At 40.3% G+C, this 288,358-nt stretch overlaps 1 protein-coding gene and 2 pseudogenes across 32 annotated transcripts; 2 read left to right on the top strand and 1 right to left on the bottom strand.

Moving 5' to 3' along the window:
* Positions 1–58,637: 58,637 nt before the first annotated feature.
* On the bottom strand, positions 58,638–277,191 carry EPB41L2 (erythrocyte membrane protein band 4.1 like 2). Of its 32 annotated transcripts, XM_019420583.2 has the most exons (23): positions 277,077–277,186; positions 219,946–220,063; positions 176,636–177,117; positions 175,305–175,511; positions 144,936–145,040; positions 129,674–129,716; positions 124,812–124,887; positions 121,543–121,761; positions 119,892–119,979; positions 115,669–115,821; positions 115,057–115,154; positions 106,670–106,842; positions 101,160–101,332; positions 96,279–96,341; positions 94,170–94,316; positions 88,911–89,078; positions 86,804–86,857; positions 86,031–86,597; positions 83,980–84,102; positions 82,149–82,247; positions 80,246–80,326; positions 76,252–76,361; positions 58,638–59,888 (listed from the first exon to the last, which is right to left on the bottom strand). In XM_019420583.2, the coding sequence occupies exons 3-22, from the start codon at positions 177,101–177,103 to the stop codon at positions 76,257–76,259; spliced, it is 3,210 nt and encodes a 1,069-aa protein (XP_019276128.1). In that variant the 5' UTR covers positions 177,104–177,117; positions 219,946–220,063; positions 277,077–277,186; the 3' UTR covers positions 58,638–59,888; positions 76,252–76,256. The 32 variants fall into 32 exon arrangements, 30 of the variants coding, with proteins under 30 accessions (XP_019276128.1, XP_019276136.1, XP_019276127.1 ...); XM_019420591.2 differs by lacking the exons at positions 88,911–89,078; positions 219,946–220,063 and adding an exon at positions 92,698–92,799 and having other exon boundaries at positions 277,077–277,191; XM_019420582.2 differs by lacking the exon at positions 219,946–220,063 and having other exon boundaries at positions 277,077–277,191.
* On the top strand, positions 207,543–208,532 carry LOC109249936 (glyceraldehyde-3-phosphate dehydrogenase-like; annotated as a pseudogene).
* LOC128777943 (U4 spliceosomal RNA) lies at positions 225,609–225,729 on the top strand (annotated as a pseudogene).
* Positions 277,192–288,358: the final 11,167 nt, after the last annotated feature.

Raw genomic sequence — 288,358 nt, 5'->3', positions numbered from 1 at the left:
TCCTCCTTTCTCTCTCCTGTCACCAGTGTGAAAGCAGAACTGACCAGAAGAAATGTAAAGTGAGGGAGCCACCACGTATGTCGTTTCCGATTTTTAAGTAATCACATTACAAAAGGAAAAAGAAACAGATGGAATAAATTTTAATTATAAATAAATGTATATAACGATATCTTTTATCCCAAAATATTATTTCAACATGGCGTCAATATTTTCAAAGCCATTAAGGAGGTACTTTACATTCTCACATGTGTGATGGGTTTTCTGCTTTTCAGTTTGCAGTAGTAAGTTTTACACATCTACGGGGTGTTTACACACCTCAATTCAACCTAGCCACACTGCGAATGTTCAATAGTCCCATGTGGCTAGTGGCTACCTGTCAGACAGTGCAGGTTCCAAGGCTCTTCCTGCCTTCCCCTGCTCCTTTATCTTGTACAGGCACTATCCTCCAAAACCCTTCTGCGGGAGTGACTGCTTCTCAGAGGACCTGAACTGACACATCTCTTTCATTGCCTCTGGTCCAAATACTGTTATCAGATGCAGATTCTTAAAAAACCAGTGTCTTTAGATCACTCTCCTGCTCAAGACCTTTCAGTGGCCACCCTTCTTTTCAGTGAAAAGCTCTGCCCTTGATTCCCAGTGGCCTCCCCAGCATGACGACCTTTCACACAGTCAGTTTGCTGTGAGCACTCCCAGCCCCGCCCCCGTCCAGTATGCTGGGTTGAGTCTCCTCACTCCCCCCACGGAAACCAACTTCTTTCACACCTTCAATTGTTTCCATTTCCTAAAAAGCTATTTCTTCCCATTGAACTTATTTGAGGCTAATCTGTAAAGAGTCAGTACTGATATTGCCTATCCACACATGCAATATTTAAAAATTATATCTGGATACCATTGGCATTTTCATTTATGAAGTAATACATGTAATTTTTGGAAGACAAACTAAAGTAATACTCACCTCCAATATTCATTTAACCAGTATGTACTTCCCCAGAGTATATGTATTCAATAGACAATAAACACTGTGGCAACACACAAAGACACAGAATCTATAACTCTTTGTTTTCAAGGCGCGGTGGTTAATTTTATGGGTCAGTGGGCTGGGTTATGGTGTCCAGTTGCTTAATCATATGCTAGTTTCGATGTTGTTGTGAAGGTGTTTTTTGATGTGACTGACATTTACAATTAATTGACTTTACATAAAGCAGATTACCTTCCAGAATGTGAATGGGCCTCTTGTAATCAGTGGAAGGTTTTCAGAACAGACTGAGCTTCCCTCCTGCTGCAAGACTGCAGCATAGAAACTCCACCTGCATTTCCAGCCTATTGGCCTGCCCTCCAGATTCCAGACTTAAGACTTTATCAATTCTTACCTGAACTTGCAGTCTGCTCTACAGATTTCGGACGTGCCAACCCCCCCAGTTCCATGAGCCAATTCCTTAAAATAAATCTCTGTTCTGTTTGTGTGGACATAAACCTATTAGTTCTGCTTCTCTGGAAAGCCCTAATACACAAGGGTTTTTCTTTCTGTTTTGGAGAGGAAAACTTGGAAAATTAAATGACAGCAGAAGACAACACTATGTTACCCAAATAAATTATTAAATTGCAACTGTCAAATTTATGCTACAGACCCCACATGCTCAGGTGTGTTCAGAAGAAAGATAAATTACAACGGACTAGTGATCTCAGTGAAGGCCCAATCACTCAAGCACTTTGGTATTTAAATTTGAAACTATTTAAAATTATAAAACTAATTTGTTAACATTCCAAACCCACCTTTTTAAAAAGCACATCCCACATTTGGTGTGTTTGGCCTTTGATAAAGTATGTTTCTGCTGAGATAGAGGAGAACAGAAAGCATGACCTAGTTAAACTCAGGCAAAACTAATCTTGCAAATTGATCAAAAAGTGCCTCGCAAAAATTCTCTTGTTAAAGTGTCTTGGGAATACCTTAGTAAGAATTTAAAAGATCCCAATCTAAATCAGGACAGAAAACTGTGGTTTTCCAACATTACACACCAAAAAAGTCTGTGTCATTTGCTTCATTAGAGAGGCAATTTTATTTTAACATGACATTTTTAAAAAGGCTATGTTGTTTCATTTTCCCTGTGTCACCCTACTTTTTGCCACACCTACTCCCTCTTTTGCAAAGCATTTCTAAATTTGGCAAACTCAGTTTTACCTCCCTTTCACATTGCAGCTGACATTGTGGGGTTGTGGTTGTTCAATCATAATTAATCAATAGGATACACAACCAAGAAGAAAAGATTAATAATAAAGCAAACATTTTTTTTTAAATAAAAAGACTTCATGTCTGATAAAAGACCGTTATCCAAAATATACAAGGAACTCTTAAAACTCAACAATAAGAAAACAAACAACCCAGTTTAACATTGGGCAAAAAAGCTGAACAGACACTTCACCAAAGACAATATACAGAGAGTAAATAAGCATATGAAAACACATTCCACACTGTACTTCATGAGGGAAATGCAAATTAAAAAAAAAAAAAAAACAACGAGATACCAACACACCTATGAACATGGCCAAAATCTGGAACACAAAGTGCTGGTGAGGAGAGGAAGCAATTGGAACTTTCATTCATTGGCTGATGGGAATGCAAAATGGTGCAGTCGCTGGCAGAAGACATTTTAGCAGTTTCTTACAAAACAAACATACTCCTACCATTCAATCCAGTATTCGTGTTCTTTGGTATTTACCCAGATTAATTGAAAACATACCCACATACAAAAAAAAAATCTGTGTATGGATGTTTATAGCAGCTTTATTCATAATTGCCAAAACTTGGAAGCAACTAAGATGTCTTTCAGTAGATGAATGGAAAAAGAAGTGATGGTACATCCAGATAATGGAATACGATTCAGTGCTTTAAAAAAAAAAAAAAAAAAAAGAAAGCTATCAAGCCTTGAAAGGACATGCAGGAAACTTAGATATTACTAAGTGAAAGAAGCCAATGTGAAAAGGCTACATACTGTATAATTACAACTAGATGACATCTGGGAAAGACAAAACTGTGGAAACAGTAAAAAGATCACTGGTTGCCAGGGGTTAGGGATTGTGAGGGGAGGAAGAAAATGCCATGATCCGAACTTATGAATTATATTTTCAGGAATTATATTTTTTGAAGCTTTGCTAAAGGAAATTTTTCTCACTGTGAATCTGAGTATAGAATATACCATTTAGAATTACAAAGTTCCAAATGTTCAAATATCTTCCTACTTGGGTGTTAAAAAAGAATTTTAAACATTTATCAGCCTTTACTGTGTTACTTAACCAACCATTCCATCTTCTCTTGGCCATGTGTGTCTATCAGCTCTCTTCACATCTCATGTGGTACTTGTTGGGTGAAGCAATCAACTCTTGGCCCTGAGATGCCCTGCAACTCTTTGCTGGGTGCCCCAAGAATAGAAGGCTCTCCCCACTGTTTGCTGAAGCCATTTTTTAAGGTTGGGTTTACAACTTTTAGATATAAAGTGACATCTACCCAAGACAAACAGCAGGCTTGCTACCACTTACTATGATAGTGGCAGATTTCCCAAGTTCAGTGTTCCTCTCCTATACTGCAACCCACTGCATGTGAAGGCATCCATCTAGGTCCACTTATCCCCTTGTGCAGCTCTGAGGCACCAGTTTCTGGGTATTGCTTTGCTGCGAGTAATAAACCTTTTTATCTTAAGCCAGGAGTCTAACACCTTCTGCCCTGGCAGAATCTAGCCATGAAACATACACAGGCTAATTTAGTATGACTGAAATAGTGCTAACAGTTACACATATCCTGCCCTCCCAGAAAGTTGATCCCTACGTGGGCTCAACCAGGTCTTAAGCTGTTGAATGGAGAAAAGTATTGAAAGAAGGATCAGAAAAGAATGGGGACAGTGTCTAGAATGGGTGGCCAAAATTGGGCACTGCCATGCAAGTTCTGAATAGACTAAAATGGTAAAGACAAACTCTGCAACTGTGTTTGAGGTCAGGCTGCCTACCTCTTTCAGGAAGAGTGCCAAACTCTATATTTTCTGCCTTAAGCACTTAAGCATTTCTTTTGTTAATGTATTCATTCAATGAATATTTATTGAAGGGCCTGGACAAGACTAAAAAGAGAAAATTTTCTGAACATATCTATAAGACCATGTAGGTTGGTATTTTAGTTTTCATTCTGTAAGTTATTTCACATTCTAAATAAAATTATCTTTCTCCTCTTCTACATCTATTCATGTGCTCAGAAAGCACCTTTCCAGGGATCCCTACACTCTACCCCAGTTACACCTTTATTCTTTATCTCTCTGTCTATAATATTATTGTTAAAAGTTGAAGAAGTCCAGTGAGATGAAAATGCAACTCTTTCATTGTCTGCCCAGTTCAAGACTTTCCCTAATCTGAGGGGCGCCTGGATGGCTCAGTTGGTTAAGCGTCCGACTTCGCTCAGGTCATGATTTCACAGTTTGGGAGTCCAAGCCCCGCGTCGGGCTCTGTGCTGACAGCTTGGAGCCTGGAGCCTGCTTCAGATTCTGTGTCTCCCTCTCTCTCTGCCCCTCACCTGCTCACACACTGTCTCCCTCTGTCTCTCAAACATAAATAAACATTAAAAAAAAAGACTTCCCCTAATCTGAGAGCTGCCCCCCAATTAGGGTGAGCCTCCTATATTCATACAGTCCCTCAGTCATTCAACAAATATTTACTAAGCACCTTCTGTCTACTAAGCACTGTTACAAGAGCTGGAAATCAGCAATGAACAAGATAGAAAATAGTCCATTCTAGTTGGGGATTGGAGATAGACATTGGGAAGCAAGCAGTGATGCATGTTCTTAGATATGGAGAAAATAAAATAGGGTAATTGGATAAGCCATACAAAAGTAAAGGGTATTTTACATTGTATGACTCTAGAAAGTGTTTCTGAGGTGGCATTATCACTGGCACTTAGAAGGTGAAAGAAAACCTTCATGGATGCATGGGTACCCAGGGGCAGAATGTTTCAGGCAAAGGAAACCCTAATACACGGGAATGATTGGACTCTCCCAAACATAGAGAGGGTCAGAGTGGCCAGAGGAAGGGGAGAGAACTGAGAGATATGCAAGATCCTTTCCCAGTAATGTGGAGTTAATGCCTAAGAGAAACTAAAACTAGAAGTTGTATGAGCAAAATAATTAAGTATCTAATCTTTTATGTTCTCATAGATCTATCCTGGAATTGTTAGATCACCAGAAAGCATAGTCTCAGAATCACTTTATCTTAGCTTCTCGGTAATGGATATTCACCAGCTTTACAACAAAGTGTAACACATGCTGTATCACCGGGTTTCCTCAGCCTTGTCATGTCATGTTCAACATCATAATGTCTCCAGAGGTAGAAATAACAGTGTGCAGAGATAACTTTTAAGACATCAAATAAAAGTATCAGAGGATTAAATACTGTTATTGCTAATTAAATAAAGAAAGCATAATATATGCCCCTGTGAACCCTGGAGTAGAGAGAAGAAAGGATCCTGATCCTCCAGGAACTAGCATCAGATCCTAGAAGAGTATTAGGGTCTTGACCAGGGAAAGGATGTTACTTGGACGAGAAGAGAAGAGAAGAGGACACACTTGGTTTACTTCATTTGCCTTGGATTAGTCTTTCCACTGGAGGCAAAGATATGGGAATCTCAAATATAAGCTGTTGCTAGAAGCATTTTTTGTTAAACACATTAAAGCTGACTCTGGGTCTTATCCAACTAACTTAGCTGGAGAAGAAGGAAGGCTTTTTTCATATTTTTATTTGTAGTGAAGCATTATCTTAACAACCCAGCAATTTTTTTCTCTTTTTAAAGATTTTAATTCCAGTATAGTTACCATACAACATAGTTGTATAAGTTAACAGTAAACAACCAAGCAAATTAAGACCAGAAATCACTGACCCCAGAACTCCACCATTTTAATAAAATTTAATTCAAAAAACTAATTTTTTACATAGTCTAGTCTTTTTTACATAGAGTCACTTATATGTAAAATTGTTGTAATAGTTTTATAGGTACAATCTAATGTTCTTATACAGGCTTTCTGGTTTTTTGTTTGGAGAGTAGAAAAAGTTGGCTCCAATTCTGGTCATCTGAGATGAAGTAGGCTGACTGTCTGGGTGGAAGACAACTCTGTCTTCTAAATTTTCACAACATAATGACAACTCTGCCTTCTGTGCATCTGGTCTCTAAGCATATGGTTCTCACTTTTATCAGCAACATAGACTTCATGCAGAACAAGCACTTGTCAGAGAAATCGACTACAATCCAAACACTCCCTTATTCCCAATATGCCAGAGTCAAATGGACAAGTAAACTACCTATTCTTTTAGGCTTCCCAAGCTCTATCTGTGTACTACTACATCAACAGAAAGTGTAGTTCCAGAACCACACTATCTCAGCTCTCTGATTTCATACTATATTCTTCGTAAAGGGTTGATAGTGGAGGAGTTCATGAAGAAGCACCCTGGTCTCTTTTTCACCATGAAACAGATTTACCTATGAAAGAAGACTCACAATGTATTGTGAGGTTTTGTTCCTGGAAAATGTTGCTTCTGCAAAACTTTTTCATGTGCTTCCTCTTTCTAAAATTAAACCAGAAAATGAGGATGATATACCCCAATGTGTCTTGCAGTTTGGCTCAGCTGCTTGGAAAGTCAGTCACATTTGTGACCCATTACAGCAAACATTTCACCTCAGATTACCTGTTAACATCTCTTCTTGGTCATTATAAAGAGTTTAATTGTCATCATTAATCTTCCATCGTGTTAACTTTTACAAGTCATGTCACATCCTCTGTAATATATATAATATGTGTTAAAGAAATGGAACATACTCAAAATATAAAGAAGTCATTGGGGGAGTCAGGATAATTCTGTGGGTAGAAGGGGCCAAGCCTTCCGTGACTTCATTGCAACTTTCTGATTAGAGAGAGGAGAACAGTTCTGCAGAAATATTACTTAAACAAATATAGTGAAGAAATATTCTCCATGGCAGTGAATACATGTCTGACCACAGTGAAGGATTCATAGGGGGAAATAGTGGAGTATGAATTTGGAAAGATATCAGGGTTAATCTGAAGAGTGCTTTGAATGTCAGGTTTATGAGTTCAATTTTAATTCTGTAATTTTTGAACAGGGAAGAGGCTGATAAAATTGCCTGAATAATCATGACCAAGATGGCACCATTGATAGATCTACATCGCTCTGGAGGATAGGTCATTTGTTGTATGGGATGTTGAGAGTTTGTTTTTAGACATTAAATTTTAAGTCCCATCAGGATATCTTGGTGGAAATTCCCAAGAGATTGTGAGGTAGGCATCTAGAGCTTGATATTGATGTCAGGGAGACAGATTTGGAAGTTATCAGCATAGAGGAGCATTAGAGAAGCACTGAATGGAGAGGACTACTCTAGGATCATTCTCTTTCAATAATATTTAAAGTAACCCCAGAGAGCTGTGACATCTAAGGATTAAGCTCTCCTAAATTAGAGGGCATGAGTGGACAACAGGGCACTTGAGTGCCCTCAAAATTGATACTTCCTCTCAGTCCAAAATACAGGCTTAATTTAGAGTAGTCTTCAGTTGCTGGCATTGCTAGGATTAGAGAGTTAATGAATAATTGGGGGGGGGCAACAAGAGGTAAAAAATAATGAAGCTGAAATGCCAAGAAAAAAAAAAGAGACAAATGTATGCTGTCCATAAACTGAGAAAACAAATTCTTCAGAGAATAACAAAAAAGCGGTATTGCCAACTCAGCTGGGAAAAAGGTGAATGGGAGGCAGTGCCTCAAGGTTGGTCAGTGGCACATTATATTGCACATATTACCCAAGGTCAAGCAAAATAAACTCACACTGTGAGAAGTCACAGCCCCCTGTTAAAATCACTAGAGAGAATGGGCAGAAAGGGGAAAATAAAGGTAACACTGGCACCTTTATAGCAAAGGTAAGACCTTTGGGATGTGGGACTCTGACACATGATAAACAAGCAATGTAAGTTAAATTCAAAAATAGCCTGGGTGCTAATGGTATTTTCTCAGAACTGGTTAGCCTAAACTTGGTTGGGTGTAAAAGATAACGTTGCAGCATGGAAAGCTCAACGTGATCTATGAGGGGATGAACATTAGAACGTAGGGATGAAGCTACGGAAGATGAAACTGGAGAATTAAGGGACAGATGACAGGCCAAGGAGTTTGGGCTCCACCCTAAAGGTGAAGGGATTTATGAGAAATTTGTAAGGAAGGGGAACAACAGATTCCTATTTATGTTGGAAAAGGGGCACCTGTACAGGTGCACACAGGTGCCTGGAGTGGGGCCACAGGCCAGCAGAGGGAGGCCAGTTAGAGGCTTTTGCGATAGGTTGATGAGTGCTGCTGAGGCCTGCAGTCAGGAAACCACGGGAGAATGGAAGTAGGTGGGAGGAAGGATGGTGACCATGATTCTTGTGAGTCATGCACTTTTGAGAGCTGTTCTCAGACAGTTATCCTTCTAGCCACGATCCCTCTTCTTTCCTCGTGACTTTCTATAAATCGGTCTTCCAGGCAATACAATTTTCTTAGAGGTAAAGAGAAGGGCTTATATAAGCACCACCACCTCACCTAGCAAAATAAGATAGAGAATCTCTGGGGCTTATTGTAGAGCTTAAGACAGGTGCTAATGCATGCATTCCTCCGTTCCCTCTTCCTTTGGAGAGTTTCTCTTTTGGTTGTCACGCTCCCAACACATGGGCACCAAAGGATCTGGAATCCACCTTTAAACTCTGATTATACACAGGCAAAGCTCTTTCCATGCTTCCTCATAGCACTGCCAAGAAACACTATGACAGTTGAGATTCAAAAAGGAAAGCTTGAGAGATACCAGATCTTCTAAGCTCAGCCCCTGTAGCAAGCCTTCAGGTCCATCACAAGCGTTTGGAAACTTCAATGCTTGAACACATAGACCTGAGTTGAGTTCAAATTCTAAGTCTCCTAAATAGTCTTAGGGCCTTAGCTATGTCCACAAATGCTCAGAGTCAGTAATACAGGACTCAAAGGGAGTTGAGGAAATTTGGATGTAATACTGGAAAAGCAACTGACACTACATGGGTCTGCATATCTGTGAGTAACTTAATTCGGCTGATAGCAAAGAGACCCAACTCCAATGGACTGAACACACAGAAAAAGGTGTGTGCCTAGGGTAGGCAGTCCAGGGCTGGTATAACACCTCCAGAAGTTTTTAGGGGGCCAGAGGCCTCCTATTTTCAAACTTCAAAGTTACCCCATGGTCAAGATTGCTGCTGGGCACAATGAAGGAAGAATTCAACACCCTTCTAGAAAACTTTCCCAGAAGGAACTTTCACTTATATCTCATTGACCAGAGCTTAGTCACAAAACCATAGCTGACTAAGTGAATAGTCAGCTATGCTAAGTAGACTGGAAAAATCTAGTTTTCAAATGGTCCCAATGCATTTGAGTCTTTTACAAAAATAGAGAGAATTAACATTTGATAGGTAATTAACATTGTCCTCTATAACTCTTATTAAATGTTAGTCCACTCTCTTTCTAAAATTTTTTTATGTTTATTATTTATTTTTGAGAGAGAGAGAGAGGGTGTGAGCAGGCGAGGGGCAGAGAGAGAGGGAGACACAGAATCGGAAGCAGGATCCAGGCTCTGAGCTGTCAGCACAGAGCCCGACGCGGGGCTCAAACCCACGAACCGTGACATCATGACCTGAGCCGAAGTCGGACACTCAAACGACTGAGCCGCCCAGGCGCCCCTAGTCCCCTCTCTTTCAATAAAAAAATTCGACATAGAACTTAATATCATATCCTTGGTTTTTCTTGATCAGTGACATGATAAATGGTCAAATGAAGAATATTTCTGCATCTGTTAAGAAATCATTGATATACCATCCAAAATGGTCAATATTTCTTGACTCAGGCAATAAATTAGTACCAGAACAAAAATTCATCTCTCCTGGTTAAAAGAGATTTTTTGGTCTGTTTTTCTTATCATATGAGAGCTCTATTTTTTACTTTGTCATATTTTGCTTTGGCTTGCTATTTTGCATTCAATGTTAATATGAACCTTAGTCTAAATTCCAGATATAATCATCTCACATTATTTTCTTAATTAGCCCTTATACTTTTATTTTCATGATTCTCAGAGCATTTGCACTTCAGATTCTTTTGAAAGTTTAAGGAGGCTAAAGTAACAAATAAATCCAAAGATTCAGCACTTGTTCAGAGTATCCACTTGAATTATTCTTCTGCTCCAGTGCTTAAATAATTAATAGAGAGTTGAAAACCTCAGTTTCCAAGGCACTATATGAAGAGAATTACCATCAAATTAATGCTAATGATGGTCTTAAGATCTGGGAATATGTAAAGAGTGTTCATTCATTTCAAATATAAAACTACTGGGCAGTCAAAAAACCACCGTGAAATTCATCTCCAAGAACATTAAAGCCTTAGAAAACTTTCCAGAACTAGAATTGGTCGTGGCCAAATAGTTTTAAGGAACTACATCTAATATGACAAGAAACAGGAATTTCTTACATGGCTGCATTTAACAAAATGGACATTTGAGAGAGGAAAAAAAAATCACAAGATAAATGGAAAATTTCATAAGATAAAAAGCAGACTCTGATCTCTGGTACTATTTAGAGGGCAAAATGCTGACAAGTTAATAGATAAAGATGGCTCAAAGGTCATGACTTTAAAAAAAAAAAAAAAAAGAAGCAAAATGGAACTCATCTGGTTAAGACAAGTGAAGAGATTTCTTTTTTTCTCAGTTGTCCACTGTCAGAGAGACCATATTAAGAGGTGAAGGAATAAGCTGAGGCAAAAAATGAGTTTTGATCATCTTCAATGAGACAGAAAGCTGATGTTTAAAATGAAGCTGCCGTCCTTTCTCTCCACCCCCGTGACACACTCTAGCCCCCATCCTGTTTGGACTGACCTGTTTCCTTGCAGACCCACATGTGAGTCATGCACATCTTCAGGGCGCCTTGCACCCTGGTGCCTCCTCGTCTTTCCTCACCATCTTCCCTCCTGAGGAAAGCCTTCACATAGCTGTGTCTTAACCACTTTTTCAGAACCAGCTAAAACCCTACATTTCCTGAATTTACTGCCCTCTTACAACATTTTCTTCAAATTCTGCAATCAGCCTCTGCCATACAGCGCAGCATATGTGCAGACTAACAGCATTTGATGTTCTTTTACTTATGTTGGTCTCATAACTAGCAGGGAAGTCACCTGGGGACAAACCTACATTCTGTGTCCAGCTGTGTCCAGCTGATCTAACTGTACCTGATCAAAGCCGAGCAGAGGAGTGACAGAGACGGCAACCCAGAACCCGATGCCCTATGTATGACTTTCCCCCTTTTCTCTTTGTATGCCATTTAATCCATGCAAATTATGAACTCTCTCCCAATACAAGTCTACCACTGGCACCTGTCTTTTCATTTTCTTGGTGGTTCTCCTCCTGGAGAACCAAAGCAACAGAGAAATGAGAGGTGAATCGAGGGGTTCAAATTTCAAAGACTGAATTGGCTTTGCTCTAAAGGACTTTGCCCTTGACACACTCAAACAATCTTCTCCCTGGTCCTATAGGATCCAAACAACCAAACTGTCACTTTATTTCATATTAGCCAGAAAGTCTAGGGATCCATTGCATTTTTATATCCTTTCTTTTTATCATATCATGCAACAAATATTTATTGGGCACCCATTATATCTCTTAGTGTGAAATGTAGGAATCATCCTACATACTGGGAATACAGCAGGGATTAACAGTCAAGCCCCTGTAGCAGGTTGAATAGTGGCTCTCCAAAAGCTTCTTCCATCTGGAACCCAGAGATTCGATCTTATTTGGGAAAAAGAGTCTTTCCAGAGGTAATCAAGTGAAGGAATGAGGTAACATCATCTTGGATTCGAATGGGTCCTATTTCCAAAGACAAGTCTTTAGAAAACAAGGGAAACAAAAGCACAGACGGGGAGAAGAAACATGGCAAAGGCCATGAGAAGACGGAGGCAGAGATTAGAATAAGTGTAGAAGCCACACAATACTGAGGACTGCCAGCAGCCACCAGACCTGAAAGAGGCATGGAAGGACTCTCCCCCAAGCTTTCAGAGGGAACTCAGCACTGCCAACACCTTGATTGAAGACTCTGGCCTCCTGGCCTGTAAGAGAATACATTTCTGTTGTCTTAAGCCACTGTGTTTGTGATAATTTATTTCAGCAGCCCTAGAAAATGAATACATCCTTTCATGAAGCTTTCCATTATAGTGAAGAGACAAACTAACAAGAAAGTATAATATAGTGAGAGGTAAGTGCACTAAGAAAACAAAACAGGACAATGTGACAGAGTGTCACCAAGAGCTACTTTAGATTAGAGGCTGAGAAGACTCTATTTAATTTCTTCCAGTATTTTGTGGGAAATCTTACTTGGGAAAAAGTTTATTATATTCAAATTAACGAACTTGTTAAGGAATTTTCCATGTACATGTTAAAAATTATTTCCTTTGGGTCATTTTAAGGTGTAAGTGAGGGTTTAACTTTTCTAGATATCTGATTTAGGGCGTCATTAACATGTATCTAATGTCCTGGAAGGGACAGTGCAAATTACCCTGAGCTGGTAGAGTGAAGCCTGTTTGGGGTTCTCTCTCTCTCCCCCTCCCCTGCTCAATCTCCAACCCACTCTCTCTCTCTTAAAACAAATAAATGAATAAACATGAAAAAAAAGATCAAAATTAAGTTGTGAAATAAATCATTTGTCCAGGAAATAAATACCAAATGTCATCATAATTCAACATCATCCACGTTATGTTTTTTCATATAACAATTAGTTAAGTAAGTATTATTTTCATGGTATTAGGCAAATGTTAGGGAAACAAAGAAATAAAATGAAAGAGATACAGTCTGTGCTAGGGGAATCTGTAGTCTATGGGGAAATGTTGACATTAAATAAGTCATTTCAAGTAAAAAAGAATGTTTAAAACCAGAACAAGTATAGGATAAGGCAGGGAAGGTCACACAGGGACTTCTGAGAACAAAGACTTCCCTTTCTTCAACGAACATTTCCTGCGGACCCACTATGTGCCAGGCACTGTTCAAGTCACCACGGATTTACCAGTGAACAAAACAAGCTGAGATCTCTGTTCTTATCTCTTCTTTCACCCCCTACCAGGAGAGGCAGGCAAGAATAGAGCCAATAAATGAATTATTTAATATTTCACAATAGACAAATGCTATAGTAAAAGGAAAAGGTAGAGCAAGGTAAGTAATACTGGAAGCGAGAGATAGGAGATGGGCTCACCATTTTTATGGAGTAGAGACAGTGTCATTGAGAAGGGGACATTTGAGCAAAGATGTAAAGGAAATAACAAAGTTAGGCAGACAGATAATGTGAGCAAAGAGGATTCCAGCAGCGGGAACAGCCAACGTACAGGCTCTAAGGCAGAGTGTACTTGGCATGTCCAAGGAGCAGCAAGGAGGCTGGTGTGGCTGAAGTGGAGGGACAAAGAAGACAGGAATAGAAGACAGTGTAATGTGGGATGAGATCCTTTAGAGCCTCCTAAGCTACTATGAAATTTACTTCTCTCATAATGAATGGAGAGCCATAATGAGAATCTCTATCTTCACAATATCTTCAGTCACGTCACAGTTACTCCATGGCTCAACTTTATTGTTATTCTTAATTATCACAGACATTTGCTATTTCCTATAGAAGGCTTATGATTTTATTTCCACATAATAACCACACATATCCTCCTCCCTTCCCCCACTGCTACCCACACACAATCTAGGAAAATAGCATACCGATGAATAGAAGGGCTTGCCAGAAGTCTGACAGGAAAATGGCATTAATGCATTTCCTAAAGATGAAAGAAGAAAGCCCATTCATAAATCAAAGTGTGCTAATTTTAAAATGTCACTTAGCCCACTATCACTGTGGGAAGGAGTGGGAGCAAAGATGAATGGCCCTCGGATTGACATGGGGGTGGGGGGACACCTGAGCATCAAGTCAAATGCCTGAGTGTTGTTCAGCCTGTCAGCAGTATAAGGTAAAACTGAGCCAAGGGAACATTTGTCACTTTCAACAGGACAATGAGAAGAAATTGAAATGGAACATTAAGAGGAGAATTTCTCCTTGTTTGAAGAAATCATTCAAAAGCATGACCTGACAAGAAACCGAAGTGACCTAGAAGACAGCCAATCTTTGATGCTTCTCTTCAGACAATAGTTCTGAGAGACACGGGACTGCCTTACTCGCCCCAAGGAGAGCCATTAGCTGGGGAACGTGGGGAAGAGTAATACTGTACAAAAAGGTCAACTCTCTATGCAAAGTGCCCACCTTAAACAGAAACTCTTCATGCAGTTTTCTACTTAAAATAAAATAAAGATCTATAGTCCCTAAATGACATAATTGCAAGCAGGAAACTCCTCAGCCAGAACAGGATTTATAGCTGTAGCCTCAGGTGAGTGAGCCTCTTAAACCTGGAATGGCCAACTCAGGGATCTTTCGCATGACATTTCCTTCAAGGCTACATGGCCTACAGCTACATTTCCAAAGCAGGCTTAGTGGCCTTAACATAACTATATTTCACCTCCAGTTATAAAATAAATAAGTCCTGGGGACATAGTGTACAACATGGTGACTATCACTGATGCTGTATTGAATTTATGAAATTTGCTGACGATGCTCAGGCAACTAATCTTTGACAAAGTAGGAACGACTATCCAATGGACAAAAGACAGTCTCTTCAACAAATGGCATTGGGAAAACAGGACAGCAACATACAGAAAAATGAAACTGGACCACCCTTTTACACCATACACAAAAATGTATTCAAAATGGACAAAAGATCTAAATGTGAGACAGGAAACCATCAAAGTCCTAAAGGAGAACACAGGCAGCAACCTCTTTGACAACGGCCATAGCAACTTCTTACTAGACACGTCTCCAGAGGCAAGCAAAACAAAAGCAGACATGAACCATGAGGACTTCATCAAGATAAAATGCTTCTGCACAGTGAAGGAAACAATCAACAAAACTAAAAGGCAGCCTACACAATGGGAGAAGATATTTGCAAAGGACATATCAGATAAAGGGTTAGTGTCCAAAACCTATAAAGAACTTATCAAACTCAACACCCCAAAAAACAATCCAGTGAAGGAATGTGCAAAAGACATGAATAGACAATTTTTCAAAGGAGACATACACATGGCCAACAGACACATGAAAAGATTCCCAACATCACTCACATCAGGGAAATACAAATCAAAACCACAATGAGATACCACCTCACACCTGTCAGAATGGCTAACATTAACAACACAAGAAACAACAGTTGTTGGCAAGGATGCAGAGAAGGGAACCCTCTTACATTGTTGGTGGGAATGAAAACCGGGGCAGCCACTCTGGAAAACAGTATGGCAGTTCCTCAAAAAGCTAAATATAGAACTACCCTATGACCCAGCAATTTCACCACTAGGTATTTACCCAAAGGATACAAAAATACTGATTCGAAAGGGCACATGCACCTTCATGTTTATAGCAGCACTATCAACAATAGCCAAATTATGGAAATAGCCCAAATGAACACTGACTGATGAATGGATACAGAAGATGTGGCATATGGGTGCCTGGGTGGCTCAGTTGGTTGAGCATCTGCCTCTTGATTTTGGCTCAGGTCATGATCTCGAGGTTTGTAGGATTAAGCCCCACATTGGGCTCTGCACTGACAGAGGAAAGCCTGCTTGGCATTCTCTCTCCTTCCCTCTCTGCCCCTCTCTCACTCAAGCTCTCTGTCTCTCAAAATAAATAAATAAACTTTTTTTTGAAAAGAAAATGTGGTATATATATACAATGGAGTATTACTTGGCAATCAAAATGAATGAAATCTCGCCATTTGCAATGACTGGATGGAGCTAGAGTGTATTATGCTAAACAAGTCAGTCAGAAAAAGACAAATACCATATGATTTCACTTATACATGGAATTTAAGAAACAAAACAGATGAACACGGGGAGAAGAAAAAGAGAGAGAGAGAGAGAGAGAGAGAGAGAGAAATCATAAAAGGGATTCTTAACTATAGAGAACAAACTGAGGGTTGTTGGAGGGGAGGTGGTTGGGGGATGGGTATTAAGAATGTGTTATGAGATGAGGTGTTATATATGTGATGAATCGCTAAATTCTACTCCTGAAACTAATATTACACTATATGTTAACTAACTAGAATGTAAATTAAAACTTGAAACATTAAACAATAAATAAATTAATTAAATAAAGTAAAATCTCATACAAAAAATATGTAGTCACACAATTACCAAACATTAAAAAAAAAACTGTTTTACATCAGAACAAAGAGAGACATGGGCCCGGAAAATACACTTTAAGAAATAAAACAGAACTGACCCAAAGATCTGGTTTTCAGCTTTTCGATATGTATAAAGCTCTATGGTAATTACACAACAAAATACCTTGTAGTTGGCATGCCCCTAAGAGGTTTGCATTTTAATTTGGGGATTTGGGATCCTATCATACCAAATAAAATTTTCCTAACAAAATTCGCTTGACTTGAGCAAAATTTCTGATGTGCAACGGGAAAACAAGAACCTCAAACAGAAAGCAAATTGTCTTTGTGGATTTAATTGCTATTGACAGAAAAAGGCCATTTGGCTGGAAAGATAATCATCATTTAGCCAAAAGGCATAATATAGTCTAAAATTAATGGAAAAAATTCTATTAAAACAGCTGGAAAAAGAAATCTAATTAAGAAAATATTTAATTAAAAAAATTGCTAACAGTAAATCTTAAAAGTTCTCATCACACACACACACAAACTATGGTATAGTATAGTATAGTATACCTATAGTATAGGTATGATGATAGATATTAACTAGACCTATTGTGGGATCACTTCACAATATATACAAATATCGAATCATTATATTGCACACCTGAAACTAATATACCTCAATTAAAAACATATATACCATCTTTTGTATTTTTAAAGAAATCCTCTATAAATTTTCAACCTTTTGGGGGTGGGGCAGTGGAGAAGGGTTAATTGTGCTCTGCTTTCATAATTATAACTCTTATAACTGTGAACAAAACACACACACACACACACACACACACACACACACACACACACACACCCAATCTCCATCAACACAGATTCTTCTAAACAAGAGGTCCTGGAGATTATCTGAGACAATAGCATCATTTTGCTGAGGAAACTGAGCTCACTAGACAGAGTATATAAAATAATTTCATGTCTCTATCAACTGGCTTTCAACGGGTGTATTTTGAAGACATGAAGGAAGTCCAAGTTGTAACAACTCTGTGCTTAATTTGTTTCTTTTCACATCAAGTCAGTTCAGTTCCAAACAGGGGCAGGTGTGCCACAACTCCAGGACCCATCATTCATATTGGAGCCTACAGTATGGCTCCTTCTGGACATATGCAGCACAGTCTGGGCAGGATTACTTAGTGGCCCGTCATGAATATTCCTTTAGCTGTTAGTCTTGGGTTCGGTAAAAAGGATGCACTCATTTCCAGTGTTGATTTTAAAATGAACTGCTCTGGCTTCGTTCTCTCTGAAGTTGGTTAAATTATAAGTCTGAAACAAGTAAGAAAAGCTATTCAGAAGACACAGCCTCTATAGAGAAAGAAAAAAACCTTTTCTCTACCCTCCTAGGTTCTCAGCCTGGGGGCTTGGAATTAAACTGAAAAAACAAGAGAACAATGGCTTGTTAACATATGCAGTGCTCAAGCATGTGGGAGAATCTGGATGATGAGTAGCTCAAAGGGGTGGTTAGATCTTGGGGCTTACATGCTTCTTAACAAAGACCAACAAATTTGTAGAGAAGTGACAGACCAAGGAAAAGGGAAACGTTTAGGCTTTTAGGTGCAGCAACCTGAGAAGGCAAATATATCGGAGGAAACTAATGGAAAAGAAGGATTATTTTAATCAGGTTTGTTATGTAGATGCTTCTCAGCACTTCTCTGGCTGCTAAGCGTCTAGAGTTGTCTCTGGGGATTAGGAATCTAAGACTTCTCCTTCCTTTCTTGGTATGGGAGTGGGAGACACCATTACAAATGGAAATTTGTGCTCTCCTTTTAGGCAAATGGAAGGGGAGAGCAGAGAGCTCTTTTGGCACGTGCTGTTTCTCTATTGTCTCAAAATAATCCTTATGCCAAAGTGGCATATTTGGGGGTAGCATATTCTGATCCCCTATATTTTTTTTCCAGCTGAACTGCTAACATCCACTGTAGATAGGAGATCATGGACTCCATATTGCAGAAGTGATCTCCTCCTCTATTCCTACACCTGCAATCCTAATTCAGGCCATCATTACCCAAGTCTATTGCTATGGGCTCTTCATGATTGTACCTGGTTACCTCTCTAGCCTCATCTAGCACTCCTTGTCTTGCATTTGCCACTTCATTAACTCTAAATTATAGTCCTCTACAACCACCTTCCTGTTTTGTGCCTCCATGATTTTGCTCATATTGTTTCCTTTGCTTAGAACACCGTTGCCCTCCATCTTTTGGGATGAGCACTAGGTGTTGTATGGAAACCAATTTGACAATAAATTTCATATATTAAAAAATAAGAAGAAGAAAAAAATTTTAAAAAAAGAACACCGTTGCCCTCATTCTTCACCTGGCAACTCTATGCATCTTTTGACATTAAGATCAGATCTGACGCTTCAGAAAAATCTTCTCAATCATCTTCTTCTCAATCCACCAGCTATGAAACGTGACCCCCTTTAAAGCAAAACACTCCATGCATTAAAGTTACTTGCCCCCTTACTAAATTGTAAGCTCCTTCACACCATAGTAAAAGGAGTTCTAGGAGATGAGCAAACAACATTATACTTTTAGAACCTGCTTCTGCTCAAGCTTCTCTGCCCAAGTAATTGGGAAGTTAATCCTCAGATAACATTACCATTGGCTGTAGTCACTGCCATGGAACATATCCAGGTAGGTTATAATTACATCATCTGACCACAGCTTATGGGCAATGAGTTGCATGTCATGATTCACTCCCTGATACCCCAAAAACTTTAGCCCTGAGATTCCAAGGCTAGGTAGGGAATTCATTTTGTCAGTGACTAGGTTAAATATATGAAGTACTCAGGAGTAAAGTTCGCCTTACTTATAGGTGTGATCAGCCATTATTTACCTATGGTGATTTGCATTGTGGTAAAGTCCCTGGAGACTGAAAGACCACCCTTAGAGAAAAATCCCTGACAGTTAATTTCAGTCATCCATGGTCAACTGATTCAAGGAGAATTGGCTCAGGCTGCTTCGATATTTACAAATCTGATTGGTACCAGAAAGGAAGCATGTATTCCAGCCCACTGGTCTTGCATGGTTTCAAATGCTATTTATTTGGTGAGCCAGATCAATGATTGTTCTTAGATCATTCTTACACAGAAGGATACTCACTAACATGGATCTGTCATTCAGAGAAGTCTCTCCCATAGTCAGGTCTAAAGAAATAGTAAAAGTTTAGTGCTCATAACCAAAAGTTGTTTCTCATGGTTAAATTGAATGAACACTAGGGGTGCCTGGGTGGCTCAGTCAGTTAAGTGTCCGACTTTGGCTCAGGTCATGATCTCACAGTTTGTAAGTTCGAGCCCCACGTCGGGCTCTGTGCTGACAGCTCAGAGCCTGGATCCTGCTTTGGATTCTGTGTCTCCCTCTCTCTACCCCTCTACCATTCATGCTCTGTCTCTCTCTCCTTCAAAAATAAATAAACATTAAAAACATTGAATAAACTATGCAAAAACTACTTAGAAAACTTTAAAGCACTATATAATTATAATAATTAAATTGTTTCTTTTTCATCCTCCCCCTTTTAAGATTCTTCGTATGGTAGAAAAATTATCCATCTTCTTAATTTCTTTAACATATTAGTGATTAGCATAGAGCAGGCATTGAAAAAACATTTATGGAGTGAATGAATTAATGAAAAAGCAAGAAAGATATAAAGAGAAAGACTGACGTAAGTAACACCGAGAAAGCAAACATCCTAACTCTTAATAACCTCATCTTTACTATAATGGGGTTGAACTAGATGATCTTAAAAGTTTGCTTCAAGGGTTTTGTGACAGCCTCTTCAACAAAGGGTGTTGGGAGAACTGGATGGCTACGTGCAAAAGAATGAAACTGGACCACTTTCTTATACCACACACAGAAATAAACTCAGAATGTATTAAAGACCTAAATGTGAGACCTGAAACTATAAAAATCCTAGAAGAGGTTATAGGCAATAATTTCTCTGATATTGGACTTAGCAGTCTTTTTCTAGATATGTCTACTGAGGCAAGGAAAACAAAAGCAAAAATCAACTATTGGGACCTCATCAAGATAAAAAGCTTCTGCACGGTGAAGGAAACAACCAACAAAATCAAAAGGCAACCTACAGAATGGGAAAAGATATTTGCAAATGACATATCTGATAAAGGGTTAGTATCCAAAATCTATAAAGAACTTATCAAACTCAACACCCAAAAAACAAACAATCCAATTAAAAAAATGGGCAGAAGACATAAACAGACATTTCTCTAAAGAAGACATCCAGATAGCCAACTGACACATGAAAAGATGCTTAATATCACTCATCATCATGAAAATGCAAACCAAAACCACAATGAGATACCATCTCACACCTGTCAGAATGGCTAAAATCAAAAACACAAGAAACAACAAGTGTTGGAAAAGATGTGGAGAAATAAGAACCCTAGTGCACTATTGGTGGGGATGCAAACTGGTGTAGCCACTGTGGAAAACACAATGGAGTTTCCTCAAAAAGTTAAAAATGGAACTACCCTATGATCCAGTAATTGCACTACTGGGTATTTGCACACACACAAAAAAGACGCTAATGCAAAAGGATACACGCACCCCTATTTTTATTGCAGCATTAGCTACAATAGCCAAATCATGGAAGCAACCCAAGTGTCCATCAATAGATGAATGGACAAAGAAGATGTAGTGTGTGTGTGTGTGTGTGTGTGTGTGTGTGTGTGTATACATAACACATCATAAATATATATGTATATATATGTGTATATGTATATGTGTATTATGTATATGTATGCGTATATATGTGTGTACATATATATATGTACAGTGTATATAGTGTATAGTGATTCTATACATTACTCAGTGCTCATCATATGATCACTATACACTATAGAATTGTTGAATCACTATGTTGTACACCGGACATTAATAGAACACTATGTTAACTGTAGTGGGTTTTTTTTTTAATATTAAAAAAACATTTTTGTCAAATACATAACTACCTTGGAGTAGGCTTATAAAGTTTAAGAGTCCAACAACCCCAAGACTAACACTCAAATCACAGAGGACCATAAATTCTCTGCAAGGTCTCCTAATCTACCAGGATGATTAACCACGACCCTCATCCTTCCTACACATTACGTGTGCCGTGTACTAAACAGGATATGTGTATCTGAAGAATCTCAAAATACAGTCCTGATCTTGGATGACTTGATATTGTGCAGAATTCTTTATTTAGCCAAACTTCAGCTCTGAGGAAAGTCAGCAAGCCATGCATGACAAAGGTAAAGGATCCACATAGCTGTGGTCTGCAAAGAGAAAACGTACAACTGCTATCAAGAATATGCTGGAATGAGACAGAAATTGGCAATCAAGCTGGAGATCTGCTGATTCTGCAAGTACCAAAAGACTAAAATGCCTCAAAGCAACTTTTGCTTAGGGCATTCCACATGCCTAGGCCACTGTCAGTTGCTCTTCTAGGAGTTGTGAGTTTTTAAACTTCAACAGAGTATCTGTAGACACCATGAAGTACTACAGGGGGCTTGTGTTATATTAATGTAATCCAATCTAAAGCTGAAAGTGATTAATCCTTACTAATCTTTCCAAAGGAAAACATTTGTCTTCTTACATTTGTAACATCAATATTTAATGCTTCACTTAAAAAAAAAATCCTATTTTGGAGGTGGAGGGGGCTTCCTGGGTGGCTCAGGTGCTTGAGCATTTGATTCTTGGTTTCATCTCAGGTCATGATCCCAGGGTCATGGGATCGAGCCCCCATCAGACTCTGTGCTGGGCAGAGAAACTGCTTGGGATTCTCTCTGTTTCTCTCTCTCCCTTTGCCCCTCCTCCATGCTTGCACTCCTGTCTCTGTACACTCTCTCTCAAAAAAAAAATGTTTTTAAATCTTCTTATGGGGAAAATCCTTCTTATGGATTTGGCATACTATTGATGAAGACAGAGAACATACTTGGGCAGAGGTTAAAGAAAAGTGAGCGGAGAAAGAAAAATGTGTCAAATATTAAAGAACAGTATACCAGTTGGTCTTTTATAAAAGAGTCTAGCTTTGGTAATTGTACAGCTCCTTAACAACAGTTACAGCTGTATAACAGTCAAATCTCATTAGTCTGGAATTCAGCAAGTAGGAGAAATAAAATCAATTTTCAGCACTGGTGTGAATAATCCAGTGTATCATTTTCTCTGCACTATAACAAAGAGCCTAATAGGCCCTTCCTTCTTCAGCCAGGAAACCTTTGACTAAGGCAAGGTGATAGAAGAATTAAATTATTCCGTTGTTTACTCTCCCCTCCTATTGGCAAAGCATGATCGTTATTCATCGATCTTTCTTTTTCTACTCATAGCACCTGATGCTATACTTATAAGAGCAGACAGAGCTAAATGTTTGTCATGAAGACAATCCAAATCCTTTCCTGTTGGCTGTGAAATGTTTTGGGCTTTGAAGGTGTTATTAAGCTCATCAAATATATGCAGTGAAGATGGTTTTTACCTCGAAAGAAACACAACTTTCTCTAAAGCAAATAAATATGGGAATAAGACAAATATTTTCAGGGTGAGGGACCAGGAGCAAAAGGGAGAATGAGAACTAGAAGGGGAGAAAGAAAGGAAGAATATAGTGTTATGCAAAAGTGAAAGTTATCAGGATGTAAACACCTGTTTTTATCAATCTTTCTAATTCACTTTACTCATATAAATGGTTGTCATGAACTTCCAAATACAACCGGATACAAGTAAAGGAAAACTCAGAAGGCACTCAGGTAATGTGGGGTAGCCTTATAAGCACTTTTAATCTGCTTACTCTTTGGGGGAAAGCGTTTTTCTGAAGCCAGAATATAAAATGTGGCACCAGACAACATAGAGTTTTAAATACTATTCCCAATTCTGTTCCTAATGGCCTGTCTGATCTTTAGTTCTTATTGATCTCTGTTTTCACAAGTATAATTGAGCTTTTGTGACAGCCTTGAACCCGCCTCCCTGACTCCCCTCTTGTCTCAGCTCCCAGTCATCCCCCGTGAGGCTGCCAGAGTCTTCTTTCCATAACACATACCTGATCATGCTGCTACCATGATCAAAACATCTGCTGCCTCTTAAAATAGATAGGATACAATCTAGCTCCTGAGCAGGCCTAACAAGCGCTTGATAATCTAATCTAACACAACCAATCTTTCCATCCACCTTCATCTCTTACCCCTGCCCTTGTCCCACACTGTGTCTTCTCAGTTCCCTACGCACACCACCCTCTTGCCTTCATGCGGGCCATTCCCACTGCCTGGATCCCCTCCTTTCCCCCTCTCCCACATCTCCATTACAACATCACAGCCACCTGATGCTCAAATTCCTTTCAAGCCCTGGATTTCCTCGGGGATGCTTTTTCCAAGCTTCCAGTCCAGTATAACCCCTTGTTCCAAAATGCAGGTTTATTATTATTCCGGCAAGGCCAACAGATTGGGAGATGATTGCCATTGAAAAGATAGTTTGTCCAACAAACCATAAGAGAACAAACTGAGGATTGATGGGGGGGAAAGTGAGGGGAGGAGAAAATGGGTGATGGGCATTGAGGCAGGCACTTGTTGGGATGAGCACTGGGCGTTGTATGTAAGCGATGAATCATGGGAATCTACTCCCGAAGCCAAGAGCACACTGTATACTCTGTATGTTAGCTAACTTGACAATGAATTATATTGACAGAAAGAAAGAAAGAAAGAAAGAAAGAAAGAAAGAAAGAAAGAAAGAAGAAAAAGAAAATATAGTTTGTTATTCACAGTTCCCAAGGGAAGGAGACAGGCAGTGCCACACAAGGGCCACATGGGGAAGCACCATGGTCAGTCTGGAGGCAGGGGGAGTAAGGAGAAAATGTGGGCAAAAGCCTCTATTGTGGTTTCTGCAGGAAAGGCAAGGCAAAGCAAGGCAAACCAGTTTAGGATTGGTTAGTTTGAATAATTTCAGCAGGCTCCTGGGTGCAGGGGCTGTCTTTGGTTGTCTGGTGTTTGGCCCTGGTCCAGTGATTAGGGCAGAGGAAAACCAGCCTCAAGTGTGATTGCCCAGTAGAGGAAGTGGTCAGGTGAGGTGTGCAGATTCTGCATCAGCTAGTTTGCTTGTGAAAAGTATGCTCCCTGGTGGGCAAGCTGTTTACTGTCTCTAGGAATTGGTTAGCTCTGGGAAGTGCCATCTTCCCAAGGTCAGCAAGGGCTCAAGATGTCAAAGCATCAGAATTACAGAAAATAAAAAGGCTTGATTAATACACCTGTCCCTTGTGTAGCTTGTGTGATACTTTTATAACATTTTGTATTCAAATTGTTTGTTCTTCAAGAACAGAGAGCTCGCCTCTGGAATTCGACTACACAAAGGTCTAAAATTAAAGAAGCAAAAAAAAAAAAAAAGACAAGAAAAGAAAAAAAAAATGAAGGCAGACCATACTGACAAAGAACCAGAGATGAGTATTTTAAATAATCTCCTAATGTTGAATTTCCCAGAGTTTTCAAGATCACAAAATTTAAACTTTGCACTGGGAATATTTACATATGAGGTCTACGCAGTCGGCCTTTGGAGGTCCAGTGCAGATCTGAGCAGCTCCTGCCTGATCCCAAGACCCAAATAAGCACTCCCAACGTTGTGAGTGCCTTTGGGACCTGTATGAGCTGAGCAGCACCTTATATTTATTCTATTTCTTTAATACAGATTAAACAGATCATGACAGCAAATAATATCATTCCCTTACATTGTCCATTCAGTCCCACAAATGAATATCTGTTAGCCTATGCTTGGTTTTAACAAGAATAATAAACCAAGAGACAGGGTGTGATGGATACTCTAATTTTTCTGTGAAGATATTTCCCCTTTAAGAAACCTAAAGGGGAAAATATGCAAAGTAGTTACAGAATACATCTTTCTTAATGTCCCTGATTGTCGCCCATTCACTAGAGAGCCCTAGAGAGCAGTGTGTGCCTCTGAGAAGGCCCAGATTGAAGAGCAGTGTACAAAAAGGAGGTCTGAGGACTTGGGGAAACAGCAGGTTACGGATACATGATGTTAACCAGATATAAGGAAGGATGGGGCCAAACAGATCAAGAAAATCCGCTAGGGAAGAGTAAACAGAATCAGGAGAGTAGATGGAAGAAAAGAAACACATGCACTAATGATTGAGGTCACTCATTTAAGACCAACTTTCATTCACTATGATTTGCAACTAGAAAACACAACAGGCACTAAGTGGAATTCATTACTGCCATCGACCGAAATCTATAATAAAAACAGCCAACTCACCCTTTCGGCCAAGTACAACATCCCCTTCTTTGCGTCAAACAGAACTACTTGGGATTGTTTTAAGTGAGACAATATATGTGAAAACATCTAACATACTGAAGAGAGAATGAGGCTATTCAATAAAGGTTAGTGTTCCATTTCCTTCCCTGCATGCAATTTGAGAAGGGCACCAAAGTCATCAAGTTCATGGTCAATGGACAAGTGAGACACTTTCAAATTTCATGGCTGGTGAGAAATGTAAGATTTCAGAGGAATTCGTTCACATAGGGACTCCATGTGTGATCCTTTTCTACTCTGACTCTGGCATTTTCTGGCATTGACCTTGGCTCTTCCTGACAGCTGACAGCTTCTGCCTTTCTCTTTGCGGCCGGAGGCTAGTGGGTACATGTTCATCCATGTGGCAAATGTGGTGTCTCCTTTGTGTCTGAGTCAACCAAACCATGCCACTGATGGAAGACATCAAACAAAGATTTTTAATGTCCTGGCTCCTATCCCCTCACCCCTGCCTTACTATGTGGGTCATGGGAGGGAAACTTTATTTACCTGATTTTCTACCTTTGAGCTTTTTTTCATAGGAGCAATCACGCAAATGAGATCGAGATGACCCTAGTGAATCCTGTTTGATTTCTCTCTCTGACGTAATTTCACAATTAGTACTCATGTGTCTTATACTCAGCAGAGGATATTAAATCTGTTTTTACCTCCTGGAAATATGCCAATTGTGCAGAAACAAACAGGTGTCCTAAAAGTAAAGGGGTCATCACAGCCACTGTGCCAGATTGTACAAATTGTGCCCTGTAGGAGGAGTCCTGACTCGGGAGGTAAGTGGGGTTACAATCTAGCCCTTGTTCAGCCAAGCCACCATGCCCAGAAGAGGTACATTTTCCTAATTTATGCAAAAGCACCATATCAGACAGAGTGACTCTTCTCATGTCAACATTAATAGAAAGGGACACGAGTAAACATATGAAATTGGTGTTACGTAGCCAAAGAGATATTACTAATAATAGTATCAATTAACATTTGCATTTTCTTCCATATTATCCCTATGGAAATTCAGTTTCCATCTAGTTTATTTATTGCTTAATTTGAAAATAATACTCTAACCTAATAAAGATTTCTGGATTTAAAAGCCGAAATGGTATAAATAGCAAAATTCATCAAAATCAAACAATTTTATTTCTGAAGTATAAATGCCTAAAGGTAGAAAGGCACTACCAAATTCTGCTCCCTAAAGGGAAAAATTAATTAAGTGTGAAAAAAGATCAGAGACCTGAAATGAGTTCAAGCAAGCCCCACTATAAATAATGTAATACAAATATGGGGTAATGTAATACGAACTTCCTCTCCCACCCAACTGACTTAGGGAGAATCTGAAAACATAACTTAACAGAATAGACTGTCAACAGAACAGAAAATATTTTTTGGCCACAGAACACTTTCCAACACTAAACTCCAGAATGGCCTATCCATATATACTAAAGCACAAAATGCACTACTTGGTAATGGGAAGAAAACATTAAAGAAACCAGCTCCTACCCTCCAGGGATTAAAATCTTAAGTAGAAACAGACTTAAAACTCTAATGTTGCTGTCATCGAGGTATACATGGTGGGAAGGAAAAAGGAGGGGTCAGAAAAGGGTTTGGTGACATTTGAGCTGGGATATGAAGATGAGAGAGCCTAAATGAGAATTAAATTCTAAAGCTCAATGGCCTGCCAGTCAAAGCACACTCATGAAACGATGGCATTTGTGTGGCACTCTGGAGTAAACTGAGGATGCTGACTCCTACTGGAGCCAGGGCTCTGGCTAAGACTGGCTGTCCCCAGGGATAAAGAGATCTGTAACCCAGTACATCTGTGAGCCATTTTGGCCACACCAGGCTGCCATGGAACACACATTGGCAAGTTCTGTGGAGTGTTGAGAGTAAATTGGTAATTCTCAACCTCTGCAACCCATTATAATCACCTAAGAGCTTTTAAAAGACTATAGATGCCACTCCAATCAGAATTTCCAGGGAAATAGCCTACACATGGGTGTGTTTTAGGAGCTCTCAAATAAGCCTAATAGGAGATTAGTTGAAACCACTGGCCAAAACTTCCCCTCTCGTACCAAAGCAAAACTGGGTGACTCACACAGCAAATTTCATCAACATCAACATCATCATCATCATCAACAACAACCAGCAGATGATTGAATATTAAATAGTATCTATTTCTAACCATGAAGAAGTCACAGAATCCAGAATTACTATTCTCTTATAAAACAACTAGAAAACTCAATAAAACATACATACAGACACCAGGCAGTAGAGGACTGTGATCGTTAATAGTAGGGCAAAAAATAAGGTGATTCCTACCATAAATCAGGGTTTTTGACAATCTCTAGACTGTAGGGCGGAAAGGGGGAATACAAACAGCCTGAGAATCTTGCTGAGTTTAGGATTCAGAGACTGGAAACTGGGGAGGACAAGGCAGCTAGAATTTGTAGGGCAGAGTCCTCAACAGGGGGAAGCTAAGTAGAAAAATAATTCCAAAAACCTGCATAGGGATCCCTTGAGTCCTTTGCCAAATACAAATCTGTGCATGAAAGATTGAAACCCTCAGAAACTAGGCAGAATAGCTTCCAAATAGAGAACAATTGCCACTCTTATTCAACACTGTACTAACTAAACGCTCTAAACAGTGCAATTAGGCAAGAGAAAGAAGTAACAAGCATGCAGATTGGAAAGGAAGAAATAAAACTTTATGTATACATGACACATAAAAACCCCTAAAGTATTTACCCCAAAATAAAAGCCCTTAAAATTTATAAACAAGCTTAGAAATGTCTCAAAATATAGAATCAATACACAAAAATTAATTGTATTTCTATATACTAGCAACAAACAATTCGAAATGAAAAAAAATTAAATTCCATTTATGATAGCATCCCAAACATAAAATACTTAGAAGTAAATGAAACAAAATATGTGCAAACCTGTACTCTGAAAACTACGGAAAACTACGGAAGATTCCTGAGAGACATTACAAAGGCCTAAATAAATGGAAACATAGGCCGTATTTATGAATTGGAAGATTCGATGCTATTAAGATTTGCACTTTCTCCACATTGATTCATAGATTCAACACAATCCCAATCAAAATCCTAACAGGCTTTTTTTTGGAAATCTGATTTTAAAGTTATTTGGAAAAGAAAAGGATTTTAAATAACCAAACAATTCAAAGTTGGATGATATACACTTTCTGATTTCAAAACCTACTATAAAGCTACAGTAATCAAGGGATGCCTGGGTGGTTCAGTCGGTTGAGCATCCGTGGAGACTTCGGCCGGGGTCATGCTCTCAAGTTTGGTGAGTTCCAGCCCTGCAGCGGGCATTGCCCTCAGCGCTGAGTTTGTAGGATCCTTCCTCCCGCCCCAGGCCTGCTCTCTGACCCTCCTCCGCTTGCGCATGCGCGCTCGATCTCTCTCAACTACAAACATTAAAAAAAAAATCTTTTTAAAGCTACAGTAATCAAGAGAATGTCATATTGGCAGAAGGAAAGACCCTACAAATCAATGCAACATAATAGAGAATTCAGAAATAGACCCACACATAGATAGCCAATTGATTTTCGATAAAAATTAAAATACCAATTTAATTCAATAGGGAAAAGAAAGTCTTTTGAAGAAATGTTGCTGGGGGAGGAGCGCCTGGGTGGCTAAGTAGATCATGATCTCACGGTGCGATGGTTGGATTCGTGAGCCCCCCCATTCCAGTTCTGTGCTGACAGCTCAGAGCCTGGAGCTTGCTTGGATCCTGTGTGTGTGTGTGTCTCTCTCTCTGCCCCTCCCCTGCTTGCACTCTATTTCTCTCTCTCTCTCTCTCTCTAAAATAAACATTCAAAAAAACATGTTGCTGGGGGAAGACAATGAACCTTGACCCTTACTTCAAGCAATACAATAATTTAACTCAAAATGGATCACAGACCTGAATGTAGTATTTAAAACTATTAACTTCTAAGAGAATATCTTCATGATCTTGGAGTAGGCAAAGATCTCTTTGATTAAACACAAAAGGCATGAACCATAAAAGAAAAAAATTTGATCACATCATCAAATTTTAAAACTTAAGCTCTTTGAAAGACATTTTTAAAAATGTTTTATTTATTTTTGAGAGAGAGAGAAAGAGAGAGAGAGAGAGAGCATTAGCAGGGTGAGAGGCAGAAAGAGAGGGAGACACGGAATCTGAAGTAGGCTCCAGGCTCTGAGCTGTCAGCACAGAGCAGGATGTGGGGCTGGAACTCACAGACCTTGAGATCATGACCTGCACTGGAGTCAGGTGCTTAATGGACTGAGCTGCCCAGATGCCCTGAAAGACATTTTTGAGAAAGTGAAAAGAAGATTAAATTTTCTCTTACAGATTGGGAGAAAATACTTACAATATGAATATCTCACAAAGAACTTAAATCAAAATTTTATTAATCAGTTAGAACTCAGTAAGAAGGCAGTGCAATTTTTTAATTTTGGTTTTGTTTGTTTTTGAGAGAGAGAGAGAGCTCGCAAGGGTGCAAGCAGGGGAGGGGCAGAGGGAGAGGGAGAGAGGGAATCTTAAGCAGGCTCCATGCCCAACTTAGTGGAGCCCAACTCAGTGTGGAGCCCAACTCGGGGCTCAATCTCACAACCATGGGGTTATGACCTGAGCCAAAATAATGGTAATTCATTACCAAAAATGGTGGCTACTGAGCCACCCAGCTACCTCAATACAATTTTTTTTTAAAAAAAGCAAAAAAAAAAAAAAACAAACTTGAACACTTTACAAAAGAAGCTATATGAATGAGCAGTACACACATGAAAAGATGTCCAACAGCATTAGTCATCAGGTGTATTCATCATGCCTTTTTATTCTACATTTTTGATGTTTTAATATTTTGGGTCCTTGCTGACCCTTGTGGCAGTCATCTCTTGATCTGTTGACCTTGCCATACCTAGATAATAATAAAACCTTTATTTTAAAACACAGGGAAATTCAAATTAGATGCTCAGTGAACTACCACTACATGCCTACTGACATGGATAAAAATTTTAAAAGATGACAATACCAAGTGTTGGTGAGGATATGGAACAACTGGAATCCTCCTTAGCTATTGCTGGTAAGATTGTGAAATGGTACAATCATTTTGGAAGGCTGGTTGATAGTTTCTTATAAAGTTAAACATACATAGGGGCGCCTGGGTGGCTCAGTCAGTTGGCATCTGACTTCAGCTCAGGTCATGATCTCACGGTTGGTGGGTTCAATCCCGGCATCAGGCTCTGTGCTGATAGCTCAGAGCCTGGCGCCTGCTTCAAATTCTGTGTCTCCTTCTCACTCTCTGCCCCTCCCCTGCCCATGTGCGTGCCCACGTGCTCTCTCTCTCTCTCTCTCTGTCTCTCAAAAATAAATAAATGTTAAAAATGTTTTTAAAAAAAGTTAAACATACATTTACTATAAGACCCAGCAATTGTATTCCTAAGTTTCTACTCAAGAGAAATTAAAATATATGTCCACACAAAGACTTACACATAAATGAATTCATAACAGCCAACAGCTGGAAATCAAATGTCCATTATCCACAGATGAATGGATAAACAAATCTATATCTATAATGATATGGAAGGATACGGTGTGAAATAGTACTCAACAATAAAAAGTAATTCATTACCAAAAAATGCAAAGGCATGGGTGAATTATGCTAAACAAAGAAGTTGGATGCAAAAGGGTACACACCATAAGCTTCTGTTTCTATGAAACTCAGGAAAAAAAATCAATTTAATCTACACTGACAGGAAGAACATCAGAGGTTTCCTGGCGCTGAGGGTGGGAAGAATTGACTGGGAGGGGCACAAGGACAATTTGGGGGCTAGTAGGAATATTCTGTGTCTTGATTGTGGTGGGGATTATAGGAGTATATCAATATGTCAAAACACATTGAAATATAAACTTATATGGGTAGAATTTATTATATGTAAACTATACCTCAATGAAGTTGATTCTTTAAAAACAGTATCCTTGAAATTGAATCAATTTTATGTCTGTCCTATTCATGATTCTTTTATCCATAATGAGGTAATATGTCTGATTATTCTGAAAATATCATGAAAAGAAAAAATATATATTTGGAGGCAATTACTGAGACCAAATGGTTTCCTGTTCTTCTAGGAGTTAAGACAGTATTAACAATATTGCTTTATATGTGTATAAAGAGCCTTATCTCTGTGTACTTTGTATTATTATGTATCTATAAACTACCACGCTGTAACAGTAGCTGTACTTTACAAATCTCTTTTTTACAAAGCTTAACTGTTAACTCTGATATATAGACTCTGTTATCTGTGCCCCTTCTCCCACCTCCTTAGCCAGTTCTGAAATCAGGAGGCTTTTGCCTTTCAACACCAACACAAAAACTGTGTGCCAGTTCAGGAATCCGCTGTCTGGACAGCTATCTACCCTGCATTCCCCAAAAGGAGGACTTGGAACGCTAAGCAGCTGGATGGATGCCCATGTCCCCATCTCTGCTTCTTTTTAGGGGCAGTGGGGGAAGATAAAATAGGACGGCCAGATGGCTACAACTCATTACTGCCTGGCAGCATTCAGGGTGAAATGAGAGTAAATTAATCAGCATTCAGGAGAAATGAATGGCAGGGGGCAATGTGTATGGATGCCATTTTAGCGCAAGTCAAATTAAACCTGTAGAACTGACAAGGTGCATTAATCTCCCCGTTGCCTCCGGTAGCCGTGCAAATGAGCTCCTAGTTTCCTTATACAAACAGCTGTTATTTTCCTGTTACTACCTTGGCAGAAAATTCTAGTAATGTCCTGGTAGCTTATGTGTAGTGATTAATACAGACTGGTGCATTATACTCACTCTGCTAATGAAAGAACTTAGCCTATATTGCAGCAACACATTTTTAAAGTGTAGCGCTCTGACAGAAAGCAGGGCTGGGCAAAAGCAACAGATTTGTCAGTCATCTGAAAACACTCGGGTTTAAATGACACTGTGGATGATGTACTGTTTGCATACTGCAGAAGTCATAAGGACTTTTTTCTAAAGGGAAATGGAAATAAAATTATGTGTTTTTTTTTAAATAAAGAGAATTCTGACTCCTATTTCAAGGGTCAGCTATAAATCTGTGTAATGGCATTATGTTAGATTATCTTCTCTGTGACATAGATTTTGGAATAATACTATATAGCAGGAAAAGGTTGACTCCCAATTAAAGAAGAAAACCATAATCATACAATCAATTGATGACATCTCTGCTAAAAGCTCCTCTCTGACATATCGAGGGTCTGTGGCATCACTCAATCCCCGCCCCCCACCCGCCACCCTACCCCCTCCCCTTTCATACTGAATACAACCATCTTTGGTAATGCCCCTCTGGTGAGAGCCCATTAAGTCAGAAGTGCCTTCCAGAGCCTCCATATGGCCAGAAAGACCAATGAGAAGGGGTCATTATCATTTTTAAATTATGGCAAGAAGTGGAAATCAGAGAATTTAGAAATCACAAAGTGGTCTGCAAGGCTGTCTGGTACTTGTCTCAGGCTTTTCTCTTCTGGAACATTTCTATTCTTATCCAGCACCAGATTCAGATTTTGTAGGTCTGAAGCTTTATATTTGGGGGGGGGGGGGGGTTCCTATTTCAGAGAAAAAAATACAAAGTTGCCAACACAAAATTCTGTATGACAGTGAATACCCACATAAACTGAGAAAAGAAATAACAAGTTACAAATTTTAAAAGCTAACTTATGGGGCACCTGGGTGGCTCAGTCGGTTAAGCGTCCGACTTTGGCTCAGGTCATGATCTCATGGTCCATGAGTTCAAGCCCTGCGTCAGGCTCTGTGCTGACAGCTCAGAGCCTGGAACCTGCTTCAGATTCTGTGTCTCCCTCTCTCTCTCTGACCCTCCCCTGTTCATGCTCTGTCTCTCTGTCTCAAAAATAAATAAACATTAAAAAAAATTAAAAAAAAATAAAATAAAAGCTAAATTTTTTTTTTTTTTTTTACATTCTTGGGCTTCTGTCAATCTTTCAGTTTTTGATTTTTGATTTTGGCCTCCACTAGGAAGTTTCCTTCTTATCATATTTGAATTTTGGTATAATCAATAATTAAAAAAAATAAAAAAACCTAATCTGAAATTAATGCATTCCAAGAGGAATTAAATGTTTTTAATTGTCATTATATTATATTGTTCTATATAACCATATAATCAAATTTCTCTTACATACCTTGAACTTTCATAAATACATACACTTTGTTATCAGAACACAGGTTTCTTCAGGTGCATGCTCTGCCAGGTGGCAGTTCTGTGTGCTCTTTTGTCCAGAACTGCCACACTTAGTCAAGATAAGATCCACCATACACACTAAAACATAACCAAGTACTTGGGAATCTGTGAAATCGCACAAAGATACAATTACTGTTTGTGGTGCCATTGCTAACCATTGTCAACCTCAGACGCAGTTCTCACAAATTCTGTCTTACCCAATTAACTCCAGAATGTGTGTTTAGAGTTGCGTATACACTGTAGGAGAGAACTTTCGTTTTGACTGATCACGAATGAGAATCAAATCTTCCCCTTCGAATTTTACATGTGTGACATTTGGAAGAGTTTTCCAGAGTTACTCTGGCTCGTATATTTCAAACATTATTTCTCCTCCAGTTCCCATACACTTCTGAAGTTGAGTACATAGGACATGTTGAGGTATGACCTTTTGCCCCTGAACCTTTAGGTCACATACTAAGAGTTACTGCACAGTGGGTGGTAGTATTCCCAAAGTCTTTTTTCACACACAACTAAATACGACTTAACTATGTACAGAAACGACTGCAAACCACATAAACATTCCACTATTGCAATTAGATGTGTCCCTGACTCATCTTCCCCTAGACCTCTCCCAAATATGTCCATGGCTGCTCCAACACTACCCAACACAAGCAACATGACAGAAAGGGAGTTGAGGTGGAAAGACACAGTCTTAATCAATTGCAGTTAATGTATTTCTTTTGTAAACTTTACGAACACTATGCCTGGGGCACCTGGGTGGCTCAGTCAGTTGAACCTCCAACTCTTGATTTTGGCTCAGGTCATGACCTCACGGTTTGTGGGTTCAAACCCCGGGTGGGACTCTGCATTGATGGCCCAGAGCCTGGCTGAGATTCTCTCTCTCTCCCTCTCTCTCTGCCCCGCCCCTGCTCATTCCTGCATGCTCGCTCTCTCATTTTCTTCCAAAAATAAATACACTAAAAAAAATTCAAACACTATGCCCATGTATGTATATTTTCAGTATCCTTCCCTGGGTCTGGAAGCGCCTATGCAAATGAGGGGTACTGGCATTTAAACTTTACTAACTTAAATCAGCATAAATCAGTCTCTGTTCTGATCTCTTATTTCAAAAACATATTGATTGATCAAAGCATAATGGGTGAAGGCGGTGGGGGTGGGAGGACTCAATCAGCAGGACTTCCACCTCTGATATTCTAAATTTTTCCAGGAACAAAAACTTTTTGGTGTGTCAAAATACCCTCGTGTCCTTGGCACCTGGGAGGGCACATACTCACTTTTATCCCAGAGAGCCACCTGCCCCTGTCACAGCTTATTGTTTATGCCCAGAAACATCTAATTTTTATGGCCACCCTAGCTAGGATTGGATTACAAAGAATCTGTGTTCAGGTGGGCATGTTCTAATGATCGTTTTCCAGTGAGCAAAATAAGCTTGCAAAGTGGAATGAGCTGCCAGTTGGAAAATTTCATGAATGAGACAAGGTTGATGCTTCTTGAATTGTTCGGGCCAGTTCATGCTAGTACAATTTACAAAAACAAAAGCAAACAAAAACAAAAATAAAACCAAAAAACACCCACCATCATAATTTCTCAGAATAATTTGTTCCTTATCCACTGTTCTCTACCTAAGAGTCTCAAACATGTATGTTGATACTTAGGGATAAACTTCATGTTCAGAGCAGTAGGATAAATCTCCCTACCCAGTAGCCCATACTCAAAAGCATGGTCTGGAGACCTTAATCCCCTGGGAATCTCCTGGCAAAAGGACTTGATGGTCTAAGTTTGGAAGAGACTCATGCAGTATTCCTCTCGGAATACCAAATTAAAACCTCTACAAAATCTTGCAATAAAGAAACCTGCTTACCCCAGTATTCTCTATATTTAACCATTTTCCAAGCAATGTTTAATAAATTGTGGTAGAATTTTAGAGATTCGACTATGGGCACATCTTCTTGGCCTATTGTCATTGTTGTCAAGTTTCTAGATCAATATTTCTCAAAAGTGTGTTTTCTATCGCTTGGCCTCTTTCTCAGTGTGCTCTAGCCGCAATAGGCCTCCTTACATACCTTCAATCACCCCAGAAACATTTCCATTTCAGAAATTTCGTACCTCCTATCCCCTCTGCTTAGAACTCTATTCCTCCAACTGTGCACATGATTCCTTCTTTCACTTCATTCAGCACAAAAGTCAAGCTTTTCAGAGAAACTTCTGAATTGTGTCCCCTTCCAAAATTCATGTTGAAGCCCTAATCCCCAATGTGACTAGGGCCTTTAGGGAGGTACTTAAGGTATCATTGGTCATAAGGGTGGGACTCTAATCCAATACAACTTGTACACTTTTAAGAAGAGGAGGAGACACCAGGAGCATCTGTGCACAGAGAAGAGGCCAAGTGAGGACACAGCAAGAAGGCAGTCATCTCTACAAGCCAAGGAGAAGGGTCTCAGCAGAAACCAACTCTACCCACATCTTTATCTTGGACTTCCAGCCTCCAGAACTCTGAGAAATACATGTCTGTTGTTTAAGCCACCCAGTCTGGGGTATTTTGTTATGGCAGCCTTAGCAGGTCAATACAACTTCCCTGTCCACCCCGCTTAAAATGAGCACTTCCTATTATTTTCCCGTCCTGCTTTAGTCTTTGCAGAGCACTTATCACTACTTAACATTGCATATGTGTATCTATCTCTAGGAGGTTGAGAAGCAGAAGAATAGAGTACTGTGGATAAATGTTTGGGCTCTGGGTTCAAATCCTAGCTCTGCCATTTTCTAGTGGTGTAATCCTTGATGAGTTATAAAAACTCCAGGAGCTTTTCTGTCTGTAGAATGGTGAAATGAAAAGTGGTACTTATTTCATAGGCATTGATGTAAGATCATAATGAGATGTAACACATGAAATGCTTAGACTATTACCCAGAATAATATATGCATTTGATAAATGTTACCTACTATTGCTTATCGACAACTTACTCCACTGGAATGTAAGTTCTATATAGACAGGGACTTTACCTTATCCACAGATATGTACATAGTCCCCAAATCAGTGCCTGCAGGGCACGTGTTAACGCCTCAATAAATATTTGTTACCTGCAAGTATGAATAAATAAGAGCTGGTGGACCTTTTCTCAAAGTTTACAAAGAATTTAAATTCTTTATGTCTCTTCTGTGATCATCTTTTTTTTATGGAATGAGCACCCTATAATGCATTACTGTTACATGGTTTCAGAGCACTGGTTTTCGTGCTGACTTTAGTATTTGTGCCATGTAATAGGACTTAGTTATGGGCCAAGCTAGGAGGGGCAGTTAATATGGGGCAGAAGCATATAGGCTTTTTCCTACTCAAAAGAGCTGTCAGTTCTACATTTACATTGTGGGCGAGGCTTCACTTTAGCAAAATGTCATGCACATGATGAAATCAAAGAACTTTATTTGATAGTCACTAGTTGTGTTTGTACTTAAGTTTTGGCATTGGTTTCGTAGCTGTACATAATTTGGTATCCCAGCTATCAGTCAATGGCACTTTGGCACCTTCCACTGATGGACTTCAGAACTTTCATTGTCCTATGGCATGTCATTGGAATGAGTCATTCTTTATGGCTCAGTCAGACTAATATAGAATCCAAATCAGAGGCCTGGCGGGTTTGGTATTATCTATCATAGGTCACAATTACCTAAGGTAAGCTTTTGCCGATGTCATTAGAATGAGTCATTCTTTATGGCTCAGGCAGACTAATGCAGAATCCAAATCAGAAACATGGTGGGTTTGGTATTACCTTCAATAAGTCACATTTATCTAAGGAAGACTTTTGCCCAGCTGTCACCAAGAATATAATAGGTGGTAAATGAGTAGTTCCCTAGTAATTTTATTCCCAAATCTCAACATCTGCAATCACTTGTTTCTTAAATAACCATGTAAATCAGCAATGGGAACATTCACTATTATGGAAATCAACAGGAGAGTGTAATCCCCAATGTATTATGTCCCTCAGTTTTCACAGATGTATATTTTCCAATGGTATTAATGATTTTTCCTACAACATGGTAAGGAGCCAGGTAAAGAATTTGCTGTCGTTTGGGTCGGAAATTGCACGCTGCCCGTGGAATCCCACCCTGAATTCTGGTAAATCAAGTTGATTACCAGTGTTTCCAACATCCCCAGCCTTTATAACTAAAAGTTCCCAGTTCTAAAGGATGTTTTAATTAATTCTAATATTTAGTCTTCCAGAAGTTCCCAGTGGTGTGACATTTTTCATAATTGAAGAAAACCTTTAATACTAGCAATAATCACAAATCAAAACCTAAAAAGCAATACTCTGCAACAGCATAAAAAATATGAAATACTTACACATAAATCTGACTGAAAATGTTTAAGACTCACACACTGAAAACTACAAAACATTGTTGTGAAAAGTTAAAGAAGACCCAAATAGAGTGGAAACACATGTCATGTTCATGGGTCAGAAGACTCAATATTGTTAAAATATCAATTCTCTCTTCATATCGATTCTCTCCTCATTTACACATGCAATGCAATCTCCGTCAAAACCCCAGCAGGGCTTTTTATCGAAATTGGCAAGGTGATCCTAAAATTCGTATGGAAATGAAAATGACCTGTATTACTCAAACCAACTTTGAAGAAGAACAAAGTTGGAGGGCTAAGAGTTCCTGATTTCAAGACTTATTTTAAAGCTACAGTAATTGGGATGCCTGGGTGGCTCCGTTGGTTAAGTGCCCGACTTCGGCTCAGGTCATGATCTCCCGGTTCGTGAGTGTGAGCCCCGCGTCAGGCTCTGTGCTGATGTCTCGGAGCCTGGAGCCTGCTCCAGATTCTGCGTCTCCCTCTCTCTCTGCCCCTCCCCTGCTCATGCTCTGTCTCTGTCTCTAAAAAACAAATAAATGTTAAAAAAAATTAAAACCTCTATGTTTTCCAAGACATTGGTAACTGAACGAAAAGACAAAGCTAGAACAGGGGGGAAAAAATCCTTCCAAATCATATGTGTGATAATTGACTTGTATCTAGAATATATGAAGAAGTCTCAACACCCAATAAGAAAACAAATAATCCAATTTTTTTTAACATGCAAAAGTGTTGAACAGACACTTCAAATAAGATACATAGAATGGCAAATAGGCACATGAAAAGATGTTCAACATCTTTAGGGAAATGTATATTAAAACTGCAGTGAGATACCACTACATATCATCAGAATGGCCAAAATTTAAAACAAACAAACAAACAAACAAAAACAAACAAACTAACCATACCAAGTGTCAGTGAGTATGTGAAGAAACTAAAATTCTTTTTTTTTTTTAATTTTTTTAATGTTTATTTATTTTTGAGAGAGAGAGACAAAGAGACAGAGAGACAGAGCATAAGCGGGGGAAGGGCATAAAAAGAGCGAGATACAGAATCCGAAACAGGCTCCAGGCTCTGAGTTGTCAGCACAGAGCCAACTCAAGCCTTGAGCCCACCTACCGCAAGATCATGACCTCAGCTGAAGACTGATGCTCAACTGACTGAGCCACCCAGGTGCCCCAAAACTAAAATTCTTATTACACTGCTGGTGGAGATATAAATGGTATAACTTACTTTGGAAAACAGCTTGGAAATGTCTTAAGAAGTTAAACATACACTTACCATATGATCCAGCCATTCGGTTCCTAGGTGTCTACCCAAGAGAAATGAGAGCACATGTCCACATAAAGAATTATTGGGGGAGGGGTGCTTGGGTGGCTTCGTCAGTTAAGCATCTGACTTAGCTCAGGTCACGATCTCACAGTTCGTGGGTTAGAGCCCTGCATCCAGCTCTGTGCTGACAGCTTAGAGCCTGGAGCCTGCTTCGGATTCTATGTCTCCTGCTCTCTGTCGTTCCCCTGCTCGTGCTCTGTCTCTCTCTCTCTCTGCCTCTTTCAAAAATAAATAAACATTAAAAAAAAAAGAATTGTGCAGAAATGTTGATAGCAGCTTTATTTGTAGTAGTCTACGATGGAAAACAATCCAAATGGCCACCAAAAGGTAAATGGGTAAAAGGTGGATCTCCACACAATGCAATGGTGTTCAGCAACACAAAGCAATATTGATACACACAACAATATGGATCAATTCCAAAATAATTACACCAAGTGAAAGAAGCTAGAAAAAAAGAGACATACTGTGCAATGCCATGTGTATAAAATTCTAAAAATGCAGACTAACGTAGAGTAACAGATAACAGATCAGTGGTTGACTAAGAATTGGGGGAGCAGGCGGGGTGGGAGCAGAGATAGGAAAGGAACACAAGAAAACTTTTGGGGTGAATGGGTTCATCATTTGATCATGACAATGAGCTCGCAGACATAGACACACACAGGTCAAAACCTATCGAGCTGTGCAGTTTATTGTGCGAATTATATCCCAAAAGAGGCTTTTTAAGAAAAAAAGTAAAGCTTTACGTCCGCTTCACAGATTGCACTTTCTTGGACATTTCCATGTGGATCAGAATTAGCTCAGAGTCAGTAACTGACACCACTGCTCACCCTCTCCTTCTTGGAAGTTTCGTTTGCTACCATTTCCTAACACTGCATCCTGTGGGCTCCTCTCCCACCCCACAGAGCCTTTTGGTTTTCTTCCCTGGTTCTCACCTTGCCTCCCATGTCTTAAGTCAGAGAGTTCTTTTTTTTTTTTAACATAAGAAACAGAGAGAGACAGCATGTGAGCGGGGTAGGAGCAGAGAGAGAGGGAGGCACAGAATCTGAAGCAGGCTCCAGGCTCAAACGGTCAGCACAGAGCCCGACGCAGGGCTAGAGCCCATGAACTGTGAGATCATGACCTGAGCTGAAGTCAGATGCTTAACCCACAGAGCCACCTGGGGGCCCCTAAGTGAGGGCATTCTTTAGGGGCTGCAACTGGTGTCTCTTTTATCCTCATGTGCACTCCTTCCTGAGCGCTCTCTCCATCCACTCACCCGCAGCCACCATCTACACTACAGAGGACTTGTCCTCTCTCTTGATCTCCAGATTTCCACAAGTTTCCCCTTGAATATCTCTGCATTACCACCAATTTAATGAGCGCCAAACTATAAATGTTCCCCCATCCAAATGTGCTGCCCGACCTGTGTTCAGGTCTCACTTTATAGCCCTGCCATCTCCCCAGCCACCCAAGCCTGGCATAGCACAGTGGATGAGAGCAGCGGTTCAGGATCAGAGTCCTGAATCTGTCACTCACTAAATATGTGTCTTGGGAAAGTTATTTAACCTCTCTGTGCCTCATTTCTTCATTTGTCAAATGAGTCTTCCTCATATGGTCACTCCGAGGATTAAATAAGATACACGTAGAGTGGTTATGAGGTGCTTGATACATAGTAAGTGCAAAGTGATTGGTAGCATCATGGGTAACATTTACTCTATCTACTTATTCACCAACGACTGTTCATGGGGTCCTTCCAGCCCCTTGTCTTCCTCTTTCCCTTCCCTTTGCCACCCCCATCTCAGACTCATTATATCCTGACACCATGTTGAAACAGCCTACTTGCATCTTTCTCATTGGTCCATTTTTTTCAAGGGCTACCTAAGTGAACCCAGGTCAACTCATGTGCGTCCATGATCAAAGACCTTTCATTGGTCCCCTTTGTCCAAACAGCATAGTCCTTGGAAGCACGTTCAGGAGTCTATGCCTTGATGCCCCCCCGCTACTTCTCCACCTTCATATCTCTGTTCTGAACCCCATATCATTTGGCTACTCTCATTTCTTCCCTGTCCTCCATAAACCCTGCTGTGCCCCCACCGTCACGTATTTGTTTAAGGAGGTCATTCCACAGCTCTCCATCCCCAGGCTCAGCTCAAATACTATCCTTTTCATGAACTCGGCCCAATTCCCTAACTGGAATTAATCAGTCTCTCTTCAATGCTTCCATTGCGCTTTATATGTCAACCTGGGAGCTTATATTAATATCATTTATATTTTTGCCTGCTACTCTTACTTACCTTCTCTAGGCATTCAGCAAAGGCTTGAATGTTGAATGGAACAAAACGGAAAGAAAGAACATGACAACAGCTGCCTAACATCTCCCTGGTAATGTCACCTGCTCATGGAGCTTCTTGTAGACTGACACTTTACAAATTAGCATCCTGTTCAAGCTGAAAGAGCACCAGAGAGCCATCTCATTGGAAAGCACTCAAGAGAAAAAACAGCAGCACCACTCAAGGGTTTGTGGAGGGGGGAGAAGAGAAGCAAATAAAGTACGACAGATGCTGACTTAATCTTGGCTATTCTAAAGGACTCTTCCTGCAATTAAGATGTCTCTCTTCTGAGAGGAAGCTGTTTATTGTTCACTGCTTAGGAATGCCAGCCAAGCATCCCAGAGATGCTCCCTATTCTTATTATTTTATAAATTAGGGTGCCGAGTTTATAGGAGGATTAAGGCTGTGCGTGGCCATGAAGAACCCCTGGTGAAGGAATTCAAGAGGCACTCACAGCAGCATGTGCTTGATAGACTCTGCCAGCCACTCACCAAGGCAGCTGCCAAATGGGGACGGGGACAGGGCCAGAGCACGAGAAGAGACGTGAACCCAAGAAGGTGGCTCGTCAATTTCCCCTCCCAATTTCCCAAATTGTCCAGGGGATTCTTTCATTATGGAAATGATTCTTTCTATTGCCTTTAGTTTAGTAGACCAGTGTCTTTCCAGTGGCAACTCAACTTAGTCAACAAGTCAGTGTCAACATAATTTTTTGCCCTTTCTTTTCCCAGAATCTTTGTAGTTACCACTCAAACCACAACACTATCATTCAGGGGCCACCTTCTACTGCTAATGGTGGGCCACAGAAATGTGTTAAGTGGAAGATAATTAGTAATACAAACTACTAATGCAGGAGGCAAAAGCTGATGCATTGAGGGATGAAGGAAAAGGGGCCATAATAGCATCTATCCCATCACTATCGCTCAGGGTCATTACCTCTTTCTGCGTCTGTTTCCACTCGGAGAAGGCAGGCGCCATGATTTACTATTCTTTGTACGTTCAGCGTCTAGCCAAGAGGTTGGGTTCCAGTGGAATTAAATATTTATTGAATAAATAAATACACCAAATGCACCTCCCACAAAGTATTCAGAGCAGGACATACTAGGAAGAGTTTTTACCCATGGAAAGAATAGCGTTCCCCCTTCCTTGATATCATCAGTTGTATCAACTCCGCGTGAAGGAAAATTCACTTTTTCCAGACACAGGTTCATAGGCACATGGATGTGGCTGCGAAGCAACTTTCAACTCTGAAATTTAGAAAATGCAGGACAACTTCTTCCCATGTCTGGGCACATGTAAGTAGAAGATACGTAACAATGAGATTTGCTTGGAGTCAGGTATTATTCACTCCAGATAAACTGAATACAAAGATATCGAGGCCTCCTGGCGTCATTCCCCACCCCGCCAGATAAACGCTCCTCTCCGGAACGCTTCGGAAGAATCACGTTTCAATTCCTCCACACATCGTAGCTGAGTTACAGAGTAACCCGCTAGCAAGCCTCTCGGCATCCCCGGGGCTGTTGAAATAGAGCAAAGTCCACAAAACTTCCACTGAGACTTGCTGAGCAAAAGCCGGAGCCCCAGAAGCAAACAAATACAGACTCTGAGCAAAGCTGCTGTCATCCCGAGTGCGGCCCGCTGGCCCCTCGGGGGGCCGGGTGCTTGGCAATGAGCCCCGTGCTGTCAGCGTTCCTGAGGGAGCTCCCCGGCTGGCTCCTGTTTGCTGGGGTCTTCCTGCCTGTGACTTTGCTGCTCCTCCTCCTCATCGCCTACTTCAGGACCAAACTGATGGAGGGTAAGTGGGAAGCCACACAGGGCAGGGGCTCGAAGGCCTTTCCCAGGACTCAGCTGCACAGGCCAGCGCGCGGTCCGTGTTTCCGGGGGGCCTCGGGAGACACCCGGCTGTGACTTACAGGCACTTCTCACCAAGTGCTCTGTCACCACCCGTTCACTGGTGGACGGGCAGTCTGACCCTTTCCGCAGCGTGGACGGCCCGCCGTGGGGACCCCTAACTATAGCCTCTCACGGAGAGCCCAACTATGAATCAGCAATTCCTACATGTGACTCTCTCTCTCTCTCTCTCTCTCTCTCAGGGAAAATATATTCCACAAACGTTAAAATGCATATCATGGACTGCCTTCTCTACGTGACACATAGGTGCATATGCCATGAGTGTGCACACACACAGGCTTCTTGCTCACCCACTGAGCTTCTATTAAGCAAATGTGCCAGGGCACCTGGGTGGTTCATCCAGTTGAGCATCTGATGCTTGATTTGGGGTCAGGTCATGATCCCAGTGTTGTGGGATGTCCGCGCTGGGCTCCCTGAGCTGGGCACGGAGCCTACTTGGGAGTCTCTCTCCCTCTCCCTCTGTCCCTCTCCTCAGGTCGCACTCCCTAAAATAAAAATAATAATAATAATTATTATTATTGTGCTGTCACAGTGTTTGGCAAATGTCAAGCCCTAATAGATAGCTGATGGCTTGGTGTATGCTTTTCATGAAACTATAGTCTCTTTTTTTAATGTTTATTTATTTACTTTTTGAGAGAGAGAAGAGAGAGAGAGAGCTTGAGGCAGAGACAGACAGAGACAGAGAATCCCAAGCAGGCTTTGCACCGTCAGCACAGAGTCTGACGCAGGGCTTGAACCCACAGACAGTGAGATCATGACCCAAGCCGAAATCAAGAGTCGGACCCTTATGCGACTGAGCCACCCAGGCACCCCCATGAGACTATAGTCTCAAGGAGAAACAAAACAAAACTCAGGAAGCTCAAAGTGATTTGGACATAGACAATTGGGTCCTAGTTTGAGACTGGTTATTCTGCTATAATTAAATTAATGAAACTGAACTTTGACTTCATAGACTGTTATGAAGTCTATGGACTTCATAGAAACGCTAGATTAATATCACAAAGGTTAATAGTTATTTTAGCAATAGCAACAAAAACCAGTAATATTTAAAATGTTGGATGGTGTCAGGGGCATCTGGGTGGCTCAGTCGGTTGAGCGTCCGACTTCAGCTCAGGTCATCATCTCATGTTTCATGGGTTCAAATCCCACGTCAGGCTCTATGCTGACAGTTCGGAGGCTGGAGCCTGCTTCGGATTCTGTGTTTTCCCCTCTCTCTGCTCCTCCCTCTCTCTCTCTTTCTCTCTCTCACACAAAAAATAAAATAAAATAAATAAAAAATAAAAAATTTTTAAATAAAATAAAATGTGAGATGCTGTCATATTAAAGCACTATTTAAAACAAATTTGAAAATTGTTCCTTCTCCACCGAAATTGGCCATGTCCCAGCAATGCCTTCATGGATTCCATTCTGAAAACAGATGTTCAGAATCTTGACTGAAGAATGCCATCACCTAGGCCTAAAGTCAAGTAGAAGTACAATTGGGGATATTTCTAAGGTGAGATTTAGAACCAAGAAATCCTAGAGGGCAGGGAGCTCATTAGAAAATCGCAAGTTTCCGATCCTAACATACTCAAACGTAGCTTCGCCTTTCATTTCTTGGTCTCATTTTTATGACCAGCTCTCTTGTTGAATGACCCAGCTGTATGCTGTCTTGCCCTCCAGCATTCGTGTGGAGATCCTCATGAATCCTCTTCTTTATTAAGTTAGTTTATCCTCCACTGCCTCAAGACCAGTCTACTGGATGTTCTGCCACTCAGCCATTCATTAACAGTGGACCCTGGAAAAGAGCCTCTGAAAAAGGAAGAGAAAATTAGAACCCCCCAGGATCCTAACTACAGGAGTTTTAGTCTTCCAAACTGGTCTAATGTGCAGCCACTGCAAACACGTGCATTTTGAAAGTCTTTTAAAGGTGTTGCAATGGCCGCCTGTCACGCACCCGGTGACACTGAGCACCCTACGGAGAAGTAACAGGATGCTGACGTCACAGCCGGAGACTTGAATCGTTTATGTCATTCTCAAGTTTCATCTCTGCCTGCCTTTTCAGGTAGATAAAATGTTTAGTATCTCAAAAGCGTATCAAGCATTAAATGACGCAAACAACACACCCAAATAGGCTCATGGATTCTCAAGTCTCTTTCTGGCCTCTACTTATCAGTTATTTTAGGTCAGATCGTTCAGCAGGACACCTGGTGTTTGGGACAGATTCTTCAACAAAGGATGAATCTTGGTTTTATAGCTTTATTTATCCCTGGATGACATTTGGGGGAAAATATCTATAATCCGCAAAAATTAAAATTAAATGGGTCTACAGTATTTTGCCTAGATATTTAGATAATGTAGAGAATTATGAGGTATAGACATATCAATCTCATTCCTTCAGAAGGCCCTGGAAAAGGCAGCCTGCCCTTGAACGTGTGGCCTGGCATCACAGGGGGCTGAGGCAGGACAAAATGTCGGCAATGTCCTACATGCATGCCCGGCCCCAAGGACATGCTCAACGTGTGGGCTACGATCATTGCACAGTGACACCCTTCCTTCTTTGACACCTCCCTGTCCATGTGAGTTATCTAGAGATCAAAGCCTCTGATTTTTGCAACATGGCATTTAAACCAAAGGAAAGCAAGAAGGTTAGCCCTACACAATGAAGGCCAGCGCCCCCTGGGTAGAGGTCTTTCACCAACTTTGATGCGCACTCCAAACTTGCCCCATACTTCTGGGTAGGAAGAGTTCTCATTCATTCATTCAGCACATATTTGAGAATCTGTCATATACCAGGGATTGTCCTAGCTACTGACACAGATTTTTACGCTGAGATTTTAGAACTAAGAGAACAATCCCAGGTCTAGAAAACCACAAAAATCATCCCATAAAATTGGTAGAAGTTGAAGGAGAGACATTACAAATCTCTATTTTTCTGGCTCTGGCCTCATTAGATGTCTGGCTAATGGCCTTAAGAGTGACCTGCCCTTCTCCCTAAATCTTACCCCAAAGTTAGAGCAGAGCATTCCCACCAGAAGCAGAACCCTCTGAACAGCTCAGGGGCACCCACAGCGATGTAATGAGTCTCATTTTCAGTGGTTCTTCTCCATTGTCCCCTTTTGTTGGCTCTCACTGAAGTGTGCCTTGGAGCTTCCAGGCTACTGGTGAGGAGCCCAGGAAGGGTGAGTGAAGATATGGAAGGAGCCAGCAAAACTTTCTGCATCAATCACTTAATGCAGTAGGGGTCCCATCTGAGGCTTATTGTTGGAAAGAATACTAAGGACTGTTAGCACTCTGACACCGGTGGCCTTCCAAGGAACCATCTGCAGGACACCAAGGGAGGATTGCCCGGCTGATGGGGCCAAAGAAGGCTCCCTGTTGTCAGTTTTCATTCAGTTGAGACTGGGTCCCAAGTGCAGTGGGGTGAGGAGAGCGGGGGCCTTGGGCACCATCCCTTATAGGTACCTGGCCAGGGGTACCTATCCAGGGGTACCTGGCCAGGAGGGCAGCTGAGGGGCAGCCTGCACCACATCACTGTCTAGAGAATTTTCTATTCAAACCATGACTTGCTTATCTTTCCCTCTTCTCCCAAACGGGAACTGTGCATCCTTTTTTGGAATAATTCCTGATTATGTTGTCCAGTGTAAGCATATTTTCATTTTTATGCAGATCTGTTCCCCTGATCTTCCAAAATTTCCTTAAAAAAAAAAAAAACTTCAAGAACATGTAGCCTTTTAAAAATGGAGCTGTTTTCCTAAGTGTAAGTAGTAATATCTCTTCTATAGTTTGAGGGCAATTGAGCTCACTTGGCCCCAAATAAAATATCACCAGTTTATATCTCTATTTAGCAGTTCCCACTTAAAAACTGTAACCAGATGGTCAAATGTCATGTCATTAATCTTCCATCCGGGGTTATGGCAAGTGTAATCATTCCTATTTTGTTCCTGTAAAGAAAGAGACATTGACAGATTAACTAGTGTGTTCACAGAACCCCAGAGTCCTGCATTCCGAAACAGAAAATCAGATTGCCTGCCCCATACATCCTAGTCCATCAGACAAGAGAGACATTTTAAGATGTGATAGAAAGCTTGTGCAGGTACTGTAATCACTCAACGTTAATCCCTACACTTGAAGCCTTAGGAAGTAATGGCGCATGTAAATTTAATTAGTATGTAGAGCACATCAATTTTCTCACAAAGGAAGAAAGAAAATTCTCTAGCATCCTGCACTCTTCAATCTCTGTCAGGTGCTTTGAGGAGCAGCTCTTGAGGTGGAGGTCTGAATCTTGAACTTGCCATCTGCCAAACCCTTCATCAGCCATTACTATGAACATTTCATTCCTTCTAGAGTAGAAGTTTTGATTATCTTATCTCCCCAAGTTCCGAGATTCCTAAACCTCTACTTTCAGTGCTGTTATTTCCCCTCAAAATACCATCACTCTGATCAAGAACAAAATGTTCTCTAAGTAGCCAACATTGCCAAAAATAATCATTATTTTTTTTAAAAGTGTCTATTGAATGCCTGAAAGTTTTCATATGGAGTTAGATCCAAAATAAGGTCGGGTAAGTGATCACATTCTGGCCTTCAGCAACTTACATTCTGAGACAACTCAAGTATTGAAAATGTGCAGGTGGCTAGACCTCGTTCACTGAACTTCATATATATGTTTTAATAGTCAGCAATCAAAAGGGAAAAAGATAAGTATTTGGAAAAATCAGAATAATTTAAGCGTTAGTAGGGTAAAATTGTTAAGAGCTCGGACTATGGGGTCAAACCAAATGGGGTTCAAATTCCAGATCTGTAACAATGGCCACCCAATCTTCTGAAGCTTCAGTTTTTCATCTGTAAAATAGAATAATAGCAGGAGGGGTGGCTGGGTGGCTCAGTCAATTGAGGGTCTGACTCTTGATTTCGGCTCAGGTCATGATCCCAGAATTGTGGGACTGAGCCCCACATCAGACTCCATGCTGACTGTGGAACCTGCTTAAGATTCTCTCTCTCTCTCTCTCTCTCTCTCTCTGCCCCTCTCGCCCACCCTGGCATGCTCTCTCTCTCTCTCTCTCTCAAAAAATGAAATAAATAAGTAGAATAATAGCAGGAAGGAGCTATAAGATTGGTGTGGGGATTAAGTGAGGTCATACATACAAGTCTCTTAACAATGCCTGTTCTCAAAACTGTTAGTCATTATTACCCCTGCTAGCTTATAAATTCCAAGAAGCAGTGTTCATGTCATTATGATAGCTATTATTAAAATTACCATATAATAATTAAGTAAATAGCCCAAATCATTCACCTAGAAAGTGGTAGAGACAGGAATTGAACGCTGGCTGGCCAACTCCAGCGCTAGCCTTCTCAGCCAACACACGATTCCTGGAGTGTTGAACACAGATGACATGTTCAATAGATATCTGTTGAATGGATGAAACCTTTTGGACCAGGCAAATAAACTTACTACCAATATGGAGAGCAACTGTGGGAGAATTTTAAACGTGGCAAGAATTTTATAAAAGCTTTGAGAGGATTTGATCTGTTTATATAACAGGAGTGATTCTTCTTTTTTTTAATGTTTATTTTTGAGAGAGAGAGAGAGAGAGAGAGGGAGAGAGAGAGGCAGAGTGCAAGCAGGGGAGGGGCAGAGAGAGAGGGAGACACAGAATCTAAAGCAGGCTTCAGGCTCTGAGCTGTCAGCACAGAACCCCAACTGGGTCTCAAACCCACAAGCTGTGAGATCAGGCCCTGAGCCGAAATCAGATGCTCCCCCAGGAATAATTCTTTATGATGGTGATTCCTTAGCGTAAAGACTTAACGCTGAGGCAGGGAGGTTGCATTTCTTCACCTGTGGCCCAATAGGGAAAACTTCCGTTGCCTGCAGAATTTCCGCAATTAACAAAACACCCGCCTGCCAAGCTCATCTATCTAGCATCTCTCTGAACTTTCCTTAACAGACTAATTAAGTACAACAATGACCAGGTTGCAAGCTCTTTTAGAAGCGTAAATTATTGCTCTTGCTCTCTGGGTTGTGCCTTGCACCACACACTACGTACTGGAGAGATAACTCCTTGCGGATTGATGAGCTTCCTCTTGGTCTCTCTATTCTAGTTCTCCACTCCTACAGGTACTCAGGTCACGCATTTTCAGTTCTACAATTTGTATCCGGGCTCCTCATTCAAAGCACTTGTGCACAGTCTTCGATAATTAGAAATAAGAAGGAAGGGGCATCTGACTCTTGATTTGGGCTCAGGTTATGATCTCACAGTTCACGAGATTGAACCCTGAATCGGGCTCTGCACTCTGCACGCAGGGCCTGATTGGGATTCTCTCTCTCTCTCTCTCTCTCTGTCTGTCTCTCTCAGTCCTCCCTCCCCCACCTCGAGGTAAATAAATAAACATTAAAAAATAATAATAGTAAAATAAAAAGGAAGAGAGGTGCACGGGTGGCTCAGTCAGTTGAGCATCTGACTCTTGATTTTGGCTCAAGTCATGATCCCAGGGTCATGGGATCGAACCCCGCGTCAGCCTCTACACTGAGTGTGGAGCATACTTGGGATTCACTCTCTCTCTCTCTACCTCTACCCCTCTCCCTCACTCGCGCATCCTCTCTAAAATGAAATTAAATTAAAAATAAAATTAAATAAAGTAAAAAGGAAGAAATTACTGACATTCCAGTGAGTTTATTATCTAAACCATGGGCCATCTCAAGCAACATCTTAGAACAAGCAATAATCTAGTGGAGAGGCCGTGTAACCAAGTAGTTGAGAATGTGGGCTCTGGAATCAGACTTCCTGGGATGGAATCCTGAGTCTATTCTTTTCTGTCATCTTAGGCAAGTGGCTTCCTCTTGATGTCTCCCTGCCTCAGTTTGCTCATCTGTAAAGTCAGACTACCAAGGGTGACTACAATATAATGCCATCAAGAGTTAAACACGATAAGACACGCAAAGGGCTTCACACACTGACACGTAACAAGTACTCAGCAAATCGTAGCTATTAAATATTGAGGCTCATGCAGCCTGTCTCTGCCTGGTGTACATGTAATGCCCCTCGACTATGACAACAAGCAGTCACGGAGACCTAGAAGAACCTGGCTCAGGGACAGTGCCTGTGTCCTGGGCTACAGGGCGTACAAAGTGCCCAGCGAGGGCTAAATTGCGTGGGTTGGATATGGGAGCCAAAGGGAACATTTCCAGGCTCAAGTCTATAAACATGCACTCTGTCCCATAAGATTACAAGCGCCTGGTCTCTGGCTTTGGATGATCTGATTTACTATAATTCTGAAAATAAAACTTTTAAGAGCAAAAGCAGGCTCAGTTGTGGTGGTCAGGAAAAGAGATATATTTTTTTAATGTACCAGGAAGGTCCCAAGTGATACTTGTTGGGATCTCAAGAGAAATCTCAGAGCTACAGGTCCAATTTGTTATTGCCAGAGAGGTAATAGTTGAAGCTACAGGAGCAGAGAAGAGGACACAGAAGAGACGGTACATGATAAAAACCAAAGGGAGGAAAATAACTGGAGCACGGGAGGGCTTGTGTCAAATGCTACAGAGAAGGAAGCTGGGGATTGAAAAATGCCACTAGATCTAGTAATTAGGATATCAGTGCTGAGTTGTGGGTGTGTGTTTTTAAAATTTTTTCTTATTTTTGAGAGAGAGGGAGAGAGAGCATGAGCAGGGGAGGAGCAGAGAGAGAGGGAAACACAGGATCTGAAGCAGGCTCCAGGCTCTGGGCTGTCAGCACAGAGCCTGATGCGGGGCTCGAACCCATGAACCGTGAGGTCCTGACCTGAGCTGAAGTCAGACGCTTAATGGACTGAGCCACCCAGGTGCCCCTCATGGATGATTTTTCATAGTTCAGTAGAGTAGCTTTAACGGAAGTTATATTTTAAGGGGTTAAGGAGTATGCGGGTGGTAAAAGTTGAAACTGTCAGTTTTCACTAAAGGATGACAAAAGGTAAAGGAGAGAAGACTAATCTGACATATCTAAAGATTATAAATGTGCAAACACATTATTTTGGGGGTGGGAGGAGGAACAGGGATAGAAACTCTTATCTTACTCATTTCCACATCCCCAGCCCCTGGCCTACAGACATGCTGAATAAATGCCTATTGAATGAGGGAGTCGTAAGAAATTTAATCAACACTTAATCTGCTAAATATTAACAATACTTAGCATGTAACAATTATTACAGTGGTAATTTGTCCACCACAACCGGGACCATTTTTGCAAAATAAACATCTACATTTCTTCTGGAAGTGGTTGGGGAGGTAAGGGGAGCTCCTGCAGCAGGCCTTGCTGTGGGGACCCAGCCTTGGGGACCCGGCCTTGGGGACCTGGTAGAAATGCTGGCCAACAACCACTTATGAGTTGTACTTTGTCTCCAAAGTACTAACTGATAGTTTTCCTTCCAGTGAATGAAGAATTGTCCCAGACCACCAGTCATCACCAATACAAACGCAGGGCTGGCTCTTCCCAGTACCAGAGAACGAAACGAAGGTGACTTGGGGACCGGTCAATGGCTAAAACACAGTGAATTTCTACTGGTCAGCGGCTTAGCTAATAAAGTAAGTTAATAAACTCGAACAACAGCAAAAACAGAAAGAATACTAAGAGGCTTATTCTTAACCACATTGAAAAGTGGCAGCTATTATCCAGGGGGACAACCACGAGACTCAGTCAATAGCAGTTCATCAGAGAGTACAAAGAATATGATTTGCTTGGATGTCGACTGGACACTTTGCAATTTTTTTACCTTTTATAGGATTAGGTCCACTCTGATGGGCACTCTTTTTCATTTTTTAAAATGTTTTTATTTATTTCGGAGACAGAGAGACAGAACACGAGTGTGGGAGGGGCAGAGAGAGAAGGAGACACGGAATCTGAAGCAGGTTCCAGGATCTGAACTGTCAGCACAGAGCCCGACACGGGGCCCGAATCCACAAACCGTGAGATCATGACCTGAGCTGAAGTCAGACGCTTAACCAACTGAACCACCCAGGCACCCGTGATGGGCACTAGTTTTAAAATAAAATTCTTTTGTAAAATATTTTACGTAAGTAATCTACGCTCAATGTGGGGCTCGAACTTACAACCCCAAGATCAAGAGTCACTTGCCCTACTGACTGAGCCAGCCAAACACACCTTGAAATAAAATTCTGAAGTATCCTTATTGCATAATCCCATAGAAGCATACATTATTCTGACTTTACAGATGAAGAAATTCTGGTAGACAGCAAATGGATAGCAAAAGACGAGTGCCCAGAGAGCTCTGTGGATTCCCTTTGCAAGAGCACTCCCACTTCCTCCGTTTAGACCATGCGACAAGTCTTAAATGGTGTTCTTTCAGACAGCATTTCCGGCCCCGAGTTTGCTTCTCTCCCTTTCCCAGCTGTCTTCACAAATCACATCATCCTTGTCACAACCCACAAAATCAGCAGAGTCTCTCCATGCTTGGTATGGATCACCCATGAATGCGGATTTCAGCAAAAAATGACTTGGAGATACTGGCAACGTGCTGTTGGGAAACGGGAAGAACAGAACCTTCATGTAGCTCAGATGGAGAATAACTCAAGTATTTGCCTTTAAAACCAAAACATCAAGGAACTATTTCTAAATGCAGAAAGAAGTCAACATTTCACTAGCAGAGTTCTTTTTTCGGGGGGAGCCCCAACGAGCCAATGCAGATAACTAAAAACAAAGTGGTGGTTAAAATAGATTGTGATTACTGTTGTGCTCTCTGCAGTTTTCTGGTTAACATCAACAAAAGATGCTTCCCGTGTCCTAAGTGTGGGTCCGGTTATATTCCAATCATCGCATGTGAATCTAACAGGCTATTAGGGTGACTCACTTTATAAAACGTAATGAGTTTGGCCACCTGGAAGAAATGCACCGGCTTGTGTGGCGACATACAATCTTACAGCAGATTGTGTGAATGACCAAAAGCAACAATACACGACTGGTCTGGTTTTCTTAGCTCCCCACCCCTCCCTGCTCCAAATTCCTCACACGCGTCCAAAGTCATTAGCCTCCATTTGCACTTCTTGTATAATGTGAAACTCAAGTGTTGGAAGACACTCATTTCTGTGTTTTATTGCATTTGATTACAATGGAGCTGTCTGCTGCGGCTTTCAGACTGTGGTAATTTAAAATAACAGTGTTCGTGCCATATGGAAGGAATAATAATATTCTATCCGTTCTGGGAGGGATCTCTTTTTAGCCCCTGATGGAAATCAGATTATGTAAAAATGCTTTCTTGAACAGAAGGCGTGAAGGGATGTAGCGTATTCCCAGCTGCCAGCCAAATCTGTGGTTCGGCCACCGGGGGTGGCTCCATCCTCTTCTGGAAACAGAGGGAAGGCTGGTTTTTGCTTCTGGTGGATGTCATAGTCCACCACCTCTGCCTTCCCAGGGAAAATCATTCCAGCTCCTGCAGTAACAGAGGAGCTCCAAACGTACATGTTTTCAGTGATCGGCATAACCAGGTAGTTTAAAGCAAGACCCATTTCTTTTGTTGCTGTTGAGAGCAATTTCCAATGAAATCCTGAGTAGCTTCATGTTTTTTATATGTAACGAGAAAGAGAAACATGTTATAGTTTTCTCATGGAAAGACCAAGTCCCAGGGTTTCCTATAATCTGCTTGAAGGCACTGCTACTCAATTTGTGAAATCCTGCATGGAACACGGCCAGCTGCGGTCATGCCCTTGCTCTCTAGACAGAGTCCAGAGTTTAAGGTCTTATTCTGGTTTGGACTCCTGTGGCTCCTATGCATGGCTCCTGCCACCTAGACCAGGCTGCTTTCTCCTTAAATTATCCTATATTCTGTCCCCTCCTGTGCTCCAAAGCCTCTCACGAGGGGCCCCAAGTGCTTTCTCAATGGCTCCTACTCTTATTTCTAATGTTCCAGTACCTGAAAGAATTCCCAGTGATTTTCTCAACATAAGACCTTCAATAAAATAATACTCTGTTGTCATTCAATGAAAATTAACCAAAGAATTTTTTTTTTTTTTTAAATAAAGCTGTGACTACTACCTTTCTACCTCTCTAACAGTGCAGGGAAACTGAAACCCATGAGTATTCCTCCCCATCCCGAACTTTTACAAACTGATAAAACAGAAAATTGGGCAAGGAAGGACACATACTACATTCCCTGAAATGTTATTTGCAACCTTTGAAAAGCAAACTTATAATTTATCTGACCAGGTAACAGCCTCTACTATTTTCCAGACTAACTTAGCAGCAATTAGATAATCTAGAACACACTCCCATACACCAAAAATAACTCTTCCTTGAAAATCTTAAGTTCTTTGGCAACACTGTGTCTCCGAAATCAGAAATCATTACTATTTTTTTTTAAGTTTATTTTGAGGGGGGTGACAGGCAGAGAGAGAGAGAGAGAGAGAGACAAAATCCCAAGCAGGTTCTGTGCTGCCAGCGCAGAGCCTGACGTGGGGCTTGAACTCACAAACTGTGAGATCATAACCTGAGCCGAGATCAAGAGTTGGATCCTTAACCGAATGAGCCACCCAGGCGTTCCCAGAATTTGTGACTGTTAAAACACATTTTGGAAATTAATTATCTGACTTTAGAAACAGGATTTTTAGAGCAAATTCTTTTGAGATTTTTGCTGACTTTATAATTAGTGTGCTCACTGGAAGAGACGTCTGAGTTTATCAGAATTTACACAATGGTATTTGCCCTGGCAAATGAGTGAAAAAAGAACATAACAGAAAACATGCATTCAAAGTACTTTATTGATAATTAACACCAAACAGATTGGGAATTTAAAATATTCTTTCCACTGTTGTTTTTGTTAATGATTTAAACCCACATTCCCAAACTCAGATTATTAAGAGCAGAGGTTCCAAACTTTTATTTAGATAATAAAGCAGCCTTTTGAGAATTTGATGAAAGCCAGGAATTTATTCCCAAGAAACATGCATCTACTCACAATTTTGCATATATTTGGGGGGCAATTCAGCCCCTTGAAATCTGTCCAGGGGTCTGTGGTTAGGAAGCCTGCCGCCAGAGTGTTCAAGGATCTGTGCTGCCTCTTACCCCAGCAACCCTAGCTGCCTCCACATGGTAGACAATGAGTAGACCATAAGAGATCCTTGACATTGTGGGGCTCTCAGGAAGTGAGATCTACATATCTTCAAAGCCAAAACCTTCTCAATAGACTTGTCGACCCTATGATAAAACAGAATTCTAGGAAAAGCCCTCAGGACACAGCTCAGATTGGCATGATCTTCCATAAATTTGCCAGTAGTGGATTACCTCATGGTACTCTTATTATTCACAATGACTGCCATGTTTTGAGGGCAGTATTGATCTAGGAGCTCTATGGGGCATTGTATACATTTTGATTTCATCTAACCATCAGAATATCCCTGCACTGAGACCTATTAGTACCTTCACTTCAGAGACACTTAAGTGCCTTCATTAAAGTCACAAGGTTGTTACTGAGTAGGGGATTCAAAGGTCTGTCTGCAGGATTCTGAGGCCTTGGTGTTAGAAGCAAAGTATCATTTTATATAACCTGCTATAAATCTAATATGGCACCATAACTATATACAGGGTCGTTGTGTTTGACCCCGTGGCTAAGGGTCAGGAGTGTGGCACCTAGGATTTGCCAGCTGGCCTTTACTCTTCTGGTGTCAATGCCACACAATAGCCTAATCCCAGCAAGAACATGAACGGGTGCATGCAAGGATCCGTCCAAGTCCATTTTGACATCTGTAAAATTAACCAAGGAATATTCCCTGTTACTGTCTCAGCCGTAATGTTCACATGTCCTAGTCTCTCCTGCAAATGTGGAAGACAGGTGGAAACTTACCGGGACACCATACAATGAAGAACAATGCATTCTTCTCTAACAATACATGAAGAGAGAACTTTTTAAAAAAATTATGGGGCTTTAGGGGATTTTTTTTTTTTTACTTTTAACAGAATGATATTATAAACCCTTACTTACCAACACCTGCCTTTAGCAATTATCTACTCATGGGCAATCTGGTTTCATCTAAACCACAACTCACTCTTCCTACCTATAAATGCTCAATTAGGTGTTCAGATATCAAATAATTGTGTTCATAAATAAGTGGAAACACTTAATGAAGTCCGTGCGGGCAGTAGTTATGGCTACAGTCGGTTTCATTGCCGGAGCCCTGGTGTTAGTTATTCCATGAACTGTGGTCTATGCAGTGAGTACAACATCTCTTAAAGGAAAATAGGAGCTACTCTTGATAGTGAAATACCAAACATCTATCGACTCTACACATCTAAAATATAACCTTATTTTCTATCCAGCTGTGGCCTCTGGAAAATGCACTGCTGTTTGCTGCATTCCACACCGGATTGCTATAAGACTTATGTAAAATGGTACCAATAAAAAAACCCCACACAACTAAAAAGAATACTTACTATTCTAAAATTATATTGCTTTGAAGATAAACAATTAGCACCTGGACGTTTCACCTCAGTGAACCTTGCTGACCTGCTTTCTTATTCTATCATTCTAACATTCTTTCTATCTGGGGTTTTGAAAACTCAGTTTATGAACAAAATTATAATATCCTGAGAAGTATTTTCTAATATTAATGCAAAATATTAAGAACAACAGCCTTGCCGTTGCAACTACATGGCATTACTTATCAACACTGTTCCCAGCTACTTTTTGGGTTAAGCCCCACAGATGCTCTAGAAGTCTCTCTGGGACCCCAAACCCTGTCCTTCCAATCTCAGCTGAATAAAACTAAGCCTTGACTCAAACACTGCATATCTTATTCACTGGAGCTGCCGTAGACACTTCCTATCTGTGCAATTATCACTGGAAGTATGGACAGATATGGTTCTCAGACTCTGGTAAATCCAACCTCTGCTTTGAATGTGAACATTATATATGCAAGCTTTCTGATGCAAAATATTTTCACAAAACCACATTTGGTTCCATAATGTCTCGGAGGCTTGGCTTGCTGAGATCGGCTTCTCTAGAGAAGAGCTGTTTCTGTAATAATTCTGCAGAGGTGAGAAAGACCTTTCACAAGGTGAGAGGGAATTCAGTGGGAACAGATCCCAAAGAAGACGGTTATGCAAATTGTATTTAACACGCTCGCTTCAAATGACTAGAGAGAGAAATTCTACATAATATTTTAAAACAGAATGTACTCTGTTGGTCATTTGCTGTAGAATGTCTTCAGTGTTTAGAAGAAAACTCAGCATTTGATGTGTCTCGGCAAAAGTTTCACGATGAGCCACCTCGATTTAACACAGACACAGCCCCTTGGCAAAACCCATATCCCGCCTGAGACATTAAAGCCCACTGGACAGGAGGAAAAAACACGAGGAGGAGTCCGATGGTACAGCTAAAATATTTTCTAAAAGCAAGAAATACACAAAGAAAAGAAGCAAAATTATCCCTTGGAGAATCTGTAAAAGCTAGGGTGGATCGTGTAAGCAGGCAGGAGGGATCTGGCACTCTAAACAACGGATTTCCAAACTTTTGATGCTGCTTTATTCATTTCAAATCAGTGATGCTGGCGGCAGCAGCAGATTATAAAAGATCCGAGTGACAAAAGCGACATTTCATAACATAGTAGACTTTTGACTGAAAACAACACTCCAGTTTATTTTTTAAACCCTTATAAAAAGAGAAGTGACTGGGGTGCCTGGGTGGCTCAGTCGGTTAAGCGTCCACCTTTGGCTCAGGTCATGATCTTGCAGTTTGTGAGTTCAAGCCCCACGTTGGGCTCTGTGCTGACAGCTCAGAGCCTGGAGCCTCTGAGCCTCTTCCCACTAATTCTCTCTCTCTCTAAAAAATAAAAACATTAAAAAAAATTTTTTTGAAATGTTTTTTTTTTTCCCCAAAGAGAAGTGACAAGTTCAGAGAATAAACAAACTTTATTTTATAACAGTATTACAGAAAGCAAAATACCATTTAATACAACTTGAAGCTGCTATAAATCTAATCTGGCATCATAACTATACATAGGGTCAAAAGCAAAGGAAAAAACGTTCAATACAGTTAATAGGTCCCTATCAGGTCTCTGGTGTCTGCTGGTAAATGGTATAGCTTCCTCACAACCATCAAAAAACCACCACAGCCCCTGCTTCTCTCCCCGGTGTCCTCAACCTCGTGTGAATCATCCAACTGTCTGAAAGAGACATACCTGCTCCATAACAAAAGGTCAGTTTTACAAGTAGACAAGGAGGTTTAATACAAAGCAAGTGTTCTACACAAGTGTGTTCAAATAATGGAAAGTACTGAAATTTGGACATGTTAAGAAAGAAAGCACTAAGGTTTTAAGCTGCCTGCATATTTTAGCAGAAGGGAAGCCACCATTTTCTCTTCTTCTTCCCTCCTGTTTCTGGAATGCTGCCAAAGAGCACGTGTCTGAGAAGCATTGGCACTGTGGTGCGACAGGGTCTCTCAACACAGTGCATGGTCAGTGAATTTGTTGGTAATTCTCCAGTCTGGACATTCTCTGACTTTTTACTTTTCCGGCCCAAAGTCAGAGGACTGGAAAGTCAACAGGGTTCAATATAAAAATATCCCCAGTGAAATTCTCAAACATTAGAAAATTTTCAAGATGTAAGAAATGCTTCTAATCTGTATTAATATTTCTTCGTACAGTATATTGACTGCATCTGAAAATCTGTAAATATTTCCTGTGAGAATTCAATGGGAAGAATCTGGAAGATAGGAAAGTCGCTATTGAAATTAGTCACTGAGTTTCCTTTCTGCACAACAGCACCTGTTCAAGTGAACGGCACCTTACCAGCTTGGGCTGGCTTTGTTCACTATCATTTGATCAAAATGAGCGATTAAAAAGCAGGTAGTTGTACACAAAGCAAACGGGAAAACAAAAACAAAACTCCCTAATTAAGAGGAAAAAAAAAAGAATATTTAGAAGTGGTTATAAAACAAAATAATGTATTAAAATGCGAGGGAACAGTATAGACCAGAGCTGTTAAGGTAAGGTTTGGTCGTTGGCATTTTAATTCTTCCGGCTCCTGGTCATGGTTACCAGTCGTAGTATAAATTCGCTGGAGTAGTGGTGTGGCATTAAGACTTGGAATGGTCAAAATTCTTCAGGTTCACAAAGTTGAATGTTGTTTAAAAAAATGCATTTCTAGGAGGAAAAAAAGGGACAAGAGTTAAATATTCCAAAGACAGAGACTTGAAAAAAAAAAATTAACATTCCATCCAATTCCAAATTAAGTAACCAACAGTTACTACCTAATTCTACAATACACAGCATGTTTTCCAGAAGACCAGCACTAAGGACTTACTCCACCCTGAGGAGGCCTTACACTGTGTGGGGAACTGACTGCGCACCGAAAACAACCGGCAACTAAGAACACACACAAAAAGACTTAGTTATAAAACAGGTAATTCATACATTAAAAATCCATAAAGGAGAAACCCATGTAGACTTCAAAGCTAGATTCAAGGAAGGAGGAAAAACAAAGTCCATTCTGACTTCTTTGGAATGAACGGAAACAGTGCTTCAGGTGGGAGAACAGAATGGGGAAAGAGGTCAGGAAATGAGATGGTGTTCAGGGGGGTATGCAGAGTAAGGGGGCAGAAGGGGTCGCGAGAATGAATGAGGAACAGGAGAGTGAGAAAATGGACATTACTGGGGATAAGTAATAATAAAGTAAGTAACGGCAGGTCAGGTAAAAAATATTAGGTCTAGTTTTTAATACCCGGCTGACAAGTACAAAATTGATTTGACAAAAAAAAAAAAAAAAAAAAAAAAAAAAGAATGAATTCAGGAAGCGCGTTCAGACGAACGAACAGCTCTCAGTGTGCTGTGATGATCCAGAGTAAAGAGCAAGAGGCAGAAGACAGGTCAGAGAGCCAGGGGGTGAGTGGCGGGTCCACTCAGGACAGGACAAGCCCAGGAGAGGAGGCAGCTGGTTTTGAGGAAGGCTTGAGATGGCCTGATTTTGGTTCTGACAACCTCGCTGAAGCTTCAGTGTGAGGGACAGGCTACAGGTGGAGAGGAGAGAGACAGGAAGGCCAGGTATGCCTGCTGGCTGATGGGGATGTGAGTGCCGCAGAAACCAAGTGCAGAGCGGACTGGGAGGTACCCCCGCTGGAGTACAATCAGAGGGTGGTGTCTGGGAAGAAAGTACCAGAGAGCACCATCAGGTTTGGAGTCTGGGACCTCAAAAGCAGAGGGAGAATGAAAAGCGTAAGGCGCAGGTGAGGTCTTAGGACCACGGATGTGGATTTGCAGGTTGGCACAAAGGGTAAGTAAAACTGGCAGGTGAACTAGTCTTTGCAAATATAAGGAAAAATGAGAGACGAGTCCCGGGGAAGCCCATAATCAAAGGGGCGGGGGGGGGGGGGGGGGTAGAAGAGAGGACTAAAAAAGGAGTGGATAGGGAGATAGACAAAAAATAAGGATGGTGCATTAGCCCCAAGAGTGAAAAGCGTTTTGAGAAGGCAATTTTTCACTTTCTACTCCAGCTTGGTTGGAAGTTTTGGCAAAAGGTAGGTGATTACAGAGGACAGTGGAGAGTGGTAATTAAGGTCCTTTCCAAGAGATATGGCCTCAAAGTCAGTTAGAATGCACACCCCCTTGTCTTGGTAAAATTGTCTTGTTTTAATGGAAAAACTCCCCACTACTGAGATTTATCATATGTATTATTCTAGCCTCTTGATTACACAGGATAGATTAATCAAATTCACTGTCTCCCACCTGTTGTCTGCTTTTGGCTATTTCATTACTCATTAGGACTTTGCTCGATTCCAGGTTGGGCAGGGGAGGGGAGCACATCAATGGAGAAAACACAAAGTCATCCTTTTTTAGGTTAGTAATTATGAACACAAACTTGAGGGCTGGTGAGAGGGAATAGATAAAACTACCAATCAAATTGGAACTGGGAGTTATCTGTGACCTTCAGTCACACTATCTGCCCTTGATCTTTGCGAGCTGGTTGCTCTGTTCTTCTTGCTTAGTGAATATGCATTGCTTCTTGAAGCCAGCTGCCGCTCCGCCCAGCTCAGGTTATAGAAAGTGAACCTCTCATGTCACCAGTGCCTGGAAACCTACAGAAAGAGTGAGGTTTAAGCTCCGATTCTCCATTTCCTCTACGTTCCATGTCATGTTACTCCACTGAATCTGTTTTCACCAAATATAAAAATTTCAATTTCGAAAAGAAAGCTAAAATTAAGCTTGTTTCAAAGTCATTAGCAGACAAGTAAACAGGAATCTAGGCGTATATAGGAATTAAATGAGAGATCTTGATTTCAAAGAGCTTCAATGTTTATTGAAATATATGTAGAGAAAAAGACATAGTTACTCATGTAAACTCAAATGTCATTTACTTTCATTTATTTGCAATCAAACCACTATAAAGTAAAACAAACCAATTTCCTCTTCTGGTAATAAGTATTACAAATGACAACCTCAACACACTCTTAGAATTCCAAACAGTTTTCAGAAGGATAGAAAATTACACTTATTGTAATTTTAATGTTAAATGCATTCTTTTCCCCATTCCTTAAGAAGCAGTAAATCAAATGATACTCTGAGCTAATCAGATATTCAGTATTGCAGAACATCCCAGTTTCTCACTGTTCTGGGTGAATAGGGAGTGATTTATTGTATGAAGTTTATAATTGACACATCCACCTATCTTTTTCTGACTGCTTCCTGTACTTAAACATATATGGAAATAGATTCCCGCAAGTAGTAAACATCTAAGCTTTTGAACAAAGAAGGAGAAAAGGATGGAATCACCAACGCCACTGATCTACAAGCATCAGACATTTAAATTTTTTTCTGTTCTTCTGGCATGTATCTGTGAGAGAGGAAAAAAAATCTTCATAGCTGACTTTTTAACAGACTACATTTTAGCTCTAAATGATTTATTACCCATCCCAATCAAACTGAAAACTAGGCCCTGGTTCTTCATACAAGGGCTTCCTACAAGAACTCTTTTTTTTTTTTTTTTTTTTTAAAGCTTGAATTCTCTCTCTTTCACAATAGTCTGGATACCTTATTTTTGTCAACAGATTGACAGGCATTAATCGCTGGCATTAATTATTATCTTTGCCCCTTTTGGCAATATCATAATGGTCACCTTGAGTTTGGATCAGATCAAAGCATTGAAGTATATGAATTATACATTATGTATTAGAGTTTTGGTCAAGTAAACAAAAACAGAAGCCCAAACCACTGTTTCCATGCTTTAGTTTCCCACCCCTAGACTATATACAACGTCAGTGAGTGTTAATGACTACTACAGTGCAGTTCCCCTAGCCTCTGTCCCCCTCTTTGGGCCAGAGTGGGAACAGGTCAAGGTGGCTGCCTCATCTAATCACAGATCTAACTCTATATCCAAATGCTTCAAGGATATGTACCAGTTGCCTATTCCACCTTAAGTCCTCACAGAGGGTTCCAAACAGTCAAATTTATCTTAATGTGCCTGACGAACAGTGGGAAATCAGCCAAATTCAAGCACAGGGGTTTTATCGCTGCATGTGAAAAGCACAACCTCAGAGTTTCCAGAGACAGGGGCTCTCACACAGGGGTTTCAAACATGAGCGTGCTCTATTCCAGAAACAGATTCGGTAAACTGCAAATATGTGCTTGTGAAAGAGTATTTGACCCAAACCACTAGAAATACTGCCTCTAAGTGGTAAAGCACTCATCTGAAGGGGACTCTCAATAAACATGCAAAAATGTGGTTTTTATCCAAAATAATTAAAATAATGCAAGAAACCATAACATTTAGCTTCGGATTAAGATTCAATTACAATAGAGCAGTAGTACAGCCGGAGATCTTGAAAACATGAGTAATATATTTATGTAAGAGATAATCCAACTCTTTCCTAAATAAAAATGTGGTCCATGCACCCAGGTGTAACGTTCAGCTTTAAATACAATAGTTTATGGATTTCAGTTATTACTGATGCTAAACCATCTTCCTTAGTCTTTAATTTGAATATTTGATTTTAATTTTTAAACTGAATTTTCATTCTAAGAGGGGTCCTAGAGCCAAAAAAGTAGGAGAAGTTCTATTCGGTTAACCCAGGGAACAGCCAATGCTCACAATGTTTATAGCACCACTATGATGCAGACCGACCAGTTCTCCAAGTCTGCAGATCCTGAGGGAGAGACGTTTTGGGGGGGGGGGGGGGTAATGAAGTCAAAGCCATTTCATAATCACACTGAGCCATTAGTTGCCATTTCCGGGGAATGGACATTTTCACTGATAGTGACACAAGGGTGAGTGCCCCTGTTGGCATCATGACACACAGGTCAAAGCAGTGCCACCAAACTGTACCAAAGTCACTGTTTGTTACTACCGTGCACTCTCAGTGACATAGAAGCAAAGAAGGTAAGGTGGCAGGCAGCTTCACTTAAGGATGTCCTTGATGAAACACAGAAAATAAAATTACTGTCTTACATCTCAACCGCCGAGTTCCTGTCTTTTTAACGTTCTGTGGAATGAAATGGAAAATGGGCATAGAACACTCCTGCGGCATACAGATGGACGGTGGATGTCTAGAGAAAACAAGTCCTGCTTGGATTGTGAATTGAAGAGGCTGCTTTTTCATAACCACCTTTTTTATTTGAGAATTACTGGATGACAAACCATGTTATTCAATTTGGCAGGCATTTTCTTGAAAATGAGGTGAGCCTGTCTGTCATTTCAAGGAAAACAATGGACGATACTTGTGGCTGGTGATAAAATTCAAGCTTTGAGGTGAAACTGGGATTTTGGAAAACTAGTCCGGCCACCATGAGCTTGACAGCTTCCCAATATTTAAAGACTCTTATGAGATCAGTGGCCACCACTGTTTTTAGTGTCTCACTCATTGTGCCTCTTCCAGGATTTCATATCATTGGAACCACACACTACCTGTAGCCTTTCAGACACGCTTCTTTCACTAAGTGATTATTTTGAGCTATTTTAATAATAAATATTTTACATTTGTTCTGTTTAATTTGTAATGTGGTAAATTTCAATAATCTTGATTTTTACTAGGGTGAATTTTGGTAGATATACTTCACTTCGACAAAAGCTCTTTGGGTTCTTTGGTAATATTTAAGAGAGTAAAGTGTCTGAGGACCATTAACCTTAGAAATTGCTTGTGTAGCCTCTGCTGTCCCTAACCTATCACTGTTTCCTTCTCTCGTGGATATCTGTGTGCTTGCTGAATTTAGAAGGAAAAATTAAATCTACTGTTGTTGTTTGTGTTATTGTTGTTGTTTTTCCTTTTTGGTCAAATGGTCAACAGGTCAGCACCTGTTCAACAAACAGTTCAGGGAAATAACTTTGCTTCACCTGCTTTGCCTGAACATACTAATGCTGCTATGGTGCCCCTCACCTCAAGAGGCTCTCCAGTGGCCCCCGGGAGACTCTGGTCTCACCTTCAGGTCTTGGACCTGGTTGCCTTCCACCCCCATCTCTGTCTCTTCTGAGTGCCAACTATATTGCGCTCGATAACGTACACGCTAACACAACTTCACTTCAAAGACAAAAGTTCAGAGTTTGCTAAAATCACATCGATTTACTTAAGTATTTTTGCTTTCAAGAGTCAATTTTGAGATGCTTTCTCCAAATTTCCATTTGTTAAAAACAAAACAAAACAAAAACCCACGCCTGACTTTCGCGCACAACTCATTCCCGTTCCAGAGGGAGGTGTCAGGAAGAGCACCTTCTTTCCTTCCACACTGTAAATGGCCAAAGCTCTCTTTAGGCTTTGAGCCAATTACACTCCCTTACCTTTGAGGACAGTAAGGGAGTGATATTAGGGATGCCAGCAGGCCAGTTCATGGAGTTTTCTTTAAAGCTAACAGTAAATTTTTTTAATATTTATTTTTGAGAGGGAGGGAGGGAGGGAGGAAGCGTGAGCAGGAGAGGTAGCAGAGAGAGAGGGAGAGAGACAGAATCCCAAGCAGGCTCTGCACTGTCAGCACAGAGCCTGACATGGGTCTCTAACTCCCAAACCATGAGATCATGACCTGACTTGAGAGCAAGAGTCAGATGCTTAAAACAACTGAGCCACCCAGGCGCCCCTAAAACCCACAGTAATTTTTCTATTGGAATCTTTATACTTGACACATTCAAGTCCCTATTAAAGAATTACTACCACACAGCAATTTCAGAACATCCTGTCAAATGAAAACATCAATTTTACCTCATTTTTAAACACCGTTATTTTATAAAATATGGATTTACTTATTCACTTAGCTTTGTATCATAGCTGCAACCTCAAAGACCTTTTGCACAAAATTTTTCTAAAATGAATCATGTTTCAAGTACATTGGTGGGAGTCTGTTATTTGAAAGATTCCCGTCATGAAGCCTTCTGCAAAGCAGCATGTAGTGTGGATTCAGACTGACCGTGGGTCAGTCGAGCTCTGTCACTCACCATCTGTGTGACTTAGGTGAGAGACTTAACCTCTCTAGGCCTCCATGTGTCCTCGTCGACACCTAAAATAGCCGTAAGAACTAGTTCTCAAACTAGTTGGCAAAGTTCTCAGACAAAGCGGGGCACAGAGCAGGCAACCAATGAATGTTAGCCAGTATTATTTTTACAGATTTTCATAGAGGAGACTTCAAATTTTGTTGGGTTTGCTTCCACCTTAAGTTCTGTTCTACTCTTGAAGACAGACACTGAAGACCGTGTCGGTTTCCCTGTTAATAATTGCTCGAACCGATATAATGGTTCCCTTAATAGGACGCTTCACCTAATCTAGCATGCTTTCAGTCAACCCCACACTCTCCTGAGGGATTTGACCTTCCTGAAGAACAGTGCCGAACATGCCCTTCCCCTACTCACGTACCCTGTGCAGATGACCTACACAGCAAAGTCTAATCTGAGGTACTGACACGCAAGGTCAGGACCTTCCAGCTGCAATTTGCCGTTGACAAGTCTTTCCAGGTCTGCGGAGACCTCAACGCACGCCCACGTGTAGGATTTGCTCTTCCTGATACCATCCCATTGCTTCTCCACACGCTCTTTCCTCTCTGCTCGCCTCCATCTGTTCGAATCCTCCCCAGCCCTCTGCACAGAGTGGCTTCCCTGTTGCCTTTTCAGGGAGGTCTTCTCAGAAATGCCCATCAGAAACTCTCTCTCCTCCGGTCAACTTTCACAGCCCTTTATGAAGGCTACTCTTAAAACACTATTTTTTACTCTCTATATTATTAGCATTCGCGTTCCTATGCTTTTACCTCCTTGTCACAACAACTATCATAGTGCTTCGAACGTGGTCCTCTCACAATGGTACCCACTGATGAATCCACGAGTGAATGTAACAGGGACGGATCTGCAAGGCAAGCCTGAAGAGCAGGGGTTCGGGAGGGGGGGGAAAACTGGTTTCCTTCTTCTGTTCTCTTTTGTTAAATAACTGCACCTATAATATCTTGGGAGGACTCTGCCTTCTTTAAGAACCTGGCTTTCCTAAATCTTTGAAGCTCTGACAAAGATTTCTAAGAGTAGTATTTGGCCCAAAAGCTGGAATAAGATCTTCTGGTTCACTCTGCTAAGTTTAAATCTTGTGGGAACTTGATGTGAAAGCATTTTACAAAATCTTAAAGCTTTGTTTAAATTACAAGTGGACTAGAGAAAGGATATACTCAGTATCCGGTATTCTAGCTAGGCCTGTATCAATATTAGGTTCATTAAGACAAGGAGATGAGAAAACATTTCTCTGTGGCATCAAGTAAAAGTTGCACTTAAAAAAATAGTATCAAACCCCCTTATATCTTTTAGGGGAAAAAAAAAAACTTTGAAAGCATATACGAACAGAACTTACTAAGTATTTATTTTGCGTTTTCTTTAAACAGGAAGGTTAGTGGGAATCAAAAGAATTCATCTCTAGACCCAACTCTCTAGCTTACTATTAGTTTACATTTTCCCCCCACATCTTCAGAATCCAGTATGTTATTTTGTACTGACAGTACATCAAGTGGGAAGTATTTTTCATATTTTAAGTAGCCACATGTGAGTACTGGCTATCGTACCGGACAAATCGAGATTCCCACTTGCTCTAAGGCTAATGGAACTATTTTCATCCATAAGCGTTACATCAACATAGGGCCAATAAGTCACTGAATGTAATTCTCATGGGGTCAGGAGTATCTAAAACACACGCACGCACGCACTCACACTCATCGGTTACCATAGCAAAATTCTCTCCTAATGCCACCCACAAAATTACATTTTTAAAAAACAGTATCTGGGATGACTAACATGGGAGAAGTTATTCAGACAGACGAAACTATACTTAGCTCTACACATGGACGGCATTTAGGATTCCTGAGTAGAAATGACCTTTGCAAATTACTTTATTCTCTAGGATCCTAGTTCCTCATTTAAAAAGGAGGGGGGGTTGAGAGAAGATGATCTATAAGCAGTTTAAGATTGAATATTCTTTTAACTTTCATACTCTTCAATGCGCCCTTGTCTCGGGTATAATAAAGGCACAATGTCAGGCCCACCTCCTCAGAGGCCGGCGGCTGAACACATCAGTAGCGAGACTGGGTACCAAGGGCCTCAGCATGAAGAGCCGCTGGGGACCCAGAGCTCTCCCCTCATCTGAGGGGGGCAGCGCCTCCTCAGCCTTTGCTGCCATGACAGGCAGCAGAGTTTCTCATGTTTCTGAAGTTGTTCAAAGCCTTCCCATTTTAAGCACCATTAATCCAAGTTCTAAAAAAATACTGTTTGGGCCAAAAAACAAAACAAAACTTTGGGTATCACCTTCATGACTCTAATTTGCCAATTTTGCCTCAGCCTCCCCACCCCTTTGGGGCTATTTTTAATTCTCAATAATGAAAAACTGGAAAAAATATGCAGTATTTGTGACTAAGAGGTTAATAGCCTTAATAAATCTGTAAGAGATAATAAACACCTGAACAGAAAAAGGGGAAAAAACTGGCAACTCAAAGAAATGAAAATTGTGAGGTGTATGTGTATTTTAGCTTCACTAGCAATTAAAAAAAAAAAGAAAAATACATAATTAAAAAAAGGAGGGGGGGCAAATGCTCTTTCCTCACCAGATTGGCAAAGATTTCTTAAATGTTTTACAATCTTTAATGTCACAAAGGTGTAGGAAAACAGGTTGCTCATAAATTTAAGTGGGAGTCTAACTTGATAGTACCTTTCAGGACAGGCAGGCAATATGCCCAAAAGAAACCATTGTGGGGCGCCTGGGTGGCTCAGTCAGTTAAGCGTCTGACTTCGGATCAGGTCATGATCTAGTGGTTTGTGAATTCGAGCCCCGCGTTGAGCTCTGTGCTGACAGTTCAGAGCCTGGAGTCTGCTTTGGATTCTGTGTCTCCCTCTCTCTCTCTGCTCCTCCCCTGCTGATGCTCTGTCTCTCTCTCCCTCAATGTAAAACATTTTTAAAAATTAAAAAAAAAGAAAAAAAGAAAAGAAACGAAACCCTGGGTGGCACACCAACTCTAAGCAGAATTCTAAAAACATTTGCACTTAGAAAACAATGAAGTTCATGCCCCCAAAATGTACACACAAGTGTCATCTTTGCAGCTGTGTTTAACTGTGAAAACAGAGGAATAACCTAAATGCCCATCAACAGGTGTCACGTAAACCCCTCACGCATCCATTCAGTGGCTATTGAAAAATGATGAGATAATGGCAAGGAAGGTTATCTGCAATGTACCGTTAAGTGGAGGGGGGACAAACAGGCTATATAACAGAGTCAACAGTAGGAGCCTACACAAATAGAGGTGGGAATGTGTGACTGTGTACGTGTTCACACAGACACACTGTGAAAGGGAATTATCGACCTCCAGGAGCGGGGGAATTATGGGTCACTTGCATTTTCTGCTATCCCTCCTTTTTTAAAAACTTATAATTGCCTCTATTATTACCGGGAAAAAAAAAAAACCAATAACCATCATTTCATCTTCAAAAACAATAGTGAATTCTGTCCAAGGGCAAACCCTGGGAAATTAGTGGCTACCAGGCGCTAACAAATGCACAACAGCAGTGGTGTCCAGTGCCTCTTCCGTTGGGCAGTTCAAGTCTATTGGAGCTGACTCCTTGATAGCACCTGCCGGCTTTAAATGTTAAACGCAACATTCCACAGCACTGCAAAGTGAAAACTGGCCGTGCCTGAAAGCCACGAAGTCCAAAATGGCTTTCGAAGTCTCTGTACAAATCTTCATGTTAGGTTTGATTAATCTACACTGAAAACTAATGCTAATTTTAGGTATGAGACTAGCACAAATGAGGCAAAGGGAATAAAATGAAAATGCAACACAGTTGATATGCTGGAAGAACTCCTGGCTCCTGAACTGGAAACAGTCATCTGGAAGTCAATGGGTTTGTGCTTCCCCTTTTAAAAACAGAGTGATGCCTATCAGGGCCCACATGTAATTAGCTAGAACTCAGTTTGGCTACCAGTTCAGCCAATGTGGCTCTTCTCTCCTGTCAAGTCAGTTAGATAATGAATGCTAATTTCCTGTTTGGCTTTCGAGTTCATTTTGAAATCCTGAATATCACCCTGACTCTGAAAGGTTAGCTTGGACGCAACATGATCTTATTTAGAAATCAGTATTCACGGATGCCCAACAGCACAGGAAGCAACAGCACTAACTTAGAGTTATTTAATGTGGGAGGGAGATTGGGACTCAAGGTCTACCTCAAAGGAAGGATGGATTCACCGGGTTTGGGGTAATCCCAGCGCTAGTTCTGGTGGCTCTGTGAAACCCGGTACAGTGCTCTCCATCTTCTCGGACAACAAGTGCACAGAAAAGCCAAAGGCCCGATCATTGTGTTGTCAGCTTCTTGAAAGCACTCTCCATGCGAAATCCCTATGTCCTCAACCTGTTACAGGGCTCCATTTCACTACCGGACTGAGGCAGCTGTGACAAATCCCCAGGCTGATTTCATACCAACGAGTGCAGAGGACATGTCCACTTAATTTCTTTGCCATATTTAATACTTACTCTCTCCTTCTTGGAGTTCTCTTCTGCAGCTTTCGTGACACCCTTTTGTCTCGTTGTCTTCCTACTTTCCCCTCTCCTCCTGTTACATCCCCTCTGACCCGGCTCAGGTCACTCAAACCAAAGGCTTCCTCACTAGAGCACACATTCACATGACCTTCAGGCCTCCCCCTCCTGCTCAAAGCCTGTTGTGATTTCTCTCAAAGCTCCTGGCAACTTCCTGGACCTCTCCACGTGCACGTAGACCTCCCACGTGCAGCTCAAACTCAACATGTCTGGGGTAGAATATTCCAACTTTTATTTTATTCCTAAGATCAAGAAGGGTTCAAAGCTGACTCTAAAGGCTACAAAAAGTTCTTACAACGTGCCTTGGAAGCAAACTCTTTTGTATATTCTATTACCATCCTCAGTTCACACGTGGCAGAACAGATACACAGAAAAGTGAAAGAGCCCACACAGGTCACACACCTAGGAGATAGATTTGAACCCAGAAGATCTGCTATGCTATATTTCCTCTTAACAAGCAGACCACCCGGTAAATTTCCAAATAACCCTGCTATGGGCGTGTGTGTAAGACCGGGCCTTACAAATTCACTGCCAAACTCCCTCCAGAATGCCTAAGGCAGGTGCTCTCTCCTACAGTACCAAGAACAAAAAATACACCTTGCTTTAAGATAGCTAAGCCAAGGGGCGCCTGGGTGGCTCAGCTGGTTAAGTGACTGGCTTCGGCTCAGGTCACTTTTTTGCGGTTTGTGAGTTTGAGCCCCGAGTCGGGCTCTGTGCTGGCAGCTCAGAGCCTGGAGCCTGCTTCAGATTCTGTGTCTCCCCCTCTCTCTGCCCCTCCCCTGCTCACACTCTGTGTTTTCTGTGTCTCAATAATAAATAAATGTTAAAAAAAAAAAATTAAAAAAAAAGACAGCTAGCCAAGAAGACTAGCCATACTGCACATGACATATGGAAATAACACACGTATCCCATGAGTAAATGAAATTACAGGTACCACCATCAACTCATTGGCTCAAGCCAGAAACATGGGATTCTCCCCTGCTCAATCTTCCCAACTCACTAACCTCCATATCCCCGTGCAGTCACCAAGTCAGAAGCCTCTATCTCCTTACCATCTCTCAAATACATGAGGCACACCTTCTTCTCTGGATAAAGCTTAGCCTCTTTAGTGTGGCTCATAAGACCCTCTATGTTTGGGCCTCCTCCTCTCTGCACCCCCTCACCTTCCATCACTCTCCTTCCTATATGTGTCCTGCAACCCAGCTGTGCCTGATGGTGTATCCTTTGTAGAGGGTCAGGTTCACAGTACCAGATCTTGCCTGGAATGGCCTCTTCCGTGCCTTTCTTCATCCAGCTATTCCGACTTTCTTGGAGGCTCAGGTGAGAAGCCCCATCCTCATGCACCGATTTTTGTTCCCGCCAAACTCAGCTCAGAACATATCTTCAAACTAGAGACCCTCTTTTGCTATAATGATTTATTGTGAATGCGGAACTTGTTTGATTTCAAAGTCCATGGTACACATTCGGGGATACCCAAAGGGCGTTCCATAGATCTGGTGTAACAAACAAGAAAACAAGCGAGTAAAACGAATGAATGGACGAGAGGCTGCTCCTCCATCATTTCCTCCTCTGGCTGCTCACTGCTTTCAGAAGAGAAGGAGGCATTGTCTGCTTTTTATCCTACATGAGGGATTATTCCAGGAGCCACAGGGACTTGTTTGAAGTCTGGGCTGAGAGAGGTCATGGTGCCAGCTGAGGCAAAGTCACGAGCTCCCCCTCCTGGGGCTCATTCTTTTGAGGCCACACAGACCAAACCATCCAGTGGGACTCTTCCTCCTCATCAGGACAGTCAGGGAGCACCAGTCTAGTGGTGACAAGGCCATTAACATTTTGTGTCCATTTGAGGGCTTGGAAACATGCATTTAGGATAAAATGGCAGGAGGGAGTCGTCCTTAACACAACATAAAAATAAAAAGTTACAGAGAAGTAGTGAAGTCCCCCATGCATTGCGTGTTTCCCTTCTTCCCGGACCGTGCTCACTCCTCTCTGCCTCACAGCCGCCCAACCTGCAGCCGAGTGCCGGCCTCGGGAGGTTCAGCCCTCTGCGGGTTCCTCTTTCACCATCTTCTGTTTGCTCCCCTCTCCCCTACTTTCAATGCTTGATCAAAAGCTCAGAGCTACTCTAAAGGAAGAGGTCGGGTCAGATCAGGAGGAGAGCTGCTCGCGTCTGAGAAAGGGAGATGGGGCAGATATATCATCAGTAGTTATTTCTTCTTTTCTGGTCCTGCTCTTTGCCTCTGCCCACCTGGCTGCCTCTGTGGGATCCTGGCAGGGCAGGTGGAGAGCAGCTGAAGGGGTTCAGACACACTCCTCCTCTCAGCCTCAACAGGCACCAGGCAAGGGACAGTGTTCAAGAACAAACTGCAGCCAGCGGGGGGGGGTGGGGATGCTTAGATGGCTGCAGACACGGGTAACTCCGATTTGTCCTTCAGATTTCACTCAAACTCGGTTTCTCAAGTAAAAGGTTAAATTTACAGTATTTGGCTCTCTCCTACTGCATTACTTCCTTAGAGCAGTGAGCACATCTGCAATTACATTTTGTTGGCTCATATTTGCACCTCCCTTCCTAGAGCGGATCCTTCCCGAGGAAGGGGACCATGTTTGTTTTGTTTACCAATTTGACAATTTGAATCCTCAGTGCCTAAGCTCTACCCTAGAACACTTTGGTACTCATTAAGGATTTTTTTGAATGGATGGATGAATCTTTCCAAATTTACCTAGTTTGCTCACCTTACACGTGAATTTACATTTTAACCTCCTAAATCTGTTTCACAAGGCTGCTTATAAAAGAGGTCCTCTGAGAGTCAAACTTCAAAGGCTGTGTGTGTGTGTGTGTACGCGCGTGTGCATGTGTGGACACGCACCCACTGAAAAAAAGGAGTAAAAGGTGCTAGGAATAACTGATATGACCAATTCACATTAAAACTTGTAAGACAAATATTGAAAAGTCAATTGTATCTTCCTAAATCAGCAACAGCTAGAGAAGATTCATAAGACCTCTTTTGGGTAAGAAAGTTACACAAGTTGGTTGGAAGACATCAAAGAACACCTATAAATGGAGAGAGATATTTTACGTTTGTGGGAAAGAAGATTTAATATCATAAAGATGTAATTCTCACCATACTGAGCTACAAAGTGGGTGCAGTTCCAATTAAAATACCATAGGACTATCTTAGAACTCAACAATCCGATTCTGAAATTTATATGGAACGCCAGGAGCCCAGAATAAAGACACTCGAAAAAACACAATTGGGAGACACATCCTACCAGATTTCAAGACTCATTTTAAAGCTATAATAATTGAGGCAGTATGGCATTGGAGCAGAGATAGACACAGGAAACAAGTACCAAGAAACATCCCCACGTATACAAGAAAACTGATACATGACCTGCAGATTAGAGAGGGAAAGGATGGGCTCTTCAATAAACAGGGCTGGAATGCTGGTACTTATAAAGGAAACAAACGATCACTGTTTCTTATCACACAGAAAAACCGATTTCTTATGGATTAAGGATTGATCTATGGAAGGCAACATTAACATGCTTTGATCAATAGTATCTTTAACACCTCAGGGTATGGAAAGAGCATAAGCCATAAAGAAAAGCATGGTAATTAAACTGTATTAACTCTATTAATAACTACATTCAATATACTAACTATATTGACCTCTACTTCAAATAAAAGACAAACCACAAACCCAAAGATACCTGCAACACATAAATCCGTAACAAAGGATTAGAATCCAGAATCCATCAAGATCAGTAAGAATGAGAAAGTTATAGGTCATTTCGTATTAGTTCAGTATAAACTAAAACATCAGAGGGGAGTTTGAGCAAGCATGGGAGCCATCACTTCTGTGTAAGACACCTGGCCTGACCATGAGGTGTATTCTGTGACTGGCATTCCTGTGAGGTATGTATCCATTAACCGATCAGTGTAAAAGCATTTTAAAAACAAAAAAGCAACTTGGTATATGTGCTATGCAAAAAACCTACCTTTTAAAACCCTAATACAAACGTAATTATGAACATTTACCCATTTCACTAAGAATTCTTTAGCACAACTTTTAGTGGCTATATTTTAGTCATCACACGGAAACAGCCTAAGATATAACCAATCCCTACTGTTGGCCATTTAGACTGTCCGTGTGACTGTGTGTGTTTGGGTATATATATACACACACATATATATGTGTGTGTATATATATATATATACATATATATACACATATATATACACATACACACACATGCACATATATATACATATATATGATAAATACTCTTGTAAGTAAATCTTTGTATACATCTCTGATTATTTAAGATAAATTCTTAACAATGGTTTAAATGGTAGGTACCTTTAATGTGGGTTTTGCCAAATTGTTCTCTAGGAAATATTACTAATTTATAAAGCTGCACAGGACTATTATTTTTCCTCTCTTAACCTCCCCAACACTAGTTAAAAACAAAATTTGCCAGATTTATAAGTGAAAACTTGTACACTAAATTTTTAATTTGTATTGATTTAAATAGTGAGGCTGAACATTTTTTGTTTATTGTTCACTTAGTTTCTACGTGGTTTACTTAACTCTTTGCCCATTTTTCTACTTACATACTTAATTTTTTGATGAGACCCAAGAGTTCATAATATATTCAGGATATGGACTCCTTCTCTGCCAGGCATATTGAACTTTGTCATTTATCTTCTACTTTGGTTTAAGTTTTAAATTTTTTATATAGCCAAAGCAATCTTTTCCTTTTTGGTTCATTCTCTAATATATAATTTTTCATGTATATTTAAAGGAATTAACTCATCTCCCTTTTGTGCCCCCTACAATAAAAACGCCTCATCTAAATGAAGGCAATAGCACCTTCTTCAAAGGGTCATCGTAAATGTCAATTAAGACAACCTATACTGATATACCTTGGTTTGGTTTTTTTATATATACATATAAATTTTATTTTATTTTTTAATGTTTTTATTTATTTTTCAGAGAGAGAGAGACAAGAGAGACAGAGAGAGACAGTGGGTGGGGGAGACAGTGGGTGTGAGTGGGGGAGGGGCAGAGAGAGAGGGAGAGACAGAATCAGAAGCAGGCTCCAGGCTCTGAGCTGTCAGTACAGAGCCTGACGCAGGGCTTGAACTCATGAACCGTGAGATCATTACCTGAGCTGAAATCGGACAACTAACTGCCTGAGCCACCCAAGTGCCCCTATACTGATATACTTTGCCAACAGTAAAGCAATATAGAAATGTCAATTATTAGCAGCCCTCAGTACATGACAGTTATTAACATTACATGTCCATTGGACAGCAGAGTTAATAACTATATGCAGGTAACGTGAGTAGATATATTTGGGATAATAAAATCTGAAAAAATCACATGGACCACAGGAGACAGACAAAGTGAGGGAGTACATTTCACGTCCCTCGGCAGGTTGAGGAGCGCAAACGGTCAAGACAGAAGCCCCAGAGGATACAGACGCTTACCTTACTTACTCTTCCCCTTCCTCCAACTCCGTCTCTTTGTGCACCACCACTCTCGTGACCGACATGTCGGGGTGCTGCTCTCTGGCTTCCCTGATGGCCTGGGCCAGCGCCTGCCAGAGTCAGGAGAGAGCACTGTGAGCACAGCAACGGGCTGCTTCCCAGGTTGGGAAGACAGACGTACGCTGATGAACTGGGATTCCATGGCAAGCAAAGATGGCTTTATTGCTTTCTTTGAGGGAGCAGGGATTTTAAGTGGGCTCATAATTCTTTTTAGAGAATGCTTCTCACTTCCCCAAATTTCCCATTTCCCCCCAGTCTTTTCAAATGATACATGTACAAGAGACATGCAGACTCTGAAGCCCAGCCCCGTACTCGCCACGAGACTTGGAGAAAACAGATCTTCTCTGATCTTCATATTCTCACCTGTAACCTGAGACTAACGCTAAGGTCGTGAGGATCATTTTGAGGTTCACTGTGCAGATTGGAGGAATGATGTAACAGCCTGTCTATTCACCCATGGGTACTTGCTGTCACACAGCTCAAATGCCAAGACACAGGACCAGACCAAACCAGACCAGATCACAAGCTACCCTTGTGGTTTCTCACTAGCTGTTTGAGGTAAGATGTTTGTTGAGCTGTTATGTTGCAGGAAAAAGATCTATAAACTTCTAGGGCACAGAACAATAAAAACAGCAGCAACACTGATAACATACAATTGCAAAGTGAAAGGACAGAGACAGACTACTCTTCAGCAAGTACAGGTCTCTATTTTACAGTCGAAAACACTGAAGGCACAAAGGTCAACAGGTCGTGCTTGAGGCCATCCTGCGGCTGGGCCACAGGGCAGGAGCAAGACTGGGACGCCACTCCACTGGCTCCTAGGCTCTTCCCAGACCGCACGGTGAGAAAACGAAGTTTCTTTGTATTTTATCAGAAAGCAAGCTGCATACAAGTGTTGTGACAAAGTGGAAAGATCCTATTTTTCTGAGGGTAAGGTGTTTAAAGATGTCTTGGGGAGAAAGTAAAACACCATAAAACACCACTCAAAATCTAAGAAAGAATTCTGGAACAGAAAGGGAAGGCTTCAAGGATGGAAAGCACCATATCTCATATGGACACTATGCCTTTGAAAGAAGCAGCCCAAGTTTTCCTGTTTCTCTGTCATCTGCTGAAGGGCACAACCGCATTTGTTGTTTGTGGTACAGTTTCTGTCAGCTGAAAGGTTACTGAACAAAACCCCAAGCCTCATTCCACACACACAGAAAGGTAAAGCTGCAAAAAAAGAAATTGTTTTTATGCCAAAAATTTTTACACAGAAGCTTGGAAGACAGTTGAGGGTGCTCGAATTTCCACTAGGGAATAAACTCTGGTGACCCACCTGTGTCAGGGCAAGAGAGAACTCAACCAGGGGACTCTCCGATTTGAGCAGCCCAAGTGTTTGTCAGGTTGTGGGAGTCTGAGGGCCGGAAGGCAAGACGGGTGGGGAGAAGGGCAGCGGCTTATCTCAGAGGAGGTCAAAAATGTTTCCGTGTCTCTATGGCTGCGATGGGAAAGGGGATGGGAAACGGGGAACAGCAGAGTGGCTCCGCATTTTTGTGTTCAGAGGGAAGTGAGAGATCAGAACAATCAAAACGGTCTACTCCATGTTGGAGTCTGGAATCCAATTTGGGAGAAGGACAGCTCTGATGGGAGCCAAACATAGCTACAGACAACCTGTCAGATACTTTTTAATTCATGTTCGTTACACAGGTCTGCCTACATTAAACTAGTACAAATGTGAAAGGGGAAATAGAAAATGATGCCCAAGGGAAGGGAGCACGTGTGAAACATGTTTCAATGAGCAGAAAAGTAGGGAAACCAAAAACTGCTTAATCGTCTTCAAGCACATTTGAAATCCGTTTACCATTAGTTCCATTCAGTCTGTAGTACCAGTGTATGAAATTAAATACTGTAAAATGGTAATTTATTAAAGCAACAGTAAAGATTGTGAGGGAACTATCTCACATCATCCTGCAAACTAAGAAGTTATTTTATTGGAAAGAAACACACTCTGGTGGGTAACTGCAGTGTCCTATGTCCCTGGTACACAGCGGGGCATCGGGACACACACAGGTGCACCAGCCGCAAAGCAAGTGTCCTAAATGCATGCCTCTTTAATCTGCCAACACAAAAGAGATTCCTTTTTTTTCTATCTTGCTCAGAGGAAGGGTTTCTTTCCACTATTAAAATTCTTTTAATGTACAGAAAGGAACTGAAAAATGGGTCAATGATATTCAAGTCACTATGTGATCAGTTTCAGTTTTTGGCAGGGAAGTGATTTCACTCTAATTTTAAATACTTGCATGGTCTCATTACAGGCTAAAAGGGAGAGGGAGCTTCATCAGCTTCTGGTGACAAGCATACCAGAAGCCACAATTAAATGTACTCTAACAAGTTTATGCATCTTAGAATTAAAACATGAAAACGTTACAAAAAAGTATCTGTTCTCTTCATATGGGGTATCTGACCTTGGGTTTAAAATGGGCTGAAGCACGACATCACACCGACAAGGTCGTGTCCCTACTGTCACATGTAAAGCTGCAGGGTTTTTTCCTAATCTAAGAGTCAGGAATAGGTGTTATTTTGGTACTTAAATTTCAGACCATGTTTTTATTATTTGCTGTTCAGAAGCAGTATTATCTAGATTTGAGTTTTCAGGTCAAAGACCAAAGAATACACATGAAATAAAGCCTGAGAGTACCCTCGAAGGGAACACGTGACATCAGAAAGTCTGAAAGGGCACAAGGTCAGTGGAGAGACAGGGTAGGAGAGACTGCCCCAGTGAAGGGAAGAAATCCTTTGTCTGGGGAACTGGCAGCTTGGTTTCCACGGGGTCACTCATTTTCCCGTGGAGAACAGGCACAGGTATTGTCCTCTACTAGGAATCTCTATTACAAAGTCAAGGTTCAGGGGTCAGGACAACCCTTGAACCACTGATAGCTCTCGAGGAATGAAGAAACACATTAGGAAATATGTAAGTAAAATCATGTTTACAGGGTTTTAAAAAATGTGATTTTCTTTTTAGGCATGGAAGAAAATCTCTCTTTGGTCACACAGAGTGAGCTTTTTTTAAATGAGAAGTTTTGTCCTCTAAAATCCTCTTTCCTGAAGTTGATATTGTGCTCAAAGCTGGGTAACTATCATCTGTTCCTACTCCCCGGCCAAGATGGTCAACTAAACATTCCTTTTCCTGCGAGTTGTTATTAAGAAAACAGCTTGGTTTCCTTTAAAGTGGAGTTAAAATCACTGAGAAAATGACAAAACAAAAAGCTCCCGTCACTTGGGGGCCGCAGCCCAAAACTGAAGCCACCCTCAAAGTATCCCACAGTTCCACGCGTCACCTGGATTTTAAAGCCACGCATTCTGCTCAAGCGAACATTGGAAAGAAAGCACGATTCTTTTAAACATTTTTCTGAATCCGTGTAATCTTCCACTTTGGAAGAGACCTCAGATTTCCTTCCCCCACCCCTCGATAATAGTAATGACTGGGGGAAACATCTAGTGGTAAAGAGTCCAACTTTCCTGAGGCTATAAGAAAAATACTGTATAAGTTCCTGAAAGTAGGCACAAGTCAAACTTGGTGGCTTTTCTTACTTAGCTTTGGAAAGCCAGTGTCACTGAACTGCCATTCATTCTTTAATCCATGATTTGACTTTAGGCCAGGCCCACATGAATACCTAATAGATGCCGGGAATCCTCTCCATTACTTTGACTCAAAAGTGCATGTAAAGCCAGTGTGAAATAAGCAGCAAAATCCATGTTCTATGCGGGTTCAGCATCAGGCAGGCTGAAAGGACAGGCTGTGTCTAGCGTGGGAAGCATCAGTGCCACGCTGAGGACGTAGATTCTTCCAGGAGGCACTGGGAGAAGGGGAATGACACAGGGACAGGATGTGACGGCACATGCCAAACTTAGAGACGTGGTCACTTTCAGAACCAGAACTTCAGGTCTTTACCTGGTCATGATCGATGTCCGCATCTCCTGTGATCACGATGCGTTTCTCAATTCTTGTTTCAGATATTCCACCTTTCACGGTCTAAAGGGGGGACACAGCAATCATTAAAGCATGTTTATACATAATGGGGGAAAGAGAACGGAGCACACTCAGACCTTCTGACCATTAAGACAACGTGCACTGAGGGGAGAAGACTGATGTTCTGGAAACACCATTTTTAAGCTCGATAGAGATTCCTATTGTTAAAGTGGTAGCATCTGTAAGTATTCCTCAACTGAAAGCAACTTTAAAACTAATTTATCAAGATTCAGGTGAGATTAAGATAAGACAGATGCCATGAAATCCAAACAGTTCTGTTGGGACATTCCATTACAATTTCCCTGAATTTCTTTACTCCCAAGTGGCCCACTTGTTAAAGGAGGAAAGAAGAAATAATTCTTTGGTTTATGTAGAGTTACAAGGAATCCTAACAATTTAGGTACTTGATTTAGGTTTGAGAATTGCTTGACGTTATAGTTTTGACTGCTTGATTCTCATCATACAAATCCATTTGGTAATTCTGTTCATTTGGTTTAGTGCAGTAATAAAAAAAAAAAAAAGACTTGGATTTGGTTTAAGATACAGAAGGTACAGGAGGATGATATAAAGATATTCGCTCAATGTTGATTTGATTACAGATTCTGCATGTGGCTGTGTCTGCTAACAAAGTCTGTGTGAATGGACATGGGGCAGGGTCCTGTGTGAACTGCCACACGGTGACTGGCTTGGAACAAGCTGGCACAGCCTGGGACACGATAGAGGCTGAAGAGATCACGTGGCTGTGACGCTGAACTATGGACAAATACCGCACAGTCCTGAGAAAGCACACATCCAACCTCTGCAACTCTGTTAAGTTATACGCTAAGTCACAAGTCATAGCACTTTAATGTAAGAACCAAGGTAATCAGTAGCCTTGATAACTGGATACTTTTTTTTTTTTTTTTAAGCTTATTTTGAGGGAGAGAGAGAGAAAATCCCAAGCAGGCTCCGCACTGTCAGCCCAGAGCCCAACATGGGGCTCAAACTCACAAACCGTGAGATCATCACCTGAGTCGGAATCAAGAGTCAGACGTTTAACCGACTGAGCCACCAAGGTGCCCCTGGATACACTTGAAAATGAGCATCAGTACCACCTTGCGTTTATGTGGCGTTTTTTAATTTACAAAGTTTCTGGTTGAAACACAGGGTGAGACCCGCATAAAAGATACATTTAAAAACCTTCAAGCGCTAATGAAACATGAGAGGTAGGAGCAGAGGGAAACATGGGAAAATAACGCTGGAGCTAGAAATCGGAGGACGGCAGCACGCATCACAATCACCTGGAGGGCTCCTACAACCACCGCCAGGGTTCCTGCAGATCTGGAGTGGGGCCACGGGATTCACACAGGAATGACTGCTGCTGCTAGTCCGGAGCCAGACTTTAAGAATCATTGGTCATCTGGTGTTAGAGACTGAGAGAATGATCTGGAAAAATGCTCCCTAGCCATGGTAGGAGCATCTTAAATCAATGAGGGGAAGATTCGATTACTTGAGCAACTTGCTGAACATTTTGAATGACGGGTCTTCATCCACTTGCTTCAGTCAGGAGGGTTGATTTGTACTTGTCAAACGTACGCCTCCACTTGGACCACATTCTCTCTCTGCTCCTGTAGCTGTCTCATGTATAGTTATTCAGGACATATTTTTACCTCCTTGTACTTTACAGAACTACATTTGTCAATGGAGCCCAATTTCTCAGATACTTTAAATCCAAGCATTTTTACTCCACTGGCACTGTCTGCGTATTATTGTGAAGTGTGTATGGGAACAAAGAAACAATTCAGAAAAGATCCTGTTTGCAATGTACCACCACGGGCTGCTTTACCTTGGTGATGTGTGTTGTCGTCGTCGTCGACACGGACTCAGATGTGATGGTCTGTGCCGTCAGTAACGTCCCCGAGTCACCACCAGCCCCGCCATCAATCTTTGGACAGTTAGGGGGAAAAATACAAAGTAATGCTTAATTTCCATTATGTCGTCAGAGAAGAGCTTCCCCCCCTCGCCCATCGAATGTGCATCTTTTGAAATCTTCCAGATCAGCAGGAAATGTTATCTGCCACATTTTGTAGATTTACTGAGCAGGAGGCTGGCTGGCATTCAAACAGAGTAAACGCAAAGGCTAAACGCACGTGGAGAAGCAAAACCCTGGGAGGGAGAAAAAGGAAGAATCACATAGAAAATGGGGCTGAAAGCTACAAGGGAATCAGGAGAGAATTTGACTGAAGGCCTTTTGCAGAAGACAGAAAAAGAAACTAGAGAACCAGACAGAGAAGTTTCCACAGTGACCAGAAGTGCTGAGTTCATTGTTTTTTAAGCACAGGCGGTAAAAACAGATAAACGTTTTCTTATTTAAGAAGCAACAGAACCTGACTGGGATAGACTAAACCTACGTGATTTGGTTATTTGCTTATCTCTAGTAGATTGTTCTAAATGACATTGTTCCTGTAATCGTTTGTTATGAGCATATATAGGGGTATGTATATTTTAACACGTATGCATGCATGTTCTCTATTTATATCATATATAAATCCCATGCATATATCTAAATAGGTTTTAACTTGTTTCCTTTGATACTAAAAATGGTAGAAAGTTCTAGAGTTTACCAGGAAAAATATGAAACAAATGAATAGCCTATGAGTATATGTGATGACCACCATTCTGGTCTCCCTTCCTGACACTGACACAAGGAAATAACCAGAAAGCCCAGAGCCTTTCTAAGTTATGGGAAAATTTCTCTCACACTTGGGTCATGCACCTGTATTTACTAGGCCACTCACTATACTACAGACACACAAGTACATGCTCTCCTACCACACCCATTCATAAGAAACCTGTTTTTGCTTATATGGACCTATGCCCATATGTGGATAACAGATCTAAAAATAATTTTGAGGAATATTTAAACACACTCAAATTAAACCTTTCAAAAAATATTTTGAGAGAGGGCAATAATCTGCCCTCCTCCCCCATGGTACAATCCGACCAAAGGACACCGAATTTCTCAGTCGAGAACGTAGTTGTACAAATTTAGAAACAGTTCCATTCTGATATGATGAACACTTTCCCCTTTTTTGTTACCATTATGGTTAGACATCTTAATGCTTATTTCAAGTCTTTACAGAATCAATTTCTAAATCGCTACCTAAAATTAAAAACACAAATCTGGTAATTATTTGGACACAGAGCATCATATTTACAGAAGATCAACAACATGTCTTCAGAAAATAACCCCATGTGAAGGAGAAGCTCAGATGTGTATGTGGACTTGGCAAGCAGGAATGGGATGACTGGATCCATCTTCACGGAGTGGGGGGGGGGGGGGAACCTAACTTCTACCAATCCACAAATTATATCAGATCCAATAAACTTTGTTAAGACTCCCAAAATGACTTATAATAATATGAACAAGACAGGTACTGCCTGTCCTAAAATAATCGTGTGGATGCTTCCCCCTGTAATTACTGGATCACCAACGTGACTACAGCTCTCGGTCTCAATCTAAGAAGCAATATAGCAAGTTAGGTAGTTGAAGCGCAGTTACGAGCCGGGGATACAGAAAGCTACATTGAAGTCAGAAACATGTAAACTGGAAGACAAATGAAAACAGAAACAAAGGAAAAAAGAAGTCAAAGAGTCCAAATCTAGAGTTTTTGTACCTGTGGAGACTCATATGTGATGGTTTTGGTCTCAGTTTGGACAATAGGGACTTCCTTGGTGGAGATTTCTGTCCTTTGTGAGGCATCAGAAATTGTTACCATCTCTGTTTTTACCACTGGTGGCTGAGGTGGAAAGGAAGGGAAAAGTAAATTCTAGAGGTAATGAAGTAAAAGTGTTTAATGGAGCCTTCAAAAATAATTGGAAAAAAATATCCAAGCACGCACTCATGCACAAGAGTATAGGTAAACAAAAGATACAAAAGAAAGACACTTTCCTTCAAACATCATAGTAGATGCATGCATGCGTGTGTGTGTGTATTCTTCATATATATATATATATATATATATATATATATATATATATGAAGAATAAGCTAACATAATGGCTCCCTAAATTATGGTATACTTCAAGTTACCATGGTCCCAATTACATGTCAAATGTGGCATGGAATATATACTTTAGCTCTGGGGCAAGTTACCATAAAATGGAACAGAAAGCAAAATGGAATGAACTATGTGAAGTGACAGGTCTCAATTTTTACTGCGTTTTAAAGAACCACATGGTTTATGTGAAGGCTGTCTTTAATGGCCACATCAGCTAGGGAGATGAAGAGTTGCCCCTTCCCCCCAAAAGGACTCTTCTATCCTACTGACACAGATATTCCACTTTCGGAAAGAATATCTTCAGGTATGATTTTTTTCAATCACACTTGTCTAAAACTCGCGGTGCTTCTTTTGTGTTACATAAGTTAAGACATTATATCTGGAGTTACTCCGCCAACATGGCATTAAGGCTCTGAACAATTAAAACATTAAAGAACAGGGTCACGGCCTGTTAGCATTGTAGTCTGCAGAGCATGTATGTTTAATACAACACCAGACCATACTACTACCAAAATACTACAGTTCTTTTTCTGAGAGAAAATTCCCAGATGTAATTATTTAAAGAGGAACAACCGTATATTAAACGCAGAAAATAATAAGAGTGTTTGAAGGCTCTTGAAATGTCTTCTCTGAAGTGAAACAGGAGGTTGACAAGTAACGTAGTAAAAATCCAATTAATTATTTCAAGACAAAGTCACTTCACTATTTTCCAGCCCATCAAAGAAAGCAAATATGGATAATGCCTACATCGTGGGCATTTAATTTTAGAATCGAGAAAGTCTCACGGAAGCAAACCTTCCCTCAATGTAACTTCGACTCTCAATTCAGAGACACTGTACCTCATGACCAAGACTTAATCTACCAGGAGTGTGGAAAGTTCTCTTTCTTGAAGAGAAAATGTTAAAGACTCCTATCCAAGGTAGATAATCGACAAAACAGATGATCAACCTGCAAATCATCCAGAATGGAGGACAGGACAGAATGAGGAGAGGATCCTCCTCTCGAACAGTCTAGCCTCTGGCTGCCCACAAGGAAAGAAAATGCTCTTCACCGATCCACACAATCCCAGGAATCTAAAACCAGCAATCACAGCGGTATTCGAGAAATGTTTTTTCATCACTGCCGGATGCTGAACTAAGAGCACCATGGTAATCAGAACCAGTTGCCATCGCTAAAAATCTAAAGTTGAAGGGAGAACGAGCCAGAAGGTCAAACCCAATCATGACAACAGCCGCACACACACTCACACCGACCGTTTGTCAACGATACAGATACAATTTTCTCATTAAACCAACGAAAAAGGCATTTAGCACAAGGAAGCAGTGCAACTAAAGACAAACAGTTGAAAACATCCAAAACATGCAAAGAAAAATTTAAATGTGCAACGAGAAGGGGGTTGGTGGGGGGGAATGGTGTGGCTGTTGGAGGCAAGTTTTACTCTGTCAGGTGCGTCCAGGTGCAGTAAAGAAGCCAGAAACCACGAACCGAGCTGGCAGAGAATCAACAAAGCAGTGCTTTCCCCCGTCCTCCCAGGAGAGACAAAGCCCGGAATCTCGCTGGAAACAGCCCGAGGAGGATTGGGAGGGCAGGAGAAGGAGGAAGGCAGGTGGTCTCCACCTGAGAAACAGCTCTAGAGTTTAGCTCCCCGCTCGGGGTCTCCCATTTACCTCGGAACAACAAATAATTTGTGGCAACACATCAATGTCAACATGAGACACCTCTCCGTTAACTTTATGCTGCTCGTCCTCTGTTTCTTCGCTCATGTCTTGCTTAATAGCGCCTTCGTTTACACTCTTCTCTGCAGATAGCTTTGGGGCCACTACCTTCTCCCGGATCACTGTTTCTACTGCGCTTACACTGGCACCTGCTTGTCTGCCTGGGCTGGCTTCTGGCACTGCTTCCTCCCTCTCTACTACCTTGGCTGCTCGGCCGGCTTCTTCCTCCACCTCTTCGTCATACTCCTCCTGCTCTTCCCTTATGGTGCCCTGGGTCACACGGTGGTGGGGCCGGTACTCGCCCACGTCTTCCTCCTCCTCGCTCTCGCTGCCGCTGCTGCTCTCAGAAGACAGGGAGGTGGAGTCTTTCTGCGTCAGAGGCTCCACCTTACGGGTCTCCCCAGGACCACTCCCAGGTGATAGCTCTTTACCGTTCATTTCTTCTGTGATTACTCTTTCGTCTTTCCCAACCTCTGCCTGCTGCTTCTCCTCCACTACATTCAGAGTCTCATGTGAACTCTGTACGGGGAAAAAAAAAACGGATGAGGGGAAACAAAAATATATGAATAAATAAGCACGACGGAAACCAAAGTTAGCTGATGGTAGGTTCATGGCATGGAGAGAAACAAAAGATGATTATGATGGCTGACTGAAAGGGAAGCGGGGAGAACGTGAGGGGAGTCGGAAACATCGGGCAATGGTGTTAACATGGAAAAGGGGAGAACCTTAGCAGCATCACTGGCTCCAGTGCAAGGCCCTTCTGACTCGGGAGCGCGTTTCTGCGGAACAAAAAGCAACCGAGGACACAAATCAATAAAGTTTTACACCGCAACACCCACCAAAACAAACATCTGACACCGCGAGGACAGAACAGCGAGAATCGACAGCTACAAAAACCTTTGCTCAAGGTCACGTGAAGGACAATCCACACAAATGCAAAAAGCTTACGAAAGGAAACGAAAGCACAAAATTGCCAGCGTCCTCCCAAAGAAATAAAATGCTTTTTATTATGGTTATACCTGTAAGCTCTACTTATTTAGTTGAAAAGGTAGAAAGGAAAACGGAATTGTACCAAAGCCCACTGATTACTTTAAAGTGGAAATTGTGAAACTTCTAAAACCTGTTCAATAAACAGTTTTGACTTTAATCTGACTATGAAGCCTGGCCTGAAACCCTGATTCCTAAATGAATATAGCACTAATGAGACGGCACCTTTATTTTTTGCTGGCTCCTTTAAAAAACAGCTATAATGGGCAAAATTATAGTGGGTCTCACATAGCTATTAACATAAAAATGTTGTCGTTTCAGAAATGGTTATTAACCTCCCCAACTACATTATAGATTAGCAAAAGGGATATTTTAACATTAGGGTGGATGTCAATGATGGCTCCAAGTGTTTTCTTAGAATTCAACTTCTCCAACTAGCATCTTTGGAAACCAAAATGAACCAAGTTTATTATCGGAGATATTTATTCCTGTCCCCTGCAGACATCTACTTCTTGGGAGTAAATTTACTCTAATTAAGTAGTACAGTACCTAAATGTTTAATAAGTGCCTGTTGACCAAATACATTAGTGATATAAAGGTCTATAATCACCAGTGTAGAAACTCTTACAAAGGAGTTTTCAAAGCTTACAATTTTTCTTAAACTTATTTTAAAATGGGGGGGGGGGGGCGCGGTGACAGCTACTCTGCATGGGCAAAAATGAAGCCTGGCTAGGCTTTTTAACATTCAGGTGACATGATAGCCTGTGATCTAACTTAAAAGTAATTCTGCTAGAGACAGTAGCCCTGCTTATTTAGATGGTATCTCCATGCTGAATGGAGCAGGGCAGTGCGCCTCTGAACCATCGGGGCAGACGTGAACCCCGTTCCAAAGCTACCAAGGTACTACTTGGATTGGAGCCATTTCCTAGAACAGACAGCAGCATCCCAAATTTATCTGCACCAGGGATGTGGACAACAACCATGAGCAAAAGGCCCTAAAAAGGCACACTTCTGACAGCACCTATCAGGATATACTCACTCTCTCTGATCCGTGCTGTTATTCTTAGATGCATAGTAAGGAAATGTTTTCACTGCCCCAAATTAGTGCCATGTAAAAATTATGTTACTGACAGATAAAAAAAAAGATATCCTCCCAGCTTTATGGAAAACCCAGAGGTTTCAGATATTAAACTGGAACTCTCTGAAACTCTTTTGATAAATAACATTTAACTGTAACTATAAACTTCTTTATCAGTAAAGATATCCAGTGATCAGAACATTTCTAAAGCAGACATTCCATTATTGTGATGCCAGGTCAGTAAATTATTTATTATTTAACCCCAGACAGCCAGATGAGTTCTGCCCAAGTTCAGGGAATCTCTTAGGGTCATTCCAAAAAATGAAAATAATTATTTCACTGAGAATGGCAAACGTTTCATATTTGTGGACATAAGCAGAATGGTAAAAAATAATCAGCCATCAGAAGATGCCTGAAAGACATTTAGGCTTTAAAAACTTTTCTGCGGAACATACTTAGCTTCTACTAGATTGAGGGCTGCCTTTCACAAAACAACTCAGACTCTGTTCCTTAGTGGTTTTAAAGGATTCTCTGAATTTAGGCAGATTTTGGGGGTGGGCAGGGAACCAAAAGCCACAGGAGAAACATCCAATCTGTACAGTTTTCCCACATGTCCAAATTCAGTCATTATTTCTTGAATGTTTCTCCCAGGAAGAGTTAATTTTACCAATGAAAGCACCGGAGAGAGGGGTTCCTAAATATTCAAAAAATAAAAATCACTTTTCATATGTGGCTTTCGAAAACAGGGGAAACAAAGTAAAATGCACCTCTGGCAACCGTGAGAAGGGCGAGGAGGAAAGCTTTTCAGAAGGCGCATTAGAGCTCACAACAGTGCCCTCTGCTGTCCAAGTGGTGGCTGAGGTGAAGGTGGCTTTCATGCTACCAGAAAAGCCCTTTTCACTAAACAAAATTGACATTATCTCCTCTTCTAGGCTCTAGAGAGGTCAGAAAAGGAAGAGCAAAGAATTAACAATAAGTCAGAACAGACAGCAGTGACCTATTGAAAGAAAGGAAAGGTTACACAAGAAAGAATCACAGAACAGCACAAACTAAAAGAAAGGCGAGGGTTCTGCGAGATTCGAGCAGGCATATGTTGGCGTTTTGCCTAAATGCCAGCTTTCCACTCTGAGATTCTGATAGCTCTAACCTACGGGAAACAGCTCAAATGCCTTGGTTTATCACTGAAGCTTTATTTACAAACTGAGCACAACCGATCTACCCACACACCGAACACTTTCACATATTCCTGAAGTAGCTACTCGGCGTCAGCCTCTTTCTGTACAGAACGGTCTCCTCGGTGGCCCCTACTCTTGCAACACGAATTCCTGTGTAAGAGCTTGAATGACCCCCACCCTCCTGCCTCCCTGGGCCCTGCTAATTTTGTCATCTCTCTGAGGTCCACTTGACATTCCATCTTGTGCACGGCCTTCCCTGCCCACGCTAGCTCCCCCAGGGTGACGTACCATAGGAACGGTCTGTACAACGTGTGCTCTGACAGCAACCCACGGAAATCCCTAGACACGCTAAATATGCCATGGAATGAAGAAACAGTGCTTTGCTTTGTTCAGCAAGAACCAGGTAAAGAAAAAAATTCTCAACAGGAAGACAGACTCAGAGGCGGAAATTCAAGGGAGTGACGTGAAAATCACCTGTCCCTGAAAAACCACAAAGGCACATTTAATGTTCACACTGTGGTCCTTAAACAGGAGTCCCTAACCTGTGTGAGGGCACAACAGGAAAGCCTGGGACTGTCCCGGGTACCTGTAATGCCAACAGTAAAGAGTCACCATAAAGCGAACGTCAAAATTGTGTAAGAATGCTTCCTCAAAAACTTGAGTGCTCCGAGAGCTTAAAGATGAATGAATGAATGAATGAATGAATGGCATTTCTGAGATGCCACTTGAAACAGTACACTAAGAAGGGTGAGGAGTAGGGACAATGACATGAAGTGGGTGTGGTGCAGAAGCACTTGCAATATTCAGGAGAGAAAAAACATCTTCTAGGTTAATTCAGCTTAATTACAATCTCCGTAATTACACCATCCCTCTGGGTCGGGTGGGTAGAGAGTGTCCTTCCCAGTAAGAGAGCACTGGGGAGTTCAAATAAGTGCCATGCATTTAATTATTCAATAAAATATCTTCATAAGTACCTTAAAACTACAGTCTATGGAATCTCTACTGGACTCATGAGAATTTTTTATACAAGCATATAATTCTTACAGATGAGGATATATAATCGTTATTTACTAAATGCAAATGTATTACATCAAGTGACTCATGAGAATTTTTTATACAAGCATATAATTCTTACAGATGAGGATATATAATCGTTATTTACTAAATGCAAATGTATTACATTAAGTGATTTGGTTTCCAGCTTTCTCCCAAAATCATATTCAAATTGAAGTCATTTTGAAAACTTGCTGTATTTATTTTTAGACAAGAACTGTTTTTATTTTCATCTCTAAAATCCATATTCTAGAAATTTAGAAAATTTGGTCAAATTAAGGCTCTTCTGCATAACTTTTTATTTCACACTCATTAAGGATTACAATTTAAAGACAATCAAGAAACCCTACAAAATCAGTAGCAAAATGAAGATGTGGCAAAGACAAATTGAAAAGATATTCTGTTAAAAGTCCAAACACTCCAGTACACTTGACTGCTCACACACTTTCAACTAATGGTAGTGAAATGTTATTGGTGGGGGATGGGGGTTACAATGTAAGTGGCCAATAAATGTTGGGTGAATGGATGAATGGGTGGATGGATGACTGCAGTTACAACCATCCACATACATGTCAAATAAGAATATATTTTCCTGCACGTGCTAGAGAGGAAAAAAAAAAAAAAAACACACTTTAAGTATAAATAAACCATTTGGGAGTGGAAGAGGGTCAATTCCAGATTGAAATTTCACGTAAGATCATTTTAATGTAAGTTCTACAACAATTAGTGAATGATTTCTATTGCACGTGGTTTCTATTGTACAATACTAAAACCATGACAGCCAGGAAAACAGTAATTTTAAACATCTTCACCCAAATCCCAATGTTTCCTACTGCCAAAAGTACAAAGGACATCATTTTAAGTTGATCAGATGGTGCCATCTGACTCGCTTCTGGAGGATAAATTTTCAAAACTATGTAGTATTTCAAAGCATATGATATTAAAGTCATTTTTACATGAAGAGTCTGACAGGCTTTGGATTTCAGGTTAACCTTTCAAGTATATAAATATGCCACTTGGTTTAGCTTTATGACATTATCTTTCTCATTTGCAGTGCTCTGGAAATATTTCATCTCAGCTACACCTCCAATGCCTTTAGGGCAAGACTTCATTTTCCATTTATTTTGCCTCCTCCCACTGTATGTCCTGATGAATGCTACGGTCTACTGATTAACAAAATCAGACTTTGTGGAACAGGAACACATTTTCCTTTTCGCTGATTTCTGCTCTCACTCACACCCACCTATGACCCCATTCCTCATCCAGCACCAGAGAGATCTCTGTCCCGCAAGTGGGACTAGGTTATTGCCCAGCCCAAAGCTCTCCAGTGACCTCCCATCACTCCTACTCGAATTCCAAATTGGCAGCGTGGTCCTTAAGATCCAGAGTGACCTTCTGACCTCTGACTTTTCCTAAGCCCTTGGCCTTTGGCCTTTCAGTTCCTTAAACTAGCTCCTGTCTGGGGGCTATTGCGTTTGTTCTTCTTTACACATGAAAAGAATCTTCACATGTCTGTCCCCTTCTCATCGTTAAGGTCTCAACTCAAATGCCATCTCTTCCTGAGCACAAGAGCAAAGCAGCCTTCCCGATCACCTTCTAACACGACACTGTATTTCATCTTCTTAACACTCATTTCTTAGTACCCTAGAGTTTCTAATTCCTAATTAACAGATCTCCTATCTCCCCCACTGGACTCTAAGCACTACATTCCCAGCAAGGAGCAAGATGGCCAGCCAGCTAAGCAAAATTAGTAGAAACAGAAGATTAAGAATGTAAAAGCAATGGAAAGCTAACTTCCTTAAGTAGTATCAGATATTTCATATATGTAGGGAGCGCAGAGATCAGAGGGGCTGCACCAAAGACACCAAATCTTTTCTCCCGTTAAAAAGCTTAAAAATGAAAATCCACAAGGCTTCCAAGGGTCGTTAGTAAAACAGTAACCTACCTCACACGTAATGTGTTAGTTTAACACCACCGCAGCGTGCACAAGTGTTGTACTAACGGTGCATTTTCACACGAGATCATGGTTTCCCAACTGTCAGCCACATACATCAAAATCAGGGGTCATCTACCACCCAAACTGGTTGATATGTCTGCCTTTTAAGTTGTGGAATGTCCAAATAAAGTACTCCTGCAGGGCGCTGTTTCTCACTAGTGATCCCCTCTTTCTATGCACGGAAATGAAATTTTTTGAATGCTTGAAAATTTTTTTTCAAAAACATTTTCGGTTGATACATAAGAAAAAAGGAGTATCCCATGGCCGTGGACAGAAGTACGAGGAAAAGGGGAAAAAGCAAGCGGAGATCCAAGGATGCAAGGTGAACACCTTGTCTGCCTCCTGGACTTTTTCTTCAACTGTCCGTGTTGCCGCTCTCTGATGCTTCTCCTTCACGGATAAAATATCCTTGAAAAGATGGTCTCCTTTGCTCTATTGTTTTAAACAATAGACATAATCAACAGATAAGACAAGTACATTACATCTATAGCAACACAGACATAAAACAACCGTATGGCTCAGCAGGACAAACCAGATGAAGCGGCACATAAAGGGGGACAAAACCTTAGCATGTCATCAGACACGATTTCTCCAGAAAACACAACACTCTAGAGCTGACTGCTGACACATGGGCACTAATAGCTCCAGGAAATCTGAAAATAACAATTTAAGTTGTTGTATATACAACTTGATGAGCCTCTGGTGTTTTCAATCTTAATGTTGCCCTAAGTTGTTGTTTTTTGTTTTTGTTTTTTTTTTTCAGTTCAGCAATGGTTTCTGCTTCTGCTCTTGTAGAACTAGTTTCCTGTCATGGTCACAAACTTGGAAATTTAAAGCAACTAACAGCTTTGCCTTCTTAAGAAAAAGTGAGTAAAAATAGCATGAGACTAACGCAAATGCATACACATTGGGTAAAATTCAAGCCAGACTAGATAGATGATGAATTAAGGAGAAGAGAGGGCTGTAAGGAAAGGGGGAAAGATGAAATTGTCAGCTAACACCTTTATACGACTTTTTAAAATAGCATATTTAAAATAGTATAATCAGAATTTCCTCAAACATGATAAATGAGTCCATGAAAGTTTTTCGTTGGTAACAGATTTTGGAGCATTAGAAAATAAGAGATGTAGATAAAAACGAATGGAGAAATAAATTGAGACTATATTGTAAAGGCAATACTTATATTGGTGGTGGGGAGACAAAAACCATGGAAAGAAAAAGAATGAGTGTGGAGAGACGTTACGGTTGAAAATCCTTTTAAAATACTAGTCTACATTTCATTACTAAGAAGCTTCAGTACTAAATCGTATTAACATTTTACAAACTTTCAACAGAGCTCATCAGCTTTCAGAGCTAAGTTTAACACTTTACCCTCACAGTAAATACCTTGTAACATTCTAAATATGATCTATATTCCTGCACCCCTTTAATGATTAATTATTGTTTAGTAAACTCTTATTTCAGTCGTTCATAACAAAAAACCTTAATGCAACATAGTAATGCCAGTTTCTAAGTCACCAATATGACATGTCATTACTACTAATTTACTTGAGTAAAAATAGTGAAAGTACTTTGCAACTTTCAAAAAAATTTTAAAAATCATACAATGTACTAAGAACGAAGTCAATAAGTATTACATTGTTAATATTTAGTATTTAAAAAGTTGTTAGCAATTACATTAAAAAAAAAAAAAAAAAAGAACATTTTCTAACTTCCTGAGAATCAACATAGTATATTAGCAACCTGAGTTTTACTGAAGAGCTGGAATGAGACATATAGCCAACAAAGAGCTAGTGACATACCCCTTGTGTCTGTAGGGACAGAGGTGTGATACGTCGTTTTTCCCATTCATTAGGGCGCGGCTCAGGTGTGGATTCCATAAAATTGCGCTTGAGTTCACTAATGCTAGCCTGATGTCTCAGTATGTCCTCCTGGGCCTTATCGAGGTCCTAGCAATATGTAACGTAATAAAGGGCGGAAATCCAAAAGGAAAAAAAAAAGAAGAAAAAGAAAAAGAAAAAGAAAAACCCAGCAGGACAAAAATAAAAAAAACCAAAAAATAAGACAGAGCAAACTTATGATTAAAAAAACATAGTAAAGCAAGAAAAATGCCAAGTCTCAAAAGCCATATTATCACCTATGAATATAAGGAGTTCATCAAAATTGGAAAATAAAGCCAATGTGTAATTTTTTTATGGTTCACATTTTAAAAGGTTCTAATTTCTTCTCTGTTTAGAATTTTTAAAGAAATAATTATTAACATTATCAGAAGGACGTCATAGAACTACTGGTACTCAAAAATGGCTAATGACCTTCTTCCTAAAAATTGGACTTAAAACGCAGCCTATGACTTTGTTCCTGCAAATTTACCTGTCTCATGAAGGCTATCACTACAGCTGCATTCTGTGAACATAGTAAATCAAGTAAAAAATAGAGAAAGGTACTCAGAAGCACATTTGGCTTGATGGGAAAGCCAGACCAAGATCATCAAAAAAAAAAAAAAAAAAAAAAAGAGAGAGAGAGAGAGAGAGAAAGAGAAAACCAAGGGTTGACTTTTTTCAGGAAATCCTAGCAATGGCTTTTAACAGTTAAGGAATAAAAATAATGGCTTCCAAAGGCTGCTTCTGTTCAGCCTCTCTATAAGAGTGAGCCTCCCATACGGTTTCATGTGCTTGCCAAGCACAATTGTGAGGCCCAGTCACCCCACATACCAAATGGTCCTTATTCAGAAAGAGTTACAAGAAAAACTGCCAGGTCAATTTGCACTGGAGCAGGCCCTGACAAATGGTATTGGTGGGAAGTTTTAGGTTGGCCCCGATAAACTGTATTTGTGGGAACAAAAGGTAACTAGCGTCCAGGAAACAGTGTTAAGTGAATTTTAAATGTTCTCTTACATTTCAAAATCACAGGGCCGCCCATGGATTATAGCTTTCATCGCACTCCCAGAGGAACAGGTCATGCATCTGATAACATTAGATAGTCCACATTCATGCACAAGCATCACAGCTCATCTACGAGCTTCTGTAGCCATTTGCAAAAACTCACGATCATCTAAAACTCTTTGCATGGCATGGGAAAATGACTGTGGCTTGAGATCAGGCACATTTCTTGCATTTGTTCAAAGCAATGTTACATATTACAGTTCAGAGCATTTTAGTAAGTTAGGCAAAACACATTTCCAATAGTTATCAAAGCTGCCAGAAGCAACCAGATTAGTCAGATTACTGAGAATTGCAGTTCTCCAAATGAATACGTCGCCATTTTACTACCATAAAATAAGGGGGAAAACAGAAACACGTTCTCGTGTGACACGGGGAATATATTTTACATACCTAATTGGTTGCCTGGGTTTTCTTTTTTTTGCCCCCCCCCTTTCTTTCCCACTCTCTTTTTAATCAAAACAATCCATTAACATATTTTCCAAATGTAATACTTTAAGTGGACCACATTCCTAATTGCATGGATTTTAGCAACTCCCCCACTCCCCCAAATTGCGAATACAGATTTAAAGCCATTTAATGCCAGATCAACACATATCTGTTCTGGTGAATATATATTAAGGACGGGGTGTTACTTGGGATTCTATACCCCGGAGGTAACCCATTAGGGAGAGAACAGATTTACCTGCAGAACTTCAGGAAGAGTAATAGATAAAAAATTTTACTCATTTGATTACACAGAACTTTTTTTTCCCAGTTGTCACTTTGAGAACTTCTCGTAGATATACTCGTAACTAAGCCACTTTAAGGGAACAAAATCAGACTGGTAACATGCACTCCCGAGTTGAAGTGTCCCCCATGCATTCCATGCACCGTGCTTAAAGAAAGTTGCCAGCCAGCCTGTGCGTGACCTCCCGTCCACAGCAGCCTGGCAGCCATTAGGACAGAGTTGTTTTCTTAAATTATACAAACCTCCAACATTAAATTGCTATGTCTGACATAAATATTATCCCCTTCTACTCTCAAGGAATTCTTCTGTGAAATTAAATCACACACAGGGGGAAAAGGCAAATAAACATAAGTGTATCAGTCGACAAGCACCAAAAATGACCCAGAGTTGGCTAGTCCAAGACATTAACATAAAAGTGGAATAAAAAATCTTAAGAACCTAAAGTCACAACAAGCAAAACCCACAGATCATCCCCGAAGTGCATCACACACCCTCCCTCCCACCCCACACACACACACACCATAAGAATGGTGCACAGCAGCCACTAGGTATTTAATTCAGGGGGAATAAATATCCACCTCCTCCAGCTGTGTCTTCTCTTCTTTCCTCTTCACCTGAAAGTCATACAGCAAATGGCCAGAAAGAAGGGGGTGGGGGTAGTCGTAGCAACTCTACATTGGTGCACAGAAGCTGTATTGGAACTGAAATGGTGAACCGATTACCAACCTTTACTGTTTGGCCCTCAGAAGATGCAGAACATTAAGCCACTTTGGTCTTTCTTCACCTACATTGTTGCACAAATGGTGGAACTAGGCCTTTTTGCAAAGATGGAATGGAAAATGGAAGCTTCACTCCTTCTCAGTCCCTAGATTATGTGCTCCTTTTGAATGTTTTTACTCAGAAATGAAAATATGAGAGTGTAAAAATGGCATAATTCCATCTGTCCTCATTGGAAAGGTCTAGAGCAACGAGTGATGAGGGCAAAGTATAATGATGTAAAAATTTCGTTTTCACTTTGTATCGGGGACAAATATTCACCCTGTTATTGAGTTCTTTAACATAGATTTCTTTCCTTGGGAAGAAAACTGGCTTATTTTGCTACTTGCATGCTAAAATTGTACTTAAAAAAACTCCTATTTTATAGCCACTTTTCTTTCATAAAATTCTTTAAATAAGAATACTTTTTAATGTTGGACACTTCTCAGTCTCTAGTGACCCAAGAAAAGGAAAAAAAAAACCAAAAACCTGTAAATCTAAACTAACTCATGAAGATAAAAAGTACAGCATATGGAATCTAACTCATGGAGATAAAGCACAGCATAGGGAATATCATCGATAATACTCAAGTAATGTCATATGGTGACAGATGGGGACTAAGTAACATACAGAACCGTCAAATCATTGTTATACACCTGAAACTAATGGAACACTGTATGTCAATACATAAATTAATGTATTAAATAAATAAAATTTTAAAAATTTAAATAAATAAATAAATAAAAACAGAAATGACTACCGACTTCAAGGAAAGGCATAGCAAGAAACAAAAATAATGATTCGGAGACCGAAAGACAGCAGTTTAACCCTTACATGTTAATTACAGCAGGATCATATATATTCCTTCTCTTCCTAACTGGAATGATAGTGTCAAATCTGAGAGTTCAAAATGCTTTTTTTTTTTCTTTTCTTCAAACCATTCAAGTATTTTTGAAGTAAGCAGGGAGTCCAGAGAATCTTTTTATCCCAAGGGAAATAGACAGAGCTACCCAACAACCTATTAAGGATCATCTTCCAATTCCTTCGTCAATATTTAATTCTCTACAATGCCAATCTGTGGCATTCTTCAGGTAACCTTTAAGAATAGTGGTTTCTCCCACTATGCCTAATCATAGCATTACCTTTACAGTCTTCTTCAAGTGTGCTCTAAATTTTTGTGGTCTACTCTGTGGACAGTACCCACAGGACATGAGACACTAAGTCTTCAGACCACATTTAGCTAAACAAAAACATACCGCACACGTTAGTACTAACCTAGTAGTGCAGTGGTAGCCCTATAAAGGGATAAAAATCCTCAAACCAGACACCTAATTTTAAATAAAAGGACGCTAAGAAGCCCAACCTTAAGGCTAATCGTCTGAATTTTCAAAGAGCTGTGTTTCATTCTTCATATGTATTTCTTCAAAAGAAACTAGTATCTTCCTTACAAATACTTGACAGTTGACCCTTTCATAGAACTACATGATTTAGTGTTAAAACAATGACCACGACAACAAAAACTAACCGAAATTCATCTGGTTCCCAAACGGTACAATAATAGGGAGACAGGGAATTTCTGAGATTAGGCCTATAAATGTCAGGAGTAAAAGGTTACAGATACATCCTCATAAATGCAAGAAGAACGAGCTTGGCTTTCTAAAGAGAAATAACAATGCTAAGGAGTTGTACTAAAACACATCAGTGACAGTTATGTCCACTGTGTCCTAAGTTCTACATCAAAACAGCTTCCACCCTAAAGGAACAGCACTGATATCTGCAAAACAAACAGACCCCATTATGGATTGTTAAGGGGAACACAGGTTTCCTTCTTTTTTACATTTAAAACATTTTTTACAAAGACCGAGCATGGTCTAGATATTTACAAAATCATCCTATCATAACTTTGCTCTCAACTTAGAACGTGTGGACCTGGTCTATGGAAATCAGTGGAGGGCACGTGCTTATTTACATGTATTTCTCATGCACTAAAACACTGTATGTGAAAATGTGTGGCTCATACTACTTTGAGGGTAATCGGTGGTGAAATTTATGCACATGTTTACACTCTACATTATGAAGACATAAAATGAGGTGTAGTTTTGTTGGCCCCACAAACTCAAGCTTATGTAGGAGTGCCAGCAACTGCTTCCTCTTCCTCTGTTTTGTCATTCACGTCACAGTCATAAGAAACATTAAAGGAAGTGGCTTTAGCCTCCAGATAGCAGAGGGACAGAGCCAGAGGAAGGGAAAAGGTGAGAGAAAAAGGCACTGACTGAGAAGCAGAGAGAAGTAGTCCAAAGATAAGGATGAGGGAAGGAAGGAATGAAGGGGAGGTAATAGGAATGTAGTGCTGGACATCAGTGGGGAGGAAGGAGACCCAGACTTTGGGGAGGCTGGGGAAAGCAAGATAACCGTCTTCATCGAGAAGGGAGGGGAAGCTAGGCGGAAAGCACTTGCAGAACCTGAAGGAAAAGTACCCAAATTCAGAATCTCTGTGGTCAGCCTCTTTTAGAGGCTTCTCACGGGTGGGAGGACAGTCAGGCTGAGGGGGGGCTGCAACAGGAGCCAAGACAGAATCGAGGGTGGGCACTTCACAGTCCCCCTGCTCTGACGGTTCATCTGTGGAAGGGAGCTCTAAGCTGTCGAGTGTGACCTCGTCGGCCTCCCCAAAGGGGTCTTCCTCCGAAATGTCTGAAAGCAAGTCCATTTCGGGGACTGGCAACAGGTTTGGGGAAAGAGATGAAACACAGCAAATGAGTGGTGAAGGTGGGCATATGGAAACAGGCTATTCTCAGGAGCAAACCCATGATGGAATTGAGAAATGAACACAATGGATATGTTCAAAGGAGAAACAGAGGCAAGAGAGAAAAAGAAGAAATGGGTAGTTAGTGAAAACTTGTACTCTGAATTAGGGATTGTTATCAACACAGCAGAGCTAGAACATGAATTACATGATCCACTTTTAAGAGAAAAACTGGACTACTTTTATCACATAAAATTTATAGGTATAGACCGATTTCATTATTATTCTCTGACTGGTTGCAAAGAGATCCAATGAAACTCAAATAACATTCTTACTTTTAAATCTGGTTGCATTTAAATCAATGCTTCAAAGCACTGGCAAAAAGACCAGCGCACCTCGTCATTTGTTGAACATAAGCAGAATTTCCTTTGGAATTTAAAGTAACTTTTTAAAAATAACTATGTGCATCAAATTAAGTAGGCAAAAGGGTACTGAGACTCTGAATCCCTGAGCTCTTTGGTTTCAGATGTAAGCAGTCACTCTCCTGGGTGCCTCATTAGCATAATCCTAAAAGATTCCGACAACTTTACATTAGTTGAAGGATATTTTGTTGGTCAGAACTTGTTATTTTTAACTGAATGACTTTCAACCAAATAATTTTTTTGGTATGACAGTCACAAGTACTTTAACACAGGTATTCGGGGGACATGATGGCACGGTGCTCCTTGGGGGCATTAGGGCTCACATGGTCCCCGAACCCTGCTCTATGTAGACAGGTGGTCAGCGCAGGAATTCCTGAGCCACTGGCAGCTACTAGTAGGTTCTTTTTACATTTATGTTGCAGGTCATTAACATTTTCAAAAGTTAAAATTTAGAAAGCATTATAAAATCGATAGCAGAATTTCCTTTTCGTGTTCACTTCCAATGTTCTCTATAAAAAAGTTGCTTTGTGTAGACACAGAAAAGAGATCTGATGAACTCAAAGCCTCTTCAAATCAACCTCTAAGAGACTTCACGTGCCCAAGGGAAGAAGGGATCATAAAATAGTGACAAATTTGAAAACACAACACAGGCTACTTCTCCACTCCCTACGGAGTGTGCCCCAACACACCACTTTCTCATTCACTATTCACCAGTCACCCTTTGCTTAAGAATTTCTTCATCATCAGCTAGAGATGAATGAAAAATAACATTTTTCATAAAGACCTTCTTTGTTCATTTCAAAAAAAAAATTCAACTCAGCATAATTAAAATACCCAACACAGGTTACGCTTTCAAATTTACAAACAAATATACATTTCAGATCACCACAGCTTTTATAATTTAGGGATTTAACTAAATAGGATGATTGTGAAGACAGTCACAAATACTAGGCCACTAAATTACTTGCTTGCACCAATATAAATTACATTGAGATATTTTGCTTTAAACAACAATCAGAAAAACGCTAGAGAGACTGCTCAGACCATCAGGAGCCTACATGTGCCTGAAAATGGGGAACTTTTATCAGCAGAGAACATACATAGACTAATTTTAAACGATACCTGAGTTCTGAAACAACAAATGTAACAGCCTCTAGTCTAAGTACACATTTAAAATCACATGTTCTACTAATTTACCATACCTTTCCTTCAACGAATTGCACATGTGGGACTTTAGTCGGGCTCCTGAGGTCCCTTCTGCCATCCCCATCCTGTACCATGGCGGTGCTGACAGCTCCGGGGCCATATGCTGAAACCTCCCCAGCAGGGCCAGGAAAATCCTTCATAAGACTTTCATCAACAACACCAACTGGAGCTAGTGAAGAAAGACCATTTGGAATACTTTAGGACACTGAAATGCTCAAAGTTTATGGAATTGCCCCCTCTTACACAGATGAACAGGCAGCATGTAGACATTAACAGGAACAGGAACATTGCTTGAGCTCTGAAAATTCCAACATATCAAATTCATTTTTAAATTTTTACCAAATTCTAAACATATTCTGAATTTTTACCCATGAAACTACACCAGGCTCTCCAATCAGACTTTGGAAGGCTTGAGTCTGATCATGGAATTGGCCAGTAGGAGGAGCTCTAAGACCAGGTGAGACAGAGTTGGGCACTGTGTCAAAATCCCAAAGTGAGGAATATTTTAATTCTCTAAGGCCTCTTTGATCTTTCCTAAACTTATTTCTAAATCTATTTATTGCAACAAACAATTATCTAGAGATTGAAATGATTTGCTTCAAATTATGTTTTCAGAATTCTTCCATAAAGGAAGCGTTAATTTGTGTATCATTCAAAATTATGACAAGACAGCAAAAGTCCATTTTACAAATTAACTTCTGTGCTTATTTTTAATAGTTTTCATTTTTCTAACCTCCCTCCTGAATGCCTCAATTTGACCTACAATAAATCCAATCCGACCCCCTGCCTCAGCAAACCTGGCCCTCGTGTGCTTTTCCTTCATTCCTCCTGCACATGAGCAGGGACATATATTGTGCTGCAATTTCTGCCATATGGCAGGTCAACCCAGGACGGCATCACATTTCAACAAATGCAAGTGAGTAGCAGCGACAAAGCCTCTACCCATCTGTAGCTTTTTCCCCAACCCCCACCCACTGAGGTTATTTCACCTGTATGAAAAGTGCTTGACTGACATGGTGAGGTTTGCATTGGTTCTATGCCCCAGAAAAGGGCAGTAAACATGAGGCCTTTAGGCTGCAAGCTCTTGGAGGGCAATGGGTGTGATCCACCATATTGAACTGGGGAGGCATCAAGCACCTGTAATCTGTGTATCACAAGAAATGTCTTGGCCCACACCCTTCATGTGCCCTGTCCAAACCTTGCACCTTCCCTAGCCTTGCCTTTTTCACCAGATACCACACTTATACTTGTACCCAGTTACCCAAGCCACAAACCTTGAAGTCTCTGCCTTTATCCCTTACGACCATCAAGTCCAGCTGAATTTAAATGTGGCCAGTTCTCCCTCTTCCTATTTTACTAACCAGGTCACTTATAAGACTTTGACAGCCCTTAAGGACTCACACTTTTGAAAGCCCACACCAAATCTTACATTAAGTATAATTATTTTCGTTTTTTTTAACTTTTCAAAAGACTTCAGTAATTTTCCCTCAGAAAATACAGGCTATGAGTAGCTCTTTTAACTTATGATTTCTAAGCACCCAATACACACACTCAGAAATTATTGAAAAATGGGAAACTGACCTAGAAATGGTTTTAGATGTAATGACATGGAAATTTTAATGAATATGAAAGTTACATAATGAAACTGGAAAAATATTTTGCATGCTTTTAAAGACATTAATTTCAGGGTGCCTGGGTGGCTCAGTTGGTTAAGCATCCGACTCATGATTTCAACTCAGGTCATGATCTCATGGTTCATGGGATGAGCCCTGTGTCAGGCTCCTTGCTAACAGCACGGAGCCTGCTTGGGATTCTCTCTCTCTCCTGCTCTCTCTGCCCTTCCTGTGCTCGCATACGGTCTCTCTCAAAATAAATTAAAACATTAAAAAAATAAAAATTTATTAATTTCACTATGCAGGGGGGTGGGTTGTTTGTGTTGTTTTTTGCATTTTGAAGCAAAATAACTTTTTAGGTCTCAAACACTTGTAGAATCCTGAGGAGCCTGTAGGCCCCAGGCACTGAGCTTATGGTGCCAAATGGCTAAATGGCCTACTCTCACCCAAGACAAGATCACTAGTGCTCTCACCTGGAGTATTCCTAACCAGTCTGCCTCTTCCTCTCTTGTCCTATCAATCATTCTCGACATTGCACTAAGTGATTTTTTTAAAGAGGTAACATCATGTGGTGGGGGGCAGGGGTAGGGAGTAACACGGCGCACTTACATGCCTGCAGAACTGCACACACATGTATGTAATGCACACACACACCCTTCAGTAGCACTAGAATCAAAACCATATTCTTCTCCATGGCCTGTGAGGCCTTGCATGAACTGTTTGCAGCCTCTCTCTCCCCTCATTTACTAAAGCTCTAACTAGCCTTCCTTCTGTTCCTGGACTGTATTAAGCTCTCCCTAATCTTATAACCTTCAGCCCTGATGCTCCTGCTACCTGGAATGCTTTACTGCTCTACTCCTGGCTAGCTCCCCCTCATCCTTCACGTCTCAACCCAAATGGGTCTTCGCCAGATGGGCCTTCTTCTCCCATGACCCAATCCAAGGTAGTGTCCTGCTTATTGTATTCCCCATTTTCAGGAAGTCGTTGTCTCCCTCACTCTCACATGCATCTTGGTTGTTCTCTTAAATGACTGACTTGCCTCCTTTTTGGCTTGATTTTCCAATCTCGGAATCACACTGTTCTAAAAAAGTTTTAGAGTTTTATTTTAATGCTTGACCTTAGACATCATGTTGATTTTTAGCTTGTATGTAATCACTGGACGATTTATTTCAATCTGTCAAAACTTCAAGTGAGAAATATTTATGTACCTAAACTAGTCTAGCCTGACTTAAAAACTAAGTAGCAAAAAGAAAATACAACGCAGGTCAACAACAGCAGATAAAAGGTGTACTGACGGGGAGTGGTGGCAAAAAAGAAAGCTCAGTACCAGGTTACGGCCTAGCTTTGCTTTGGGAGGGAAAAGGGGAGACCAAAAGCCCTAACCAAATAGTTCACTGGCTCGTCATGTATTGGCATGAAAAGCCTTCTATTTTTCACAATAACACAATAATCCTTTTGATCACTTGCCCATCTGATGAATGACAGTGTCCAAAACACAAAAGGAAAAATAATGGATCACTGTGCATGTTTGCTGCTCTTACTTGTACAAATCATTGTTTTCAGATACAGACCTACTATAACCCTCTGCACTAACTGCTCACACAAGATGGTGGGCTTCCTTGAGCACAGTTTATAGATCTCACAACAGTGGTTCACTGCTCTTTCTTAACTCTAAAATTTGCAATATAAGAGTTATAAAGTCTCACAGTTTAAAACAAAGGCTGAAACAGACAGTATTCCAGAAAGGGGAATGACTTCTCTCAGGGCATTAACCAACACTGATTATAGGTTATTCAGCACTTATACAAATTCTCTGTGGCAAGGGGCAAGGCTTGTGAAATAGTTCCACGAGCAGGCACATTTGTCACATTTACTTGAAAAAAAGCGTTCAGTTGTTGACGAGCTAAAAGATACACGGACAGCTATCACACATCAAAATCTCAATAAATTTAAATCACTACATTTGGAAATACGGATAGTTATTTGAACCACAGTTTATGACCGCCTTGCCTATTTGTAGTCTTGAAACTGTATGGGAGATTCTCCAGAATCAAGATTGAATAACTACATAGACAAATGCCCACCAACAAATCCTTGGAAGTATCTCTGTATGTCTGCCTGGATCTGTTCTCCAAGTTTATTCTGGGAAAAGTAGATCAAGGCCAAGGGGTGTCAATCCATTTAGGAGAGAGCATTTTTAGAACCAGACCTATAAATTCTGAGAATGGATGGCTGCCAGAGAGAAGTGGGTCAGGGGATGGGGAAAAAAGGGTGGAGGGGAGTGGGAGACACAGACAGGATTCTGGTTATAGAATAAGTCATGGTGATAAAAGGTACAGAATACAAAATACAGTCAATGATACTGTGATAGCTTTCTATAGTGACAGATAGTAGCTACATTCGTGGGGAATCACTATATTGTATATCTGAAATGTATATCTGAAATTGATGTGACATTGTTAGATCAACTAGATTAAAAAAAACAGCAAGTATACATATGAAAAAGCATTTTTATCTATTAGCAGATCTGTTTTAGCTACTTAAAATAAAAGTTGCTCTAGTTCATATGTCAGAAAAATGTAATAAGAAAGGTTTTCTATGATCAACAGCAGTAAAACACATTTCTTTTTAATGTTTATTTTTGAGAGAGACAGAGAGAGAGAGAGAAAGAGAGAGAGAGAGAGAAAGAGAGAGTGGGGTAGGGGTAGAGAGAGAGGGAGACACAGAATCTGAAGCAGGCTCCAGGCTCCGAGCTGTCAACACAGGGCCTGATGTGGGGCTCGAACTCACAAACCGCCAGATCATGACCTGAGCCGAAGTTGGACTCTTAACCGACTGAACCACCCAGGCGCCCCAGTAATAAAACAAAATTTTAAATTTACTATTACTATTTTTACATAGGTTTTGAGATTAATCAACCAAAAAATGTTGGAAAACTACTTTCTGGGAGAAAGTCACCACATCAATTGGTTTCTTCTAGGCAAAAAGTAAAATGAAGTTCTTTATAAAACATTCATCCTAACATAAAAGGGGCACCTGGGTGGCTCAGTCAGTTGAGCGTCCATCTCTTGATTTCAGCTTGGGTCTTGATCTCACAGTTCGTGGGTTCAAGCCCTGCATCGGGCTCCATGCTGGCAGCACGAGGCCTGCTTGGGACTCTCTCTGTCTCTTTCAGCTCTTTTATAGAAAACCGACTATTTACCCAAAATTAGGTTAATAGAATACATATATGAAGGGAAGGAATGTCAATTTATTTCCATACATAAAATATATAAAACTGCAAACCTGTAGCTAATAAGAATTCTAACAAAAAATATACAAATTTATACATAACCTCCCCCCACTTCGCTGAAAGAACTAACGATTATACTGTATTTCCTTTCTTTTTTGTTAAAACACTACATTTAAATTAATCCTTGGAAGTGGTAGTTGCTTTCTCATATGCTAAGAAGTTTGGTAAGCTTTAGTAAGAGTTTTTAACTCATAAAATCAGAATATTTTAAAGTTCTTTTAAATAAGGTTCCTATGTTAGCATACCAAACCCTTTCAAATTCCACTTTTGCCATTAATTAACAAGTTCAAGAAATTAAGACACATAAAACACATCATAATTAAGTCAGATCAGTAACCATGTATTTGTCCAACATCTTACCCATGATGATTCTTAATATTTGTGTGCACTGACAGTACAAAGAAAATTAGGTTCAGAATGACAGCTTGAAAACACTATAAAACTCTTCTTGTGAATATAAGAAATATTATTTTATTTACTCAGAGAAAATAGCTATCCTTCCAGGACATTTCTGAGGACCTCATTAACTAGATCAACACTTTCTGATCCCACTGGATCAGAGAAAGATTAACGGAATACAAACTATCACAAATGTGTTTACCTCCATCTAGACTCCTGGAGACCCGTTTGCTAGAGGTACGCTCAAAGTGTGGCGCTGGCCTGTCAATGAGGGTGCTTGCCTGGCGGGTCTGGGCTTGGGTGCGGCCGCTGTAGCGGAATTTGGACCCCAGGGTCAGGAACTTGGCCTTTGGTGGCTGCTCTGGAGACACAAGCCTGTAGGGGGAAACAAAAGAAACAAAAAGGAGACTTTATGAATTTTCTTTTTTAAAAAGATGACAGAAGTTTACATTTTATCTCATTTTACTAAGATTCCTCAAACTACACAACAAAAAGCTGCCTAAACTTTCTAATGAAAAAGAACATCATTTATAAACCCTCTTACATACAGAGCTTTAGGATAGTGATTAAGATGACTAAATCCACATTCGTGTATTCATGAATAATGTATTTTTCTCAACCTGAGCAAAAGAGCAGCTGTTCTCAGTGTATATCAAAGGATATTTATTTGTATTAGCTTAAATCATTTATATAAACACATATGTCTGAATTCTTGCTCCGAGCTATAAGTGCCAAGAGGCGATCCATTACCATTAGTAATTCTCAATATTTATGTCTATTTCCCATGGGAAAGAACATCCAACTCAGGAATCCATTCCATCAAGTGATGCTTTCCCATGAAGAACATCACACACAGTAGATCTGTAGAAATGACTTATATCCTTTCTTACCAGCACAATTTCATTGTTTAAACCCTGGATTTGTAACAAATGAAGTCAAATTTTCTTGATGTCAAATACTCCCAGACTTATGCAAAAGTACGTTTTTAGTAAATAAGTCAGTCTTGTCTGGCAGACAACTGGAATGGTCTCACTTTCATGGTCTAATCAAGAGTTGGCAAAACGTCTTAAAAAAATAATCTTAGCACTCTTATACCATTTATTAAATGAGAAGACTTTAGTTGATAATTCCAGAATATGAGCTCCATAAAATTTTTCCTTTCATTCTCCAAAGAGTGATTTCTTAAATTTTTAAGATTTTTAAATACTTAAAAATACATTTCAAGTATTTTTAGAACTTCTACGCAAAAAAAAAAAAATTTTTTTAAGACATCCATCATCTTCTGCTTAAAAGCAACAAAGAGAGATTCAAGCAAGGTAAAGCTACTTGTAATAACACAAGAGGCGATTCTCCATCAACACAGGATTCTCACTGACATTAACCCAGAAAAACTATATCTCAGAATTAAATTGAGAAGAGAAGAGCCAGGACACTCTGGCTGTCATGGTGTTAATCTATTCACATAAGGTAGCAAATGAGTTTCTTAAAAACTTCCACCTTCGGCCAATAGATTTTCAAAGGAGACACCAATGCTGCTGCTAAGAATACACTCTGATGAGGGCCAGTGCCTCAACCTGTACTTTGGGAAAAGTTGTATATTCGTAAATTAGAATTCTGAAATACTAGAAATATAGACCAGAATTCTTATTTGTGCTCTCTATTCTTTTTCTCTAACAGCTGAGGAATTAAATATCTCAGCCTCCTGATCATGAATCATAGAAGCAGGTGAGAAATGTGGTCACTTGCGATGCGCTATCTCCCGATGAGCTATGACAGGGTTTCCCTACCTAGCAATCCAGTTAAATAGGGATCGAAGAACACTCTGTAAGAAAGCAATGATCTATAGAAAAAAAGGGTCACTAGCAAGCTCATCACCACAGTAAGAAATATTCATCCTTGAAAAAAACAAGATGGCTAAATCACCTCTTTATCATTTATTCATGAAGTACACTCTATAGTTAATGGAAGAGCAACCAGAGGAAAAAAGCAGTATTTCTAAAGAATACTTCAAAGGGGAAATATGCATTGGTGACCCAAAAGAAACTACCCACCTCACCCCAATTTTTAAACTAAAGACAACAAGTATTGGCAAGGATGTGGAGAAACTGGGACCTTTGCACATTGTTGGTGGGAATGCAAAATGGGGCAGAAGTTATGAAATGTGAGATGGAAGTTCCTCAAAATTCTAAAAATAGAATTACCACATGACCCAACTAATCCTGCTTCTGGGTATTTATCAAAAATAACCTCAAGTCAAGATTTTGAAGAGAAATTAGTAGTATTCCCATGTTCATTTCAGCACTATTCATAATAGCAAAGATGTGGTAAAAACCTAAATATCCACTGGCAGGTGAATGGGTAAGGAAAATGTGGTATCTACATAGAGCGGAATGCTATTCAGCCTTATGAAAGAAAAAAAAAAAAAAAAAAGGAAATTCTGCACACAATACACAACAACATGGATGGGCCTTGAGGACGTTATGCACAAGTGAAAAGGCCAGATACAGAAAGACAAGGACTGCATGATTCCACTTCCACCAGGTACCCAGAACAGCCAAATTCATAGATTCAGACTGGACTGGTGGCTACTGGGGGCTGCAAGGAGAGCGAAATGGGGAGTTACCAGTCACTGGGCATGAAGTTTCAGTGAAGATGAAAAAGCTCTAGAGATCTGCACAGCACTGTGCCCACAGTCAATAATCCATCATACACGTGAAGGTGAAAAGGATAGATCTCATGTGAAGGTATCTTACCCAATGAAGTAGATTTAAAAAAAAAAAAAAAAAAAAAGACAGGAGATAAAGAGAAGAGTGAGGCTGGAGGCACCTGGCACCCATCTGTAGGCTCACCTCAGTGAATGGCATCTCTCAACCAAAGGCCACATCTTCCTAGAATGAGGAGCCTCACACAGGGATTTACTGGGATCTCCCATTTCCAGTTCCAGTCACTGCTCCCCACCCCCAGCAGAGGTGACACCCCTTTAGGCACAGTGGTGCTTATCAAACATTGTTAAACCCTTCTCAAATTAAAAAAAAATTGAAACTAGAAACAGGATACCTGCTTGTGTGAATTCTGAAAAATTGTACAGGATACATAAAGAGATCTTTTTAAAGATTTCATTTTCCTCTCCTATAAAATTAACTGAACTCACAAAGAAAGAAGATCAAGAGACTTCAGTCTTCAGAAAACAATTTTAAAGAAAATTAAGAAAACTTCCATCAGTGTTTTCTGACTTTCTGGGTATTAGTTTATTTTATATAACTTCACACAGGATCTGTGCTAGGTCCCATATAGAGCAGATGCTCAATAAATACAGACCAGATCACGAGACAGAATCCCACTGTCACCATTTCCTAGAGGGCACCTGAATTTAAGTAGCCAGAAAATCCAAAGACATGTCTGTCTATCCATTTTTCAGAATTCTCTTTCTTAGTATTACACAGTCACAGCATTTAAGAATAGCTTTTGAATTCTCTTATGCCAGGATATTGGAGGAGGGAAGTTGGGCTATAAGTTCTAGAACTTCTGACACACTGAGAGAACTACTGATTAATATTTCAGTCTTAGTTTCATAAACATAAAACAATCCCACTGCTACAAAAAATGCTTTGTAAAATGACATTGTTTTATTTTTTCCCCAGTTACGAAAGTGGGCTCTCATTTATATACACTAGGGGCGGCGGGGGGGTGGGGGGTTGCTGGGTGGCTCAGTCAGTTAAACATCTAACTTTGGCTCAGGTCATAATTTTGCGGTTCGTCAGTTCGAGCCCCTTGTCAGTGTGCTGACAGCTCGGAGCCTAGAGCTGCTTTGGATTCTGTGTCTCCCTCTCTCTCTGCCCCTCCCTCCCCCCCCCCCCCCCCCCCCCCCGGTCTGGCTCTCTGTCTCTCTCTCTCTCGCTTTCTCTCAAAAATAAACATTAATTTTTTTTATATAGACTGGGATATGTTACCAGCTAAATATCTAAGTCCAGGTGAGGAGAATTCTATACAACCGTATTTCTTTCTTTGGTCTAATTTGTTTTTCTTTAAGGTAATAATAGATGATTGGTTCCCATTTAAATGCATATCAGAATAATTATCCACTTAACGCATTTTGTAAAACAATACTTAAAGAAATAATTCAAGATATACAAGGCAAACATTTTAAAAACAGATATGTGTACCAATGTAAAATCAGGAAAGTCATTAACTAAAGTATTATTTTATTTATTTCAACTTGAGATAAAACACTTCCCTGCCCAAGTGGCACCAGTGACCAAATACACAAAGTATTAGCTTACAGATTAATTTTCTGATAACAAAGAAATCCTTAAGTAATGAAGCTGCAATTAAATAGAAACAAATATCAAGACAAAAATGGACTGAACATAGACATTTACTAGCTTTTTCTAAAAGAACATTTTTGGTGACTTAAGTCAACGGCAATGCAAATAAATTTTCTACGGAAACGTAGGCCAAGCAAAATATTTCAAGATCGCTTAACAATTATTTCCTTTTGATATTACTTTTATTTACTACCTCAGACCCCACCTTCATAAAAATAACATCAAAAGGGAAGGGAAAACAAGATACAAACAGAGAGGGCGGCATACCATAAGAGACTCTTAAATACAAAGAACAGACTGTGGGTTACGGGAGGGGCGGTGGGTGGGGGGATGGGCTAAATGGGTGACAGGGATCAAGGAGGGCACTTGTTGGGATGAGCACTGGGCGTCATATGTTAACTAACTTGAATTTAAATAAATCACTATAAGACATCATTTCACTTTTGGGAATTTAAAAGCCATAAGCAAGGAACTAATTATCCTATAGCTTTAAAGGTCCTGAGCAAGATGACCTAATGACACATCACAAAAGAAATTAACTTTCACATACTTTACTGCTCAAGAAGCATGGTAACAATTTTATAAAAAATCCTCCCATTACAAGTCAGGTATTAATGGTTTTTCACCCATGAAAAATAAAGGAAATTTTAAGACAAACCCACACACATCACTTACTGCAGTCAATCATACCGTTAATAACAAAGCTCTCTATGAAGCGGCTGATGACACTAATTCACTTGGAATTAATCTGGATCTACAATCCCAAATTTAAATGAGAGTTTAATGCCAAGCTGCAAGAACCTCGTGTTAATCCTGTTTACACGCCGCCGCCACCACCACCACCACCACCACCACAAAGCACTGAGGGGAAAAAAAAAAACAAAAAAACAAAACAAAAAAAAGAAGGAAACATGGGGCGCCTGGGTGGCGCAGTCGGTTAAGCGTCCGACTTCAGCCAGGTCACGATCTCGCGGTCCGTGAGTTCGAGCCCCTCGTCGGGCTCTGGGCTGATGGCTCGGAGCCTGGAGCCTGTTTCCGATTCTGTGTCTCCCTCTCTCTCTGCCCCTCCCCCGTTCATGCTCTGTCTCTCTCTGTCCCAAAAATAAATAAAAAAACGTTGGGGAAAAAAAAAAAATTTAAAAAAAAAAAAAAAAGAAGGAAACATGTCCACTGTAAACACAACCAGGAAGTACAGCAGAGTGGGAACACTTATGGGCACTGAGAGCCACAGGGCTTGGCTCGGACTTCCATCTCCACCCGTGACTGTCTACAGGGACACAGTCATGTTTCTTAACTTCTGTTTCTCAGCTTTTCTGAGTGTAAAGTGAAGATTACAACAATGTACATATTAAAAGAATTAATCTATGTAAAGCACTTAGAACAGAGACAGGCTCTATCAAACACTCAAGGAGGAATAGCGACTTTTTATCATGTTCTTGTGCTACTAACATTAGTCTGGCTGAGTGGCTATCAATCAATAGAAAGATCTGGTTTTTTTAATGGCTTCAATCTGAAGCCAGTTTAGTTTTCTAAAGAAATCATTGGCATCTTTTGTGATAAACTTAAACAGAACAAAATCCAGATTTGATTCGAGGCACTCTATAGGCAAATTATGATTTGCCCTGTTTTAGATACATTGCTTCCTATCATGTGTAAGCAAAGTTACATAAGTTTAAAGATATAAAAATGCTTTTGTCAACCATTATCTCCAAAGTCTGCAGGTGCAAACTGGTCTACTTTTAAACCAGAGTCGTGGTATGTTAGCAAAAATGGAGGGAGGGACCTGAGGCGTCGCACGGCTAACAGACACCTCAGAAACGCCTGCTGCAAGGATACCAGAGAGGGGGGCGCCTGGATGGCTCAAGTGGGTTAAGTGTCTGACTTTGAACCATGATCTCACAGTTCATGAGTTTGAGCCCCATGTTGGGCTCTCCACTGTCAGCCCAGAATCTGCTTCGGATCCTCTGTCCCCCTCCCTCTCGGCCCCTCCCTTGGGCACTCGTTCTCTCAAAAATAAACAAACATTTAACAAAATTAAAAATAAATAAAAAAGAAGAATACCAGAGGAAGGACCAGCATAGAGGTGACCAGTGTGGGCTCTAGAATCACAGAGCCAGGTCCCCAGCTCTGTGCAGGTGCTTGGCCCCATGCTCCTTACTGGGCACCCAGCTCTGAGCCACTTTCTCCCTGGGGGTGAGGAATAAATGACACGGTACAATGTAAAGCAAGTGGTTCTGTGTCTGACAACAATATTTGCTCAATGAACGCAGCACGTGTCGTTTCTGAGACAATTACTGTTTCCATTATCATTACCTGACAGGGAAGCCTGCTATGTGTCCTGCCTTGACTGTGTCATTTAGCTCATTAATATCATCTACTAGTTTTATTTGAGGCAGACTCCGGTTGTCTGGAGTAGAAATGTGCCATGGCTACCAGGAGGAACTTATAAGCTTTTCAAAGATTTATGTGACCAGTGTAACTGTGTCAGATGGATTCAAGTGTATTTTAGGAGTTACATTTCTCTAAAACGAGTCTGTTTGACAACATATCTGTTGTCAAGACTGCTCTATTTAACCGGAAAGAGTCACTTGTACCACCTAATAATTCACCTTAAAAACAGTACACTGTGGTACCAAACCAAGAATAAGGATGATAATGATGGGGATGATGATGATAAACGTTATTACATACCGGAAGTAGTTCTACATGTGTTCCATGTGTGTTTTCTCACAGGCTTTTCAAAGCAACCCTATAAGGTAGGGACTATTATTACCAGCACACAGATGATGAAAGGGAGACTCAAAGGTGGTAACTTACCCACAGTCACACACCCAGTATGTGGTAGCAAAGCAAGAGCCCAAAGCAAAAACTGTAAAGATGAAGGGTCTAGACACGTAGCTCTATAGACTGCAGGAACAGGACGGAGGAAATGGGAGGAAAATGATCAACAAAGTGCTCCTTGCTAAGAAGAGTAACATAGAGGGGTGCCTGGGTGACTCAGTCAGTTAAGTGTCAGACTTTGGCTCAGGTCATGATCTCACGGTTCGTGAGTTTGAGCCCCGTGTCAGGCTCTCTGCTGTCAGTGCAGAGCCTTCATCAGATCCTCTGTTCGCCCCTCTCTGTTCCTTCCCTGCTTATGCACTCTCAAAAATAAACATTAAAAAAAAAAAGAAGAAGAAGAGTAATGTAGAAATACGCCCTTGAAGAAGTACAAAGGAGATGGGACCCAAGCTAAAGACAGTTAGGGGGTCTAAGGAGATCTGGTTTTCTCACTTGTCCGTTTGTGTTGGTTTTTAAAGGAACACGATGTGGACACATTTGCCGGCCAAAGAGGAAGTCAAAGGCATTCGTACCTTTGACATACATAACATACAAAGCACGATCCTATGTGAGGAATCAAATGAAGGATCAAGACTTCCATAGGGAATGACTATTTTTTCCCTTGAGACAGAACAGGAAGGGAAGAATGAACAAGAAGAAGAGGGGAATGCTACATAATCTGGGGCTGAAGAGTTTTGAAAAACGGTACAGGAAACCGAGAATGCTCATGACTACAGCTTCTACAATCAGTGCCCCACCCAGCAGAGGGCATCTGAGCAGAGAGGCCGGGGTTCCCAGGGGCTCCAGAAGACCAGGAATATTTTAACAGGAAAGGAGGTAAAAGCACTGCCTGGTAGCTCTGAGGGTCCGGCTGACACAAGAAAGAATCTATCTGTAAAGGCACTAATCTGGAGTTGCGCAATTTTCCCTTACAAAAAGCGAGTGCGTCCACCGGGACGGCTGTGCTGTTTAAGGCAGAGCTCTACAGCACTGGTATAGAAGTGGGGAGGTCGAGACACAGAGACCAGCAGGCTGATGGGCACAAAAGGCAAGTGGTTAGAACCTCCCGACAAAGTAGCAAAGGGACAGACCCCAGGGTTTTGGCTGGCTGGGGAAAGAAATTAAACAGGAGAGAGCTGGTAAGAACAACTAAATGAAGCCAATGGTGAACGATGCTGGCAAGAGAATGGCAGTTGGGTTTGAAGAATGCGCTTCTAGAAGGGAAGGCATTTGTAGTCAGAAAGTGGAGTCCGGGACCACTGTAGAAGCAGACCAGCTGTGAGTGATAACGAGGCACGGCCAAGGAGATCTGGCACCGAGGAGAAGCAAAGAATCATAAAATAGGGTGTTGCCTCATCTGCCCCTGTATCCACAACCACCACTTAATACGTACAGGGTACCAATAGCTGTTCTCATTAAGTCTAAGCTGTATCATTAAAATTACCTGTAGAAAGTATGATGTTCCACGCACACTTTCCATAGCCTTTTTGCTGCCCGATGGTTTGGCAGTTTGAATCCGATGGTGCTCTCAAATTGTTCGAGCTAGAATAAATCAATAAGGTAAATCAGTAAGATAAAGGAGTTGGTTAGAAGCTACTGAAATCATGAATTCAGATGTTTCCGTGAGGGGTAACTCTTCTTGAAGAAAGGAGATACTAGTATGTATATCCAGTATGATTATACAAAATGGATTCTTCATAGAACTCAATACTAGTTTCTGTGAAAACCAAGTACAACTGCTGACTTTAACCAATGTCCACAACTCACCCTACCACCTTATCAGTTGATTCAACAACAACAAAACGGGCCCCCACTATGTAGCAGGCACTTACAACTTTCTCTTTTCTGTTAAAGGTGTGGCTCTTACCTTTTTAGCAACATGGATATACATGCAGGTTGATTATTAAGAACTCTGACCTTTTTTGCCATGAAAAAATAAGGAATAGTGCATTTTATTACAATTCACTGGGGAAAAAATGAAGTCAGCTGACAGCCATAAAGAAGAACACTGACCGAAGCTGTTTAGATATGCCCAGGCCTACGTGACACTGCTTACCTCTGCTGGCCTAACTTTAATGTAGAAGTTACTGCGCTTATAGGAAATTTTCAAGATTTTCGGCCAAGCAAAACGATTGATTCTCAGTCTGTCTTTGTAAATGAGAAGCCCGTTAGCGCACACACCCAGCTTGATGTCCACGCCTTCCGAGTCCTGCCAAGTAGAAGCCATTTGACTGTGGTTAGAGCTGTCCAAGTTTCATGGGTCAGGAAGCTCATCATCTCCCCCCCCCCCACCCCCTTAAACCATGACCCGGAACGCCAATGTAACAGGTTGGTATTTAAATATCAGTGACAGTACGTGAGTTAATAGAAACAGTAGGGCACGCAACACATCTTCAATCTCTTATCTCCTAGGATCAAAATTCGATTTGTCAAAGAGTTATAGCCACCTGACTACAGGACACAATATTCTCCAAAAGGCATAATTTCTGTGTTCCCAAGCTTGCCTGCAAGAGCTGCTGGGGAAAAAGGGAAAGAGAGCTCAATTTAGACATCCTGAAGAGACAGGGTTTTCCTGGAGGCTATCCCAATCCTTGGGGACACCCTGTCAGCCCACCTTAAGGTGCATTCAGACATTTTACTTTAGGCAAATTTATTTCAGATGGGCTATGCTAACTAATGGCTGTTAAAATTACGCCTCTATTTGGCAAAACACCAATCCCTCACAGAAAATTTCTCTTTGAATCTCTGAATTCTTCCGAGTAATTTTTCAATAACTCAGAGTGCTGACATCCAGTCCCCGTTATAGCATTCCCATGGCTGGCATTTCAATGGACTGCAAACTAGTCTTGAATTTACGCAAACTGTTTTCCCTCCCCAGCATTTTAACTTGGAATAGATGACAATTTACAATAATCACAAGCCTAAAGGATTTTTAAAAACCAAATAAATTTACAGATAAAAGTGACATAGTGTCTCCTCACATTTCAAGTAATATTGAGGACCCAATACTCAAAATACACAGATCACTGACTTTCAAGGAAGAACTGGATCGCATTCACGACATATAAAATTGAAAACATTATTCAGAGACATTCATATTTTCAGAAATCACTTATGATATGGAACAAATTCTCACCAAGCCTGCTGAAACAAACACCATATTTAATCTAAGTCTCAATTCAATGAGAATGCAACATTTCGACTACCTTGTTACTGAATCATCTAGAACAAGTCGTATTACTTTTTTAAAAATAGAAGTATAGTACTAAGTCACTGATGCCAATTGCTTTCTCTGCTGCCACACTTGAATAACTCATATGTACAGGTAAAATGACATTAGACAATCCCAGCAGGTTTAAAAAATTTAATCTATAGGGTGCTTTATTCACCCAAATCTGGCAGCCCCAATTCTCTCTAGGAACAGAGAAAAAAAGCTGGGATGAATCCGGCACAGGTGCCCAAGCAACTTGGCACCAGACAGAAATGTTGTTTTCCAGAAACATCACTGGCCATGGCTACAGGAGCAAGCCGGAAGGCTGCCCAAGACAGTATGTTCTCACCACAAGTAAGGAGGCAACGCAGACTTGAAACACTGAACAAAGTCATCTCTAGTCTGAAGCAATCTTTAGGCAGGACACTGGAGCTATTTTATCGGATTTAAGAATAAACACAATCTGGAACCAAGTAAATCGGTTCATTTTCAGTTGTTGCACACATTGCTTCAGAATTCTCAGTATCTGTGTGAATACAAATTACAGATGAAGACTAACAAGTGAAAGAGAAAAAGCATGCCTTGGTCCTCCATATTTGACTTCTGCCATTCAGCAACTAAGTCAGAAAAATAAACTAATAAAAAAGGAGCATCTTCTGTCCCTTATTCACTCCCCCTGAGGAAGCTGCCACATATGGGTGGCAATAGGGATCCCATGCCCTCGGACTTCTAAATGGGTTCAGTCTTGAAAAGTTCTTGCAGAAGATGAGAGGAGAGGAGAGGAGAGGAGAGGAGAGGAGAGGAGAGGAGAGGAGAGGAGAGGAGAGGAGAGGAGAGGAGAGGAGAGAAGAGAAGAGAAGAGAAGAGGGAAGGGAGTTCAGCGAGGTGTCCCTGTGACAACTGTGGCTCCCTTGAAGACAGCGTTCTCCACACACAGATCTCTCCTTCTGGGTTCTGGCAACCACTCTCTGCCCTCACCCCTTCAGACCCAGAGGAGTTGGGAGAGTGGCTGGTAAGAGCTCAGAGCTATCACACTAATCTTGGGGTTCCCCTGTACCTGCGAGTCAAGAGTACGTCCATTCAATGCTCTTCAACTCGTCCTAATAGCAGTGTGCCATGAAAAGCTCTTAGTAAAAAAATTTTAAAGACGTACTTAAATATGATCAAGACAATCAAAGATGAAACTTTGATGAAAAGTTCTTTTAAATTGCTACAGACTTTCTTTGCAACAACCGACAAACATCTTCCTTATCAAATATCATCGGAGTGTATCAGATGACAAACAGGATGAAGAGATGTTACTCTGAATTTTTTTCAAAAAGCAATCTGCTTCTAATCACACACCAAGAACAGAAACTACGCTTAAACAGACCCACAACTTTTTTACTTTTCTAAGGTACAATTTTGAAAACGAGAACTGTGAAACCTTGTAGTACTGCCATCTAAGAATTGGTTTCTAACTAGCAATCAACATGTAGATTTACATGTGGCCAGAGTAACAGGGTTTAGAAGAGCAGAGACCTGAGGTCTCTTTGGTCCCAAACCCATTCTTCTCCTGCCTCCCCAGTTTGGATTTCTCGGCCGAGCCAGCCTGTCTCCATCACAGAGAAACAAGCTGAAAAACACGCAAGTGGTAGGAAGTCCCATTTCACCTCCTAGAATTTACCAGAAGAAATGAGGCAGATATGGGAATGCTTAACAACACGTGGCTTAGGCAAATCATTCTCTGCACTGTTTTATGCAGTTGTAAATAAAAACAGTCAAGTCTTAAATCTTAAAAAAGCACATGGAAGTACCTGTAAGAATTAAAAGTGTATAGCACCCAGCAGTTAAAAATGATGTCAGAGACTATATACTGACGTGGAAAAATCTTTTATCAGAGCAAGCAACAAAACAAACAACAAAAAATTCCTCACAAACTGATACCTATAGTGGGATCCTACTGAAAAAAATGCACGAGTTCTAGTGATCAGAGATGGTTTTTTTTTAAAGAAAACAAGAAAACGTATCAAAAAAGCAACAGTGCCTATTTCCAAATAAAGAGAGTTCAGTGGTTTTTGTTTTTTCCTTCTGTTTGCTTCTATTTTCTATGATGTATATGTACGTCTTTTGTAACCAGGAAAAACAGTCGAATAAAGGAAGCCACGGAGGAAAAAAAGAGAGCGGTGCAAACATGAAGCACTATGCAAGTACGAAGCAGGAATGATTCACCCGAGGCCCAGGGAGGGAAGAGATCTTTGGCTGGAGGGGCTTTCCAAGAGATTTCTCTAATCATAAAATCTGAGGTTCCTAGGCCCCATCCATCTAGGGAACCGTTGGTTCCCTCCGCATGTGGACCCTGGACACACTTTTCAAAACCACACCCATCTTTCACCTTACCTCTTACTCTCCTCCTTGACTCTCCTTACTGTGTGATCACCCGAAGTAGTGTCAGGAAGCACATGATGTTTATTAGTGGCATCTTCCCAACCCAAACCCTCTCTCCTATCACCTAGTCCATCATTCTGCCCTCTTCCCATCTCTCCAATTAGGCTGCGGGGGTTGCATCCCCTGGGGCCTGGGCCAGTCTCTTTTGTCTTGCAAGTGGTACAAAATAGGCCCGCAGAGAGGAGCCCGACCCTCAGGCTCCTTCATTAGCCAGAGGGTTTCGAAGGTTCAAAAGCGGTCCCATCCACACTGCATTGGCCCTTTCTTTGGATCTGCAATCCACTCCCAAGACAGGGATGGGAGAAGGGGTGGGGAGAGGTATCACCTGGCACAGCAAAAGGTGGGGATGCAGAAGAAACCAGGACAGGGGGGAAAGATGCCTGACAGGTGAGTCTCAAGGTGAGTCCATATGAAAGGGTGTTAATTGAAAAGATTGAGAAAGAAGGGGGCAGAGGAGAGAATGAATGCTCCTTTCCATAAGCACAAACCCCACAGTTAGTCACTAAAGAAATATTATAGAGACCCTTGGGTGAGGGTGAATAGCCTTTTCCTAAAAGTGAGCTAGGCCACTCTGAAACTGGAGCCCTTTCAAAACCGTCAACAGACTGGAAAGATGCCACTTCCCATTACACTGACAGTACCTTGGCATGATGTAGGTCAACGCCATACATGGAGAGCCTCTTTGCATTTTCTAAGAACTGAGAATCAGCTTGTGCTGGAGATAAGCCCCTGAGGATCAAAAGAAACAATATTATTTTATTGGCAGCTGCAAAGCGAACGTGGCCCAGATAGGAAAGGAGTGTATGAGCTCGGAGGGTTTAGGGTAGAGCAGTTAACCCCCCACAATTTACAGATAAGCAGGGAACAGGTAAGAAGGCTCAACTCTCAACCTCTAGAAGTTTCCTCATAGGATCCTCTACTCTAAATCTCTACCCTTCCTTTCTATCTCAGAGAATTGTTTTCGATGGTTTTCCCAGTGGGGAAACGGGTACAACATAAATTCCATGAGAATAAAAAAGTGGTTTCATCTTTCCAAAAATGGCAAATTCTTACTTCCCACTCCTTAATTTTATTTCGGCAGGATTGATCACAACACAGATCAGAAATACCTGTATTTGACTTTACACCTATGGTAGATAATGCAGCTCACACCCGGTCCATAACTAAAATTATTTCCATTCCTGTCTCTATTCACAAGTCAACAAATTTTAGGCTCTAAGAGAGCAGGACCGTGTCCCGTTCATCTTCATAATCCCCAAAGAATTTCAGCACCTGATATTTCAAATTCAAATTATACAATAAATACCTATGGAGAAGAACCGGAATAAAGTGAAAGTGAATATAAGAAATACCGCTTTTTTTTTTTTTTTTTTTTTTTTTTTTTACAAAAAAGTTAATGAACGTGGCCTGTTTAAAAACCTCTAATCTTTCAAAGTTCCCTTCCAAACATTTTTGTCAAACTCTTATAAAATCTCAATTTTGCAATATGGGGCAAATTGTAATTTTGTAGCGAGAGTTTGTCAACTTGGGCTAAAAGCACATTTATTTTCATGAAGATATAAAAGTTCTCAAAGTGTAATATGGTACTTAATACGGTACTGAGTAAATCAGTAAAGTTTAGCTACTAAAAGCAAAGCTCATCTTGTGGACAGAGAAACCACCTATATATTTCATGTCCATCACTACCTACACTTCTGATTCAAACCCAGAAGCCTAGCCCTCTAGCTTTATCGGATAAAAAACAAAAGGCAGGCGGTGCCTGGGTGGCTCAGTTGGTTGAGAGTCCAATTCTTGAGTTTGGCTCAGGTCATGACGCCAGGGTTGCGGAATTGAGCCCCGCATTGAGCTCTACACTGAGCATGGAGCCTGCTTAAGATTTTCTCTCTCTCCCCTCCTCTGCCCCTCTTCCCTGCTCTAAAATAAAATTTTTAAAAAAAGGGGAGGAGGTGGGCAGAAGAAATACGTATTAAGTGCCCAAACAAGTATGGGAATATGTCTGTTTTATGTGCCCAGGTTTGGAGGGAGGAAGAGGGAGATGTCACAGGGAGAAGTAACTTTTATCCAATAAATGAAAACATTCAGGATCATGAGCACTGTTGTTCACGTTATAGTTGTGAACACAACGAAAGGCGATCTCAAGGCTACAGGTTGTCTCGTTTAATACTAGGTGAGGCTCCAAAAGGAAACACTAGATAATCCCGTAAACAGTGCTCGGATGTCTGGCAAGTGTCAGAAGAGAAGCTGCTTCAATCCCCCGTGGCTATTCTCTCCCCAGCAAGCAAGTCACCAGACCTGTGGGTTTTATGCAGCTCTGCCACCTTCTCTTCCAGCTCCTTCGTCTGTGTGGGGGCAAACTGGAAGTCACTGAGGTCACTGCTGCCATGTTCTTCTGGATCATAGTCCCCAAGTTCAGCCTGCAGCGTGTAGGATCCCAGGAGGGCATGAGTCACAAATGAGCAGGGCAGGCGGCCGGAGGCAATGTCCTGCCGGAGCTGAAGGCACAAGAAGTATCTGAGGGGCAAGGGGGAGAGGAGGGCCGGGAAGAAATCCGTTAGGATGCAGCACCAATGATCTTTGAGTTCCAGTATTCCTCTGAAAACAGACGAGAAGGCAATGCCTTATGTCCACAGCAAAAATCGTCTTCTCTAATAAGAAGTCCACCTTGCTTCTTGGGCTCCTAACCCATGGGAATTCTGAACTGCTATTCTGGTCACAGTGTATTTATCATCATCATCATCATCATCATTAAGAGCTTTGTGACTGAAGATAAAAATTGTAATCACTTAGACTGTCTCCATGGATTTAAAACTGGCATCGAAATTTACATGCCCCTCAAAAGTTGCAAAGACTAATGAAAACTTAAAAACAGCTGCAGTTCTTAAGCATTTGCAAGAAGAGCTAAGGTCACCCACCCTTTATTCTTTCTAGCCTTTTTATACCAATTTCTTCTATTCCTCAGATGCCTTGAACAACTGTAAGTCTTTAAAGCCCTTACACTTGCCCATTTACTCCATCTACAGAGACAGTTCAATTTATAACAGAAAAAGCATGAGCTTCTGGGCCAGGCACAGCTGACTCTGTGCAACCTTGAGCTAGTGAATTTGCTCGTCTAAGGCTAATTCCCTACTTGTCAAATGAGAATTCTTCCGCCCTTTGAAGGAGAGGATACGAATTAGATAACATAATCAAAACATACCGCATGTTACCTAGGAGTCAGTAACTAATAGACATCATCATCATCATCATCATCATCATAATTATGTTATTAACTTATTAGAATAGTTCTTATTCAATGTTTCAAGTGGTTTTACTACAGTTACTTATAAAAGTTTCCGTTTCCACTAGATGACATGCGGAACCATGTTATTTACATCTATGAGGATCTGGGGGCGGGGGGCACTACCAGCTCCTTTGCTGACATTTGAAAACCTGATTTCTACTCGTGACTTTAACTACTTGCTAATAAGATTACCATCAATCCCTGCAAACTAAACAGCCCCTCACTCTTGAAGACCTTTTCGACACTGCCATTCCCATTAGCAGCTGGCCACTTTGTCTCTTTGCCAAGCGTGGGGCACAGTTAGCCAAGAACTTGCCACGTAGCAAGTGCTCCAAAATCTTCTGGCAGAAGGGAAGTCATCTCTCTGGCACTATGGTCTGAGGATTTTTATGCACCGCAGGAGCTCTCTAAGGAGGATTATGTTCCTTTGGTCCCTGGAACACCACAAGCAGAACTGCATTACTTTAGAAAAGTCCATTTTAAACTAGGATTCCAGGGTATCCTCTGATTCTCTAAGTCTGACTGAGAACCGTGCCAGTTCTCCACATTTCGTGACACTTTGAAGACCTAAACACCCAGATTTTCCACCTACTACTAAGATCTTGTTGTTCCATTTGAGACTATGGTCTCGACTTTTCACATTGGTCCTGTCCTGTTTTCAAAGAGAAGTCGAAAGCCCAAAACCTTCCAACAAAAACTCCAACAGGTTCCTGAATTTCCCAGCTCCCTCTTCTTCACATAGCAGGAGCCAGCATTCTCAAACACTATCCTGAACACTGCAATACTTCTGCAAAAACCACTATTGCACTCCTCAAAAGCTACCTCATCTTAAGTTTTCACTCAAGTCATAGTGAAGATTTCACTCATGATACTTAGGCCACCAGTCCAAGCAGGTGGCTGGTGTCAGGCTGCCTGCCGAGGCTTTTAGTGTTTAGGTCACCAAATTATCTCCTTTCTCTCACCACACACGGCGAGACTATTCAAGCCCCATTTAAAGGAAAAACCAAAGCACTTACCGATGCCATAAGTCGCAATTACCAGAGGATTATCATCTCCCAAACAAATTACTCCAAGAAGTGTGTGTAGAGAGAGGGTGCTAGGGCACAAGCCCCAACTGCAATGTTCGAAGGCGTTCCTGTGGTGAGGCTGTGTATCCAGAGCAACCAACCTATCCGGTTTTATGCTCCAAAGCAGCTCGAGGTGCAGTTACAAAAGCTTATCTTTACTATTTACTAGCTGAAGTTAATTCAACCACAGCTTACTTAGTATCAGAAGACCGCCATTTAGCAACAAGTAGCAAAGGCGGGGGGTGGGGGGGGGGGGTGTTGGTTAGGGGCAGTGGGGAAGGCTTGTTATTTATTCCATCTTGGAAAGAAATCTCCACGTGGGTATCATGCACTCTTAAGCACCAACACAACCTGATGTCTGCCAAAACTGGCCTAGCAGAAAGCATCAAGGGCACAGGAACCACAGGAATGAATCAAAAGCAGTCTTTCAGCAAGACCTCTGGTGTTCAAAAAGTATATTCTGAACACAGTTCTCCTTGGCCATGTAACGTATGCACTTATTCTTACCAAAGCTAATAAGTCCTATCACTGGTAACCCAGCTGAATAGGGCTAATACACCAAGGCACTTGTGGACTCAAATGCTCCTTGGTTACTATTCAAACACTCAGGCACTCTCAGAATCAGTAAATGCTCCCTTGCTCCTCAACTGAATCTTTTATTTGCAACTTAAGTATATGTTTGTATGGCCCAGACAATCTCAAAGGAGATGGAAATGAAACAGCTATTGGCTAAGAAAGCCTACCTTATTAGTTTTTTTTTTTTTTCTACTTTGAAATACGAGGCCCCCGGAAATATAGTTCAATTGGCTTTTTAAATAATTTCATTTTTCTACCCTATATCACCTTTGTGATAGGAGACTAGTACACAGGGACACAAGGGTTATACAACAAAAAACCATTTTAGTATTAATCTGAAATATTAAATATCAATGATTTTTGTAAGTGTAATGTAAGAAACAAAGTTGCCAGCAATATAATTTTTTTAATATTCTATTACTCAACTATAAATGGAGAATTTAAAGAAAAAAAAATTTTTGAAACTAGAAACATTTCCAACCATTTTGGAGTATGCTCATTTCCAAGGAACTTTCTAGAATTCAACTTATGAAAAAATATTTTGGCTTTAATCCTGAAATTACCATTATTCTCCCAGGGCACAGAGATAAATGAAAGCTCTAAGTAAAAATTTGTTTTAAAATGTAAGTATAAAGTACCTGGTGATATCTTCAGTCAACTGAGAAGGATCAGGAGGATAAAACTTCACATTAAAGGTGAACAGCCAAGGAGGATCTGTAATTATTAAATGTGGGTATTTACCCAACCAGCAGAATGACCACTTATTTTGATAAAAATTAAAGGTTAATGTTCAAACAGTACATACTACTTCCACTATAATGTCAGTTTGGAGAGTTTCATTGTTTGATTTTAAGAAAACTATTTACAAAAACAAAACAAAATATAAAAATTATACAAATAACCCACTATGAAAGAAAAACAGATTCCCTTTTTTTAAATAAACACTTACTAAAATACTTTCAATGTTTTGTATGGTGATATATTATGCAAAAATTTCAATATAACCTATATGTAATCATTCTGAAATAAGATTTGTTTTAACCACAGACTCTCCAGATGCCAAATATCTCCTACTGTTTAAAGAGAAAAAAAAAAAAAAAAAAAAGTATTTTAGGATTTACACATTGTTGACAGAAGGGAGATAATGATCAATTGATCACTATAGCTATTCAAGAAAATGATTAATGGTCTCTTAATCCCATAACGAAATCTCAAAGAAGGGAGTAGTAAAACATCACAATACTTTATTTTTATTTATTTTTTTTTTAAGTTTATTTATTTATTTTCAGAGAGAGAGAGTAAGGGAGGGACAGAGAGAGAGGGAAAGAGAGAATCCCAAGCAGAGCCTGATGTGGGGCTTGAACCCACAAACCATGAGATCATGAGCCAAAACCAAGAGTTGGACACTCAACCGACTGAGCCACTTAGGTGCCCACACAATACTTTTTAATAGTGTTTATTTATTTATTTTGAGGGGGGAGGGGCAGAGAGAAAGAGAGAAGCAGAGAGGGAGAGAGAATCCCAAGCAGGCCCTCACTATCAGCACAGAGCCTGATGCGGAGCTCGAATTCACCCGTAAGATCATGACCTAAGCTGAAATCAAGAGTCGGATAGACGCTCATCCGACTGAGCCACACAGGCACCCCAAACATCACAATACTTTAAGACAATAAAATTATTCCCAGGGTTTACAGAGTAGGTGTAAGTATACTCCTATAGAACATATGCTTGGGCTGCACTGTGCCACAGAAGTGAATATAACAACCATCAGAAATGACTTATTAAAAGTTAAAACATTGCTATCTCTGCACTAATGTTTAACTAATGTTTGATATGTCCTACTTTGGATAGCTTTAAAGAAAAGAAAGAAAAAAACACACAACTCTGGGCAGAAGGCAAGTATTATTTTCCCTAAATGGATCCAAATAAATCCACTGGCCAGAATTCAGGGTTATGCTCAAAGTTCCTAGTATTTCTAAATAGAAACAAAGTATGTTCATGGTATTTCATTCCATCCACATTTGAAGGCCTCATGGTTGCTTTATTTCAGGGACTTGAAGAAAATTTTACTGAATCCCATTCTCTTTTCCAACATGTCCTTTTGTTCTCTTCTCACCATAAGTACACTAACTTCTCTCTCAGAAGTCAACCCGTATGTGTGGAATGGCTGCTAAGAACACACGTGCACCTGTATTGGATTTAGGTTCAGTGCCTCACCATTCCACTTCCAAAGCCAATCCTGAATTTCAGTTCTGTGTCACACATTTAAAATATCATAGGGGCGCCTGGGTGGCTCAGTGGGTTGAGCATCCGACTTCAGCTCAGGTCATGATCTCGCAGTTCGTGGGTTCAAGCACCGCATCAGGCTCGCTGCTGTCAGTGTGGAACCCACTTAAGATCCTCCGTCCCCCATCTCTCTGCCTCTCCCCTTCTTGTACACACACTTGCTCTATCTCTCCCAAAAAAAAAAAAAAAAACATTTTAAAACACGTTTGAATAAATAAAAACAAAACAAAACAAAAACAAAGTAAAATAACATAAATGGGATATAGGACTTTCCTGAAGAGTGAGACTTCCCTGTCCTATATATAGTGCCATGTTGGGCGGGAATATGGACTTCTTCAGGGGGCTGCTAACCCATAATTAAGCTAAGTCACCATAGGGTTATCACTTCCTAATGGATCCTTATTTTTTGTTTTCTGGGTATTAATTAACAAGAGCACGTGCTTGCCTGGATAGGACTACAGGGATGAGTTTCTAATAGAACATTTATATTTTAGCCCTAGTAATGCTATACTTTTAGGGGCACCTGGGTGACTCAGTCAGTTGAGAATCCAACTCTTGATTTCAGCTCAGGTCATGATCCCACACTTGTGGGATCAAGCCCCGAGTAGGGCTCCATGCTAAGCATCGCATCTGCTTAAGATTCTCTCTCTCTTCCTCTCTCCCTCCCCTGCTCAGGCTCACTTACTCTCTCAAAAATAAATAAGTTAAAAAAAAAAATGCTAAACTTGGGGTGCCTGGATGGCTCAGGTGGTTAAGTGTCTGACTCCTGATCTCAGCTCAGGTCCCGATGTCAGGGTCGTGAGTTCAAGCCCCATGTTGGGCTCTGCATGGGTGTGAAGCCTACTTAAATAAAACCAGAAAATTTAAAAAATATATATATATATATTTTTATTTATTTTTATTTATTTTATATATATATTTATATATATATTATATATATATTTTATATTTATATATTTATATTATATTTATATATTTATATATATATATGGATCATGTATATAGCAATCACATGCAGGTCTCATATATATAGTCTGATCTGTGTACATCTGAAGAAAATTTCAAGGCAAATTTTAAACAGGAACCAACAGGCTGTTGGTTTTCAAAAGCAACTGAAAAAAAGATTAATGTTTACCTTTGCTAATTGCCCATTAACTGAAAAGTAACAATAAAAGCCTGGCATGGCTGGGTGAAGATAAAACATGCAGTTCTTTCATCCACTTTAACACAAGCAGAAAGGAAGAGGTCAAGGCAAAAGCTAAGACTTCATGTTTCCAGCCTACTTGCACCATCAGGACAGGACAGGATTCCATTTAGAAACTAGCTCCAAATCATCTGAGAAAGCCAGATCCTACTTGTTACTGTTATCCCTCTTGCCAAACCACAAGGGCAAAAGTCCTGAATAACTCTAAAAAAAACTTCACAAACCATCAAAACACAAGACCATGATTCATAATCAGCAGGAGTCTTGCCTTCCAAAAATCAGCAACCTCCATGGCTCTGAAACGAGTGGCATACGAACATAATCAAACAAAAGCCAAAACAAAACCATAGGAAGCAACTCAATGGAACATCAATCAGGTTTCAGCGGTTATCCTATTCTATGGTTTGGGTCACTTGGAAGCTCTGGTTTCAGATAAAGTGAAAGAACCAGGCATCCGTACCTTTCCGAATTCATGCACTCTACAGTTGTGTAGGACAACCATACAAAAGACAAGGGAAAAGTGCCAAGGCTCTCTGATACACCGTGGAAGCAACTGTAAACATAACATTTCTGTGTCTAATCACTCCTTTTTTTTTTCTTCCCTTTTCCATTATGAAGCAAGTATAAATAGATGCAACACCCAGATAATAAATGCAAGGGGAAAGAGGAGGGCTGCTGGAAAGCCAGGGACAATAGTCAAGAGACAGAGTGACCAACCATTCCAGGTTACTTGGGACTGTTTGAGTTTTAGCATTGTAAGTCTGACATCCTAAGAGACCCCTGTCCAGGGCAAATCAGGAAGGTCATTCTCTTCAAAAATACTTTTTTTTTTCCCCCTGAAGGAAAAGATGAGTTTTCAAGGAGAAGAAATGGGCAAAATAAGGTAGACGCTCAAAATTTCAAACAGGAGCAGAGAAGGGAAGAAAGGATAGGAAAACTACTTAAAAGATTAATGATTTCAGGGAAAAAGAAAACTAATGTGGAGTGCCTAAAATGAGAGAAGATAGATGGTAAGGAACAGAAGGGAAACACACAGATTTGTTCTGGTGTGTTGATGCCAGGAAGAATAAGTAGGGGGAGGAAAGCAAACAGCCTACCCTGGGTAGGCCGGCGCTCAGGGAAACGCTGTCTCCCACGACAGCTCTGGGAGCCCCCCGTCCAGAAGGGCTGCTGAGAATCCTGTTCTCCTGTCTGAAAATTCCAGCTGTTCGTGGCTCTCTACCTTTTCTGCCTTGGTCATCCACCCGCCCGGAAGTCAATTAAGGATCCAAATCCTCCAGAGACTTTTCTGTGGTGATGATACCTCCTGGCACAGACATCTGAAAGCCAGGCACAGGCAAGACCAGGGCCTGTGGAGGGAGCTGGAGCTGGTGAGGGGGAGACCCCGAAAGTCACTTTGGGAGTCTGCCATGACAGCAAACAGGCAACGGAAGAAAGAGCCAAGCCGCACTGACTAGAAACCCAGACTCAAAGAGCACACGGCACGGCCCTGAGTGGCAGAACGACGTTGGAGAGAAGGCAGGGACCGCAGAGGATGGAAGAGATGACTCTCTGTGGCTTTTCCGCCCCGAGTCTGCACTCCAGTACATCTATGAACAGTGAGCGTGTCTACGCCTCTGGGGCCAGAGACAAGCCTGTTAATTAAACTAATTACACACTTCCAAAACAAAGCAAACGAAGCAATGGTAACTGGTCGCCTGGAGTAAAATTTACATAACAGTGAAAGTTACAGACAAGCAGTGTCTACACTGGTAGACGGCCACCGTGAGGGAATATTTAGGACCAGAAGGTTAGGACCTCTAGACCAGAAGAGTCCCGAAGCCACGCACAAAATAAAGTCACAAGGCAAGAAAAATATTGTTTCCTCAACTTTGTATATGATATACATGCAAAATACAGCTGATCATTCCATCATTATTTTAGTAGTCCAGTCTACATTCCTCTGAATTTGATTAAAGACAGAAATAGATATAAAGATGAACTCAGAAGTATGATTATTTAAATACTCACTTCGTAGCTGTCTCTTTATTTCTTTTGCAGGATCTAGCCAGTTCTACAGGGGGAGGGAAAAAAAAAAAAAAAAAAAGGTTAATTAAGCCATAAAACATACTCCAGTCCAAAACGGAACAGTTTACAGTTCACATACTTGAGTGTAAACATAAATTCCTATTCAAAGCAGCTTTCACCCATTAGCATTCCACGGGGCTAAATACTGATTTGTTTTTGAATGTGTGTGTTATAAATAAAACATTAAAACACTTTTGAGGTGGGTCTCTTGGGCCTCATTTTCTTGGATCTGAAATCAAATATCTATCCAAATGATTAGATACAATATATCTACACAGTCTTTGTTCCATAGAACTCCAGCAAATAGCCCCTGTGGACAATGAAATGAGAGCCTCTGTCAAGAACGTAATTGGCTCTTAAAAGTGTATACATCAAACACAGTTATCTCAACTCCTAAAGCCAACTTCTCCTCAAACTTTCTTTTCCCCCATACCGTACAATGCTACCGAGAACACCATCAGATTGGAACTGATCGTTTCCTTCCTGCTCTTCATATAACATCCTTTTTAAACTTCATGCCAAGTTGCAAGTCAAATCATAAGGAACTCCCTTTCACTTCCCCCCTTTCTACCCTTTGAGAAAGTTAACAAAAAGATTCTAGGAAACTACTATAATATCTTAAAGCAAAAATCACCAAATTTGAACTACTAAGTTCAAACCACCTGAGGACATTAAACATTTGTCTTTTCCAGTTATCAGCAAAGATCCATCAAAAAAAAACTTTTATGTAATTTTTGTCTCTATTTTTTTAAACTTCTCCCACCTTATCCTTAAGTCATACCTCTCAATTAAAGTTTACCCTACTTGGGGGTGCCTGGGTGGCTCAGTAGGTTAAGTGTCTGACTTCGGCTCAGGTCATGATCTCGTGGTCTGTGGGTTCGAACCCTGTGTCGGGCTCTGTGCCGACAGCTGAGCCCGGAGCCTGCTTCAGATTCTGTGTCCCCTCTCTCTCTGCCCCTCCCTTGCTCATGTTCTGTCTCTCTCTCTCTCTCTCTCTCAAAAATAAACAAACACTAAAAAAAAAAAAAAAAAAAAGTCTACCCTACTTCATCTTCACTAACGCAGGAGAACAAATTTTTTGAGATACATTTTTTTTTTTCTGATTGAAACAGTTGAGCCTTGAACAATGTGAAGGTTAGGGGTGCTGACCCCCATACAGTCAAAAATCCACATATAAATTTTAACTCCCCCAAAACTTAACTACTATAAGATTACTATTGACCAGAAGCCTTACCAATAACATAAAGTCATTTAATGCATATTTCGTATACTATATACAGTATTCTTAAAAAGAATAGAAATTCTTAAATTTAATTCTTAAAAAGAAAAGAAAATGTTAAAATCATGAGAAAATACACAACTGTACTGTATTTATTGAAAGAAAACTGCGTGTAAGTGGATCCACACAGTTCAAACCCACGTTATTTAAGGGTCAATTATAATTGGCTTTAGAAGAAATAAGTTTCATTCATTCCAAAAGTATCCAAAGTAATGTACTGTAATATCTGTGCTGAAACAGAATTTTCTTCAGATATATAAAGCAAACAATGAAGATGTTTGTTGTTAGGTAGAAAATAAGAGCCTTCTGTCTTAACAATATATTGAACTGGTCAACAGAACATTAACTTAACACTATTTAAAAGTAGTAACAGGATGCTTTGAAAACAAAGCTGCATGGACCCCTGTGGCTTTTACTACACGACTCACGGCTTGCACTCAGCAGCAAGGATCTAAGGTAGGCATGTCCTACACTAACACTGGCTATATTCAAACGTCTCAATAAAGAGCTACCAGAGCTTGGTTGGGTTTCCTATTACTGGTGTCCCAGCTGCATGGCCCATTGATGTGAAGGGCCAGCAGGCGCTCCAATGGTACCTCCAGTGCTATGTCGGGGAGCAGCTCTAATTCTCCCCTTAGAAAAAAGCCTGGCATTCAGCTTCCTTGCCCGGCAGCTGCTGTCCCCACAACAGCTGGCTCACAAATGGCCGGCTATGATGAGTGCACAAGAATGAGAAAAACACATCTTTCAGTCTCTAGCCCAGACAGGGGGAAGCCAGGGAAGAGGCGAAGGAGGGTCACATGTGTTAGGGCATTTCATCTATAAACAGAGAAAGAAGAGAGTAGAAGGGAAACTACTTAACTGGTCTTAAACGACCAGACAGACCCTTCCAGAGCTCCGGTTTCATTACGTGACAGTTGTTACAGATGCCTGCTGGAGAAGGCGGAGGAGAATGGCAGGAGCGACATCATCTTCTGTGACCCCAAGGAATAACGCCATGTCCCAGTCATTCCGCATACTCCATTCTTGCCTGCAGTATCAATTTCTTGTACAAGTTACCCGACAGGTTTCTGCACAGCATGGAGAGAGTCAAAGAGCCCTACAGACCCAGGAGAATGAGGGACCAGTTTCTGTGCATCAGCCAGCCAAATTCAGACTGACTGCCATTCTCAGGCCACTTTCCACAGTACTGCCAGCCAGAATATTAGAAGACTGAAGTGGCTTCTCCCCTTTATTACAGACCCCTATCCAAATACAAAGCGGACTAAGTTTACCTGATGTGATCAAAGACCAGCAGCAGAAGTGACTCCTGCCATCCGCCTACTGGTTTTCCCTCTGCTAACCACGCTCATTGCCACACTGTGAGTTCCACTCGCAAGGAGGAGGAGGTCCTCCCCTCCATAGCACAACTTTGCAAGGTCAGTGAGGGACCACATTACTTGTATCCTCCATAGTGCTTAGCAGGTGCAGGCAACCAGCAAGTACTAAATCAGTATCTGTTGACAGATATCTGCCCACTGCCATGCACTGGTCATCTTAAAAGACCACAAGTTACAGTATTCTTAGCAGATTTGCTTTTATTTGAATGGTTATGATCCTGAATGGGATATAATTTTATTGCCTAGAGTAATAAATTCATAAGTAAAAAAAAAATGACAATATGACTTTTAAAAGAAATACAAGTCTATTATCTGTGTTATCAATTACAAAAAAATAAATATATAACTCAAACAGATAACAAATAAAAATACACTTCTCAGTTTTGACACTTGAGGAGTGCCAGATGGATCAAGAAACAAACACAAAAGGAGGGAAAAAGACACCAGCGAATGACGTAAATGCATGCGAGAACGTGCATATGCACGCACGCACTCATGTGCGCGCGCACGCGCGAGCGCGCACACACACACACACGATAGATTATGGTGCATAATTTCCAATTGTTTTTAAAGATTTGGCTGCCACATATATAGGCTTTGGAACTGGAGCTACATGGAGTCAAATTCTGGCTTTCACCAAGTCTGTGACCTTGGGCTCATTCTTCGCTTTCTTAAGCCTCTGATTCCCCAATTCTAAGATGAGGATCAAAACAGGTCCCTCATAGGGTAGTTCTTTTCAACTCTTCGTTCAACCGCCTCCTGAAGAGGAAGTACTTATGCAAAGTACTTTACCCAATGCCTTCAACACATGGACTTTTTTATAATCATAAACTGGCCTATCACCTCTGGGTATATATCGCTTCTTCACATAATTTTATATTTCCAAAGGTGGGGTGTTTTATATATTAAAGAAGTTACTATTTATATGAATGTTACTACCCAGAAAAAGTTAACAAATCAGACACACTGTATTCACGGGCCAGATGAAATAAAAATCAGACCCCTCTTTCCTTAAAGAAAATTGTCTAATATTTGCCCTTTCTACAAAGCTACCCTACTACAGTGGAGAATCTTCCTGGAAACAAAGGCAACACATACCCCTTCTCATGAAAATAATTACCAGTATGACTAACACATACATTGAAGCGTCTGGACTAAAGTATTATCTAGCTAAGCTTTACTAAGTTTTGCCTGATAAGAATCCATCTGGCAAATTTGTTAACACAGATTTACCCACTACCCTCCTGAAACATTCTCCAGGAAAGAGGCCTGAGAATCTCTATTTTAAGTGACAGCTCCAGGCAATTCATAATCAGGCAAGATCAGGATTTTTCTCAGTGTTTAGAAAACTTTAAGGTACACATAACAAATGCAAAACTAAAAAGACCTAAAATCCACACTGCATTTCAATAAAATGTATCTTGGCTTATTAAAAATAAAAGTAAAGTACTTTGCCAGCTACACTTATGGGCAGGGACATTCATTCATTCAATTTGGTATCCCTTCTCCTCACCTTCCCCTTTTTACCTCCACTCTGTACCAAAAGTATGAACCCAATATAGATATTTATTTTCTGAATATCATGTAAACCAAGGAATAAATACAAATTACAAGGAATCCTATCACAGGCTTCCAACAGAAGTAAACTAAAATTAAAATGGGGTCCTAGAATATTATCAACTCATCTCAGAACACAAAACTGGAAGACTATGACTCAGTTGGGGGAAAAAAGTAACATCTTTACTTTCACTAGCCTCTAACTGAAATCTAGCATTACCATCAATTATGAATGTGGGAGAAAAAGTCCTGGTTAATATCAGCACTACCTTTACCTCTGTCACTTGTAGCAATCAAAAATACTTCCATATTCCACTATAGTTAGATATCGGTGACCATCCCAAATTTAATATTTTCAGAATATTGTTTATTTCTTGACTTCCTCTATAGGCCTCTGCATTTTATTATATAGTTAAATCACTATTCTGAGAAGCAGCCCACAGAATTCATTAGACAGCCAAAGGAATTAATGGCACAAAAAAGGTTAAGGACAAAAACCTGCATTAGAAGATTATAGAAATTTAACTAAGTAGCAAAGCAAATATCTGCACACATTTTTCTTTTAATGCTGATTTATTTACTTTGAGAGAGAGCACGAGCAGGGGAAGGGCAGAGAAAGAGGGAGAAAAAGAATCCCAAGCAGGCTCCATGCTGCCAGTGCAGAGCCCGATGTACAGCTCAAACTCTCAAACCACGAGATCATCACCTGAGCCAAAACCAAGAGTCAGACGCTTTATCAACTGAGCCACCTAGCCGCCCCCAAGTGAAAAGTCTTTTCTAGACATTTTCAATACCTGTTACCAGAAAAAGGGTTAAATAAAGATGAGTTTCAATTCTCCTCTAACAACAAAAACATCTAGGAAAATATAAAACCCTGATTAAGAATTATTATATTTAGATTCATAGGATGCTGGTGTTAAGAAAATCCTCAGAGACTATATGGTCCAAAAGTCCTTGTATGATGGGAATGGCTTAACTCCTGCCTAAGTGACTATGGTTGTTGGCACACTTCTCAAATGTGAGCCACTGGCTTTTGCTACATTCCAAACTTCTACCGTCCTGTCACCTCAAAAGGATATTTGATCTCCGAGATCAGCGCTTCTCAAGCCTCAAAAGGTTTTCCTGAATCACCTGAAGATCTAGTCAAACTGCAGACTACAATTCGGTAAGTTCTATAGTATGGACCCGGAATTTTCCTTTTTAACAATCTTCCAGGTAGTGCCAGTGCTGGGGACACCCTTGGAGTAGTATAGCCCTAGATTTCTTTCAATGTCTCTTCCTAAAAGTCAGATGCACAGAGACATTTTTCAAGTCCGTCAACTGGCTTAACAGGTAGATGCCCAGCCTTCACTGGCTAAATATTCTATTTTTATTTCTATTTTATAAATATTCTACGGCCTCCTGTAGAAAGCCCTAGCAGATGGCAGCTTCCATGTGCCTACATGTAAGTATTTCTTTCTCTACCCCATCACACTAAACAGCTGTATCAAATAATGCCAAGACCTACAGTCGTCATTCCACCAAGGTGCTAACCACTTTCACCCGACAAAGAGGAACAGCCAGGCCCATCAACCAGCAACAGCCCACAAGCAGTCCAAGGGTGTGGTTGTCTGGGCCGCAGGCCACTGAGCACCACAGACCTAGATAATGACCCAGGATACTGTCACAAAATCTGTCTCCGAGTCCCTTTCCCCCCCAAAAGCCATCCAACTCGCCTAATACCCTTTCAGGCTGGATGCAAAGATCACAGAAGTTTTTTTCCAAATGCTTAGCTGTGCCCTCCTCACTTTCGGTGGTTGTCAACTTGGCCAGGTGAGAGAAGTTAAATTCATCCGACCCTGCATTACCAAATGTTAAAAGCATAAGCTTACCTAAGATCTGCATTTTTCTCTTAGGAATTTATAGTGCTGAAGCAGGTCCCCTTTATTATACCTCGGCCTAAATGAGGTCTAATAGAACACTGCCCTAATGCTGGCATTAGCAGGAAAGTTCCAGGCTTTCTACATTAGAGCAAAATGTTCACTACGCACCTGGGAGAACGTGATTCAACTCTTGTCTGTGGTACGAGAATGTACAACTGGATTGAATATAGAATTTTATTAAAGAATAGTTTATATATGACAAACAGCATATTTGAGTTTTTAGTTCTGTTTTCCGGAGGGAAATGGACAGGCTATCAGACAGACACTTTAATCAATTTTCATAAAGTTAGCTGTGGATATCAACTACACTTCTAACAAGCTCCTCTTTCAATATGGCTTGAAGCAAAATAACAATCCCTGGGCTAGATGCCAAACTCTATTAACATCAAAAATTCAAGACAATGTTTTTCCCTTTAAAGAGAGTCCAAAACCCTTAATGATGGTTCCAGTTAGACATGAATACAAGAACTATATGGACTTGAAATTCCATACATAAACGAGTAACATGTTGCTTGATTCCACAAATTTTTAATGGCATTTTCCATAGTAAAGTTTACATAAAACTTCAAGAGACATTAAAAAGTTCTAACAGTAATAATGATAGATTTTCATACTTAGAGTAAATTGAAAAGCTTCCAACTCAAGATCTCAACCATGAGAAAGTACTACACTAAAATCAAAGGAGAGTTTAGATTTTTTTCTCCATGGAAAATTTTTATACAAATAACCATAGCTTTACCTCACCTTCAGTTTATAATATGTTGAAATAAGTGATTGAAACTTCTATAAATAGAGATAATATTCAGCATGAAAAAGCCAGCAGCTTAAATTCCTGTATGCTATAGTATCCTATTGTTGAAACTACGTGGGTTTCAAACACAATAGGACTGATTAAGCCAAGCTGATACAATGGTAATAACATCCTTCGGGGAAAAAATTAGGACACCATTCAAGTCTATATTAGAAAAATAAGAGTCCTTTTGCCTAGATGTCTTGAGGACTGGGTTTTGTCTACGTGAGAATGAATAAAAAATATAAAAGTCATGAAAGCAAATCAGATTATACATGAATAATTAAGTATACTGCCAATTACATGTAAGCATTAAATTTCCCGAGGTTAGAAATTTCAGAAAGCACAGCCAGTTGTTTATTCTTCTTATGTTCTTTGGTTAAAGCCTAGATAGAAGTGTGTGCCTAATCATTATATGGGCATTTTCATCCCCACTTCATAAGAGAAACTGCAAAAGAAAATAAGGAATTAAGAGATACAGAACCCCTCCAAACTTAACCTTATACTAATATTCTCTGCCTCAATGACCTGAGACTCTCCTCAACTCCAGCCATACCTTCTCATCCTGAACACTAGGTCTTCTCATCACACAGTGTCCTCCACCCTCACTAGATTTCATCATCCCATTCTCAGATACAACCCTTTCCTCTCCTGCTAAGTTTTCTACCCATTAATTCTCACAGTACCTAATCTTCAGCTTCCTTGGACTTTCATCCTTTGGCCCCCAGCCATCTTCTCCCAACCTACTAGCCCATTTCAGCTTCGGTTATGTTCCTTCCTGGGTCTCTGGTGAATAAGCAGCTGGATTACCATCTCAGCAGCATCTCCAGTTTTCTAGATCTTCTGTCCATCTTACCATCACCATTGTGAACACACCCAACTGGGAACCGCTATGATACTCCAGTTCTCCACTATTAGACCCAGGGTGCAGATGGCAATTAGAGAAAAACACCAATGTATTCTGTTGCCATCACAATTGTATGATCTCCAATCTCGGCTGAACTGTCAACAGCAATCCACATACTTGTCCTTAGTAGTCTGCCTCTCTGGGTCCCCAGTGCTACCCCCTAGTCACTCTTAGCAGACAATTTCACCCTCTATTTCTCAGAGCTTTGAGGCTGCACTTCACTTAACTAAGATTTACTTACAGATACACCACTCCTGGTCTTCCTTCTTGCAGACTCAGGGGATGAGGCTGCCCTCTTTATTCAAAGCTTATCCTCTTTCTCTTCTCCACTTCAGGAGTTTCCATCATCATTCCTTTTCCTCTCGCTCCAACCGCACCCTCTCCTTGGACATTCCCACAGCCAAGGTCGAAGTTCTTTCCATCCAAGCAAATCAGTCAACCCCCAAAATCCTTAGTAAACACTCTGTGCTGTCATACATAATAGCCACCAGTCATAAGAGGCTACTTAAATTTAAATTTGTACAACTGAATAAAATTCCACTTCACTTCTTCTGTCACACCAGCCATATTTCAAGGGATCAATAGCCATCTGTGGCTAGTATCTGCCATATTAGATAGAGCAGGTCTAGAACATCTCATCGTCATGAAAAGTTCTATTGGACTGTGCTGGTCTATATCCTGTTGTATCATTCTCCCACCTGTCCTCTTCAAAGCCAGCCTTCCTTAAACACTAGTTTATGCTCACTCTCACATTCCTTACTGTTAACTTTCCTCAGCCCTCACCCACTCCCTGATCCCTAATCATCATCTAGCCAACAACCTACATGCACTTCCAACTTAGAAAAATGAAAATGAGATTTCCTCTCTGCTCCCAACCCCAAACTGCTGCTCCTCCTCCAAAGTCCCCATGTAAGAGTCTCCAACCAGCTCCCCAAGCCCCAAATGTGGAACTTAACCCCAACCCCTCCCCCCATTGCCTTTATGCCACAGAGATGAGGAGTCACAAAGTCCTACAGACATTACCTACTCAGTACCTCTGCCCTTCGTCTTCACTCCTAATGTCATTGCCCTAGTTTCCACCATCCCTGGACTAGATGACGGACCTTCTTCTGCCTCCGGTCTCAGTCACCTATGATCTCCGTTCACAACACGAACAGGTTATTCTTTCTGAAATGCAAATCTGACCGTGTCACTTTCTTCATAAAAACCCTTCACATCAGAATATCTAGATTCCTTAGCACAAGATACAAGGCTTTCCAAAAAATGTTCTTTGCCTAGCTTTCCCATGATCGCCAACACTCTCCACAAAGCCACCCCAAATTAACCCATGATGTAAGTTAAAACACTGCTTGCTGAGAAAACACAGCTTCAAGACAAGTACCCAACTTTTCTTAAGCAAGTTCCACACCAGGCATGGGAGCCCAACACAGAGCTCAAACTTACCACCCTGAGATCAAGACCTAAGCGGAGATAAAGAGTTGGACACTTAACCGACTGAGCCACCCAGGCGCCCTCCCAACAACTCCTTGTAACTTGCCAATCGCTCACAGGTCCCTCCTATACAGAGACTCTGAAACTGCCTCATCCCCAGCCCTGTCAAGCAACTTGAAATTGCTCCCACACACCACCCTCATTCATGCTGGAGAGATTACTTTTCTTCTGTGCAGGATGTCCCTTACCTGTCCACATTCGGAGTATTTGTCACAATTCTCATTTTCTATAATAGAATGTTAATATTAAAGGGCTAATATCATTTCCAAAGTTTATAGATTTGCCCTTACACAACAATTTAAAATTTTCATATCACAGGCCCTTGTCGGGTAATAAAAGTGCCCTCTATCTAGTTACTGATAAATGCCCAGCTGGTATTTAGGACAGGGTATGTTAAGTTGTGTCATGGAACTGAGATTACTAGAAGTGTATCTACTTGGGTAATATTAGCCTGACTGCTATGGTCAGAAGGTTTGTGTCCCCCTAAAATTCCTATGTTGAAATCCTAGTGTCCAATGTGATGGTACTAAGAGGTGGGGCCTCTGGGGGTAATTGGGTCATGAGAGTGGAACCCTCATATTGGGATTAGCACCCTTACAAAAGAGGCTCCAGAGAAGTCCCTCATCCTTTCCACCATGTAAGGACACATCAAGAAGGCATGGTTTGTGAACCAGGGAAGCAGATCCTTACCAGATACTAAATCTGCTGAGGCCCTGATCTTGAACTTCCAACCCTCCAGAAATGTGAAAAATTCCTGTTTTGATAAGCCACCCAGTCTCTGACAGTTTGTGATAGCAGCCCAAATGGACTAAGACACTGACCAAAAAGTTAATCTATTTTCTGTCCCAAAATACGTGAGGGACAGGATGTATCCCATCTACTTAACACAGCACAAGACATCCTGCAATATCCCATTTATAAACAGTGATAGCACCATTTTTAATCGGGGAAGAGGGAGCCTAAATGGGGGGGGGGGGGGGGGAGGGGCACATGTGGGTACATGTGTGTAGTGAACAGTACGTAAGACTGGACAGGAGAAAAATGAAATTCTTAGTTGGAAATTCATCTCCCAGGTGATTCTGCCAAGAAGGGAAAAGTTCCTTTAAGGAAGCACTGCCAAGGAATCTCACAGAATCACTGTCAGTAAGTCGGGTCACCCTTAAATTTATTGACACCATTATAGAAACATCAGCTGGAGAATTCACACTGGGAACGTAGTCCATAGTATCCTTCAACAACCCATATATGAAGTCTTGCAGGATGTCTTTTAGAATTGCGTAAGATGAAAAATCCCTCCAAGGCAAGACGATATTCTTCCATTTTTCCAGTCATGATAGCTATAAAATAGCATACCCATTTTTATGCCTTGACAGAAAATTAAAAATTGTTGCATTTTCTATTTTTTTTCCTTCCTAGTTTACCCAGTTCTGAACCATACTGTTACTATTCATTGGCTAGGTGACCTTGGGTGAATTATTTAACTTCTCTATGCCTCATCTTTCTGTGTTTACAAAGTGTGGTTCGTAATACCAACCTTTCGGGGTTCTGAAAACTACAGGAGACAACACTTGTAAAGTGCTAGAACACAGCCTGGTGCATTGTGAGAATCCCAGAATGATTAGCTATTAATAGTCACCTCTATTTTATTCGGAACGTGTTTTATGATAAAAGCCACCTTGGATTCTTTTACAAATGAAGTTATAAATAAGTCTGCTTAACTACAAGCCTCAATATAAATATGATATTTCCATCCAGAAATAAAACTGCCCCACTGCACACTTTATTATTGAGATGGATTCCACCTGGAATGCCTGCTCCACACTAGCAGCCATTCTTCAAGGCATATATTAACAGCTTTTAGAAGAACAAGTAAGTTATCTGACCTAAAGTCAACATGATACTCGTGATACGCCCTGCCATCCCACGATGGGCCCTCCCCAACTCACTACATGGCACTTCCATCCATCCAAGAATCCAGACCCTCTTATTAGTGTTGGGTCATCCCTCACACCCAGTCAGCTGATGGATTCTACCTCTTTCCTCAATCGGTCTTCAATCATTTACTTGTCTTTCTCGACCACAATTTCATCTGAGGCCACTTCCTGCTTGGGGTGAGCAGTGCCGCTCATGTCCCTCTCCTCCCTGTCCCTCTCACGTCCCAAGCCCACCCACTTTGTGTCTCTCCTTAAACAGCATTCTCTCTCCTAGCTGTCTCAGCGTCAATATGCTCTCCTATAGAGCAGTAATCAAATGTTAGTAACTGTGTAACTCAGTTTTTCACAGTCTCCTCAACTGAAACGTAAGTGGGGACATCGTGACGGCAGGGTCTTTATCTTAACTGTTTACTGCTAGATTCGCAGGAGTACCACTGCTTTGCACACAGGTAATTTTTTTTTAACCTAAAGTTTACCATCTTAACCATTTATTAGTATACAGTTGAGCAATGCTATACAACAGATTCTGAAATGCTTTCATTTTATAAAACTGAAACTCTATTCCCATTGAATGATCGCTCCCCATTTTCCCCGTGCCCCAGTCCCTGGCAACACCATTCTACTTTTTGTTTCCATGAACTTGATCATGGATACTTCATTTAAGTGGAATCATAGTGCTTGTCCTTTTGTGACTGGTTTATTTCACTTAATATAATGTCCTCTAGCTTCATCCTTGTGACAGGATTTCCTTCCTTAAGGCTCAATAATATTCCATTCACCACATTTTGTATGGACAATGTTTTGTTTATCCAATTCATTGACTGATGGACACTGGATTGCTTCCACCTCTTGGCTATTGTGAATAATGTCACAATGAACGTGTGTGTGCAAATATCTCTTCAAGATGCTGCTTTCAATACTTTTGGATATACACCCAGAAGTGGGATTGCTAGATCATATAATTTCTAACATTTTGAGTAACCTCTGTACTATTTTCCATTATAGCTGCACCATTTTACATTCCCACCACCAGTGCTCAAGGATTCCAATTTCTTCATATCCTCACTAACTCTTCTTTTGTTTTCTTGCTGGTGGCCACGCTAATGGGCGTGAGATGGCACAAAGGCACTACTTAATAGATATTTGTTAATGTCTAGATAGACGGAGGCCTCAAAGATAAAAAGGTATGGTCTCTGCCCTCAAGAAGTTCCTAGAGTAACAGGAAGATGGACATAAATAAGGTTTGTGCTGAATGTCTAGATAACAGATGGAAGAAACATCAACTCCCCTTGAGTTGGGAGCTGGAGGGATGGTGGTAGTAAATGGTCAAGGAAACTCTCATAGGGCAGGATACTTAAATGTTAAGTAGGCACTCAGATACAAAAAAGAATGGGAAGGGCATTCCAAAGGTAAAGAATAATATGTTCAAGCAGATATAGTATGGACCAATAAGGCTCCTGTTAGGAGAGAAATCTGGTGTGGACTGAATCCAGACCGTATGTGAGAGGTTACTGGAAAATGAAACGAAAGTGGAGCCTTGTAAGCCATACTAAGAGGATTAGATTGTATCCAGTAAATGGTGTTACACCAGGGAGAGCCAAGATCCAATGTGCACTTCAGAGAACTCAATCTAGCAGCAGTGTGAAGGAAGCATCACCATAGGGGCCTGGGGCCAGGCAGTTAATCCACATAGGAGGCTAACAAAATGGTCAAAGCAAGAGAGGACAGGGACCTAAACCAAAGCAAAACTGGATAGAGAGAACCAAGAGAAGGATGTTAGTGGGTAGAAAAGACAGAGCTTTTTGACTGATAAGCAATGGAAGGAGGTGGAAGGAATCTCTACCTAACTCTTCAGGGAACAGATGAAGTTTAAGGGGCAGATGGCCAGCTTGCTTGGAGACAATGGACTGCAGTGCAGTGTCCAGTAGGCAGCTAAATAGGAGTCGAAGATTCAGGTCAGAGATATGGATTAGACACATATATTGGAAGTTGTAAAAATAAAAACTAGTGAATCCTAGCTAAATACCACTCTTTCTTATGTAAATCTAGTGTTGCAGACATACCAGATGTCTTTATGTAGCATATCCTGTTTCTACTAACAGAACGTGTTTTCCTGCATATTTTACAACATGCTAAATGGTTTCCCTTTTTCCACACGGCTTAAATGCTTTTATGAATCTCCCCATATGTAGTCTCAGAAAAAGTGGATAACGATAGCCAATTCCCATCACTTTCTCTTTCATAGCTTTGCGGACCAGCAGAAGGCCCATGGTTGGAAACATTATCAAGACCACTTTTAATTTCAAGTCTAAAAAGAGCAACTAGTTTATTTAGTTGAATATCTAATTTGTTATTACTTCTGAAAAAAGTATTCTAAACAGAATTCTAGTAAGAATACTCACATACTATTCTGTAGGCAGGCATCCAATTTAATAGTCTTTGGCTTAAATGTGGAATTAAACCAATTAGGTATCAAGACTTTAAAAACTAAGCCAATTGAGAAACTTTAATTTATAGATAATTATCACCCTTAGTACCCTGTATTTCATTACCAGGACATATAAACAATGACAGCATGTGGGCAAATAACTTCACAGCCTATGTTCATCTACTATGTTGTGTTCTATTGACTGTGACGTAAAATGTCAGATGCTGGAAAGTACCTCCTTTGACTGTGACCAAATGCTCCGGGCATCCTCAGACAGAATGATCACAGTGAGTCTGTCCACAGGCACAATCTAACAGACTTGAGAGGGCTTCGCTCTAGGGCGCCAGAGGACCAAACCTTTACTCTTCACTCCTACACTCAGTATCTTCTTTACCATTAGTCAAAGTGAAGTAGAGAAGGAACAGTCCTTTCTTGACAATGAGGAAAGTGCTAGAGACTGAATGTTTGTCCTCCCCTCCCCCATTCATACCTTGAAACCTAATCCCCAATGTGACAGTATTTGGAGGTGGGGTCTTTAGGAGGTGATGAGATCATGAAGGTGCAACCCTCATGGATGAGAGTAGCATCCTTATAAAAGAGGCTCAGAGAGCTGCCTGTCCCTTCTGCCATGTGAGGTTACAGAAGGCACTACCTTTATGAACCAAGAAGTGGGCCATCACCAGACATAGAACCTGCTGGTATCTTGATCGTGGACTGCCCAGCCTTCCGGTGTTGTTTCTCAACCACTCACTCTATGGTACTTTGTTAGAAATGCCTAAATTGACTAAGACAGAAGGCTGCAGGTTAATTCTGGTTAATTGCCAGAATGAATTAATATCTCTCTAATTTACATATGAAACTGAAAAGTCCTGATGGTCCCCGGAATTGGCATTGAGCATTTAGAGGATTCTGATGCTCCTGCTTAGTGTCTTGGGAAACTCTTGGAGCACAGCAATCTCAACACACTTGATGTCAGGCAGATTTGCACTGGGTCCTGGCAGCTCATATCTACCCAATCTGTGTCCAGATGGGCACCACCTCCTTTTTTGCCCTCAGTAACCCAAAACAGGGCAAGGAACACATTCACTCCACATGGCCACCACAGTCTGTACAGCAAGGCAAACGCTCTCTCCCCAGCCTCCAGGTAAGTACATTCCTTCTAAGATGCTTCCTTCCCTGTTTTAGGCATGCTTAACTCCCAGCATACAGGTGAATTCAAGAGCTAAAAATTCAACATAAAACATTTTAAAACAGTTCTTTTAGTCTCTAATAATTAACACAGGATGAGATATCCCATTCTGTCTGCTTATAGTATTAGTGGAAAAGCATGTACACTCACACAGTGGCAAAAAGTTATAGGTGATTCTCTCTATACAAGGTTTTAGTATTTAGCAAATTTCTACAATATAAAATATGTCAAAATAAATTATTTTAAAGCTAAAATCTTATACCACTTGAGGAAAAAAATACAGTATTTTCCTAAGAAGAAACAAACAAACTTGAAATCATTTCACTTACTTTCTGTTCAGGGCTTTCCTGAAATAAAAGTCCAAAATAGTCCTTTTCCAAGAGATTGAGATGTTCGCACACTTTGTCAAATAACACTTGTCCCTTCGCACATTTCTGAGGGAAAAGAAATGACATCTTTACTTTTCAAGCACTAAAGATTCCATGAGTACTACAAATAAAGGACTTCACATCAGATAATATTATTTAGCATAATATATTTGTTTTCTAATCTCTTATAATACAAGAGTGATTAATAACCTTTTCACTTTAGAATCCTTCCTCCTCCCTACACAAGGCATACATTCTAAAATGAAGGAGTGATCAAATGCTTTACTTGCTACTCTATGAAAATATAAAACAGAATCAAAAAGTAAGATGCTAGGAGTTCACTTATTTTTATAATAGTACAAAAACAGAGACACCTGGGTGGCTTAGTCGATTAAGCATCCAACTTGGGCTCAGGTCATGATCTCGCAGTTTATGTGTTTGAGCCCTGTGTCAGGCTCTCTGTCAACTCAGAGCCTGAAGCCTGTTTTGGATTCTGTGTCTCCCTCTCGCTCTCCCTCTGCCCCTCTCCCACTTGTGCTCTCTCTCTAAAATAAGTAAACTTAAAAAATAAAGTAGTACAAAAACACGTCCAAACTGCCTCCCTCAAAATTCCTCAAGGTGGCTTATATTATATTTGTGAAATATACTCCCCCAGGAAAATCATTTAGCCCTATTCTTCAGTGGATCCTAACATGATTTATCCCATCAGTACTTAGGCTTTTTTGTTCCACAATTTGCAGAAGAGGAAAAAAAAAATTATTTTTCAATTCAAGCTATGCTTTTTCTCAAGAATGACAGCACATTCTTCAGAACAATATTTTAAGATACAAGGGAATGGAACTAGGGGAATAAAATCAGTGGTCTCTAAGGATGGATTTTGTCTTAAGCAGTTTGATGTATTTTGTTTAAGAAGCTGCTATCCAGAGATGTAAAAGCCTTGGACAGGCACAGAAGAAAAACTCATAGTCTAATCAATGGCAAAACAAAGTGGTGACTCATTTCCAATGAAAACGCAGACCCCTGGGAACACTCAAACTGCGAGGTCAGGTCACACACACCCCTCCATCCCCTGCATAGACAGAAGCTGGCCCCTGGACTTCAAGTGAAAACTGAACACGCCCTCAGACTTTTTCATTCTCAAGATGAATGCCCTAATGCCATCAAAATAGATACTTATTAGTTAATCCACTATGTGGAAACTGAGGTCTCCCACGCATTTATCTTTAAAAATGGAATAAGAGGGGCACGCAGATGGCTCAGTTTGTTAAGCGTCCAACTCTTGATTTTGGCTTAGGTCATGACCTCACAGTTCATCAGATCAAGCCCCACACTGGGCTCTGTGATCGCAGCAGAGCTTGGGATTCTCTCTCTCCCTCTCTCCCCAAATAAATAAACATTTAAAAACAGAACAAAAATGGAATAAAAGACATTTTAACTTCAAATGAGTACAACTCTGATAAGGAGTTTCAAAAGACGGTCTTCAGAAACTCAATGCAAGGGCCTGTTTTTCTCTCCTCTAACCTTTCCTCCTTCTCTTTGTGGGAGCAGAGGTGGAAAACTCATGCCTGAGAGACATGCAAAGGAGGATCTGGAACTTTCATTATTAAATGTTTTATAGTAATGTTTCTTTTAAAAAGAGGGGAGCAGAGCTAAGGTGGCAGAGATATAAGGGGACAAGGATTTTCCTTGTCCCTCAAACACAGCCGTAATCGGGTCAGATCACTTGGGACATCCAGGAAGTCAATCTGCGGAGTGGCAGAACAATCTCCACAGGTGGAGTGAGACCGCTTGGTGGGACAGAGGTGCATGTATGTGAAAACTGGGGGAGATAAATTGGCACAGGTATGGAGGGTAGGGAACTCCTTCTGTGGAGAGACTAAAGAGAAAGAGAAAGAGAAAGAGAGAGGGGCTGTGAAATTGCAGTATCCAGTTAGCACAAGAGGCAAACCTCTCCAGACCACAGACTGGGGGACGAGAAATACGGTGAGTGCCAGTTTCTGTTTTGCAAACAGCCTTAGGAGCTGAAACTCGGAGCTTTCTAAAGTGCACAACTTTCTCCAGACTGAAGCCAGAGCCCTGTGCACGCACCTGGGGGCAGAAGGAGCCAACCCTGGGGCGCAGTAGGATCTCAGGGGCACCCTGAAAGAGAACAGTCCCTTTCCTCAAGCACCGTGGGAAGAAGGTTTATTGCCTCCCCCAGGGACAAAAGACTTTTGCAGGCCTAAGCCAAAGGCCTTTATCAGCAGGGCAGAGTGGCGCTACCCCAGAGCAGGCTCTGTGAGGTGCAGGGCCCTTGAAGACACTGGGTTTTGAATCCCAGCTGAGTGCGTGGGAGAGAGCGGAGTAGGGCAAGTCGACCTATTCTGTGAGGGCTGCCTGAACAGCGTGGTTTGAGACACCTGGTCTGGGGAGCAGAGATTGGGGGGGGTCGTCATTTTTCTCCCCATCACCAAAGGTGGGGCTTCAGGGAGCATCACGGCAGTCCCCCCATGGAGGTGAGACCCGCTTATACCAAACCTGCCCTTCCGTGCCTGGTAACTGCACATCTACCCAAGTAAGATTGACACTGACCGAACCAGACCGCCTCTCCTCCAGACCAGCACAGCCACGACCCCAGGGACCAATAGCTGTGTTTTTAAATTTTTCTTTGTCTTTTTGTTTCTACCCTCCTCTTTTTCTCTTTTGGAACCAGGCTCATAATTTTGGATTTGTTTTTGGTGAATTACATATACTAATAATAAATATACATACGTGTGTGTGTGCATGCGTGTGCGTGCGTGTACATTTGTTCAATCAGGCATTTTTTATTCTTTTTACACCTTTTCTATCCTTTATTTTCCTTTCTCTTTCTCTGGATTTAGCATTATAATTTTTTTGATTCTCTGTTTGGTCTTCTTCCCCCTCCAACCCCCCCCTTTCATTTTTCTCTTTTTATGGGATCAGGATTCCCCTTACCTTTTTCTTTTTCCAGGGTTTCTTCAATGAACAAATCAAAGCACACCTGGTTGAAAGTCCAAACACTCCACCACTACAGGCAAGCAGTTTTCCAGAGGACTGACCAGTGGGACTGAGCAGCCAAAACGCAACAACAGGGTGCACACAACATACACCAAAAACACTTCCTGAAGTGCCAGGCCCTGAACGGTGTATGACGCCTTTTTAATGTAATAGTGCTCGCAGGTGCGGGACACAGAACAAGCTATTAAGACACGCAAAAGACAGAAACTTAGCCAAACTGACAAAATAGAAGAACACAATACAAAAATCGAGAATTCTGAAAGCAGTTAGGGACAAACAGGCCTTAACCCACAAGGGTAGACACATAAGGGTTGTAGCAGACCTGTCCACCGACACTTGGCAGGCCAGAAGGGAGTGGCAGGAAACATTCAATGTGCTGAATAGGAACAATCTGCAGCCAAGACTCCTTTATCCAGCAAGGCGGTCATTCAGAATAGGAGAGATAAAGGCTTTCCCAGACAAACAAAAACTAAGGAGTTCATGACCACTAAACCAGCCCTTCAAGAGATCCTAAGGGAGACTCTGTGAGTGGAAAGCAGTAAAAAAATAAAAATAAAATAAAATGAATACACAGAATTATACTAAATAGCAGAGGAAAGAAGGTGAAAGCAACACAGATTATTTCAACACAGCAAGCACTGTACTTTCATTGTATCACTACAGATTCAGGAAAGTACTAAGGACATTTAAAATACGTATGTGTGTCTATGTCTGTATATTCAAAGTACATACTAACAGAGTATACTAAGGAAGTGTATTGAACTCTGGATTCCAAATGCCAAAGTTTTACATTCATTTCCATTACTAACAAATTATGTGACCAGGGACAAGACACTTCACTTCTATTTGCCTTACTTGGCACATCTGTGAAACAAGGGAATAAAATCCAGCACAGACTAGAGTACCAAAAATTGTAATACAGAGAGCTTAGAACAGTATATGTGGCACATAGTGCTTCATCAGTATTGGCTCCTATTGTTATAAGCTGGAGAGTTTTGTAACATGAAAAGTGATTAATTTCACTTACATGGGATTTTGGCTTAAGCTTTTAAAATGAAAGCTTCTCAATTTCATTATTTGATCTACATGCAATTATTAACCTATATAATTAAAACTTTGAGTTTGGAGGCATTCTAGAGTAACTTTATGAGGAGAAGGGAAGGCAAAGCAGACAGCTGGCTTTCTTAAATGTGCAGTAAAATCATGGTCCAGGAGGAGATACGGTTGCAAATAACAGCAATGAATATTTTAAAGGTAATAAATAAGATAGAATTCACTTTCTCTGACGTGAACTTCAACAACATTGTTCACTTCAGAATCTGTAGTGAGTAGAAAATGGCCCATCATCATAGGTGGTCATAAGATACTTCTTGAATCAACTGGAAAAACATTATGGTGTACTAAATGTAACATACTTATTTTAATGAGGTGATATTTAACCTACTCAGGCTCCCAGTGACTGACCATAGCCACAATTTCAGCACCCACTTTGAAATTAGGAACTTTCCTTATCAGAGATAACAAAGCAAGCAAACTACTATAGCTCCTGCCACATCTATCTACTTGAACATCATCCTCTGTGCATTTCTAATAAAGGACTCACAAAAGACATTTTATTTACTATAAAGCAGAAATTATCTTCTTATTTAGAAAGATGCCAAAAAACTCAAAAAGCGCTAATATAAGTTGTCCTTTAACCAGATAAAATTTCCCAAACTTACCATTTCTACAAAACATCTGGCTATATGTGACAACTACTTTCAAATGAGCAAACTACTAAAACCGTTAGACATCATGAAGAAATGTAACAGAAACAAAAGGAGATTCATACTATTTGATAGTATGAATGCTATTGATATTGACAAATGCTATTTGAAAGCAGGGCCAAAAGAATATTTAAGACAACTAATGTCTATTAACACATACCTCTGTTCAAAGAGGAAACCTATTCCAACACTGGCTTAAAGTGCATTTTTATTAATAAATCATACTTTCTCACTGGTTTCCATTCAAAAATAGAAACGTGCTCTCATGGACAGAATTCCCCCAGAAGATTAAGAGTAAAAACATCCACAAAGCTCACCACCACAATTTGGCATCAGTGGGCTGGGCAGCATGGGGCGGGGAATGAAGGGCATCCACACAGGGGCTGGAGTCAGCCCTAGTCCCTCCCTCATCAATACCTTGTAGGCACTTTACTATTACTAGACAAGTGAGACAACAGGCAAACCAGATAGTCTCCTTAACTGTAAAAGTAAGTCACAGGTATCCCACAGCTCACTGTGCGGGTCAAGTTAACCCAATGAGACAGTACACATCAAAGTGCCAAACCAAGTGCCTTCCTCCATCAGCTGAATCCTGTCACAACCTGTTCTTTCACTGGCCCACATCTAACAAACATCAGAGTATCTTCTAGATGCTCAGATTGCTTCTCCGCTATGCTCTCCTTCCCTTCTCTAGGAAACAGATTTTAAATGCTTGATTAGATCTTAACTGCATACACGTATTACTTAAGCTTCCATTCAGCATCTCCACCCTTAACGAACTCAACATCTGGCTGGAAAAGCAAGAATGTAAAAATACCGTACGACACGTACTAAAAGATGCATATGCAAAGTGCTATGGAAACACCAAGAACAGATGAGTAACAGGGTCTGAGAAATACCACAGCTTTACCAAGACTGTAGCATCTGAAATGAATCTTAAAGGAAATGATTTCTTTCAAGGCAGAGAAACAGCATATTCGGAAGAACTTAATTTCCCCTTTGGATGTTTATAGAGTCTGATGCGGCCAGTTTCTATTCAAGTGACACTGGAGACTATAGGAAGATGAAAAAAGTAACCCATCCATAAGAGACAAGCCATGCAGTTTGCCTGCCAGTTATACAGTCCCACTCGCACACGACTGCAAGAGCTTGCCAGGCTAAAAGGCTCAACATATTCTGATCCAGCATCTAATACATATTAGTTCCTATGTTAAGACATCATGAAAACAATGATAAATAAGACATAGATGGTCTTGGGAACTTTACAGTCAAATGACAGAAAAAAATAAAAAAAGAAATTCCCCAAGGGAAAACCAAGTCCTGTGAATCTATGCCTTTAGAGATAACTAGCTCCCTGGTCCAGAGGACATAGCCGATGGCCCTGGAGATAGCTTCATCCAACAAACAGCTCTACTCAAAGACAATGTCTTACTTTGGGCATAAAGGTTAACCAAATACAATCGCATCTTCCCTCGGGAGTTTAAATACAAGATGCACACGCACGCATGTACACGGTTCTCCAGCAGAGTGGTATCAACACTGAGGTGAAGACAGTGAGAAGGCAATCAGCAGAAGCCAAGGGTATCAGGAGGTAGACCTCTAGTTGCCAAGCATGTTCCATTGGTCTCACTAGTCCCATGAGATGTCCCATGCATCTACCCACATCCCCCAGAAGGGGAGTGAGAATAGGATAAGGAAAATTCTGCTTAATGTACATAACTACTAGGCATGCAGCTTCCTATTTGCATGTAAGATACCCTGGGAAGTTCTATGGTGAAAAAAACCTGTTTCCCATCATTCAACCTGATGTTCCCCAAAATTATTTGGCTAAATAAAGCACGGTCAAATTTTAATACAACACTTACTATCTTACTCCATATCAGAATTACTGTTCTCCAGACCATTTATCTCAAGAAATGCAGGGAAAAAAAGATTACCATGATCTGGCCCTCAAGCAGATTTTGGAGAATGGCATTAAAATTTTTTATTACTATTAGTATGATTTATTAAACTTAAAAAAAAAAAAAAACAGTTCACCCATTACCTTGTTGATTCAAAAATGCCAAAAAAAGAGAATTTGGTTTAAACTGGTTCAGAATTGGATGCATCTAGCTGTCTGGCTGAAGCAAATGATTATTCCCAGAGATTTAAAAAAAAAAAAAAAATCCCAACAAATATAATCAAAAAATCAAAACACATACAAAGAAACCAATCACTATTATTATTAGATGCAATATCAGAATCAGATCTTCATATACTGTAGATAATGGAATTATCAGGTACAGAACACAAAATAAGTATGTTTTACATGTTTAAAGAAATATTATAAAATATAAACTATCAAAAAGCAGATTCTGAAAAGAACCAAACAGAATATCTAGAAATAAAACCTGTAACAATAGATTATAACCCAAATGGGCAGATTTTGGCACGGTTAAAGAGAAAACCAGTGAACCTCAAGATGAATCTGAAAAACGTAACCAGAATGCAACAAAGAAAGATGGAAAATATGAAAGAATTTCAGACATGGAAGACAGAATGAGGAGGTCTACATGTATTTCATCAGAATTCTAACTGAAGGGGCATGAAGGGGCAACTGGCTGGCTCACAGTGGAGCACGTAGCCCTTGATCTCAGGGTTGTGAGTTCAAGCCACATGTTGGGTACAGAGATTACTTAAAAATAAAATCTTTAAAAAAAAAAAATTCTAATTGAAACCAATATGGAGAATAAGAGGCAACAGACATCTTGCCTATGTAAAAGATGTAATAGTTGATTAATGCTAAAACTCTCAAATTAAGAAAACTCCACGGATCTCGAGTCACATAAAATGAAATCCATTACTCTATAATCACATTATTCCATCATTTTATTATTCTGATTCATTAACATTCAAAAGGTTTTGACATTCTTTTTTAAAAATAATAAATATAGTAAAGCCACCAAGACAAGAGGGAAAGAAACAGGAGCTAAGGAATAAGGATTGATTGTAAGAAAACTAACAGAAAACCCAGAGAAGTTACTCTTAAGAAACCTACAACGGATCCGCTTGTGGAAGCTAATTCAAAAAGGCAAACAAAAGACACGCTTCTTCTCCCATTAAGAAACTATATCAGACTATCTCATGTTGAATACTACATATTCAGGGTTCCACGTGGTTATGCTTTATGAGTGCTCCTCTTCAATCAAACTTGCCCATAGCGGTATGACCCAGTGGCTCACAACTTCTCTTTGCCTTCACACTGATCACTTTGTGTCACACTCCACAAATAATGCTCACGATTCAGGGGAAAGGAACCAAGACACAATTCATAACGGTAACACAGAAAGACGTGGGGTGGTATGCCAGTTGAAACTGTTCCTTCTCCCCTCCAGATTCCAGTGTGTACCGTCTCTTTCGTTAGAATCACTGATTCTCAACTGTATTGAGGAAAAATACTGCAGTCAAATGCCAGTGACCTGGATTTGAACAACAGCCCCACTTCTTAAGAGCTAGGTAACCCGAGGCAAGTTACTTAACTTTGCTATGCCTCAGTTTCCTCTCTTTCAAATACAAATACTTCTGGGGGGTCTGGGTGGCTCTTTCGGTTAAGCGCTCGACACTTGATTTCAGCTGAGGTCACAATGTAAGGGTCCTGAGATTGAGCCCTGTGTCAGGCTATGTGCTGAATGTTGAACCTGCTTAAGATTCTCTCTCTCCCTCTGCCTCTGCCCCTACCCGGCTCGCCCCTTCATTCTCTCCCCAAAATAAAACAAAATTAAATAAAAATCAAATATAACCACTTACTGTATAATAGTGATAATTAAATGAGGTGTATTTAAAATGCTTAATAAAATATTTGGCACTTTATGTGGATTCATTCAAAGGCAGCTGAAATCACAGGACCTTTCTGAGCTGCCCTAAAACTAATTGATTTTAAATATGATTAAAGAGCTTTCACACTTATTTCATCCAGTCTCATTTCACAAATGAGAAAACTAAGGTTGCAGAGTTTAACCTATTTAACTTTTCAGTCTGATTTCCTGAATTTCTTTTGAAGAACACAATTCCTACTTGTGATATCCATAAACATTAGCACTCAGTATCATCCAGGAAGGCAACTTCCTCCTATTATCATTGTTTTGACTTTTTTATAAACAATTTGAATTCTATTTCATGAAAGTACTACAAATATACATTTGTTAACCAAGCAGAAAACACAGATATTTTGTTTTACTATGTGCACTTAAAATACCAGTACAAGTACCTGTCATAGCACTTTGGGGGTATTGCCCCAGATAACGAGGACCGTGGACTTGCCAAGACATACTCTCAAATTTCTTTCCTTTTTTTTTTTTTTTCATTAATGTTTTTGAGACAGAGAGAGAGCATGAGCAGGGGAGGGGCAGAGAGAGAGAGAGGGAGACACAGCATCCGAAGCAGGCTCCAGGCTCTGAGCTGTCAGCAAAGAGCCCGATGCAGGGTTCGAACTCACAGACTGTGAGATCATGACCTGAGCTGAAGTCGGACGCTTAACCGACTGAGCCACCCAGGTGCCCCTCAAATTTCTTTCTTAACCTGATTTATCTCCAACTGTTGAAACACTACCTCTAGAAAAATCTCCAAATTCTCTTTTCCCATAAAATCTAATCTCCCGATAGTTACCTTTCTCCTTCAAGCACTTTGTTACACATCTACGGTACTTATTCTTATATTCTACTCCTTTTGATATTACTTTTGGAGACTGAATTCTTTAAGCAAAAGTATGTCTTACTTTAACATCTTCTAGGGCAGCATTTCATTGAGTAGCTCACTAGTAGGTCAAAATATATCCATTGGATGGAATGGCTTCGTGCCATGATGCCAGCCAAAAAGTTGGCCGAGAGGAGTCTAGAATTCAAGCCTCTGGCTAGCAGTCTTATGCAATCTCCTGGATCTAGCTCATGGACTACCACCCATAGATATTCAAGGAGCTAAACCAAACACACACTGCCAACTACATTCTGGGAGAAGAACAGCCACAGACCTACATTTCATTTTCACAATTCTACATTGTACTTAAACTCTTCGTTAGTAATTAGAGCATTTCCAAATACTTCTTGGGAACCGGAGAAATGACAAAAGCAGAAGTCAATCTGCCTCTCTTTCTCTTAAGAGCAGGCCATGCCCCACCTTTATGCAGAAGGAGGCAGGGGGAGTTTTATAGACCCTTTACATTACTTCACAAAGACATCAGTTTCACCGTTACTTCCTCTTGCTAAGCGAAAGCATGCCTTTGCTTTGTATCCCTTCTACCACTAGAATCTTTACAGACTACGAACTTTGTCCATTGCTACTCTATTAGCACCGAGTTAATTAAACCACTAAAACCATAAAACTTGCCAACCACACTCCAAAAAAATCTTACTTTCTATATTAAATGCCAACAAGCTTTACAATCTCTTTTTCCCTGTCTGCCTCTCCCTAACCCCACTTACAGCACAGACCAGAAATAGAAAATCACTGGGCTGAAAAATTAAACAAAAAAAAAGTCCTTTGGTCTGCCTTCCAGGTATCAGATTTTTTTTTCTCCATTATTTAAAAGACTACATAATATATTAGAGAGCTCCAAAAGGGGGGGGGGGGGCGGGAAAGACATTTTAGATGGGTTTAAAATATGTTAGTCAAGGACTGAATTAAAAAAAAAAAAGAAAAAGAAAAAGAAAAGAAAGGCAATCTACAGCAGACCCAGCTGAAGAAAGACAGACTGGAATCTGAGAAGCTGAGCAAAGTCCCCCGTGCCTGTCTGTTATTTGTGGCATTCACTATTGAGGCCAAAACATGACATTTCTGGAGGCCTCTCAACTTAGAGGAATTTGTGCAACTGCTTACCCGGCAGATTGCAGTGGATGCCAACACCACTGGCGTTTTATAAAGCACCATCACGGTCTCCGTGTAGGCCCCTCCACACTGTAGTTATTGTGTGCCGAGGACAGAGTGCTGGGAAGTGCACAATGCAATGCATACATTACACCCCTCGAACCATGTATTTTGCACTAGCTCTAAACTACACTATGCAAATATAAAAGGCCAAGGAAAGAAAGGTATGCAAAGAGCAAACACAACAACAGATACATTGTCAGGCCATGGAGGAAATCAAAGAAAACCATACAGAAGAGTAAAGAGAGAGTCTCATATAGTCTGAGGCCATCATTTACCAGATCGTTCTTTTCCTACCCATCTGGGTGAGCTGTCAATACACCTCTGTCCCAAAGTTCACTGAAACCCCAACAAAAAGGGGTGCCTGGGTGGCTCAGTCGGTTAAGCATCCAACTTCGGCTCAGGTCATGATCTGGCAGTTTGTGAGTTCGAGCCCCACGTTGGGCTCTGTGCTGACAGCTCAGAGCCCGGAGCCTGCTTCCCATTCTCTGTCCCCTCTCTCTCTCTCTGCCCCTCCCCCCTCATGCTGTCTTTCTCTCAAAAATAAAAACATAAAAAAAATTTAAAAAACAAAAAGGAAGACACTATATCCAATTATTGTGTGTGTGTTGAAAATTTAATTCCAGAAATAAATGAGCCATTTATAATAAAGATTTTTAAGTTTCCCTGATTAATAAGAATTAAATTTGAAAACATTTTTCCAACTACTCAAAAAGACATGCATATTATAGAAAAAATATATATACATCTATAAAGTGAGTACAAATACGCACATACATGTATAGATACACACATGTGTATCTTTCTTACTCTGAGTAGTTGAAAAGTTTGAATAACTTTTTCATTAGTGATCAGGAAAACTGTGTATATGTACATCCACAAAGAAATAAACATACATTATCAGGATTATGTAGCGTGTAGATTTTTTAATTTTTTTTTTTTAACGTTTATTTATTTTTGAGACAGAGAGAGACAGAGCATGAACGGGGGAGGGTCAGAGAGAGAGGAAGACACAGAATCTGAAACAGGCTCCAGGCTCTGAGCTGTCAGCACAGAGCCCGACGTGGGGCTCGAACTCACGGACCGTGAGATCATGACCTGAGCCGAAGTCGGACGCTTAACCGACCAAGCCACCCAGGCGCCCCGCATGTAGGTTTCTTATAAATCACCATAAGTAGAAGAAATTTTTCTTGTATAGTATTCAAGACCAGGCTACAAAAGGGAAGTCGGGGGGGCGGGGAACCTCACAGGTCAGGTCATTATAAGATTTCTATTTCTTTTCCATTACACAGGATTCACGGGGTTAGGATTGATTGTGGAGCAATTCTGCATGTTGTGGACATGAACAACATAAAATAATGTAGTTTTAGGTGTTAGAAATAAAAATGCTACTAAAACAAAAACACACACGAGACCAGAACAGACTGCACAATACCTCCCGGTAACTAAATCCTGCAATAATTTTAAAGGAAACCCTAACAAAGCTGGAAGCATAGAGGCTCACCTTTAATGCAAATCATACGCACCCCTTAATGAACTCCTCAAGGACAGAGGAGTGTGTCTTTCATACACACCGAAAGACCCTGTTTCACGAACACAATGCTTCTAGGTCCATACAAGTCTAAATGCAGTATTTGGACAGAATGTTTCTCTAACCCAGTGTGCCGACTCTTGAAATGTTTCAGAATTCTTAACTGGGCACACAATTCATCTCCTAAGTAACCAGGTAAGTTTAGATTACAAATGACGCAGAAAAGTAGGTTTCATTTCTATGCTCTGTGGACCACAGCAAAAACAACAAAATCCTGCTACTAATATTATAAACAAACCAACGAACACAGCACACTGTCAACCACCAACCTGAGTCTATGGACATGGCCCTTCTTCCTCCCAAAGCAAATAAATGCTTAATTTTCAGTCTTAAAAGATAACACACTGCGGGGGGGCGGGGGGGGGAGCACCCTGGGTGGCTCAGTCAGTTGAGCATCCGACTTCAGCTCAGGTCATGATCTCACAGGTCATGAGTTCGAGCCCCACACGGGGCTCGCTGTCAGCATGGAGCCTGCTTGGGATGCTCTGTCCCCCTTCTCTCTGTCCCTCTCCTGCTCATGTTTGTTCTCTCTCTCTCAAAAATGAATAAACATAAAAAAAAGGTAACACATTAAATTTTTAATCCTTCATCCACAATCACATTCTATATTTCTAAGGTGGTTGTAATTTAAATTTCCGGCAACCCAGACGCTTTCATCAGCTTTCAGGACACAAGAATCAGGTCACTGACCAGAGGGCACACCCTCGAGGACTTCTATCTCTACAGTGCAGAGCAGCCCTGCACTGTTGAAAGCGGCTGTTCCAGAGACCAGTCCCCACTCCTCTCACCAGCATGCTGGCTCCAGAGTAATCCCAAAGCGAGCCCTCAACTGGGGATGCAGAAAACCTCACAAAAGCCCCAGAGCGACGGAGCTTGAAGCTTATTAAACAGACCCGATTTGTTGATGAAATGTAAATATCTGCACAGAAATTTTATACAAGGGATTGTACTTAATTTTTGGCTTTGTCTTTAACTAAATGATGATAAACACCTCTGTCAGTTCTAATACGTGTCATAAAAAGTGGTCCCTTAAACATCTTCCTTTCCTAATGAAAGTTGAACGAAACAGTATTGTAGCGTATCAGGAAAGAATCATCTAAATCTTCATTTGTTCTAAGTGAACAGCTGCTAACTGGCCTGCAATTTCTCATATGCAAAATCCAACTACATTTCTATTCTTAGAGTTCTCGTTGATTTTGGTGGTAAAGGAACTCATCTGACTTTTTTTTTTTTTTTTTTTTTTTTTTTTAATCCAACTGGCTGTGGACAAGGTCTCTCTCCCGACTCTCCAGTAAGAAGATAAATCCTTGGACATTAGGGATTGGTTTATTCAAAACTGCAAAATAAAGTGTATTGTTTTTAAATCATGTGGTGTTTTCTTACTTGTAAGAGTACTAACTAAAATCTAGAGTCTAAGCAAGTTCTTTGTATTACGAAGCCACTGTGCACATATAAGTGGTGTCGGTTTCCATTATGGGCCTTCCAAGTCACTAAGTTACTGATAAAATATAAAAAACATTGTCAGGAATTTATCCAAGGCATGGGATATTAGTGTTTTCATCCAAAATCCAAGAAAAAAAAAAAAAAAGGATCCTGAGGAAAAAATAATCAGGCTTTTTAAAAGATAACAATTGCAGTTAATCAAGTCCTTGCTACAACGTGGAGTGCTGCTCAAAGCAAATCCCGACCAGACAATCAGAGCCAGAGTGAGGAAACAGATGTCAAGTAGATACAGACACTTAGACCTCCTGCAGTCTCCATGGAGGGTCTCTAGTCCACTCACTTTCCTACCACTAGAGGAAAATACCTCGCCAGCCATATTAATAAATCAACAAGGGGCTCATTTATGAATTCACCCAGTATCTGGGGAGCAGGGATTCCGCAGAAGGTGCCTGGCAGAAGGGATGTTACAGCCTCTCAGAGCAGTTCTTCACTCTTGTGCCTGGCATCAAACCCAGGATCTTCAGAGGTGACACCCGCGGGCACCTGTACTTTTTAAATTTTTCTATTAGGTTTTATTTCTTACAACAGTTCCAGGTTCACAGAAATTGAGAAGGCACAGAGATTTCCCATATACCCTCTAGCCTCACAAATGCATAGCCTCCCTCACAGTCAGCATCTCCCCCGGGTACATTCGTTACAACTGATGAACTTACACTGACACAGTCATAGTTACCCGAGTCCATAGTTAACATCAGGGCTCATCCTTGGTGTCGTGCATTCTATCAGTTTGGACCAATGTATAATGACACGCGTCTACCATTGTAGAGTAATTCCACTGCCCTAAAAATCCTCTGTGCTCCTGTATCTTTAAAAATCGCAACCAAGGATTCTGACCATGAGGCAACGCAAAGGTCAGGGAACAGACCCCCTCTCCCAGAGTTAAGACTATCTGCCCTCACACCAAAGTCCATTAGCTTTCTGTCTGGCCAGGCACCATGCAATGCTGTACATTCACCTTTCTTCCCTTTCAAAGGCTGAGACACAAAAGCCAGGACCCAAAGGAAAATACATTAATTCTTCAAGATTTCACTAAAAAATCCTTTAAAAAACAACTGGTTCGCAGAGCCTGGTAACATAAAATTTATCTGACAATCTTTAATAACAACTATCTTTGAAACTACATTTGAAATAAAATGATCAACAAATGGAAAAACACAAGACACACACTTGACCACAGATCTTAGGTAGATGTGATCATAAACTGGGCCCAATGAAACTATTCTCACCTGTACTAGCCAGGAGTGTTTAAAATTTCTTTCTTTCTTTTTTTTTTTTTTTTAAACAGTGGACCAAAGTAGAAGTTGTAATGCAGAATCATCTTAAATATTTACTTTATTACAGCTGTAAAACAGAGGGAAACGGGATCTGATGCAAAAAGAGAGGCCTCGAGTTTTCTTTTTTAGCAACAATAATTTTCTTATACCTCACCACCTGAATTTCTGATTCTTGAACTCAATGACAAGCAACTTTTGGACAATCTGAGAAAAAAAAATACATTTCATTTTGAGATAGCACAGTTTTTAAACACTGATCTGAGGCAACAGTGTTTCCATTCAGCTTGACATTTTTTCCCCAAGTAAAAGTTTTTTCATTCCTGGTGGGTGACTAACAAACTCAAGTAAAACCAAAAGGAAAATGACAACAAGGTCTTTGTTCACCATAAAGGCGGGTTGGGGGGGGGGGGGGGGTAGGGGGAGTTGGGCGGTGCTGGGTGAATCTTCAAGACTTTAGACTTTAAAGATACATAAATTAATTCAACTACATAAGGAGAAAAACTGTGAGGTATCAGAGAGAGAAACATGGGGATTCAGAAGCAAGGAAGTTAGAAAGTGTTTGGGTAAGTGTGGCTCTGATGCCTCCCCAAAAGGCTACCTTACCACCAATGTGTCTACCTGATCCAAGGACGCCATAAATCCAGCTTTCTAGACTGACACAAACTGCCTTAATGTTTTCTCGTGCCTTGGCTTCACTAGTGAAATTTTACCACTTAGGATTCTTTAGAGACAAGAGGTTTCTTTTAAAATGCAAATAATCTCTTAGAAGGCAGTACAGGTAATCAATCATTCACACACTGAAGTCATTCACTCAAATCACGGACGCTCTCATTACTTAGCTGAGAAATCTGCTACATTTGAGGAATTAGGAATTTAGATTCTAGAAGAAGAAAAAGTAGGCAGGAAGCATGTAACATGTTTTTGTATCATACTGTAAAAGAATAATATCATCACGGAGGTAGGAACAAGGAAATCTAAGGGAGAAAAGTACCAAAAAAATAGGAAAATAATCTGAGAAAAAGAAAAGATTTTAAGTTTTGGCCTGAGTTAAAGTGAGGTAGAAATTCTTTCACAATCAACCTGGCAATCTAATCACCTGTGCACTGTCTCAACAGGAAAACACGTTCTAAATAACTCATTTGCTGTTGTATGGCAATGTATAACCTGTTCATACACTGGAAGCTTCCTTTATAAAGCCTCTTCTGCACTAGGTATTTTGAATACCCAGATGGCCAACTCCAAGCCGTCCTGTATTATTTCTTCCCTAAAATGCAAAGTGACATGTGACATCTACTTGAAATTCAGAATCTTTTCCAACAGAAACAATATTTTTACCTGGCAAATAAGTTTCAGGTCAATCATTCTCGTTCCCAACTTTAACTCCCACCCAAGCCTATGAGGTGAACAATATACCAATGATAAGTACTGAAGCCCACGGTACAGTTTCTAACAGAATTTGGAGACAGTATAACATTTACTGGAAAACCTAAGTAAAATCAATACACCTGAGGATGAATGTTCTCACTGCAGAAGACCTAGGAATGCAGGTCTAAAACACTAAGGAAATACAGAAAGAGAGAGAGAGAGTGAGTGTGTGTGTGTGTGTGTCTAATCCCAGTCTATAGCCCCAAATGGGCTTTTTGGAGGGGGAACAGTGGGAATAACAAAAAGTGAGAATTTATCAGTGTCACTTGGAAGGAGGCACCTGGCCTAAAAGCACAATTATTCTGGATCTTGGCAGATATATTCACCCTCCACAGTGGGTTGAAGACACCAGTTACGCTGTTGATGTAATACCCCTTGCTCTGAATTTCATGTTCACAAAGATACCTTATGATTATCACCTGGCATCATTCAAGGACTTCCTAACTATGAAGAAAGGAATTAGTTGACCAATTAACATATACATTTCATTCTTCCTGGTAGTTATCTCTCCCTATAAATCATTCCCTGGCATTCTAATGACTCTGTTCATAGGACTGATCAGCAAGGGCCAGTTTTCTTCTCCCTGACTGACTTGGGGACGGTGAATAAAGAATATATGTGTGCCGGGATGTCTAGGGGGCTCAGTCAGTCAGGTGGCCAACTTCGGCTCAGGTCATAATCTCATGGTCCGTGAGTTTGAGTCCCGCATCAGGCTCTGGGCTGACAGCTCTTCAGATTCTGTGTCTCCCCCTCCCCAGTTTGCACTGTCTCTCTCAAAAATAAATAAATGTTAAAGAAAAATTAAAAAAAAAAAAAAAAAAAAAGAATTAATGTGTGCCTAAAGCAGATAACCAGACTCTGCACAATGATCTCCCAAGTCCTATCCTACTGAACCTCCCCATCCCCTCACCCCCCATACACACACCAAACCCTGGGCATCCTACTGGTCTCCACCAGCACTGTGATCTTACTCTGCAAACTTCAAGTATTATCATTATCTCTACAAAGTTATGAAACACTGAGCAAGAGAGTGGGGTAGGGGGAAAACAGTAATGGAGTTTCTTTTCACCTATGTTGTGAGATACACCCAGATTTCAAAACATTACAAAGTTGAGCTGAAGTGCACTTTAAATGTGAGAAGTACGGTACCAATGTAGAGTTTTGTCTATTAACAGCCACCCTCCCTCCATCAATTTCTGTGGGGATAAATGAGATAATATTCTATAAATTAAAAAGCTTTATAAAAACGAGGCACCTGAGCGGTTCAGTAGGTTGAGTGTCCAACTCTTGATTTCAGCTCAGGTCATGATCCCAGGGTCATAGGATCGAGCCCCACGTCAGGAGCCTGCACTGAGCATGGAGCCTACTTGAGATTCTCTCTCTCCTTCTCCCTCCGCACCTCCCCTGCTCACTCTCACTCAAAAACAAAACAAAACAAACTTTATGGAAATGTTAACTCTGGACACTTGTCCTAATCACTACATCCAGAACAGATCCTTACTACTGGAAAGGAGTCTCAAACCCAGCCTGAACACGGGAACACAGCCTTTGCCCTCTGCTCCGACAAGCGAGTCCTAAGAGATGGGACTATTCCTCCAGAGTATCACCAAGGCTTGGTCGAGAAATGTGCAGTGGACAAAATCACACACTTTATACAAAGAGATAATGACCCATATCAAAGGAATAAGAAATGAATTAAACCTATTAATTATCAAAACCAACATAACATATTTTAAGTAAATAGCGTCTCCATCTTTTCATTTCCTTTGACCTACCTCCACTCTGCCAAGAAAAGCCTGGGTCAAACCTAGCAACGCTGGCTTGCTCCTAACAAAGGTTTCCATGTTATCATGCTATCCTTGACCAAGGAGGAAGGAGGCATGCAAATCTTTTTTTCGTAACCCCTTATTTTCTGCTTGGATATTCCTATTTAACCGTTTTTAAATAGAAAATGTAATGGGCCAGGTATTGCTGAGTTTTCCTAAACAGACACTTAAATCCAGGAGCCCCTTTCTCCCAATGAAGAGCTGACAATTCCAGCCCATGAGAACGTGGTACTTCCGTGGTCTCTAACCCATAAACGGTACTTCATCAATGACATTCATATCCTACTCTTGTTTCATATGTGAAGTTTATCCTGGAAAGTAAAATTTATAAGCAGTTGTAGAGGAAAAATAAAATAGTTTTCTTTTTATCTTCCCAGCAAGAGCAGGAACCAAATCGATATTTGAGGACAAGAATTATTTCTGAACACACAAGCTATATTTAAATGAATACAGTTTTGAAACCAAATTTGTAAAAGACTATGCAAATATGACTTTCTTAAACTTCCTATTTTTCTCAAAAATTACATACCATCACTAAGGGACCTCAGCAACCCAGTCATTAAAATAATTCCTAAGAGGGGTGCCTGGGTGACTCCATCAGTTAAGTGTCTGGCTCTTGATTTTGGTTCAGGTCATGATCTCGCAGTTGGTGGAATCAAGCCCCACGTGGGGGTCTGTGCTGATGGTGCGGAGCCTGCTTGGGATTCTCTCTCTCCCTCTCTCTCTCTGCCTCTCCCCTGCTTGAGAGTGCACACATCCATCTACTCTCTCAAAACTAATTTTTTTAAAAAAGTTTAAAAAAGTAAATAATACCTAAGAAATGAAAATATAACTTCCTTTTGTCTAACGTTTTCTATTATTCACTGTGAAGAGTGGAACCTGGCATAAATGGATGAAAAAAGTATAATCTCTTTAAAAGTGACTAAAACGGTTAGAGAGGCTGGTATCAGACTTCTAGCCAGATGAGCGAACCAAATTTTTTTTAAAGTATCTTCTTTTGAATATTGCTAAGTACCATTTCCATTAAGACTGATTTCAAAAACCAGAAGCATCAACTTCTGCAGGCTAGCACATTCTCTGCAAAGTATTTGCTTAGAATGAATTTTGACATTTGATTCATACAGGCTTTCTGTGCTACAGAACAGCTTAGCATTCTCACTTGATTCACTTTAAACTGCTGTTACCAGAAGTATGAAAAGAGATCAATAAATATAACATCCTAAGACCCAGATTAATTTTCCTCTCTACATAAATGACCAGGGGATGAACAAAAATCAGACTCGGACGGGTTAAAATGGCATACTCCACACAGGACACACAGGTATGAGATGCAGTTAACAGGCAGAATGAAGCTTTTGTCTGAAGGTGCTATAAGAGTTAAAAAAAAAAAAAAAGTTAAAAGTAATATTCCTCATAACTTTTCTATCAGAGCCCATGTGTGACTGTTGCAGAACATAACAAAACAAAGTATGAAAACAGCAATCTGACAGATCCTATATCAATGCCTGCATCATCCAGCCACCTTGAAGAAATTTTTTTCTGGGTACTGTACATCAGATTTTATTATGTTCTATTGCATTCAATCCCTTTTAAGATCCATACGCTAGCATACTATATTACAGTACTTTAAATATTCACGAGGGGAGCCTGGGTGGCTCGGTCGGGTAAGCGACCAGCTTTGGCTCAGGTCATGATCTCGTGGTCTGTGGGTTGGAGCCCTGCGTTGGGCTCTGTGCTGACAGCTCAGAGCCTGGAGCCTGTTTCAGATTCTGTATCTCCTCCTCTCTCTGAACCTCCCCCATTCATGCTCTCTCTCAGTCTCAAAAATAAACGTTAAAAATTTTTTTTAATCTAAAAAATACTAATGATAAATTCTATGTTTTTACTGGGCCACAGAATATGAATCCTGCTGTGGGAGGGACAGGATGAAATGAGTGGCCCCAACATTTGTGAAATGAACATACACAGGGAAGGAAGGATTCTCAAACCCGGGCCCCCTTCAGGCTCCTGCACACATCACCAATCTTGTGGAGAAGGGGAACAGGGAGATAGGATCAGGGAGGAGAATATTTAGCAAAATTTCTACAGTAGAGAAATAAAACTATCAGTTACATTATCTTTAATTTCTTCAGAAGGGAGAGCGGCGACTAAAAAATAAAACAGTAACAAGAACAAGAGGTTTTCTGAATTGTGTGTTTAACAAGAGATATTTTATGGAGTTTTTTATTGGCTGAGAGAAATAAGATTATGTCTCTTCATCTGATGAATTCTGTCAAGGAGCTAAAATTTTTTAATGCCTACGTATATTCTGGTGCATGAGAAAAATGCAGCTGAACCGATTTTCAAGTACAAACCTTACTCTGACGATGAGCTTCGTGCCATTTCTAACCTTCCTCAACCTTCAAATAATTTTCACTCAAAACAGAAAAATATTCAAGGACCCAGTGCCTGTTCTGCCACCACCCTCCAGGCTAGAGTGAAAACTTATTAAATGGTATGAAGCAGTCGATTATCAAGGAGTGAGCTTGCCTGGCAGCATGTGTGAGAAAGGGCCAGGAAGAGATGGATGCTGCCCTCAAAATTATGTCAAGATGCTTACTCACAGTGACAAGTTACATTTAAGTGTCACATTTAATGCTTTCAAAATACCACTGACGCAAGGGCGAGCCCCAGATTTTGAAACCAAAAATGAGGATCACAAAAAGGATAAAGCATGCGGTAGCACTCTTGACCGCCTAGAAATGAAAACCATATCCTTTTTTAATGTGCTCAGGAGGAGCGCTATTGAAAAGAGGCAGGGAATAAGGTATTAATTATATTCTCTTCCAGCCCAGCCTACACTCAGCCACCAAGCAACCGCCCATTTAAGTGAAAGAAGTCTTATGCCCTGGGAATCCACTTTCCCCTACAGGGCCCTGAGCTCCTAAAGGGCCAGGACCACATCATACCCATGTCTAGGGGCTCCTGCCTAGCAGTTTGACTGCCTTTTGTAGGAATTTCATTGTTTTCATTCAGTTAAGCCCTTGAAGCACTTCTACAAGAACTTAGCCTGCTGTTTCTAAGTATTTAAAAAGCAGGGTGGGAAAAAAAAGTTTAAAAAAAAAGTTACAGAGAGGGAAGGAGGCAAACCATAAGAGACTCTTAAATACTGAGAATAAACTGAGGGCTGATGGGGTGGGGGTCGGGGGGGAAGTGGGTGATGGGCATTGAGGAGAGCACCTGTTGGGATGAGTACTGGGTGTTGTACAGAAACCAATTTGACAATAAATTTCATATTAAAATAGACAGATAGATAGATAGCAGGGCGGTGGTAGACAGAAGTAGCAATAAGGGGTGGGGAAATACACATATTTACGTATACATGCAAATCTTTCTTTTTTAATTGGAGAGGGTGGAGAGAATTAGGAACAGAAATAAGCAAATGCAATCATTTAGCTTAGATAAGGACGAAAATTTTATACATACACAAGAAAGTAGAGAAAAATAAACCAACAATTACTTTCTATGAGTAGGGCACAAAGTCCTGTGTTAAGGCCCTATGGGGAGAAAGAAAGTCCCTTTTCTCAAGGAACCAACACCTTTCTCCAGGTGAAGAAACAATAGGAGAAAAGTCAAACAACAATACAAGAGTTTAGCACTTTTTCAACACAATACAAGTAATTCTTTCAGAAGGCCGAGTGCATGATTAATTGCCAAATTAATGGTGCAAACAAGTTCAGAGGAAGAAAGAAAACATTCTAAAAGCTGAATGTGAGCTGGACGTTAAACAATGGGGAGGAATGGTGTGGCTAGGGAAGAAATCAAAATGCAGAGATGGTCTGATAAGAAACTTGAAGGAAGAGAAGATAATTTAGGATGTGCCTAAATGGAAGAACAATTAGGCTGGCAGAGGAAAAACTTCAAAAATCCAGTAGATAGCGATCAAAAGACAGTCTGAGGTCATTCCTTAAGAGAGTCCTGAACGCCCGGCTAACAAGTGACTTGAAAAGGCCATGTTCTGCCCTGCTCCTGTGAATCCCTGCTGTCTTCAAGTTGAACCAAACTAACCACTCACACTCTTCCCACTTAGTAGATACAAGTTACTGAACAGAATTATCAACTTAATTAACTCCTTTTTTAAACTAAAGGTATAATTGGACAGACAGAGACCTTCACCTGGACCCATGTTGTTAGGATTTTATGTTGTACATAGTACGTGCCAATTAAATAGTTCCCAGCTCCTGGGGCGCCGGGGTGGCTCAGTCAGTTAAGCGTCTGACTTCAGCTCATCAGGTCACAATCTCACAGCTTGTAGGTTTAAGCCCCCACGTTGGGTTCTGTGCTGACAGCTCAGACCCTGGAGCCTGCTTTGGATTCTGTGTCTCCCTCTCTCTGCCCTTCCCTCACTCACACTCTGTCTCTCTCTCTCAAATATAAACATTAAAAAAAAAATTAAAAATAAATTAAAAATAAACAGTTCTGAGTTCCTAATCCATATTTAAATCTAACACTTTAATGGGAGCGTATGTAAGTCCACAACTTCTAGATCCTCCAGAGACATGCAGATGGTTAAAACTATTTAATGGGGCACCCTGGGTAACTCAGTGGGTTGAGAATCCAGCTTGAGATTTTGGCTCAGGTCATGCATGATCTCATGGTTCTTGGGATCAAGCCCCACATTGGGCTCCACGCTGACCAAATGAAGTCTGCTTGGGATTCTCTCCCCCTCCACCCCGCCTATATGCCCTCCTCCCCCCAAAAATAAACGTTTTTGTTGTTGTTGTTGTTGTTTTTAAACTAATAAACCTAGTGAAGGGTCAGTGCTAGAGGTCTGAAAGAACCACCTTGAAGACTGAAAGCAGAACAAGCAGTCAAGTAAATAAATAAAAAACACTCAAAAGCAATGATAATCAAATTGGATTTCTGAGACCAGTACTCTACAAAAGACAAGACGACCTTGACACATTCTACTTTCTGATAAATACTTCTATCATCAGAACATTGACGAAAAGAGCCTACATTCTGATCGCCTTATTCATAGCACTAAGGAAAAAATGGTACTGGCATTTGTGTGTGGGCAGAAACAATGCCCTTGATTCTCAGACTAAATCAACACGTGGGAACAACTTTCAGATGCCAGAGGAAAATGTGAGCAACTCTAACCCAGAATGCACATTCACTCTTGCTCCCAAAGTCTTGCAGGGACTCTCACATTTATTTTCAGACTTAAAAAAATACGTACAGACTTATCAGCTGTAGTAAAACTAGCTCAATCAGAGAAACAGAGGAAGCAAGTATTTTCATTCTTACTTTGCTATCTGAGAACAGAAGAAAAAAGAGGAAGTGACTGCCCCAAGACATCCAGAGTCAAAAGAAAAGGAAACATAGGTCTCTTGACTTTATATCCACAACTTCAACTAAGCCTTACTGTATTTTTTTCTTAGAGGAGAGAGCCCCGGTGTTTTCACACATGGAGTATAAATGACGAATGGCAATTGTCACATGAGTCATATAGCTGATTCTCTGCAACAATCATGCACAGTCCAGGAGACTCCCTAAAATTCTTCCCATTCAAATTCTGGTACCAAAGGAGCTTGTCACATACCATTAAATATCCCAATAAGATAAAAACAGACGTACCAAAGAATAGAAATTATTGTGTTTTATTAAAAAATATAATCCTCCAAGTTTTCAAAAAAATACTTGAGATCCTTTATTACCAATTGATAGTAAAATTTTATAATTATTACTATAAAATGAAAGTGTAATTTTCACTAAATACAATGAAAAAATACCTCACACAAAGATTTGGAACAAATGCACACAGACAGACTAGGCCTTGGGTCAAAATTAATGCATGATTTAGCAATAAGCCTATTGTTACATAAGCCAAAAATAACATTAATTAAAGTCAAGCCACTTCTATATTATTTTTTTTTCAGTTAACTACAATCATTCTCTAAAACTTCCCTCTTATCCAATATTTATGCTCACAAATATTATGTGTGAGGCATTTTTATCCGCTTATTAACAATATATATTCACTTTCCCCAAAAGAATGCGGACTCCAAAGACAATAATTAGTTTTTGCAAACGGTGTTGCCTTGGCTCCCTGAGCATCTATTCATTTAATTCCTGAGGTTCAAGAAAGAATGGTCCCGGATGGCACACAGGAGGAAAAAATGTGGAAACAAGAGGCCATAAAATGAACAGAACAAGGAATATAGGGACAGAGATGGACATATGGAGATCTTTCTATCTATTTTAAGGAAGTAATCTGAGGAACAGTTCATGTTAGGACACCAAACAAACAGTATCTCCAAGAATTATCTTTAAGAAAAATTATTCAGGTAATACAGTAACATTTGTATGAAATGGCTTAAAAAGGGTGCTTTTTTTGACTAAAGGTACCGACAGGCGCAAACGGGAAACCTTTCCCAGTGCTCTAATCACACTGATGAAATCATTTCTATAAAAACCACTGATGTGCCTCTTTAAAACTGTAGTGAATAAAAAGTTCCCCCTAAACTATTGCAGCCACACAGCTACCTACTATGTTCTGAAATCTAAATAGCATTCTTGCTAGGTCCTATATCCCAATGACTTTACAACCTCTGCCAGCTCATTTTGCTCTATAGATCAGTTTTAATCTTCTCATCCTGGCATGTGAACGCCTTCTAGAACATCATCTTACCCTGTAAGGTCTCTATAAGCTAGGTCATTCCAACTTCTCCAGAGCCCTGAAAAGGTCATGCTTCCTTCTACTGTTGCTGGTGCCCTAAAGCGAAGACATTCAGGCTCTCTTCAGTGGGAATGCTATCATCTAAAGTTCAAGTTGAAAATTAGACACATGGACATACAAAACAAAAACAAGGGGCATCTAAAAAGTCATGACAGACATCATCTTTAATGACAGTCAACAGATGGAAACAAATCTAATCTCCCAAACTAAATAAAGTGAAAGTATTTATTTCCCACATTGTATTTATCTTCCTTGAGTGCTTGCAAGTACGTGAATAGCTATGGTTTCCCACAACACACTTCCCCAAGTAGTCCTTAGACACCGATTTCCGGTACAAAGCTACACAACTCCAGATAAGCAGCATCAGCACATCACCCAATCTGTCTAAGGTCAATGCTGGAACGGGAAACATGAGAGCACTCAAATCATGTGACGGCTGTCCTCTGGGCTCTGCTCCCAAAGAGGAAATAACAGCAGGTCTGATGAGTATCAGACCCATACTAATGACACTAGGCAAGCAACCAGAGAACCGAAATGGGAAGAACAACTGAATAAAAGAGAGTTAGCCAAGATAGGTAATACAACCTATAACATTTACGTGGTTATAAGAGCTATTACGAAAATGGTGAATTACGGCCTGTGGTCAAATAGAAGTCACTGCCTAGACAGAATTCTAGTGATCTGCTGGTACATTAAAACCTGCTATGGGATCATATCACAATAGCCTCCTCTGATTGCATTCTGCTTTGTACTTGAAAGGAGAAAACAGTTTGTTCAACACATATATGCTACACATTTCAAATTTATCTATTGTCCTCAAAAGTTCATTTTTAATGATATATGAAGTAATCATTTATTAACCGAAAAGCCAATCTATCTGTACATTAATATAGTCATAAAAATATAAGACTCCTATGCTTTTGCAACCAATTGAAGTCAAAGTGAATTAAACTTTGGTAATCGCAAACTTTGCTGCATTTAACTTTGCATTCTTTCTCAACTCTGCTTCAAGCAACAGGACTTCATTCCCCATGAGTAGCAAAGTCCCAGAAGAGGGAATAGCCATACAGATAAGAATGTTATTTTGTACCATTCCAAAATGAGATCTGACAACAAATGAGTGCTAAACAGATGGGAATAAAGGGGGCAGGCACAGTGATTAATACTAGACTTCATTACATGTGTCTATAAAACACTTAAATATCATTCCTAAAAGAGCATCAAGAAACAAAGAAAAATACCAGACAACCCAAAATTAGATGACAGGATATGACCACACAGATCATACAAAACAGCTAGCATAAATTCACCAGTTAAAAGACAGAATTCGCAAATGGGATTAAAAAACGTCTCCTCAAAAAAAAACAAAACAAAAAAACAAAACACAATGTCTAAAAACAAAGAAATGAGAAAAGATAGTCCAGGCAAATCCTAACCAAAATAAAGCCAGTACAGTAATATTAATGTCAAAATAAATTTTAAGGTACTGTATGATGGTAAAAAAAGGGGACAAAATTCCAAGAATATATAATTTTGCACATGCTGCCATATAATAATCTAGCCTCAAATTTTATAAAGCATAAACTTACAGAAATATGAAGAGAAATTATCAAATCAACAATTACAGGGAGAGATCTCAACACACCCCTCATATTAGTTGATAAATGAAGCAGTTAAACAATTAACAGAGACATAAACAATATGAGCCACATAACTAATAAAACTGATCCAAAGGACAGATCTGAACACCTGTGCCAACAAGGAGACAATATACTTTTCCAAACTCAAAAAGAACTATTACGAAAACTGACTATAGATTAGCTTGCAAAATAAGTCTTAACAAATGTAACAGATCCCACAAGACATGCACACGTATATTCACAACACACACATGCTCTGGAAATTCAAAAACACACTTAAAAAAGTTTCAGTGGTCAAAAATGACCCATTTAAAAGGACACCAAAATATTAAGAACTGAACGGCAATGAAAAGCCCTATACTCAAAACTTGTGGACTCAACAAGAAATACTTGAAGGGAAATCTAGAGCCACGAAAGCATATATTTATTTGATACTCAAGAAATCAGAAGAAAAACAGGGTAATCACAAAAGAAAAACTAAAGAGCAAAAGGGAAAAAATGTTACAAAAAAAGTAACATAGAAACAACAAAACCAAGTTGTTTCTTTGAAAAAAAATTAAAATGGTTAGCTCTATAGGAAGAATGAGGTGGGGAGAAAAGGCAAGTAACTGTAGAAACGAAAACGGAATGAAAATCAAGTGCACACGACGAGAATACTATGACAAACGTCATGCCAATAGATTTGTCAAATTAGATGACATGGAGAGTTGCCTCCGAAAGTATGAATTACTACAACTAACTCAAGAAAAAACAGAAACAAGCTGTTAGTATAAGGAAACTGAATCAGTGAGTCAAAAAACAAAACAAAAGAACAAAAAAACAAACCCATTCTCCAACCCTACTCTTTTCACCAGGCCAAGACAGTTTTAAAGGCAAGTTTTACCAGATCTCCCAAGAACAGATAACGCCTAATTTATCTAAACTTTTCCAGAGAATATTAAAAGGGAAGCAACTTTATGAGGCTGGTATGTAACCTGGTTAATAAAATTTCACAAAGCTGATAAAAGGAAATAAAATATATTATATGCAAAAACCCTAGATTAAAAAATATGAAATGAATGTCAAATCATCACGAACAAGTAGAGACAATGTGGAAAAATTCAATTCAGGGCTTACTAGCTGGAATTTATTTTTAATTCTTTTTAACATTTATTTATTTTTGAGACAGAGAGAGACAGGGCATGAATGGGGGAGGGTCAGAGAAGAGAGGGAGACACAGAATCCGAAACAGGCTCCAGGCTCTGAGCTGTCAGCACAGAGCCCGACGCAGGGCTCAAACTCACAGACCGCAAGATCATGATCTGAGCCGAAGTTGGACACTTAACCAACTGAGCCACCCAGGCACCCCCTGGCTAGAATTTAAATTGGCACAACTGCTTTGGAGATCACTTTGGCAGGATCTGGGAAAACAGAGGAAGCAAACTGCAATCAACCAACAGAGCAATTCCACTATGGTCTACCCTGAAGAAACTCTCGCACAAGGAAACAAGGCAAGGTGTAGGATTGTGATCACTGAAGCAAAGGCTGTTATACTACGTAAAGAAATTGAGCCTCAGCACAGGAATGGATAGACTGGTTTAGTCATCCAAAGAAAACTACACAGCAGCTGAAAGTGAACAAAGTAGATTTACACGTGGTAAAATGAGATGTACTGAGCAAGAGAGATGTGAACGAGACTTCAGCAAGGTTTTGGTTCTTAAAAAAAATCTGAAACACATGGCATAATAGGAACATCTGAGTAAAATTTTTATGGGGAATATACAGCTGTCAATTCTTTTCTAGATTTTGGTAGATTTTTTACATACATGGTGACTTTAAAAGATAGAGAACAGAAATAGATTTAAACCATAGAGCACATTGGTTAACCCTGACGTTTGGTCATATAAAGAGCTTCAGAGATAGCAAGGACCTTCTGAATTACCTAAGCAATCTTATATTCCATAGATGAAGCCAGCTTCCGGACCTCAGTCTGGCCCAGAGAGCTTCAATAAATGGTTCAAAGTCACATAACAAGTTATCAAGTTGGTTCTCAAATTTTAGACTCCCTAAATTCTAGCACACATGGGAGAAACAAGGAGCATGGGGTCAAACGTAACTGAGTCAAGTTCACAGCATCATTGTATTATCTTTTTTACTGTACCCACCCTACCTGAGACACACAGTTTGTCTCCCTCTAACCCTCCCAGCTCTCTCTCAAAGCTGTAAGGATTTTTAATTCTCTTTTGCCACTCCTGTTCTTGAAATAAATGAAATATCTAAACAATTATAACTAAAATGAGTAAAACAGATGAAGTAAAATAAAGGACCATGAATCATTCATCTTTGTACCCCCCGTACCTCGTATTCTAATACAGGTTTAAATATATAATAAAATACTGTTCAACTAGATAGGTCTATTTCACCAAGCTGAATCCTTCCATTATAGTTAAAGTGTAACTTCTATTTTTAGTAAGAATGTGAAGAATTAGGAAAAATTTTAATTTTAATAAGTGAGAAGACCAAAGCAAAGACTATTCTATAGAGACCATATTTTAAATGAACAAAATGGGTCCCACTTACTGCTTTGTCCACGTGTAACAAATCAAACAGGGTAGTTTGGTGGTCAGGTTCACAATGTCCAGAGTCAAACTGCCAGGTCTGGAATTCTGGCTCACCCACTAATTAGCATGAAACTTTGAGCAAGTTACTTAAACTCTCCAAGCCTTCCATTCCCCACTGTAACAATGGGAACACCCATAATAATACCTACCTCATATAGATTCTTACAAGTGTTATGTGAAATAGTCCACTCGAAGCTTTTGACACAGTTGTTCAGTACATATCAGCTATTCGCACATGTTCTTGTAAATAAAGTAACTTAGCTATGAAAAGTAACAAGCTCTAACGGAATTATAAGGTACTAGATGCTTTAAAAAAAATTATATTGGTGGAGCACCTGGGTGGATCAGTAGGTTAAGCATCCTACTTCGGCTCAGGTCATGATCTCACAGTTTGTGGGTTTGAGGCCCTTGTCAGGCTCTGTGCTGACAGCTCTGAGCCTGGAGCCTGCTTCGAATTCTGTTTCCCTCTCTCTGCCTCTGCCCCATTCATACTCTGTCTCTATCTTTCTCTCTAAAATAAACATGAAAAAAATTTTTTTGTTTTAATTATATTGGTTTTGGTCACATCCATGCTAATAAATTATATGCTTTACAAATCATGAGTGTTTTTTAATTAAATGAAACTGAATAAATGAGCTCAATCTTAAGTCGTTAGACTCAGGATAAAAAAAACTTAGGGGCAAAGTTCTGAAATTAACATGACTCTGAAATACCAACCTAGCTGGTTTCTCAAGTGAAACTCTTACAGAAAAAGGTAATATTCAAACTATTTAATACCCATCCTAAACAAACACCAGCCAATACATATGACTAGTACAAACTAGCAGAACATTGGCCCTGATTCCGCACCCTCCCCACCCCACCCCACCCCGCCACTTAGGGTCAGGAAATATTGTTTGTCATGGAAATGACCCTCTCCTGTTCTTGTTTTTTAAAGCACAACTGACAAACTAGCTTATAGGGACACAAAAATATATACACTGTGCCAGCCCACAAGTGAGGGCAACCTGTGCCTTCTGTGTTCACCCTACACACCAAGACAGCTATCCAACCAGCACCCCATCTCACCTCCAGGTCACAGCTGTACTCGGTGCCATCTAGGAGGGTCACTTTACACTGGACAGTTTTGGCCTTCTTGGTGGCTTTCTGAGAAGCCTTCTCTGACTTTAGCTCATTGGTCTGCACTTCCTTGGTCTCCCTTTTTGCTTCTTCTGATTTGTCTTCCTGTATTTCCTTAGCCTTCTCTTCTCTCTCCTTACTTACTTCATCAGCAGGCTGTTGACAAAAAAATTTAAGTTCATACTAAAGTTAACCAATTTGCAGAAGACAAAGTATTAGAAGGAAAATCTTCAGTAGGAATTGTGATTGTTATAAACACTGTCAACCTACAATGTTAAAAGACTTCAAAATTTTGCTAGAAAAGATATTCCCCATATCTCCCTCCCCCTTCCTCCATTTTCTCATTTTGCCAGTTTGGTAACTTCATCATTAAATGAGTAGAAGAAACTACATCCTGGCAACTAAAACTTAAAATATCATCTCAAATAATAAAATTATAATAGCGTAGTATGGCAAAGCCTAGGTTCATCAGGCAACCAAAATGTTCACACATACAAATCTATTTCTTCCTACTTACTGAACACTCCCACACATCAAATCAAAGAGGTAAAAAATCCACACTATTTACAAAGGACAGGTGGAGGCGCCCAGGTGGCTCAGTCGGTTAAGCGTCCTACTTCAGCTCAGGTCATGATCTCACAGTTCGTGAGTTCGAGCCCCATGTCGGGCTCTGTGCTGACAGCTCAGAGCCTGGAGCCTGCTTCGGATTCTATGTCTCCCTCTCTCTCTGTTCGTCCCCTGCTCGCACTCTGTCTCTCAAAAATAAAGACCAAAAAAAAAAATTTTTTTTTTAAAGGAGAGGTCGTTGGATTCTAAGTATCTGTTTAACCTAAACAGTAAGAGACATGGATTTTTTTTTTTTTATAGTTTGCATAAAGAGTCAACTTTTTTGCCTTATTATTTGGGCAAGTTTTAAAAAAGAAGTAACAAGAAGGCTGTAGCAGACCACTCCAAGACCCATATTCCAGATACAATAAGCCCAAGTAGTATCTGCATAGAAAAAAATCTCGAAATGACTCAAAAGAAATCCTTTTTGTCATGTGGCTAGAACATCAAGCTTTAGGCACGCCTGGGTGGCTCAGTCAGTTAAATGTCCAACTTTAGCTCGGGTCATGATCTCCCAGTTTGTGAGTTTGCCCCACATTGGGCTCTGCACTGACAGTGTGGAGCCTGCTTGGGATTCTCTCCTCCCACCCGCCTCGAAAATAAACGTATTTGGGGAAAAAAAAAAAAAAAAAAAGAACATGAACCTTTAATTCCCAAACACTTCTCAAACATACCTGTGCCGCAGGACCACTCACTGGTTTCTCTTCCTTGACATCAACTTTAATCTCCTGTTGTTTCCTCTGAGCGGTTTCTTCGGCATCACCCTTGGCCTGCCTCTCTCCTTCAGGAAGAGATTCTTTATCTAAAATCTCCTCGGCAACAGCTTGGGTAGGCTCTTTTTTATCTCCTCCATCTTTGGCCACTACTAAGGTATAGGACTTTTGTTTCTTAAGCCATGGGGGTATGAATCGAGAAATTCCCCTGCTCTCCGATGGATCCTTCTCTCTCTTCTGGCGGTGTGGACTACTTTGGCTTTCAGCTGTAGGAGATGACTGGGAACCTTTTTCCTCCTCTGGATCGGAGGACTGATTCTGCTGATTTTCTGCTACTTCTTTCGTTTTCTCCTTGGTTGTATCTGTGTCTGCTCCTAATTGTTCAGGTTCTTTCTTCACTTCAGAAGTGGAGCCTACTTCAGTGGTCATGGTTACAGCTTATGCTGTAAACAAAACAAAATCACAAAATGTTATTTTACAAACTCTCTCAGTTTTAGTTTGGAGGGAAGGAACACGGTACAGAAGAGTGGGAAGGGAAATGGCAAAGAGATGATAGAGAGAAAATGTGTAGGGAAAGACAGTTCATAAGCACAAGAGAAAAATGGAGATTGCTACTCTTAGAATTCTCTATCAGAATCAAAGAACCAAAGGTAGCATCACAATGGAATTAACTGATTCTGTACTGATAGAACTTAAAATCATGAAGAGCTTAGGTGATTACTTTTATTAAGTTTCATCTAGCCATAAAAAACTTACCCCAAAAAACCCCACCATTTTTTAAGGAAAATTTCTTTCTCTATACTTTGTATGCCTTATTCTATCACACAATAATGTTACTGATACTGTTAGTAAGTATGGAGACAAATTTCACTGCAATTTCACACAGTGAAACCAAAATGATGGGTATTTTAAAGATGAATTTTAAATGTGGAGTGCTTAATAGTGAGAAAATTAGATCTGGGAAAAAAAAAAAAAAAAAAAACAAAAAAAAACCTGTATCTTTTTTGTCCCAAAATTAAACCCCATAATTCACCAGCATTATTTCAGTGCAGAAGTTAGTTTTCTGAGAAAAGTACTCAAACTATGATCAAAAAGTCTAACCCTCTGTCCCACCCAAACGCAAACATAGTCTTCCTTATAGATGCAATTACAAGTATCTAGGGGCCCTTAATCTGAACCAAATGAAGACATTATAGAGGTGGGGAGGGGAAATGCATCTAACAATTGACCCTATCACAACTAATGAAAACAAAATTGAAATGAAGTGTGAAAGTAACTACTTGTCTCAATTTCACATGAGCAAAGAGGGATTTTTTAAAATAAAGCTCCCCCGCTGACATATTAAAAACAAACAAACAAACAAAAACAGGCAGAGAGCAGAGATAGCACACTCTCTCCTTTGTTGCCAATGTTCAAAGGCCTGGGAACCCCTCCCCACCTCTATAAGGCCAGTAGGAAATTTTCCAGCTATCTTCAAAAGTAGTACAAACCTTGACTAGTTCAAAAAAATAAAACACACCTTGCTCTTTTTTAAGCTTTAGTGAGATATAATTCACATACCACAAAATTTACCCATTTAAATTGCTTAGTTAATGGTTTTGAATACATTCACAAGATTGTGCAACCATCACCACTATCTAATTCTAGAATATTTTCATCATCCTGAAAAGGAACTTTCTACCCATTAACATTTTGTCTCCGTTGTCCCCTCCCCCCGCCCCCAGCCCCTGGCAATTACTTTCAATCCATTTGGATTTGCCTATTCTAGACATTTCAAATAGACGGAATTACACAGTGTGGCATTTTCACTGGACATAATGCTTTCAAGGTTCACCCATACTGTAGCATGTATCAGTATTACACTTGTTTATTAAACTATTCTTCACCCTCTTTTGCCAATCATATATCTGATAAGAGTCTAGTATCCAAAATATATCAAGAACCCTTACAATTCAACAGAATGAATAAAAGAATGAATGAATGAATGAATGAATGAAAAGAATTTTAAGTAGACATTTCTCCAAAGAAAACATACAAATGGCCAGTAAGCACTTGAAATGCTGCTCAACATCATCAGTCATTAGGGAAATGAAACCCAAACCACCATCAGATACCACTTCATATGCACTAAAAGATGGCTCTTATCAAAAAGACAGAGAGTAACAAGTACTAGTGAGAATGTGGAAAATTTTAAATTCTCAACCCTGGTGGCAAAGAAAGTAAAATGGTGCATTCACTTTGGAAAACCGTTTGTCAGTTTCTCAAAAGTTAAAGTTACCACAGGACCTAGCGATTCCATTCCTACATGTATATATATACCCAAGAGAAATGAAAACAGATGTCCACAGGAAAACTTGTAAACGAATCTTCAGAACAGCCTTATCCGTAATAGTCAGAAAACAGAAACTCAAATTTGTACCAACTGATGAATGGATAAACAAGATGGGTGTGTCTGTACAATATTAACTCCTAAAAAGGAATGAAGTGCTAATGTATCCTGCCACACACAAACCTTGAAAACATTATTCTAAGTGAAAAAAATACAAAAGGCTACATGGTATATGATCTGCTTCTACGAAATTTCCAGAATATGCAAACCCACAAAGAAGAAATAGATTAGTGGTTGTAAAGGGCTGGAAGATAGAATAGAGAGCAACTGCTAATGAGCACAGGGTTTCCTTTGGGGGTAATGAAAATGTTCTGGAATTAGACAGTGGTGATGGTTGTACAGCCTTGTGAATACACACAAAACCATTGCATTGTAAGCTTTAAAAGGGTGATATCTCAGGGTGCCAAGGTAGCTCAGTTGGTTGAGCATCTGGCTCTTGATTTTGGTTCAGGTCATGATCCCAGGGTTGTGGGATCCAGCCCCACGTCGGGCTCCATGCTGTATGTGAAGCCTGCTTAAGATATTCATTCATTCTCTCTCTCTCTCTCTCTCTCTGCCCCTCTCCAACTCGTGTGTGCCCTAAAATAAATAAAATGAAAAAATAATATAGTTTTTGAAAGGGTGATATCTCAATAAAAAATAAAAAAGTTTTTAAAAATGGTATTCCCTTCTAATATCCAAGCATGAAAGCATTCAGTCAGCCTGACTATATTTAATGGGCCCCTACAATGTGCCAAGTACTGGGCACATGAATAAAGACTGCCTTCAAGAAGCTGAAGGAGGGGAGAAGGTGGTGTACAGATGAAGTGAAAAGCACACTGCTTAAAAAGCACAAGACAGATACTTAACCCAGATTAGGAGAAGAGGGTCACTAGGTAAGCCCTTCTACCAAAGTTGACATTTGAGTTTCTTTAAAATGATGAGCCCTCATTCAGGCAAGGGAGTCAGGATAGGCAGTATGTGCCAGGAACACGGAAGTGTGGAACCAGGAGAATATTCCTCCTACAGGAAACCACAAGTACTGAACGGTAATACACTGTACAAGTTAAGTGGAAGCTTGTTATAGAGATAGGAGATGAGGAGGAAGGCGAATTAGCAGGGACAAAGTAGGAGCAGTAAGCAGGAGCCAGGACATAAAAGGTTTTGTGTATCCTGGTAAGAAAGGTCTTGAGGTTAATTTAAAGGCAGTCAGAAGTCATATAAGCGCTTTCCACAGAGGAGTAATGTAATCATACCCACATTTCAAATAGCCCAACCTGGCTTGTAAAGTACAGGATGAAAGATTGAAATAGACATCCAGAAGGCTGTTCAATAACCCACACACAAGACGATGATGGTCTGCACTAAGGTAGGAGCAGTGAGGCAAAGGACAAGAAATGAATCTAATGGTAAAGAGAGATAGACGACATGATGTGTCCACAATGAATAGAACAAGTCAAAGAGAGGAAAGGGTTGAGGAAAAGTCTCAGGTCATGGAAACTGGGGTGATGGTAGAACCACCCACTGAAACAGGGAGCACAAAGGAAAAGAGGGTCTGACGGAGACAAACTCTGTTTTGAATGCATCACAACTGACAAGTTTGTCTAGCTGAACACCTGCCATACAGGTCTTGAACGGAGACTGGATATGCACAAGAGATATGGATTTGGGAGTTGTCATCGTATGGGTGATAGTTAAAAGCACAAATGATACATACAGCCATCACCTAGAGAAAAAGTGTAGTTTTGCATTTAGACGGTCCTGAAAAGAACTTTATCACTGCTCAACATTGCAGAGTCAGACAGAAGGCAGGAGGTGAGAGAACTATATAAGACTAGGAGATGAGTGGAAATAAATGGAGGGCAATGCTACAAAGGAAGAATAGTTAAGTAACCATAACATTTTAATTTATAATTCTATCCATGTTTGAAAATTTGCACATACTAGTTCACTACCTCTATGCTGTATAAAAGCATAAAGTGTAGGTGTGTTAGTAAAATGTTTAACTACTATCTGCATTGGTCTGAGATCACCAAACTTAAACATCGTATTCTGTCAAACTGAAGTAAACATCACAGATAAGACAGGCTGTAGCCAACATGGATGTATTGTAGAAAAATTATACCAATATTCCTGAAAATCAAAAACTGGTGATATTGAGCAAAACTAAACTATATGTTTTATGGAATTTTTGTACAGAAATCTTAGCTCAACGTAAACAAAAAGGTACAAAATATTAAGGCATTGCCTTTATTTAGGAAGACATGAGCCAAGATCTGTTAAGTCATTCTAAAGCTAATATGATTACTGAACTTTCTCCTCCAAAGATCTGAATTGAACGTTCAGGTAAATAGAATGCAGTTACTATTCATAAACCTAAGTGGGCTTCCCACCCCCCTCAATTTATTTAAACTAAACAAGCAAATTTCACCCATTTCTCTCATTCCCGCATCTGGCAACCACTGGTTGTTCTCTTTATCTATGAGCTTGGTTTCGTTGTTGTTGTTATTTAAATTGCACATACAAGAGAGATCTTAAGGTGTCTTTCTTTCTGTAACATTTAATTTAGCATAATCCATCCATGCTATTGCAAACAGCAAGATTCCATTCTTGTTTACTGATGAATAATACGTGTGTGTGTGTGTGTGTGAGAGAGAGAGAGAGAGAGAGAGAGAGAGAGAGAGAGAGAGAGAGAATTCTTTATCCATTCATCCATAAATGGAAATTTAGGCTGTTGTTTCTATATGCTGACTACAATAAATAATACTACAGTGAACATGGTGTGTATACATCTTTTTGAGTTAGTTTTCATTTCCTTTGATAAATACCAAGAAACTGCTGGATCATATGGTAGTTAATTTTTTAATTTTTTGAGGAAACTCGATACAGTTTTTCTCTAGTGGCTGTACCACTATTAGGTATTTAAAATTCAGAATCATGTCTCCCAGTAAGACTCTTACATAGCACAGAAAGTCTTTTTTCCTTCTTTAAACTACCATTTTCCATGTACCACTTAAATGGAGAATATTATTTATATTAATCATGCAATGACCCAAGTTGATTTTTAGTATATACTCTCTAATTACGTTTTGAGAGTTGAACCAATGCCCTGGTAAAAATTAAGATAAAAACGTCCCACCCTTGTCCAAGCTAATCAAGATAATTGGTAGCTCTCTAATTACTTTTGCTATGACAAATAACCTGGAGACCAATTAAGTAAAGTTGATTTTTGGTCAAAATATTTTAGAAGCAATGAGATATAAAATTCAAGTTTCCACTATTATGTTGGAAACATTAATATTTTTATTTTATTTTATTTTTTTTTTTAATATTTTTATTTTAATCATAAGACCTGTCACTTACTGTGTCAGACATCATGCACACAAATTTCTGCTCTTTAAAACATCCTACAGGGAAGGTATTATCCCTGTAGGATAAAGTAATAAAGAATAAAAGTTATGTGACTTATCCAAGGCCACTGAATGGAGGACCACACAGCTGTGCATACCTGTTTTTTTTTTTGTTTGTTTGTTTTTTTTTAACGTTTATTTATTTTTGAGACAGAGACAGAGCATGAACGGGGGAGGGTCAGAGAGAGAGGGAGACACAGAATCTGAAACAGGCTCCAGGCTCTGAGCAGTCAGCACAGAGCCCGACGTGGGGCTCGAACTCACATACCGTGAGATCATGACCTGAGCCGAAGTCGGACGCTTAACCGACTGAGCCACCCAGGCGCCCCTGTGCATACCTGTTTTCACCTGCATTTCATCATGTAATCACAACTCCACCTTTGAATTCTTTGAATGATTGGATCAACCAGGGTCTTTGGTGCAGTCCTCAAAGGAAATTCATACCAGTTTGTGGAAATGACTACAGAATATGAATCTATTCTGCGATTTACTATAATTCGCTCTGGCCCTCCCCCAGTAAAAAGTTTACAGATGAGTTCCCATCACATAGAAGATCATACTTGAAGGTTATTTTTGGCCATGTAATCACAATTGAGCTGATGAATGGAAATTAAAGACAAGGTGCTAACACAGAGACAGAGCACAGATAAACCATACCATTAAGCCTTATACAGTGGTCTTCCTCAACCACTACTGGATTCACGCTTTTAAGTTTTAAGAATCTCAGAGCTGTTCAGTGTTGCCCCTCCAAATGCAAGTTACAAAATCTTAAAACACAAACAAACAAAAAAACAGAGAACTGGCTAATTCTATAAAATCGTATTTTGTAAATACTCAAAAATAAGGGTGGATATAATTATGTGTAAATAAGTACCTTCTTAAAATAGTTTCAGAGATAAACAAAAGCTCAAACCTAAACACTACCTTCTTTGTTGATAAAATGGCTTCTTGAACAAATTACCACCATCAAGAAAACATGATTATAGCACATCCATTCACCATAATTATCATGCCTGTGACTCTCAAGAGTTTCAAATGTGGATAAGCCTTTAAACTCCATCACCCACTAAAATGTAAACTTCTGCAGTAGAATGCAAGCCTTCGCACTAAAATGAAAGCCCCATAAGGGCTAGGCTCTTTCTACGTTACCCGCATCTAGACTGGCACAGAGAGGCACCTGATACATATTTACCGAATGAGTGCTGTGAAATCATCCAGTCTAATATCCTCATTCCCTCTTATCAACAAGGAAACTGAGGCTCAGAAAGACCAGAGATTTGCCTGAGATCACAAAGCTAGACGGGAGAAGCCAAACCCAGAACTACGGTTTCCCAAACTCTAGCAATGCTCATTCCACTACCTTTCATAAATATAATTACAAATACCGAAAATCCATTATTTTTATTTAGCTATATAAATTATATTAAATTAAATTAAAAAAAATAAAATTATTAAATTAAATCCATTCAGTTATATAACATACTAAGTAAAGACCTTTCTGCTTATCAGCAACCAAAAAGAATATTGCTGGGAATGGCCAGCCCATTAGACAAGCATGTGGTTTTGACACAATTACCATGTTGGCATACTCCATCTGGGTTGACAAAAGTGTTCACTATTGTAACAGCTCCATGAGAAAAAGCATGCATCACTTAACACGCAACCAAGCAGAAAACCGTCAACAGAGGATCAGCACTGGTTAGGTACAAAGCTGTGTTATGCAAAACCACCTTTTTTTTTGTTTTGTATTTTTTTTTTTTTAACTTTTAAAAAGGGCCGTCAATTCCCAGGAGCTGTTTCTATCACCAGCCTAAACAACCTACCATACGATGCAGAACATCATGCTACAGAAGACACTGGTCCCTAAGCGGAGTACTACAACCAACAAAGCAAAGCAGATACACAACTCTAGACACTCCTATGAAGAACTTCAAGTAAGGGGTTCAAGCTAACTATTGGGTATAGAGGTTTCCTCAAAACCTCACAAAAACCAGTGCCACTCTAAGAGCCCTCACTGTTAACAAAATCCCTGTACAGAGAATGGGGTAGGTGCTGCCAGCTGAGTGGCCCTCCCCCTCTGCAGAGATGAGAGCAATCGGCAGTCTTTGATTTCTACCAACAAAGTTCAATCCATTACTTAAGGACACTCCAGATTTAACAAAATGGAAAAGGATGCATTTCTAAACTTCAAAATGGTGGCAAGGGAATCAAGAGGGGCTTTCCTGTGAACTTTGAGAAAGAAAACAAATTGTGCAACAAATAACTATTAAACTTCTATAATATCGGCCATGTGTGCACCGTTTCAATTTTGTCACTTTCTAGGTCTGACAAAACTGGTTTTCATCCGTGGCAGTGACTGGGCAGAGGATATGCAGAACAATTTTCTGGCTTATGTTCATGTCCCTACACAGCCTATAGCCCAAGAAGAAGTCTTTTAATACACAACTACCTTCCCTAAAAGCACAAAATGTGAGAAAAAGACAAAACAGCAACCTCAATATAGAAATGACTCAGCGGCCACCTAACCAGTTAGGAAATAATGAAAGCAGTGCTTCTTAAATCTGTACAGCAAGTAAAAGGAGGCGAAGAGGGAAAAGGAGGAAGACGAAAGGGAGGAAAAACGAAAAGTATCTGGAGAGGGAAAGGAATGACAAAAACAGGACGACTTAGAGCAGACTTCATGTAATTCCTCTCTTGTAGGTTGATTTTTCTTAAGTGTCAGGTGTATAGACTACTAACCCCATATTCAAATAAGTGTCACCACATTCCAAAGGGATGATTTGTTAGTTTAAATTATCTATATGGGGAGGATAAATGAGTTATTTTTTTAAACAATCCAATGCTACCCACCCTAGTTACCTTAATAACACACTCTTTGGCTTCTTTTTTGTTCTTTTTGTTTTGTTTTTAAGGGATAAGGATCTATAAGAGAGACTGAACTATTTCTGCAAAGACATAAGCTAGCATCTGGCTTAAATTAAAGCCACATACACAAAAGATATGAACTGTGGCCCTCGGCTAGTTCAAGCCTAGGCAGGATCAGATTACATTCAGAGCATGTATTTCCTCCACCCTTTCTCCTTTTTAAACAGAACCCAAATTTTCTTCAGCTTTTGTCTCTCTTACACATGCATGCCAGCGGGGGCTGGCTCCAGGCCAGGCCAAAAGGCAATGATCTACTGGTCCAAGGCAATCACGGTAGTCCCCCTCCCCCTGTCGAGAAGACTTGCGGAAAGTCTATTGGTGGGAAGATTCCTTCCACTAAAAGGAGCCAAAAGGGAAAGGCCCCTCTTCTGTCTCGAAGCCCTGGATACCTGACTCTAGAAGTGCTGTTGCCATCTTGAGTATCCAAGAAGGGAGAAAGCCTGAGGACAAAGTGACACATACTAGAGCTGGCATGCTGCACATGGCCAGGTCCTAGGGTTGTGCTTCCTGGTATGTGAAAGAACACACTCCCTACTATGAGAACAATGGGGTTTCAGCTACTCGCAGCCACTATTAGCCTCTGCATATTCCGGAGCAAGCATCAGAAAATAAGCCCTAAGAAACTGGGAACACATACAGAACTGTATCGGGTAATTACTACTCCCCTCTGGGTTCTATGGCCCTCATAGCCTAAGAGCCATGGCTGTCGAATGTTCATTTTTCCTGATGCTCAGATTTTTTAAACCCAGTATCTGGGTTAATATCTGAGTAAGATAAAGGATTAATCTTTATTTTAAAAACTCTAAGAATGAAACAAACAAATCTTAAGAGTTCATCAAAGTGTAAGATTCTCTTTCGTCATATTGGAGGGGGGTACATGAAAATCAAGACAATTTTCAACAATGTTCAGTTCCAGTAGCACCTAAGGTAAGAGCTAACGATCTCATTTGTTAAAAGCCAAGTCCCTGCTACTCTCAAGAATTATGTCCAGATGATAAGCACTGGGTGAGGTATGGAACTGGTGAATCACTACATTGTACACCTGAAACTAAGACAATGCTGTATGCTAACTACACTGGAATAAAAATTTTTAAAACACAATTACATCAATAAAGATCTGTGCCAGGCAGAGTCTTCTCCACAAGCAACTAGGGTCATCCCAGAAATAGATTCCCTTTCCTAGAGTGAGGGCTCGATAAGCAGATACTATACATAGCCATTAAGGATCCCAATATTGGCCACCATTCTCATCATCAAAATGCACATAAACATCATCATATTAGGCACTCCAAAAGCATGCACTAATCGAAATGATAGAGACATCCAGAACCCTACTGGCTCGTCATGAAGCAATTACTAGTGGTATGGTCAGGAATATTGATCAACTGCATCGAATTCCTGCTCTCAGACAAGGCCCCAGTTTTTTGTTTTTTGTTTGTTTTTTAATATGAAATTTATTGTCAAATTGGTTTCCATACAACACCCAGTGCTCATCCCAAAAGGTGCCCTCCTCAAGGCCCCAGTTTTTTAACAGTCGGATGGAGCTACATTCTTTCTGTGTGAAGCTATCTAATCTTTGGATAAAATAACAGAGTGGTTTGGAGATCAAGTCTGGGAGCTAAAAAGACCAGGATTAGAATTCCAGCTCTGTCTCCTACTAGTGGTGTACCCAGGGATATTATTTAGCCTTCAGTTTCCTCATAAGCAAGAGGGATAGAATACATTCTCACTGGGATGCCCTAAGGATGTAATTAGATGCTATACATAAAGTGCCTGGCACACAGTAAATTCATAATAAATGGTGGGCCACTGTCATCAAATAGGGATTCTGGCCAAAAAAAAACAAAAAACAAAAAACGGGGGGGGGGGGGAGGGCACTATGCCCCTTCGTTCACTAAAAATAATAGTAAGAACAGAAATAATAGTGACAATATCAGCTATTTATTGAGCATGGTTCTAGAGACTCTGAGTGTAGCAATTCCCTTAATCCTCACAACGCTTTGAAGTAGGAACTAAGATCATTCCCATGTTACAGATGAAGAAGGAAAGACAAGATAAAGGACTTGCACGAAGCCATACACCCAATACACGGAAGAGCCGTGATTCAGACCCAGGCTGTCCAGCTCCAGAGACCTCCTACAATACCGCCACCAATCCCAAACAGCTTCACTGTTACACAACCAACACTAGCATAATGGCCAACAATTCACTATCTGTTGAAAAAGCCGGGGCACCTGGGTGGCTTAGTAGGTTGAGCATCTGACTTCAGCCCAGGTCATGATCTCACGGTTTGTGAGTTCGGGCCCCACAGTTCGCCGCTGTCAGCGTAGAGCCTGCTTCAGATCCTCTGTCCCTCTCTCTCGGCCCCTCCCCTGCTCGTGCCCTCTCAAAACTAAATACAACGTAAAAAAAGAAAAAGCAAAAAGCAAACTATTACTACCAACTTGGAGGCTTACAGTCCTAAGCAGTATGTTCTAACTGAGCCCCTTATAAATTTCACCTATTTTCAGAATGTGGGTTGCAGATTTTAGGCCCTTCTCTCAAAGCAAATGTTTCTTCAGCCTTTTCACAGCACAGGTAACCAGACACCAACAGTACAGGTGAACAGAATCCTGTTCTCCGCCTAGTGAAGGACTGAGGTAGCAAGACTAGCGTCAATATAGGGGTGCGTGGGTGACTCTGTTGGTTAGGCATCAGACTTCAGCTCAGGTCATGATCTCACAGCTTGTGGGTTCGAGCCCTGCATCGGGCTCTGGGCTGACAGCTCGGAGCCTCGAGCTTGCTTAAGATTCTGTGCCTCCCTCTCTCTCCGCCCCTCCACCACTCGTGCTCTCTTTCTCTCAAAAATAAACATTAAAAAAAATGTTAAGGAAAAAAAAGATTAGCGTTAATATACATTCAAACCACGTGTCACTAATTCAGAGATTTTGCTCATTCAGATCAGAAATTACTACTAGTCTGAAGACCTGACAAGGTTTTCTGTGATGATACCATTGTCCTCTCTTTAGGAGGTCACACATGGTCCCACATGGGAACTCTTGGTTTAACACTCCTGAAATACAAAAAGGCACCGTGCTTTTTAAAGAAAACTTAATTCTCATTCTCAATTGGTTTGCTAGAGATATATTTGCTGTCTGGAAAAATTTAAGTCACTTGAATAAAAAATCCAAATAAAATCTTCCTGGTTATAAATTTCTTCAACATATAAAACGAATTTGCTTCAAATTTTTGAATTAGCCCGGCTCACCATCAACCAGCTAGGGGGAAAAGGTGGTTTTCTCTCTCTATATATGTACAAACACTGGTGCATATGCAGGTAGGCCCAAAAAAATTATTCCCATTCTCTCCCGGAAGAGTACAAACAGGGAACTTGGAAACAGAGTTCTCTGAAATTTGAAAACACTTTTAAAGGGGAATAAAACAGAATGGGAAGATTCGTATTCAACTTCTAAGCTGGACATACATAAACATCCCTGATCTCTGTGAGCAGCTTCCTCCACGATTATAGGGAAAAGCAGGAACAAAGTTGGCCTGACACGCACAAGGTCATGTTTCCTGTCTACACCTCTCCCCTGGCCACTTCTGCACCTATGCTCACATGAAGAGCAAAACTTTTGTACAGATGATGAATAATAACATGTTCCTAGTGCGGCGTGATGCATCTGGTAGCTTCTCAATAAATGTCTTTTGTGATGCTCCTAAGTATTTAGGAAATACTTATTTGTACCACCATCATAGGACATTCTCTAGAAAAGAAAAATACACTAATGTGCAGTTTCCTCCAATGACATCATAACCAGGCTCAAAACAGAGCAAAGCCAACAATCTCTCTTCATCATACCAGACAGCAGGGAGCAGGCTTTTTCTGAGCTCATCCTACAACTACCATCAGAATAGGATCCTTACCCAGCCCCATCAGAAAACCCACCTGATCAAATGGAACTCCACAAGTCTAATACTATTTGTGTGACTCAAACTCTAAATTCTTTAGCTTAAAAATAACAGTGGTTCAGGAGGCTTTTCCCAAATAAGCTAACGACAAATCCATCAAGGTTAACTGCACAGGATAAATGCACAGGCTGCAGACGCTGCATTTTAATAGGTCGTAAGACAAAGTCTTGTCAAAATCAATCAACTCGCCACGCTATGACAAGGCCACCAGGCTGGAGCCTACACTGATCTCACACTTTCAAATCCTCTTCTCCATAAGCTTTGGAACACTGCAGTCAACAGGCATAAATATCTGAACCTTGTCAAAAAACAGAATGTACATTTACAACTTTGATCGTTAGCTCTTCCGCCATTTTAAATATTTACAGCACTACCAGTTATGCCAACGCATAGTATATATTCTTAATTAACATAGGAGACTGAACTGCATGATTTTTCTAGCTTAGGTAAGCAAGCCTAACTAAACGTTGACACCAGTCCTCTGGCCAGTCAGCAGAAGGTGCTGTAGACTGTTAGCTGTGGACCCTCCACGCCTGGCGTGATAAAAGCAACTTTCCCCAGGCAGGAAAAGCTGTAACTACAATGGAATTAGAGACATGCCATTTGGAATGCCTAAAACCGTCCCCCCCCGCCACACACACACACACACACACACACACACACACACACACACGTATTTCTACTCTGAGCATTTGTTTAGTTCAAAACTACTTTACTTATTAGTAAGAGCTTCAAACAACTACTTTTTAGGTGAGGCTGGCTAGAACAGGTTTTGCTTCAACAAAATTTCTTTGTTTCTTTGGAGGCAGGATTCTCAAAATTCAACATGTGTAATCGTGAGTGGAGTACAGGATCCCACGGGAGAATATGCCAGGCATTCAATTTTCAGGGGTCCAACAAAAAATTCAAGCAAACTAAATGTCAGCGTTTAAAATTTCCCTTTCCAAGTCTGCAATCGAGCTAAGATGTTAAACCGTACACAGGTCACCAATGTATCCTAGAACATGCACAGGAACGCTGCACGGAGACGGGGCGCCTACGACTGGCTGGCTGTCGAGATCACCAGCATCATCTCTACAGTTATTTGTTCCCACGCCCAAGTTGCCAATAATTTTAAGAGACAATTCTTTGTTGGGCCCAAAAATAGAAAACTTAAACTTCACAAGTACACATGTGCCCTCCTCCCCCAAATGTACTGGCTAATTCTTTCAGCAGAAGAGCATTCCATATGGTGCCAACAATAAAGGAACTTGCAGAGATCATCTGGCAATCACTGTGGTGGTTTTGTTTTGTTAGAAAGTAACACTCAAACTAGGTTCTTTTTAAGAGTGGGAATTAGATCAAGAAAAAGCAGGAAGACCATTTTTTCTAAGTCTGGATGTCAGAATCTGGGCAACAATAGTGAGTTGTCACTATTCTTCAATGTGACAACAGATTACATATTCAGTAAAAAAAAAAAAAAAAAAAAAAAAGAGGTTAATACCTACCCTTATTTAACCAACATTTATTTACTTCGGGTGTGACAACATCAAAACAACATACAATTCTTAGCCACTGTTAATGGCCACTAATCTGTAGAGGCTAAAAAACGTGAATTCAACTCTGTGCCAGTCACAGTACAACTCCTTTTTAATCTAACAAATTAGCATGAAAATGAAGCATTCTATAAATTAAAATCGGTCATCCTTCAACATGTTTCAAAAGTAACTGTAGACTATTAACCTTACATGGTTCTCATTGTGCTTTAGGAATAATTAACTTTCATATAGTATATTGTACCACTGAATAAATCGCCTGTGAAGAGCAGGACAAGTATGTAAAATAAACCAACTAGCTTCGTTATTCTCATAGGTCAAACTTGAAAAAGCACTTACGTTGACATAAGTCAACATCTGCCTAGAAAAATGCAAACAATTGAGCCAAAACTAAACTCTGGCCACCAAAAAAAATATATTTTTCATAAAACTTGGATCAAATATAACTGAACATGTTCCCTTGCCAAAGAGCATACATACCCAGGTTCCATGTACTCTGTACATTAGTATTCTCCAAATTTTCAGTCCCCTGGATATGGACAGTCTCAAAAGCAAACTTTCTTCAAAAGCAAAAACAAACAAGCATAGACCACCAAACCCAACTGCTCCAACAGAAACTTCCTCAAAATCTCCCCCTTAAAATACATACACAGCTTTTTAAAAAGTTCATCGAGCCCGTTGTCTGCTGTTCACTGTCATTAGGAGACTGGAAAGCTGATGGAAATCCAGCTTCCAAAAGCTTAATGAGCAAGACTGGCCCCACCCAGGCTGGACCCTGCTGGAGAAGGGGCATGCTCAGTAGAAAAGCCCAGCTTGGTTCCAAGTTACTTCATTCCTCGGCTACAAAATCCACACGGGTCAAAGAAAAAGTCATCTTCCTGCTGCCTGTTCTACCCACTAAATGAAGAACACTTTTCATAAAGAATAGTGTTAATAATGACTAATTTTAGGATTACAGTTTTTGTAATTCTCTTGCTGAAAGAGTTTTCCTGTTTTTGTATCATTTTCGCTTTGCTTTGGGTTTGCACCCACAAACTTTTTTCCCTTCCCCCCAACTTTGTTTTTAGTTCTGTCATTTTAATCCACCCTACAAATAGACACCAAAAGCATATGTATACAGCATATAATCTAATCATCTCTCCCTATAAACTGTATCAGTTTCAGATATAAAAAAGCCACATACAAAGTCCAGTTTTCATTACATAAAAACATCTATTTTGATTCATCTGTAAAAGAATTTGCTTATTCACAAAAGAATTTGCTTATTCATTCATTCTATATTTAAAAATAGAGGTTTGTTTTAATTTAGATTTATAGTGCCATCACATAATTACAAAGCTGATAAATCCCTGTTTTGTTATTGTCAATACTCAGGCATGATGGATACAAAAGGTAAGCCTATATCCATAGGTCATACTGAATACAAATACACAAGGGAAACAAAGTACATTTAAAAACGTTAATGCATTTTCCTTTAGTGACAAGATTCAAGTCAGAGATCAGAGAAAAGACTAATTTTCCTTAATTGTACATAACCAGCCCTCCGTCCTTTGCATTTCCAGAATTTAAATTTGTGTGTAGGGGTGCCTTGGTGGCTCAACTGGTTAAGCGTCTGACTTCAGCTCAGGTCATGATCTCAGTTGGTGAGTTTGAGCCCCGCATCAGGCTCTCAGCCCAGAGAGAGCCTCCCTCTCTCTCTGTCCCTCCCCTACCTCTCTCTCAAAAATAAACAAACATCAAAAAAAATTTTTTTTAATAAAGAAATAAATTTGGGTGTGTATGTGTGTTCCCATGTAGATATTTACATGAGCAAATCAGGACCAAGAATGACTCTGGATCCAAACATGATTCTCCACAACCTCACCCCGCTGCTACATTGCTCTTTATCAAGCAGTTCTTAGGTCAATGAGTATTACATACTCACTTCACCTACAGAGTCTTGAAAAAAGTCTTTTTAAATTCTAAAGAAAACACTTTAGAGATTTAGGCAATAAGATGTCACCTGTACCCACTAACAGAAAAAGGTAAAATTTGCTTTATGGTAACAGTGAAAATGTGTTCCAGTGACAGCTCTGAAGACATTGATCTCTGTCAAAATGAACAAACACAAAACTAAAACAAACAAAACAATCATTCCATATAATGGAAGTAAACTTCAGTATCTACCACAAGGTTTTCAGTGGTTCACAAAAGGGCAATGTGGTGAACTGTTTAAGAGTCAATCTTATTCAATTAAAAGCATCATCTTTTATTACGTTCTTCCTTCATTTTTAAAATATTAAATGTATTTTTTAATACATACTGCAGCACAATGACAGATTTACTTCAATATGCTTGAAAAAAAAGTATTGGCTCCAAACCTTTTCCTGAAATGTATTACTCCACAGAACCCGTAAGCATCAGAACTCCTAACACGTAGCACTGGATCCAGTGAAGTTGCCAATGGTAGAGGAGGTCTACAACCCATCCAGGCATCTCTGATCACCCCTGTGCCTCCTACCCTCTTAACTCTCCTACTGCTATACACTGCACTGTGTCCCCCCCTCCCCAATTCATATGCTGAAGCACTAATTCCCAATGTGATGATATTTGGAGAGGAGACCTTAGGGAGATAATTAGATTTCGATGAGGTCTTAAGGGTGGGGCCATCATGATGGAATTAGTGCCTTGATAAGAAGAGATACACCAGAGAGTCCGCTCATTCTCTCCTGCTCTCTTGCTTCACTACACGGCAGCCATCTACAAGCCAAGAAGGGAGCCCTCACCAGAAACAGACCATGCTGGCACCCCGATCTCGGACTTCCAGCCTCCAGAACTGTGAGAAAATAAACGTGCTGAAGCCACTCAACAGTACCATGTTATGGCAGCCCAAGCTGATGAAGGCACCTACATTCTTAATTATGAAGCCCAATGTCATTGCTCAAGCTCCTCTGCGGTCTCCAATATACAAGATCCTGCTTCAGAAGACATCTGGATTTCATGCTCTAATCAAAGGTTAAGAGAATTAAGACAGAAAAGGGAGTTTTGTGGCACTATAATTTCGAAGCAGAACAAATGACTCATATGGTAGATAAAAAGAGAACCCAGAAAATATAAATGAGTTTCCAAACTCATACACTCAACAAGGGGTAGAGTCAGAATTTACACCAGTCTTCAAAGCCAATGCTGGTGGCGCTGGCAGTCTAGTGACGAGCAGAGCTGCTTTCCAAAGCCAATGTACTCTTCCGCCAATTCGAACACCTGTGTTTTCAAGATGAGTAAACTGAACCCAAAGTGAAATAACTTCTACAAGGTTATTCATTGGGTTACTGGAAGAAGTACACAAACCAAAGCCAGGGTCATTTAAAGCATCCATTCCCAGTAAGATTTTAAACACATTAAAGTACACAAAGTACATCCACAAATGTCCTCCCATAAAAAAACTGTTAATATGCTCCCTCTCTCTCTGCCCCTACCCCACTCACGTCTCTATCTCTTCCTGTCAAAAGTAAATTAAAAAAAAAAAAAAAAAAAAATTTTTTTTTTTTTTAAACTGTTAATACGAATTTAGATCTAAACTCTGTCTTGGGAAAATCATAGTCATGTGCTGACACTGTCTCATTATTCCATTAAAAGGGGAAATTAGGGGCACCTGGCTGACTCAGTAGGGGGAGCATGTGGCTCTTGATCATGAGGTCATGAGTTTGAGTCCCACTTTGGGTGTAGATACTACTTAAATAAAACTTTATTAAAGGGGGAGGGGGGTTAGAAGCTGATCCTCCAAATACTTTTTTAAGAATACTATTTTTTAAGAATACTATTTTTTTAAGAATGCTATTTTTTAAGAATACTATTTTTTTAAGAATACAATTTTTTTAACAATACTTTTTTTTTTTTTTAAAGTATTCAAGGGAGTTGGTTGGGGTTAGATTGGGGGACATTTTTCCTATGTTTATATTTGTGAGTTTATATATAAATAAAATGTTATGCTAAACTCAGTATCATAATTTCTTGACTTTTAAAACTGTCCTACCTCCTGCTTTATGGAAACAAAAAACGTAACTGAACAGAATGTAGAGGACCCAATAATCTAACAGGTCATTCATAGCTCACAAACTCTGTGCAGAAAATAAAGTTATCTGTGTTGTAGAAAGACAATGAGGAAGACCATTTCTTTCAATCTTTCCACCTTTATTCATCTAGCCTCTGCTCGAAAAGCAATTAATCTGTCACACCAGGAAAAAAAAAAAAAAAGGAAACAATTTTCTAGCATAGGCTTAAAATAACCTAAAAAGTACTAGCCAAAACTCACTGTTTTTGAATCTACTGATTTTTACAGAGAATCCATTCTTCCTACCTACCAATCAGCATGCAAAGGATATACTCCCTGAACAAAATGGAGAAAAGTTGTATCACTTTTTCAATCTGAATGGGTTCCCTAGTCTATAAATTTTTCTAACAGCCTACATTTTATCATCGCTATCTGTTGTCAGCAAAAAAGAAAAAAAGAGGAAAAAAACCACTGCATTCGTTCCATGGATTCTATGCACAAGTTCTCTTTCGACCACATACCACCACAGTTTATCTTCTCTCAGACTCTACATCCAGAATGCTCTGCACAACTGCAAATGAGTCATCTGCAAAGTTTCATCCCTACCACATTTTTAAAAATGTAACATTAGAAAGTACTATAGATTTATGAGACTCTGGGGAAAAAATTTGCTGTATGGTCCCAGGTTTGTTTTTGGGTTTTTTTTTTTTTTTGGATTCTGTTTTTGTTTTTTTTTAAAGAAAGGGTTTGTAGAGAAGACAGTAGGAAGAGGTACAGGAGAAAATGGAAACAAAGAGGTGGTAAATGGGAATCCATCATCAAGTTAATGTTTTGAAACCATCTAAAAAGTGTTAAGATAAAAGGATTTGTTAAGAGTTTTAACTCAAAAGTCAAACGCATCACTATTAGAATTACACATTCAGGCAAATACAGTAATCCAGCATTCACCTTAAAGTATCATTTTCAGGGGTGGCTCAGTAGGTTAAGCGTCTGGTTCTGAATTTCAGCTCAGGTCTCAGTCTCATGGTTCATGGGATCAAGCCCTGCATTGGGCTCTGCACTGACAGCACAGACCTACTTGGGATTCTCTCTCTCTCTCTCTCTCTCTCTCTCTCTCTCTCTCTGTGCTCCTCCTTTGCTCCCACATGTGCTTTCTCTCTCTCAAAATAAACAAACTTTTAAAAAAATGTATCATTTTCATCCTATTGTGTCTAAGAAACATTTGCTGAGTTCCGCCTTTGCACCAGACATTAAACCCTTAGGACTCAAAGATCCTTCCCCATTCCAGCCCTCAGAGAATTCACCAGTCTAGCAGGAAAGACAGATACATAAACAATTACAACATGTGTGATAAAGGCTACAACAGAGGGACAGGAAGGGCACAGCAAAGTGCACAACTCCCTGGAGGAGGTCAAGGAAGGCCTCATAGACTGAAGACGTTTCAGTTCATTTGGAGCTCATTTTAAGTGAGTCAATGCTACTGTTAATAATATGGCGGTGACACCCACCTTGACTTAGGGGTTAAAGAAAATAAAAGCACCTGTCACAAAGCCCATAACATAAAAAGCAGAAACAAAGACTTTGCCAGTACCTGTGAAACGTCCTACATACATGGCTGAACGAAATGGGGTTTTTATAGAGTAAAGAATTGGGAGCCATAAGGGATGTCTGGCCCTTGTCTCTCACATCTGGGGTACCTAAAGCCCAGAAGCTAGAGGATTTGCCTGGGTTGTGCAGGGAGTCCGCAGCAGAACCCAGGCAGGATGTCAGATTCTGTCTAATAAATAATCCCATGGCCCTTCCCTGTTGCAAGCCTCCCTGCCTGGATGAGAAGAAAAGAGCAGAGACACAGTTACAGAAAACACACAGCACAGAGGCCCTTTCTGGCTCTCCAACGGCCAAAGGACCAAAGAGCCCAGAGACTAAGCATGCAGTAGACATCAGTGCTCCCCAGCTCTGCCCCCACTCTCTGCACCCAGGAAAAACCCTACACGCTCCCACTCCCCAAAAAAGTAGGTCTTGAGAAACAAAGAGGTCACTGCCAAGAAAGTATCTATTGATACTTCTCAATCTGAAAGAACGTTAAATTCATATTCAGAGAGTCTGCATGTTGCCATGGCATGTTACCACTTAGCTGGTGACTGAATCGGTCAAGGCACCAGCCGACCACCCACCTACGTAACAGGACCACTGTAAGAATCGTCTGAGAGTCGCCACACAGCTACTACTAAAAGAACGTGAGTTCCTATTGGACACAGTATCCCGATGGTCAAAAAATTCATCTAGGCTTTCTCCTAAAAATGGCTGAATGTATCCTTACGTTTACTTTTAAAAATCAAACACTGAACATAAACTCTTACCAATTCCATTTACCTATTTTTTCCCCCTCAACTTGGGGAAGGAAAAATGTTTCTTCACCTTAATCCACCCTCTGTAACTTCCCTTCTTTCTCTTCTCTCCTTTCCTTTAAAATGGCACCACAATTTCCAAGAGGGGCCACTAGAAACCGCATAAATAGCAAACAGGTCAACACAAGCCTCTTAAGACAAATCGCGCTGGACAAAGTTGAACGCTGCTCCTGGCCGGGCAAGGCAGGGAAAGGTTAAGATGCGTGTGATAAGCAGTCATAGCTACACAGCACGCCCTGGGGAGGGACAACCCCAGAGCCAGCCTCTCCTCACTTCACCTGTTACTCCTCCCTCTGCCCGACACAGGCCATGTGCACGCCTTGGGCACTTGTCTGGGCACCCTGTGTGCCTCCCAAACCACACAACTTTGTTAGCTCAGGTCACTTGAAACTGCAGCTCTGTGTTGTCGCTTCACTTTAACAACTCAACTCTCCGACCTTGAATTGTGAAAGAAAACCCGAAGCACAGGTGCCAACGTGCCCTCGGTCCACAGCCCCAACCCACCCAAAACAGAATAGCCAACATCAAGCCAGAGTACTCACCATCACCTCTGCCTAGGAGATCTTGATTTCAGCTCTGTACTTTTGGGTCTTGCTAAGACCCATTCATTCAGTGAGGAACTGCTCTTTGTTTTACTGATAGCTGTTGAGGTTACAAACCTGTGTAAAACCTGGCTCCAGCAGTGCCAGGAGGGTATTTAAATAACTAACTCTACTGCACAGAGAGGAAGAGCTAAAATACAGACAGAGACAATTCAACAGTAACGGACTTGATGAGGAAAGAATGTTTCCCGGGGTGAAGTTTGAGCTGACCTTGAAGGATAAGAAGGTGCTTCCAGGGCGGAGTGAAAGCGGGTAGGAGCACACTCCTCACCGTGGGAACAGCAAGTGAAGAGCATAGAATCAGGAAAGATAAAAGCGTGGTAGAGAACGGTAAGTACCTCGTCTGCCTGGAACACAGGGTAGGAGTGCACGAGATGGATGAGGGAGGAGGCAGCCAAGTAATAAGTGATGGGTATGCTAAAGTTTCGACGTTTTAACTCTACCCTGCGGGCGATGGAAAATACTGGGCAGTCATGTGACAACAAGTGACACAAAGGAAACTGGTTAAGATGATGCTCCAGTGATCCAAGAAACAGCATCTCAACTAAGGCAGGGGCAACAAAGGCAAATGAAGAGACGGAGTCAATAAATATTTAGTAGGTAAAATTGACAGGATTTGATAATGAATTATATTGTGGGAGTAACAGCAAATTTCCCAGGTTCCTGGCAGTCAAAGGTCAGACAGGGCAGCACCATGAATGTAGTGAGGAGTTTCCAAGAAACGTAGGAAACAGGAATGAAAGAAGCACAAGCTTCCAGGTTGAATGCACGTGGACTATAGGACCTGTGTACAGCCAGGTGGAAAGTCAGGATGGTCAGACACAGGTGTCTGAACAACAAAGTCGGGGTTTCCATGCTAAGACTTGGAACTCATTGGCCCATCAGTGTTATTTGAAGCTATGCAATAGATGAAACCCCAGCAAAACAGAGTAAGAAAAATGCTCATCATTATGGGGCACTTGGGTGGCTCAGTTGGTTAAGTGTCTGACTTCAGCTCAGGTGACGATCTCACAGTTTGTGGGTTAGAGCCCCATGTCAGGATCTGTACTGACAGCTGAGAGCCTGGAGCCTGCTTCGGATTCTGTGTCTTCCTCTCTCTCTCTGCACCTCCCGTGCGTGTGCTCTCTTTCTCTCAAAAATAAATAAAACATTTAAAAAAGAAAGAAAGAAGGAAAGAAAGGAAGAAAGAAAAATGCTCAAGATAAATCACCAGGCAGACAGAAAGGAAGCTATAAAGGAGGCTGGAAGGATCAGCCTAAGAGAAAGACCACAAACCATGAACATATTGCCAAAATAGAAGAGTCAGGCTAGGAGGAGTGGAGAACAGGGCCAAGGGCACATTGCTTCAGGCACTGCTGAAGTTTTTAAATTGTTGTGAAAAGGCTGCTGGTAACCTCTAAGAACAAGTTAGTGGACAGTGGACGAAAAAGCCAAGTGGCTTAAAAAAAAAAAAAAAAATACTGGAGAAAGGAGGGTTAGAGGTGAGTGTAGATTAATGTCCAGTTTAGCGATAGAAAAAAGGCGAGAGAATCAGGAACGAATAACTACAAGAAGTACTAGGTTGCAGGAAAACATCTGTGCACAGCAGATGTTTTGGTGGTTTTGTTTGGTGCAGGCTTTTGGTGGGAGAGAGAGAGTAGGGAGAGGCTTGAGACACAAAGGAGAAAAAGGAAAATGGATGGCAGGTAGTTCAGAAGAAGTAAAAAAAAAAAAACAAAACAAAACAGTATCAAACCCACAAAAGAAGGGGTGCCTAGCTGGCTCAGTCAGTACAGCAAGTGACTCTCAGTCTTGGGGTCCTGAGTTCAATTCCCAGGTTAGGGGTAGAGGTTACTTTAAAAAGTACACACACACACACACACACACACACACACACACACACACACACACCTTCATCTTGAACAGCAGGAAGGACATCCCCAAGGGAAGGTAACTGGAAATACACATGGGCTGGCAGAGGAAGTGGCCTGAGAAAACTAGTGATATAGGAGTATCTCTAAAGCCCTGTTCTCCACCCCAAATAACTTAGAGAACTCTGGAACATTTAAAGGAGAGAAAAAAAAAAAAAAACTGAAGAGAAAAGGAAAACTTGGGGAGAAAATATGGTCAGTCCCCTAGAGTATATTCAATGATAATTCTCTTAGCATTCATGTCAACAAAGGATTCAAAACAGGTTAAACTGAACTATTCTCAACATGAAAAGTTATTGGTCTTTTAAAAACTTTGTTTGGGATTCCCTGAATCTTCTAACACATTAACTTGACTTGTAAATCAAAATCTATTAAATTACCTAGAAGAAATATAGTCAAATGACTGCCATCTTCATTCCAGTATAGCAGTAGAAAAGAAGTTTAAAAAAATAACTGACTAAAATCACAAGGTTTGGAAAGGGCCATTTTAATTGTAGTGTGTGCCAAGGATTTGGCCATTCGTATTTTACGAGATACAATAACTATAACTGTAATTCTCATTTTCAAACTGTGAAGCCTGTGTCTCAATAAAATGCCAGCTTAAAAGACAAGACAATAAAGACCACGGTCACCACCAGAACCCCATAAGAATATGTGAAAGGTTATAAAACAAAACTCCTTTTATAGAGTTGAATCCTTTCCAGGGTGGGCCTTTAAGACATTCTGACAGTGCACACAAATACTATCTCTGGAAGAAAACCAAAAAGGCACAGCTGCAAGACATCTTCCACTGAAGTTGTAACCGACTCAATGGCAGTCCTTCCTTTGAGCAAGAGAGTCTATAAAAGCCAGAAGGAGAGCTATTTTCCCCCACAAACTGCTTAGTGCCACTACTTTCTCCTGACCCAAATTGTAGCTTTATTAAAAACTTAAAACGGACAGCATGGACAGTATAACTTCATAACAGATTTGTAAAAGAAAATGTAAATAAGACTTGAAAACAGTAACTACCAAGTGGTTTTCATGAAGAAAAATCCCCAAATGAACCAAAACTAGCCTAAGAATACATGGAGATACATATTTTTTTAATTATGATCCATCACCATTACAAATAGGAAATTTGGATGTGCCTTAAGCAGGATTTTTTTTTTCCCCCGAAGCCTCTAAGAAGTAAGCGACCAAATAGTAGTATTCTCGAAACTGATGTATTCGGGACTTATAATATCCGGATATTTATGACAGCTAAGAAAGAAAAAAAAGTCAAATGTGGTCAATTAGGAATAAAATAAGAACAACAATTCAGGTAAGCCGATCAACGCTGTCATGCTTTCGCTGCTGTAGTTTTGACTATGTTCCTATAGCAACACCAACAAATACTCTTCTACAAATACTTCTGCAGCCAAGATAAAAACCAATAACCATCTCTCTAAATTCATTTCTATTATGGCCTCCAACAAAAAACATCAACCTTCCTAAACTTCATTCCAGAAACTTCAAAACCTAAGGCATTAATATATCAGTTGCAGTTAACCACAACTGTCACCAGGAAGTTAACGACAAAGAAGGTTTAATTCTGTTACTTCTTTGACAATAACTCATTTTGAACAACAAAAAGCAACAAGAGCGCAAAAGAAAGTAATTACTAACAAATGACTTACTTGGAAAATTATCTAAATTCTAGAGAAATAGAACACTGAAAACTTTGTGCCAAAATGTAAAGCAAAGAATTCAATATTCCGAAGCCAGGAGATAAGCAAATTTCTCGGCATAAGTTTCAGAGATGCTTTCAAAATCTCTTTTGTTAGTGCTATTGTTTTGGAGTAAACAAAATATTTTACTAATAGCAATAGGCCTGCCTATTTTGTGAGCAAGCACTCTGCAGAATGCTTTATAAAATCCTTATTTAAGTCTCAAAACAACTCGGCACAGCAGATGTTATCACATTCATTTTGTATGTGAATAAAGTGAGGCTCAGAGAAATGAAGTAACCTCCCTTAATAAGCATGGAATGTAAAATAGGAGAGCAGTTAACTGTTAGTCCCGGAGTCAGACAACCAGAATTTGAATCCTGACTCAAGCCCCTGACTATGTATAAGACAGATACCGGAGACTTAAATCCAATTCTATTTTATTTGAAATACCTCCTTGACATTACACCATGATGCTTATGCAACCTCCCAGTTATACTTAACCAGATGCCAAACTCAGCCTTTTATATAAAGCCTCACCTACACATTCCTCACACTCGCATGTGAACTTTATACATTAGGACTTTACTCAATTGCTTCTACTGTAATACAAAAATTTCTCAAAAATATTTTTTAGAGATACATAAGGAAAACTGCAAAACATAACAAAGTTCTGGATCTATTTCCCAAACACATGTATAATACATCAACAGATACTTGCCTGTCATATAATAACTAGATATACCACATCATGCCTGTCTTCAAAGCACAGAGAGCCATATGGGGAGACCAGAGCCGTGCAAATAAAAAGGCATCTCTATAAACTTGTGAATTAACTGTAAATACATTAAAAAAAAAAAAAAAAGTGTGTGTCCATAGGTACACATAAACACATACATCAGATTTCCTAGAACAGTTCTGATTTCAAATATTCTATCCCACTGAATAGATTTGGGACTAAAAGGCAACTGCAGGCTAGAGTGGTAAATACAAGAAACTTGCACAAAACTTTGCAAGAAACGTTGTTGGTGGGAAAGAGGGACAGGACATTCAAGACAGGTGGAGACAGTCCTCAGGGTAGAGCAGCAAGATGCACAAGACATTCTAGGAGATCTGAGGGGAGCAGAAAGTGGTGAGTGGGGCAGTGTGTTGACCCTTATCACTGGATCAGTCATACAAAGGTAAGCCAGAGGCGAGGCTGACAAGATTGTTGAGGGCTTTAAACTCTATGGAAAGGACTCTAAGCTAAAGAAGATAGGTTAGTGCTCCTAAAGTTTGTTGGGGTTGTGTATATGGGGGTTTTTGGTTTTGTTTTTTTTTGTAACAATTTTACTGAGGTACCACACAAGTCACCCACTTTAAGTGTACAATTCAGGGATTCTTAGTAGAGTCATTGTGCAACCATCACCACAATCTTAGAACATTTTCATCAACCCAAAAAGAAACTCCAAACATTCTAATTCATTCTACAAGGCCTGATACCAAAGCCAAATAAAGACATCACCAAAAAAAAAAAAAAAAAAAAAAAAGGAAACTACAGACCAATATTCCCAATGAATATAGAAGCAAAAGTCTTCCACAAAATACTGGTAAACTAAATCCAGCAAGATATTAAAAGGATCTTACACCATGACCAAGTGGAATTTATTCCAGGAATACAAGGGTGATTCAACACACAAAAATCAACAATCATATTAATAAAAAGAAGAAAAATATACAAGATCATTTCAATAGACAGAAAAAGCATTTAACAAAATCTAACATCCTTTCACAATAAAACATTCAATAAACTAGGAATGAAAGAGAACCTCCTCAATGTGATAAAGGGCATCTACAAAAACACACCTCATACTTAACAGTGAAAGACCAAAAGTTTTCCCCACAAAGATCAGGAATAAGACAGGATGTCCACTCTTACCACCTCTATTCAACATTGTTCTTAAAGTTAAAACCAGTGCAATTAGGCAAGAAAAATAAATAAAAAGCATCCAAATAGGACAGTAAAAAGTAAATGATCTCTATTTGCAAACGGTAGGATTATATATATATAAAATCCTAAAGAATCCCCCCAAAAAAGCTAATAAAGGAGTTCAGCAAAATTGCAGGACATAAGATCAATATACATACTCGGTTGTATTTATATACATAAACAATCCAAAAAATAGTAATTCTACTTAGCATCAAAAAGAATACAAAGGAGTAGATTTAACCAAGGAAGTATGCAATTTGTATACTGAAAACTACAAAAACATCTTTCCTAAAAAATCAAAGAAAACGTAAATAGATCCATGTTCACACATTCAAAGACTTAATATTGTTAAGATGACAATAACCCCCCAAATTCATTGACAAAGTCAATGCAATCCCCATTATAATCACAAATGCCTTTTTTTTGCAGAAATGGACAGAATAATCCTCAAATTCATATGAAATTGCAAGGGACCACAGATAACTGAACCACTCATGACACAGAAGAACAAAGTGGGAGCATTCACCCTTCCTGACCTCAAAATTTATTACAAAGCTAGAGTAATCAAAGCATAGTGATACTGGCATAAGAACTGACATACCAATCAGTACAGACTTGAGAGTCCAGAAATAAACCCATATATCTATCGCCAACTGATTTCAACAAGAGTGCCAAATCCATACAATGGGGAAAGAATAGTCTTTTCAACAAATGGTACTGGGACAACTGGATATCCACATACAAAAGAATGACTCTGAACCCCTACCTCACACCACATAAAACAACTCAAAATGGACCAAAGACTAAAAATATATGAGCCAAAAGTATAAAACTCTTTGAAGACAAGGAATGTGCATCTTCATGACTTATGGATTTCACAACACATTCTTAATTAGAACACCTAAAACACAATCAGTAATGACAACAACAAAGGAATTAGACTTCACCAAAATTAAAAACGTTTGTGAGTCAAAGGGCACAATCAAGCAAATAAAACAAAACAAAACAAAATCCACAGAATGAAAGTGCTTATAAACCACACACCCAATAAGGGTATGCAGAATATACATAAGGCATTCTTACAACTCAACAAAATGACAAAGAACCCAATTTTAAAAGGGGCAAAGGACTTAAGTAAATATTTCTCCAAAAAAGAGGTAAAAATGGCCAATCATCACAGGAAAAGATGCTCAACACAATTAGTCATTAGAAAATGGAAATAAGACCACCTAGTGATAGTTCTTCAAATACACTAAGGTGACTAGTGAAAAAAAATGAAGGAAACAAGTGCTGGCATGGAATTGGAGAGATCAGAAACCTCACACATTGCTGCTACAAGGAACATAAAATGGAGAAGCAGGTCAGAAGGTGATGTTGGGAGTGGCGGAGATGAGGAGTAACTGCTTAAAGGAAACAGGGTTTTGGGGCACCTGGGTGGCTCAGTTGGTTGAGCCTCTGTCTTTGGCTCAGGTCATGATCTCACAGTTCATGGGTTCAAGCGCTGCATCAGGCTCTGAGCTGTCAGCTATCTGTGCTGACAGCTCAGAGCCTGGAGCCTGCTTTGGATTCTGTGTGTGTGTGTGTGTGTGTGTGTGTGTGTGTGTGTGTGTGTGTGTGTGTGTGTGTCTGCCCCTCCCTTCTCATGCTCTGTCTCTTAAAAATAAACACTGAAAAAAAAAATTTTTTTTTTAATAAAAAAAGTATTTAAAAAAAGGAGACAGGGTTTCTTTTGGGGAGATGAAAATGTTCTGGGATAATGAGGACAGGTGCACAACATTTTGAATATAATAAAAACCAATGAATTGTATACTTTAAAATGGTGACTTTTAAGTGAATATTACATTTAAAAAAAAAAAAAAGGACAAAACAGGTACTCTTTAACTATCATTCCCTAAAACTCTCAGCCCTAGACAACCACCAATCTCTGTCTGTATAGATTTCACTATTTACATACACAGAAGCATGCCACATGGCCTTGCATGTCCGGCTTTCTACTTGGCATATTATTTTCAAGGTTCGTTCATGTTATAGCATACATCAGTAAGTCATTCCTCAGTATGCCCAAGTAATATTACATCTTATGGCTATACCACATTTTGTTTATCTACTCATCAACTGATGGGCATTTGTGTTGTTTCTACTTTTGGGCTACTATAAATAATGCTGTGAATATCCGCCTACAACTTTTTGTGTAGGTAGAGGTTTTCATTTCTCCTGGGCACATACTTAGGACTAGAATATGTCAGACAAATGCAAGCTCTAGGTTAAGGTTTTCAGGAACTGCCGAACTGCTTTCCAAAGTGGCTGCACTAGTTGACATTCCCACCAGCAGCATGCACTGGTTCCAATCCCCTGAACGTGTGACTCTTCATATGACGGCAACCACGAACTGTTGCTCAAAAAAGAGACTGGAGGACCCTGAATTGGAAAGGACAGACAGTAGAAGCAGAGACAGTCCAAATGGAAGGCTACATAAAAAGGCTCCCAGGGATGGGAGAAATAGAGGAAATGTTAGACAAATGGTACAGAGTTTGTAAAGAGAAAGTTCTGAGGACCTAACGTAGAGCATAATGACCACAGTTAATAATACAGTATTGTAGGTGCACCAGGGTGGCTCAGTCGGTAAGTGTCCGACTCTTGGTTTCGGCTCAGGTCATGATCTTGAGGTTCATGAGTTCAAGCCCCACATGAGGCTCTGCACTGACCATGTGGAGACTGCTTGGGATTCTCTCTCTCCTTCTTTCTCAGCCCCTCCCCCACATGCACACACTCGCTCTCTCCCTCCCTCCGGCTCTCTCTAAAAAATAAGTAAACTTAATGGAAAGAACCAAAATGTCCAACGACTGATGAATGGATAAACAAGATGTGGGGTGTATATATATATATATATATATATATATATATATATATATATACACACACATATATATACACACACACACAACGGAATATTACTCAGCAATCAAAAAGAATGAAATCTTGCCATCTGCAACAACGCGGATGGAATGTTAAGCGAACTTAAAGACAAATATCATATGACTTCATTTATATGTGGAATTTAAGATACAAAACAGATGAACATAAGGGAAGGAAAGCAAAAATAATATAAAAACAGGAGGGTGGCAAAACACAAGAGACTCTTAAATACAGAGAGCTGAGGGTTGCTGGAGGGGTTTTGGGTGGGGGAAAGGGCTAAATGGACAAGGGGCATTAAGGAGGACACTTGTTGGATGAGCACTGGGTATTTTATGCAGGGGATGAATCACTGGATTTTACTCTTGAAATTACTGAACTAAATGCTAACTTGGATGTTTAAATAAATAAACTTAATACTGTATTATATACTTGAAATTTGCTGACAGTAGATCTTAAGCATTCTCTCCACCATGCCCGCCCCCCACAAAAAAGGTAACTATGTGAGGTGACATGTTTAACCTTGATCATGGGAATCATCACACAATGTATCTGTGTATCAAATCATGTTGTACATTTTTTTAAATTTTTTTAAATGCTTATTTTTGACAGAGAGACAGAGAGCCAGAGCATGAGCAGAGGAGGGGTAGAGACAGAGAGGGAGACACAAAATCTGAAACAGCCTCCAGGCTCTGAGCTGTCAGCAAAGAGCCCAAAGCAGGGCTCGAACTCAGGAACAGTAAGATCATGACCTGAGCTGAAGGTGGACGCTCAACCAACTGAGCCACCCAGGCACCCCATGTTGTACATTTTAAATGTATTACAATTTTGTCAATTACATCTCAATAAAGCTGGCGGGGGGGGGGGGGGGGGGGGATAGGCTCACATGCAAGCAGCAATAGTAAAGACAAATATCAAACTAATATTAAATTCCAGAGAAGAGACTCCATAGAAGTTGATGTTTAAATAGCAGATAAAGAAGAAAGAGAACTAAAAAATAATACCAAAATTTCAAGCCCGGAAGATTAAGAAAGGCTAGGGATACCACAGATGGAGGCAGTCTGGCTGGGGTGTCAGAACCCAAGCAGGCTCTCTGCTCTTCCCCATTAACAGCCACATCTGATTGCAGTGCCAGTGCCAGCCGAGTCCCCAAAACACAATGGTGAAGGTTGGCGTAAACAGATTTGGCCGTACTGGGTACCTGGTCACCAGAGCTGCTTTTAACTCTAGTGAAGTGGATAGTCACCATCAATGACCCCTTCATTGACCTCAATTACATGGTCTACATGTTCCAGTATGATTCCACCCAGCGCAAATTCAATGGCACAGTCAAGGCTGAGAATAGGAAACTTGTTATCAACAGAAAGCCCATCTCCATCTTCCAAGAGTGAGATCCCACCAACATCATATGGGGTGATGCTGGTGCTAAGTATGTTGTGGGGTGTACTGGGGTCTTCACCACCATGGAGAAGGCTGAGGCTTGTGTGAAGGGTGGGGCCAAAGAAGTCAACATTTCTGCCCCTTCTGCTGATGCCCCCATTTTTCTGATGGGCGTGAACCACAAGAAGTATGACAACTCCCTCAAGATTGTCAGCAATGCCTCCTGCAACATCAATTGCTTGGCCCTTCTGACCAAGGTCATTCATGACAACTCTGGCATTGTGGAGGGACTCAAGACCACAGTCCATGCTATCACTGCCACCCAGAAGACTGTGGCTGGCTCCTCTAGGAAGCCATGATGGTGGAGAGGCTGTCCAGAACATCATTCCTGCTTCTACTGGCACCTACTCTGTAGGCTAGGTCATCCCTGACCTAAATGCTAATCTCACCGGCATGGCCTTCCGTGTCACTACCCCCAACGCATCAGTTGTGGATCTGACCTGCTGCCTGGAGAAAGCTGCCAAATGGGATGACATCAAGAAGGTAGTGAAGCAGGCATCGGAGGGCTCTCAAAGGAATCCTGGGCTCCACTGAGGACCGGGCTGTCTCCTGCAACTCTAACAGTGATACCCACTCTTCCACCTTTGGTGCTGGGGCTGGAAATGCCCTTAGTGACTACCTTGTCAAACTCATTTCATGATACAGCAATGGATTTGGCTATAGCAACAAGGTGGTAGGCCTTATGGCCCACATGGCTTCCAAGGAATAAGAACCCCTTGGCCCACCAGCCTCAGAGAGAGCAAGAGAAAAAGAGACCCTCAGCTTCTGGGGCGTCCTTGCCCCAACTCATCCTCAAACACACGGAGAATTCCTGACTTGTACACAGTTTCCACCCCAGACCCCCTGAATAAGGGGAGGGGTTTGGAGAGGACTACCTTGTCATGCACGATCAATAAAGTATACTGTACCCCTGGGGAGAGGGAGGGAGACTAGGAAAGAGTGCAAGATTTTGGATCTTTTAGACACACAGAGTTTGACATGATGATGTGACACTGAATTTCTTGGGAGAGGATTACAGAAATCAAGGAAAGGGATGATAATTAGAGAATCACCCCAGAATTAAGAGAAAATTAATTACCATATTCCAGCACATTTTGCTATTATTAACCTTTTACCTCATTTCCAACTAACGGACTATTCTTGAGAGTTTGGGTAACATAATGATAAAGAAAAAGCACCTTGAAAGCCAGGATTTTCTCAAAAAAAATTTTTTTAAAGGACTATTTGACTGGCAGGGCATCCAAAGGGGCTAGAACTAGATAAAAGTCTGCCTAACAAGAACAGAGTTCAAGGTACTATAAAAACTAAACATGGTAGGTGGAATCTATCCACTTAGGCAGGACAGAGTCACCTACACATATTTAATGAGAAAATATTCAGAAGGAAGTCTCAGTATCAGGTTAATGCTGCACCGGAACACTGGCTAACTAGCTCTACAAGGTAAGGGAAGTGTTAAGAACGAAGGACAGGAAGGCCAACATCAGATCATTCGGTAACCACCAGTTCATTCAGCAAATAAGTACTGAGAGCCATTAAGTGCCAGAGAATTGTGAACACAGATGTGAAAACTGCCTTTGCGAAGCTTATAACTTGATGGTGGAGAAAGGCAAATAAACAGTCAACTGGTGAGAGGGGAGGTTATTCAGCAGGTACATTTAACAGGAAGGAGGAGGCCCAGTAGAAGAATCATAAAGAATGGCTACGCAAGGGAAGTTATATCTACATTGAGACCGAGGAGTAGAATATAACTGGCAACATGTACAGAAGTCTAGAGATGAGAGAAACCAGACAGATGAGCAGGGAAACCCAATTAGTATGTTAAAATCTAGAACAGCAAGTGCCTTATAAGGTAAAAGCTATATTAAAAACTTTGGGCTTCTTTTGAAAAGCAAAGAGGTATTATGAAATGAATTTATGCACAAAACTAAAAACTACTAGTCAGACTACAATACAAACAACAGATTAAATAAAAACTAAAAAAACCAGGAAAACCAGATTACATTTATCCAGAAAAGACATGGTAGGTGTATTAATGTTTAAAAATATATACATTAACAAATCGGTAGTCTGTTCTCTCTCTTCCAAAGAGAATTCTACCACTGTAATCTCAATTTTGAAAGCAATTTGATTTATTATAGAATAGACTGAGATACTAAGAAAAGAATTGATACATCAAGAACACAGGAGAGACTCAAGCTAAAACTCAGAGAGTTGGTGTTTATTGTTTGGGAAGAGACTGGTTTAAGGAAGAGTCTGAGGGCTGCTGTCTACTGTGATGAGAAAGAATCAGAAAAATTCATGAACTGATAAAGAGAATTAAGTTTTGCTGTTCTATGAAACCACTTATTTTTCAAAAGAGCAAAGTAAAAACAAATGGTGTGTCCATTTTTTGTCAGTGCTGACACTTGTGCTTCTTTGACTAACAAAGTTAAAAATGGACCATGAGAGAGCTGAACTTTATGCAGGTTACGGTGTCTGAATATGGAAGGTGTCAGTGAAATGAAGTGGATAAATTCAGGAAATATTCAATTAGGACAATGGTGAGAATCTGATGACACATAAGAGCAAAAGGAGAGAGAAAAAGAGCAGTTAATGAGAGCAAAGGCAGTCAGTGAAATAGTTAAAGGAGGAGTAAAAAGGTTTGGAGACAAGTTAATGAGTTCAATTTAAATTGGGTAACAAAAAAAAAAGAGATATAGAATAGAACAAGCTATTAGATGAGATGGAATCAGAAAAATAATTCAGAGTAAGATAAGAAAAAGAAAGAACAGATAGGACAAACAAAACAAAAAGCAATATGGTACCTCAAAACACCAGTAATCAGATTAAATGCAACTAGTCTAAATGCATCAATTAGATTATCAGAGTGAAAAAGACCCAACTCTATGCTGTATAAGAAATCTTTATTTTTTAAAAGTTTATTTTTCAGAGAGAGTGAGCGAGTACACACAAGCAGGGTAAGGGCAGAGAGAGAGAGAATCCCAAGTGCCAGAGATGCAGAGCCCATACGGGGCCTGAACCCATAAACCGTGAGATCATGACCTGAGCTGAAATCAAGAGCCAATGCTTAAGGGACTGAACCACCCAGGCACCCCTAAGAACTAACTTTAAATGTTAGGACTAGGAACAAGAGAAATATAATGAAGAAGCAAATTGTAATGTACAAAGCAAAGAGGTGGCCCTAAACCACAGAAATGAGGAGCTTTGTTTAGTACAAGAAGGGGGCAGGGGGAAGGGTCTAGAAAAAAAAAAAAAATTCCTAATATTACAAGTAAGTGTGGTCCAGATACTAAGTTTAGGGTGTACAAGTAAGTGTCCTGAAGGTCTTTACAACCTGATTATACAAATTTTAATCATTAAAATGTATAATCTTTCTTCAAAGTCCACAACTTGGAAACACTGGCAGCTCTAAGCCTAAAATGTGTCAGCTTTATGGTTGTAACACTTTCCTACCACTTATATCCTCTTCCCTCTTCTGCCAGGTAATACACAAAACACGATGACAGTCACAGGGGCGGGGGCAGCTACACCTTAGGAAACGTGTGTACTGCATCAAGTATGCATTTATAGGCCCTTAACAATTAACAAAGCCGGAGCGCCTGGGTGGCTCAGTCGGTTAAGCACCCGACTTAGACTCAGGTCATGATCTCACGGTTCATGGGTTCGAGCCCTGCATCGGGCTCTGGCCTGATGGCTCAGAGCCTGGAGCCTGCTTCTGATTCTGTGTCTCCCTCTCTCTCTGCTCCTCCCCTGTTCACGCTGTCTCTTTCTGTCTCTCAAAAATAAATAAATGTAAAAAAAAAAAAAAAAAATTAAAAAAAAAAACAATAAAGGCTTCCTCACCTCTTCCCCATTGCATTCCTATTTAATAAATTTAAGCTAAAATACTTTCAAATGTCTAATTTGTATCTCTTAAGATAGAAAGCTGAGTATCCATGTTGCTTCCCTTCATAAATCTAACACTGTGTTTGTTCCTTGATTCTTTAATGCCTACATTCTTTAAAATAGCAATGCAAAATGTTATTTGAATTTTACCAAATACATACTTGGACCACTTTTTAAACTTTGAAATAAAAGTCTCAAACACTGTAAGAAGTTGTGCTAATTACAAGAAAGGTGGGAACAATATGATGAAGATCCAACATGCTTAGCATGTTATCTTTGTTTTATTCCTCTTTAGCAAAAGATGGTTTTTGAGAAAGAAAAGCGTAAAAAGTATTTTTTTTTTTCGAGCTTTTACTTTGAGAAGACTGAAAAGTTCACATCCATGGTTGTAATTTGTTTCTCTTGGATCTAAACATACACCCACCCACTGGCTTCAGAAAACTGCTTGGACAGAAACCTGAGACAGTGATACTTCCTGGAATTTCAATTGAAAAAAAAAAGAAATTAAGAAAGAAAAAGTATCCTTTCCATGAAGGGATAACCAGTAGCAAATAATGCAAATGTTCTTTTAAATTAATACCCATTGGTAAAAATCCATTCTTACACAAAAGATATATGCATTCATTCAACAGTTCTACAACTATTAAGAAGGTGATTTATAGAATGATTCCCCCTCTCACACACTTGATACACAGTAAGATTCCATTGAACATTAAGCAAAATGTAGGAAAAATTTATTTACCCACAGTTTTGCAGAACATTCTTAGTCCCCAAAATGCCTCCCCACTTCTCTTTGCTATTGACTGGCTGCCTCTCCATGTGAACAATCAGATTCTTAGGAACAAAGACTGCAATCTTACACCCATATCCCTAGAGCCTCACACAGTATTCGGCATATAGTAAGGTAGTCCAAGATCATAGATCTGATAAACGAGTACTTGGATCATATTCACTAGGTAGTATGCAGCTACAAACAAATCCCAGTAACCACAGAAACAGACTCAGTTCAGGAATCACTCCAGATCCTTTCCTCTCTCTTCATCCAAACTCACTTGGTTGTCCTTTCTCTGTATGTATTTCTAAGGCTGAAATGACCAGTTTTGAATTCTTAGTATCGGTTGGTCTTACTGTGAGCTTATCAACAGCTCAGGCTTACTCATCTTTGAATCTCCAGCTTAAAACACAGTAAGAGTGGACCCAAATTTGTCTCATAATTGCAGTACAAATTCCAAAGAAAACTCCTTCCTTAAATCATATTCCCAAACTTCAGATTTTGTAGTAAACACAATGTACTTCATTGGTAACAAGATTTACTATTGCAATTAAGTTAAATATTTGATCCTAGTCACCTTTATAAATAAATAGTAGCTAAAGAGGAAAATTCATAGCACCAAATTTTACTGCACAGAAATACAAAATGAGGCCTCCTTGGGCAGCCTCCTTTAACAGACAGTAACAGTCACTAGAACAGATATACAGGGTAAATATATGTTCTCCATAAAATCTGACATGTAATATTTCTAATTTTTTCTTTAATGTTTATTTACTTTTGAGACAGGGAGAGAAGAGCATGAACAGGGGAGGGTCAAAGAGAGAGGGAGACACAGAATCTGAAACAGGCTGCAGGCTCTGAGCTGTCAGCACAGAGCCCGACACGGGGCTTGAACTCACAGACCGCGAGATCATGACCTGAGCCGAAGTCAGACGCTTAACCGACTGAGCCACCCAGGCGCCCCTGACATGTAATATTTCTAAAACACAGATATCTGTAATTATGTCTCTTCTTTCAAAAACAAAAACAAAAAAAAGTAATTTTTTTTTAAAGGCTTCCAGTGGTTCAGCAGGGAGAATGAATACCAAACTCTTCAGTAGGAGCTCCTAAGTTTAGCACTTGCCGGCTCCAATCCAGATCTTCAACGTATCTTCTGCTTCCCATCTCCTAATCTCCGGCCCTACCAGCCCCCTCAACACAAAATGAATCTTCACGCTTCCGTGTCCTCATTAATGCTGACTCTTCTCTGTCTAGACTGTCTACTTCCCATGTCTATACTTAAAAGCTTGGGTTGGATTTTTTTTTCTTCCAGGTATAAGGTTAAAAATAAGCAGTTTGCGAACAAAACCAACAATAGCTCTTTTACTGATTTCTAAGTCACAGGGTATGCAGAATAAAACATGAGGCTAGGGGGAGCCCAGTCAAGTTATGTGGTAGTTTACTGGGTGCACACGTGCAAACACACACATGCACACGCAAGCATGCTCACCAATCACAAGGCCGTGAAAGAGAAGCCTGGTAGATGGCAAACCAACCCATGAGGCAGCCGCTAGCATTCTGATAGTACCCACTGACAGAGTAACCAGGATGCCAAGAGCAGTAAAGTCAGACTAAGATGGGTCAAGAGTAATGCAGTCCCTCCCCTGAGACAGCCCTAACATATACGTGGTGGGTGATGGCAATCCTCCCAATGGGCAGAACCAGGGGCGGGAAGATCCAATCAGGACTCACACTTCAAGGACAAGCTAGGTGTAATCACTACTGTTACTAATCTAATCATCTACCGTATGATCCACACAACTGATGACCTACAGAATGTGATTTACAGCTGCTCAATAGAACAGGGCAGAGGGAGGTCTCAGGGAAGCCTGACCAACAGGGCTGACCACTGACATATGGGATGAACGGAAATGGGACCGGCGGAATGAATATCACTGGTTGTCAACAGTACACTCTGCCCTTGGTGAGGGAAGGACCTTCGTGATTGGACCTATAAAAGCTACACTGAACAGATACATGCACATTTACATATTGTGCTTAGACGCACAGAAAAGTATGTGTAGATACATACATATCAGACAAAAGGGTTGAAACGGAGTACTCCTGACAACTCAGCTGCCACACTCCACTCCCCCCCCCCCCACCATCTCCCTGACCTTTTCCTCCCACCAGAGTCAACCCCAGACTAAGGATGTTAACTAGTTCCATTCACACCATTTAGATTCAGCCATCATTTGCTGATCTTATCCTCATTCTCAATCCTTTCACATCTTCTCTCATTATCACCCCCTATAGTTCCAAGTTAGTAAATGTGAGCCAACAAAACAGCACAGTTATAACAAGAAAATTTGTTTTTGTTGTATTATCTATATAGTCAAAATAAATATTCTTCTCATTGAACCCCAGAGTAATAAGAACAGGGGAGGAGGATAGTTTTTCTCTTCTGGACAAGAGCTGGTCCCAGGTATCTAACAATCAATCCCCTGGGGAGGGTTTTCCTTCTACTTTTACCTCTAACCCTATAGGAATATCCATATTAAGAAAGTTCAGCTCTGACATGGAGTTTATTGTAACAGGGTCTGTCCTGTACCCATTGTATATTTATCTTAAATACACATGCACACACACACACGCGCGCACACACACACACACACGTAATGGCATGACAAGGCTTGGTATCATTATAAAACAAGGCCACTGATGGCTAGACATATACAAACACTGTAATCCCTGTGCACTTCTGCCCCAGATGACAGGAGTCGGGCTGCAGCAGAATCAGCTCTTGTTGGGAATCAGTGAGCCAGCTGTCCAGGAGGGGCCAGGGCTTATGTGATCAGATCTTCACTTGTTTCAAAGACTTCTTAACAGTTCTAATAAAGACTTGTTAGGCTTTTATGACCCTGGAGAACAACCAAAATGATCAGCCTGTCCCTTTCAGACACACATATCTTTAAGCAATAAATGTACACACTTCCTACTAATTGAGAACTTCCAACTGAGTCTATATAAATGAATGAATGCCCTATGGATTATTATTTCCCAAATTAAGTACTACCAGCTTAAGAATTTACAGAAACACATTCTCCATATTTTGCCAAGGGAAAATAAGCAGCTTTAAAAGGATAAGGTTGTTGTTTTAACCCATGTGTACATATTTGCAGATAAAAGACAGGACATGCTCAGCCCAAATGATAATCCTAAATGTGGACAATGACACTTTTTTGCTTTATTTCTATTTTTTTATATTATCATGTTTTATTCATTGCATATGTGTTACTATGATTAACAACAACAACAAAAAAAAGATTTAAGGGGCGCCTGGGTGGCTCAGTCAGTTAAGCATCTGACTTCGGCTCAGGTCATGATCTCACAGTTCGTGAGTTCAAGCCCCACGTCGGGCTCTGTGCTGACAGCTCGGAGCCTGGAGCCTGCTTTGGATTCTGTGTCTCCCTCTCTCTCTGCCCCTCCCCTGCTCATGCACTCTCTCTGTCTAGCAAAAATAAAAAAAATAAAATGTTAAAAAAAAAAAAAAGATTTATATAGATTCAAGTCCATTAAAACAAACACTGTGAAGTTTTCTCCCTTTATTTCTGGACTCCTGCTTTAGCAGTTTTCAAGACAGTGCAAAACAGGATGAATAAGTCCCTGTAAAATTATAATAAACTGGTACCATGCCATGTGGTATAGATTAACCTAAAACAGAGGTACATTCATACTATCCCTCTTTGAGCTTGGCACTGGTATACAAGAAATTACTAGACTCTAAGAGGCACACGCTTTCAGACACGGTTACGTCAGAGGCCTTTTTTTTTTTTTTTAAGTCAGATTTTAACTGGATTTAAAAGAATGAGAGGAATTTCCTGGATTTTATCAAGCCAGTTTCCCAACAGATTTTCACCCACACTTCTTAATACAAGGATTAAAGCCACTTAGCAAATTAGAGCTCATTCTTGCCACTCAAAATGCTATTAAGAACATATAAATTAAGAGATCTTTGAAAATCAATACACATCAACAAAAGGCTTAGAGCTCCTGCTCAGAATTCATTGTTATAACAGTTTCCTATAAAGTCGGTTGAAAAGCATCAAACATACGAGGGCCTAAGCGCAGGCGGGATCTACTTTCAGACCACACAGCACTAGGGAGAGATGGGGAACACAGATCTACACTCGATGGAGAAAGAGCCTTTCTTGTTTTGTTATCATAGGACAAGTATCACTGTCAAGTCTTCACCACAACTTCATTAAAATACCAAGCCATATATACGCACAATTTAACACAGCACAAGGAGGACAGGGACAGATTTTTCAGAACTGCAAAATGGCATCTGCAGAATGTCTCCAAGGAACGACAAAGGCACTTCTTTGGCCCTGACAAAGAGAACAATGTTTCCACTTGGACACTACAAGACTATTACATTTCAGAGTGGGGGGTGGGGGGAGGGGGGGGGGGGGGAAGAGGCAATAAAAATTAACACAAAACAGAACTGAACGAGCAGAAGGACAGCCTGTAGGGAAGAATTAAAAGAAAGTATTGAGGATACAAGTTTCACTCATTACAGTGCACAAAAGTAAGAGTCCTTATGGTTTTAAAAACTGGGGAATTTCAAACATTAACTTTGAAAAGAAAACTTACAACTAAAAAAACTCAGGGGGCGCCTGGGTGGCTCAGCCAGTTAAGCATCCGACTTCAGCTCAGGTCATGATCTCAGTTTGTGAGTTCAAGCCCTGCATTGGGCTCTGTGTGGACAGCTCAGAGCCTGGAGCCTGCTTCAGATTCTGTGTCTTCCTCTATCTCTGCCCCTCCCCCACTCACCCTCTGTCTCTCAAAAATAAGCGTTAAAAAAAATTTTTTAATAAAAAAATAAAAAAACTCAGAACATAAAACTACTCATCTCACCAAATCAACCAAATTTTTTAGGTTCATAAACACTGTGCTTCTATAATTCACGTTGCTTAAAAGGCAGCTTATAAACAAGCTACACATATTTAATTTCTCATGACCACTCTGAGAAATATAGTATCAACACCTCCATTTTACAGATAGGAAAGGGGCTATCAGGCAGATCTAATCTCAATTCCAAGTCCCTAACTTATTAGAGCTAGGACTTTTGAGTTTCTTTCCAAGACACTTTTACCTTGATTCTCAGGACTATCAACATCAAAGAACAGTCACAAAGATTAAAAACAATATTGTCCAAAATGGGAGAATATATTTCCTAAATATATATATATTTCCTAAGATATATACTACAATGGAACTAGAAACTTAATAAATTAAGGGTGGGGAAATGAGGATATACCTACTTTTAATCAACCAAATAACATTTTCTAAACACTGTTAAGAGACAGGTTTAAGAAACACCTTCAGGGGAAACACACACACACACACACACACACACACTCATCTGATGAGTGCCAAGGGTCAGGATTAATTATAAAAAGTGAGTATGTGAACACACTGGATGAAGAAAGATCATAATCAGGGCCTTATGCTGTTCCTCTTTCACTTGAAGTGTATGTACTTTATCTGCAGTAGATAGTACCCTAGAACTTGATGCTTTTGTATCGTGGAAAAAACAGTTAAAATTATGAACAGCACACTCTGATTAAAATAAGTAGAACCGTACATATTTTACCAACAGGTACATTTTTCACATAACTATTTCTTCCCCATAAATTGTTAGCCCTACTTTGAACCTCTACACAACCTCAGTAACTGCAGAAAGAAAACCCAAATTCTTCCACACGAAATGCAGAGTCCCTAGACTCTGGCTGGACCCTCCTTTCCAGCCTTTCTGCTGAGTTCTGCCCATGAAGAAGGGTATTGTTAAGAGAAACGCCACTCCAATTTGCAGGCTCAGTCCGTCAGCCCCTTCTCAAGGGTCAACGGCATGCCTATCATCTCCCCTATCATGGGGCCAAGTCCAGCTACCATGCTAGGACCTGGCCAAAGACCTCCCTGCCACTCCCAGCTCAATGTCACCTGATCCCTCCCCCTTTTCTCTCAGCCCTTTCCACAGTCTGGGCCCTATGCCCACCTTTCACCTACTAAATACATCTGTTACTCCTCTCTGTACCCTCCACAGCAAAAAACACACCCCTTTGCACAAACTTATGCTTAGTGCATTTGGATAGAAAGAAATGAGGTTGGAAGAAAATACCTTTAAGAAACTTAAGCACCGATTTTTCTTCTCCAAACAGTTCTAGGCATCATGAACTTATTTTTCTATTATCCAACATAATCACCTTAACGATTCAATAAAGTAAGCCTAATATTAAATAGCACTCTACTGGTATATTATTTTGGCACATTTATAATGAGAAACCTCATGCCATCTTTTAAGATTCATATTGGCAAAGTGTAAGGAACGTAGGATTTACTATCTTCAGTCTGCATGATTGGTTCTCATGGATTTAAGACTGACCTAAAGGCTATTATCTTCAAAAAGGTATTAAATTCTACGAAAAACAAAAAAAAATGGTTCCAAAGTAACTCCTTTGACAACATATTTTCGGCTATACAGTCCTCCTGAACAGTATCATTTTAGATAGGGGAAGGACCCAAAAGAATTTAGCCAATCCTTTATATCACAGACACTAGAGAATCTAAGAAATTTTAAACCGAGCAACGTGACTGAGGAACCTTCTTAGAATATCCTGGGCAAAGGCAGAAATCTAACCTCCTGGCAAAGGAGATCTGCCAGGCGTTTCTCATTTGCATTAACCTGTTAAATCAACCAGGTGATGAGCTCATGTTTCTGAATGAATTTGCCGCTCAGCATTTTCTCAAAAGCTTTATTTTTCCCCAAACACTTTCCTCTTGGTATCTTCTCCCACCACTCTTCACACTGCTGAGCTCCCACTTCCCTACAGGTGTAAAAATTGTACGCAACTGTAATTAAAACACAACAGCCACAGGCGTTACTATAATCTCTCCTTCAGGCGTTACTATAATCTCTCCTTCAGGCGTGGCGTTCATCTGATGGAAGGATGGAGGGCCTTCCTTCCCCCGTTCCAGTCTGCCGTGATCCAGGAATCACGGCAGAATGCAGGGACAAGCAATGGCGGGGAGAGTGGAGGGGCACCTGTCCAGGAAAGCAGCAGCTGTGGCTGTCAGAACGGAGGCAGACGACCAGGAATTCACTATTTTATTCTTCTGGAACACATACATATAATCGTGTAACGGTTATACAGAACTTTTAGAATATGGCTATATAAATACAATGTAAGCCTGTCTTCCAGGAAACCTGGCCAACCCAAATACCGCACGCCCAAATCTGGACCCTATCTGCGCTGGCTCCTCACTGGTCTTCACTCTCTACTTACTTCTGCTGCATGACGGCACCGTCGGAGATAGAAGTCCCGGATATTCGTTCCGTTCTAGGAGAATGGCACTGAAATAACAAATACCACTACCCTCTTGCGGTCAAAACAGAGCATCCAAAAGAAAAACACCAACTCACATTTACTGGTAATGTTTTCACTGGGTAATCACAGAGCTCTCCAGAACTCACACCTGCAGCCCAGGTCTGCAATCAGCACCACCACCTTGCTCATTGGCACCGCACGATCCAAGGACACCTGGATTAGGATAAACGCCTTAAGTAGCAGTGCTGACACAATTCAGTTCCTAATGCTTATGTCACAGGGGGCCCAGCCCGGGTCAGAAAATAATACGACCGATACGAGAACCCAACAGTAAACAGAAGTATCTTTAGGAAGCAGAAGTCCTTTTCCAATCATAAAATTCCCAAGTTATTTTATTCCTTTTGCAGAGCCAAACAGAAACAGGTGGAAAATAATTCCAAAAGGCCTCAGGGGTATGCAGATCCATTATTTTTTCAATGTGACAAAAAAAAAAAAAAAAAAAAAAAAGACTCCAAGAGAAAGATCACACTCTAGCAACACATGAAACTTTCTGCACAAGTGCATTGCCTCCAAGCAGCTCTTTCAGGGAAAGGTGCAGACATGTGTGTGCACACACATCACACAATGGATACTTGCTCCCTAAAGCGGTGTGGCTGTTTTCCTGTGCAGTTCCTGGAATTGGTCTCCTTTTGTATCAAATCTGTGTCCTGACACTTTTCTACCGTGAACAAGTCAACAAGGAGACGGGGAGGGCTCCAAAGCCTATTCTAAGGCAAACAGCTTACTGAGACAGGAAAAAGGCAAGCGGTGGATCAAAAAAGAGATTCTTTATATTAAACTAGCTTTTTGGCACAACACTAGAGAATAAATTAAGTACAGTATTATAAGAAACACCGAGGACCATCGGGAGAAAAAAGATTTTTCTTTAGTTCTGCGTCTTCCTACTTTAGCCACCCAGGCTGTTCCCATCCTATTTCTCCAGCACCCAAGCTGTCATCTCTAGTCTAGTTCCCCACCCACCCCAATCATTTGGAAAACTTCTGGAAAAGCACTAAAAGTATAATCAACTTCGCCAAATGACATTCACATTCTGTCCCCACCCTAATACTTGGCTATCTATCCTTATTTCGCGATCTCTTTCCACTCTTTCTGTCATCCTGCCCCCACATACAAATGTATCCTAGTAAATGTTATTTCCTTTCTTCCCCACTCCCTATTCCTGAGATTTTCTACACTAAATTTCTTCATCCCCTCAGTCTGCCTTCAATTCTTCCCTCCAGATGCAGAGAGCCAAGATGTACAAAACCATTAAGTCTTCAAGACGCAGACAGAATTTAATATGCTAGGGACTTTTGGTGGAGGAATTCTTCCAAGGAAAACAGAAACGAAGGATTCTCCCTCACCTATTTTTCAGACCTCCCTCCTATCTCACTAAAGTCCCTGCAGCTGTTTTACAGTTTGCTCTAGACTGACTAAGGTCAAGCAGAGGTGAGGGCAAGTCTGAGACTGGGTGCACCAGGACATCATCTGAAGCCCTAACTGCCTCAGAAAGGCCACGGAACTAACTACCTGTTGACCCAAACCGACGGGCAAATCATGCTAGACTTGTTTCCTTCTGCAGAGATATTCCTGAGCACAACAGCTCACAGAGGTGGAAAAACAAAGCCACGTGCCCTGATTTGCCCCAAGTGTGCTCAGCACCTTTTTAACAAGTCAGAGTAACAACAGCGAACCAGGAGCTGCTGTGCTAGAACCAGGAAGACAAAGTGAGGGGACAGAGAGAGGCAGGAAGGAAAGGGATGCTGGGACAACCTCCCCATCCCTGAGAAGCTGATAAACTAGACACTAACACACACAACCCCCCGGGAAGTTATCATTCATCAAATACTCAAATGTCAAGAAAACACTAGAAAAAAATGCCAGAAGACTGCGTGAGCAACTGCCAAAGGAATGATACGGCCTAAGAATTCCTATAGGGATTCGGGGGGGGGTGGGGGGGGGAGGCAAATATATTCCAGAGTGGAAGAAATTTGGCATAGGAGAAGATAATTAATAGTTGGGCAAAACCACTAAAATGTTTTCAGAGATTTATTGGTTTTAACACAGCGGAAAAGAAAAACTTCCAATATACTGATGCTTATTCTATCTAAATGTAAAACATACATTTTTAACTTCCACTCCTTTCAGGTTCACATCAAATGGGCCTAAAATAGCAGCAATTCAGCCACATCATAATGGTTTTCAAACCACTCCAAATTACTTGGGGCAAATTAACTGTATGTCTGGGCAGTTTCAAGGTTTCAGGGTTTTCATACTCAAGGTTCTAGTGAAATGGATTTAACTCTCTAGGGCAACGATCTCTAATTTATCCTAGAGGCTAATACTTCACAAATTCTCGCCAGTAAAGTGCAATAGGCAGAGTGTAGGAAGTAAACTGGAACAGGCAGTGGTTAACCAGTTCCAACGCCGGTTCTGAAAGTAACAATTTCAAGCAAGTCATTTAATGTCACTTTACTAAATTTCCTCATCTATAAAGACCTGAGGATAGATTAATTCTCTCTTAAAGTGCCTTACGGTTCTGAAATCCCACATTTAAAAAAATTACTTTGACAGGGCAAACAGTACACAAAATAAAGTTGAATGAAAGTGGTTTTGATATATATCAAAACCAAATATATAGTATGAGCCCTGCTTTGTGAAATGCATACAAGTACATTTACTGAAGCATTCATTCTATAAGCTATGAATGTAGGGTACAAGAATAAAAACCACATACTATTAATAAGTGATTGTGTCTCAAAGGGAGAATAAAGCTTTTATTATTTATGGTTCTCCATATTCCAAATTTTATTCAACATGCAAGTTTACCATTAAAAAGATTCAATCCCTTGAATCCAGGCTTGACATTTGGAATACAAGCACTTTGGCCTCTATGAAATATGCTGAAGATCAGAATTCTCTTAGCAACACTATAGTCCAGTCTTCAACAAGGAGGAGGAAGAGAGGGGTGGAAACCCTCAACTTTGTTCTTCCACAGCTACTTTTCTCATCTAGTCTGAAGCCCCTCCTCTGTCCCCACCCTTCCCCAGAAAAATCTCTTGGGAGTGATTGAACGCAAGTAACCTAAAACTGGAATTTCTGGGACGGTGTGCTTTTCAAAAAGCACTGGTTTTCCATCTACCTCTACACACCCATACACACACACACACACACACACACACACACACAGAATTGAATTTCATACTTATTTTTTGCAAAAAAAACACCTCACAGTAGTACTTAAGTGTTCTTTTTAAAAAGGGTGCAGGGGGCACAAGGCAGGGGCAGGCTATGTAGGAAAAAAGAATGATGTGGCACCCAAGGAGGTGACGTCATTACCAGCCATGGCTCTGAATAGTCTCTGGAAAACAAGCTGTAGCTAGAATCCCTTAGCCCACCTAACACTGTTTAACAAAAACACAGTCCTTCCCTAGGCCCAGAAAACCTTACTCACACATGACTGCTCTTCTTTAGAAACCCTAAACTCAACTATTCAGCTTTAAATGTTTTGTAGAACACAGCATCAAATATGTTAGGACCATTTTTAGAAAGCTAAACTTTAGCTTCTCTAAATTTTATTTAATATCTGGCAGGCCTGAGAAGAACTAATTCTGCACTCTGCCTATAGGCAGGATACAGGGACTCCCAACTCATGGCAGGAGCCAGTCATTGGCTTGGAAAAAAGAACCCTACATACACCCCAACTCCAAATGGAGGGAAGACTTGGTTGCGAAAGGGGTGGGCACAGTGGGGAATGAGAGATGTCAAAAGTGAAATTGAGGGGTGCTTGAGGGGCTCAGTAGGTTAAGTGTCCAACTCTTGATTTCATGGTTCGTGGGTCTGAGCCCCGTGTCAGGTTCTGTGCTGGCAATACAGAGCCTGCTTGGGATTCTCTCTCACGCTCTCAAAATAAGTAATTTTTTTAAAGTGAAAGTGAGGGGCACTTGGCTGGCTCAGTCAGTGGAGCATGTGACTCCTGATCTCAGTGTTGTGAGTTCAAACCCCACACTTGTGTACTTTTTTAAAAGTAAAATTAAAAAAAAAAAAAAAGGAAAATTGAGAGGTGAGCCTCAATAAAAAATACAATGCCAGACTACTCCTACAGATAAACATAAAATAATTTAGGTAGAATGACCGTTTCTAACATAAACACTAAGTTAATGTTAGCTATTATTGTCTTGCCCCACAGCAACAGTCATTAAGGAAATACTAACTCCCCAAGCCTACTTATGAAGGTCCAATTAATCTATAATGCACCTGAAAGTACTTGAAAAATTAACGGCAAGTTTTAACAATGCTAAGGGAAACACACAACAAGGAATTGCAACAGCAACACATTTGCTCTTCAGGAGGAATAAGTCGGCCCCTTCCATTCACAGTAGAAAGCAGCCAGTGAAGAATTCCTATACGGCCACTCCTCCAGCAAGGGGCCAACCCAGAGACGGGGTACCTGACAAGAGGCTGGGGTAAGAACTCTGGGAGACAGCGCATGAAGTGCTACAGGAACTGGGCCTTGGCCCAATCTCCCGACTCCCCAGTCCACGAGGGCCCGGGCACCTTTCCATCCCTGTTGAAGAGCCCCAGAAAGTAGTCTCCTGCTCCCCACTGCCAACGCCTGACCAACGTCCAGTATGAAGGCGGGCTAGACACTATGTCTCCCAGGGTCAGTCCAGAAAGCAACACAAGGCCTTGCAACTTATTACCATGATTTTACTACTCAGAACAATGGGGAGGTGGCCAAGGGAAGTCTAAATATGCTTGCCTGTTTTCACTTACAATCGAAAGGCAAAGCCAAAAATCACACTCAAATGCTAATGCTAGTATTTTTGCATTTGTAAAAAAAAAAAAAAAAAAAAAAATCAAGACAGTAGGAGGAAGGTTCCAGAACTTCTACCTTGCAATTCCTAAGTGTGTCTACTTGATTTTTTAGAGTTGTTACCCTCACAACCCTCTAAAAATTTTCAATTTTCTATTGCTGATTATGTGTTTTATGGTTGATCCATCACTGTCAAAGTTGCTGAAATCTCTCTCCATGTGACCTCAAAGCACATCAAAAGTCTTACAAGACTCAGTTCTTACAGATCTTAGCAATAACCCAGGCTCTGGTATTTCCCTAATCTAGTTCTCAGTCTGACAGTGAAGGGGCAGAGACCCAGTGTTGAACCAGAAGCTCACCCAAGATCTGAGCCATACTTTTCTCCACCAGCCCACAATGTTTAAGGTCTTTTCTAGGGAAGAGGGGAGCTGAATCCCAAACCTTCCCATGTATAATGCATTTCAAATTGAAGTCATTTTTATTACCATACTCCTACTGCTTGTTATAATGCGCAAAGCAGTGTGTGAGTGTGTGTGTGTGTGTTCCATTCCTACTTAAAAAGCAAATCTCAATGACCCTGCCCTCCTCACCATCTCAGCTACCCATTCCCACGGTCATACCCCAAGCACTGGCTTTCAATTTTGTCCAAATGTGACCCAGAGTAAAATATTTCCTTCCCAGCCCAGTTTGCAAATACAATGTAAACACACCCAGTTTCAATGGAAACAAAGTTCTCAAATGACTATGCATGATCCATTCTGATCCAGACCTAAACTCAGGCCAATTGTGCTAAATCCAGACCCAACCCCTGGGTTCAGGGAGCCCTCTCTCTCAACCAGTGGATTTCCTCAACCACAAAAAAGGGCACCTCTTTCCTCCCACTCCCCCCTCTTCCAAAGGGGAAGCTTTGTGCAGGGGCAGTATCATGGCCCTTGAAGCTGATCTGAGACACGATTATTACTAATTGAAAACTTTTCCCAAAAAGGGAAAACTCTTTAATTCACGTAAAAATTATGCACAGGTTAGGGGCGCCTGGGTGGTTAAGTCGGTTAAGCATCCAACTTCAGCTCAGGTCATGATCTCACAGTTCCTGGGTTCGAGCTCCGCATCGGGCTCTGTGCTGACAGCTAGGAGCCTGGAGCCTGCTTCGGATTCTTTGTTTCCCCCTGTGTCTGCCCCTCGCCTGCTCATGCTCTGTCTCTGTCTCTCAATAATAAATAAACATTAAAAAGAAAAAACTTTAAAAAAAAATTCCACACAGGTTAGATAAGACCCTGAGTCTCATGTTTATTCTTTTTCATATTCTAAATACCAGTCATAGCCTTCTAAAATGATTTCTTGAAAACTCCTGCCCTAGAAGCAGAATCCTATCATTATCTCGAATTCCTGCATCTTGACCTCTGATTATCTTCCATCTTTCTAGCTCAATCCTTCTTCTACCCCAACTCCAACAATTCTTTGACCTGAGCAGCCTGCCCCTGTCACTACCCAAGTCTTCATTACCCTCCTTCAACAGCTTGGCTCCCATGGGCCACCATTATACCCTTGACCCCCAGCTGCTCTCTCCACCATGTTCCCATGTTCCATATAACTCTGGCCTTACTTACTTGCACCGGTGCAGCAAAAGAAAAATCGCTTTGAGAACTTTTCTCAAATTCCCAGCCACATACTTTAACTGGACTCAGATATCTCCAGAGATCTTATGACAGTCCCCTCATCATTCTACACTCCCACGCTCCTGAACACAGATTTCACACCTGTGCAAAAAGCAAAAACAAAACAAAACTGCAGACTAAAACTATAGGACATTGGAAATTGGATTTTCCTATGGCTGCATCCATAATCCAACTACAGCTGTCTTCCAGTAAGGAAAACCTGGTACTGTTTAACAATCTCAAAGATAGAAATAAAAGTTACTAGATTAAAAAACAAAAAAAAACACCTTTCCAGTATAAGGCTGACTTCTAGTATATTTAAGAGCACTGAACCATTAAAGAATAAAAGAAAAAGTGTGTTTATTCTCAAAGTGTTGTTGTTTTCTTTTTTACAAAAATGTTTGCTAATATTCTCTTTAATTCTCTTACCAAAGTAGTCCATGTGCCGTCCCGCCTCTCTAATCACTGACAGGCATAACAGTTTATTGTCCAAATATAATTTGCTCAGCCATGCAAACACCTGTGCAATGAAGCATGTTCAATTTGCAAGGGACAAGTCCAATGGCATGATCACAGTGATAAGCACTGATGCCCTGCTAGTGGGCCTTCTGCTGAAAGAAAGCTTTTCCCATAATTATCCCTATTTTGGATCAAAATGTCTAATAAACGCTTTCATGTAATTCAACAGAAAAACAAAATACACACATTATAGAATTGCTATTTACTCTACCTCAGGCCACTAATGATGATACTAATGCAGTTGGAAAAAAAAAAAAAAAAAAAAAAAAAAAAAGAGTAAAATGAGGCCCTTGAATAGAAGTAAAGCTAAGGAAGCAGATCTTCCCGAGGAGGCAATAAAAGGTCAAGCCCAGAATTTCATGTGTGAGATAGGAGTGCTGCCACGGGGAGATCACTGCAGGACTGCCCGGGTCATTTCCATCACTTTATTTATTTTTTTTTTTTTAATTTTTTTTAACGTTTATTTATTTTTGAGACAGGGGGAGACAGAGCATGAACTGGGGAGGGTCAGAGAGAGGGAGACACAGAATCCGAAGCAGGCTCCAGGCTCTGAGCTGTCAGCACAGAGCCTGACGCGGGGCTCGAACTCATGGACCGCGAGATCATGCCCTGAGCCGAAGTCAGATGCTCAAACGACAGAGCCACCCAGGCGCCCCTATTTCCATCACTTTAAAGCACAGTTCTTCCTAGAGGGAGGGGAACACACATGACACAGTTGAGAAATCTAGACTGAAATCACATCGTCGCAAATAGGCAGGTTATATTCCAGAACGTGCAGAGCAAGAAGATAACCGAGCTCGAAGGAACCTCAGACACCACGTGGACCTGCAGAGCATGACATGGGGCTTGATCTCACAAGCCAGGAGATATGACCTGAGCTGAAGTCAAGAGTTGGACCCTCACCCGACTAAGCCACCCAGGCACCCCTCTCATTTAGTTTGACTCCAAAGGTGTTGAGGGCACCTACGTGGCTCAACTGGTTGGGTGTCCAACCCTTGATTTCAGCTCAGGTCTTGATGTCAGGGTCATGATCTTGAGTGCTGCGTTGGGACTCCATGCTGAGCGTGGGGTCTACTTAAAAAAAAAAAAAAAAAAAAAAAAAAAACAAATTGCTAACCTGTTTGCTTCTCCTCCTCCTCCACCATTCAGTCATTCAACACTTAGGGAAAGAGCAACAACTATGTACCCCTGCACTGTGCTAGGACGTCATAACCTAGAAAGGGGCGTAGGGAGGAAGACAACGATAACAAATTCACTCTAAGAGATACCTACATAAAGCAATCTGAAAAAAAATACATAAATAAAGAGCAGAGAATGGAGTGAGGTAGAACTGGAGTCATCTCTGAAGGATCAAGGGGGGCAAAGAGAGTTAGAGAATCCCAAGCACTTGCGACAGTATCAGGAGATCACCACAAGTTGCTCCTTTCAACTTTCAGCATTTACCACTCACAAGGGCATATTCTGGTCCTCAAGATAATTGTAAGAGGCACTCTAGGACCTTCATCACAGATCACAGTCAAAACTTTGGTGGGTATCCCTTTTAGGCTTTTGTTTCTCTCAGCCCCAAACCAAGGCAGTTCACGTATCATTGGTAACAGGCAGTAAATTAACTGTGACTAAGATAAGTGAAGATAATATTGTAAAGGTGTGATCGCAAAAAAAAAAAAAAAAAAAGGCATGATCTCTTCTAGGTCAGGATAGGGACGAAGAGGGGTAGGAAGCAGCTGAAAAGCACTCCAGCGTAAGGTCAACTTTGTTATTTGGCTTAGGGCTGGGTGAGCAGACAGATGGAGGTCGTCTTCCTCCACCTCTAGAATAGAAAATGAAAACTTGCCCATTTACCATCAAGTTGTTTTGCTATGAAAAAAATCTCACAAAGACAAAAACGGTTTCTAATTAATTAGATTTGGTCTGTGCCCTCTGTTAGCTACATCAAGGTTTTCAACCTTCTGCAGGATGGACACTTAGGCCAGGTAATTTTTTTTTTTAATGTTTATTTATTTTTGAGAGAGCGAGAGAGAGCCAGAGCACAAGTGGGGGAGGGACTCAGAGAGAGGGAGACACAGAATCCGAAGCAGGCTCCAGGCTCCGAGCTGTCAGCGCAGAGCCTGACACGGGGCTGGAACCCACCAACCGCGAGATGACCTGAGCCGAAGTTGGACGCTTAACCGACTGAGCCACACAGGCGCCCCACCAGGTAATTCTTTGTTGTAAGGAGCTATCCTGTGTATAGCAAGATGTTTAGCAGCAAGCCTAGCTCAACACAATAGATGTCAGCAGCACACCCCCAAGTCAAGGCCATCACAAAGGTCTCCAGACATTGCTAAATGTCCCTCCGAGGACAAAAATCACCTACCCACCCCCACCCCAGTTGTAAACAACTACACTAGATTCTGAGCCGAATCAGGCTATTTGTTAAATATACAATAAAGAAGAAAGTGATACTGACAAACAGGGCAAAATATTAGGAAAAAGGGTAGGTCTTAACCAGCTGTTGTCTGTATCTCAATAAAAAGCTAGTAGAGGGGCACCTGGGTGGCTCAGTCGGTTAATAGTCCAACTTTTGATTTCGTCTCAGATCATGATCCCAGGGTCACAGGATTGAGCCCCATCTCGGCTCTGCACTTAAGATTCTCTTTTTCTCCTGCTGCTCCTCTCTCGCACTTGCTCTCTATCTCTAAAATAATTCTTTTTAAGAAAATTAAAAACTAAATAGAAAAAAAAGTTAAAAGCTAATAGATATCCCCAACAGAAGAGAAAGATCAAAACTCAGGCCAAAAATGTTCCAAGTCTGAAACATTTAAGCAACAATTAGTACAGGTGTGATGGAAGCTTCGCTTGAAAAAAAAGATAATGAAAATATTAAAGCGAATCACACAAGTCTATCTTCATTCCACATATCCAAGCCCACTCGATGGTGTGGGGGGCGGGGAGGGATTTTAACAGACTTTAATTCTACAAAATGAGTATCTCAAATAGTACCAATTTTGAAATAATTAGGAACACAGACCAGACTCCAGATCGGACAGGCTCCAACCACTTTCTAGCTACGACACCCTAAGCTGTTTCTCTCATCCAGAGAGCTAAACGGCTTAACCAGTTTAAAGATATTAGCGTAGTGCCCGATAAGCTGTAAGTACTACCAGTGTGGCAATTACCAGTAGTTTCATATACATATTTTATGAGCATATGTGTCACACTGCCCAAGTGAACTAAGAACACACACTTCTAAAAAAAAGTCAACTAAAAAAAACCCCCAAAACAAAAACACATTCCTGTAAAACTACACACACTACATGCCAAGATTTACCAGCACGTTTTTAAGGCAGGAGAAAAATGGATCACCATTCTAGCCCATGGTTAACAAAAAACATGCAAAGGTTGCCCCCCTTTTTTTAAGTACCACATTATGCACCACATGTGCTAACTCCGAGTATATTTCCCCAAGTTTTTATCCAAATTCACCAAAAAAGCAGCTTAAAGCACCCGAGTTTTGAGATTCACTATATAAATTTTCTACAAAGCCTAGCAATCAAGTAGGAAAGAAGAGCATTTTCTCACATGTACCCGGAGTCACTCTGAAGTTGCTGTTTTTGCCTCACAGAAGTTGTTTTCTAGCCACAAGCTACTACAAATTGTTCAGACCTTTTGGCAGCAACACAGGAAACTGCCCTTTTCACCCGTTCTCCCACAAAAATGTAGTCAATTTCGAGGCAGGCCCATCTCTCAAGGCTACTTGCTTTATGGGGCCAAATGCACACCATTTCCCGTTTAGCCAAACCAAAGGGCCCCGAATAGTTTGCATTTTTGTGAAGAAAACTGAACGCGAGTCACCGAAGACCTGCAGGCAAAGCTCTCGACGAAATGAGCTCATAAACCGTGCTCCACCACACTTGACACCGGCATCTGAAATTTACAGGGCGTTTGGCATCTCAGCTGTTGCTGTTTCATCCAAATCATCGAGGATGCAATAGGTAACACGTGAAGCCATTTCCTGCGCTTAATTGCCCTTGGCTTCCCACTATTCTCAACTTGCCATGTTTCAAAGAAGAAGCAGGCTAAAAAAGGTACATCTGCCTTTTGATTTAAAATAAAATAATAACCTCAAATCTTCCCTCCGAATCTGGGGTTTTTCCACCATCTTAAGGATCACATAAAGGTATGTAAGCAAGCCACACAGATGAAGTGGAAGCTCCTCTCAGCTTTTTATTAAGGCATACAAATCAATGTATAGTTTTCTCCTGCAAACATGGAAGCGGAGGTAAGGGCAGGAGGTGGGAAATGACTCAACAGCTGTCACATTTAGCTTGTAAAAGTAAAGCAGCAATTGTCTTCTGAATGCAAAATTAAAGAAGAATCTTTGAAAGCCAGGATTCCTTTTATCCCATTTGGCCTAAAATTTCACAGACAGGACATTTATTAAAACAACAACAACAACAACAAATAATGGCAAGAAGCATCTGTAGTTACTCACAAAATAAAGCTGGATACCACCCTGCTCTGGGAGAGTCAAATGCCAAAATTCAGTCTAATGAGCTAAACTCCTAATTCACAGACTGAAAAAGAAAATCAGCCCAGGATTTTCCAGGGAACATTTACTGCCTCCAAAACTGATTGTAACCTCAAACAAGTTCCAACATGACACAAAGGCCACCTCTCCAAAAAGGTACAATATCAGAAACTATCCCAAAAAACCACAGAGACAAAAATGATAAGCAAAGGAAACTGGATTCAATTATACACACCCACTACTTTGATTTAATAAAAGATAATCAAAAGAATATCTTTCAGAGTCCAACATTAACATTAATTTAAAAAATGTTCAAGTTCAGGGGCGCCTGGGTGGCTCAGTTGGTTAAGTGTCCAACTCTGGCTCAGGTCATGATCTCACGGTTCATGAGTTCAAGCCCCGTGTCCAGTTCTGTGCTGACAGCTCAGAGCCTGGAGCCTGTTTCAGGTTCTGTGTCTCCCTCTCCCTCTGCCCCTCCCCTGCTCGGCTCACGCTCTCGCTCGCACGCTCTCTCTCGCAAAAATAAACATTAAAAGAATTAAAAAAAATAAAATACGTTCAAATTCAGAATTGCTTTTCAAAGACACACTGGATTCTTCTAGCAAAATAAATCCTATAGATTATACAGAGGAAAAAATCTGGAAGGCAAACCAAGGAATACAAATTAAAAATTCAAAGGAAATTTCTTACATGTCTAGTAGGTAAGAGACCTGGCTTGCCTGTATCTAAGTACAAAAAGGCACATCTTGTTATGTGAGGTAATCTTCCCAATTTAAATAGATTAACTGCACACGGAGCGAGTGCTAATTGCAAACATGCTTTCGTTCGCTCCTTGCTTGCATTAACTTATACCAAACCATCTTTCATCTCCATAAGCAAAACAGGATATCAAAGAGATTTCACATGATTGTTTATCAGCTTATCAGCATCTTCAAAGTACACATAATTGTTGGTATTTATGAGAAAGTATCTTTGGAAGGAGCAGGAAGAAACAGCCTCCTTGTATAAGATTTACCGTGTGGGTATGAGTAGTGTTGTGTGCTGCGTAACACCAGCATGAAACAGCCTGGAAGACAGGCACCAGAGGAACCAAAAAAAGCCTCTCCTGAGTTAACTGTCCACATCTTCACACGACTTACTTTCGAGTAAGTAAACAGCAACAAAAGAACAGCTGCCCCAAGGTTATCCAGAGGTCTGGCATGAGAAGTCAAAGCACTCAAGTTCAAACACATGAGTTTTCTGGCCCATGTTAGAAAAAAAAAAAAAAAAATCAGCCTGGGAAAATTTCCTTCAGATTTGAGCTAAATAGGCAACTAAGGAATCTCTTTACTACTGTTACATTCTGAAATTTCTCACACATTAGAAAACCCACCTTAAAATAGAGTCAGACTTTTCCAAATGGCAAAAGAAATGGGAAATGTACAATCAGGCACTGATTTCTGTCAGTTCTCATCTCACCCTCAGTCAAGCAGTATTTATTGTGCAGTTATTATATTAAAAAAAAAAGCACTCAGCTGACAGAGTTAGAAAGAGCACACAAGACAGAGACGTATTTATTATCAAATAGGTTATGTTTGCATCTGTATTTACACACAATAAATGTGTTAAGAGTGTTTTGTTTGTCAGTTTTTGGTTTCGAAGCATCTCTGTGTGGTTTACTTTAAAGAGGGCCCTTCATGTGTCTAAACGAAAACCTTGACACATTTGGCTTCAATAAAGCCAGTAGTTTCTTGAAGATGGCTTCCAGCTATGAATCATCCATATCCGTGCGCTGGAAAGGGTGAAAAGGACAGTTTTCTGAGTTGCTGCCAATGGGCTGAACAATTCGCAGTAGCTTGTGCTGGAGAACAACTTCTCTAAGAAGAAAACTGTTAACTTCCAAGCTGTCTTAGCATAGTTATGTGAAATAATGTGATTCTTCTGTACTTTTATTTTCTGTTACATCTTTTCCAGTAAGATCCTTCTCCTTCCCTGGAATTTCAGAATCAGGCCTTTAAATAATCTTGCTAGTGAAAAGAATGTTTGAAAATAATGTTTATTAAGAGTTTAACGGAAAACCAATTTCAGCACACATCTAACTTTGGAGTATTAAAATCCTTCGTAGTCTTCTCTATCCACAATATGGTACTAGTTTTGTTCAGATCGTCACTTCTGGAAAGTTCTTCATACACCCACACCCACAACCCAGCACCATCACCATCACCACCATCAGACTGCTTGTTCACTCTGGAGAATATCAAAATGAACAAGACAAGGTCACAGACCTTAATAAACCAATCTAGTAATGGACAGAAAGAGAAAAGTCAGATTTATGAGGCAGAGGTGGGGTGGTGATCAGAAAATGTTTGTTGTAAATTCATTGGATGAATCTTGTGCATAATAAGGTTTAAGAACTGCATTCACTCCCCTCCACCCCCATCCCTGCAAATCAAAAAAGGCAATAAATAACTAAGTCATCTACTCAAAAAACAAACAAAAAAGACTCACCATTGGATCACTCACATTACCACTACAACTGTACTGTGTATCACTGTATAAATCAAATATACCTATACATTAAAATGTTGGGAAAAAACCATAAAACTACTATTAAAAGAACTAGAAATCAGAAAGTCTAATTACTGCCACTTAATTTAAATAAGAATAAAACTCCTGCATGCCGATTACCTCAGAAAGTAATTAGAATAATTAAATGAAAATATGCATGAGTAGGTGCTTTAAAAACTTAATATTATACCACTGCTCAAGGAAGAGCTCTGGTTTTAACGTTTATTTTTAAGAGACAGAGAGAGACAGAGAGAGACAGAGCATGAGTAGGGGAGGAGCAGAGAGAGAGGGAGACACAGCATCTGAAGCAGGCTCCAGGCTCTGAGCTGTCAGCTCACGGCCCAATGCAGGGCTTGAACCCACAAATCATGAGATCATGACCTGAGCCAAAGCCAGATGCTTAATCAACTGAGCTACTCAGGCGCCCCTGGTTTTAATATCCCCAGTAAATAAGACTCTGTCAGGAATAAAACGGGCAATGAACTAACATTGGCTGGATTTTAAAAATCAATTTCTAGGCTCCCGGAAAACTCACTCATGAGTAGAAATGTTTGCCAAGGTGCACATCTCCCTCAGTGGCTATAGGTGATGACATTGTTTTGCATAGCTACAATATTGCTTTCATATTTTATATAAATATTATCCCTACACTCATAGTCTTCTGCATTTTTAGTTCAAGATAAAGTTTTTTCAAATTTATCTAGGCTCATATACATAACTCTATATAGTTCATATATGTATGTTTTTAACTCCTATGCAGTACTCCATCATAAAATAAACTTTCTTTTTCCCAATTGAAGAATAGAGTGTTTCCACTATTTTGCTATTAAAATATCTCAACGACCACAGCTTCCACGTCTCCCTAGAAAGGTACAGGAGTCTCTAGAGTACACACATATTTGGTGGAATGCTGGCTAGTGAGGGATGGTCGATTTTACCTGATATTGCCAAAAGGTTCTCCAAGATAACTGCACCAATTTATATTCTCACCAAAAGTGAATAAAAACAACTTCTCTACATCTTCCTCAACACTTGATACTTTTAGATTCATATTCTGATGGTTATGGATCACATTTCCTAACTATTAATGAGATTCATATGCTTAATGGCCATTTGTGTTTCCAGCTCTGTGAACTGCCTACAATTATCCTCAATTTTTCTATTAGGTTGTCTTTCTTATTGATTTATAGGAGTTGTTCATATAACCTAGATTTTAATTCTTGTAGGATACAGGCTATTGCCAGTAATCCTACCTGAAAACCCACCTACAATGGCTAGAATAGACCAAAGTAATTTTTCCCACGTAAGTATGGAAGTAGGTGATCTGTAACTGATGTAGCTAGTCAAGAATATCATGACAGAACTTCCTGCCCTGCCATCTTGAACATGTAGCTTCAACTTATTGGTTACAACAAAGCTACTGCAGGTCTAAACATGATACCCACATCCAGGCAGGGGGCAAAACAGGAAAAATAAAGACCAGACCCCATATTCAGAGAGCAAAGCTCTTCCGGAAATTCTTAGCTTACCTCTCATTGCCCGCCACTGATGACCTCTGAAGGACATCAAAGGAGACAGCCATTTATTTAAATGGACACAAAATTAAGGTTGTGTTAGTAAAGAAAGGAAGGCAACTAACAATGTCTTACAAACATGTATTACGTATTCCACCAATCTGAGCCTTGTCTTTCCAAAGTAATATATTTTCTTGGATGGAAGTTTATTTTAATAGAGTCAAAATTTCTCAATCTTTTTCTTTATAATTTGCATTTTCTGTGTTCCCTATTCCCCAACAATGCTCATATTTTCACCTAAAAATGTTAAAGACTGGCTTTATGCCTTTAACTGTATAATGCATCAATAATGAATGTTTGTGTATGGTATGAAGCAGGAAATGAAATTTCACTCCCCCCCGCCCCATATGGACAATCAATAGATGTACAGACCTTGCTTCTTTAATATAGTTCACCTTTCCCTACTGATTTAGACCACCACTTCTATAATCTAACAAGTTTTCTTATTTTGGTTTATATCAAGTTTCTGTGCTTATATTGGTTTATATCAGGATCACGGGCTTAATTATCTATCCTTGCCACAGCAGTTTTAATAACTTTGATATGTGTGGTAGGGCAAGTCTTCCCAACTTGTTCTTCTTCAAATTATTTTCGCTATTCTTGAACACATGTTCATTTGCATATGAATTTTAGATAAAATCTATTAAAGGAATCGGAAATGGTGTATGATTCCGGCATTCATTTTTTTTTAAGTTTATTTATTTATGTTGAGAGAGAGTGAGCACATGCAAGCAGGGGAGGGGCAGAGAGAAAGAGAGAGAGAGAGAGAGAGACAGAGACAGAGACAGAGAGAGACAGAATACCAAGCAGGCCCCGCACTGTCAGTACGTAGCTGGATGCGGCTCAAACTCACTAACTGTGAGATCATGACCTAAGCTGAAATCAAGAGCCAGATACCCAACTGACTGAGCCACCCAGGAGCCCCTATTTCAGCATTCTCAAAATGCTACTGGGTCCTACTATATATTTATGAGCAACATTAGCCTGTAACTTTCTTTTCTTTTTTTCCCCACTATTCTGATCAGTATTTATTATCACGATTATGTTGGCCTTCAACTTTTTTTTTTAAATGTTCACTTATTTTTGAGGACAGGGGAGGGAAGACAGAGAGGGAGAGAGAATCTGAAGCAGGCTCCACACAGTCAAAACAGATCCCAATGTGGGGTTCAAACCCACGAACCATGAGATCATGACCAGAGCTGAAGTCGGACGCTCAACCAATTGAGCCACCCGGGCACCCGGCCTTCAACTTTTAAAAAGAATGCTTTAATACTACATTCTGGAAAAGTAAGAAAATTTTTGTTACGTGGTGGTATGAAAATACTTTCCTATAGTTGAGGCCCAGTAACTCATATTTTAAAATCTTTTTTATGATTATTAACTTCAAAGATTTTCTATGTCTTCTGGAGGAAAACATTTATATTTTCCTGGGAACGTTTCTATTTTATTGGTTAATTTCTAAATTATTACAGAGGTATATCTTTACAATGTCTTCTAGTCTAAGAGTATAAAAGTTTTCTCTCATTCTTTTTTCAGTAGCTAAAATAGCTAAAGGTTTTTCTGTACCGAGTGACTTCCCTATCCTTCCTCCCCACAACACACCATTAGCTCTTAGATTTCATTTATATTTTTTTCTCTTCCAATTTTTGTTCACGTCATTGACTCTCTCTTCCTTATTTACTGGGGCTTATTCTTGGTTCTCTTTCTATTTTCTTAAATATAATGTTCATTTCCTTTTTTTTTTTTATTTAATATGACAGTAATTTAAAACTATGAATGTCAGGTATGAATGTCAGCCAGCACCTGGCTGGCTCAGTCGGTACAGCATGATCTTGAGTCGTGAGTTTGAGCCCCACACGTTGAGGGTAGAGTTCACTTTTAAAAAATAAATAAAATAAAGTTATGAATGTCTGATTAGAGCTCCTGCAGCCTCTCTCAAGTTTTGCTATGTAGTGTTCTCCTTGCTACTATGTTCTAAAATAATCTATAATTCCAGCTTCTATATTCTCCTTGACCCAAAGTGGTTTCCTCTCCCTTTCTATTACTTACCCACATTCCAAGATGCTACCAACACTGGAGTTAACCATAATTGAATGAAATGACAGTAAAAAGACCAGTGAATTGGTTTTTTATGCTGTATGTTTGGTGAGAGATGCCAATCAGCAATTCAGGCTCTAAGTCAGATAGCCCATCACTGATGTTTACAGTTGAAGTTCCTCAGTTTACTGATGGGATTTCCCACAACCCTCAGCTCTTCACTCACTGTGCTGCTCATGCTCTGGGAACCGTTCTGAAGCTCACTCTTGTTCCCTTTCTCATCACTTCACGTGGTTTATAATGAGTGCTGGAATCCTGCCACAGCAACTCACCCAGAAGAGTACCATTTCAGCAAGGATCATCTCAAGATTAGAGGACTTCTATGTAATATGCTGGTGGTTCTATCTGTTAGAAACTATGGCAAACGGGGTGCCTGGGTGGCTCAGTCGGTTAAACATCCAACTTCGGCTCGGGTCATGATCTCACAGTCCATGAGTTCGTGCCCCACATCGGGCTCTGTGCTCACAGCTCGGAGCCTGGAGCCTGCTTCAAATTCTGTGTCTCCCTCTCTCTCTGCCGCTCCCCTGCTCACGCTCTCACTCTCTCAAAAATATACAAACATTAAAAAAAAAAAGAAAGAAAGAAAGAAAGAAACTATAGCAAACAAGAATTACTGAAAAATATTTTAAAACCCTACATAGACTCGAAGAACCGCATTCCAATGCCCCCTTGAGCAAAACCCTGACCAAAAACACCAAATTTTTCTGATACAAAACGGAAAAATTAATTAGAAAAGTAAGGAAGGTATACACCCAACTACATGGCAACATTGTTTTCTAAAAAAGAAAAAACAAGCCAAACCTCAGGAAACAGGGAATCCTCTCTAAAAAGAAAAAGGAAAAGTAATGGTAACAAAAATAGTAAGATCATCAGCTAATACTTCCTAAACACTTCCCATGCACGAGGCATTCTTCTAACAGTTCTTGCTGATACTAATTTAATCCTCACAAAAACACTATGAAATAGGCATTATTCTTGTTCTCATTTCATGGATGATGAAAGTAAGGCACACAACTGCTAAGTGACAAATCCCGGCATTGTGGCTCCAGGAGTGATCCTCATCACTACACGATGCACCACCTAAATGCTCCATGCTTTTTACTGTCTCCTATAGATAATTCTCCATCTGCTTTATATTCAAATCTCCATGGTCTCTCATCAAAGGGAACAATCTCTTAATTGCTTTATTTATCTTCATAAATTGCTAACATGCTTGCGTTCAAAGCCTGGCTCAACCACTTAGCTGCCGCGCAAGTGATTTAATCTCCTTTCCTCAGTTTCCTCATCTTCAAAATAAAAATCACTGATAGCACCAATCTCGTAACTGAGTGTGTGCTTTAAATAAATTGAAACGTTCTAGTTATATTACAGTACCTGTACAGGTGAGCAATCTGTGTTAGCTGCCATTATAGGAACAGTGTAATCACTGTTATCAGCCCTTGTTCCTAGGGGGTATTTTCTTCCAGTTATAAATAATATAATATAGAAGCCTTTTAAAAATCTGTTAAAAATTGGATCTTGTAAAACCAACCTCTTGTGGATATCACAGATATTAAGTAATCAAATATGGCTATGGATAAAATTCTTGTGACATCATATCAGATTTGATTCTAGAACATGATTCCCATGAAAACAGGAATTACTGTCTGTTTTGTAAGTCATTCTATTCCCATTACCTACAAACGTTTGGCAAGGACACGTATTTGCTGAAATTTATAAATGAGTTGAAAAGGGATTAATCTCAAACAAGTTAGAAGGAAATGAAAATGTTACATCCCAGAAAACTATGCTATAGATAAAAATTTTTATACAGTTTCCTAAAATGAAAGAATGACAAAAGCAATCCTTCCACATTAATAAATGATATACTGCTATTTTAATACCTATATGTAATTGCCTGAAAGATTTTATAATTTTACCTACTACTGCCCTAAATGTTTACACAATCACAATGACCCAAAAATCATTTGAAGGATGTAAACAAATTTACTATGTATTTCTTTTCCTGTTGTCTTTCATTTTCCCTCTAAAATTAGTTCCACCTAATCTCTAGTGAGCCCAAGTTTTCAGTGGTTACAAATACAAACTTCCCTTTCCTGAAAAGAACTCTATGTCTACAGGAGTATTTAACTTCCTTTTCATATCAAATAAATAAACCTTTATAAAAACAAATATTGGAGAAAACTGCCAGTTTGTAAGTGGCAGTCAGCCATTATTATTTAACTCATTCAGGATCTATTTATTGAACCCTCCCTATGACTCAGGCATTGGGCTAAACTGAGGAAAAAGGAGGAAGGTAGGACGTGGCCCTCATTCTCGAAGCACTCCCAGTCACCGTTAGAGATGCAAACACATAATTACAAAGCAATCCGAGAGGTCTACAACACAGGCAGAATCACTGAGGAAGGGGAGACACCCTGAGGAAGGGGGGAGAGCAGTGCCAGGAAACTTCACTAGGATGCCCACTTTTCCAATTCAGTTTGGAAGGTCGGTAGAAGTTTGACAGGTGAGGACAAGGAAAAACAGGCACAGGGAATAACAGATACAGGAGCCCAAGCCACAGAACAATATGGTGTCATGAGGAAAATGAGTAATCTGTAATTTGGTATCATTGGAGTGTAGGGTTTATGGTTGAGATTACTGGGAAATGAGAAAGCAGAGCAGCAGGAAGGAGGGGTGTGCATTAACAAAGGTCTCACAGCCAGGCCAAGGAAGAGGCTAAGGCACTACTAAACGTCCCCTGCTCACGAGGTTCCCATTTCTATCATAGAATGACATGTGACAGATGGTAATAAGTAGCACCCCGAGTCAAAGCACTCATGGCAACTATGAGAGCTACTCACTAGCACAGGACAATTTCTCTCTGAACAATCAAGATCCCCAATGAGAATGAGCAGTCTCTGAGGGCAGGGACCACCGTGTCTTATTTATACCCCGAAAGGCTCCAGCTACCATTCTTTTATTAGCAGATGTCAAGTGCCTAGTAAGCACTAGAAATTACACTGAGCACTGGATATTCATGGCTCTATATACTGTCTCATCCCAACCAATCTCAGGGCCTCTCTGAGGAAGTGGTATACCTGAGGAAAAGCGAAGAGCCAGTCTGTAGGATTTTCAGTTCCCATCCTCTACTTATATTCTCGGCTGATGTTTTAACAATAACAAACCTCTTCCTTAACACACCTCTATTTGGATTCAAAGCCATCCTTCTTCTGATCCCTAGTCCACTTCCCCTCTACTCCTCCTTCTCTCTGGGTATCATTCCAAAACAGTCCAGCCCATTTCCATCCCCACTGGAGGCCTCATTCTATCTACTCTGCTTACTTCGAATTTTTGTTTTTGTTTTTTAAGCCATATGCTTTTTTTTTTTAAGTTTATTTTATTTTGAGAGAGACAGAGAGAATGTGAGTGGGGAGGGAGGGAGCAGACAGGGAGAAGGAGAGAAAAAATCCCAAGCAGGCTCTGTGCTGTCAGGGCAGAGCCCAAAGTGGGGCTCAATTTCTCTCAAAATCAAGAGTCAATGCTTAACCAACTGAGCCACCCAGGCGCCGCAAGCCATATGCTTTTTTATTGCTTTTCTATAAATTATCTAATTGAGAGGCAATGCCACTGTAGTAGTTAGGAGTGTAAGCTCAGTCCTAACTCCGCCTTTGGTAAGTATGCTATCTTGGGTGCCACTCTCAGCCTACTTCCTCTCCTATATGCTAGGGATAGGGGTATCTAATTCCTAATTTGTTTTGAAGATTAAATGAGATCGTGCATACAAAAGTATTTAGGGTAATACCACAATGTTAGCTATTCTATTATTAATCATTAAACCAACATCCTAAGTAACTTAAAGCATGAATTATTTCACTTTTTTAAACAGACTTGTTCAACACCAGCCAGCCATTAATCTTAATACAGACTGTCCAAATGTACATTTCTGCCCTTAATCAATCACCAAAGTCACAGTATCAAATCCCTGGCCTGTATTTATCTCCACTTGGATCAATCATCTCCCCACAACACCAACTTTCCCTTGGGCTTTTGCTTCCAAGTTGCCTCTAACTCCTTCTTCTCCTTCACCCACATTTGTCCTAACTAGAATCTATCACCTGTTCTTTGCAAAGGTTGGTAGATTCATTCCTTTGTCTTTATTTCCACAGTAGTCCCTTAAGGTATAGAAATACTATACAAGCAGAGTGCCTGCGTGGCTCCGTCGGTTAAGCATCCGACTCTTGATTTCGGCTCAGGTCATGATCTCACGGTTTGTGAGTTCAAGCCCCGCATCAGGCTCCACACTGACAGTGGGATTCTCTCTGTCTCTCTGCCCCTCCCTTGCTCATGCTCTCTCTCTCTCTCTCTCTCTCTCTCTCTCTCAAAATAAATAAATAAAATTAAAAAAAAAAAAAGAAAGAAAGAAATACTGTACAAGCAGCAAAGCAAGCTGAAAACCAGAAAGTCACTGTGAGTAGAAGCCAAACCCCTGAGATGCCCTCCCAGTTTTCCTCCCTGCTAGCAATCTCGGTCTATTTCAAACTCTATGCCGTTCATAAGGGCAAAAGGAAACCTAAATATAAGATTATCCTCTAATAACATCAAAAAATCATTACAAAGTGCATCAAAGCAATGCTGTGCAAAATCACCTAAAAGATACCAAATGGCCCTGGGTCACTAAGACTTGAGGCATGAGGACTGAAATTAGTAAAATGACTTAAGAAAAGTTTGTCAATTTTGAGAGCGGCCAGCAATGAGGAGACATTCAGAGGGAGAGAGTATGTGGTCAGGCTGACCCACATACTAGTCCCTTCAAGAAGAGCCTTGTTGTGAGGACGCATGAGGGCAGGGACTGGGTCCATTTTGTTGATGCTGTATGAACACACAAAGCACCAAGCCCAGCTACAGGCACATAACCGATTCATAACATAGCAGAGAGTTACCCACCAACCTTCTCTGAAGCATTATAACCAACCTTCGAGTTCTGAACCCACCCTCACAACTCACTTCCTGACAATGAGCCAGGTGGCCAACAAGCAAGACGAGACAGGATGATGTGAATATTCCTCTTGCCCACTATATTTCCCACTGTAGGTTAATAAATTGCACTCTACCCATTTGGACTCGCCCATGTCTTTTAAAGGTTCGTTATTCATTTGTCTATGAGAGTTGGGTTTGATTTTTGGTTTTCTTGCTTGGTGGGGGAGAAGGAAGGGCAATATTTGGCTCCCCCAAGCCCCATTAGTCACAGGATACTGACGTGACAAAATCGAATCTGTGTCTGTAAGGCAGACAGGTTCAAACTCTGGGCTCAAGTGAATCAAACAACATAAATGTCATACTGTGAGGAAGCCAAAGTGTGTCACTAACTTGTCTCTCCTGGGGTACAATGCCAATTGAGGCCTCTCTCCCACATCATCCTGCACATCTCTGCCAAATCCTATCCACCTTTTAAAATGTTATTTTCATTTTGCCATCACTTACCAGCTACAATGGCTCCCTTGTCATCTCTTTCAAATCGGATTTCAACTCCTCCAGTTTGTCGGGAAGGCCCTCTGCCTGGTCCTCTAAGCCAGTCTGCAGTCAAGTCTTGGCACTGATGGCCGTATCCCCTTCATTTAGCTGTCCCCACCCCCTTTTCCAATCTAATTCATCAATTCTTCCAAACTTCGTCCCTTACTATAAACTCTTCCAGGTACCTCAATAATACACATCACTGGTCTTAAAATTACTCTGTCATTGTTTTACCTACTTAGCTCATTGTCTAACATTATAAAAGCTCAAATACAAGAATTCTTACCACTTTTCTATCCCTCATTCCAAGTACATACTGGGTATGGGGCTAAACAAAGTACAGGAAAAATACATGTTTTCCCAATAAATGGAAAGCACCCGATGAAAACCAAATAGTAAAAAGTTCAACTTCTAGTCTGTAAACAGCGTTGGGTTTGAAATTCTCTTCTTTCTGCAAGGCAGCACCATTAGATGTAACTGATTCCTTTAATCTGAAGTGTACTTAATCAAAACAGCAAGGCCTATAATCTAGACTCCCATCCAAGTAGGTATTTTAATACAGCAAAAGCTGACAATAAAGCAAATACGCTTCCTTTCCACAGGGAAGAGTGTTTCCAGGCCCCAACATAACTGCTACAACTCCCCCTGGGACATAGCAGATTGAGTCACGGCAGGCTGTAGCCTAGCAAGTCAAACAATTATTACCCATTACCTCACAAACCTACAGAGACGCAAGTGTTTGCCAAAAAGATACAGGGCCAGTGGTGAACACAGCCAATGATTAATAGTGGCTCCATGAGCCAAACGTCACAGCAACGGGACTGGCATCGCTCCGAAGAGTTCATAATGACATTACATCAGAAAAAATGAAATGCTTATGTGATTTAAGTTCTCGTCCCAATGTTTATCGCAAGATAACACTTCCCTAAAGGAGAGCAGCTTGTTCATCTTTTTTAAATAAATGGACAAGCTCTGGAGACCTTTCATCCTTATTCAATTTTCATACCATATAGTGATCAACCCTTTCTGCATTGCACCAGGAAAACATGTAAAAAAAAAAAAAAAAAAAAAAACTGTGATGACTTTTCATTACAATAGTTTACAAAGCTGTGTGCATGTAATTTCCTGGGTAAATATGTGTTTAAAGCCAGCACTGCCTTAAGATGGTTCCCCAACTGGGATACCTTCAGTTTATTAAGCCCCTGCCCCCCATTTGACAAAAATGTACTGAGTTCCTATGCTAGGAATTAGAGATTTAATGATGAACATGAGTTCGATTTCCCCCACAAAATTAAAAAAGAATTCTTGGGGTGCCTGGGTGGCTCAGTTGGTTAAGCAACTGTTAATTTCGGTTCAGGTCATGATCTCACAGTTTGTGGGACCGAGGCCCATGTCAGGGTCTGTGCTGACAGCATGCAGCCTGCTTGGGATTCTTTCTCTCTCTCTGTCTCTCTCTCTCTCTCTCATTCCCCCCCCCCTTTTCCGCCCCTCCCCTGCTCACATGCACACGTATTCTCTCTCTCTCAAAAATAAATAAATAAGCTTTAAAAAATTCTCTAGAAAGTATCTATTCATGTTTCCAAGAGTCTTGCAATATTCAAAGGTCAATTCAAATTTCTGCTGATATCCAATTTTAAATAGTTCATCCCAAACTGCCAGGACTTGAAATATTTCCAAGGAAAGCAAAGTGAAAATTCTGTACCATAACTTCTATCATAAGTGCCTAAGCAAAATTCAAACATCAACCATGTAGCATGCTGATTTGCTTACTACAAAAATAATTTCAAAAGATCTGACCAAAAAATGGTAACAGATAACAGAAAACCAGTTTGCCAATATGTTTTTATAAATTAGATATTGGAGTTTAAAAGTTAACACAATTCAGGAAGATTTGTCCTTCATTACTGCTTTGAACAAAGAGATGATAGCAAATCACAACTACTAATTACCAACTACTCTAGAACATTGGAATTACCGACACCTTCAAAGAATTAATATCTGTTTTACTATTTCCACAGAGGGGAAAAATAATTTTTTGGCCCCTTGGAAAAGTATAAGCCAAAGGAGTCCTCTGCCACATGGCCAAAGTGGTTTTCTGCTCTGTGTACAAAACTAACTTCCCCTTCGGAGACTACCTAGTCTTGTGCTACTTGTCAATAACGGACTGGGTCATCCCTCATTACGACGATTTTGCTCTCCGGAAAATACAGCAATGAAATAAAAATATCCCATTATCTGATGCTCAGTACATACTAGCCTATACAAAAAGTTGACTCTAACGGATTTATTATTTTAAAAGGGAAAAGGTTAACTATAAACATATGATGAAACTGTTAAATTTGATACGGTACTTTGAACACTAAGACGCTACGCTAAAGTACATGTCTCTCACTGATATAGCCCTCAGACAACAGTTTTTATGTCTCCATAATCAGAAGAAAAGGTTATGTAGTGCCTAAATCATACACTAGATAATCTAAATCATGCACCAAATTATACCAGTTTCGTGGAACATTATCCAGAGTACATTACCTACTACAGGTATACAAAAAATTACACATATATTTTTCTCTTCATTATTACTCCCCAAACATACTTAATCAAGTGACTGAAATTTTATAAATAATTATTTGAAGCAATGTTTCTCACCCCCAAATAATCTGAATTTGTCATATCTTTATTCCTTGTGTTCCCAATTCTCCACATGTCCTATGAAAGTCTTGCTGCATTTGTGAGTGGCCAAATTACTCTGGGTACCCCCATAAAGAATACTCAACTCAGCTGGAGTGCTACAAAGTGAAAAAGGAGCTACTCTTCAGGTAGCATGATTCTCTCTCATGTTTTGATCAGTTGTTTTTATCTAAGAACAAACATTTCATCCTTTCCTTCCCATCAGTATAACTCATTAGTGATAACACTGGAGAAAGAATACCAAAGGGAAAAAGAAAATCTTCAACATTCCATATTTACATGCATATCCTCCTCCCTAATATCTGTCTCTCCTTTCCAAAATTCTGGTACGGAAATACAAGACAATCTCCTTATGACTCATTTTCCCCTTTGGGGGGCTATACTTGGGAAAAGCATCAAGTGAATGTAAGGGCTTCTCTATTTGCTTAGGACTGAAAAGCTTAACAGTTGAGTGTTATGGTGCAAAACTCTGAATGTATCACCCCACCCCTCTCCCCTCTTGAGCAGTTATGAAAAGGCATTGTTAGTCAATTCCACTAGTCAAATTCTGAAGAATGATCTGGGCAAATAGCACATTAATCATTGTTCTTTAAAAAGCTAAATCCACATTCTACAGTTTTATCCTATGAAAATAAATGTTTAAGAACATGCAGAAAGGATGAGAGCTATCACAGCTCTATTTTTAAATTGCCAAGTTGATTCCAGAAATTAACGGTGCATTTCCCTCCATGGAATCCTGATTCACATGTCAAAGAATGGCTTAGATTTTACACATTTACTTTGGAAACTCTGAGATGCCTGTCAAATTACAAAGCAACTGCATAAACATTCCAGGGACATTTAACTGCTACCAAACTGCTAGAAGTTGATCTTTACTAGGCCCACAGCTGTTGGTGTCATACTCACTACCTAACGTCTGACCCAAGATTTGATCGTTCTGAGCCCTTCATCCAACAAGGAAATCCTCAGGGGAGGATTTGTTTTGTTTTGTTTTTTCCATGCAGCACCCCCAACCCGATGAGGATAACAGGTGGACTGCGGCCATACACAAACATGCGTATGCTCTCTCTCTCTCTCTCTCTCTCTCTCTCTCTCACACACACACACACACTCACACACACACACACACACACACACACACACACACACACACACACACCCCTATTCAAAGCCACCATTTGAAGTTCTTCAACTACTTAACAAAAGGCTCAGGGGCCTACTATGGAGAGTAAGGATTACACTATCAGCTGCTCCAGACCAGAGGCTGACAGAAGGGATGTCCTGAAGGGCAAAGCCAACAAGAGGCAAAGATGGACTGCAAGCGCTGAACGACTACAGAGCCTGATCCCTTCCGCTGGGCAGGGCTCACTGGCCCTCCCTGTGGTGTGAACCTCCTGTTCTCACCATCGTCTTTCCAAGTCTTGGCTTTAAAGCATTTATAAGCAACTATTATAGCAGGTGCTCCATAAATTGCCAAAACTACATCAACAGACTTCTTTTTTTTTAAGTTTATTTATTTATTTTGAGAGAAAGAGAGAGAGCTAGAGCACGAGCTGGGGAGGGGCAGAGAGAGGGAGAGAGAATCCCAAGCAGGCTCTGCACTGTCAGCACGGAGCCTGACATGGGGCTTGAATTTCCAAATCATGAGATCATGACCTGAGTTGAAATCAAGTCAGACACTTAACTGACTGAGCCACCCAGGCACCCAGCATCAAAAGATTTCTACTAAAAGTATGTCTCCATTGCCTAATAGCCAGAACTTACTTGTACTACATCTGTTGTATCTTCTAAAGGCAGAAAGTTACTGACAAGTCATTTTTATGTAAGCTTTCCTTTGTATGGTAGTAAGATCAAAGTTAAATATGCCATCTCCCTTGTATATTTTAGATCCTCAGATAGCCCCTCTTTAAAATGCACTGCATTTAAATAGATAATTTCTCAACCACTTATCTCCGCATTAAATAATTTCCTTAATCTGAGTCACTTATATAATGCCTCCACCAGATTCATCCTTTAAAAATGTACTTGTAGTCAAATATAATTACATGTATATGGCAACAGCTGCTAAGAAATTAAATGACACCCTTCACCTGGAGATGCCAAAGGCTCTAACTAAAAGTTTATAAAGAATGGTAGAGAATATTATAATGTAGTACAATGCTAAATACCTAGTAGGCACCTCCAAAAAAAAGGCAAAACGATTGGATTGTTGGTTTAAATCTTAACTTAAAGAGATTTACCCAGGGGTGCCTGATTGGCTCAGTCGGTGGAGAGTGCAGCTCTTGGTCTCAGGTTTGTGAGTTCAAGCCCCACGTTAGGTGTAGAGATTAAAAATAAAGTATTAAAAAAAAGAGAGAGAGAGATTTACCAAAATGTGCATTTGGACTAATGGGTAGAAAAGTAAGCAAACAGGTAAGAAAGAGAAAACATACCATGATTAAACAAACAGGCATGAGAAAGTAAGCTATCTAAGTAACAGCAATGGACAAAAACAAAAAATACCATAGAAAAGACTGACTAGGGAACCAAAATTGCTCTGAAATAGTCAAACATGCATGTAGTAAATTCAACAGGTTTGTGCCAATAAGCAGGTTGAGAGAATAGAAGCTAATTTCTAAGCATTAGAATCATCTGACTTTATTAACTGCAAATTTTACTAATGACAAATTAAATCCAATTCTTGGCCAATGTTACACTTCAAAACTTCCTGATTTCCTCATCCAATTCTTCCATTATATTAATTGACCCCAAAAAAAGAAAATAATTTATAAACATATTCACTGAAAATTCAGTACAATTATAAACATTTATAACCAAAACAATAAATAAAGAATTCAATCCATGAGTGACTCATTACATTCTCTAAAATGAACCACAAAAATTATGCGTGTCTTCTCCAAGATTCTGACTATGATGCTCTACTATGTCTCCTCAGTGTCTCTCCAGTTGAAGGCAGCATTTAATGAAGTATACAAGTGAAATTCAGAATAAAAGTTCTATTTAAATATTCACATTGGCAGAAGATCCATTTCCCTCTTTAAATGCCGTGAAATGATTTCATGAGGAAGAAAAAGGCATCACCACACACGACAAAGAACACTTACTTCAAAGGGATGTGTAAGGGAAAAGAGGAAACAGGCCTGTTTCGACAATACAGCAAATCTCGAAATGGCTGCAACTCTGAGAAAGATGTCCCTAAAACCACATTTGCAGAGAAAACCACTCAAAGAAATGCTTACCAGATAAACCCTTGACCAAGTACATGTATTAAATAGTTTTCTGTGCATTATCATATTAAAAATGACAGAAAAGGTACCAGCCTTAGGACAGCACAACGATGCCTTGGTTTAAAAGGGTTTAGCAGAGCCCTTTAAAAAGCTGTGGAACAGTACAAGGGACTCAGCCTTCCTTCATTTACTTTCATCCATAAAATACAGTGTCATGTATCTCCTACCTCCTTTCGGGTCCTGAGAAAGTGAGGGGAATAAAAGAAAGAACAATTTTGGTCCCTCTGAAGGAAGTTTTTTATAGAAACCTTTTATTTTTCTCACGATTCAAAAACTGGCTTGCACAGGTCACAGTATCTCAGTGGGCCAAAGTAAAAAAATAAATGGCACTATCCACTCTACAGGGTATTTTCAGCTTCATACTTTAATCTCAAGAACCAATGGAGCAGGACAACCTCACCTCAGAATATTACAGGCTGGGCCAATTTGCCAGATTAGAACTTTAAAATCTAAATTGTATTTACTACACCACTTACTGTCCCAAATCACAGAGAACTTATATTTGGAAGAACTATATGAAAGATGTTTTCTTAGCCACCAGCCCTGCCAAAATAATATGTGTGTGTGTGTGCGTGTGTGTGTGTGTGTGTGTATACACATATATATACATACATATATATACATACATATATATGTATCTGTATATATATATATATATATATATATATATATATATATATATATATACACACACACACACACACACGCCAATGTTGAGGTAAGGATACTTACCTCATAATGGTACCTCCTCATTCACACTACCTTTAAAACTCAAGGACTAGGGGCGCCTGGGTGGCTCAGTCGGCTAAGCGTCCGACTTCAGCTCAGGTCACGATCTCGCAGTTCGTGGGTTCGAGCCCCATGGCAGGCTCTGTGCTGCCAGCTCAGAGCCTGGAGCCTGTTTCAGATTCTGTGTCTCCCTCTCTCTCTGACCCTCCCCCGTTCATTCTCTATCTCTCTCTGTCTCAAAAATAAATAAACGTTAAAAATAAATAAATAAATAAAAATAAAAATCAAGGACTAACAACTCAACAACAAAAAAACAAACAACCTAAATAAAAAAAAAAAAAAGAAAAAGAAAAAAAGAAAAAAGCAGGGGGTTGGGAGGAAGGCCTTGAATAGACATTTCTCCAAAGAAGATATACAAATAGCCAATCAGTACATGAAAAGATGCTCAACATTAGGGAAACGCAAATCAAAACCATCTTCATACCCTTTAGGATGGCTATTATAATTTTTGAAGGGAAAATAAGTGTAGACAAAGATTTGGTGCAATTAGAACCCTCTGAATTGCTTGTGGGAATGTAAAATGGTATAGCCACTTTAGAAGACAGTTTGATGGATCCTCAAAAATTTAAGAATCACCATACGACCCTGAAATTCCTCTCCTAGGTATATACCCAAAAGAACTCAAAGGAGGAACGAAATACTCACTCATACACCAATATTCATAGGAGTATTACTCTCAATAGCCAAGAGGAAGAAACATAAATGTCCATCAATAGATGAGTGGATAAACAAAATGTGGTATAACATACAATGGAATATTATTCAGTCTTAAAAAGGAATGAAATTGTCACATTATAACATAGAGGAACCTTGAAAACATGATGCTTCATGAAATGAGCCAGACACAAAAGGACAAATAGTATACGATTCTCCTTACATGAAATTCCTAGAATAGGCAAATTCAGAGACAAAGTAAAAAAAATAAAGGTTACACCGGGTTGGAGAAAAGGACAAAGGAGGAACTACTGTTTCGTGAGTATGGAGTCTATGCTTGGAATGATGAAAAAGATCTGGAAATATGTAGTAGTATTAGCTGTATATTGTGAATATACTTCACTAAACTGTACACCACAAAATGGTTAAAAGGGTAAGTTTTATGTACTGTTTAATATATTTTACGTATATTTCACCACAACAATAAAACTCAAGGGCTAAATCTATAGTCACCAACAATTGAAGGCATGAGCTCAGAAAGAACTGTTAGAACATCCCCTAGTGAATACAGTGAACCATAAAGTCAGCATGCCAGCTTGTAATACAGATCAGGTTTAATACTGTTGTCGACTGACAACAGAGACCTGTTCTCCCAAGCAAATGAGAATAATACCTGTGGTTTCAGATCTACCAGAAACAAGCCATGAATATGATATCTTGATGACCAACATACTTGCGGGGTGGAGGGAAAGGATATAATCCAACTCATGAGAAGTCAGAAATGAAGTTCAGAGTTACCTTTCCAAGACCCTGCAATCGGTTAATGATAAAACAATGACTAGAGCAACCCAGGTCTCTTTCTCTTAAGCCAGCACTTTCCTATATTCTGTTTAGTCTGACCATGTTACTTACCCTCCCTCTCAAGATATAGATACCATTCATTTTTAGAAAGCTTATTCAGGAGAGCCTGGGTGGCTCAGCTGGTTAAGCGTCTGACCCTTGATTTCGGCTCAGGTCATGATCTCACAGTTCACGAGTTCGAGCCCCGAGCCAGGCTCTGTGCTAATGGCGTGGAGGCTGCTTGGGATTGTCTCTGCCACTCCTGCACTTTCTCTGTCTCTGTCTCTCTCTCTTGAAACTAAATAAACTTAAAAAAAGAGTCTCATGAAAGAAGATTCCCTCTACCACTCGCACTCCTTCTCTTAAAAAAGAGAAAAAAAAAAAAAAGCTTATTCAAATATCCTGGAAGCTGTATTTCAAAGATCACCCTATAACTCTGAAACCTACCTCCCTCAGGAGGAGTTCTCATACTCCTGATCACTAAAGAATTAATAAGCTGGCACAATATCCCCTGGAGGTGATTTCAAGAGAACAAAGAAGACGAACTTCAAATCCTAGAAAAATGGAAAACCAATATGCCTAAACAGCTTAAGGGTTTCACTTTGCTAACAGGTAGGAGGGACAAAAGAGTCTTCACATCGAAATGACTGACTACAAAAGGACAATCATTCGTGTCACCCATGTCTGTAATCAAATGTACCTGCACAGCTTAAGCAGCTCACCAGTTCGGAAGCTCTCAGTTACGGAGACAAAATCCAAGACTGTATTTGAGAAAAGAGTCCAAGAGCTTTCTTGGTTAAAAACACCAATCCTATATGAGAAGTTATCTGCTAATACTCTAGGATAAGAGAGATTCAGGAGTACTTAAAGAAGGCAACACAACAATGAACAAAGCCAGAAACAACCATGGGCAACTGAAATGCTATTGCAAACTCTCACAGGTAAATAAATGCATAGTATCTCATTACAACCATTAAACAAGGAAAGTCCTAGAACTCTCCTGCCCACAATATTCCACAGAAACTTCAATCAAACATATACATGTGTCCCCTTCCAAGATCTAGTACCTAAAAACTTGAGAAAACCTTCCACGTCCCCACTGAACACCAATGCCTTGACCTTCAAATTGTGGTCACCAAGTTATGATTCTTCCAAGAGCAGTCACCAAATATTTACTGAGTTCTTCTGTGTTAGAGGCGATAGGGGATACAAAGACATTAGTGACCTATTCGTTGTTATCAAGAGACTTATAATCCAGGGGAAAATAAAAGATGTTCACATAAAAAAAAACTGAAAACAGTGTAGATGAGTTTGGCTCTGAACTTAGATCAAACTGCGTTCAAACCTAAGCCTGATCTTTTAAGAGTTTACCTCTCTACACCTCAGTTACCTTATGGATCATGTGAATAACACTATCCTGTAATACGACTGTGAGATAAAAATGAAACAAGCAACGTGCTTATTATTAACACAGTGACCAGTGCAAAGTAAGCAGCCAAAATTCAGCAATATCCTTGTTAATTATTACAACAGAAACACAAAAGCTGCCATGATACAATAAATAGCACCAACGTTCTTTTGGAGGCCAGAACAGACTTTCTTACTGAGTCTGAGGGAAATGCTTGAATTCGAGTTGCATCTTCAAAGAGATGTGAAAAGTGAACAGAGACCTGACTTACAAACTGGGTCCGAAGCTAGCTATTTTGTTTTGTGGCTTGGGCAGTGCAAGAATATCTAACATTTCAGGAACCCGGTTTCTTCATCTATAACTTGGAAAGGTGGTTTCAAATGGCTGCTAAAATCTTCTGGAGCCAACATTCTGTGATGTGGTGTAGGAAACCAGTTAAGCAAAAGGAAAGAAGGAAGGAATTCTAGATACGGTTTATGAAAATACAGAAAAAAATAGAGCTGTACAAAATACAGGGAAGAATCCTCTTGCTAGAGCATAGGATCCAATGTGGCGGGGGGGGGGGGGGGTTGTCAAGGGAAAAAGACTGCTCATTTTGACTCCCCTTATAGCAGAAGGGGGCTGCTAGAGGTTACTGAACAGGCATAATAAAAGAGCATCTTACCAACAGAAGGATGTGATAATAGCATAGAGGGCAGAATCAAACTGAGGTATGAAGATTAAGGGGGTGACAAACAATCAGGAGACTGAATGGATGTAATTCAATGATTCTGGGGTAATGAATGGGAAATGAGTGGGAACTAGCCTTGGAGAAGAATTACAAATCCCTAACTTTTTGCCCCAAGTCTTTAGATTAATTTGAAGCATTGGTTTTAGAAAAACAAGACAAAACCCTTAAGGTTTCCAGGTTCCCTTACAGAATCAAACTTCTATTTCTTCCAATCCTACAATTCTATGATTCTAAGATTCTGATACAAATGATCCGGATTGGGGACGAGGCTTTTTTTTCCCAAAGGTCTCTGGATAATTTTCACATACAACCAGGGTTGAGAATCACTGTGTCAAGGAAGGGAAAGAAGACATGGGGCAGTTAGCCCTTCTTAATAGGACATCTCTGAGTAGGCCAAAAATGATGAGGACAGGATTACTGGGTTCAACTGGGAGGAGCTGACTTATCCTCAGACTGGAAGGAGGCCACCTTTCCCACTGAGGGGCAGGAAAGAGGTAAGAATGAGTTAGTCAGTGTTGGGTAGAAAACCAGTTGTCAGATGATCATCCAGCTTCTCCATATCAAGAATCAGTTTCAGGGGCACCTGGGTGGCTCAGTTGGTTGAGCATCTGACTTCAGCTCAGGTCATGATCTCACAGGTCGTGAGTTCGAGCCCAGTGTTGGGCTCTGTGCTGAAAGCTCAGAGCCTAGAGCCTGCTTCAGATTCTGTGTCACCCTCTCTCTCTGCCTCTCCCCTGCTCATTCTCTCTCTCTCCCTCCCTCTCTCTCTCTCTCTCTAAAATAAATAAACATTAAAAAAAAAGAATTGGTTTCAAATTCTGATTATAAGTCAACTCACATTGCTATGAGTACTTTAGAAATTTCTGTACAGGGACACATGGGTGGCTCAGTCAGTTAAGCATTCGACTTGATTTCAGTTCAGGTCACGATCTCACGATTCATGAGATTGAGCCCTGCATCAGTCTGTGTTGACAGTGCACAGCCTACTTGGGATTCTCTCTCTCCTCGCTCTCTGCCCTTCCCCCACTCTCTAGCTCTCAAAAAATAAATAAACATTTAAAAGAACTGACTTTTAAGCATACAAATGGTTATCATTTTTTTAAATACCAGGCTCAACTATTAACATCTTTGAAGAAAGTTAATTATGAAAATTATCTTTATACTTTCAAAAGCTGGGGCATTGGGTGGCTCAATCAGTTGAGCATCCAGCTCTTAATTTTGGCTCAGGTCATGATCTTACAGTCATGAGACTGAGCCCACCATCAGGCTCCACACTGGGTGTGAAGCCTGCTTAAGATTCTCTTTCCCTCCCTCTGTCCCTCTCCCCAACTCACTGTCTCCAAAAAATAAAAAATAAAAATTTGGACTCCTCTAAGGATCTTATTCATGAAAAAAAATCTTTAATAATTTCCAGCAGACATTTCAGAGAAGAGCAGTGGCTTTATCAAGCATCATTATTTCTTAAATATTTCTTGTATAAAAACAAAACATAACATAAATATACAACAAAGATACACAGAAACAAAATATCAATAAAAATATATGATAGTCTATAGCTACAGGTTAGATATGTTCAGGAATAAAAGGTGTGTGGAGGGCAGATCTCCATTTTATTTTTTTAATTTTTTTAATGCTTATTTTATTTTTGAGAGAGAGAGAGAGAGAACACAGCGAGGGAGGGACAGAGAGACAGGGAGACACAGAATGTAAAGCAGGCTCCAGGCTCCCAGCTGTCAGTTCAGAGCCCGAGGCAGGGCTTGAACTCATGAACCATGAGATCATAACCTAAGCCAAAGTCAGACGCTTTAACCAACTGAGCCACCCAGGCACCCCCAGATCTTCATTTTAATACTTTCCTATTATTACCAATTTACCTGACCTCAATTTGTTTTTACTTAAGCAATTTTACTATATATATTCCCTATACGATGCCTCAAATCCTTTGTTTCAGTGATGTAGAAAATAACTACCTCTCTAAATACATACACTGGTATATCTCACACAAGAGACACCAAGCCTTTATGGTGTTATATGGACAGTCCCAGAACAGATTTCAATTGCACTAATTCACAATTCATTAATATCATGAATGAGAAAGAAATAAATCAAATTCTTCCAGTTGCTGTCACCATCTGGAAAATTTACAGAATGAACCCTATTTACTACATATTATGATATTCCTAGTTTCTGCAGTTAAGGCAACTTCACATATTTTTTAAAGTGTTGGCTTTTGTAAAAAAAAAAAAAAAAATTAACGGTCTTCTTATAGATACAAAAACGATCTTATTTTACAAACCAATCACGCCTAAGGCTGAAAAGAAATACTTCTAACTAAAACACAGTATAATCTTTTATTTTCTCCAAAACTTAACTCACTGTTGAATAAATATAGAATTCCATAGTACTTCTTTCTATTCTGAAAGAAGAAATGGTTTTTCAAGACACAGTATTTTGCTTTTATCAGTATAGTACGCAGCTGCATTATTTGTACTTATGCCCAACATTCAGTAAATGCTCAAAGTATTAAAAATAACCGGCAATTCATATTTAATACTTAACAAGAGGTACATAGTGACTACTGAGGGCATACTGATAAAACTGAGCCACCATTATTCTGGAAAAGGAAATTTACAAAACTGAAAAGAATTATTGCTTATGGGATGACCATTCTCCACATTAAACTCTGTAATGGGAAAAGACAAGTCAATTTAGAAAACTCACGTGTTTTTTAAAATGTCAGTAACTTCCCAGAGGTTTGGAAACATGACGTAAGTATTAGGATGTACAAAACAGATCTCCACAAATTCAGTTTTACATTCAAATTCTTGCTGAAACTTCATCTGTTTACCCAAATCAGAGGAAATAAAGGTGCCTGCAGGAAACAGGCAGCAGCTTACTGATCCAGCATCACAAAGCTGACCCCCCTGTGGAATGTTCAGTCACGTTATGTTGGAATAAAAGGCAAAGGTTAGGATGCAAACCCCTTCTCGCTTCCTGAGGCTGGACCCTATAACTGTGAAATACGCTGAACCCCTTGCTTTTCCAAATTCACAGTACTTTTAATCCATGGCCCAGGAAGCAGATGATCAGAATAAGAAGAAAGTAATAAAGATGTTGTGCAACACAAAATCTGACAACATTCAGTCTTGAAATATTTTGTTCCGGGGTGCCTGGCTGGCTCGGTCAGAAGAGCATATACAACTCTCGATCTCAGGGTCCTGGGTTTGAGCCCAATGTTGGGTGTAGAGATTACTCAAACAAATAAACTTAAAAAAAATGGGAAATACTTTGTTCCAATAAAAACCAAATACTAAAACAACTGTATAAATGGTAAAAGATCACAGAACATAAAATGGGAAAAGGCCTTAGAGATCACCTAACTTCATGCTGCTTTCCTGTATGTTGATGAATTAGGACTTTGGTATCAAGGTCTTACTCCACTCTATGGCACTTTTCTATAACACAGATGCTTTTTTTGTGTGCTATGACTAATAAAGATTTGACCAAATTCTCCAAAAGAAATGTTATTGCCTTGGGGCGCCTGGGTGGGTGGCTCAGTCAGTTGAGCGTCCGACTTCGGCTCAGGTCATGATTTCACAGTTTGTGGGTTCAAACCCCACGTCGGGCTCTGTGCTGACTGCTCAGAGCCTGGAGCCTGCTTCTGATTCTATGTCTCCCTCTCTCTCTGCCCCTCCCCCACTCATGCTCTGTCTCTCTCTGTCTCAGAAATAAACATTAAAATTTTTTTTAAAAGAAATGTTATTGCCTTTAAATAAACATATTCCTTGTTTGCAGAGTCTGACAGGATCATGTCAAATGGACTCATGAGCCAACTCAAAGGGGCTCCCATTGGCCAAGGCTGGGACAATTTGAACATTAAAACAATAACTGAATTGAGTGTGCTCGATTGAAATACAAGGAATATATAAAAATCCACAAGCCAACAATGACACTCAAAAAAAAAGAAAGTCAGGCAAACAACAAACATGAGATAAGTATTATACTAATGGCTATTCTGAAATATGGTAAAAGGAGAAATTCAGTTGTTTATCCTGCACTTCAAATAAAAATTGTATTTCACAGTAATCAAATAGCCCACATTGAAGAAGGAAAGTCATTTTGCACAGAAAATTGCAAGCCTATGAAGTTGAAGTAATGATAAAACTTAAAAGTCTCATTTTAGGATACAGAGTTTTAGTTTTGCAAAATGAAGAGTTGTGGAGATTAGCTGAACAGCAATTGTCACTGCACACTTAAAAATGGTTAAGATGGGGGCGCCTGGGTGGCTCAGTCGGTTGAGTGTCCGACTGTGGCTCAGGTCATGATCTCACAGTTCATGGGTTTGAGCCCTGCCTCGGGCTCTGTGCTGACAGCTCAGAGCCTGGAGCCTGCTTCTGATTCTGTGTCTCCCTCTCTCTCTCTGCCCCTCCCTCGCTTGCACTCGGTCTCTCTCAAAAATAAACATTAAAAAAAAATTTTTTTCTAATGGTTAAGATGATAAATTTTAGTTATGTGTATTTGATCACAATTTTTTTAAATCCCATTTTATCATCATTTTGCCATCCCTAATGAGAGAATTGATCCAGAGGAGAGTCACCAATAGATTCTGACATTAGTATGAAAGGCTAGAAAGGAAGTTGATGTTTCTATGGTGCCAAAGTCTCACATCTCCTGGATTATATGCTATACTCAAATGGAAAAATATAATTTTATAATGAGGAGGTCAGTCATCATCTTTTTTTTTTATGGTTTTTTTTTTTTTTTTTTTTTTTTTTTTTTGAGACAGGAAAGAGAAAGAGCGAGCACGTGCACCCACATGAATAGGGAAGGGGCATTGAGGGAGGGAAAGAGAGAATCCCAGGCAGGTTCCACACTGTCAGCCCAGAGCCTGACTTGGGATTTGATCTCACAAACCATGAGATCATGACCTGAGCCTAAATCAAGAGTCGACATTTAACCAACGGAGCCACTCAGGTGCCCCAAGATCAGTCTTCATCTTAATCAATCTCAGCTACAATAGAAAGAAAGCATTATATGGCTCCTGATAAGATGTAATATGAAACATACAACTTGGCTATTAAATACTCTTACCAAAAATGTTTATTCTTAATTAACCAAGCACATAGCTCTAAATTTTACTTTATATTAAATAAAGAGTATGGAAGACTAATTTGAATACCACACATGGAGACAATCAGACAAACCCGGAAAAAAGAAAGAGTCTACTAGGTATTAGGCCTCTGCTTGTATCTCTCCCACAGGTCACTGTCATGAAAAGGCAAGGGATGGGAAGAGGGCTATTTTAGGTTACAAAAGACTTAAAGTGACAGAGCCAATAACCAAATGCAGTATATGCTCCCTGATAGGATCCTGGTTCAATAAATAAGCTATACAGGATGTCACAGGGATGACTGAAGAGATTTTAATACAGACTAGATATTAGATATATTAGAAAACTGCTGCCAACTGACAGTTATATAATAACAGTGTTCTGGTTAGATGGGAAAATGGCCAAATTTTTTTACAAATACAGAATAAAGAAATTGGAGTGAAATGTCATGAGTTCCATAATTTATTTTACATTACTTCAGAGAAAAAAATACATGGTAAAAAGTTAATGTAATGAAAAAAGTAGGCAATGATCATCAACAGCTGCTAAAAACCCGCTACGCAAAAGCTTGTTGGGAAATTTACAATGGATGGATCAAGCTGACTGGCAATACCTAAACCCACGGATCAAACTTAATCCCAAGAAGACAGCCAACCATTCACTATGTCTCTTGAAGAAATGCAGTAAGAAATCAACAGAAACTAGCATGAAGGATTCTCCAAACCACCACCACCATCAGAATTAACCTTGAGGAGTGCCTGGGTAGTTCAGAAAGTTAAGCATTCAACTTCAGCTCAGGTCATGATCTCATGGTTCATGGGTTTGAGCCCTACATCAGGCTCTCTGCTGTCAGCACAGAGCCCGCTTTGGATCCCCCATCCCCCCCACCCCCGCCTCTCTCTCTGCCCCTTCCCTCCTGGTGCTATCTCAAAATAAATAACTTAACTAAAAAAAAATAATAATAATCAACCTTGAATCTGATTAAGCCTCAGATCTACCTACCAATGTAAGAGGATATTCAAAAAGAGAAACATATTAATTAACCATCACCAAAGGGATGCAATCAACAAATGTGGGAAATTCTAAAGAAACAACACAGTTTTTTCAATAAGGAAACTTAAAGAAAAGGAGGGGAAAGAAAAGAAAAGAAAAGAAAAGAAAAGAAAAGAAAAGAAAAGAAAAGAAAAGAAAAGAAAAGAAAAGAAAAGAAAAAAAAAAAGAAAAGAAAAGAAAAGAAATGAAACTACATATTAAGATATTTAAGAGACATACCAACCAAATGAAATGTGACCTCATTTGGTCCTGACTTGAACAAACCAACCACAAAAACATTTATAAAACAAATGGGAACAACACTCACTGAATATTTGCTATTAAGGAGATATGAAATTGTGAGATGCAACATTGGATGTGTGGTATTGTTTTTTCTAAATGCTTACCCACTACAGATATATAAAAAAGTATTTACAGGTGAAGTGATACAATATCTGGGACTTGCTTCAAAACAATCCAGCAAGGTACAGGGTAGGGGGACAGGCTGTTTGGTGGCACAAAAGAGGACACAAAATTAACCATGTATTAGTAATTAGCTATAAGATGGGTACATGGAGATTCACTATCCTACTTTATGTCTGTATACACTTTGATTAAAAATTAAAAAAAAAAAAAAAAAAGAAGGGAATGAAGCATCTTCACCTAATTACAGAACCTTTTTCACCTACCACCTCAAATAATAAATACCAACCAAAGTAAAGTAAAATAACACCGACAAGAGAAAGTCTGTAAGGCCTCCGCCACAAGCCTCACAACGTGAGAAGATTCTGGTGAACAGCAGTGTGAACCCAAACCCAACTTTTACAAAGTGCACTGAACGTGAAGGGGAAAAACTGGGTTGGGGGTCATGGGTGTTCCTTACACTGGGTTCCCTATTTGTACATCCTAAGTTCCCATGATAAAAAGTGATGACCACAGAACACATTTACTTGATTTTCCACATATATCGGTCGCTTTCTGACTTGCTGTCTTCCCACTTTTATCCTTTTACCCACAACCGCCAAGGGAGGGGGCAGGGGAGAGGAGTCACCAACAATACTTGCTTACTGGGTGGGAAATTTAACTAGCAAAACTGAAATGTTTCCATATTGCGCTAGAAAAATCAAGACTGGTTTTACTGTAAAATGTCTCACTCCAACTGAAAACCTGGTTTGTGGTCTGTGGAAATTACGAAGGCATCTGCTTTTTCCCTTTCTTTTTTGGAAAGGAAGCTGGACTAAAGACTCTTGTGTAATTTGTATTTGGATGTGGTGTTTGCAGAGGATTATGATCTTCCCAAATTTCTAAGTGGTTCCATCTGTTTTTATGGGAAATTTGGCTTAGAACGACTTTAGAAAATGAAGACCCAAGTAAGGAATCCAATCGCCTTTACAATTAGTCCTCGTATATTAACTGAGTGGTTAAGAAGTAACAGAACCAATGAAACATTCATTGGGAAAAAAAGTGTTTTTTAATTGAACGTGGAACTGATAAAAAGCCTCTGTACATAACTCTCAATTTACAAAACAGGAACAGGTTAAAACTATGCCATGGCTGGGGACTGGGGGGAGAACCTGGGTAGCTGGATCAGGTAAGTGTCTAAGTGTCAGACTCTTGATTTCAGCTCAGGTCGTGATCTCACGGTTCGCGTGAGTTGGAGCCTGAATGTGGGGCTCTGTGCTCTCAGCACAGCTGAGGGGATCCTCTCTCTCCCTGCCCCTCCCACACATGCATGTACATGCATGTGTCCTTTCTCTCAAAAAAAAAACAAAAAACAAAAAAAAAAACTATGCCACAGGGATAAAATCAGCAAAATAAAAAATAGGAATGATATAGGACAATCCAACTTCTTAAAAAATAAATAAACTACAAGTAAATATAAAACAGAAAAGGAGACAGAACCTATAAAGAGAATCACTAATCACAATGTGCGCACCTAATTTAGATACTGATTCAAACAAAAAACTGAAAGAAAACAAAAACTGGAAATCTGAATACAGTGAATATTTGATGATATTAAAAGTTAACTTAATTTGTTTAGGTGTGATAATGGTATTGTGACGTTTTTCAAGAGTCTTAGCTTTTAGAAATACATACCGAAATACATACAGGGGCACCTGGGTGGCTCAGTTGGTTTAAGCATCTGACTCTTGATTTCAGCTCAGGTTATGATCTCATGGTTGGTGGGTTCAAGCCCCATGTGGGGCTCTGCGCATGCAGAGCCTGCTTGGGATTCTCTCTCTCTCTCTTTGCCCCTTTCCCATGCTCTCAAAATAAATAAATAAATTTTAAAAAAAGAAATATATGCAGATGGAACAAGATGCCTAGGATGTGCTTCAAAATGATACAGTTGCAGGTAAAGTAAACAGAGATATGGATAAAAGCAAGGTTAGCCATGAGTTGATCACTGTTAAAGCTGGGAGATGGGGAAGTACTGGGTGGGAAGGGTCATCATGATACTATTCAATTTTTTTTCTTTGAGAGAGAGAGAGACTCTCAAGCAAGGTCAGCATGGAACCCGACATGGGGCTTGATCCCATGACCCTGGGATCATGACCTGAGCCTAAATCAAGAGTCAGACGCGCAATTGACTGAGCCACCCAGGTGCCCCTTGATTTACTTTTGTACATATTTAAAACTTTCCAAATAAAGCTTTTTCATTAAAAGAAAGGAAATGACAAAGTTAGCTTATGAATTTTTTAACTTTTTAAAACACTGTAACATCTAAAAAAAGAACAGTGATACATTTTCTACCTAAAGTAGAATATTAACAAATAAATTTAGAATTAGTATTTTTCCATCTTGAAATTGTCTAAAAATTTCAGCAAGTCACAAAATGAGAATCATAAAATCTCAGACCTGGAGGACACCATGATGGCCCCAAAGTCCAAGTTCTCAGCCCGTGAATCTTCCTCCCCGCTCCCAGCAGGCAGTTACCAGCCTCTGGCAGAGGTCCTTCAAACCTTGAGAAAGTCACTTCCTTCCAAGACAGCCCACTCCATCCTCTGCCTACTCCAACTGTCAAAAGTTCCTCTCATACCAAAAAGGAGATTTCCCTTCTCCAGATCTCAGTTCTACCCGTGGAAAAAGGGTTTTTCAAACACATTCATGAGCTGTGAAATCAAGCTGGTAAATTGTTGACTGCCATTTTTATTATTGTTGTTGTTATTATCACGCAGAAAAGAAAATCTCAGAGTGAACTGCACGTAGTAAAGCTCAAGATTTAATTTATGAAGCTTGTTTCTGTTCTTTATGTACACACACATCTAAAAAACACACATAGACTTCCATACTGATAAAAGAGCCAAGATATCCAATCTGTGTCTTATGGTACCTTTTGTCAAGGAAAAAAAAAAAAAAAGTTAGAAAGAAAGCCAGTGCTCAAACCATAGCTCTCAAAACACCTCAACAAGTTGCCCACCCCAGCAAGCCCTAGCCCTTCGGTTATCTCCAACAGCCAGTGCCTCATGTTGCTATAGTTTCTCCTAACCTCAACATCCCAGGCAGCCTTCCAGGCACAAGGCTTCAGTTTGTCTAATCTTCCACTGGTTTTTATCGAACAAATATATACTTAGTCCATACTACACAGCCCTTACAATGCAGTACCTAAAAATTAACAATATATTCCAAGTCAAAACAGAATAATCAATTACAGCCCACATTCCGCCTTAAATATTTCACATATTCATTTAAAAACATCCTTTGAGATACAGGTAGAGACATCCGCTAAGTGGAAAAGACTAAGCCTAGAAAGAGTTGAGTCAACAGATTATGATGGCAGAAGAAGTCTTGGGTGACATAAAATTAGAGAGGAGAGTCAAAGGACAGAACCCCAGGATACAGGGAAAAGCTGAAGGGACAGTCAGAGAAGTCTTCAAAGAACAGAAGAAGTAGAACAAAGCACTGCAACATGTCAGGAGAGAATTTCAAAGACAATGCTGGGTCAAGAGTATCAGAAGTAACACAGGGGAAGAAAGCATTCAATAGATCTGACAACAGGGTCATCTACTACCTGGAAAAGAGCAATTTCAGAGGAGTGGTAAGACTCCATGTCAACGAGCCTCGCACTGAGGAATACAAACGCATCTACTACTTTTTAATAAAGCTTCATTCACACTGAAAAGAAGGCCAAGACTGCGCTGTTTTAGAACTCTTTCAAGGAGCTTATGATTAAGCAGACTTAACTTTATTTCCAAAAACTTTCATGTTATTTATTTCAACCAGTTTTGTAACTAACAAGACAATCTGCATACAGCTCATTAGGTTTCCCTGCAAATGCCCATGGAATCTGTAAATCTGATTGGGAGTCCTTGTCTGTCATCATAAAAACCACTTGCAAAAAATACTTTAGATAGGAGATGACCAAGGCTAAAATTTCAGTGACAATCACCACCACAGACTTCCCACCACAAAACAGTTTCCTCCCAAAATTGCTACAAAGATACCATGAAAGCTTTATCAAATGTTTTGCCAAAATCGTATGTCTATGTTTTTCCTCTTAGAAAGGGCACTTTATTATAATTTTTAATTTTTTTTAATGTTTATTTATTTTTGAGAGAGAGAGAGAGAGACAGAGGACAAGCGGAGGAGGGGCAGAGAAAGAAAACGAGACACTCAATTTGAAGCAGCCTGTAGGCTCTGAGCTGTCAGCACAGAGCCCAACACGGGGCTTGAACTCACAGTGAGTTCATGATAGGAGCCAAAGTTGGACGCCCAAGGGACTGAGCCACCCAGGCACCCCTAAGGGCACTTTAAATTACCTTCTCCATCGAGACAAATGAATGAGCCACAGACAACACTTCACTGGATCAGGACTTAATTCAGGGCACCTGAACCATTAAAGAAACAAACATAAGAAGCAGTGTCATTTCCCCAATGTCACACTTAGGAATTGGTGAACTGGGACTTGGCACCACAATTTTCTTTATCCCCTCTGCTCCTTTCAGGAAAAAAGGAAGAAAAAAAAAAAAAAAGTATCAGTTACCTGGTTTGTTAAAATTCCAGTCACTAAAGACCCAAGACAAACTCCCACAAAAGTTTATTCTTTTCAGGACAGATCAATGATGGCCGAAGTTCCACTCCACCTGACACTTCCAAGGTACTCAAGTGAAGACAAGAATTTTGATCATTCCGTGGTACTGTGAACTACCGACTTCAGCAACTCCTCTATGACTTGTCAACATTCCAGTTGGACTCAAATTTCCATTTAAAAAAACAGCGGGGGACAAGTAAGACAGACCTCAGTAGTTACTGTCTTACTTTCTGTATGCTTCCACTTTTCCCCCCTTTCTCCTTTATAACTAAAGCCAGCAAAGGAACAAGTGTCATTCTCATTAACTGCTTTCCAGTTTCTGAATGAAATCTACCCCTTGTGATCAAATTAAAATTAGACACTAATGCACTAGTGGAGTACTGGCTGTGGGTCTCCTCCCTGGGGAGGAGAATGCAAGTAGGACTAGGGTATCAAGAAGGAATTGAGGGATGATACAGGACAGCAGTTACGACTGTAGGGTCTGGAACCAGACCACCTGGGTTCAACTCCCCGCTCTGCCATTAATTAGCTGAATGAACCCGAGCAAGTTATTTAACTTTGTGATGACTCGGTTTTTTTACAGGTAAACCTAGAAAAACAGTACCTACCAGACTGGGTTACTGTGGGGATTCACTGAAAAAATTAAGCAAAAGTGCTCACAGAACAGTATCTGATACACATTAAGTATTCAAGAAATGTTACCTATTATTATCAATATTTTTGAATTCAATATGTAATGTCTTTACAAAGAAAATAATTAAACTACATTTCAATAAGTACATATTAAACTAATTCAATACGTAATGACTTTACAAGGAAAATACACTAAGCTGTATTTTAATTAAAAGTAAAAATTAGGGGTGCCTGGGTGGCTCAGTCGGTTAAGCGTACAACTTTGGCTCAGGTCATGATCTCACGGTCCATGAGTTCAAGCCCCACGTCGGGCTCTGTGCTGACAGCTCGGAGCCTGGGGCCTGCTTCGGATTCTGTGTCTCGCCTCTCTCTCTGCCCCTCCCCTGCTCATGCTCTGTCTCTCTCTGTCTCAAAAATAAATAACAACATTAAAAAAAAAAAAAACTAAAAAGTAAAACATAAAATAAACTACCTCTCCCGTAGAAATCCTGCCTTTATTAGTTAGGAAAAGCACTTGAACTATTAAGTGATTATCAACTTCAGCTATAATGCCAACCTTTTGATTTATAAACAGGATTCATAAACTAATGTATGACCCATGTTTGAGGCACTTTCCTCTCTACACTGCCAGACAGACCATACACATGGCAGGTTGATCTGATTTTACAATAACTGTAGTCCCATTAAAATTCAGTCAGCTGAAAAAAGCAATGTTTCGCTTGGTCTACTTCCAACATATTGCCAACTAAACTATGCTAAGCGAAAGAATGAAAGAAAGAGAGAGGGAGCATGGGAGGTAGGAAAGGAGAAAAAAGAAAAATCTACAATCATTGAAGTCTGGTATAAACATAGGAGCCTTGGAAAAAATTGTGCAGAACAGCAACATTACCTTGAGAATATATTAGTGTGTGAAGATCAGCTCTGATTTGGTTTAGAAATTGTTAGGGTTTTTTTTACCACTCGCTAAAGCATTTCCCATGTCCACAATGCTACATTCACATGAAACTGCTTTCATTGATCGAAACAATATTCAGATATTTATTCCAAAAACATGACAACTATACACGTGGCAAATGAACTAATTTCTATAATCCTACAAATGCAGCAATGAACATGAACTTTACTCTGGAACTAGAAAGCGCATGCCAAAAAGAAGGGGCAGGAGGAAATATCTTACCTATATACAAATGAAACTATACGATGTCTAGAATTTGCTTTGAAATAATCCTTGGGGGGGGGGGGGGAGGGTAGTATCAGGAGCGGAAGGGAAATATAGACGAAACATGACTGGCTGCGTGCCGGTAACCGTCAAAGCTGGGTGAGGGTACCTGGGGTTCATTACACTACTATTCTCTCTACCTGTGAATATGTTAAACTTCCCATAATAAAAAGTTTAAAAAGGACACTTCTCTGTAACTGACAATGGTACATTCCTTCTGCCAAAAACCACTTCAACAGATAATCAGATACAGTAAAAACATGAAAAACAGTAAAACCATGAAAAACAAATCTAACAACAAAAAAGGTCCTTAAGAAAAGAGCCACATCATCCTTCACTGCTATCATGTGTGCCATACAGAGCAAGTAACACATAGATCACGGATCTACAGAATGCTCGAATCTCTGCCCTCGAGTCTTTCCATTAAAGCTCGCAGCACTAGGGATGAAAGCGAACGGGCTGCAGTTAGGAGAAAAGCTGGAGCCACATCTGCACTACACATGCTGCCCACATCTACAGCTCTTCACTGCAGAGCCACAAAAGCTAAGAGTATCTTCAACATACCTTTATGTGTCTGTTTGCGGGGGGGGGGGGGGGGGGGGGGGGGGGGAGTAGGACAAATGTATTCATATTCCCATATGTGTGTAATGTAAAACAGACAATCTTGGCATTAAGGAAATTAAGACATAGGCTTTACCGATGTTGATTTTAGTGGCTAAGATCCAAAAACAGTTCTAGTTACAAGCTCATGGATAAACTCTTGATTCCTTTGTCAGTGGACAGACTCAACTCTTTTCATGACATTTTAACCTTTCCCACACACAATTTTTTTTATTTATGTAATTAAGAAAAAACAAGAGGTTTCCTTTTTCTCCTTAAGAGAAGTGAATTTTTTTTTTTTTTTTTCAAGGAAGGTGTTCATTCAGCAGCTTTTCTACCAGAGTCCAAAAGCAATTCAACAGAGCACACTGGGGAAAAGTGAAGGATTATCAGAGTGAACGTGGGCTCCAAAAACAAAGGGTGAATATGCACCACTGGCTAGCAGATGACCCTGCCACATTTGCTTTTCAAATACTAAAGGAAGGCATTTGGCACCATTTTCCAATAATCCCATAGGACTTCTACTTCCCTGTTTTTTCAACAGTATCTCAAAATGTTGACACATTTATTGAACTATTTTTGGAAGATCTAGCTCTGTCTACCTTCAGGGCTCAAGACACAAATAGATGTGAGCTACAGGACAGACCTCTAGCTACAAAACTTGGCAGGCTTCCTGAGTTCTCCAAGAAAAATTCAATTGGCAACTCCATTAGCTGCAGAAGAGCACAGAGCAGAGGGAACAACTCTGGACACAAGGAGGCTTTGGCTGTGCCTCTATTATGAAACTGGATGACTCTGGGTAAGATTAACCTCTTCCTGACTCACTTTTCTTATCTGTAGAACATATGGTACGAAATTGTTTTAAGAATCAAACGAGAAAATGTTCTAATGATTTACTCGGAAAAGAGAAAAAAAAAACTTTACAAATTAAAACAATTAAAAAAAGAAAAGAAAACCCTTAGAAGTCTATGCCACAAGCACCACATACAGTTTTATGCTGTTATCTATTCGGAGAAAGGAAAAATGTACCAATGACCTTGATGAAGAAAACCATATTTTGAACACATTCAATGTTTCTCAAACTTCACTCTCATGCCAACTTCAGAGTTTTTGCCAAATCCAAACTGTATTATTTACTGAATACTCAATCCTTAAACCAAGTTGCTTAAAAAATACCTACTTTAGCCTTATACTATGTTAATATCAATGAAATCATAGGTTTGAGGCACTTGTCTATTTTTCTGATGTACGCTGACATATATATTTAACCATTAAAAGAAAAAGATTCATCTGTATACCACCTTAACTCATTTTAACGTACCACCACACCTTGGGGAAACGCTATCCTGATCTACTGCCCGCAACACCTTCTACGTTAATGAACAAAGTAGTGTATTTGAATGTATAAGTCTGTAAAACCCACTGAACAATTTAACCTGCCCTAACCACATGCACACATGAGTCTTCGGGTCTTCCAGAACTTCCTCAGACCTCCCAGCCACTACCTCATTCAGAACCTCCATTTTTGTTGCCCCAAACTCCATACACAAAAATCCCTACGTGAGTGTAGTAATAAAAGTTCTCACCCTAAAAGTGCCCTAGTAATAAAAGTTCTCACCCTGAAAGTATTTAACAGAATCCACGAGTTCAAAGTTCCTCTATATCACAGAATCAATATTCAAAGAATATTTAAGTATTTGGATGTGAACCACGTATCAGTCTAAAGATAAACTAAGTTACTCAGAAAACACTAAAATAACATTGCCATTTTTGATACGTATTCACCAAATTTGTTTTTATTGTATATTTTAAAATCTAATTCAAGTTTACACTGTCAGATTTGAAGGCATTTGTACTGAACTAATTCTTGAAATACCACAGGGAAAAAAATAATACACCACCTGAAGTCTCCCTAGGAAGCACTTGCTTGTACAAAGACCTATCAGTCATCCATTCCCATCCATGGTAGACCTTGGCCCAATCTCTCTTTCTCTTTATACACACACACACACACACACACACACACACACACACACACACACATTCATACATACATACATAACTAAAACTGAAGATCAATTCAGCATCTGGCATGAAAAAAGGACAATTTTATTATGGCTGCAGTCCACAGTAATCTTGGGAATTTTATTTTTATCAATTTAAAACCCTAAGTCAGTGGATTGAACATGAGTTAATTTCTGCTCCCTCCCAAAAACACACTAAAATGACAGTAAGGAAATTTTTTAAAAAGGGGGGAGGGGGACAAAAAAAGGGAGGGGACAGGCTAGCAGATGAGATATATCAACAGAATTTTAGAAGATGGAAAACAGATGTACAAAGTAACTGACTTAGCAAAGAGAGGAAGCCAAACCTGAATCCCTGGCCTGGTGGGGGCTTGCAAGAAGCAATCCGAGTGCTGAAGAGGCCCCGGGATCCTCAGTAAGCGGAGGTTCCAGATACCACTGAGGGCTGAGGTGAGAGAAAGAGCCGAAAACAGGAGACCAGCTAGAAGCACATGGGACACTGAAACACCTCCTTCTCTCTCCTGTTCTCTCCAAACTTTTGCAGCCAAAAGACAGGAGAAGAGGTTCACTCTCTAGAGCAGCTGAAGGAAGAAAGTGTCCAGGTTTAGGGAATCCAGACATAGAGGGCAGATGTGAGAGGTACACAGAAAACAAAGAGGCCCAATTATTGTCAATACATATTCACAAAATGCGAAATAGACAAAAACATTTGTCTACTTGCAGTTTACACTCAGATGATAATAATACTAATACTGTAGAAGAGAGAAAAGGAAAAGATTTAAGGGATGCTGGGGCAGGTGTGGGAGTGGGGCTGTAGTTTCAAATAAATGATCATGGGAAGCAAAGATCTGAAGGAGTTATGGGAGTAAGCCATGTAGGTATCTGAGGGAAAGCATTCCAGACAGAGGGAAAGCAAGTAGAAAGGGCCACCAAGTAGGATAAGATTGGAGATACTACAAATATTTAAAAAAGGACATTGCCAAAAAGAAAATTCAGTGACCAAGGAGCAGCTTAGAAAATAGGAAAACAAAAAAATTCAGTAGAGAAGTTAGAAGAAAACACTGAAGAAAGCCAAAAAGTCAACAAAAATACAAAGAGAAAGTATAAGACTAAATAAATAAATAAATAAATAAATAAATAAAATTGGAGCGTCAATCTAGAAAATTCAACATCCAAAAATAACATAAGTTTCAGAAAGATCGGAGAACATAGAGGGAGAAATTACCATGGAGGAATATTTCTAAAGGACAAGAGTTTCCAACCCGAAAGTACAATGAGTAAAAAAACCTCCCACACCCAAGGCACACCATTATGAAATTTCAAAACACCAAGTTCAAAAAGAAAATCCTAAAAACTTCTGAGGAGAACAAATCAGCCACATGCATAGAAACGGGAATTAGAATTGTACTGCTCCTTCTCGATAGCACTGGGATGCCAGAACACAACAGAATAATGCCTTCAAAATTCAAAGGTTAAGTAATCACTCACTTAGAATTCTATACCCAGCCAAACTATAAAAGCATTCAACTTAAGAATACAAAAAGGCATTTCAGGTAGAGCATGCAACTCTTGATCTCAGGGTCATGAGTTCAAGCTCCATTTTTAGGTGGGGAGCCTACTTTAAAAAAAAAAAAAAAAAGGTACTTTATGAATGGAAAAAAGCTACTTCAAGACATGCAAGGTTTCACATAATTCACCTTCCACGTGCACTTTCTTGGAAACTACTGGAGGATAGAGTCACGTAAAGTAAGACTTAAGAAAGAGACATGGAGCCCAGTAACCTGGGAGCACAGGAAGAGAGGCAAAGGTACATCCCAGAATACAGCTGTACAGTAGCTCCAGAAATAAACCAGTCTTGCAGGATGGAAGTTTCCTAATCTCAAAAATAAGAACAGAACTAAATCAGCAGTTTTTGAACTTCTGTTTCCCAAAAACCTTTCAAAAACTGCTCCCAAAAGCTTTGTGCAGTGGCAGCATAATAGCCAATGAGATTTATCCAAGGAGTGATTACGGCTAATTGAAAAACTGGGGTGCCTGGGTGGCTCAGTCGGTTAAGCATCCAACTTTGGCTCAGTTCATGATCTCGTGGTTCATGGGTTCAAACCCCACATCAGGCTCTGTGTCAGTTCAGAGCCTGGAGCCTGCTTCAATTCTGTGTCTCCCCCTGACTCGTGCTCTGTCTCTCTCTCAAAAAAATGAATAAACATTAAAAGAAGGAAAAATTTTAAAAAACGAAAAACTGCTCCCAAAAATCTCTCTCTCTGACATTCAAGACACACACACACACACACACACACACACATATACTTTACTAAAGTCTCAGGCAATTCGTAAACCACTGGGCAGTACCTTCCCCACTAAACCCACTCCACATCAACTAAATAATTTCCACGCTCCTCTCTGGTCCTCTAGGTGAATGAATCTAAGGTATAAAAGAACCTAAGAATTATGTGGCACAGTGTAAATTACATTTTAATTTAATGTCTTCAAGATACGGTGATGTGTATCTATACTGGTAGAATACACAGGAAACTCAAAAATATGATTAAACTCAGCAGTGCTGTTATCACGGTGTTAGGTCCAGCTCAACAGGAAGTCTAGAAACCTGAATTCAGTGCTTAGAAAAGATGATTAGGGAGCTGGTAATCAGACCTATATGAAAACTTTCCAAAATCACAGTTATCTTGGAATAAGGCATTTGGAAGGTAATGTAAGTCCTTATGTATTTGAAAATTCTTTTCAAAGAGGTTGATAATGAGGCCATAAAAAGAGGAAAGCAAGACCAAACTGACTTTTCAGTTACAGCATGAAAGCCTTAGTTTAGATACAATGAACTTCCATACCTGATATGGACAATAAGATCCTACAGATGAACAGACAAATCCCTTTGAGCAATTTCCATGCCCTCCCATTCTTAACCTAGAAAGAACAAAAACCATCCCCGTGACACTGAAATTAGTTACATGTGCAAAACATTAACTTGGCTACCTAAAATCTTACTGATGCTATTTCTCAGAGCAAATAAAAAGATAATTCTTATTCCCCAAGATGCTCCTGGGTAGCTCAGTCAGTTAAGCAACCAGCATCAGCTCAGGTCATGATCTCGCACTCCGTGAGTGTGAGCCCAGCACTGGGCTCTGTACTAACAGCTCAGAGCCTGGAGCCTGCTTCAGATTCTGTGTCTCCCCCTCTCTCTGCCCCTCCCCCACTCACACTCTGTGTGTGTCTCTCTCTCTCTTTCTCAAAAATGAATAAACATTAAAAAAATTTTTTTTTTTAGAACCATCCGACTTCAGCTCAGGTCATGATCTCACAGTCTGTGAGTTCAAGCCCCACACCGGGCTCTGTGCTGATAACTGAGCCTGGAGTCTGCTTCAGATTCTGTGTCTCCCTCTCTCTCTGCCCCTCCCCTGCTCGCACTGTCTCTCTCAAAAATAAACATTAAAAAAAAAATTTTTTTTTAATTCTTATTCCTTAAACATATCCCGTATTACTATAAAAATCATTGGGGGGGGGGCCATCTATATACATTTAGACCTTTATGGCTCTATGTGCTGAAATGAAAAAACACTAATACATAGAGCAGTATCTGTGAAATGAAAACGATTTCTGTTTTAAAAGTAACTGAGAATATGAAATTAGCCCAATTTCAATCTTTAGGGAAAAAATCCAGAAGCAGTATGTCATAAACTATTGTGCTTATACTAACAGGTAAGAGACATCACTTTAAAAATAAGAAAATTGAGAAAAGCACCAAAATTCTCATTAAAATAAATACTATCCCAAACACTGGGTATTTAGAGAAACTTTATATTAATTATCTACCCTTCTAGACATGAAAAACACATCTAAGAAACCCGCACAGGTCTCATTCCAAACACAGATCAAGGGGAAACAATACCCACTAGCAAGAAAAGCAAATCCCCTATATGAAATATTGCCTACATGGTATTTCTACATTAACTAGTACCGAGCTCCATGTCAACTCCAACTTTCAAAGAATCCTCACAAAAATCACCTCCAAAATATTAAAGGTTCAATGAACAGATTTTCAAATGTATTAAGTACAATGTTACAGACACTTCACATAACAAATATATATACACATATATATAAATATATTTCCTCTCTCATATAAAATAAACATACATACACACTTTACAGAAAAACTTTAAAAAGCACTGGTTCTCACTTTCTAGCTATTAGAGAGGATTCTTTTGTTTCCCTGTTGGCTTACCTATAACTTCTACACAACTCTAGCGTTTATACTTGGAGGCCATTCCCCTACAACTAATGACAGCAGCCATGACTCCATTTGAGATTTTAGTCTGGGGCACTGCCCAGTCAGACGAATGATAGATATCTTATGAATACTGAGTTGCTGGTTTGTGCCAAAACATGGCATTCCCAAGGGATGCTCTGTCCGGAATCTGTGGGGGATTCATATACAAATCTTCTATTAACTCAGGCCTTCCAAAGAGTCTGGAAATGTTTGTGTGTTGGGGGAAAAGGACAAGGTCTGAAAGTGGATTTGCTGACTCCTAAAGGTCCAGCCCTGAAATTCCAAGATTCTATAAAAGGGCAGTAAATTAGGGTTTGGCTAGTATTTGCTAGACTACTGATGCCAGCATAAACATTTACTTACAGCTTTTAAATCTGTAAGGGTACCCAGTGGTTAGGTAGAGTAATTCTGAATCTGAAAAAACAAACAAGGCCACTGGAAATGTTTCTAAATAAAGGTGGGGCGGGGGATGTAGGCACATTTCCTTTGTTTTCTCCAGTAAAAATACAGATTTTAGAAATGCAAATTTGACTCTCAGCAATATGGATCCCTATAAATTACTATATTGCCTTATAAAAGTATTAGCAAGGCATGCTCTTCTAAAAAGTCCACACAGAGCTTTCAAAAACACTACTTCAGTTCAAAACAACAAAGAAAAAGGCCCATACCTTCCTGTGGAAACAGAAACAAAGTCAAATCTTTAAAAATATTTAGCATTCTACTATATAAAATATAAACCTCACGTTCCTAAATAAAATGGCAAAGATAAAAACGCTTGTAGTTCTCTAGCCACAGTAATATGAGAGTAGTGATTCAGAGCAAAACCTGATGTTAAACATAACTACACAATATTACTAATTACAGAGTAATTCTACCAATAAATATTTTGGTTGAGGACTGCTTTGTCATCTTGGCAAGTATTTTTAGTTGAAAGCAAAGGGTTGGGTAGTACACATGGACATGCTTATGATTTTTAAAAATCTATTTTTAAAATCTGGTGACTGGATAGGTCTTCTAAACTCGATTCTTTCGAACTGGTAATTTGGAAAGGGTAAACCACAGGAACGTTACGTTAAGAAGCAAAGGACCCGGCAAGCTCACCAACTCAGATCAGCACAAAGCTAAACTGGAAACCAGCGGGCGCTCACAAATCCAATGACAGGCGCAGAGTCACTAACACCTGTATAGACACTAACTGTAGTAAAAGCTACCTCTCCAGATACAGTGAGAGCCAATGTGAATTTCCTTGTCTTACATTCCCACGGTTACTTTTTGGTGGGCCTCTCTTCTGATGCATCCCCTAAATCGGCAAATTTGCTTCTTTCTACTTGGAATGGAATTTCTGATTTTAGTGTACACACCCAGCTGTATACATACCCAATTTTATAATACATACCCGGTTAACGATATTCCACAGCAGTTTAAATTTTTTCGCCCAAGTTAATAATAATTTCACTGAAATTCTAACTTTGTTGAATTATCACATTTAATCCTTTTAAGCAATCCCCGTCCCATTTAGATACCAATTTTGAAGCTGGGGCTCAACTCACCCACCTGTTTTCTCTGGTAGGTCTTTGCACACAGTGCTCCCGCTATTTGGGACTAGAGGTAAAAGATTAAGAACTGTTATGACTAGGTCTTTCTTAAAGAAGGGTGTTTTAGAAGCAAAGAAGTTGTCTCCTCCCATTACTCCAAATGAGCAGCCTCTTGTTCTCAGCGGTCCTTGTGCACACAAGACCACTACTGACTTCGGTGGGAATTCTGCCCAAGAAGTGAGGAAGACAGGATAGGATTAAATGAGCCCTAAATCCACACCATTGTGCCAAGTCATTACCACTTGTACAGTTCTCCAATAACCTCCAGGGAGTAGATTATCTGAGGTTTGGTAGTGGTTCTCAAATTGAATTATAGGACTGATCACTTGAGCCCTGCCAGGTGACACAGCTTCGCTCTTTAAAATTTCTGTCCGCCCGATTCACGTAGTCGGTGGCCCTTATCACAATCCAAGATTGCGTTGCAGTGCAGCCCCATCAGCCGCTGCAACGGCAACCCAGTGATTTCTCACAGCAACGAGGCTGCAAACAGAATCTGAACAGGATTAAGTGCTATTCGTTTCCCAGTAAAACCTATCCAAAGCCTGAGAATCCTACATCCCAGCTCCCGCGCGCCAAAAAATTGCCTCGGTTTCCCTCAAGTGCTAAACCCAAGGTGAAACGTGACAGAACGCCGGCTAAAATGCTAATTCTCACATTATATACAGTTAGGGAATAGAGAAATAATGCACTCCGGGAAGAGAGGGGAAAAAAGGGGGGAGGGGGGCATAAAGAGGGAACTGAAGAATATGGAAGAATATAGGGAAAACTGTAAGAATTATTAAAAAAAAAAAAAAGCTTAAATAACAGTACCAAGAACAAGACTCCTGGCCCAACGACGCCCCAGAGACACCATTTCGGAGGCAAGAAGTTCAAGAAACTGAGGGAAAGATGTGATTCAAAAAAACACATCCACCGCTCCTCTAGGGTTCCACCTTCTCACCCTCTTAAAAACAGGAGCAGCGGTTGTGGTGACGGGGAATTCAATTTAAGGTATCCTAGGGTCCCACAAGAGACCTCCCCTAAAAATAATAAGACTGTTGGCGAGAGATCTTCTAATCTCTCCCAAAAACCCTGACCTCAGGGGAGGTGAGCGATCCTGAGAAGTGTAAAGACCGATGTCCCCCACCCCCCACCTCCACAGACAAGCCAGCTGCCTCGTTCGGTTCGGTTCTTCCCGTCTTTCCCCCGGCAGCTCACCTAAAACTGCTCCCAGCCCTGTGTCCCCAGCCCCGGCGGAGGCAAACAAGCCATCCGTGCAGAGACCGCCTGCGTGTGGGAATTGTAAGGACCAGAGCGCAAGCGTGCGCCCCTCTCCGCAGCGGCCCCGGCCGCCGGCTTCCTCGGGGACCGCAACGGGGGCGCGCGCGGGCGGACGCCCGGCCGGACGGCGCGGCGCGTGGGGCTGGCGCGCCCCCCTCGCCCAGCAACCTGCGGAGCCCACGCGCGCTGCCTGTCCGGGAAGGCGCGGCGCCCTCGCCCGCGCTTCCTCACCCCAAATCATCCCCCTGAAGGACGCCGCCGCCCCCTCCCCGGAGCCCCCGTGCTGTGCTCCACGCTGGGATCGGCTCCCTCTCCGCGGCCCGCGCCCGGGATGGAGCCGGATTCCTTCTCCAGCCTCTCAGCGGGGCCCTGGACGCGCGACCCTGAGCCACGGCACCTCGGCGGGACCGGCGCAGTCCTCACCATGCCCCCACCTCTCCCGGCTCCGACCAGACGTGGCCCCGGCTCCCGGGAAGGGAGTTACGGGGGACCAAAGCGGAGCGGGGAAGCGGGAATCCGGCCTGGAGCAACAGGACCCGGACCTCGAGGCGGGAATGGGGTCCGGTAGAGAAGAGGAGGAGAGGAAAGACGTAGCCGCAGAAAATCCCAAAGCCGGTCGCCCTCCCCCACGGTGGGACCGTCCCGCCACCGCTTCCTGCCAGGGATCAGCTTCCCAGCTGCAGCCAGAGGAAAAATCCGAGCCGCCCCTGCAGCTCCGCAGAGACCAGCCTCTCGGCCCGGGTTCCCCCGGCCCGGGCCCGCCATTCTGCAGCCCCGCAAGCCTCCTTACCCGGACACTGCACCTCCAGGGCTCCCTCGCTGCGGGAACTGGTCCCGCTCCAGCCCCTGCCGCCGGGCCGCCGCAACCGCCTCCTCCCTCCGCTCGGTTTCAAATTGAAATTCCCTGGCTGGGGCCGTCAGAGGACTCGGAGCGCCAGCCCCGCCCCCTCGCGGCGGAAGCCCCTCCTGCGCCCCCGCCGGACGCGCCCCCGGCGCGGAAACCCCCGCGGGCCTCGCCACGCCCCCGCCCCCAGGCCACACCCCCGGGGCGGCCCTTCCCGCGGGATTCGCCGCGCGCGGTGGCCCGGGTACCAGGGCTGGAAAGACGCGTCTCGCCAGCAGAGCTGCCCTGGTTAATGACGGCTATTGCCAGTGCGCCAGGCTTTCACCCGCCCTTAAGTCCTTCTTATCAAGTTTTAAAAGTTATTTCTCCAAAGTGCGTTCATTGACTAACCCTTTGTTGAACATCTATTCGGAAGCAGACACAAGGGTAGGCCCTAGAGCCTAGAGACACGGAAATAAGGAAAAGGGGGGCCCCCTCGGTCTAGACTGGAAGAAATGCTTTCGCAGCAAGAGCATTGGAAAGGAACCATTTATTCTTCCTGTGGGAGAGGCTGGGGGGATTGGGGAAACCCCACAGAGGAGGGACTTGTAAGATGAACCCAAAGTCTGAGTAAGATTTCTCCAGGCAGAGGCTGGGAGCCTGGATTGCAGAGCAGGACAAGGCTGAAGAGGCTGGAGACCTAGGTTGAGGCCAGTTGTGGAAAGACACACACACACACACACACACACACACACGATACCTCTCAGTTCTTTTCTTTTATATAATTACACCACTTTCTGTCAGCTTCTACATATTTCATCTTTTCTTGACGTTGGCATATCAAAAAAGGATGTCCTCCAGCATCTGCCACACATGCGCTTCTTGTTCTTTGCTTCCTCCCTCTTCTATTGAGGGCTTTAGTGACTCTCCCTCGGCCAAAGTCTTTTCTAAACATAACCTTAGCAATGTCGAATGAAACTTCAGTTACAATACCTCCGTGTGCATGGTGCTTTTTAGTTAACAAAGCCCGTTCACATATTTTGTCGTTTGATCCTCACAATAACTTTATAAAAAGGATAGGGCAAGTATTATTTCCAATACATGAAAGAGAAAATTGAGTCAGGAAGACAAACTATTTGCTCAGGTCCTGCTAGTAAGCAATAAACATAATAATAGCTAACATCTATTGTGTGCTTTATATACAAGGCATTGTTCTAAGTCCCTTATGTATGTGAAATTACTGAATCCTCTATATGCTAAGTACTCAAGTTAACTTAACAAGTCACACTAATACGAGAAGGAAACCTGATTAGCAGCTCTGATTAAAAGACCCAGGAATTTTATGAGACAATACTATTAGGAACTTGGAGGCAGATTTACAACAAAACTAACAAAACCTAAGCTTCAGGATCCCTCATTTCTACATACCTTTAAACTAACTGTATGTTTGTAAAATTTTTTTATTAAAGAGAGTCACTAAAATTACATAAGCATTTGTAAAGTTTGTAAAAAGCTCTAGAGCCCATAAAACCTTGATCTAGACCTGATGAAACCCTCTAAAATGCTAACGCAAAATAATAACATAAATAAAGTCATGGCAGATAAAATATAATGCCCTTGTCAGAGGAAATGATATCCCTACGTTCTCTGTTGAAGCATGTGAATCACTTCAGTAAGCTACCTTTTAAGTGGGATATTGAGAAGCTAAATTATATCCATAGATGGGTAGCCTTGATAATGTGGGAGCCTCCAAGATTTAGGCTAAAGAGATGATCAAAGGTCATGGGAAGGTTGTTATCAAATATCTAAAGGCGATCGTGTGGAAGAATTAGACATTGTGTCGTGGATACAGCCTTACAACATTTCAATGGAATGGAGCAGATTCTGTGATGACCTGGAAGGAACTGAAGGCAGAAAAATCAAATTCCAGGAGCTATAAGGAAGTGAAGAAAACAGATGGAACCTGGTACAATACAGATGTCAACAAACAACAGGTGGTATTCCAGGCAAGCAGGGAGGTCTTAATGGGAAGAGAAGAGGAGTTTGGACAGACAAGCAGGCTGAAGTCCTGAACAGGTGATATTCAGAGATGTAGGCCGGCTGGAACATTGGCAGCACACAGCAGGACCATCAGGCTGTGGTTCAAGCCAGAATATTAATCCCCAGGAAAACAGACTGAGAAAAGCAAGGCCGGGTGTTCCCATTAGACAGACTAGAGTAACAGGCAAGGGACTGACGCGGAACAGGAACAGGAATCTAGGTTCCAGACCTGAGAATCACCACGTCCAAATTTAGCACACAGCCTCAGTCTTAGGCATCGTCCGTAAGCACGGCCATTCTCGCAATATAACTAGAAATTTACCCAGGACCTCCTTAAGCCCTTCCTTACCAACTCATTCACGGAGGCATGCCCCTAAGAAAACTTGATCCCACAGTCCTGGTGATTCATTCTTTTATCTTTGTGCCGCTGGGTGCCAAGCCCAACCAGGTGGAAGTACTGGACTGGCTCTGAGCTGAGAACCTGCCCTTCCTTTCCATGGTCCACAGGCAGGAAGACCTGACGATGTGCTCTCCTGTTCTGTCTGATGGAGGCAATCTCAGAAATGCATGTATTCCCAGTTGCACTGCCATAAGCAATAAGGCCACCACAAAAATGTCAGTAGGAGTCACTGTATCACCTGGCCAGTCTTTGGAGCTGTTTCAGTTTTCCTGTGGCTGCCTAACCCCCCAAATGAACGACAACCATTTTGTTGCTGTGATTCTCCCGGCACTGAAGCAGGGCTTGACAAGATGGTCCGCCTCTGCTCTGTGTGGTGTCAACTGGGAGGCTCCACTGTGGATGAAGGATCCAGGATGGCTTCACTCACGCGTCTGGCAGTTGGTGCTGCCTGTCATCTGAGGAGCATAATTTCTCCTCCACATAAATCCTCTTTTTATAGCTCTCTCTGTCCAAGTGGCCTCTCAGCAGGATAGGCTGGACTTCTTTACGTGGCACCTGGCTTCTGAGAAGATAAAAACAAAAGCTATAAGGCCTTTAAGGCCTAGGCCCAGAAATCACACAGTGTCATTTATGCCCCATTCTGTTGGTCAGAGTAAGTCAAAGAGCCAGCCCCAATTCAAAGAGAGGTATCATAGGCTTCACCACTTGATATGAGTGGAAGATACACTTAAGGTTGGGAAGAAGTGTTAACAGCCATCTTGGTAAACATTTCACCACACAGGCCATGTTTTTCTAGTTTGGTATTACAGTCTGCCTTCCAGCAACCCTTCTCTTTTCCATCTACAGTAAAATTTTCCACAGGTTTTTCCTCAAAAGCATCACAAATCCTCTTTTTTATCTAAGCCACACTGACTGATGATAATCTCCTTTTGAAAGACTGCTCCCAACAATTGCTAATAACAAGTATAATATTCTCAAGCCTGCCAAACTGAGGTATTCTCTTAAATGTAATTGGAGTTGTGCCACAGACACCCCTGCTTCGTTCGACTCAATGACAGAGAAAGAGGCCTGGACGTGCTGATTCCCTTAAGCTGGAGCACGGTCTCCACACTTGCTCTCCTTGGGATCTCATGGTCAGTTGCTCCCTAGAACTGAAAGCAGAAATAGAACAGGCCCAAGGAAAAAAAAAAATCCCTCCAAAAGCTACATTTGGAAAGAGTGAAACAAAGATGTATTATTTCAGTTTAACCATCTGAGTGTCATTATGTACCAGGCCTCATGCCATGCCTCTGGACATACAAAAAAAAAAAAAAAACGAGTGGTATAACAATCTCCACTATGGTGAAATTCAGTCTGGTAGATAATAAAGCTGGTAAAGGAATCAGGAATTCTGATTCCTATCTGAGCCCTCAAGTTGTTCTCACTACCTAACAGACAATATTTAGTCTCTGCCGGGTGACTCTCTGTCATTTTACTGAAAGTATGCATGAGGAGCACCTGGGTGGTTCAGTCAGTTAAGTGTCTGATTTTGGCCTAGGTCATGATATTGCGGTTCATGGGTCTGAGCCCCGCATTGGGCTCTGTGCTGACAGCTCAGAACCTGGAGCCTGCTTGAGATTCTGTGTGTGTCTCTCTCCCTGCCCCTCTCTTGCTCATATGCTCTCTCTCTCTCTCTCTCTGTCAAAAATAAACGATAATTTTTTTTAAAGGTACACATGAAATATAAGGATAAAACATTTTTTTTTTTTTTTTATGACAACGTATCAGCATCATCGACACCCATTTTATACCGGTTCAATTCAGGCAGTAGTAACACAGAGCAAGTGTATGAAGCTTTTATTTCACTTTGATTTTCAGCAGCAAATGAAGGTTATAGAACCTTCCATATGTGCCTGATATTCAGTGGGAAACGGCAGAGAGGCCAGAAGTAAAAGCTCCAGGCTCATTCACAGACATAAGTGTAGATATTTATGGAAAGCAGGAGTCAGTGGGAAGAAACTTATGAACATGGATCTCGATTTTGTAGGGAACAGGAAGATGTCCTACTATGGAAAATGTCTAAGACAGATGCCAAAATTCAGTGCAAATGGATTGGCATGTGATTCATGCCACAGCCCTGTGGTCAACAGACATGTAATCGCTGAGCTTTTTCCCTGAGAGTGACTGGAGGGAAGACTTGGTCAAATGAAAGGGAGTTACTTTACTTCCAGTACCCACTTACTTAGATATGGAGATTGGGGAGAAAAAAATGACCTTGGAAGCATCATTGGACTTTGCTAGACAGGCAGAGGTAACACACAATCCCATAGAAAACTTCTGATGTGGCACAAGAGTGAGGGACCAATACTTTGGGCACACTGTGAGGAATCCTGCCTATACAGCATGATTTGTAAGTGGTCTCCACAGGTAGTCGTAAAAATCCACCAACAGCTACACCAGCTGTTGAAGAAACTGTTGAATAAAAGCATCAGGAGAAAAATTTTCGAAGAGCAGTCCTCTGGATTACATGGGCTTTGCCTGGGATATTTACATAACCCAGATCTGATTGGCTAGTTTATAAAATAGCCCCTGGAAATAGTGGAGACAGTGGGATTGGAAATGGAATGTTACCGTTTCTAAGCAAATAAATTCCTCCACTTGGAAAATGGACCATCCTAGGGGTCCTTAGTTTATTCAAAACAGATGTATGGTAAAAGATTGGTATTAGCAAGATACTGTCCCTCAGTTTGGTTTTGTGTGGTTCCCTGAGGCACATAAATGTATTCTACTTATTAGAAAACGCTTAGAAGGATAGGGATTCTAAGGTTATGTGTATGGCTTCTTATTCCTATTGCTTCCAATGACCCTACCCTCTCTGGAGGACTATCCTCGTGGAGAGTGCAGTCACTGAGAAGAAATGCACACCTACAGGGCACATGGGTGGCTCAGTGGGTTAAGTGTCCACCTCTCAGCTTTGGCTCAGGTCATGATCTCAAGGTTCGTGGGACCCAGCCCAGTGTCCAGCTCCGAACTTATGGCATGAAGCCTGCTTGGAATTCTCTCTCTCCATCTCTCTTTCTGCGCCCCCCCCCCAACTCTCTCTCTCAAAATTAATAAATAAATTTTAAAAAAATAGAAAATACACACCCAGAAAATGATAACAATGGATCGCTGGACTATATGCTTTATGATGGCAGGGACTTTGTTTTGTGTACCATTATATTTTAGTTCCAAGAACAGTGGCTCATATAGGCCTTCTTCAGTAAATCGTTGAAGGAATAAAAGCATGAACCTAATTGAAAATGTATGAGGTAACCTCTTCCCACATTTTGACAGATCTAGTGTTTAGGGAGAAATTCTCAAGGCATATACTTTAAAATGATGGATACAATATTTTTTGAAATATTTTTTAAATACATGACTAAGCCTGATAGAAAAGGGGAAGTAATTGTAAGAGGCCAGAACCTATGAGAAAAAGATTATGCATCACCCAGAAATCCTGTACGTTAAAATGAATTCACTGACAAGGTGGGACTTTGAGTTGTTTCCCTTGGGGGGGGGGGGGGTGGGGTCAGTATATGTTCTTTGTATGGTAAAACAGATATTTGCTGATCAGAAGGACAGATTATGGCAGAGGCAAGGCTACATGGTCACCAAACTATATTTTCTTTTCCTCTGGGAGCACAAAACTATCCACATTTTCTAGCCTCCTTTGTGGCTATGTGACTGGGTTCCAGCCAATGGAATGTGGGTACAGTTGATATAAACTGTCTCCAGCATGGCCCCTATTAAAATATCTCCTACACGATCCTTCACTCTCTCTCTTCCTTTGTTTGCAAGATGCTGAGGACCCAGAGGAAAACTCCAAGTTCCTGGGGGATGATAGATCCCCCAGAATGTAAAAAGCCTGGGTCCCTCAATGACTATGAGGAGCAAATGTTTCCCCTGCCTCATTTATATCCATACTGGACTGTTAGCAAGAAATAAGTAAGAAATAAGCCTTTAGGGGCACCTGAGTGACTCAGTCAGTTAAGCGGCCAACTTCGGCTCAGGTCAATTCCCAGAGGAAATGAGCAGGGGAGGGGCAGAGAAAGAGGGAGAGCTATTTCTACATAACAAATGACCCCTGCTCATTGTAGCTCTCCCTCTTTCTCTGCCCCTCGCCTACTCATGTTCTCTTTCTCTCTCTCAAAATAAATAAATAAATTTAAATAAATAAATGCAAGCAGTTTTAGTGTGTGCGCTCATATCCAGTTATCTTAATAAACCCACTTTTTAATTTGTTTTTCTGTGGATTTTTTTTTTTTTTTTTGGATATTCTATGTGCACTATGGTTGTTTTAAAATCTTCCCTGTAAACTCTTGGATACAGCTCTCTTTGGAAGAGCCTAATTTCCCTCCGTTGAGTGTGGACTGTACTTGGTAACTTGCTTTTAACAACATAGAATATGGGAGAAATGACAGAGTGTGACATCCAAGGCAAGGTTAGAAGAGGCATTGTGGTTTCTACCTCGTTCTCTTTTAGATCATTTGTTCTGTGAAGCAAGCTGCCGTATCATGAACACCATGAAGCAGATCTATGGAAAGATCCACGTGAGAAGGACTGAGTGAGGCTTCCTGCCAGCGGCCAGCATGGAACGGAAGGCTTCTGCCAACAATTGTGTGCAGGAACGACCTTGGAAGCAAATGTCCTTAGACTCCCAGTCAAGTCTTTGGATGAACTGCAACCCTACCTGATGTTGTGAAATATCGTACACCAAGATCAACCAGCTAAGCCACTCCCGAAACTCTTGGCCCACAGAAGCTGTGAGACAATAAACTTTTTTGCATTAAGCTGCTAATTTCGGGGTCATTTGTTATGTAGAAATAGATAACTAGAATATACACAACTATGCTTTATTTGCTAATAATAATAGTTTTATTTCTCTCTTCTCAATCTTTTTATTATTTTATTCCTTGACTTACTATACTAGGTAGGATCACCAGGCTATGAATAAAAGTGCTGATAGTGTGTCTCCATCTCTCATTCCTGGTTTCAGAGAGATTTCACGTATTTATCATTGTTTGATGGTTACGACAGGCTATTTTTGTAAACATCCTTCATCAAGGTAACAATATTCCTTTCTATTCCTAAATTGTGAAGAGTTTACGTTTTTTTTTAATCAAGAGTAGGTATTGAATTTAATTGATATAATAATATATTATTTATTTCCTTTATCTGGTTGTGAGGCAAATTATATTAATGGATTTTAAAATGTTAAACCAGCTTTACACTCTTATAATAAATTCAACTTGATTGTGATATGTTGTCTTCTATATACTGCTATATTCAATTTTCTAATATTGTATTTAGTTTTTTTGCATTTTAATTAATTTTAATTAATTTAATTAAAATTTAATTAATTTTAATAGTAATTGGACTATACTTTTTAATAATACTTTTTAATAGTATCCTTATCAGGTTTTGATATCAAGGTTATGTTGGCCTTATAAAACAAGCTAGAAAGTTTATACTCATGTTCTACTTTCTGAAAGAGTTTGTGTAAGGTTGGAGTTACTTTTCCTGAGTTTATAAATAATTCATTAATAAAGCCATCTGGGCTTATAGTTTTCTTTGTGGAAAGGTTTAATTATGGGTTTATATTTTTATTAAAGTCTCAGTAAGTTGCATTCTTTTCAAGGAATTCTTTAATCATTTCTGAATTTTCAAATTTGTAGACATTAATTGATCATAATGTTCTTATTCTCTTTTTCACATCAAAAGTATCTCCAGTGATGTCCCTGACTTCATTCTTGACCTAGGTCCGTGTGCCTTTTCTCTTCTCTTTTTTCTTGATCCATCTCCCCAGGGACTTGTCAATTTTATTAGTTATTTTAAAGAAAATCCTTTAAGGTTATTGATTTTTCTCCATTACACAAGAGATTTCTATCGAATTAGTATCTGCTCTTATCTTTATTACTTTTTTTAAAAGAATTTTTTTAACATTTATTCATTTTTGAGAGACAGAGAGAGAGAGACACCCAGCACGAGGCAGGGAGGGGCAAACAGAGAGGAAGACACAGAATCTGAAGCAGGCGCCAGGCTCTGAGCTGTCAGCACAGAGCCCGACGCGGGGTTTGAATTCACAGACCACAAGATTATGACCTGAGCTGAAGTCAGACACCTAACCGACTGAGCCACTCAGGTATCCCTTTGTTACCTCTTTCATTAGCTGTTGTTCTTCTAAAATTTTGAAAAAGACACATAGATAATCAATTTTCAATACTTCTTTTCTAACGTATACTTTTGTCACTACAAAATTCTCTCAGAACATTCCAGACATGTTGATGTTATATTTTTGCTTTCACATATTTAAAAATATTTTAGCTTTTAAATATTTCAAAATATTTTTAATTCAAAATCTAGGTGCGTTTTACAGTATTTGATATCAAGATTTATTGTAAAGCTACAGGCTGTGTGATATTGCTAGAAGGATACACAAATAGGCCACTGGAACACAACAGAATGTCCCAGCACAAACCCACACATCTTACATGGTCACTTGACTTTTGAGAAAGATACCACTGCAGAGAAATGAAGAAAAGATGTCCTGTCATTAAATAATATGAAGTCCATTGGATGACTGAACAGGAAGAGGAATGAATCTTGACCCACACTTCCCTCTATATGTAAAAAAACCAGTTACAGCCAGATGATAGACCTGTGTAAATGGTAAAACAATAAAGCTTCTTTCTGTGAGATAGTATAAAAGAATGCCTTCTCGATGTTGGAGGAGGTGACAATACCTTAGAATTAACACATGCATACACACACACACACACACACACACACACACAACACTACCCATAAAGAAGCAGATTAATCAATTGTACTTTGTTAATATTAGAAATGCTTGCTCAGCAGGAGACACCATAGAGAAAGTGAAAGGCAACCTAAATGTAGAAGTAAATGTTTGGAATTTATTTTTCTGACAAAAAGTCAATGAAAAATGGGCAAAAGACATGGAAATTTGTATTCTAAATTTATATTCCAAAGAATATATTCATATTCAAATATGTGTACATAAATGCACCAGAAAATGTATGCAAATGTGCATGGCAACATTTTTTTTTTCTGTAACAGCCCAAATAACAGAATATCCACAAACAATAGGATTATGGCATATTCATATAATCAGTTACAGTACAACAATAAAAATAAGCAATTATAGCTATAAACAAACATGGATTTACCTCAAAAACGTAATGCTGAACGAAAAAAGCCAGAGAAAAGAATGTATACTGTGCAATTCTATTTATATGAAGTTCAAAAACAGGCAATAAATCTATGGTGATAGCAATCAAGGATGATGGTTAATTTTGCCTGGGGGGTAATGACTGAGAGAAGGTTCTGGGGTGCTGGCAATGATCTATCTCCTGATACGGGAAGTGATTACACAGGTGTGTTAACTTTGCTAAAATCCATTGAGTGGATTTGTGCACTTTTCTGAATGAATGTTTTACTTTAATAAAAAAAAGTTTAATTAAAAAACAAAACGAAACAGGGCTGCCTGGGTGGCTCAGTCGGTTTAGCTTCCTACTTCAGCTCAGGTCATGATCTCGTGGTCTAGGAGTTTGAGCCCCTCATCCGCTCTGTGATGACAGCTCAGAGTCTGGAACCTGCCTCTCTCTCTCTCTCTGCTCTTCTCTCCCTCGCTCGCTGCCCCTCCCCCCACTCAGACTCTATCTCTCTGTGTCGCTCAAAGATGAATAAATCTTTAAAAAAATGTTTAAAAAGATTTAAAAAACAAAACAAAACAAAAGCAAATGAGAAAAAATATAGATCTTTTGATCTCTAAGTGGTGGTGTCTCTCTGCTTTTATCTTATGCCTTCATAGCAGAAAGAAATAACTCCTCACACTGTGAATATATTTAAAATTGTCTTCAAAGTATTAAAGCCAGTTTTAAAATAGCATAGATTCTACCCTTAACATTTAGCTTAACAGGATTGATTTGTCTTCTTAACTCCAGCCTGTTAATTACTGCTAAGTAACAGCTTTTATTTTTATTTCTGAAAAAAATTTTAAAGAGAGTAAAATGAAATATGCTTTTGTCCCTCTAAATTATAGATACTTTGTTTTCTTATTTGAATAAGTATACTTAATATTTCTTGAGAGCAGTTTTGCTTTGTATTCAGGAAGATCAATTACTGACTTTAAAATAAATATGTGGTGGAAATATATTTCTCTTTGTATAAGCTCGACTCCCAAGGTCTCTATTCTTTATTTTTAAACAACAAATCAACATGAATTGGATATGATTATTCTTGTGAGTAATGAAGAAATTAGGAGAGTGGTATAATTATGTTTGCATGCATGTGCGCATCTGACAACATACACCATTCATCACATATATATACTAAAGTGAGAAGCATTTTTTAAAAAATTATAGAATATGGGATGCATAGCTTCTGGGAGAATTCACCTAGGTAAAGGAGGGCTTGCCCTACTATATCCTCCTTGTTATCCGTCAAAAAACCAAAGCCAAAGCAAAACCAAGAAAGGACAGAAGACAAATCAAGACAAAAAACAAAACAAAAACAAAAACAAAAAAACACAATAAGCTAAATAAACAGGTTCCCCCCCACCCCCCAGTTTGGTAGCATGAGCCTTTTGTTAGATCACAGAACAATTTTAGTAAAGGGAATTGCAGGAGGAAAGGAAAGGATGATAAACAAGACCCAGGAAACAATGTAATACAAGGAACAGAAAACCACTTCTACCTGAGTATTAACCAATTGTCTGGAACATAATGGGCTTCATTCTCAGCAGGTGGAATTTTCTGCTACAATT

Source organism: Panthera pardus, unplaced genomic scaffold (genome assembly GCF_024362965.1).
Source record: "Panthera pardus isolate Hobbes unplaced genomic scaffold, ASM2436296v1 HiC_scaffold_17, whole genome shotgun sequence".
NCBI lineage: Eukaryota > Metazoa > Chordata > Mammalia > Carnivora > Felidae > Panthera > Panthera pardus.
The sequence above is the reverse complement of the archived record's forward strand: the minus strand, read 5'-3'. Positions and strand labels throughout refer to the sequence as shown.

What these genes read in the sequence shown, in the direction of transcription:
- EPB41L2 (XM_019420582.2), bottom strand. Translation starts at nt 177,103, where the DNA reads ATGACCACTGAAGTAGGCTCCACTTCTGAAGTGAAGAAAGAACCTGAA. An exon ending in TTGACTGAAGATATCACCAG is followed by an intron (nt 121,762 to 124,811) that starts GTACTTTATACT and finishes CTTGCCCCTCAG; the next exon opens with ATACTTCTTGTGCCTTCAGC. An exon ending in CGACAACACACATCACCAAG is followed by an intron (nt 80,327 to 82,148) that starts GTAAAGCAGCCC and finishes TCCCCCCTTTAG; the next exon opens with ACCGTGAAAGGTGGAATATC.